The sequence below is a fragment of the Hibiscus syriacus genome, unplaced genomic scaffold (assembly GCF_006381635.1).
Source record: "Hibiscus syriacus cultivar Baekdansim isolate YM2019G1 unplaced genomic scaffold, ASM638163v2 tig00001825_pilon, whole genome shotgun sequence".
Lineage (NCBI taxonomy): Eukaryota > Viridiplantae > Streptophyta > Magnoliopsida > Malvales > Malvaceae > Hibiscus > Hibiscus syriacus.
The window spans coordinates 1,063,929-1,342,319 of NW_024061893.1; the positions used below are offsets into that span (position 1 = coordinate 1,063,929).

The 278,391-nt window shown below is 34.1% G+C and overlaps 13 protein-coding genes, 1 non-coding gene and 18 pseudogenes across 19 annotated transcripts; 15 read left to right on the plus strand and 17 right to left on the minus strand.

The window, feature by feature from the left end:
* Positions 1-7,336: 7,336 nt before the first annotated feature.
* On the minus strand, positions 7,337-10,774 carry LOC120136500 (annotated as a pseudogene).
* Positions 10,775-12,598: 1,824 nt separating this feature from the next.
* LOC120135205 lies at positions 12,599-14,714 on the plus strand (annotated as a pseudogene).
* Positions 14,715-20,802: 6,088 nt separating this feature from the next.
* On the plus strand, positions 20,803-24,388 carry LOC120136055 (annotated as a pseudogene).
* Positions 24,389-30,339: 5,951 nt separating this feature from the next.
* LOC120136064 lies at positions 30,340-35,447 on the minus strand (annotated as a pseudogene).
* A 4,415-nt stretch (positions 35,448-39,862) lies between these two features.
* On the minus strand, positions 39,863-42,238 carry LOC120136152 (annotated as a pseudogene).
* An 11,470-nt stretch (positions 42,239-53,708) lies between these two features.
* Positions 53,709-54,286, minus strand: LOC120136510. Its single transcript, XM_039152522.1, has 2 exons — positions 53,859-54,286; positions 53,709-53,739 (listed from the first exon to the last, which is right to left on the minus strand). The coding sequence occupies exons 1-2, from the start codon at positions 54,284-54,286 to the stop codon at positions 53,709-53,711; spliced, it is 459 nt and encodes a 152-aa protein (XP_039008453.1).
* Positions 54,287-57,078: 2,792 nt separating this feature from the next.
* Positions 57,079-58,565, plus strand: LOC120136084 (GATA transcription factor 12-like). Its single transcript, XM_039152199.1, has 2 exons — positions 57,079-57,428; positions 57,731-58,565. The coding sequence occupies exons 1-2, from the start codon at positions 57,126-57,128 to the stop codon at positions 58,517-58,519; spliced, it is 1,092 nt and encodes a 363-aa protein (XP_039008130.1). The 5' UTR covers positions 57,079-57,125; the 3' UTR covers positions 58,520-58,565.
* A 2,948-nt stretch (positions 58,566-61,513) lies between these two features.
* On the minus strand, positions 61,514-63,913 carry LOC120136117 (protein NONRESPONDING TO OXYLIPINS 2, mitochondrial-like). Of its 5 annotated transcripts, none has more exons than XM_039152257.1 (3): positions 63,675-63,913; positions 63,412-63,530; positions 61,514-61,887 (listed from the first exon to the last, which is right to left on the minus strand). In XM_039152257.1, the coding sequence occupies exons 1-3, from the start codon at positions 63,803-63,805 to the stop codon at positions 61,868-61,870; spliced, it is 270 nt and encodes an 89-aa protein (XP_039008188.1). In that variant the 5' UTR covers positions 63,806-63,913; the 3' UTR covers positions 61,514-61,867. The 5 variants fall into 5 exon arrangements, with proteins under 5 accessions (XP_039008188.1, XP_039008182.1, XP_039008177.1 ...); XM_039152251.1 differs by having other exon boundaries at positions 61,514-61,893; XM_039152246.1 differs by having other exon boundaries at positions 63,367-63,530.
* A 247-nt stretch (positions 63,914-64,160) lies between these two features.
* LOC120136103 (peptidyl-tRNA hydrolase 2, mitochondrial-like) lies at positions 64,161-66,448 on the minus strand. Of its 2 annotated transcripts, XM_039152227.1 has the most exons (8): positions 66,311-66,448; positions 66,035-66,232; positions 65,706-65,766; positions 65,486-65,522; positions 65,262-65,339; positions 65,084-65,156; positions 64,766-64,805; positions 64,161-64,564 (listed from the first exon to the last, which is right to left on the minus strand). In XM_039152227.1, exons 1-8 carry the CDS (start codon positions 66,350-66,352, stop codon positions 64,515-64,517), a joined length of 579 nt encoding a protein of 192 aa, XP_039008158.1. In that variant the 5' UTR covers positions 66,353-66,448; the 3' UTR covers positions 64,161-64,514. The 2 variants fall into 2 exon arrangements, with proteins under 2 accessions (XP_039008158.1, XP_039008153.1); XM_039152222.1 differs by lacking the exon at positions 64,161-64,564 and having other exon boundaries at positions 64,668-64,805.
* Positions 66,449-69,201: 2,753 nt separating this feature from the next.
* Positions 69,202-70,831, plus strand: LOC120136075 (annotated as a pseudogene).
* Positions 70,832-71,253: 422 nt separating this feature from the next.
* LOC120136094 lies at positions 71,254-73,427 on the plus strand (annotated as a pseudogene).
* Positions 73,428-78,478: 5,051 nt separating this feature from the next.
* On the minus strand, positions 78,479-79,959 carry LOC120136158 (GDSL lipase-like). Its single transcript, XM_039152275.1, has 5 exons — positions 79,692-79,959; positions 79,495-79,613; positions 79,194-79,403; positions 78,857-79,103; positions 78,479-78,773 (listed from the first exon to the last, which is right to left on the minus strand). Exons 1-5 carry the CDS (start codon positions 79,942-79,944, stop codon positions 78,502-78,504), a joined length of 1,101 nt encoding a protein of 366 aa, XP_039008206.1. The 5' UTR covers positions 79,945-79,959; the 3' UTR covers positions 78,479-78,501.
* Positions 79,960-95,513: 15,554 nt separating this feature from the next.
* LOC120136169 (dehydration-responsive element-binding protein 3-like) lies at positions 95,514-96,616 on the minus strand. The gene has a single exon (XM_039152280.1). It carries the CDS (start codon positions 96,334-96,336, stop codon positions 95,617-95,619), a length of 720 nt encoding a protein of 239 aa, XP_039008211.1. The 5' UTR covers positions 96,337-96,616; the 3' UTR covers positions 95,514-95,616.
* A 10,432-nt stretch (positions 96,617-107,048) lies between these two features.
* On the plus strand, positions 107,049-108,253 carry LOC120136519 (annotated as a pseudogene).
* Positions 108,254-109,950: 1,697 nt separating this feature from the next.
* On the minus strand, positions 109,951-111,903 carry LOC120136528 (annotated as a pseudogene).
* A 1,796-nt stretch (positions 111,904-113,699) lies between these two features.
* Positions 113,700-143,492, plus strand: LOC120136539 (protein NRT1/ PTR FAMILY 1.2-like). The gene is made up of 8 exons (XM_039152541.1): positions 113,700-113,908; positions 113,997-114,214; positions 114,891-115,365; positions 127,797-127,803; positions 128,037-128,042; positions 128,732-128,736; positions 143,041-143,137; positions 143,273-143,492. Exons 1-8 carry the CDS (start codon positions 113,839-113,841, stop codon positions 143,490-143,492), a joined length of 1,098 nt encoding a protein of 365 aa, XP_039008472.1. The 5' UTR covers positions 113,700-113,838.
* On the minus strand, positions 117,017-124,427 carry LOC120136179 (tocopherol cyclase, chloroplastic-like). The gene is made up of 10 exons (XM_039152290.1): positions 124,123-124,427; positions 123,425-123,669; positions 120,091-120,170; positions 119,874-119,950; positions 119,205-119,374; positions 118,906-119,003; positions 118,651-118,758; positions 117,991-118,107; positions 117,618-117,767; positions 117,017-117,376 (listed from the first exon to the last, which is right to left on the minus strand). Exons 1-10 carry the CDS (start codon positions 124,410-124,412, stop codon positions 117,200-117,202), a joined length of 1,512 nt encoding a protein of 503 aa, XP_039008221.1. The 5' UTR covers positions 124,413-124,427; the 3' UTR covers positions 117,017-117,199.
* On the minus strand, positions 142,171-142,252 carry TRNAS-CGA. The gene has a single exon. It is a non-coding gene; the product is annotated as a tRNA-Ser (tRNA).
* LOC120136190 (probable beta-1,4-xylosyltransferase IRX9H) lies at positions 142,710-146,166 on the minus strand. The gene is made up of 5 exons (XM_039152298.1): positions 145,884-146,166; positions 144,601-145,742; positions 144,244-144,493; positions 143,590-143,798; positions 142,710-143,095 (listed from the first exon to the last, which is right to left on the minus strand). Exons 2-4 carry the CDS (start codon positions 145,509-145,511, stop codon positions 143,628-143,630), a joined length of 1,332 nt encoding a protein of 443 aa, XP_039008229.1. The 5' UTR covers positions 145,512-145,742; positions 145,884-146,166; the 3' UTR covers positions 142,710-143,095; positions 143,590-143,627.
* Positions 146,167-148,231: 2,065 nt separating this feature from the next.
* On the plus strand, positions 148,232-153,137 carry LOC120135215. Its single transcript, XM_039151529.1, has 12 exons — positions 148,232-148,338; positions 148,435-148,511; positions 148,606-148,686; positions 148,796-148,924; positions 149,015-149,101; positions 149,294-149,328; positions 151,729-151,839; positions 151,923-151,992; positions 152,077-152,146; positions 152,240-152,289; positions 152,521-152,759; positions 152,987-153,137. Exons 1-11 carry the CDS (start codon positions 148,254-148,256, stop codon positions 152,599-152,601), a joined length of 876 nt encoding a protein of 291 aa, XP_039007460.1. The 5' UTR covers positions 148,232-148,253; the 3' UTR covers positions 152,602-152,759; positions 152,987-153,137.
* A 1,077-nt stretch (positions 153,138-154,214) lies between these two features.
* On the plus strand, positions 154,215-157,299 carry LOC120136199 (eukaryotic translation initiation factor 3 subunit L-like). Its single transcript, XM_039152307.1, has 8 exons — positions 154,215-154,586; positions 154,665-154,823; positions 154,936-155,267; positions 155,387-155,726; positions 156,264-156,412; positions 156,502-156,595; positions 156,797-156,868; positions 157,140-157,299. Exons 1-8 carry the CDS (start codon positions 154,215-154,217, stop codon positions 157,182-157,184), a joined length of 1,563 nt encoding a protein of 520 aa, XP_039008238.1. The 3' UTR covers positions 157,185-157,299.
* Positions 157,300-157,590: 291 nt separating this feature from the next.
* LOC120136549 lies at positions 157,591-167,772 on the minus strand (annotated as a pseudogene).
* A 1,157-nt stretch (positions 167,773-168,929) lies between these two features.
* LOC120136217 lies at positions 168,930-172,625 on the minus strand (annotated as a pseudogene).
* Positions 172,626-182,538: 9,913 nt separating this feature from the next.
* LOC120136227 lies at positions 182,539-184,789 on the minus strand (annotated as a pseudogene).
* Positions 184,790-191,121: 6,332 nt separating this feature from the next.
* On the minus strand, positions 191,122-194,899 carry LOC120136208 (annotated as a pseudogene).
* A 9,319-nt stretch (positions 194,900-204,218) lies between these two features.
* LOC120135225 (rhomboid-like protein 11, chloroplastic) lies at positions 204,219-205,975 on the plus strand. Its single transcript, XM_039151539.1, has 7 exons — positions 204,219-204,434; positions 204,659-204,783; positions 204,891-204,976; positions 205,079-205,119; positions 205,234-205,400; positions 205,494-205,556; positions 205,653-205,975. The coding sequence occupies exons 1-7, from the start codon at positions 204,224-204,226 to the stop codon at positions 205,800-205,802; spliced, it is 843 nt and encodes a 280-aa protein (XP_039007470.1). The 5' UTR covers positions 204,219-204,223; the 3' UTR covers positions 205,803-205,975.
* Positions 205,976-209,055: 3,080 nt separating this feature from the next.
* Positions 209,056-231,758, plus strand: LOC120136569 (annotated as a pseudogene).
* A 3,510-nt stretch (positions 231,759-235,268) lies between these two features.
* Positions 235,269-237,474, minus strand: LOC120136237 (annotated as a pseudogene).
* Positions 237,475-253,144: 15,670 nt separating this feature from the next.
* On the plus strand, positions 253,145-260,050 carry LOC120136248 (annotated as a pseudogene).
* Positions 260,051-261,429: 1,379 nt separating this feature from the next.
* LOC120136270 (nitrate regulatory gene2 protein-like) lies at positions 261,430-262,123 on the plus strand. Its single transcript, XM_039152361.1, has one exon. The coding sequence runs from the start codon at positions 261,529-261,531 to the stop codon at positions 262,105-262,107; it is 579 nt and encodes a 192-aa protein (XP_039008292.1). The 5' UTR covers positions 261,430-261,528; the 3' UTR covers positions 262,108-262,123.
* Positions 262,124-262,228: 105 nt separating this feature from the next.
* Positions 262,229-265,262, plus strand: LOC120136259 (annotated as a pseudogene).
* A 2,016-nt stretch (positions 265,263-267,278) lies between these two features.
* Positions 267,279-270,263, plus strand: LOC120136284 (annotated as a pseudogene).
* The last annotated feature ends 8,128 nt before the right edge of the window (positions 270,264-278,391 follow it).

Sequence of the window (278,391 nt, forward strand, 5' to 3'; positions counted from 1 at the left end):
TTACAATGGAACACAAACACATTCAGGATAAAACTCCAATATAGAAATCAATCAAACCCATAAAATATCGATAAATTTACCTGAATATCTGATCGTCATTATGATAACGGTAGAAGAAAGAGGAAGATCTGCCTGCTTGCCTTTATGTTTAGGGTTTCTCGATTAAGAGTACTATATATCGTAAACGGTGGAAAACACTTGATATTTAAATTAGTATCGACACAAACTATATTAGTGCGACACATTATTTAGACATATTCTCTCATAAAAACCGGTATAATTGTACCGGTTAGATTGAAAAATTACATATTACATTATACTTTTGGGTTCGATGATTTTGGGATCGACACTTTTTATATATGGATCGACACTTTATGGGTGCACCATGTTTTCCATTTATTCTGGAAAAAAATATCGACACAAACTATATTAGTGTCGACACATTATTTAGACATATTCTCTCATAAAACCGGTATAATTGTACCGGTTAGATTGAAAAATTACATATTACATTATACTTTTGGGTTCGATGATTTTGGGATCGACACTTTTTATATATGTATCGACACTTTATGGGTGCACCCTGTTTTCCATTCATTCTGGAAAAAAAATATCGACACAAACTATATTAGTGCGACACATTATTTAGACATATTCTCTCATAAAACCGGTATAATTGTACCGGTTAGATTGAAAAATTACATATTACATTATACTTTTGGGTTCGATGATTTTGGGATCGACACTTTATGGGTGCACCCTGTTTTCCATTCATTCTGGAAAAAAATATCGACACAAACTATATTAGTGTCGACACATTATTTAGACATATTCTCTCATAAAACGGTATAATTGTACCGGTTAGATTGAAAAATTACATATTACATTATACTTTTGGTTTTCGATGTTTTTGGGATTGACACTTTTTATATATGGATCGACACTTTATGGGTGCACCCTGTTGGCCATATTGTAAATTTGCCTTTTACTTCCAAGTATCAACATGACCCTTAATGTGTATAAGAAACATGTACAACAACATACTGCTAACTTTTCTCATCTCATTCATAATTATTCACATACAAAAATATAAATCGTATACAAAATTATAAATCTTATACAAAATTAACCCTACATTTACATCATTGCATCCTTTTGTTATTCTTATGTAATATTGCAGCTTTTGTTATCTCCTGTCTTCGTTCATTTTGATTGTGGCTTACGAGATCATTTAATACTCGCGATCGATCCCAGTCTCCAACAACCTATATTCAAATTGTCAGAACGTTAAGTATTGTCAACTACAGCATTCAATCTACGACTTTTAACAATTTTACCACAAACGATTTTTTTTATCCACTTACAAAATCACCAGTTGCCCCTGTAGAACCGATCGATTCCATCCATATCATCACATACATGCCGCAATCATATCTGTTACAAAATTTGAAAACCACACATGTCAATTATGATGAATACTGCATAAATTAAGCTTTCTATTTGTGATAACATCTCATACCCATTCAATTGCTTATTCTTCTTATGCTCCACAAATTTGAAATTTTTCAAGGGATACTTTCCTAGAGATCCACAGGACTCAACCCAAATGCGTTTCTTATTATAAGAATCTAATATTTTAATCTGCATTAAAATAGAAGAAGTTATGCACCAAAAAAATTATGCATTATAATTTACATAATGTCCTTTCATACATACATACATACCAATCTCTTAGCATCCTTCACTCTCTGTTTAGCTGCTTCAGTTGTCAACATACTATCATATATTGTTACAACATGATCTACCATATCCAACACCAACAGATACCAATGTGAATTATGGTAGTTTATTGTGATCATGATCTGCAACAAATTTCACACCCAATTTGACAAAATTCAACATTCTATATCCGAAAACATCATTTGCAATTGGTATGGTGTCTTACCTTCTCACAGTCGGTGAATTTCACATAGTTATCCAATATGACACCCCAGAAGGTAGAAATACTCTCAACACTTTCTTTGTTGTTGGCTTCCAACGCATGTTGCTGTAATTACGCAACAAACATTATTAATTTACCGTCTATAACACTACTTTTCAATATTTATTAATTTAACTCACCACTAAGAGGTATGGAAGGTAGCCAAACCTCCGGAGTGACTTTTGAGAATCGTAGCATATGGTCCAGGCGAGCAAATCGATAACCTAACAAAATTAATTACACAATCAGAACATATTCAATAAGTTTTAACATTTTCTACTTTCTACTTACCACACCGCCAACCCATTCCGTAGGCTTCAACATTGCAACGTCGTATACAGTAGCGAATTGATTTCCCATTGAGATTACAGAATATCTGTATGAATCATTAGGATTAATATGTTGTCATGAAATATTTAAATATCACTCACAAAACAATATATTTCACTTACCCCGATTCTAACTCGCTATTCCATAAATAATCACAAATTGCAACTTCGATGTCATCAATTCCGCTTGGAATATCCGCTTTTTCAACCTACAATTTTGCATACAAATTTTTGTCACAACAACATAATAAAAATCAAATTAAGTATTCTTTTATTAAACTTACCTTCTGCTTCTTCTTCTGGGGTGCAGGACATTCCGAATCCAAAACTGCTGCTATAACACTCTCCGGTGTATAAATGACATCGACTTCCTTCCTCCTCATTTCTTCCATCTCTTCTTCTTCCTCCTCCCTCTTTTTCTTCATATTTTTCAGTTCATCGTACTTTTTTCTACATAGCTCTACATCTCTTTTATTTCACCCTTCAATTGAGCTCCTTCATCCGAGTATTTATCAACCACCCCCTTCACCCCCGTAAGTTCACTCCTCAAATCCACAACCTCCTTCACCACTCCCTCAAATTTTTCTCTCGTCACCATCTTAATATCACCCCTTAACACCCCAACTTCTTTCACCACTTCACCCCTCAACACCTCTACTTCTTTCACCACTCCATCTATTTTTCCTTCCACTACCCCCTTATGCCTCTCGAGTGTATCTTCGACTCTCTCGAGTTTCTCTACGACTTGATCAAGTTTCTCTTCGACTCTTGATTGTCTTTGCATGATTTCAAATTGGATTTTTTTGATATCAGCCAATTCAGACATCAAAATGTCGAAGTTACTCTGTTTTGCTTCACCGTCGTCCCACTCACCGTCATCCCCCAATACAACCATCCCTCATTTCTTCTCCTCTGCCTCCACTGCCTCCTCTACATCCTTGCCAATAACCTTCAAATTAAATTACAATATTAAGACATTGATTATATTCTTAATATTATTTAATTACATTTATTACCATTTCTTGCTTCTTCCCTCTATCCAACTTCAACTTCACCATCACTCTAACCACCTCTTCCTTCCCCATGCACGGATGCGTGCCACTCCGGTTCTTTCATAAGCCGGCACTGCCTCACAGCCCGACCAAAAATCGAACAGTGCAACCTGCATTTATAATAAAATTTATATTTTATATAAAACACAAAAAGTGATTCAACTCATTTACCTCTAAGATTGCTATGCACCCTTTGAGGTATCTCTGGCTGCCCTTTTTAAAGGTGATTATTGATTCAATCAATCTCGAATGGATATATTCAGCCCAATTGAATTCACCCTTCAAGCCTTCATCGCAAATGAGCTTCATATATTCCTTGTTCGTTGACGTATCACCCGTTGGACAAAGAAATATCCCGACAAGGTACAATAGAACTCGGGCCTTCAGCTCATCCCCCCAGTAAGATCCACTTTTGATATCCTCTTCAAATTCAGCATATGTCACCTTATGATTCAAACCATATTTGGAGGCAAGTGCTTTCCAGTTCTTACTCCTACAGACTTCTATAACACTTTGCCTTGTTTTGTACCCCCAATACGGCTGCAGCAGTCGATACCCCCAGAGGGAATGAATAATCACCATACTTAGCCATACATTGACTGACGTCAAATTGTGCCATCAAGGATCGACACAATTCCCTCCGAATAGGTCGATCCCTTACTCCGATCAACGATCCAAAACCTATTTCTCCCAGCACATTCAACTGACCATTCTCCTTAAGGTGTTTAATTAATAAATTCACCCTTTTAATGCTGCATCTTGTCGACACTTCCTATATTTTTTAACAATATATAATGTTATAGTTCTTATATATTTTGTATCAACGTATTTACAAGTTTAATGAATACCTTATTTTCATGTGCTTTCCTCCGTTCTTTGTATTCTTTACTATCATTCCTTGACTGTGTGATGTAAGGTTCCTTTTCAGCATCACTCATTGAATTCCATTTGGTCCTCACATCTTTTTTCACCTAATATTAAACATAAACGTTTCTTAATCAATACATTAACACTAAATACTAATACTACTCAATGTCAATTTCATTTTACATACCGAACCGCTCTGTGTGCCATCTCCCTTCATCCTTTTGCATTCGGCCATACTGTTAACATTTAAAATTTGTAATCAATTTAAAGTTTATCGATACTTTAATCCAATTACCATTTCAATAATAATAACAAAAAGACATTGATACTTACTAGAAGTACATATATCCACCCTTTGGTTGCTTTCGAGTCTCGGCCTCAATTTCAAAGTCATCTGCTCCACCAACAATTTTCCAACCCATTGACTCCATTTTCCTTCATATATCAGTTTACGCAAATCAAATTATTTTGTTACATACACTTTTCAATATACAAATATAGATAACTACTCTTGTGGTAAAACGGTTTTCTTCAAAAGAATTTGAATGGCCACACCAAAATGTGTCGGCACATTTATACAACCTATAATATCATTTTCTACCTATAATATTTAATAAAAGTATCGACATTTATATTTTTCCTTGAATATCTATTTCTACCTGCAATCGGTCCCAAATGCTTCCTTACTCCAAAACCCCAAACAACACATAAAAAACCCTATCGCGATTACTATAATAATAAAAAATTAGGGTTTCGACAACATACTTTTCGATTCGACTGCAGCAACAAACAAACAAACTTCGCTTTAGAAACGCCTTCTGAAATGCAGCAACAATTACTCTTCGATTTCAAAAACTCGTCTGTTCTATCTTTTTTCAGAGGATATTTAGCTATGGCCTTTATATTTTCATCGGATATGTTATTTATATTTAATCGATACAAATACAAAAGTGTCGATACTTTTATGTCAGGTGTCGATACTTTCGAAAGGATAATTACCTATTCTTTGAAAGTGTCGATAATTTATTACACGTACTTACGAAAGTATCGACACTTTCAATATATCCGGTATCATTTTACCGGTTTTATCATTTGATACCGGTTTTATCATATTTTTACCTGTTATATCGTTGTGGATCGATATTTTTTTTAAAGTATCGACACATTATAGGCGCTATAACTGCTTCTCTTTTAAATTCACAAAGTGTCGATCCTTATATAACGTATCGACACTTTTAAATTTACCGGTTTTATCATTTTGTTACCGGTTTTATCATATTTTACCTGGTATATCGTTTTGGATCGATATTTTTTTAAAAGTATCGACACTTTTTAGGATTTAAAACTGCTTTTAAAGTTATGTAATTTATGTTTCAATTTATTTAATAGTGTTTCATGTTTTCCACCTACAATATTAATTTAATAATTTAATTTACACAAAATTTTATTTGATTGTTTTGATATTTTATAAAATATTATTTAGAATTTAAATTTAACAATATTAACCAAATATAATAAAATGTGTTTTCAACAGTGAAATAAGTATGGACACTTTTATAAAATGATATATACTTTTTTGAAAGTTATGTAATTTATGTTTCAATTTTTTAATAGTGTTTCATGTTTTCCACCTACAATATTAATTAATAATTTCATTTACACAAAAAATTATTTATTGTTTTGATATTTTATAAAATATTATTTAGATTTTAAATTTAACAATATTAACTAAAGATAATAATAAATATATTTTCACAGTGAAATAAGTATGGACACTTTTATAAAAAGGATAGATAATTTACAATATAACAGGTAAAAAATATGACAAAACCAGATTCATTATGACAAAACCGGTAAAATTTACTTGATATGTTAAAAGTATGGACACTTTTATAAAAAGGATAGATACTTACCGATAACCAAAGTTTACCGGTTACCAAATTTTTTAATAGTTTTTCATATTTTCTACCTAAAACATTATTAGTTGTCAACATAATAGGTACCGCTAAACCGAATTTATTAAATACATTTTAATGTATCCGGTAATACTGTATATTAACCGTATATTAACCCGCCTTTCCTGAGACATTCACCCAATCTACTTCAGCTACGGCTCACAAAAGCATTCTAACGCTAAAAAGTAAAAGCAGGCAATGAAATTTGTATTTTAGTTGGAAGCACCAAATTACGAACATAAAACAAAATTGCCTAAAGCTCATCTTATGCGTAAATATTACTGTAATAATCCCCTCATTCGTTCTTTTACATTTTCTGCAACTTCAGTAAAAAATACCAAATAACCATATCCATATATTCAATCTATTCGTTCATATGAGTTGAAGAAAATCATCATCTAGGTATGCACTTTGCCGACAACTTGAACTCCTTGGAATTACTCAAGAAGAGAACGAAACAATGTTAATGATTGGAATGAGAACATTACACCAGCAGACAGTGGTCCTTGTCAAGTATCTTTCTTTCTCCATCTCCACTATGAAGCTGTTAGCTAAAAGTTAAGAGAATGAAGAGAGTTGAGCTTTATTCCTTTGCCTCATGGTGAATGGGTTTTTTACAGGGGCATGGACCTCTCATTGTCTCCCTCAAATGGTCTTTTATAGATGCTTGATAACATCTTCTCTTTTTGTTAAAAGGAAAGGCTATATGAGACAGGTGGTAGTGGATGATGATATGAATTGCTGATTTCGACTTTCACTGCAAGGATCAATATTCGCTCTTCTATCATTGTACCCATTGCTGATAAGAATCCAACCATGGACACGATGAACACTACATGCAATGACAATTTTGCTTCTAATAATGATGAAGCTTACAAGAAACAATCCTTCGAAGGCTAAAAATTAGTAACTCAAAGACAAGGTAACACTAACTCGGATTTTTTCAAAAAAAAGAAAGTACATAAATATATAAATAAATAAATAAATAAAGGACGGAATGTTTCCAAACATAGAAGAAGGCTAGAAATTAACAGTATTTTGCTCACCAAAAAGAACCAATATTTCCTTCGAATTGGAGGGATAAACAATAAAGGAAAATTGGAGAGAATATAAAGAAGGATTTAAGGGCTAAAATAATATTGCTACAAAATTTCAAAGGTAGCTTCTGAAGACCGTGCTGTACATGCATTTCTCAGCATATTTAACGAGATCCTCGGGCTGAGGAAGATTCGAAGCCAGACCTAGTATTAGCAACCATCAAACAATGTAAATTGATGAATATGGAGGACTGTGATTTTACGAGCTTAAACACATAAAAATGTCAGTTTTAAGGCTGGAACTCACCGAGTTCATATGCCTTGGTAGCAACCTTAGCAGCAATATTAGCAGATATGTTTCGAATATTCTTGAATGGTGGATAAATCATTCCTTTTTCGAAGTGTTCCTCGGCCACTTGTGAAGCCAAAGCTTTGGCTGTCACAAGGGGGAAAAAGAGAAGACTTTTAGGTTGCAGTTGTTCACCATTTTCATGTATAGCAACAGACCAAATGCTTAGTTTGAGGAATTGGGTTGATGCTCTTACAGGCCTCCGAAAGCATGGCATCACGTACTCGAATTGAACCAGAAATTATCAAACCCAAACCAAATCCAGGGAAAATATAAGAATTGTTTGCCTGAATCACATTACACAAGGTCTCAACGATTTGGAAGTTAGTCTTAAGAAAATGCGTGGGTGCAATTAAATTTTCCCAAACTCTAATATGCTTCAAGTACAGGAAGAAAGCAAAACCTGGATAGGCACAAAGATTTTCCCATCATATTCGAAGGGATCAAATGGCTGGCAAAGATTGCACGACCCTGCAGAGTTTTATTAGTAATTTACTTGAATGCGTAAAAAGTTCCATGCTACAAGGCATCTTTGCATGTCATATACCTCACTCCATGTATATGCTTCTTCTGCCGTACACTCATCTCGTGATGTAGAGTTCGATAGGGCCATGATAAGAGGTGTCTGCAAATCAGTCAGCCTTTAGAATTAGTCTAAAACACACCAGTTCAGATGACCTCAAAGAGAGAATGAGAGAGATAAAGAACCTTATTCAATGACGCTATGGCCTCAACCTCCTTTGTGAATTGTTTTCCTACACCAGATGTTCCAATCAAGATAGTTGGCTTGATTGCCTGGTTAATTAAAGATAAAGGCGAGAAGAAATAAAAAGAAAGACAAAACATTTCATTTTGAAGAATCTCTATGAATAATTCACGACAAGTTGCACACATTGACAGCATTTATGAGTTCCGTGACAGGTTTATGCTCATGAGCCCAAGGTTTCTTGGAGTCTTGTTCCTTGCCACATGATTCAACATCATCACAGTGAAGAAAAAGATGGTTGTAAATATATTCCAGTTCAAGAAAAGAAGATCTAGCATCATTTTATACAAGATGGTTCCTATGAAATTCATATTACCTTTGAGTCTACAAGCCAAATCTTATTGCGGTTCTCCTCTATCGGTTTTCTGTTCTGTCAAGAGATAGTATATGTTTATCCATAAACCTTTCCTGAGGACACAAATAATTAGCATTGGAAGATTGTTACATGCTCTGAAATCTCAAGAGCTATCAGGTCAGCTATACCAGTTCCAGCCTACCGACAACCAAAAAGAAACACAATTAAGACATTGTTCATGCGAGATAAGAAGCAAATATTGCATAGGAAAGTTCAGTTCCCTTTTTGGCATTTTGTTAATTGAGCTTTACCTCACCAGCACCCAGGAACAAGAATGTATGGTCCGCAAGAGTTCCACCAAGTAATCTCAGGGCTGAAAGAAGCCCAGCCAGAACCGCAGATGCTGTACCCTATCATTACAGAAGAGTTGTTGTATGAGAGAATATTTCTCAAAACTAAACTAGTTTCACCACCATTGAAGAAAACAGAAGATGGGATTCTAGTTAAGAATATTACCTGTATATCGTCGTTGAAAACAAGATGAGTAGAACTGTATCTTGCCAACAGTTCAAATGCATTGTGGTTTGCAAAATCTTTGAACTGAAAATCAGACTTAGCTTTATTAGGAGAACAGAGCATGTAAAAGTCCAACAGCAAAGGCCTGAGATGAGGATGAGCTGATGATTACCTGTATTAGAACTTCCTCTCCATAATTATGTCTAACTGCATACATGAACTCTTGTAGCAGGTCAGCATATTCCTGCACCATGGAAACTGATGTAATTTGGTAGTTCAGGCAAGGATGTACATTTATGACATAACATATTTTGGCTTAATGGAAACATATAGATGCAAAGGAAAATCGCCAAACCTTTCCAGTTTCCCTCTTTTGCCTGAGTCCGATGTAAAATTCGTCATTTAACAACTTCTCATTGTTTGTCCCAACATCGATAGTAATAGGCAAGCACCGCAAAAGAATTGAATGAAGATTGTGAATAATCAGTTGATTTAGGAAAGGATTTATACTATATGGTTAAGCTGAAGGAAGCCTGAATTATAAAGAAATCATATATGCCATTAGGATACTACCATGTATTGCACTACCGTAACCATTTTTTCAAAGGGTGATATGAAATCAACTGGTTCTAGCGATACATACTAGTGAGGGTCAGACTCCACCGAGAGCTGTGTATAGAGAAAGTTATACTATAGGTATTCCCATTCCCTGAAAACAATCAGAACATTGATCATTAAGTTTATCTATGAGAAAGAGAGAAACGATCGATGTTTCGACTGCAGCTTCGAAAACAGATATCAAATACCTGGCAACCAAGATCCCCAAGTCCCAAAATACGCTTACCATCATTCACAACAATGACTTGAACTGTTCTCTCAGGCCAGTTTTTCAATTTCAAGAATCTTCCCCCTGATAGATTGTGACGCTTGGTTATTGGTATTTGTAATTCTACTTCAACACAAAGGACACAGTGAAAATACTACATACTTCTCTTTCAGACTGATGTAAATACCCTGAGGCTGCTTGAAAATGCTGCCAAATTTTTGGCAAGCCTCACCAACTGTTGGAGTGTGCACAACTGGGAGCAGTTCCTCCACGTTATCAATGAGAAGCTTGTAGAAAAGTCGTTCATTCCTCTCCTGCCAAATGCAACATTGGTAAATAAGGATTCGATGGGTAGTAATAGTGACAGAAAAAGAAAAGATCTACCATTGTGGGGAACTGAAGGCATGAAAAGTTCACCTGAAGATCTATCATTGCCAAGTATCGATGCAAAGGAACCGTGTATTGGCGAATGATATCCATCATCTTCTTCTCCCGAAGCTCCTGACTGAGAACAGCAGGAGGAAGAAGGCCACGCAGGTAATGTGCATCTCTCTCTTTCTCAGTGAAGGCATGCCCTTTGTTGTGACGTGGATCACGCATCAAAGAATACCCACTACAACACCAGTAAAAAGATCTAGCTTGAGTCGATAGCCAAAAATCTTATGTGCAAAGATCAAGAAAGCTATGATCTTTGTCTTTTCAGAAATCAGATTAACATTGAAATTCTCACCTAGCAACAGAGATAGTCCATGGAGTGATAGGCTGATCCAATGTGACACTATCCTCAACACCACCAGCCATGATGATTCGAAAGGCAAAAACCAAACCTTTTCTATAGTAATAGTAAAAGCAAAGCAAAACCCATGAAAGCAAAACGAGTATCAATTCGTGTTCAAAAGGAAGATCCTAGGATAAATTTCTTTCTTTTCGTTTAATTTTAATTTTGTTTGAAAGAAAATGTCAACGCCAAAAAAGGAACTAACTTGCAACGAGGGAAAATACAATGATTAAAATTAAATAAATGCTGGTAATAGGTAGTAATAGTGGTTTCCATTTCATGAAAGCATCCTTTTAGCAAGGAAAGGAGGAACGTGGGAAACGACTGACTGCTGCTATGAAAATAAAACGCAATATATTTATCGCTTTTTCCTAATCTGGAGAGAAATAGTAAAACCCTTGCATGCTGTTTTAATTTTTTTTTTTTTTTCTGTTTGTTTCCCGCGATTGTAGAGGGAGGACGCTACGATAACGGTATTCCTTCGTTCGGCTTCTAAGACCGACATGGCTGTTTTCTCGTAACTTAGCTTTTTATTTAATTATTTTACATTAACAATTCAATATTTTTTATTAATATAAATTTTTATACATATATGAAAAATGGTTAGACTATACATTACAACTCAAGTATTGGAATAGCGGTTTTTTTAGGAAAAAAACATGTGAGTATTATTTTAAAGTTAATAATTTTAACTACAAGATTAGCATACTTTTTAAAGTTCATAATTTTTTAAAGGAATTGTTTATTAAAGTCTAGGATTCGAGTACCATAAATGTTAGAGATGTGAACGTTTAATGTTAAATGGTTAAAAATAATTTAAATAAATATTATATTATGTTTATCCCAGGTTAATCAATATATATATATATATATTTAATACTTATTGTAAATAAAATTTTGATTTATTTAGTAAATATCTTAATAATAGTATTAACAAAACCATCCAATGAGGAATGAGTGAAGATATCAAATAAAAACCAATAAACACATTAATTTATTGTATACAAAAGTTTCTCCTAAGTCATATGATCTGATAAATTTTTTATTTGGTATATTATTTACTTTTGTCATTAGCATGAAATGAAAAATTCAATTTAAAGTCATTATTTATTTTATATTTTTGTTATACTAAAAAGTGTTCACTATCTTAATAAAATCATCCATAATTATTAATGATCTCAATATATCAATTTTTTATCTCATAAAAATAATTTTATCAAAATCATCAACAATTAAAGACTATTATAATAATTATTGTTTGAAATAAACATATTTTTCTAATTAATTTTTTAGATATATATTTCCTTATTCTTTTTCCTTTTTCTTTTATTTTATTTTTTAATAAACCTATATTGAATCGAAATTCCAAAGGCGCTTAAACTGGCATTCCCCCTGCAAGACTCAGAGTCAGTGAAACTCCCAACACTTTAGCCATTAGGGTTTTCCAGATTATACAAATTCAGAGCTTGCTGAATCGCTGAAGTTTCTTTTATCTTTTACTTTTTAAAGAAAAATGACCTATTTGTGGAGTGTTTAATGGATCGTCTGCGCTCAAGACACAGACTGGTCTTCTCTGGATTTACGAAAGCCGACGTTTAAAAACTTCTTTTTCTATTTTGAGTGGCATTTTTTGTTTGGTCGGTTATCAGCCTGTGGGGTCTAGAACTAATGGTGTTATGAGTTTCTTTTTACATATATTTATATTTATCTATATCGAAAATTTTCTATATATTTCTTAATGTATCGTCTTTGATATATTATCCTATATTCCTGCTTCAGGTCAACGTAAATACGGTTTAATGTTGTTTGTGATTTATGAAATATGTGAAGTTAGAGCTCTTATCTTGATTTTAGTTTGCGTCTGCTATAGTTTGGATTGATTCTCTTATATTTCGCTCTTTATGTACAGATTGAGATGGTTTCTACTAAGCTATTGGGCTATGGGATTATGAAACATGTATATGCCCTTTCTGATACGTCTTTATGTACAGATTGAGAAGACGGAGAAATTGTTAGCGAATCAAGGGAGCAGCTGCAGAGTAAGGAGTTTTGTCAAAAAAATTGCAAAAAGTTTCAGGTTAGTTTCATTTTCATGGACAATTTTGTAATTTTTCCCTCTCTCTCGCCATTTTAGATTAAAGAAATGAATCAACTTGGACTTATATACATGTTGTCTTTGCAGTTCATCCTCAGGTCGTGCAGGCAAACCCATTGTAAATGGACTGAGGTCTTTCTTTACTTCATTAATATCTTATTGTTTCTTCTCTTTAATTTCAATTTGGTTATCTCGTTGATGTTGTATAGTTTAGGATATCTCCTTTGATCGCTAATTTCATTATTGTTTCTTAGGTACAAAGCTGGTTCTTATCTCGTTGATGTTGTATAGTTTAGGATATCTCCTTTGATCACTAATTTCATTATTGTTTCTTAGGTACAAAGCTGGTTCTCAGCCAGACAACAAGAAAGCGCATCCAAAGTTCCTTTACCGATTTACCTGAAAATCAGTCTCCAATGCCTGCTGAAACTTGCCCTCTAAACAATGGAGATCAAACTTCTCAAATTTTTAAAGGTGTGTCCATTATGGAATTTGAACAAAGAAATGGTTGAAATTTGGATATCTGGTTGTTGTAATATACAGGTTTTAGTTCAATTTGCTACCTCATTTCGGGAACATTGAGTATATGGCTTGAGACCTTTGTTTTTGCATAAATAGTTATATAAAATATAACCAAATGTTCATACAATATTAAGATTTATTTTAATTGCATTTACCTGTGTAATCATCATAATCACAAATTTGCACTTTTTTCGTTCTTGCACAACACATCTGAAGTCGTGAAGTGACCTTTACTGTCGTAGTTCTTACTTTCTCTTTCTTGTAATGTAGAACTTTTACCAGTATAGATTAAGAGTGTCTATTTTAAGCACGAGTTCACTACCATCCATATTGACTGGTGCAGAATTCTAAAACTGTTTTCTTGGCTGTGTCTGCCTCTGCTTTATGATCTAGAAATCATGGAAAAGTATTAAATATGGAACTGTACCTCCCCTTGTGTGTTCTAGAGAAAGTATGTTTTGCCTTTGCTAACTTTTTCCCTCTCTTTAGGAGTGGCTTCACAAGCTAGAGAAAAGACCCCTGATCTATCTGAACTAAAATTCGAGGCAAAGTCATCTAAAGATGGAGCATGGTAAGCAAATGAATATAAATCATTGGAAAGAACAATTGTCCAGGCTTTTCTATTGAAATATTAACTGTTGGAATACACGTGCATTTATTCTGTTATGTCGTGAGAATCTTGGGTTGAGTTTATTTTGATGCGCAGGTATGATGTTGATATATTTCTCACTCACCGATTTCTAAGTTCTGGTGAAGTTGTAAGTAGTCAGATCATATTATTGCATTCACTGTATCTTACTGGGCCTAATATTTAAGTCATTTGATAAAATGTATTATTTGTTGAAGGAAGTTCAGGTCAGATTTGTTGGATATGGGGCTGAGGATGATGAATGGGTTAATGCAAAGAAGGCAGTACGAGAGCATTCTGAATGTAATAAGGTGGCCATTGGAAATCTCGTGTTGTGGTTGCAGGTGATTAATATATGCACTCATTGTTCTTAAATCTCTCAATAATCTTCCATCTCTATGTTAATTTGCGTTTCATTGCCGGAATTTAGGAGAGGAGAGACCAATCAGTTTACTATGATGCTCACGTTGTAAAGATTGATTGGAAAATGCACGACATACGAGGGTGTAGGTGTCTCTTTTTGATCCGATATAATCATGACAACTCAGAGGCAAGCAATTTTTCTTCTTCATACTGGCTCGATTAAGAGTAAAGGAATGGTATTTCCTTCAAACCCTACCAATACTGATCTTCTGGTATTTCATGTGCGTTGTGGGCTCAAAATGCCCAAGTAGCCAGCCCGAGGTGAAAAAATCATAAAGATGGTCAGGTAGGTCAGAATACCTCAGTGGACAAACATATTGGTTTTTTTCTCTGGGACTAATCATTATTTTAAGTAAAAAATGTTACTATATATTATATAAAATGCTAATATACAAGCAATTGCATATAAATATGTTTATAAAAAATAAAATCCTAAAATTATTAATTAAATTCAATAACTTAAATGATTTTATTTTATTTTTAAAGGTGGTTAGAAAAAAAGGGATAAAATTGGCTTTAAATATTAATGTTAGATAAGGTTCATGACTTTCATCTTATTTAGGGAAATTTGAGTAAAGTGGACTATGAAGCGTCTTATAAAACATTAAGAGAAATACAGATAACAACCTACATTGTCTCCAACAACATGATCAAATTAAGGATCCATGCAATACATCACTACCACCATAAGCAAGGATTGTGTTTAAGCTTAATCGACAAATCTCTAGCTCGAAACAGCGCCATTTCAAACGGAACCGAACATCTGACAATTATCTGGGCCATCATCAATAAACATATGGCACAACACAAATGGGCTTAACCTTGTCACTTTGGTCCAATCCAGACCGAGTAGGTAATTTGTTTTTTTTTATAATTATTAAAAATGTGGTTTAACTTTTAGTTTGTTAGATGTTACAAAAATAGATATCAAATAAATTAATCGACAAATTCCAATTATACATGGATGAATTTTTAACTTAAAAACAATGTTAAAATTTAAAATTTATCTTATCTAAATAATTTATCTCAACTTTGATCTCGTCGTACATCGTAAAAGTATTTTTAATTTGTTATATGTTATATAACATATGTTGCGCTTACAAAATTTTAAAAAATTATTTAAAATAAAAAACTTAAAACTATAAATATTTTTTTATGAAAAATCCTAACTTTTTCTCATTTAAAAAACTCAGAATTATAAAAAATTAATTCCAAGTTCCTTTATTTTTTATCACCGTCCTTTACCATCGATAGCGATCAACCATCCAGCCGTGATCATTCACTTAGTGTGATCACTCGTCGTCTTTATTATCATTACAATCCAGTAAATTTCTAAAATGCTTTATACTCGAAATTTTACAGTATAAAGCATTTGCTTCGTCTTCCCCTTAGATCCGACCAAGTCACCACCATTTTAAATGATTGAAACAAAATTCATTATTCTTTCAAGGATTTTAGTAGTAAATTGTTAAAACAAAATAATAATTAAATACTTTATTATTATTCAAGAATTCGAATTCTTTTAAGTTTTTCAAAAAAAAATTGAAATTTTTTATAAACATAACACGTGTGATGATGTCATATATGATATTTTAAAGGCCATTATGATGTAGATACTTAAAAGAATAAGAGAGAAAATATCAAACACTTATATTGAACGAAAAGTCGAAAAATACTTGAAACATTTAAATTTAAAATTGACTAATACTATTTAAGTGGGCCGCGGACCCGAGTGTAGTATAGGAAGGAGGAATCGTATTCATGATTGGGCTCTATAATTGGTGGATGGTCCCCCATCCTCAAACCCCAAAATTATGGTCCAAAGTTAACCGAAATGAGGCTTAGTAGGTGCAAAATCTCACATGGAACGTGAACATCACACGTGCGATAGACTCAACTTTAGGGTTTAAAAGCGTGAATGATGGACCTACCTTTCTAAAAATAGTTTGAATTTTTCAGTTATTTGATTGGACATTCCTTTAAGCCTATCCCTTTCATGCATAAACCCTAGGAATGAAAACTCCACGAATAAAAGATGGAGTAAAGCATCCGTAAGTGTTTCTTTTTTACGTTGTAAATACTGTTGCTAAAGCTAGATGATTGAGGAGACAAGGTTGGTAGCTTAAATCTTCATTAACACTCATATAGGGGAGCGTGACATTATTAACTACTAGCATCGCAAAACACTTAACACCCCTACATTCTTCTCCAAAAATTTACTCATTTATATAGTATACGTACTTTTGATTTATAAACAAATTCAAAACCGGTTTTCTAAAATTAATTTCTACCGTAGATCTTATTTTTTTTTTAATTTATTTCTTTTATCAAAAAAGTTACATCGCAAACTTTTAAGTTGAACTAAATAGATTTAGATTGTAAACTCTAACAAGATATGATTTTATTAATATGATCAAATAAAGATTTACAGATTCTCAAGTGGGCTTCATGTGCAAAGTTAAAAGGATGAATTATAATTTCAATATAATTTTCTCCTTTTTTGAATGGAGAAGGAATTTTAAAGAAGAATTGGAATATAGAGTGTTATGGAAGTGGTTTTCAGCTTCCGTGTGACCCTCAATTTGGCTCATCGCCAATCCAACAATCGCACGTTATAATCCGAGTGGACCCTTTGCTCCCGAAATCCGTTGATCAGAAAATTCATTCTTTAAAAAAGAAAGTGGGATATACAAGTCCCCGTCAGTAGCCAAAGTAATATATGTTTATTAAGTTTCCAACTTATTGATTACTCTCTGGGTCACTAAGACCAAACCCTAAAGCAAAATTTTCAAAAGATGGCTCAGACCCTTATTCGAGGGATACGGGTCGGCCCCACGCCATGCATGCTTCATTAATGGATGAATTGGATAAAAAAAAATTAAGGAATGGATGAAAGAAACTGTAAAAATACAAAATACAGAACGAAGGCACTAAATATAATTTATTGTTTTTAATGCGCTTTACAACACGTTGGCATAAATCAACTTTTTAATGCCATCTTACAAAGAGAATATTGAACTGGATTAGGCATCTTTGAAAGCATTAGCTAGATGATTACATATAGCATTTTCAATTGTTAAAAAAATATCACTTGTGTTATAAGAAAAAAGACAACTTAATTAATACATGGTTAAATCAGTTAAACTGATCGAATCAAATTAATTTGATTATATTAATCTAATTTAACTGATCTTGATTGATTTAAAAATGTGATTAAATTTTCAAATTAATTTGTTTCAAATTTGAATTTTAAATAATAATAAATGATTCTAAAAATGCATATTAAATTTTTATAATTATAAAATATTAAAATTTAAAACTATATCCAAATGTATTACTTCGACTCAAACCCGATGCATCAAAATAATTGTGCATGATCTTTTAAAATATTTTTTTCATGCATTATTTTTTAATTTTTTTATTGGATAATCTGACCAGATTACATTGCATTATATTTTATCCTAAAGTTATTTTTATTTCTATTTTTAAATAGTATGATATGATTATAAGATAATATTTGTTAATTTTTTAATTATAACAAGGCACAAATACTTTATAGACGTAATTGCTCGAACCCAAGATCTCAAGAGAGAATAAAACTCTCTTTAATCACTGAGAACACTTTATAGATTCTTTTACTTCGTTTTTTTGTTGTTGAAAATAACATAGAATTAAGTAAGGTGGTTTTTTATATAAAAAATTATCCACTCAACGAATCATTCAAATATATTGAGACACGCGTAAGAGATAAGATTTAATGTGATTTTATTTTTTCTATCACAACGAAAGAAGAGAATCAATAAGTCGCTACAAGATTTATCAATATAACATCAACCCTGCAAATTATAGAAATCACAAAAGGATTATATATCTCCAAAATAATTTACTCGCATTATTCTAAACACTAAGGGTGTGTTTGATTCACGGAATGTAAGATTATCAGTGGGAATGTAAGATTACCTGGGAATAAAAGATTACCAGGGAATATGATTACTAGGAATGTTGTATTTTGTGTTTGGTTGGTTTAGCAGGAATGTAAGATTATCGTGTTTGGTTAAAGGAATAAAATATTATTGGAATGTATATTTGACCAAATTGTCCTTATTATATATTTGTATAATATTAAAAATTGTAAAATATTTATATATTTTCTTTAAAAAATTAAATTCATAATATTTATATAATTTTTTTTTACAAAATTAAAAATATATAAAAGGTTTAATGAAAGGGTAAATTTTTTTTAACCCCTGAACTTCATATAAAATTTTAATTATAGATTTTCTTTTGTAAATCTAAAATAATTTAAAGATAAATTTGTAATTTAACCTTCGTAGAATTTTTATTATTCAATGACAGAAGGATATTTTTGAAAAAAAATAAAAATTTAAGGGCATTTTAGTCCAAAATGCCGGTAATGTTACAATACCTAAGGGAAGGGAGGTAATGACATTCCCGGTAATATATCTAAAAAAATCTACCATTGGTAATAAAACATTACCGAGAATGAGATTCCCGGCCAACCAAACATGGGAATGTGGGATTCCCATCCACTTTATAATAAAATTTTCAACTCTTAAAATTTTATTGATAATATTTTTATCTTTAATTATCAAATAATTTTCAACTCTTAAAATTATAATAAAATATAATTTAATTATTAAATATAAATTGAGATAGTATCTAATGCATATATTTTTTAATAACATCAAATTTAAAGTCTAATGTTTTTTAGTAGTGTAAGGTGATTATAAGATAATATTAGTTTATAGTTTTATTTAATTATTGATAATGCATACATACTTTATAGATACAACTGCTTGAATTAAAGAATATAAAAATATAACATTTTTTTTAATCAATGAGTTAATGTTAAAAATATAATATTAGTTACTAAAATATCCAAGTAATTGAAAAAATAGGATGAAGATAGAAAATGGAGAGAAAAAAAAGAAAGCAAAGCATGCAAGGTGATGGCGGGGGTATGAAAACGACAACACACTGTATATTCCTTCGAGAAATAAATGGGGGGTCTTCCTTAAAAGCCCCTTAACAGAGCCTGAGAAGAGAAACAGCACTGCCTTACTGTAACGTCAACACACCCCTACTTTATTTTCTCCCGTTCTTTCCATCCAGTTCCTCTGCTCCTGTGCCCACTATGCTCTATATTCTTATCTGTAACTCTCATTTTAAAAAATAAAAAATTATCTGCAACTCTCAATGCTACAATCCCTATAATCATACTTCAAATATTATACATTTGGACATAATAATCAGTTCATATGTTATAAATTTATACAGGTTTATGATATTTGTAAGTTCTTTCTCTTTGCTTTTACACTCTAAAAAGGGTATGTCCTTTTCCTTCTTTTTGTGGGGGGATAAGAGAGAGGGAGGAGAATCAAGACAATGATGTAAACAGTCAGTCCAAACGAAAGGGGTTGAAAAATTCTGCTTTAACGTAAACCATTGATGAGTACTGATCTCCCTTTTCTTTTCTCTGCCACTTTCTGCGTTTCTATTCACTCTTACAGTTACAACTTCCGATTCAAAACCATTACTACTTTTCTTCAACTCCAGGCCTCTTTTCCCTTGTTTCCTTCTTCATTCACACTTAATGCAATATACAATGCAACTGTTGGCACAAAACTGATCGGTGAAGAGGAGAATGTCTCAGTTAATGATTTCTTCTGACAAACTTTGATATATATATATATATATATATATATAATCAAAAGAAAGCAGTTAAGTGCTGCTTCATACTGACTGCTGTAGGCTCGTAAACCACTTTGCATGGCTGATTATATATATATATTAGCTTTGAGTTTCATTAAATACATCAAAACTCAGTTGTAATAATCTTTGTCCACGTTAACCTGGTTGCTCAATGCTAATTCATTATATTTCTGTTTTCCAAAGCTTTTTTTCTTCTTCTTTTTGACCAGGAAAGGATGGATTACTGCTAATAATATCCCACTAAACATGACTGAAAAACATAGTTTTACTTTCATCAAACATCAGAATTACACTTCATAATAATGTTCAAAAACCTCAAATCTGAATAAATTATTATCAAACAATGAAATTTCATTAAAAAATGGGGGGGGGGGGGAAGCATGCGTCAGAGAGTTAAATCACATTCTAGTTAATGGTAATTAAGTACAATTATCAAAGCTTTTCAACGATTACAGAAATCCCAGTTTCAGTCAAAAGAGCATGTTGTTGGTAATATCCGACAAAATCAGAGCCTTTTCTTTTCCTTCCATCTTATGTCATGTGTTCACTTTCAACCGTTTGATGTTTCAAAGGCAAAGTCAAGTTGCAATCTTGTAATTATTTGTTAATTCAATGCCCATTTCCCCATCACCATCTATTTATACACTCAACCTCTCGCCCTACCATCTTCACTTCAATAGTCACCAAGAAGAAAACACCAAAGATATATACCCTTTTTCTGATACCATTCCTAATTTCTTCTTCTCTGCCACATAATTCCATTCGATCTTTGATATATACTGTAATCTAATGATTACACTTAGGTACCTCGCTGCACATTTCACCCATATTTTATCGTCGTTTAGGATTTAAATTCTTTTTCTTGGCAGAAAGTTTCTCTTGCAGGTTCTTTTAATTAACTAGTCTCTCCTTTGTGTGATAAAGTAAAGTTTTTGTTACCTCCTTTATGTATGTATGCATGTATTGACTAATTCTTTATTTTTTCCGTTCCAAGCAGCTTTGGGATCCCTGGAATTGTATCAAAGATCATCTAAGATCATATCAAACTAAAGATGGAAAAGAAAGGAGTTCAAGCAAGTGCAGTTGTTGTTGTAGTGTTTTTCATGTTCATGTTCTTGTTTTTCAGTTTTGTCGTGTCCGATAATGCTGAAGAATTTGAGCTTCTTTTGTCTTTCAAGTCATCAATCCAAGATCCTTCTGGTTTCCTCTCAAACTGGGATTCATCTGCCACTTTTTGTCAGTGGCACGGTGTCACTTGCAATAATCTCTCTCATGTCGACGGACTTGATCTTTCTGCAAAAAATTTGTCTGGGAAATTAGTTTCCTCGACGATCTTCCATTTGCCTTTTATCCAAACCTTAAATCTCTCCAACAATCAGCTGTATGGTGAAATTCCAGAGGATGTGTTTTCTTCATCTTCCTCATCGCTTCAGTTTCTCAACCTTAGTAACAATAATTTCACAGGTCAAATACCGAAAGGTTCCATTCCCGACCTCGAGGTAATGGATCTTTCAAACAACATGCTTTCCGGAAAAATCTCATTAGAAATCGGATCGTTTTACAGCCTAAAATATATCGATCTTGGTGGGAATGTTTTGGTTGGAAAAATTCCAACCTCGATATCAAACATCACAAATTTGCAGTTCTTGACTTTGGCTTCAAACCAATTGATTGGCCCCATTCCACATGAACTAGGCAAAATGAAGAGCTTGAAGTGGATATACGTCGGCTACAACAATCTTTCGGGTCAAATTCCAGAAGAAATCGGTACGTTAACTTCCTTGAATCATCTTGATCTTGTCTACAACAATCTCACCGGCCAAATCCCATCATCCCTGGGAAATCTCAGCAATCTTCAGTATCTTTTTCTTTACCAAAACAAGCTTACAGGTCCAATTCCAAACTCCATTTTTGGACTCAAAAAGCTGGTCTCTCTGATCTTAGTGATAATTTGTTATCTGGTGAGATCTCTGAACTGGTAATTCACTTGCAAAACTTGGAGATTCTACATCTTTTCGGCAACAGCTTTACGGGTAAAATCCCGACGGCTTTGACCGCTTTGCCTCGTCTTCAAGTGCTTCAGCTTTGGTCCAACAGACTGTCAGGTGAAATTCCTGAAAGTCTTGGAAGACATAATAATCTCACGATTCTCGATCTCTCCACAAATAATCTCACGGGTCGGATACCAGATGGACTTTGCAGCTCGGGTCGGCTTTTTAAGCTCATCCTTTTCTCAAATTTGCTCGAAGGTTCCATCCCAAAATTTGAGCACCTGCACGAGTTTGCAGCGAGTAAGGCTTCAAAACAATCGTCTGGCGGGCGAATTTTCTTTAGAGTTCACGAAGCTACCTCGTGTACTTCTTGGATGTATCGAACAACTATCTTTCCGGTTACGTTGGAGACCTAAAATGGGACATGCCATCGCTTGAAATGTTGAACTTGGCAGGAAACAGGTTTTCTGGGAAGTTGCCACATTCATTCGGCAGCCAAAAGATTGAGGTCTTGGACCTGTCGAGGAGCGGATTTTCTGGTACTATTCCACGTAGTTTCGGAAGCTTAACGGAGTTAATGCAATTAAGCCTATGTGGAAACAAGCTGATCGGTGAACTCCCCGAGGAGTTATCTTCATGCAAGAAGCTTGTGAGTCTAGACTTAAGCCATAACCAACTCAGTGGTCGAATTCCCATAGGTTTCGCTGATATGCTGGTTCTTGGTCATCTTGATTTGTCGGAGAATCAATTATCAGGTGAAGTACCACTGCAGTTGGGGAAAATGGAATCGTTAATTCAATTGAACATTTCTCACAACCATTTTCAGGGTAATTTACCGTCTACCGGAGCCTTTCTTGCTATAAATTCAAGCGCAGTGGCTGGTAATGATCTTTGTGGAGGAGATGAAACGAGCGGTTTACCACCATGCAAAGTGGTTAATCATCGGTATTGGTGGTTCTTCTTTGTTATCTGTCCTCTTGTGGCTTTAGTTTTGCTCGTTGTTGCTGCTTTTGGCTTCATATTCATTCGACGAAGAAACAATTTGAAGCCGAAAAGAGTGGAAAACGAAGATGGAATATGGGAATTTCAATTCTTTGATTCCAACATTTCAAAGTCGATTACAGTCGATGATATCACACTCCCTGCAAAAGAAGTCAATGGTATATGCAGAGGTAAGTCGTTCGTGGTGAAAGAAATGAAGGAAGTGAACTCAACTATTACATCGACTTTTTGGTCTGAAATCAAACGGCTCGGCAAGCTTCAGCATCCAAACATTGTTAATCTGATCGGAACGTGTCGGTCGGACAAGGGTGCATATTTGTTTTACCAGTACATAGAAGGGAAACTCTTAAGTGAAACCCTTCACAATTTAACCTGGGAGAAGCGGCAAAAAGTCGCTACGGGGATTGCCAAAGCTCTACGATTCTTGCATTCCTATTGTTCGCCAACTGTAATCGTCGGAGACATGTCACCGGAGAGAGTTACCATCGACGGAAAAGATGAACCTCGGTTATGGCTGAGCCTTCCTGGACCGGTTTCCATAGCGAACAAGCCCTTCATATCTTCGGCGTACGTCTCCCCAGGTACGTGACATAACATAATGCAGTCTTTTTATCACTGAGATTTAATTAATATTTTGTATGAACCCATGCACGTGCATGTTATCTCATGTTTTCTGGCATATTTTTCCTCTGTCGGCAGAAGCTAGAGAAGGCAAAGATATGAGTGAAAAGAATGATATCTATGGATTTGGCCTCATTCTGATTGAATTATTAACGGGGAAAAGCCCCGACGATGATGAATTTCGGGAGCAACACCAAAGCATGGTAGAATGGGCCCGTTACTGCTACTCAGATTGTCATCTTGATATGTGGGTTGATCCCATGATCAAGCCAGGCCAAGCATCCAACGTCAACCAGAGCCAGATCGTTGAAGCCATGAACCTAGCTCTCCATTGCACCGCCGGCGATCCCATGGCTCGGCCATCCTCAACTGACGTATCCAAAACTCTACAATCCGCTTTCAAAATAACTTCCTGTGTTTCAACCCTAAAGTTTCCTTCAACTGTTTAGGCTTTCTAATAATATAATTAAACATGACTTTGTTCAGAATTTTGGTTAGTTTCCTTTTTATTTTCCCATGGTTTCGAGTTATAAGTTACTAAAATGATTTTCATCACTCAAATGTTTTGTTTGATGATATGCTGAATACATACTATTGAGTGTAAAACTGTAGATAATTTAAATGCCTTATATGAATTACATTTTCTGTTATCTTTGAACACCGATGTTCATCACTGCACTAATTAAGTTGCTTACACGAGTTTGTAAACATTAAAACTTCAACCTTTTTAACTTAACAAATGATTTCAAAATGTAAAACGAGTAAGTGGATATCCCATTGGAAAACCCACTCTTTGTATCATGCGAGAAAAAAATGATTGAAATCTCCTTTTCTGGAATGAAAGAGAAAAAACTATATAAAACATCTTGTTTTCCCACCTATGACTGGCTGACATGCATAGAAAGACCAGTGTTTTCTTTTACAGCTTGGTTTTAAACTTGAAAATGGCATTTAAGGATTAGATAGAATTCACTTGGATTTGGAGTTTTGGACATGATCAACAAAAGCACTGTTCTCTTTTTTTCATGCCATGGGATCTCTCCTTAATTGGAGAGGTTTTATAAAATTGTAGAGCTTTCTGGAGAAGTGTAGAATTTTTTAGAACATTCCGGAGAACTCTAGAGAAGTGTATAACTCTCTAGAAACTTGTGGAAGAGTGTGGAATCCTCTGGAATATTTTGGAAATGTGTGTAACTTTATGGAAGAGTATGGAAGAATATTGAAGGGAGTGGAAGAGTGTAGAGCTTCTTAGAGTGTGTGGAGCATTCTAGATAATTAATCTTTACCCTTGGATGTAAGTAATCTCCATCATTCATTGTGGAGGTGGAGTAGTATAAATAGGGGTGAGAGACTTCATTCCTAACCATCCAAAATCCAAGAAATCCAAGCTTGAGAAACTAGAGAGTTAGATAGTCTCTTTGAGAGAGAAGAGAGATAGCTTGGGAAGTCTTTATCCTCAAGCTTGAGTGAGCCACCGAGTGTGAGTCAAATTTTGTGAACATATCCTTGTAATCCTACTATTCTTTTGTATTGTGGAAGAATCTCCAAATTGGAGAATTATACTCTTGCGCTCTCTTTACTATCTTTAATCTCTAAGTGTCTATCTTAACTTCACGAAGCGAGAAAGACTGTGATTCCCAACAGTGGTATCAGAGTTAGGTTCATCTGTAGCCGTAATTAGCTCATGCAGTTCAAGATGGAGGATAACGTTGCTCATGATGGAGACATGTTCAAGCTCACAGCCTAAGGGATTCAAAGTTCCAGGCAAATAAAATCTAGTGTGTCGTCTGACTAAGAGTCTATACGGGCTTAAGCAAGCACCAAGGCAATGGTAAAAAAAGTTTGACTCTTTCATGGCAGAACATGATTTTAAAAAGATGGAAAGTGATCATTGTGTCTTCACGAAAAGGTATGCAAGTGGCGACTTTCTCATACTCTTGTTATATGTTGACGATATGTTAATTATTGGACAAGAACGCATGAAGATGGTTACTTTGAAGAAAGAACTAAACAAGAGTTTCGGCATGAAAGATTTGGGACCGGCTAAACAAATCCTTGGGATGCGAATAACTCGTGATAGATCAAAGAGATTGTTATGGCTATCCCAAGAGAGATACATTGAGAAGGTGTTGGTAAGATTCAACATGCACAAATCAAAGCTGGTTAACACACCACTTGCTGGACACTTCAAGCTGAGTTCGAAACAGAGTCTCACAGGTGAGAACGAAATAGAGGAAATGAAGAGAATTTCATACTCATCTATAGTAGGCAATCTCATGTATGCAATGATATGCACAAGACCAGATATCGCCTATGTAGTTGGAGTCGTGAGTCGCTTCTTGGCCAACCCAGGGAATGAACATTGGATTGCAACAAAATGGATCCTTCGATATCTACGAGGAACTTCCAAAAGGTGTTTATGCTTTGGAAAAAGAAAACATGTGTTAAAAGGATACACAGACGCATACTTGGTTGGTGATATTGATTCAAGAAAATCAGCATCGGGATACCTAACTACTTTTGCAGGGGAGCTGTCTCGTGGCAATCAAAGCTGCAAAAGTGTGTTGCATTGTCCACTACTGAGGCAGAGTACATCGCAGCTACTGAAGCTTGCAAGGAGATGTTGTGGATGAAGAATTTGTTGTTGAATATGGGAATAGATCAAGAAATGTATGTCTTAAAGTGCGACAATCAAATGCAATTTATCTGGCAAAGAATTCAACATTTCATTCCCGCACAAAGCAAATAGACACTAGATATCATTGGATCCGAGAAGTTCTCGAAGAAAAGCAAATACATCTTGACAAGGTTCACACAGATGAGAATTGGTCAAACATGATGACCAAGGTAATACGACAAAGAAGTTCGAAGATTGCTGTCAAGGTGTCGGCTTGCTACTACCTCCCAATTAAGTCGAGAGGGGGAGATTTGTTGGATCTCTCCTTAATTGGAGAGGTTCTAGAAAATTGTAGAGCTTTATGGAGAAATGTAGAATTTTCTAGAACATTCCGGATAACTCTATAGAAGTGTATAACTCTTTAGAAGCTTATGGAAGAGTGTGGAATCCTCTAGAATATTTTGGAGATGTGTGGAATCTTATGGAAGAATATGGAAAGGAGTAGAAGAGTGTAGAGCTTCCTAGAGTGTGTGGAGCATTCTAGATAATTAATCTCCACCCTTGGATGTAAGTAATCTCCACCATTCATTGTGGAGGCGGAGTAGTATAAATAGGGGTGAGAGACTTAATTCCTAACCATCCAAAATCCAAGAAATCCAAGCTTGAGAAACTAGAGAAACTAGAGAGTTAGAGAGCCTCTTTGAGAGAGAAGAGAGATAGCTTGGGAAGTATTTATCCTGAAGCTTGAGTGAACCACCGAGTATGAGTCAAATTTTGTGAATACATCCTTGTAATCCTACTATTATTTTGTATTGTGAAAGAATCTCCAAATTGGAGAATTATACTCTTGTGCTCTCTTTATTATCTTTAATCTATAAGTGTATATCTTAACTTTACGAAGTGGAAAAAAAGCGTGATTCCCAACACCTGGATTATGTAATGTTACCAATAACCTGACAAAAAACTATATACTGAGTTAAAGAAATTCACTTTCTCGTTTGTAGTTACCAATTTTTTTTATACCAAATCACTTAAATCTTCAAGTGGGATTCTGATTTCCTACAAGGACTTGCAAAAGATCCTTCTGCTCTTTATCCAGAGACAGAGAGGGCAACACACGCCTTGTTTGTATATATATATATATATATATATATATATATATATATATATATATATATATATATATATATATATATATATATATTTGTTTAATGTAATACATGCTTGCCTACACCAAAAGTCAAAAGTTGTAGTCACTGTTCACAAAGAAATTGGTTCTTGCATAATTAGATGGATTGAGAAATATATATACATGTGAAAGTTTTACTTTCAACGACAGTGAAAAGCTTAGTTTCACGCCCAGCAGCTAACTGTTAGGTCAACGGGCTAGAATACAGGGACAATTGCTCATGCCAAAAGGGGACCGCTCTCTGTAATAAAAATCCTGAAGTCTTGATGATGATATTGTTTGTCATATTGTCGGACCACAAAGCAAGTTGAGGGCATTGAGGCAAAAGGCAAGCTGATAAAACAATGCCTGCCCTTTTATCCTTTATCCTCGCATTCCAAGACTTGTTCATGCTTGACAGGCAATGATCAAAAGAATTCAATATTCAAATGTCTGCAGCTCGTGATGATATAAGAAAAAAAGAAGCCTATTTGCAGAAATAAATTACCAAGTGTTTGAACAACTAATGTTTGATGATATAAGAGTTTGATTGTCAATATTCTGAACTAGATGGGGCTAGCTCATTTCTTTTCTGACCTTTTTGTGACAAACTTTTGCCTTCAAAGTGGCAATGATGATGCTCAAGGGTTTTATTCTTTTTATCATTCTCTGTAAGCAATGATGGCATTGACAAAACCATTTCTCTTTTCCCTTGTGCCCAAAGAGAACTTATGGGGAGGAGATGAGCTCACTTTGTTGGAAGATTACATCAGTAAAGGGGCTTTAAGCATTAAAAATTTACAACAAAAAAAAAAAAACTTGGTGATATCTCAAGGAGCAAACCAGCTCAGTTTTGCTGTCACAGATACGATTTTTGAAATGTTATCTGAAAAAGCTTGGAGATATCAATTATGGGTTTTTTCTTGGAGATCATGCAAAAGTCTGTCTCTTCGATCGGCTGCTTTCTTCTATTAAAAAAAAGCTCCTTTTTTTCCTTCAAAATTATTGTTTGATTCAATGGGGGCATAGTTGCCAGATCTTCTGTTTGAAAGCTTTCCCTGTAAATGCCAATCCCAAACCTTTTATCCAAAAAGTTTTCTTTTGGCACATAACAAGAAGGAAACGTGTTTACATAGCTCATCAACAACCACTGGATTTCTTGGTATGGGAGAAATGAAAAGTGGATGATCGTGCATTTTCAGTTTGACCAATCTCTTATTAAAACCATTTGCCGACATTTTTTGTTATACCATGCTACCATCAATTTGACCTTTTATTAATCAGGGGGATGGAAGCTTAAATCATAGCTAATTAGTTGGCAACTCACTATTTTCTTGGAATAAAAGTATAAAAACACAAACATGATTAAAAATTATATTTTCTAATAGTTTAAAATAATTATAAGATAATATGTATTACTGAGACCATCTAATTGGTTTAAAAATTGTAATTCTTATAAGTATATAGACAATCTATTTACTAAAATAGCATTTGTGGTCTTTGGTCACTTGTTATTCTCATCGCCGGTATAAAAGAACCCTAAACACTTGAGAACAAAGTGTCAAACCGTTCATCAAAAATGTAATTGTTGCGTTTCTAAGAAAATATTTTTATTAAATAATTATAATGATTTTAATCGTACGTCACTTCAAAAGAAAATTAATGTAATTCGAATTTATTTATTTAATGAAAATGTTTTCTTAGAAAATAAAAAATAGAAAGAGTTTATATACATATATATATATATATATATATATATATATATATATATATATATATCCTAAAATTTCTGTTTATTTTATAAATTTAATGTATGAAAAATTCTCTGATACAGTAGATTTTTGTTTGTACAATTTTATTTATTTTGGGACTAATTGTTCTAAATTTAAAATTTAAGATTCAAAAGTTAGGGTTTTAGATTTTTATGGTTTAGGTGTTAGAGTTTTAGATTTTAGTATTTATAATTAAGATATACATGATGTGTATAATAAATTTTATATAAGAAGTGTATCAAATTATAACTCCTTAGTATACTTTTCCAACATAACTACAAAAACCAACTACTAGATAGAATATATATATGTAATAATCCACTCTCATGATTTCAAATTAATCTATTCAAGTATGTAAGGTATAAACCTATTCAATAGTTGAATCATCTTAGATATGATCATTAGTGTACAATAATTGACATTGACTGAAGATGTGAAAGAAATTTAGACGTTTCTCTTTTTGTCTTCAAGTAGGCAAATTCTTTGATCAACATGAAAAAAAAAGGATCTTAATGGTCAAATTTGCTTTACCACTACTGATCAGTTCATGGAAGCAAAATCTTGAGGACAGGAAGGATATGGAAGATTTGATGATCATAGTAGTTTTTTTTTAGTGGAAGTCTTTAGCAAAAGCACATCTGTAAGTTTGGAGGATGTCAAATTCTTTGTCTTCCAATTGTACAACAAAGGGCTCAATTTGAAAGCAAAAGATCCATAGAGATAGGTTAATCATGGTGGGTTGATAATTCATTATCTGATTTTTACACATTTCAATACAACTTTTTGTTTACCCAGCAATAACAAATTTGACTGATGTTTTTCCATTTCAGGGATATAAAAACATAAACAGTTGATCATCAACATTATAGGATCTAAGTCTGGATTCCATGCTAGATGCTCAACTTCATGTTCCTTTGGAAAACCATTGTCGCAGTGAAATGACATCGGTACTTTGCATGTACCAGGTAAACAAGGAAGTTTTACTGGTTCAGTAAGAACAGGCTCGTGGATTTGATGGGTAAAACGAACCAAAGGGCATTCGATGGTGATCAATGAATTAAGCATGAAGCAAATACAAAAAATGGGGATACAATCGAGTCGACCCCCCCCCCGGGGGAGATACCATTCGGTTCAGCATCCTTATAACAGTGTCATTTCATAATCAGTTAAAGGTTTGTGCAAACTAAAAGACTAATAAATGGAAAGGGGAGTTCTTCTAATCTAGTTGTTATTCTAAATCATATATTCTCTGCCAATTTTCAAACAAAAGACCAGTTGATGAACATGAAGCAGATACAATGAGCATTTTCTTCATCATTTATCACTTTCCAAGCAACTGCTCTCTCGTAAGAGATTGGCCTCCCCATGCTTGACAAGCAGATACCACCTTGAAGGCACATAAAACCCTGTTCAACCATATCAATCATTGTTAACAACCTCATAAGTTTATTGTTTTTCCATTATTAATTTCAAAGACTATGATATATACCTGCTGCATCACTTGTGGGAACTCCGCAAATAGAGCCTTTCGTCCATTGTCATCGAAAATTTTCTCCAAAGTTATGTCCTGAAGTGCTACCAAGGTTGTTTCAAGCATGTCAAGTCCTGCTTGATTAGCAAATGTAAAAACTGGTAGTGCCTGCATATATTATCAAGTAGGTTATATTTCGTACAACGCAAGGAGTAGCAAAGAAGACGATTTTCAGAAAATCTTAGAACTCGATCATGTGAAATGGGAATGAAAAGTCTAAGCAAACCTTCAAAGAGCAGCATAAAATTGCGTCGGTGTGATGCCAAAGCCTTTTTAGAATGGATTCACTACCTTCGTATTCCAGAAGCTCCACTCCGAGATAGATCCTTTAATGAGATGAACAATCCAAAAATAGTGGTTAGTTTGAGTCTGGAACGACATAATTGGCATTAAATACTAAGGATTAGGTTCATAATTCAGAGAAACGGGATAAGAATGATAAATGCGATTTGGCTCACACCTATAGCTCTGACAAATCCACTGAGCAAGCGTCTGTGCTTCAGGAGTACCAGGAGGTGTCCGTAAACCAGCATGAGAGCCTAGATGGGAGGGGGGAGAGCGCCAATGCCACCCTTTGAACCGAGGCAATAACACTACGAACATATTGCCGAGCCATGGTAGCCACATTTCTTGAAGGTAGATCTCATACACAAATTGGAATGCTATTGTCATCACAGACTTTGTGCTTCCATAACGACCAGAATTATCACCAATTGGTCTGTTTCCAGAAGCTCCAATTTCAAGAGTTGAGGCAAGGTCGAGCGTACGATTTGGACTGGATGCATCCTACATGAGGTTTAAATCTTTTAGTAAAAATCTAACTTGAACAAAACTAAACAGAAAACAAAGTGATAAAAAGGATAATAAATTAAATTTTAGATAGTATCATGCATGTAAAAAAATTACCATTACAGAATCCAGAGGGATGATGCGAAAACCGGAAGGAATAATAGGCGCATCATCAGAGAATGAAGCATCAATGGGGGCAAAGATGAGTTCAGCACAAGTGCCAACTGCATTCTCATCAACTCCACTACAAAGCTGAGAGATTCATACAAGGAAAAGCATAGATTACCAATAAAACAAGAATTATAAGAGGAAATGGAAGAATGAGAACTAATATATCATCAGTTGACGGGTTGTTGGTGAAAACTTAAGTACCTGCAAGAGGAAGATATCATTGGGCATGATCATGTCCTCCCGATAGTGGCCCATATTTTCAAGCTTAATGACTTCCATGAACTGCAACAAAAAATGAGGAGCAATCAGCATAGTTTATGCCTATTGATGCCCAGGATTATACTGTGATCTCCAAAATTCAGCAACAAATTACTTACCTCTTCATTCTCAATAGTGTGAGCTAGAGGAAGAATGACCTGGCCGCCAAAACTTCCACCTCGAACTACTGGCAAACCACAGGGACCAGCTTTGACAGCAGCAGCAGAGTAAGCATCAATACCACTGTCTGCCCCACTCTGATCGATGTTCTCGCAAGAATCTAAGAAGTATTGCTGGCGGCACGTCCTACAAATAGAACAAAAGCACATGTTCATAAAAAAGAAACATGCTTGATAAGATTAAAGTTCAAGAAGCTATAATATGTGTTGTTTCAGTTTTCGTCTGTTATTCTATTCTCATGTCTAACAAATGGATGTTAAAAACTTCAAAATCGTCATCCGGGAAAAAAACAATGCAATGGACATTATACATAGACTACGTATATCCATTTTATCTTGTTTCATACCACTAGATCTTCTATTGTTATTGAAAATTTTGCAATACATTTAGCAGCTGACCTGGAGTAACATGGATGCTTTGGCGCATAGAACCGCATTGCCCATTGAAGGAAATCCATTGCCATAAGAAAGATTTATGCTCATCATCTTGCCAGGAGATGAGTTCACAAGTAAGGTCACATCATCAACACCATCACTTTCCAACATAGACCATCCTTCATCGGTAAATCCATTAACAGACTCGTTAAATCCCCTGGACAACATAAGTTGTTAGATTCTATTCCAATTACTTTTAAAAAAAGAGTTCCGAAGAGCTGGATGACATACTTGTTCAACTTCTGACTAAGTGCACGAAGGGCAGCAGGTCTTCTGCCCCAACCTGTAACATTTGGCTGAGATATTTCTTGTGAAATCTGCCTTAAATGACGGAACGCCTGCACAAGTTCCGAACCAAAGCTTGAATCACTTAACTTCTCTGCATTTTGGTACTAAATGCGAGTTTAAAGCTTTAGACATTTTTGCAAAAACTGAAATTATAGATGCAAAGAGTAGTCTTACCGCCATTGTTGTCTTCTGAGCAAGTAATGTTGAGGATTCATAAAGAGGGCGCAACACTTCAGGAACACTCCAAGGCTGCATATAAGCAAGTAGAAAAATGATTTTTTTGCCTATTTCGCGAAAAGAATGTGAATGTTTCAAAATCGAAGCAAGATGATTTACGTACCTCCAAATCCATGTGATCAACTATGTGAATGATGGATCCTCCGCCTTCACAAGGTCTAATCAGATAACCACTAGGCAATAATTCTGCTCTAACAAAATTTGCAGCTGGCGGCATACTTGGACCATTCTGAGTGTTGTTAAGTGATCTTTCACATATCTAAGCAGCATATCACAATTATAAAAACCAGAAATAATTTTTTTCTGAGAACATTAAGTCAAAAGAAACAGCAGAAGCTCTATAGGAAACATATATACCACAAGACTTCCATCCTCCAAAACGGATGTATAGCGCAGCAACCAAAAGTCTCGTGCTGGTGCCAATGTTGTTGGGGCATAGAGCTACAAGAAGGCAACCGAAATTCAGAACTCTTGAAACAAACAATTGCACCATTAATTTCACACTGAAGTTGCAGATTAAATGTCAAAGAAATGGGAGCTTGACTAACCTGCATATAAAGCAGTTCAATGGTTCCACCATTTCCAGTGGACAGCATGTTTATAACATCCACAGCTCGGCAATCACGATACCATGAAGGCCGATCTTTAAGGATTTCTGCGACCTACAAGGGAAAAAATCATCAGTCGATTCTTCTCCAAATTTGAGCCAAGAAAAGAAATCTCCTCTCCACAGGAAGCAAAAACGAACTCACTCTTGTAGGATCTAGTCCCACAAGTCCGCATGCACGTGCTGCCACACCACTGCGACCATGAGAAATTGCAACGATTCCAATGGAATCCGGACCAGGCTGCACAGGAAAGGAAGATATGAGAATCTAGCAGTAGGTAAAATCATTGCAGGAATCTGATATCAGAATCAAACAGAAAAGTTTCTCCATTTAATATTGCATTAATCATTGTAAGAGTAGATCCTTTTTGAGTACTTGGGTACAATCTGCCTGGAATCTGGATAATGATTCAAAGAAGATAGCATAACGCAGTATGTACCTAACACTTACTTCATTTTCATATTAATCAGTACTAATTAATTATGCATCTTTCATAGAGAAAGAAAACTTCCCCAGAACATATTTTGGGTTAGTCAAAGAATTGGTTTTATTTTTTAAAAATCTAACCCGTATGGGATACAAGGGAATACTAGTAACCTATAGAGAAATGGGACAGTGGGGTTGTCCTCGATATTGACATAACAAATATGTGTTTGATGTTGCTTAGAAGATTAGCAAGATTTTACGCTTTATTTTATGTTAGATGTTTCTCCATAATGACAAAGAATAAAGGTAATGACAGAAGAAAGTGAGAGACCAGTAACCTTCATCCCAGGCATTTGGACCCACTCGACAGCAGTTCCAGTAGCCTTTGAAAGAAACTCTGTTAAAGTTTCCTCTGCAATGGACAAAAGTCTGGAAGCAAAGGCGCATAAGCAATTATACAGCAACAAACAAAGGTTTCATTTTATAGAGAAACGAGGAACGAAAGGGACATAACAATGGGAGTGAAACAGTAAAAAAGGAATTCCCACTAACCCTGCAGGGCTGGCATCCCTTGGAGGATGCTGAGGAGTCAAATGGTGTTGACCACTCGTCACTACTGATTCACAGCTTGTATCCGTGGTGGCTAGAGTCGTCTGCAACCACGACAAATCCACCGCAGTTAAAAAGAATTCCCATAATACAAAGCAAATCAAACACTTGATAATATGATTGTAAAGTTTTCTTCCTCTCTTTTTTAATATATGAAACGTGGAAGGGAAGATAAAGTTCTTACATTTGAGTGTGTTGGCGGAAATAGCTGTTTCATAAACAAGCTGCGATACTTGCTTTTGTAACCTCATTCTCCTCCATTAACAGTTTATTCATAGCTGTCAACTTTCTGTTCACAGCTTGGAGGCGTGATGCTTCATTTCGTTGTTTTTCTCTACATCTGAAAATTATCAAAAATTAATTAAAAAGTTACTGTATACCAGATGCATGGGTATGGTTGTTTTAGATGAGTGGATTACTCTATGTTTAAAGATTTGGAAAAATATGTACCTTCGGTTTTGGAACCAAACTTTAATCTGTTTGGGCTCGATGTTGGAGAGGATGGGACACTCACGAATGAGCTGCTGGCGACGCATGGAGCTAGGCTTAGGACACTCATGGTAGAGACGTTCTAAAGCTTCCACTTGCTCCGGCGTGTACCTTACATACTTGCCATTATCCATTGCTATCCTGGTCCCTTCTTTGCAGGATGAGGTCACCGCCATCATCACGTCTAAAATCCCTTCAAAACCAACAACTAGTTTCAATATATATATATAGAGAGAGAGAGCAAACTCATTCTCAAAAGTATAAGTATAATCTCATATAGTTGGTAGAGCAATCAAGTTCAATTGGTAGAGTACAAGATTCTAATCTTGAGGTCGTGGGATCGAGTCTCATGGAGGGCATTTCATAATTTAGAACGAATGACAGCCATTTCATATAGTACTAAAAAGAAGCAGTGAGGTAAGATTAATTACACACCGTTCTCTTCTCCCGGAATTAGGGAAACACCAACGGATCACCGGTGACGCTTCAAAGATCCATTCTTTGAATTCTCAGAAAGAAAGAAAGAAAAGAGTTATTTTCCTTGTATATCAAATTCTGAGCTTTGGGTAATTAGCTTTTGGTGTGTGTTATAGCAAAGAGTAACACTCTCTAGAAATGAAGATGTTCCTGAGGCGAATCCTCTGATCATGTTAAACAAGTATCAGACTCGGAACAGCTGTTGCTGTAATTGTTGGTGAAGAAACAACGAGGCTTCTCTCTTCTGTTTGGAGGTGGATTATATATGAAGGAAGAGAAAGAAAAGGGATTTGATGCGGAGAAAATAGGGAAAAGAGAGAGCCCCCTTAATACCTGACAGAATATCAGACTTTGTTTTTGTTTTCACATCTCAAATCTCAATCATAACATACTATTACTTCTTCTACTGCTGCTTCATTTTTCTCTCTTTATCAAAGGAACTTAAACAGACCGTCTCTTCGGTCTTGGTGGTGTGGCTAAAATATGCAATAAGAATAGAATATCCAAGTATTAGCTTATTAGGATCCACACTCCCAGTTCAAGCGCGTGTTCTCCATAATCTTCCTCTTCATCCATTGGGCCATTTCTTTAATGTAATATAAATAGAAAATAATTTTATACATAGTAGATGTAAAATTTTAATTTTAATTTTCAAATCATAAATTTTAATTAAACTCTAATAATTAAATAAGAAGACATTAAAATAAATACATGTAACCAACTCAAGAAAATAAATATAGTAAAATAAAATTTACTTGTATATCAGGTAATTTTATTATAAACATGTAATTTGTTTAAGAAAAAATATTTTTACTTTTTTTATATTTGATTAAATTTAAAAACACAATATAATTGTATCTCTGTAAATAAGATTATTATAAAATATAAAGTGAACATAATTTACATAAAATTAAATAAAATAATTTAGACATAACACACAATTAATTATAAAATTAAAAACAAACTCTAACTTAAAAATCTCATATGCATCTTATTATTTCAATCAAATAAATAACCAAATTATATGAATGGTTTAATTGTTAATGTGTGACTCATATGGTTCATATAAACTTTCGTTCAAGTCTGGCGAATATATTTTCTATTATTATAAATTTAACAACGAATCTCTCAAAAAATTATTTTTCATTTATTTTCAATGTTATATCAGATACATAGATGATTACAATGCAATGATATTTAAAAAAAAAATGAAAAAAGCAGGCGTGAATGTGCATGGGCTATGGAGGAGTCTGCATGCGGCCTCGAGTTCCCAAATCACCACTTCCTCTCATCATTTTAATATGCGAATAATATTTCTCATTATATAAATTTAACAACGAATCTCTCAAAAAATTATTTTTCATTTATTTTCAATGTTATATCAGATACATAGATGATTACAACAATGATATTTAAAAAAAAATGAAAAAAGCAGGCGTGAATGTGCATGGGCTATGAGGAGTCGCATGCGGCCTCGAGTTCCAAATCACCACCTTTCCTCTCATCATTTTAATATGCCAGATAATTTGCCTTCGCTGGCAGCCTGTTCTAAAATCTAAACATGTTTCATGAAAATGATGATAATCGGCAAACTGAAAACTATAGATTACCGACAAAATAATGAAGGAAATGTATGGTAAGATATTTTAAGATTTCGGATTCGAACATTAAATATGTAAAAGAATATTTATTCAAGATTTATATAAAGAAAAGGAAATATATAATTTTAGACACATATTTTCAAAGCACTTGATATTACGACTGGCGAATGGAACTATGGATGCTTATTGTTGAACGAGTCAAGGCCACTAAACAAAAAATCTGCTATGCGAAAATTGATATTCTTTAAGCAATTGGTTATAAATGAAGCAATGGCAGACCAACCTAAGTGGATTTGACTAATAGCATCCTTAGTTAGACTTTAATCCCACTTTCGATCTTAGGCCAAAATACGCGTATTTACTTCCATACACTTGTCTTAATTAATGGTTTGAGTCTGTATATATTTTGTAAATTAAGTATTTCAATTAATCATAATTAAAGTTTAAATTAAATAGATTTTCAGTAAAAGATTTTAGCACTTTGCTTGTAACTTTTTCTACAATTATTGGTTAACCAAATCTCAGTGTTAAGCTCATAAAGATGAGGAAAAGAGTGTTTAGTGGTAAATATTTTAATGTTTTAACTTTCAAATAAAAAATTAAAGGAGGGAAAAAGGAACAAATTAAGGCGTGAAAGCCCCGCCACTCGCGCTTCTTCCATTGAAAGCGGTGCCACTAAGAAGATTGCGCTACAATTTTAATTTTTCTTTTTTAAATTCCGGAGCAACAAACAACAATTTGACCGGTGTACCCCGAGTGAGTGTAACGTGAGTTTGACGCCAGCAGACCAAATCCTTGGGTTGGGGGTCTGGTCCACACGTGGGGACCCGAGGCGTGGCCCACGCACGCGTGAAGACTTCCTCCTTTCACTTTGCAACGTGCTCCTTACTCCTTGGCCCCGCCCCAGTTGTACCCCCGTTTTTTACAGGAAAAATACCATATGCTTAACATACACGCGCTTCTGTGCCAGAGCATGTTCCACGCGCAGTTAGCAATAGGAGTGATAGAATAGAATTACGAGTAAATATAAAATATTAAGTTGATAAAGTTTTATATTTAATATATCTAATGCCGATTTATAATGTCCAAGCAAAGGAAGAAATTAAAGGATGTGGGTTTCATAAGAGAAAGATCCTGATTGGTTGGCAAACATTGCCTCAGGCATTTCATGTAACAGGATTGTATGGTCCTGGAATATGGGTGTCCGACCCTTATGGACTAACTGGCAAGGTACAACCTGTAAATCCGGCGTGGGGCGTGGAAGGTTTTGATCCTTTTGTTCCGGGAGGAATAGCCTCTCATCATATTACAGCGGGGACATTGGGCATATTGGCGGGCTTATTCCATCTTAGTGTCCGTCAGTCCCAACGTTTATGTCTTTCCGAAAATCAAAGTTTATCATAAGTTTGGTCTAAAATTCTTGAAAAATTAGCTTTTTATGATTACATTGGCAATAATCCAGCAAAAGGAGGATTATTCAGAGCATATTTAATATATCTAATGCCGATTTATAATGTCCAAGCAAAGGAATAGCTCTTTTTTAACTATGTATAAGCCTCAAATCTATATCCTTTATAAAGAGCAAATTTAATCTACTAATAAAGTAGGTTTTATTAATCATTTGACAGTTCCTTTTGTTAAATTTTCTTATGGTTAGATTCAATGTCATATTGACCGATCAAGTATGTTAAAATATCATTTTCTCATAATATTTGACTTTAATCTGTGATCACCGGTGATATTTCAATACTTTAATCTTCTATTATGATTTATTTGCTAATGTAATAAAATCTATTTATATCTCATCAATCATCATAGAATTTTGATTCGTTGATTCCGCCCCTCATTAATCTTCATTAGCTGTAACTCCAATGTGATGTTAATCTTATAAGTATTTTATTTCATTATGAACAAAATATGGGAGTTTACAAGTAAAAAAGAGTATCAATGTTTTTTTGTGAATAAATACTTATTCATAGTAGCAGTGGAGAAGAATGAAGATGAGTTAGTAGTTTAATAACTTTGTGAAGAAGCAATGGCACGCGAAACACAAAGTGAATGGGGAGAAATGAAATAAAGTGGGACGGCCGACAAGCAAATGGCAGTGCCCACTCAACGGCGCGGAAATAGAGGATTTTGGCCCACTCTTCTGCTTCTTAATCATTCCCTACTGTCCATGTTTTTTGCATTTTCATTGTCCAACCCGAATTTTTAAAACCCGAATATTCGGCGTCGCACTTTATCAGATACATCTCATTATCTATTCATTCATTCATTCATTTAGTTATGGGACAATCCCTGGCTGTGAAGTACATTAATACGTAAAGCCAAGACTCCAACCACACCATATTAATATTGCAACCCATGTGACATGCCACATTCCAAAGCCCAAAATTGCTCTAATACAGAACTGATTTTATTTCAGACTCCTTATCAGTACTATTCAGTATGATTACGATGCACGTTTCAAAGGCTAATTAATTATCATATTATATATTCCAAAAACATTTAAGATATTTTCATATTCCACTTTGTGTCTGTCAAAACTGCAAAAAAAAAAAAAAAAAAGAATCCACCAATCAAATGCATAAGACAACAGAAATGTTAACCTACAATTCGTAAGTTATCCGGGAAGCTCGGTTTAAATGTTACTTCTCTTTAGGTGTACATCCAAGAAGTGGGAATCAAGAATCGAAGTTCGTACGTAACCGCCAGGTATAGCCTTAGATGAATCAGCTATTTTCCATTTACATATTCAAGGAGAAGCTGGTCGAGCTCAAAATGGCGAGCGAGACAACACTAACAAACAATATCCAAAAACAAATTATACAATAACCTTGAATATAATACATGGTTCTGAACATGCAATGTCAAGTGCCAACTGAAAAACATCAGATGAATTTGCATTTTCACCAGTTTCACTAGATTTGCATCATGTATATATCACTGACAACATGTACATTACCGTAATTATAGGAGGTGTAGGTGTTGCTTCAAAATTGAACTCGGGAAAGCGTGAAACCTCTGTATTATTCTCAAATAGTATATATGTAGGAAGCTGTCCAATGCTTCCTGGGAGTACAAGATTCCCACGTAAATTCGTTACAATTACCAACATTCACAATAAGTACAAGATCTAAAACTTACTGAACTCTCTTCATAATTAATATATGTTACTCACCTCCAGGAGAGATTCCAATTTTTTCTGCAGCATTTGGGAAAAGTCCAAGATCAACAATTCCAAATGATAGATTTTGTTCAAGCATCTGAACAAGGTCACATTGAGTACTAGTCGAAACTTATTAAGACAATAATAAGCAATGTAGATAATTTGGAAACCATCGTACGTGATTGACAGCTCAGGAAAACACCGACTGGCACGTATGCAGCCAGATGAAAACGATGCACGGAATTCTACCTGCCAATGCATTGTTGCCCACGAAAAACGGGGCATCGAGTTCATTAAAAGATAATAAAAATTAAATTTTGTAATGAATGTTGACTTTTGTAGAATCAAAAGAACTTAGCTTGCAAATTTACTTTTAAGTTGAACTTCCCAGTACAAAGTAACTTCTTTAAGCGTAAAAGATCAATACCAGTGCTTTAACCATCATCATATAAATGCCAATGTTCCCCTTATATGTTCATGAATTACCGCTAACTAATGATAAGACATGATGTTGCTTTGGTACCACTTAAATGCAGGTTATAGCAACTATTCCATAAGTCCCAATAGCATGCAATTTTAAGAGAGATCATCCTATACGTTATTGAACATTAAATATCAAAGGAAAAGAAAACCAGAACCAACCAGCCAAAATCTTGATGTGTTGCCTTCAGTTAGCAAGCTTCCAAATTCCAATTGCAATGGTGTTAGCTTACTGAAGAACCTAGACAATTCAATCCATAAACAAAAGAACAGCAATCTTATCAAAATGGCATGCTAGACTTTCTTAAAGGAAAAAAGGATTCAAAATTCATTAATACCAAGTTTTTCAAAAGGCGGTTGTTGTGCTATACATATCACTGGGAAAAAACAATGTCATCGTAAATCTGCAATTTTAAAGGTCCAACAATTAGTGCATAAACCATGATACTTATAAAATTACCATAGCAAGATAAGCTACAATAATACCTGAAAATACCACTATATACCACAAAGTCAGTGATAGTCCTTATTATAACGGCAATAAGAAGATCTGAGAAAAGGGAGAAATGTGAGTTGCAATCGTATCAATTAAAATGAAACAAACAAGCAATATGTGGGTAAGCTAACCATTCCAAAAAACAATGTATCAGCAATAAAACCCTCCCATGTTTCTTCTCTTACCATCTGTATGAAAGCAGAGAAAAATAAACAGTGCATCACACATCAAAGAATTATTTTCCTAAGTTGCTCCGATTACCTTATGTGCTGCCAGCATCAAAAAGGCCAAAATCGCTTGAATTTCCTAAATCCAAAATAAGAAAATTAGCGATCTGTTAAGGTTATACAAAAAAGGGTTTGCTCGGGTAAAGGAAGAGTAAGGCAGTGACGGGAGAATGAGAAATTACCCTATGAAAGAGGTGTTGAGTGATTTGAGGGGATAGGAAATTAGCAGCAGAGCTCCGAACGATGAAATAAGAGAATAAAGCTAGGAAATGGAAGAAATAATACGGCTCTCCTACCACTTGATTCAACCACTCCATTAGACTGTTTTGTTTCTTCATTTTCCTTTTGCACTCTGCCTGCTTTTTCAGTGATTGGATCTGACTCGGGATAATAGCTTCGGTTTTCCAGTTCAGGTTCAACCATTTTTGTTTTCGTCAAAGTTGAATTAAAAACTTTTTTTCTCCGTCACTCTGACGTATGACGATTTCTGCCAAGGATTCAAACCCCGATAGCAGACGGGAAAAACTGAAGAAGAAACCCTTGGACTTCATGGCCCGAATTTCGAACATGGACACAACCCCTAATATGATATTTTCTTTTCTTTTTTGCAGAGGGAGAGGCCTTAAACTACTGGGAAAAGTTGGGCTTATAGAATATATTTTGAATAGTTTATCTAATTCCTTTTATTGGGTTATTGGTTGTTATTTTTTAAATATATTTTATTGTGATTTTATTATAATATTTATTTTAAAAAGTATATTTTAATTGAATAAAAATATATTGGTGAATTTTATAGTGTTATTGAAATTTTGAAGGCATTAATTAAAGTTGAAATTTATAAAAATTATGTTTTATTTGATAATTTAAGGTGAATGTAATGTAGTATTTATTTAACAAAATTTCAATCCTTTATATTGACCATTTATATTATTATATACTATATACACAGTGTTCTCGAGATATTATAATTTCCTTAATTATTAAGATCTTTTATTATTAAACAAAACTATGGATCTTGAATGCATTATTTTGATTAGATTTATTATTTTTAAAATTATACGAATAGAGAGGATGGGCTTGAATGAACAGAAGAAAAAGAGAGGGTCGGTGATTCAGCGTTTTAGCAAAATAGGCTAGAGATAAGAAACCATCCGAGAGCAAAACGATAACGACCCGACCCACATGAGATGTCCCTATGGAACACGTGCGTCTTCAACACCACTCACGTGACCATTCGGCACGTGCACTCACGTTTATCGCAGAACTATATGCTAAAAGAGCACGATCATTTGGTCGAATTGGAAACATCCGGAATAGAAGATACACAGAGGATCCAGCCACGTGGCACGGCAGATCTGGCCTTTGACACGAGCCAAAGCACTCACATGGTAGCTGACACCCCCACCCTCCCGCCCTCTATCACGTGCTATTGGACCCATTCATGCAAATCCCCATTTTTTACAATTAAAATATTTAAGTGAGTGAAAAAAGATGAAGAAAAAGTCTGTTAAACGGAGACCTCTAAGCCAAGCAATACCTACGGTTCTTTCACCTTTTTCATGACTTCTTTTAGTTCAAGCTAAAGGGAAAAAAGTAAAAAAATAAAAAAAAATATATTATAAAAAATTATTAATATTAAATAAAATAAATACATAAATAAGAGAACAAACATCTTTACAGCATTAAATTAAAACCTTATCCGCTCTTCGAGATTGATGTCTTCAGCAGGGGACTCGCTTTCTATGGTTTCTCTCCTTCTTGATGCTTGCCATGTGGTAATGCCAACTACATCTAAACACTTTGTTTCACATTATAATTGCACCATGCAATCGCATTTTCGGTGAATTGAAAATAAATAAATTATATTATAAATAGCTTTAAGATATACTATATTTCAAGATAATAATTAATTAGTTCATAACATTTTTAAAAATTGTTGAGCTCATTCAATGGATCCTGATTGTACAACTATTCAATGGATCCTCATTCAATGTAACATTTTTAAGATATACTATATTTTAATTTTTGTCATATCTTATCCCATTATAAATGGGATCTCCTCATATTTTTATATTTATTTTGTGTCATGTATTGACTATATTTTTATTTATCCCAATTCATTTTTTATATATAAAGTGAATTTTATTTAAAATTTTATTTCTTAAAAATTTAACTATTAAATTTGTCTTCCACTTATATAATTAATATTATATTTTTATATCGCAATACGTATTGTCACGCATTCTAATAAATTAAAATAAATGAGCACATAAATGCAAGATAGTTGGAACTCGGATTGATTTATAACCTTATGTTGAGTTAACCAATTGACGGATTTGGCCAAGAGGGGGGTGAATTGGCAATTAAAAATTTGGTGGAAGCTTTTGCAGAAAATTGAAAGTAATTGCACAGCAATTTAGAGTGGTTCGACTTTCTCAATCAAAGTCTACGTCCACTACCTTAGGTATCCACACTAAGGATTTTCCAACAAATTCACTAATTTGTTCTTTCTTTTTAGGCCAAAGAGATAACCTTACAACACCCTCAAGAATATACCCCAATTCTTGAGAACACTATTTCCCAAAAAGAAGATTATAAATTTGCAAACTTACAAGGAAAACCTCACAAGGTAAGATGTTTGCACAATTCTAGAACAAGAAAAGAACACTCAAATAATTACAAATGAGCACAAATGGTGTGTCTTGAAAGCAAATGAATATTGAAAGGAAAATTGGCTTGATTGCACAAACTTGGTGTTTGATGCTTTCTTTCTTGTTTCTCTATGATTTCTTATTGATCAAGGGCTTCAGAACTTGTTTAAATACACCTTGAATCACTTCTGGACGTTAGGGATGATTAGTGAAGATCATATAGCCGTTTTAGTGTGAAAACAATTAATAAAACAGCTTAGAGCGTGGGGGGAATCGGTACCCCCTATGGGGAATCGGTACCCCCTATGGGGAATCGGTTCCCTAAGTGTAAAATTCAAATATTTCGACCGTTATACAAGGGGGAATCGGTACCCCCTGGGGGGAATCGGTTCCCTCCGAGCATACTGGAATTCTCGAGCCAACCATTCAGGGGAATCGGTACCCCCTTGGGGGGAATCGGTTCCCTCTGAGCAATCTGGAATTTTTGGCTTTGAAATTGTTCGAAATACTTTGTAAAATTATTTTGAAATTGTTTTAAGATTAAAACTTAATTTTACACTTTGAGTAAGGATTAAAAATGATCTTTGAAAGATTTGGAGTAATGTTTTGATATTCGAATAATTCTATCGAATATACTTAGAAAATCATTTGGAAAATCTTAAAATTCATTTAACTTAATTTGTTATATCAAAATATCAAAATGTTTTCAACAATCTCCCCCTTTTGATATACAAAACATTTTAGTAATTTTAAGATTTTGAAATCAAGTTTTGAAATTACTCCCCCTTACTTTAACACTTCTCCATTTATCATTTTAAAAACCACTTAAAACACACTTCTCCCCCTTTTGTTAAATCAAAAAGATTCAAAGAAACGTGAAAACATTTAGCCAATGATTAGGTATATGTTGCATAAGCTGCTAAGATCACAAGCAAGAGAAACGTTAGCCATTAGTTTCATAATCAATATCATAATTAATGTGAAATGGCAAATTGGTCATATATCTAATCATGAAGTAAATGATGCAATAATCACACCAAATAGATAATTCTAACCATTCATAAATCCAAAATTCACAATCCACAAATTCAAACATTCCAAAATATTCAAAATGTTAAAAACAATAAGTTTGGAGTTCAAAGCAAAATATAGAATCAAACATCCATATGAGGATCGGGAGGAGGAAAACGAGCTCGCATAGCGGCCATCTCGTGTGAGAGTGCATCAATACGTTCATTCATTGAAGCGTTGTTTGTGCGCATCTCTCGGAGAATCTCTAATTATTGAGCTCCCATTGTGGATAAATGGGACTCTATAGAAGTAAAACGCGAATCCATGGTCGCATATCGGAAATCAAATGTCTCCATAAAGGATTGAAAATATGGAGGCATTTGAGTTGATTGTTGTGCGTGCTCCTCGGGTTGCTCAGGCTCATATTCGACTTCATCGATATCCCTCATTTAAATTGTTCAAATTCTGGATCTTCGTCAGGTTCGAGTGGAGCTTGTGAAGAACTAGCTCCCGGAGTAGTTGTAGAAGATCGAACCCATTCACCGGTTTCTTTATTTTTGACCCATCCCGCTCTTGTTAAAGAAAGAAGATTGATTTGTTTCTTAAGAGGAAAGGCGACATCTAGACCAACTCGAAGCTCGGCTTTAGAAAGAGATTACTAAGGATACAACCGTAAACTAGTGAAGAACAGAGTTTCTATTTGGCACTAGGTTTAACGGTTTCAACGATCTCAGCAAAGATAATCTTGGAGGTTTATTTTTATATTGTGTTCAAAACAATGCAACCACCAAATATCTAAAGCTTTGAGAGTAGAATAACGACCCCCGGATGGTCGAAACCACACAAGTGATCATGATGAAGAAAAACGCTCATGAAGATCTATAACTTGCACTATCATTTCATTTATATCGTGAGCCTAAAACTTGTTTTTTATTTGATAAACCTTCATTATCCAAGCCTAAGGCATTGGCTATGTAATCCAGATCAAGATGGAATATTGACCTAAGAGGTAGAACGTACTCCTATGTTTGGTTTGTCACGATTTTAAAACAAACGGCATTACAGTAGAAGATACGAACAAGTTGATGATAGACAACGGGTTCAAGTTCGAAAAGTTTATCAAATTCCATTCGTGCAAGATAGGAGATATTTAAAGTTAATAGCAACCATAGCTTGAAGGTGGGATACGTTCTTCCCTAATCTTATACGAGTCAAAATATTGGTAAAACAATAACGATAATCTTTAGGACCCGGTTGATTGAAACAAGAATTTTGGATAGTCAAGTTAGGATCAAGATTTGGAATAGGATTTTGAGGAATAGGAGGAGGATTTGGAGGTGGATTTGGTTGACGACTAGAACGACTAGAAGACCTAGCACGTTTAGGATTAGACATGGTGAAGGAAATCAGAATAGATTGGATAACCTGCAATTTTAAAACAAATGTATGCAATTCAATTAATCCCAAAACTCAATTGAGTCCTCAATATTTCAAGATTCTCTAAATCATCCTAATGGGCAAGTTTTGATTTTTTTGAAAAATATTTTTGAGAAACAATATATGTATAGTTTTTATAACAACAACATAATTTAATCAAAACACAATAATTTGAATTTTTTTTAATTTCAAAATTTTTAAAAATTTAGGAAAATTCTTGTGTTTTTGATGAAATTAGTTGTAACATCTAGTTTCTAATCACTAAACAATCAATGCCCGATCACTATTTCAAACTAGAACTAATTAAAACTAATCCTATGTTCAAAATGAATGAAATAGAGTTTAAAAAAATTTACCTTGAAAGATGAAGATTGAGGATTTTGATGTTGTTTGCACGATTTTAATGATTCCAACAGGTTTAGAAGATGATATTTGAATCGAATTCTGATTAATATCGTTGATTTGAGGCAAAAATAGAGATAGGGAAAGAGTTGAGCGATAAGAAGAAAAATTTTAGGGTTTTGGGGTGTTCTGCCCGATTTTAACAGAACCCCAGGGGGTATCGATTCCCCTGTGGGGGGAATCGATTCCTCTTCAAAGGGGGAATCGGTTCCCTCATGGGGGTGATCGATTCCCTCTGCACCAAAATGCTAAAATCCGATTTTTAAGCACACAAAATGCTAAATTAATCTCTAGTGGTATAGGCAACTCATATATTGAAAAATAATTATGTTCAAACAATTAAATTAATCTTTAATCAATATTTGAACATAAATTAATTTTCATCAAGAATCATAAACTCCCCCTAACAATAGCAATGAATGCAATCAAAAATTACTATTAGCATTTTTAAGTATTTATTAAAAGTGCTGAATTATTTTAAACACTAAGTGAAGATAGGTCAGTTAAACCTAATTCTCTCCTAAGTGTCCAAAAACCTTCCTTATCTAAGGGTTTTATAAAATATCCGCTAATTGATGCAAGTATCACAAATTCTAGAACTACATCTTCCTTAGTGACATGGTCTCTAATGAAGTGATGTCTAATTTCAATGTGTTTAGTTCTAGAGTGTTGGATGGGATTTTTAGTGAGACAAATAGCACTAGTATTGTCACACTTGATAGAATAGTGTCTACTTCAATTCCATAATCAAAAAGTTGTTGTTTCATCCATAAAACTTGTGCACAAACTACCGCTGAAATATATTCCGCTTCAGTGGTAGATAATGCAACACAATTTTGTTCTTTGAAAACCAAGAATCAGCATATTTCCAAGGAATTGGCAAGTACCGGATGTGCTTTTCCTATCTAATTTACATACTCCATAATCCGCATCAAGAAGGCATGCAAGCTAAAACTAGATCTCTAGGATACCAAAGTCCTAAACTAGGAGTGTCCTTAAGGTATCTAAAGATTCTCTTAACAGCTAGTAAATGTGATTCCTTAGGACATGATTGAATCTAGCACATAAGCAAACACTAAATAAGTCCGGTCTACTTGCAGTTAGATAAAGCAAAGAGCCAATCATTGACTTATATTTTAACATCTACACATTTACCTCCTTCATCTAAGTCAAGCTTTGTTGAAGAGCTCATTGGAGTGTCATGAGGTTTCCCATTTTCCAGTCCAAACTTCTTGAGCATATCTTTGACGTACTTAGCTTGAATAAAGATGCCATCTTTTCTTTGCTTGATTTGGAGTCCCAAGAAAAATGAGAGCTCCCCCATCATGCTCATCTCAAACTCACTTTGCATTAGCTTAGAAAATTCTTGGCAAAGAACATCATTAGTAAACCAAAAATTATCATCAACATAAATTTAAACTACTAATAAATCTTTACCTTTATGTTTTAAAAACAATGTGTCAACCTTTCCTTTTGAAAAACCTTTTTCAATTAAAAATTTGACAATCTTTCATACCAAGCTCTAGGAGCTTGTTTAAACCAAAGAGCTTTTGTCAATTTAAACATGATCTGGAAATTTTGAATCTTCAAAACCTGGAGGTTGTTCCACATACACTTCTTCTTTTATAAAACCATTTAAAAATGCACTTTTAATATCCATTTGATATAATTTAAATTCATGAAAACATGCAAATGCTAATAACATTCTAATTGCTTCCATCCTAGCTACAGGAGTGTATGTTTCATCATAGTCTATGCCCTCTTGAGTATACCCTTGAGCAACAAGTCTAGCCTTGTTTCTTACTATATTACCACTCTCATCAAGTTTATTCCTAAATACCCATCTAGTACCTACAGTAGATTTATTACTAGGCATTTCAACTAATGTCCATACTTTACTTCTCTCAAATTGATTTAACTCTTCTTGCATAGCCATAATCCAATGTTCATCATTTAATGCTTCTTTAATATTCTTAGGCTCTACGCAAATAAATGCAACATAATTACAAATATTTCTAAGATAAGATCGAGTTGTTACCCCTTTTGATGGATCACCTATAATTTCACCATCCTTGACATAGTTGTACTCTCTTGGATAAGATATTTCCCTTTCTTCAATGGTTGGAGTCTCAAGAGGATCACGAGTTTCCTCATTTTTCGTTTCTTTCTTTGATGATGGTTCTCCAACGTCATGTCTAACGTCATTTGTATTTATAACACCTACATCATCATTCACACAAGAATCCTTCCTCGGAAGGGGATTGTCATCGAAAACAACATGTATAGACTTTTCTACAACTAAAGTTCTTTTATTAAATACTCGATAAGCTTTAGAATTTAAGGAATAACCCAGAAAAATTCCTTCATCACTTTTAGCATCAAATTTGCCAAGGTTTTCTTTACCGTTGTTTAAAACAAAACATTTACATCCAAAGGATGAAAATAACTAATGTTAGGCTTTTTATTTTTGAAATTTCATATGGAGTTTTCTTTAAAATTGGCCTAATCATTACTCGATTTAACATAACAAGCGGTATTTGTGGCTTTCGCCCAAAAATATTTTGGCAAATTATTTTCACAAAGCATGCTTCTAGCCATTTCTTCTAAAGTTCGATTTTTCCTCTCAACAACTCCATTTTGTTGAGGAGTTTTAGGTGCTGAAAAATTATGGCTAATACCATTAGAATTACAAAACTCAGTAAATCCAAGATTTTCAAATTCAGTGCCATGATCACTCCTAACACTAGTTATAGAGTAACCTTAATCGTTTTGGATTACTTTTGAAAATGTGATGAATTGTTCTAATGCTTCATCTTTAGTACTTAAAAAAAACCCAAGTATATCTAGAACAGTCATCTACCAAGACAAAAGCATATTGTTTTCCACCCAAGCTAGTAGTCCTAGTTGGCCCAAAAAGATCTATGTGGATCAATTGTAATACTCTACTAGTTGATACGTCATTAATGGATTTAAAAGAAACTCGCTTTTGTTTTCCTTTAGCACAAGCATCACAGATTTTATCATTATCAAATTTAAGCTTAGGCAACCCTCGAACTAAATCACCTTGAATTAGCCGTTGCAAAACACTCATACTAGCATGTCCTAGTCTCCTATGCCATAACCAACTATCATGTTCATCCTTAGCAACTAGGCACAAATTAGTCATATCAATAGAATCTAAATGCACCATGTATGTGTTTTCTATTCTATGACCAACAAGCATAATCAAGTAGATGCAATGTCAATCAATTTGCAAACACTTAATTTAAAAATAAGACATTGTATCTTTTGTCAAATTCATCTAATCAGATTATGCTTTAATCCATTCACATACAAAACATTATGCAATGTTGATCGAGATTAAGAGCACATGCAAAATTTTTTGAAAATGTTATGCATTAAACTTTATATTATTTAAAAAAATATGCATAATCATTAAGAAAAATTTAAGGTCAAATTTTGCAAAACCAAAGTTCTTGAAAAATCGATATCAATTGTTAAAGAGATATCAATTACATTAAAAAAACATTTTGACCAAAATTAATATGATGAACTAGAGTTTATAAAACATTACCAAAAATTATTATGTTCATATAATATTTTTCAACATACATGAGACAAACATAATCATTTAGAATTTTTAACATTTAAAACCTCATGCATGCATAGAATAAATGAGCAACTAAATAAAATAAAACATTAAGTTTAGAGATTACCCATTCCTTTTTCATGTGTGGCTAGAGCATCTTGAATATCATCAACTTTATCACCATTGCTCCCACACACCTACAAGAGACATTTAAGTAGATTTTGGTATCCAAATTGCTTTGGATCCTTGAACATTAGTTCATGCCTCTTGTTCCTTTTGGAACCCATACTTGTCTAATTTTAAATCGTTTTCCTTTCTTTAAAGGACAAGTATGTTCCTTATGACCATGATAATGACAATGTGAACATATTGTCATTATTGAACTAGAAATTATTTAAAATGATCTCTTTTTATTTTGTTAAACATTCAAGCTTATCTTTAAATTGAAAATTTCTTTTTCAATACTTTCAAATTTCATTTTGAGAGTTCTAAATCCTTCTTCAAGATTTCATTTTGATTTTCAAATCCATTTTCATTCTAGAAGAAGTTTGTTTAATTTGAAAATTTCTTTTTCAAAGTTTTCAGATTTTATTTTTGAAAGCTCTAACTCATTTCTCAACATTTCATTTTGATTTTCCAAGTCTGTTTTAGCTTTCAAAAGAATCATTTTTAGTAATAATTTAGAAATCAATTTATTGTATTTGGAGTTCATGGTCTCAAACTCTGAAAATAATTTATCATAAGCATCTTGTAACTCATTAAAAGATTTTGAATTTGATATATTTGAGTTAGAAGATACCTTTGGCTCTGTGAGAGCTAATAGACATCACTTTTATTGGTTCTTCTCTTCCTTGTCTCTATAGATCTCCTCAAGCTTATCCCACATTTTCTTGGCACTTGAACAAGAAGAAACTCCTTTATATACATTAGGATCAATTGCACACACACATGTGCATAGCCTTTGAGTTTTGTTGAGCTTCATTCCGTTCTTGAATACTCCACTTCTTTGCCTTCTTAGTAGGAGAGGAATATCCTTTCTTGATTATCATCCAAGCTTCCATATCAAATGCTTTGATGAATATCATCATACACCTCTTCCAATGACGATAATTTGTTCCATTGAAGTGTGGAGGCACGTCAATTGGTCAGGATTCTTCTATGGAGAATGAACCGGAAGTGGACGCCATCTTTATCGATTTAACTCTTTCCAGATCGACTCAAGAGGCGATTAAACCTTCAAATGAGTTAGACTCTGATACCAATTGTTGAGTTAATCGATTGACGGATTTGGCCAAGAGGGGTGAATTGGCAATTAAAATTTGGTGGAAGCTTTGCAGAAAATTGAAAGTAATTGCACAGCGATTTAGAGTGGTTCAACTTTCTCAATCAAAGTCTACGTCCACTACCTTAGTTATCCACACTAAGGATTTTCCAACAAATTCACTAATTTGTTCTTTCTTTTGAGGCCAAAGAGATAACCTTACAACACCCTCAAGAATATACCCCAATTCTTGAGAACACTCTTTCCCAAAGAGAAGATTACAAATTTGTAAACTTACAAGGAAAACCTCACAATGTAAGATGTTTGCACAATTCTAGAACAAGAAAAGAACACTCAAAGATAATTACAAATGAGCACAAATGGTGTTCTTGAAAGCAAAATGAATATTGAAAGGAAAATTGGCTTGATTTGCACAAACTTGGTGTTTGATGCTTTCTCTCTTGTTTCTCTATGATTTCTTATTGATCAAGGGCTTCAAAACTTGTTTAAATACACCTTGAATCACTTCTGGACGTTAGGGATAATTAGTGAAGATCATATAGCCGTTTTAGTGTGAAAACAATTAATAAAACAGCTTGGAGCGTGGGGGGAATCAGTACCCCCTATGGGGAATCGGTTCCCTAAGTGTAAAAATTCAATATTTCGACCGTTATACAAGGGGGAATCGGTACCCCCTGGGTGGAATCGGTTCCCTCCGAGCATACTGGAATTCTCGGAGCCAAACCATTCAGGGGGAATCGGTTCCCTCTGAGCAATCTGGAATTTTTGGCTTTGAAATGGTTCGAAATACTTTGTAAAATTATTTGAAATTGTTTTATTAAAACTTATTTTACACTTTGAGTAAGAATTAAAAATGATCTTTGAAAGATTTGGAGTAATGTTTTGATATTCGAATAATTCTATCGAATATACTTAGAAAATCATTTTGAAAATCTTAAAATTCATTTAACTTAATTTGTTATATCGAAATATCAAAATGTTTTCAACACCTTACCTAGAACTAGGGGTGTGTAAATCCGAGTACCCGATTACCGGGTACCCTCAACATCCGAGTCGGTGATTTATCAGCTTGTATTTCGACCTGGATTTTGCGGGTACCCGATACCTTTTTTCATTTTTAAATTATTAATTTAAAAAAATATACATAAATTTAAATGTTCTAAACTTCAAATTACATACTCCAACATCCGAACATAAAATTTAAAAGTTCGAAATACAAAATCTAATAATTTATAATATAAATAATCCATTATATATATATATATATAACTAACCGGGTAATCGGGTAACCAAGTACCCAGAAAAACTCAATTTTGTTACTCGGGCTCAACCCGGAAATGTCGGACCAGGTACCCGACCCGGTTGGGTTTTTTAATAGAAAAATAACCGATTTTTTTAAGTTCAATTCGGCGGATCGGGTTAACCGGGTCGGATATTTTTGCATACCCCTACCCAAAACCCAAAAAAGGTAAAAACACACACACACACACACAATATGAAAGGTCACTAAAGTAACTTCACACTAGATTTTTTGTTGGATAATTCAATTTTCATTACCCAAAGAAGCAAAAAACCTGCAACAGTACACAATGACAATAAACAACTCAACAGAACGCTATAAACAGCACATTAACCAGCAAACCAGACAGAGTAAAAGACAAGAACAACTCATACAAAAACCCACTTTACACACAGGGCATTGTTAGACGGATCTGCCCTATTGAAGCATTTACCTTCTAACCGAAATCGTATGGTCTCCTTAATGTCTTCCAGTACTGCATCATTCGATCTAGCATCGCTCCCATACAACCTGTTATTTCTCTCATTCCATAAATTGTAAACGTGTCCAGACCAAGCTAGTTTGAGCAATCTCACAATGAGGGATTTGCCTTTGAGCATAAGGGAAGCCCAAGCCAATTCACCATCCCACCTGCCAGCTACACGAGAAATGCAACACAACTCCAAAATGGAACCCCATAAGTCATTAGCAAATCGACATTCAAAGAAGAGATGATCTCTTGACTCTGCCTCGTTGCCACACAGCAGACATCTGTTAGATTCAATGGCCATTCCCATACGCAAGAGTCTGTCGCGAATGGGTAATCTGTTCAGTATGGCCATCCATACAATAATGTTATGCTTATGGATTCTACCAGGGTACCAGACCAAATGGTGCCAAGCAACCTTGGGAGCAGAGGTGTGCAACTTATCCCATATATTCCTCGTGCTGAGCAATCGCAGGCCTGATTTTCAACAAATACTTGAAACTCCAACTTGCATTCGTAGGGACCTCAATCTGTCAAAAATAAGCATTCCTAATAACGTAGGAGTGCATCCAAGCCACCCAAAGGGAGCCCTCACTAGCCAAAATGTAACATCCCAAAAGTCGGGTCAATGACCAAAATAGAATTTTTGGTAATTTAGTGACCAATCTCAGAAAAGATTGAAAGTTTAAGGACTTAAATGAAAAGTGTTGATGTTGGATTTAATAACAAAGTTTGAAAGTAGTAAGGGTATTATGGTCATTTTTCAGGGAAGATTTTTATTTTCCTTTATAAAAGGGTAATAAACACTTGGGAATGAGATAATTTCTCCAGAACATTCTTCAGTCTTCTTCTTCCTCCTCTCCACCGTGAAGTCTTGTATAAGGTAAGTGGGTCTTCAGTTGGTTAATTCTTTCATTTTAAAGCTTGTTTTGATTCTTGGGATGTTAAGAAAGATTAAGGAAAGCTTTAGGTGGCTTAAAACTCAAGGATTAACAAGTTATGAGAAATTAAGAAAAATGAGTTTGTAAGTGAATATTTGAAATAGAAGGAGTGAATAGATTTTTAAGTTGAATTTGACTTGTCAATGAGTGAATTAAGAAATATGAAGTGTTAGAATTGAAATTTGTACATGTTGTAAAGTTGGTGTAATTTTTGAATTACACATGGAAGATATAATTTTTAAGTTAAAGATATATTGAATGAGTATAAATGGGCTTAAGTAAGTGTATTGGAGTTTAGTATATGAAGGAGGAGGAAACATAAAGTGTTTGAGATGAAATGAAGTAATTTTCGTGTGGAAAATGTGATTTCTGGGTTAGGGGTATCAGTACCCATTCAACAGGTACCGATACCCTCTCAAACAAAAAAAATCACAGAATGTAATGAGGGTACCACTACCCCAGTTAGGTACTGATACCCTCTTGAACGAAAAATAACAGAATGCAGTAAGGGTACCGATACCTCGTGAAAGAAAAAGTGAATTATGGTTCATTAAATTAGTTTAAGTTATTAGCATCGTATTTATAAGGTTTAGGCTTCTGATAAAGTTTTGGAAATTATATTTATGTAGACACTGAGCCTAAACGAGTTCCTGAACAATTGGCAAGTATGATCGATAGGGGGAAAGACAAAGAGTTATAAGAGATCGATATTGACTAGTGAGGCCAGGTGAGTGCATATTAGTGATATATAATGTTTACTGGAAATTGGACTTGCGATAAGTCTATTTCCTAAAGTAATATGCATGAAGTCATGAACATGAGTATAGTTTTATATGACTTTATGTGTTATATGTTTATATGCTTTGTATATGATACATGATTTATGTAAAATATTATTATGTGATAATGGAAGATCATAAAATAAGATATGTAAAGATATGCTTGTAAGAAACAAGCCATGTAGGTATATGTTACTGAAAAACCATTAGCTGGTAGTACCGTTCATTTGCCAGAGTTAGTCTCCTCTAGAACTGCCTCCCCTGTAAGCACATTACTGGCAGAAGAAATTTGCACTACATCCTTAGCAGACCCCTTAGCTCTCCAGACTTGCTCAGTTATTTTTCCCTGAGGACAAAGCTTCATAGAGTGCCCGAAACAACCACAGTCAACACAAGAACTAGGCATCCAAGGGATTGAGACCCTAATTCTTGTCACTGTACCATCACTCAAGATAACATCTATATGATCTTGAATTTGAGACCTAGCAGAAATCTCAATGAAAACTCGAGTGTATTTAAGCCTCTCTCGAGCTGCAGTAATAGCATCCATATGAAGGGGCTTCCCTACAACACTAGCAATATAGCTAAGCCTCACCCTAGAGTATAATTCCAAAGGTACATTGTATAAATGAATCCAAATAGGCATTCAACTCAAATCAAATTGAAGCTCTTTCAAATTAGGTTCCCACTTTCGAAGAAAAAATGGTTTATGTTGTACATGCCATGAACCATTATCTAAAACCCAATCCTTAGCAACCGAATTAGCAAATGAAAATACGTACAAATTTTGCCCGGCAATGCTCACCTTAATCGGAATAGACTTACCCCATAGCTGCGAGATAACCTTCTGGATGGAGCCAAAAGCTGGAATCGAACCTATAAACTGGCCAACAAAAGCATATTTCCAGTCTGAAATCCCCTCGTCAAACACTTGCTTTGGCGGTTTAACCACGCAGGAACCCTTAATTACCGCAGGTGGGAAGAATTCCAATTCCTAGTCAATCCCCGTCGTAAAAAGCTTACGCCAATCAATAAGAACCTCACCAGACATATCCCAACAAAACCCCAACAAAACCTAGACCGATTAAGAAAGGAAAATCACTCAAAATGGAAGAGAATAGCTACGTCTCCACCCGCTGTTAGACCAACTAACATGCACAGAGAGAGAAGACTTAATTAAAAATCCACTTTACTTTACCCACACTAGATTTTCCTTTATCCCAATCAAAGTATATTTAAATTTAAAAATTTAATTTTTTTTGGGTATTACTATTAATTATTAAAAAATAAAATTAAACGTCGTCAAAATGCACCAGTTTAGCTGTCTGCCTGCCCCCTTCAAACGCAAATAAACCCTCTCTCTTCAAAACCACAACTCCCCATACTTCTCTCTCCCTTTCTCTTTTCGCTCTACACTATACACTTGCTTCCCAAATAAAGAAAACTTAAAACCAAAAAAAAAAAAAAAACAGTTATGGACGCGCCAGAATTCTTTCAAGCAAGCAGCTGCTCTTCACAATTAGCGCCTGAAAAACCAGCGGCCGCCGCTGACCATTTCATCGTGGAAGACCTCCTCGATTTTTCCAACGAGGATGCTGTTATAACTGAACAAACGTTCGACTCCTCAGCTGCAGGCCATTCCACGGATTCTTCCACAGTTACCGCCGTCGACAGCTGCAATTCGTCATCGTTTTCCGGTTGCGAACCCAATTTAGTTGGCGGTATTGGTTGCCGTGGTTTTACCGATGCTCACTCCTCGGCAGACCTTTATGTGCCGGTAATTTCATCCCCCCCTACATGCAATAATATATTTTTGGAATAAAATAAATTTTGAAACTATATTTCTTCGGATTTTGGTTCGGATTTTTAAAACACGGTAGCAACTAGCAAGTAAAAATTTTATGTATTTTATACTTTTTGATCATTTTCCTCGCAACCAAACAAAGATAAAAAGCCATGGGCATGGCAAACGCAAATTGGTTAAAGCTGCGTGAATAGCTTTACGGAAGGAAAAAAGAAGTGAAAATGAAATATTTCTATTGATAATAATAATATATATTTTTATTCTATTATCTACAGTGCGACGATTTAGCTGAGCTTGAATGGCTGTCAAATTTCGTGGAGGAATCGTTTTCAAGTGATGACCTACAAAAGCAGCAGCTATTATCAGGAATGAACATTCGAGCCGACGACGCATTAGATACCCGAAGGTTCCAACCCGTTGTACCCAACCAAACTAATGACGCCATTGATAACGGTGACAACAATCACGGTAACAATACCGACAACCCAATTTTCAATCCGGAGATGTCGGTTCCCGCCAAGGCCAGAAGCAAACGCTCTCGGGCAGCACCATGCAATTGGGCCTCCCGTTTCCTCGTTTTCAGCTCAACAACTTCATATTCCGATCCTGACATCGTCGTCCCGGTGCAACCGCCTCCGCCAAACCAACCCGGCAAAAAAAACGTCAAAACGACGTCGTCGAAGAAGAAAGATGGTGGCGTTGCCAATTCGGATGGGCGGAAGTGCCTGCACTGCGCTACGGATAAGACGCCGCAGTGGAGGACTGGTCCCATGGGTCCCAAAACACTATGCAATGCATGTGGGGTGAGGTATAAATCGGGGCGACTTGTGCCAGAATACCGACCCGCTTCGAGCCCGACGTTTGTGCTCACTAAACATTCAAATTCTCACCGTAAGGTGCTTGAGCTTAGGCGGCAGAAGGAAATGTTAAGGGCTCAACATCAACATCAACAACAATTCATGCATCACCATCATCAGAACATGGTTTTCGATGTATCCAGCGGCGATGATTATTTGATCCACCAACACGTTGGCCCTAATTTCAGGCAGCTGATTCTAGAGTAGGGAACTTCAATTAAATTCGACTTCCTGAATTTTCCCCAGAACTAATTTAGTTAATGAATTCCAGTTGTTTATTTTTTTGGATAATTTCGTAGACTAATCGTCTCTTGAGTTGGACTTTTTCCTGCCTAATTTGGCAAACTCTATAAACCCAATTTTCTTACTTCAGGCAATTGAATTTGATATTTTTTTCTTTCAATTTTGATTCTTGCTTTGACTTCCACCATTAGTGTGACCTTTAAGCTCCAGTACATATATACATAATATAATATGTAAATTATGTTCCCAGATGCACATATATATATTCACTAGATATCCTTATGTACCCATTATTAATCAATTGCTAAACATTAGATTGGAACATTAATTTTAAAAGTTGGAATCTTATATATAACTAATTAACATTATGTGCATCATTAATTATTAATATCGACATTTCTAAGCTTACTAAGCTTATGCATGAATACTTCAATACCTCCCCAAGCTGGTGGACATGCGATTTGATATCACTCAAAACAATTTTAATAAAGAAACACCCGTCATTAATTCTTTACCATGTAATTCACTTGAAGACCACTATTGCAAACCCAGCAGAAGATTTAGGCTCTCCACCCCTTTAATCTTCCATCTTTTTCCAGCAAAGCCTTAAAGTTTTAACAGAAAAAAGAAAGTCATGTACACATTCTTTATTTATTAATTTAGTTTGCCTGAATTCGTACACCTCACATGGAGTTTTTGTTTTTCTGAATTGAGTGAAGACACACGAAACGTAATCTTCGGGGTTTATCCCCATCGGCAGATTAATATGTAAATGCGTACATTTTTCAAGGGCTCTATTTGAATAGGGTTAAAGCCCTAGTTACAAGGGGATAAGGTCAATATTTAGCCAAAATTTTATGTTTTGAACGTTAATGTGCAAGCGATGCACGAACTATTATGGGAACAAGAGAATCAGGCGGCATATATATATCTGATTATTTTAAGTGAATATATATTATTGTTTTAAACTAGTACTGTACCATGAAGCTCAATTATCAACATAAATTTCAGTGAAATGAAACGCCGATGATGAAGTGGCTTTTAAGTTTCACAGATATACAGAGAATGTTTATGAAATCAATGCCGATGATGAAGTAGCTCAATTATCGTTTTCTGCGAATACCATTTGCCCTTCTTCCCTTTGTTTTGCACAACAACTTCAAGAATGAACTGACATGATTATTGAAAAAAAAAGTTTTTGCAGAAACATGAACATGGAAATTCAGGGTTTGATGAATATTATATATAGGAAATTAGGTTTCCAAGATGTGGTTGTTTTTTCAAAATAGAACTTATTCCATGACTTAAAAGAATATATATAGCAGAGCATGTGATGCGAATAAAGATTGGGATCCAGCTGAGAGATTTTAATAGGAAAAATATAAAATATGATCAGTCATCAGTTACAATATTCGTTGACGATGCTACTGTCTATGCACGATCCTAGGCAACTCTAATCCCATAGGCCTGCCAAATCAGTATTCAATTAACCATACAATTTTAACATATATACAATATTCTCAACGCATTAGCCATTTCCTCATTTCCTCTGTCTTGTTTGTTAAAACAAACGAAATAACAGAGAGGCTATTCTTGTAGTAGGTCAGTTGTTATATGTTTTTGCAGACATATTTATAAATTCAATTAATTTTGTGTGAAAACTGAAAAAGGAAGCGAAGTTTGCGGTGGTCACATGCACATCGCATATGCATGCCTGCTCCTACTATCTAGTCTTTTCCCTCCGCCTGCAATAACTCACCGAGTAATTTTTTTTTTTGAAAACCCCTCGGTACTCGATAAATATAATAGGAAGTTCATGCTTGAATGCTCCATACGAGAAAAGCATACACAAATTCATTTTTTTAGAAATATTGAGATATGGGAATAAATAATAGTGGTCTTATGAAAACATGGGCATCCATGCAGAGAGGTAATATTTCCATTTCGAATAGTAAAGACATTGTCTGCTTTTGGCGACCAGTTTTGCTGTCAATGTCTTTGCATTTGGACAACTTGCAGGTTTCACTTTCAGCTCTCTTTTCTTTGGCATAAAGTGGCACTAACATGGGAAGTTGGAAGCTATCATTTGAACCAACTTCTTTTTACAAAATATAACCATACTTGTTATGGTAACATTTTCTTTTCATAGACTACATCAATGAACTTCCTTTCTGGGATTTTGTGGAAACAAATTTCCTTATTAGGGGTTTTTCCAGATTCTGCATAAACCTTGTTATTATTATTTTTTACTTTGGTTGAGTAGCAAGGCATTGAACATGATCAGAACAAGAGCAATGAAGTAAAGACAAATTTAATTTTATAGTCTCAAGGACGATACATTTACATATCATGGCGTTTTAAAACGATAATTTATATAACTTAAAAAAGAAGATGAACTATAGATTCTTTGATCTAGAGAAAAAACAAACAGGATAAACAGGCAGGAAGGGTTTGATCATGCAAATTGCAAAAATTATCCCATCTATAACTTTCTTCCCTGTGTTTGAAAATACATGGAAGCACATACTTGTTTTTTTTTTTCGAAAACGCCGACATGAGGAAACTCAAAAAGAAATATACAAAGGGAAGCTAGGTGTTTGGGGGATGGTGGGAGAGGCCCCATAAGCACTGCAAATGTTGTGTTAATGGTGGAGACATGGGCGCCATAGCCAAGGCAAACTTCGAAAGAAACAAGAGACATGGAGACAACACCCCCATCTCTTCACTTTCTACTTTCTCACCTGCACACCTTAGGAAGATAATATAGCAATCAAAGATTTGTTTACCTCGGCAGAATTCCAAACCCTTCCAAGTTGGATCAGAAAGGGGACACATCAAAGGTTAATAATACCTTAAATATGATTATGAGACGAAAAAATGAACGGATACACGCATTGTCAAGTCTATTTGGAGGCAACCAGGAAGTTTATACTGGTAGATTAGGATAGACATAGGGTATGAAATCGAGCATCAATTTATTGCTTTCATTTTCCATTACTACAATATGTTTAAACAAAAACACATGGTTAAGTAATTGGATCAATAAATTCGTTACATCAACCATTACTTAAAAGTCATGGGAGACATGGGGTACCTGGCAAAAGCAATTCTATAATTTAAAGAAACCTAGTTCAATCAACTGCTCAAAATTGAAATCCAAACTTGTATCCAGCATCCAAGACTCGAAAAATAACTTCGACTAATAATGAACAGGAAATACTTATGTAATATAATAAATATCCAAATGGACATCATCATAAGATGGAATGCGACGACTCTGACCCATCATGCGGTACTTCCAGTTTTGCTATGTTATCGAGGCACACTGAGACCTAGTTCTGTACAAAATTATAAAAACAAGTAGCATTAGCAAGCACTATATCAAAGAAACTATAAGAGGATTCTTTGAGTCCATTGTGAATAAAGCTACATTATATGTAAACACCAATAGGATACAGAAACAAACCCCTTTTTACTAAAACTATTTCAAGGTATGGTGGCACTTGAGAGTTAAAGCAACTTCTAACAAATAGCATGATGAGCAATTATACATAGAATGCATAAAACAATAGATAAGAGATAACTTGCCACGGGAACAACCAAAACAGGCAATAAGACTTGAATAAAGGCACCTTCCATCATGATGATGATGGAAATATACAAATCTTTTCATGAAAATACAGATAATTAGAATTTCCTGCAAAAGAATATCTCACATTGATCTCCTGCAACTAAAATTTTAAAAATCAAATTCTTCTCCTTAACCAAACAGGGTTTTTCTTGATCAGTTTATACAGTCCAAGTAATGGTCTGACGCATACAAAACTCTATCTCACAATTATACAAGTACATTTTATTATTTATTTCAACAAGAGAAAAGTGAAGTTTTGCCTTGACAACTCCATTTAAATTTAGTATCAATTGACAAGGATGACGGAAAAGGGCCTAAGTTGTAAAACATTCTTCATTGACAGAGAAGAATCACACAAGCTTATAGATCATGTTGAAAAGAAAAGAAAAACCAATGAAATACAGAACAAAACAAAATAGACAGCTATTGACTTAGACGTATACATTATCTGTATCATATAGGGAGCCTATTAGATTACAGTATATGCAGAAAGTAAATGGTCAACATAAGTAGAGTCTATATTCGCAATCATATTAGAGTAAAAAAACCAATCTTTAACTTTGATTGACAAAGCAAGAACTAAAAAAAAAATCAGTGTATAGTGTAAAAAGTTATCAATCATATACAACCCACTCAAAGGATGTGAGCTCCCCAACATAAGGTGTGTCTTTGTTTGTATCTACCCCTGTTCCAATACACCCAATTTATCAGATCATCATACATGCATATCCCACTCACTTGTCAGTATAATTTAGTCTTCCCTAAGTTGCCTAGCTCTTTTTATTCGACGAAACCCCCTCCTTTTTTACTAATCTCTATTAGATTGACTTCATTCTGATATACAGTTGAAACCAAGCCCAGCATACTTTGCCTGTCCAATTTGCTTAATTTTTATCTAACTGAACACAAGAACGTGAGAGACCTTTATGTCTTCACTTTCTCTTGGTTCAGTCTATCAACAAAACATTAAGAAATGGAAAACGGTTACATTAAGATAAGAACTATAACAGAGATGCAACAAAAAAAGAACGGACAAATGGTCTCAAAGTTGCTAGCTTTCAGCGATACTTAATTGGACACGAACAAAATATCAAGAGATCAGACAACCTAAACAAACAACATTACTTTACAAATTAACTTTAGAGTTTAAAAAGTTGCTTAGGGGAACAAAATTACAAACATTTTGGAGATAATCAAACTCCTGGGTTTGCACTGCAAAGCATACCCTGAGACAATGACCTAGAGCTCGTTGAATCGATTCCTAGACACGACGTTAACCGAGCTGAAGACACAGCTGAGTGGAGAGGCAGCAGAGATTGAAGACAACCCAATTGAGAAACAGACCTGAAAAAAATTAAAGCTTGACAATTTAGAAGCAAAAGTAGGTAATTTAAGGGAAACCAAAAGGATAAATTAAAGGGTTGAAATTAAAAAAATTGGAGAAATGAAGGAGCCTATAATTAAGGATAAGATTTTTAAAGGGCTTACCTTGAGAATGTGGTAGAGGAACGAGCAGGAAGTAGAGGAGAGGGAGGTTTGGGTTTAAGGGTTGGTTTGTTAATGGAGGATTTGACGATAGAGAACGTTGGTTTTGAGAGAGATCTGAAGCGAGACGCCATTTTAGAGAAGAGACAAAGCAGCAGTGAAATGTTAGGGTTAGGACTTGGGACGGAGTTAAGGGCTTTTGTGGGGTTTTAACATTATAGGTTTCGACCAAGGAAATTACCAAAAGGTGATACAATGGGCATTAATTACTAAAGCTCACTCTCCCTCTAAATTATTACCAAATCCAATTATAATTCAATAACCTATCTAATAAATTTTGACATTTTAAAAAATAAAAAGATTGGCATTATTTAAAAAAAACCTTGACGAGAATTATTATTTGATAGATAAAAATATTTTTATCGAAACAAAATGCAAAAGATTGCTTAGTTGAATTTCCAACTTCATACGAACATTTTTTTTTCTTTCTAAGTAATAATAAATAACATTATTTCCTTCTGAATTTCCATCGAATAGCACTGGATCATAACTAACAAACTTATTGTAGGGAAAGCATCCACATCAATGGTTAGGGTACATAATAGTCATATAAGAAATGAGCAAACTTGTGTTCTAGCAACAATTCCAATTGGTATTTTCCTACTACTACTAATGAATATTTAGATATCCTCATATACCAACTGCTTTGATTTGTTGTATTGCTTGTTCCACAATTCATGACAGGATAGTCCTCCTCCGAAACATACTAGTTGTGAACCGATTAGACTCGTGACAGAGGAATATGGACGGGCGGCAATATGGGGATTTATTTCTCCAAGAACATTAGAGAAAATACAACTTTCCTGTCACTGAATCAACAGCCACTTTTGGTCCTGCACAGTCACAAAAAAGGATGCATGAAAAATAAAGTGAAAGTGAATTGCAACATCCATAAGTGAGGAAGCTGTATTTGATCATTTCTCATATCATTTTCACCTACTATGCATTGGACCCATCATGGAATATAATGAAACATCTATCACAGAAAAGCAAATACAACAGCAGTTCTAGAAGAAAATATAAAAGAAACAAACCAGGTCCGACGGCAAGAACTGTCTTTGACCCTGCTGAAACCTGTTAAACAAAGCTGTCATGAGACCTTGGCCCCAAATATTTCTTCCAAATAATAAGCACTATGAATTTACTAAAAGATCGAAACCAAGAAATTAAACAATCATACACAATGATGCTGTAGAAAAACTGAAAAACTGCCTAGAGTCCTTACACTGCAATAGAACCTCAAACAACTAAAAGTTGCCATTGCATCAGGATACCAAGTCTATTAGTTCGGATATGCCATTACATTCAAGAAAAGTAATTGTGAGATTACACGAATTGATGCAGTAAAATACCTGTGTTCTACCAGCATCAGCAACAACATAAGTGGGAAGGCCAATATTCTCAGCTGCTTCCCTTAGCTTATTCCTGACAAGAAAATGAAAGTACACTTACACAACTATAGACGTAAGTAGATGTATATGATGAGAACACCCCCCCCCCCCCCGGTTCCCAACAAAATCACCCGTTTACATTTCTTGTTGATTCCTGCATGTAACAACTATTTTGGGTTGCCCGCAATCCTCCCATTGTCTTAGAAGGGATCGATCACTGCAATGTTTTTACATGATTTTATGGTTGATCAAATGATTTCAGTTGCACAAGTAACTAACACGGATAAGAGGATCTTCCAATAAAGCAAGGTCACAAAGTGAATATTGAATTAAGAAACTGACTTGTTATCAAGAGAAACATACCTATGCATCAATTCTGCATACATGCCAGTGGCAGCATCTGTCTATTTGGGCAGGAAAAATTCAGTCAAATAATTGAGGTTTAGGATACATGGAATCGCAATGGTGGGAGGGGAGTGTGTATGTGTGTAACTGAGGAGATAATGTTAGTAAAGCCAAAAAGAGATAGATTTTAAAATCGAAAGCAAAATTTCAGATTTTAAGAGTAACAGAAGAATCTTACGGGCACATTGAGATGCAATCTTCCCTGATTTCATCTTAAGGTCTTGTCTAACCACAAAAACCTGCCATAACCATGAAAACAAATTTAAGTCAACTAATTCAGCAAAGCGAATGGAAATATAGAATCAAGTTAAGCATTCGGAGGAAGAGACGCAAAATTAGCTTACATCAAACAAGTACAGCAATTCCCTTTTATACTAAAAGAAATTCAGTCATCAAAGCAGCCTAAATACACTAAAATGCCTGACCATTTGTTACCTGTGACAATTATAGTAGGAAATAAATAAAACTCTTAAGAAGTGAGAATACAAAGGAAGGGAAAAAACATACCATTTTAAGTTCTTGGTCAGCATTTGAGGAAACAAAGTCTTGTTCTTGAAGCTTTCCAGGTAGGAAATTCTTCTTCTTGGAAAGGGTTTTAGTGGGTTTAGACAAATCCCAAAATAACCCAAGTATGAAACCGATAACAAGGCCCGGAATGAAGTTTTCGGGTTTGAAACTCACTCCTAATAATTCACTTTTCTGCTTCTGGTGTCGCATAAGTACCATCGATGAGTACAAATAAAAGATAAACAGCTAAAACAAAGAAGAAGAAGTGATAAGTACCTTGTTTGAAGGTTGAGTAGAGTTTGGAGTGGAAGCCCACATGATCTTTCAGAACACACACTGAATTGGGTTTTAACAGGTATGTGGGCGAACGCGAGTTGTAGAAGTAAGCGAGGAGATAAAATGAAGTTGTCGCGGTGGTGTTCGAATACGCCGCTAGTCTTTTACAAGAGTACTTTCCTAACATAATCATTGTAAATTAAATATATAAAAACTAATATTTAAATTTAATTATTTAAATTTATAAATTAATACTCGCTAAACTATCAATAAAATTAAAAATTATATAAGTGTATTTAAAATATCATGTGTCTTTCATTATTATTTTTTTATAAAGACACGTGATAATATCTTAATTAGGTATATTTACAAGTCAAATTAAGTCGAGTTTTAGGCTCACTTCAATCCCATCCAAAAACAAAATAATTTCAATCGCACTTAAATCGAGCCGTATATAGGAGAGTTTAATCTAATTTAAAATTTGATCTGATTTTTTAAGTTAAAATTCATACTCGATTTGACTCAACCACTCTCTATATATAAATTCATTTTATTAAGTCAAATAAGAAACTGATTGAAAAAAACAATATAGAAAATATTATTATTATTATTATTATTATCATTTTTAAATATAAAAAGAATAATTATAATAACATATCGAACCGGCCAATGAGTGTTGTCACAAGTGGTTGAGATTTAAGAATTTAAGCTTGTAATGCCAAATTTGAATCTTACCACGGTCACTTTTGATGGGCAAACTGTAAATTCTTAAGTAAACCTCAATTGAGTCTTAAGTATGCTCTGACTTTAGACTGGGAAGCCACCCCTAACCTAAACATTTTTGTACCAAAATAAATAAATAAATAAATAACATATTAAATCGAGTCAATTTTTATCATACTTAAACTCGCCCACCTTAAAAAAAACTTGATTTTAACTTGAAATTTTAAATAAATAAAAACAATTCAATCTAGTCGGGTTGGAACCCTTCAAATCTATTCTAGGTGAAATGCACATCTCTAATCTTAAACTCTTTTTGTGAATTTTAATTTAATTTTACTATTGGTATATAAACTAATTGTTCTAAATTTGTTATATAGTTAATCGCGTACAAGACCTCCAAACTTGACCTTTATTCTAAATTTATTCCTAGATTTTAAAATATTGTATTTAAATTATCGGCATCATTTCAATAAATGTTCACATAATATCATATTATATTTTCGGTTTGATTAATATTTAAGATATGTGTCCCAACTAAATGATTATTCTATTAATAATTAATATCTACTTAATTAAAATTGTTTCTTAAATTAAAATCTCGGACTACCAAAACAAACTATACCATATTCAATTGTAAATATGATCCATCCTTCTTTGATTATTTGATCTCTTATTAAATGTTTTTAAATAAAATATTTGAAGTAACCTTTTTTTTTAAAATTTTCAAAAAAAAATTATTTTTTTAAAATCATACATAATATTACATTTTAGTCGTTATCCGTTAAAATGTTGATATGTCATAATAAGATAATAAAATATCATCATTAAAAAAATTTAAAAATAAAATATCATGTCAGCAGTTCTTTTTTTTAACGACATGTGATGAAAACGAAACTATTTTTTTTTTAAATAATTAGGTGATCAAAACGGAATCAAAATGATAGTTGAGTGATTACCCTAATTTTATTATTTTAAAAATATCGGTGACAAATCTGTTGGTAAAAAAATGATCATAATCTCAAAGTAGAACGGTAAATATCAATAAAAACACCAACATTCTCTTGTAATATGGATTTAAATTCGCCATTTAACCCAAAAAAAGCCATATAATGTAAAATAAAAATTAAAGCGTTGAAAAATAAAGGAAGATAAAATCAATTTTGGGACAATTACCAAAGACACGAAATAGAGATTAATTTAAAATAGGCAACAGAGAATTATCTAAAAAGGAAGTGAATGAAAGCGAAAGTAGGAAAATTAATGTTTAAGTTTGGAATATACAGAATGTCGGCAGCCATGAATGCCAAGTTTGAACCACCTCTGATCAGGTGAGATTAAGATGTTCCAATCCAGGTATAAGTAACACATTTCTTTTACTTTCTTAACATTTTCTATAGTTAAAAGATATATAATTCTATTTTTATTAGTAAGAGGTTAATCCCATTTAATCATTAAAACAATAAACAATCTTCTTAATATTTTTAATTATATTGTATGTGTATAAATGCATGAAAATGTAGATCATCCAAAACACAAAATCAGTATACAAAATTAAATAAAAGTATTTATTAATACCGATCACGCATTATTTAAAAGTAAGGTAGATTTGCATTAATTAATACAACAGAGTTTGGCAATGATTTGATGTAGCTGAGTCAGAGCTCCAATACTGAAAGCAATATGGTTACCAAAGGACAACATTTTGCTCATGCTTCTTCTTATTCTTCTTTTTCGTCCATTAATCTCGGTAATTATAAAATAATATTAATTTTAAAATATTTTATTCATTTAATAATGAATCTTTAAATATTTTTATATTCTTTAATGTTTAAATTTAAAACTTTTAAAGATAATAATATTTTTTTAATTATTAAGATAACTTGATTCATGCATAATATTATTCTATTTTGAAGGTTACAAATTAAACATACTATGAGGAAAAAAAGAGTTTGAAATAGAAGCCAAGCTCATATACAAATCACTGTTGATTTTCTTCTTTTAAAGTTTTAAGAAAGATTTCACATCTCATTTTCTCATTAAAGAAGTATTAAATTTGGGAAATGGGTTGTTCCCATATAAACCACCACATTTGAAATTAGTGGGGTGCCATACTCGTACTCTTGTAGTCTACATAGCTTTTGTCTTCGAGTAAGGGTTTTTTTTTTTATTTGGTATTGGTTGTCGTTTTTCTCTGGGTTCTACCCGTTCAATTCATAGAAAAACGTAAAAGAGTTTAGATTTGTTATCTTCATGTCGAGACTGGGTGACGACGAGTCCAGCTTAGTTCTCAAATGGGTTTATGATTAAAACGACAGGAAATCCTTCTCTCGAGTCTGCAAACAATGGCTGCGGGTGCAAGGTTTATCCCGATTATCCATTCGGGTTCTTGAGCCCGATCTCCTCCCCAGTTTCATGCCCAGATTTCCAAATCTGCTTTTCTTTGAAACCCAGATTTTTATCTCCGATCCCCATCTTGAATTCGTGGCGAAAACATGTCCCATACTCCAAGTTCTTAACCTTAATCTTAGGAAAACACTTGAAGAAATCGATGAAGTTGGTGGGATTTCCGGGTTTGAAGATGTTGGGAACGATGGGATTAGCGCTTTTTTGTACTGGGTGCCGAAATCTAACGAAAGCGTTGTTGCGAAAGAGAAAAAAATGTAGGCAATGTTGCTGTTATTTCCCTCGTTAAGTTCTGCAAGAATTTGACATCTCTGGATTTAGGAAGGTGTAATCTGGTGGATGACAAAGCTGTTGAAGAAATCGGGTGTTCCAATTCAATATGGGTTTTGAATTTGGAAGCTTGTTCATTGATTACTGACCATGGATTGACTGTTTTAGCAACTGGGTTCATCTCAAGAACGTTGAAAAAACTGGTCCTTGCAGAGTGTGATCGAATTACTGATTCTGGGTTGTCAATGTTGAAGCACATGTGTTGCTTGGAGGAGCTAAATTTAGCTGAATGCGGGTCAAAGATAACAAATTCTGGTGGCCTCGCGGTTTCTTCACTTTCGAGCCTCAATAAATTGAATTTGGAGAAATTGAATTTGGCTTGGCTGATCAACTTATCGGATGTCACAGTTACTGCAATTGCTAGAAATTGTGTGAACTTGGTGGCTATTGATTTAACAGGTTGTGAGTTGGTCACTGGAGTTGGTGTTAGAGCATTTGGGAACCATGGATCTCTGGAATACCTTGTGTTGGCTTCTTGTCGCAATATTTGTATGGATTATTTGAATATTGTGATCAGATGCCAGTCACTCAGGGACATTGTGCTCGACAAAGGAATCAGAATGTGGATTCCAATGGCAATGCAAGTGCACATCAGCATGTTTTGTCAATTGCAGTGGCGTTGAAGGACAACACAGGGGTACTTGAAAAAGCCTTTTGTAGGATAGAATTTGGATCAAACCAAGGTTAGTGCTTCATGAATTTGTCACAAATTCTTTAAGAACAAATTTATATGTACTTAAACTTCAAATCTTGCTGATATTTTCCACTAGTTTCTTAGCAATATACTTCATCTTCTGTTCTTCATGTTGCTTTATATGATTATTGGTGAAGGCAAGGTATCGATGTTGTTCAAGATTATTGGTGAAGGAAGCTGGAAACATCATTCGATGGAAAAGCATAAGTAGAGTGTTTTGTGATTGGAAATAAAGTACTACCGGCCATGATTTCTTATTCAAGTTTCAACCTTTTTTTTTGTCCTTTTACTTTTCATTAGGGGCTTATGACACATTTTCCTCATACTTTTTCTTTCATGTTCATTTAACCAAATAATAAACACAAGTTAAATGGTTGACACTTGAAAATGACTTGTCACTTTCATTCCAAATTTCCAATGCCATTTGGTTCTACTCTATTTGTTCTTTCGAAATTTGAATTATAACTTGTATGTTATCTTTTAAGGGTAAATGCATGAGAGGTTTAAGCACTGATTTGGCAGGCCTATTATGTTTGGTAAAGTTTAAACCGAACAATTTAAGAAGGTTTTGCCGAATCTCTTAGGATAATTTTCCATGCCAAAACAGGGGCAAAAATAGCAAAGTGAAAACTGTAAAAATAAAGTTGGAATTTTTGGCCCATTTTATGCTATACTGCAATCGGTAAAGGAGCAAGACATAAGGCCTCGTATATGCGACCAAAGGTCCAAGCTATCCGTTCGTTGTCCGAGGAAGTGCAAAGCAGCACTGTCATTCTCTAACCATTTGTTAACAACCCCCCCCCCCCAACAAAAAAAAAGGAACCAAATCCCACAGCCCTAGTAAAACAAATAAAAGATGGGATCATCTTCAACGGTGAGAGCTGTTGGTGCTGTTCTCCACATATTCACAAATGGGGTTCCCTCGTCTTCCTTGATTGTTTCTCGAAATGGCATATTAAAAAGCATGGGGAGGCGCTCTTCCAAGGTTGCCGGCAGAAAGGTCTATTTTGTTTTGTTTCTTAAATGCCCTCTGAATAAATATAGCATCTTCAGATTTGTATGCTACCTGTTTGATGAAAGTCCTAACAGAAGACAAACTCAATTGTAATTTACGAACGGAAATAGTTAAATACTACGGTTACTCTTGTTTTAGCGTGGAACTGAAATATGCTTTTACCTATTATATATGCGGTCAGAAACTCACATTCAATGAAGTATTTTTATACTAGCGTTCTACTTAAATTCAGGGTGCTCAAGATGCAAAGAAGGCAAAAGTCGACTCAAAGATTGGAAAAGAAATTGTATCTGCGTAAGTTGGTAGCTCATAGTCCTGCTTGATTTTCTACATTAATGCCAAAAAAGAGCTTTGAAAATTGTTTATACTCGTTAACTGCTGGAAGTTCTTATATCATGTTTTACCATTTTTTAAATTAATCTAGGTTTATTACAAAGTAGTATATTTTCTAAAGATTCTCAACCATCTGACAATGAAAACTCAAACACCCTTATAGTCTCTAGTCATACTAATTTGTCCAGTTTCTATACATTTCTGTGTGGAGACTGAATCTCATGAGTTTGATGCTTTATGCACTGCAGTATAAAGCGAGGAGGTACAAATCCAGCATCAAATACAGTTCTTGCAGCTGTAATTGAGAAGGCCAAGGAGCTTGATATACCCAAAGAAATTTTGGAACGCAATATTAAGAGAGCTGTTATGGTGGAGTTAGCATGGTAGTAGTCTTAACAGATAAAATAACTCGATCAGTTGCAGCTGTTAGGGAGGTAGTCAAGGACTGTGGAGCAAAGATGGCAGATCCTGGTTCCGTTATGTTCAAGTTCAGGCGTGTTCGAGTTGTGAATATTAAATTCACCGATGCTGACAAAGACCAGCTCCTTGACATTGCATTAGATGCCGGGGCTGAGGATGTTATTGAGCCTCCCACATATGAAGATGATACTGGCGAGGATAGATCAGAGAAGTAATGCTCCTTCAGTTTCAAACTGAATTCTTGATTACTTTCTCCTTTTCATACTTACTGCATCTTTTGGGCTTATTTTGATTTTCAATTTTTTTAATACATGGCATAAACTAATTCCTTACTTTTCTACATAAATTTAGAGGAACTAATTATTGTTTGCATAAAAAAATTGACTTTCGTTTTCTTTTCTGACTGGAGATTGTTGAATTGTTTTGGACAACAAAAAGTCTGGACATATAATGACAGTATCATGACACACTGATCTGTAACAAATCAATCCCATTTTCATTTTTGAAACATGCAAGTTGTTTGCTTCTTGGACTGGGCAAAGTCTAACGTCCTTTCTCCTTGTAGCTATTACAAGATTGTAAGCTCAGCAGAAAATTATGGAACAATACTTTCAAAGCTACGTGAGGAAGGAATAAAATTTGAAACTGATAATGGTTCCGAGCTAATTCCACTAAGCACCATTGAGGTACTTTTTCTGTAATGTTGATAAGATATGTGGCCTGCCTTTGACTTCTGCTAAACCAGGATCTTTTGCCTTGTATATGGCTGATTTTGACCTAATGATTTGCTGAGTGCTTATCACACTTGATTTCCTAATAACCTTGTTTCACCATCTTGCTCATTGCATTGGCGCCGTCGTTGATATGTTGGTTGGATTCAGGTGGATGATGAGGCAATGGACTTGAACAAGGAACTTATGTCTAAATTGCTTGAACTTGGTGACGTTGACGCGGTTTATACAGACCAGAAGTGATTTATATCTAGACCATTCCAAATACTGAAATTAAACCTGTAGGTGGTGAATAAAATCACAATCTTTACTGCATTGTTGCTCGATTTAGCTGGGGATTTCCTAGAGGATCTTTATATTCTTCATTTTTATTTTCAAGTTTCAACCCTGTGATAATGGATGGAAGAAGAAAGGGTCGAGTGTTTATATCTTGTATCGGAATTTAGATAATATTCTCTTTGATTATTGTCACTAATTTTAAAGACCCACCATGGGAGAAACCACCATTTTACCTTTTCTGATGGAACTATCCCGACGTTGGAACTCTCGAATTTTTTTGGTGATGATTTCTGGTTGTATTTGACGAATAGTATCTCTGTATTTTTGCTTAGTTTTCTTTCTAAGCTGGTGTTGATCCATGACCTTAGCAGAGATTAGTATAGAACGAGACGGATTTTTAACTACCCGGCCTGAGAAATAAAAACATGTATACGAACCTCACCTGCCCTCGAATAAATGAAGCCCATCCCGACCCGAGTAAAATGACAATGAAAACAGTTTTTGCAAGTTGATTTTCCAAATGACATACATGTAATTGAAGCAAAGACAAAAAAAAAAAAAACAAAACAAGCCGATGAAGAACCCGGCCTCGACGAAGAGAGAAATTTGATATTAAAAATATCACTTGATAAACTTTTCATCAACTACAAAATCAACCACTTCTATATACCCAGATGCAAACTAAAGAAATTCTCTCTCTTTGAGGCATCACATTAAACACCTCAACTGTCTTCTCATATGTCCCATTCCTCGTATCTAACCCTAATTTGTAAAATAAAATTGTTTCATCAGTTTTCATCAAGTTTGTCCCTCGGTTTGGGAAACATAATGAAGAAAAAAAATGAAAAGAGCAGACGGATGAGAGAGAACGATGGGAAAGAAATAAATGCAAGATGAGTGAAACGCATGGTTTTCAGGATTGGACCGGTTAGCAAATCGGTCATGCTATCGGTTCACTGGTTTAACCGGTTAAATCGGTCTGATCGGTAGAAAGAACTGGACGACGTCATAATTATTTAAAAAATTAAATAAAAATACTAAAAATATTTAATAAAAAATAATTTTTTATATCACAAGTAATATTCAAAACAAGTCATAACATATATAAGTTAAAAACCATAAAATCAAGAGAAACAAAATGATTTAAATTAACTACAACATAATATTTAAGGTAAAACATATTAAATAATACATATAATTATATAACTATAATTAAAAAATAAATTTGGGGTTAAAAAAATCATAACAAAATGATATTGATTGGTTTAATTTTTTTTAAAAACAATCTCACATGGCTAAGAAACATAGAAGAGCATCCCAAAAGTCTAAAGAGAAAATATGAGACAAAACAATCTCACATTGCTAAGAAACATAGAAGATCATCACAACTAACTTCTATAAATAATAGAGTTAATTTGGTATTCAAAATCATTGAGCCTTTTGGTGAACATTGAGTGAACTATTCTTTCACTTCAATCAAGCTCGAATTTTAGGCTTCAATCTAGCTTCTAATTTTTTTTTAGTTCAAGTTTTAATATTATATTTCGAGTTTGAGTTGAACTTGATAATTTTTAGCTTGTGAGTTTGAGTTGAGTTGAGCTTACTTTTAAAGTTTTCAAGTTCGAGTCGAGCTCAACAATACTCGAGTTCAACTTGGCTCGTTTAACAAACGACGTTGTTTGATTTAATTTTTTTTTTAAAAAAAATAAAATTCCCGGTTTTTTCCAGTTTTTTCCGATTTTCAGCCGGTCCGGTTCGAACGGTTCAGCGGTTTTGACCGGTTCACTAATAACGGTTCAACCGATTTAGATTGAACTGGACTAAATAACGATTTCCGGTTGAACCGATTAAATCGATCGATCCAATCCGATTTTTAAAACAGAGGTGAAATTTGGGTGGATGAGATTTATCCAAATTTAATGGCATGAAAATAAGATAAAGTAACATAAAAATGAGATAACATCTAATCAAATTCAATGGTACGAAGATAAGTATTTTAGATTATTTTAAAAATTAAAAATTAAATATATATATATATTAAAATTTTATTAAAATTTTGTTAATAACTAAAAAAATTATCATGTTAATACACCCATCAATATAAGTTATAGTATGTTGTTGCATAAGAAACTAAACAATAATTTCATGAGTTTGTAGACCAATAGCAATTGGTATTGTAAAATTGTATGTATTTGTATTGTGGTTCATAATAATATCACGTGAGTTATAGATTTATATTGTGTGCCCATTTATGCTTTCATCAAGCCACAAAAGTCTTAAATAATTTATATATACGGTAGTATTTTATTAAATACGATTAAAAATATTTTGAATCGGATAAATTAGAATTGTAACCTAAACTCAATTAATTATTATTTTTTACACTGCTACCTTGACCCATTTCAAACGTATAATTCAAAATAAAAAAGGGGTCCCGTCGGATAAAATTAAAATCTGACATATTAAGAGGAAATTGTGATTCCTATTCCTGTTCATAGGCTGCTACAATTTTCCATGTATTCGTTTTATCCATCTTATTTTGATAAAAAGTTAGTGCCCATCGACCCACAGATGAGATGTTATCAACCATTTTTGGGAGAATTTTTGTGTCTAAAACAAGACATTTCTCCCAAAAAATCAACAAGAATATACTATTGTTGTTTGATGCATTCCCCCTGTTCTTATTATAAAGTTTTTAAGGGATAAGAAGGTATAGAAAAAAATACATTTTTATCTAAAACTGGTCTACCATTTCAATCGTCAATGGTATGTGCTGGCCCCACACATAATTGCCCTTTTTTGGATATTTTCAGAGTTTTTTCTTAATATTTTATGTATTTTTTTTCATTTTAATTTTTATTTAGTCAACGATGATATTAATTTTAATATTAATTATCAGTAGTTGGTAGTTATTAATTTTCTTTTCTTAAATGTTATGTCCTTTCTTTTCTTTTTTTCTTTTTTTTTTGAATTTTTTTAATTTTCAATGAGTATAGCTCTTGTGACACGATCGTTATAATTTTTTATTTTTTGATCGATTTATCGTTGGTCACGAATTGTCAGATCTCTTATTTATTAAAATATTGTTTGTCGATATAATCATAATAGTATAACGAAGTAGTTTTGGTAAATTGTTTGGTTCGCTCACCACTCTTTTATCACTTCATAAGGTGTCTCATTTGACAGAGACAAAAAGTTTTATGAAGATTATTAGATTCTTAATGTTGGACATCATTTTTAATAGAAGATTTTGTTTTCCTTCGTATCTTTCAATTTAATATTTTTGTTTCGTGTATGAGTTTTTTTAATAACTATTATCTCCATTTTTCTTTCTATGTTTAGATACATTATAATTTTGATTCGTCTCATTATTTTATAGATAAATTATATAAATGGTTACTAATGTTTGAGTAAATTTTTGTTTTCCTTATTGAAGTTTCAAAAATGAAATATTAGTCACTAATATTATCAATTTGTAACAAAATGATCACTCGCCATTATAATTTTAATTCTTCTCATTATTTTATAGATAAATTATATAAATAATCACAAATGTTTAATTAAAATTTTATTTTTCCTATTAAAATTAAAAAAAAACATATTAATCACTAATATTATTAATTTATAATAAAATGCTCACTCGTCGTTCGCAACAATAACGGAATGCTGGTAGTTGCGTTAACTTTTGCAAACGCTCTTTGACCGGAAGACCCTCAAATAACCTTTTCACCTTTTCACGCCCTTTTTATAATTCTCAAACCCTCAGCTGCTTCCTTTCCTATTTTTGAATTTTATCAGCACCGTCATCATCATCAAGAAGCAAGGTTTTTTCTTCTTCTTTTTCCTTATGAAACTGAATGAAGCAAGGTTTTTTTTTATGAAACTGAATGAACCAAGCAATGGAAGAAACAGTAAAGCACCATGGCAGCAGGAAATGCAATATCAAAACCAGAGCTTTCGAGGGCTTGATAAACAATCCTCATGAGCATCAAGTAGCTTCATCCTCGAATAATAGACCAGCAGGTTCCTTCAGATTTTCTCTCCTTCGATGTTCTGATCTTTTCCGGCCTTGGAGATTATAATTGCTGGCTGCTACAATCACCGTGGCTAAGATGTACAGTGCACAGAGTGCAAATCTCCAATTCAACCAGTAGCTTACGGTCGTGGTATCGGCAGACATGGTGGTCTGCCAAGTATGATTTGAGTATCCTGTTAAGAAACTCAAGAAATCAATGTTAATCGGACATATGATTAATTATTAAAAAAAAAGTGAAAAGTTTGGTACGTCCTTGATATGGAACTGGAAGTGCAACAATGAGATAGAGAGAAAGAAAATGGACGAAAAAGGGAAATAAATAATAAAAAAAGAACTTCACTTCATGGCTCCCTTGACATAGATGATAGAACTGCAAAGAGTTTCAATATTTTCTCCGTTAACCCAAAGTTCAAGTTGATTTACTCGATCTGGCATGAAAATGGAATCTTTTCTTTCTTTATTTTTGAAGTAAATGAGTAGTCTTTGGAGTTGAGAGTTTCCATTCCATTTTACTACTTCTTCCTTTAGGGTTTTACGTTTTCTTTGTTTGGATTCAGAGAAATTTTCATCCCTCCTTAAAAAAGAAAAGGATTAAAAATGGATGAATATAGTCAACAAGTAAAGGAGAACAGTGCCCCCAAGGGAAATTTCTTGTATGCATATCCCGCTGTAGCAACGAATTATTCTTCATACACAAGTAATCAGCAGAGGCAGATGCCTTTGCTTCGTTTCATCTTCAATCAATCTGCTATCAATCCAAGGCAAACCTGATTTTGAAAACCGAAGCGAAAGAAAGCTCCATTGATGTGGAAAATATCAAGGCCAAGATCATTGCTCATCCTCGGTGTTCTAATCTCCTGGAAGCTTACATGAATTTGTACAAAAGGTTATTTGGCCATTTCCATTTGTATAGAGGGGTCTTTTTAGTCAAAGAGCATTTGCAAAGGTTAAGGCAACTGATATAAAGTCCACATCAGCATTCTCATACCGGCTGCTAGTAATCATTTTATTATAAAGCGAGAAAATTAGTGACCAATATGTTATTTTTGAAATTTCAGTAAAACAAATAAAAATTTATTCAAGCATTAGATACTATTTATGTAGTTTACCCTTATTTTTATTAATGAAATTTAGTTATCATTATTAAAAGAAAAATATATAAACATTGAACACAACATTCATATAGTGATTGTTTATTCCTTTCCAACATGAAATTTATCCGAGAAATTAAAGCCCGACATTGGAATGATGAATGGATGATGTTTTATCTTCAAATAGCGTTTTGAGACTGTAAGGCCGTACGATATGTGTAGTTCCAGCCCACATTAACTCTGCAAATTGCCGGTAAGCCTTCTCGGAGGGATGATAGGAATCAAAGAAGAAGAAATCAGCAGGATTATCACATAAATCGTACTCAGTTACCCCTCTCTTCCCTCCACAGCTATCAATTCCGCCGTACAAACCAGACCCGCAACACGCCGTCGTCGCATTCTTGAAATCTTCACACCATAAATGAAATGGACTCTTCTTATTTAATTGCTCGAGCAAGGAGAAAAGAAAAATAGCAGCGATTTAACATTACCATATTTTGAAGGGTTGTTCAACCTTTGAGTAAAAGATTGATATATATTGTAAAGGGCATATTTGAAGCCTTGAAGCTCCTTCTTTAACTTATCCAGGGTTTTGGGAAGTAGAGCATTGTGAACCTTTGCTATTTCTGTTGCTTCATCGTTGCAATAACCCCCTGATTTTGCTTTCATGTAGGGTAAACAACCCAGAGGTATCAGATTTGGGAACCCAAATTTCCTCCCTCCATTCTTGTATATTTCCTGCATCAGTTTTAACAAAAAAAAATTGTAACTTTAAGCACCTTGTGGAAATGAAAGGGAAAGAGAAGAGTTTTTTTGGGTATGAATTACTTTGATAGCAACGGTGAGGTTGCCGAGCACCATGGAAACAAACTCTTCGTCTGAGGAACTTGAGTTTTTGGTCAAGTAATCATTGCCCCCGACGCTAATCAAGTAAACAGCACTGGACAACATTTTCTTTGCCTCTGCATCCCCTAGCTCTTGTCTCAATGATTTCTCTACTTTCTTGAAGTATTTTATCTGAGTTTCCAAGTCAACAACCTGGCGTTTAAAATAAACCAAGAATTCCATCTAAATATGAACTAAACAAGTCTCAATAAAGCATTTAAGATGATGAACCAATATGACATACAAGTCCTTGATGAGATTCGACAAGAGCACCGGCTCCACCAGATGCAAAGTTCACCCCGTCTGTAAACTTATGCTTCCCAGGCTTTAAATACGCCGGAATTACTAACCCAGCAAACTGAGCTACAACAAAGAAAAAAAAATGGTGAAAAATGAATCGAAGGGCAAATCGAAACTCAAGTTTTTCTTGAAGTGGTTTACCAATAAAATCTGGAATCAGACGGCCATCAGAGAATCTGCCAGTAGGGTATTTGAAGAAGGTTTCACCATAAGGAATGAAATTTGCCTGAAAAACAGTAGTGGTGTTGATGTAATTGTTGTTTCCGGGATCGAACAACGAATCACCAAAGATGAACAGAGCAACATGATTTTCAGGCAGATTATGACAGCTAATGAGGGTGACAAATGTTGAAAAAGAAAGCAAGAAACCAATATAGGCACTTGATATCGCCATTATAATAACATATAAAACTGACTACCTTCTTAAATAGTTTATGTAATCAGTTTCTTTTAAATATAAAACTTAATAAAATTGGCAAATCTATATCTGAAGCAATATGAATTGAAGTTTGAGCAAATCACATGCGAGGTTACGCAAAGAATGTCATTAATGGTAATTTGAAGTGAAATTGGACCTGTAAACTTATGCTGATTAAATCACTTTTTCTATATTAATATAGGATGATTATAGAAAAGAATATGTTGTTAAGAATTTTAATTATTTGACAATGATATCTCAAACAACCTTATAGTTTTGGTGCTCAAAACTTATGATCTCTAGCTATATCAACCAATCAATCATCCCTCCACGTACAAGATGAATTTTTTTCGTGATTTTTTTTTCATTTTGGAATGTTTTCATGTAATTAAAAAGTTTTTTTTGAGGAATATATTTTTTAATCAAATTAAATAAAAAAATTAAAATTATAAAAGATATTTATGAAAAATAATATTGAACTAATCACACAGATATTTCGTTTCTCCTAAGATCATAAAAATACATAAATTAGTCCATAAAAATAAAAAAAATTGATTATTGAAGGAAAAATGTTCAAAACTTGAACCAAACAAACGTAAATGATATATATAAATACACCATAACCATCAATGAAAAATAAATACAACCAACACTAATATAAAAAATATATATAATAAGGATGACTTGTTATCAAGCTGATATTATCATAATTTAATCATATTTATCTTTAGTGATTGTGAGCATCTGTTAATATCCAATTTGAAGGTTTAAAGTATGGATATATCAATATGATGACCAAATAAACAACGTATGAATTTAGAGAGATGACGTCAATCTAATGTTTAGGAGACAAAAATATGTATAAGGAAAACAAACGAACATGTTATAAAATAGATAAAAATTACTAGAAGATAAAGAATAATTAGATATGAAATAATGTATTTTTAGATCATCTGGTTAAAAGTTCTCAGTTAACACTTCTACTCTGATTTAGATTGTGAATTCAATATTGTTATGGGAATAGTTAAAAAAATTAAACACAACAATATAATTGAATTATAAGAGAGACGAGTAATAAAAAAGGAAATGAAAAATGAGCAGTTGATGGGTAATTTAAAGTTGATGTAACTGTGGGTGAAAAATATGAAAAAGAAAAATTGAAGAATTATGAAAGAGAGAGAAAAAGCGCGATTAAGTAGGTGCTTATTTTATTAAGAATTGATGCGTCAACCTACCTAGTTGATCACAGTAGCGTGTGGTAGAATCCCAATACCAGATAAGTAAATAAATACTAATGTTTGCCGCTAACGAAGCGTCGGCAAACTTGTTTAAATTAGGCTAAATTACATAACTGACACCGTTTGCTTTAAATTTTTCCTTTCTGACACCGTTTGACCAATATTTCCAGAAGTAGCACCTTTTCTGCTGAGTTGGCAAAGGCGCGTCCTCGGGGACGCGCTTTACCCGCGGTTTCGCTGAGTTGGATGCCACGTGTGGAAGGCGCGTCCCCGGGGACGCGCCTTTGCCAACTCAGCAGACACGTATTTTGTTTTATAATAAATAGTTTATTTTTATTATTATTATAAATTAATAATATATTATGTAAAATGTTTCGATTATAATGTAAGAATTATCAAATGTATTTTGTTAATGTGTGTTAAAGGTAGAGTGAATTATATACATTAATATGATATAACAATATATGAAAACCAGTTTTGACTTTATTGTAGTTATAGGAAAAATGTATGAAATTATAATATTACACATATGGTTATATTATTATTTTTGATTTTGATTATCGATCTATTAATTTTATCAGTTAATTATTTAAATGTTATCAATCTAGTCATCTCATATCAATATTTAACGAAAATATTGATGCATAAGTTAATAAATTAGTATAATTACATATTTAATCTTCAAGACTTACATATTTTATAAAATTAGTCTTATTGAAAATTTAATTTAATAAATTTAATCCTCCAATCAGAACATGAAATGTGTCATTGTATACATAAATTTTTTAATAAGTTTTAATTTGTTTAATTTAATATTTTTCTCTACTTAGAAGGTGGAATTATTATTATATTTTAAAAAAAAATATAACTAATAATATTAATTATTATATTAAATAAATATATTAAATATATTTATGTATTTAAAAGTTAAAAAAAATTATTTAGGTGTACATACATTGACAAATTATATAAATGCAATAACATTAAATTATTAGAAACAAAAACATTCATTTAAATACAATATTAATTACATAAGAGTTAACGGTTATATGATGATAACAGAGCTGGACATTTTTTTTTATTGTGCCCGATGTTTCTACAATGCCCACATCGTTTTTGTTCTGTTGACTTCTCCCGAATATCCATATCACAATGTATTCTAGTAGATTTTGGACGACCTGAGTCCCTCAATAGCAATGGATCTGGTACAATTGTAAGCCAAGTTTGAATCTCATTTGGGTCTCTTTCGTTTCCTATGGGCGGAAACTCAAATTCATATACCTTGAATACTTGTGAAAGTTGGTATACGGGATCAACATAATTTTTGTAGTCCAAATGCGAATGTGAGCAAGCAGCAATGACATGAGAGCATGGATATTTGAGTGCTTGAAAGAAACCACAATCGCACCACCTCTCTTGCAGATTAACTCTGAAAGAGTTAGCTTCAATCCCTTGCAGCGGACGTGGCATTTCGGTTACACGAAACAATTCACGGGTGCGAGAAAAATTTGTAACTAACATCCCATTTGATGCAGCCACTTTTTTCTGTAAATCAACTACTAGTCTTGGGTGGTAAATATGTATGTTTTGCATCCAAGTAAGAGCTTGTCCACCGAGCTTTGCAAAGAGTTGACCCAAACGAAAATAAGTCGTTTTAACCAACGCCGTGACTGGTAAATGACGCGCCCCCTTTAAGGTTGAATTTATTGCTTCAGCCAAGTTTGTTGTCATATGACCATAGTGATACCCCCCGTCATATGCATTTGTCCACATTTCTTTGCTGATGTCCATAATGTACTCGCGCCCCTTCTTATTTTTGCCAAACAGCTCTTGTAGCATCGACTCAAACCTTTGAGGTAAGAGTTCGTAACCTAAGCCATTAGGAATATGTAATAGTTAATATGAAGTATAAATAAGTAATAAGAAATTGATAGAAAAATTGGGAAAAAGTAACATACTCATCCGCACGACTAACTGACGTTCATCGTTCTTCTTGTATTTTCCGTAATAGTTTGCAGCAATATGACAGACACAATAACGATGTTGAACATGTGGAGGTCTATACATTGTACCCAAAGAGTCCATTGCTGCTTTTATCCCGGCTCCTCGGTCTGAAATAATGCATAGTCGTTCCCTGGTGACAACATGTAAACATAAATTTTTAAGGAAAAAAGCCCAAGACTCAGTGTCTTCTCCTTGAACGAGGGCAAACGCAACAGGAAGAATATTGCGATTTCCATCTTGGACCACAGCCAATAATAAAACTTGCTTGTATTTCCCATACAAGAAAGTACCATCAATTTGGACAATTGGTTTACAGTACTTGACTGCATTAATACACTGAGGGTAAGTCCAAAAGACTAGGTAAAATTGGCAGCGATCGCGAACCATTCCATCATTCATGTAATGATGTTGAGTTTCGAACTCAACAATTGTCCCAGGATTAAGTCTTTGCACAACATGAAACCAACTGGGCAGCTCGTTGTAAGAGGAATCCCATTCGCCATGAAGTTTGCAAATGGCATTCTGTTTTGCCAACCACGCTTTTTTATATGAGACAGTGTACCCATATTGTGACTGTATAGCAGAAATCAACACTGCAACAGCTATATGAGAGCTTTGCTTCACAATGGGCATGATTGCTTGACAAATAATGTTGGAGTCCAAGTTGGGATGATCCTGGTTTATACCTGTTGCACAACATGTATGAGGATCATTGTATCTGGTTAGTTCCCATAAGTTGTTCTTCCTCTTCCTCTTTGATACACGGACCTTCCATTATTTCGTCAGAGAATATGTTATCATTGCCCTATTATGTCACTCATGTCCCTCGGGGACACTAGATATATCAGTACCTATTATTTCACTATTCACATGAAGGCGCGTTCCCGGGGGCGCGCCTTCCATTATTTCATCAGAGAATATGTTATCATTGCCCTATTATGTCACTCATGTCCCTTGGGGACACTAGATATATCAGTACCTATTATTTCACTATTCACATGAAGGTGCGTTATGTGAAGTTTGAATAAATTAGATAAAATGTTATGGATAAATTGAATAAATGTGAAGTGATAAGTTGATTGTGACATTGAAATTGTATGGAATGAGCATTGAAATGTGACATTGAATAAATTGTCAATTCACCCCCCTCTTGGCTGATTCCGTCGATCGATGAACTCAACATAAGTTGATTTTAATGTATACGTTTTAATATATATGTTAATGATAAAATCATATGTATGGATAAATTTAATTTCAATTTAAGTATTGTGTACTATAATTGGAATATAACTTTTAATTTCGAATACAATTGGAATATTAAGTTGAAATTTAATGTTAAATTTTGAATACTATAATTTATATTTTAAATTTAAATTTGAATAATATTATTTTTATTTTTATTTTAAATTTCGAATACTATAATTTGTATTTTAAAAACATTTATCAAACATTTAATGTTAAATGTGAATAAAAAATAACATTAAAAAATATGTATGTAACAACCATGAAACATTTAAATAACAGAACCAAATTACATAAAATTCTGAAATATAATTATTTAAATAACATTAAATATAACTGGATCACCGATGTCGTCTTCTCGAATGAGTTCCACATGGCGGTGGTTGTCTATTTCGTGGAGGATTTCTTCGTGGAACTTGTTCTTCAGTCTCCTCATCTTCACTATCATCATCAGCAGCATTTTCTTCATTTGGTGTAGATGAAGCTGAAGGGGCTGAAGGGCCTGTATAAAATAACGACCCTGGAGGAGTGCTAGTAACAATCCCACCGCTCCCCGGGAACTGTGAAAACTGTGGAAACATTGGCATCGATGTATGTGATCCAGATGGAGATTGAGGTGTCTGCGGAGAAGCACCACCAGCCAAATAAGATGCATATGAACCATATGCTGGATCATTAAACATAGTCGTATATGCACCTCCATATGGTATAAAACCCTGCGGGCTAGGCATGTAACCTGGCGGGCTAGGCATGTAACCTGGCGGGCTAGGAATGTAACCCTGCGGGCTCGGAATGTAACCCTGCGGAGATGGCATATAAACTGGTGGGCTTGGCATATGAAGTGGAGGGCTGGACATGTACCCCTGCGGCATCGACGAATAAGGATGTTGTGGTGGGACTGATGCAGAACCGGTAACGCCTTCTCTCCGTCCACGCGTCGGGGGACGATGATATTGAGACGGTTGACGTCTTTCTCGGCGCCTAGGAATGTTAACCCCTCGTGCTTTCGCCGAAAGTAGAAACGGCTTCCCATTTTCATTAAACCATTCCATATAGTTATCCGTAACCATATGACCAGTTTCAGCGTAATATTGTCGAGGGGCCAACAGTGTATATCGGTTCTCCCAAAGCGCAATCCAATCTCTGTGTCTCACCACCCAGTTAACATCTTTCTTTCCTCGTCTATCTATGTTATGCACGTCGTCTAAATTCCTAGGAGCTCCAGGAATATATTGCGTACAACCATACTGATGGAGCACGCGATCAACTGGATGCCACTCAATAATAGCATAACATATAAGAGGTATAACCGATATCCATACCTCTAATGACCCACTAAGGTGGGGTGGGATGCAAGCTTTCACTTCATCGCTCGCATAAGGTATCCACTGAAACTGAAATATAAATATACAATTCAAATAAATAAAATATTCTAATTATATCTAACATTTTAAATTAAAATATTAATAATTAAACAAATTTAAAAACATACCTCAGACCCAGCTTTCGTATCAATAAGTAAACGAATTTCCTCTAACCCAGTAGGTATACTTTTATGGTCTTTTCTGACACCATTTTTTGTTCATAAAAAAGCACAATAATTTCTGACAGAGTTGGAGCCACAATGAGCTGTTTTGTAGGTGTTGGGGTCATGAGATTGGGCTCACCTTCAGTTTTGTGGCGTGCATGCTTACTTAAGCTGAACTTACATTATTCCATTTATCAATTACAAATTCAACTTTATTCATCAGCTGGATTTACGTTGAGCCTTCCATCTCTTCACAAAAATGATTTCTGGGTTTGGCCCTCGAGCTGCCCCGTTGTAATCTTCCATGCAAGTTATAAAATAACAGGTAGAATCAAAGTGTTGTAAATAATGGACAGTAGAAGTGAGATAAATTGAGTGAAAGTAGACAATAAGAAAGACTAAAATTACAAAGATAATAAACATTAGGTCCTTGATCTACAAATAAGTGTCCCAACTTAATCTAATGCCTATAAGAAGACATCGTGAAAGTTTAAATGTCCACAAAAATTCACTAACGTCGGAATAAGAAAGTAAATAAGTTTTAATGAACACTAGAGAATAGAACTTGGATAATGAAATGATCTTGATATGTCTAAGAAGCTGGTCCAAAAACGAAAAACCTGTAGCAGCCATGACGTCGCAGTACTGGCAAATTGAGTTTTTTATTGAAGCAAAGGTCGTCAAATGGCCCAAAACTTGCAGACAACCCAGTTCCTGCGGTGAAAGCAACATTTGCTTTGTATTATTTTGTGTACAATGTTCAAAACATTTTGCCCACGTATGCAACTGACATGGTGGGATGGCTGGCACTTCACCACAAGATAACAAACACCATATTTTAATGCCATCCAAATTCAATGTTGCTTGTTTTTGGACTGCAGGCAGCAAATGCAGTTCGCTGCAAGGTGACACATGGAGGGTTGCTGTTTTCGGGAACATTAATTTGGTGAAAATTCTATGGGATGGACTTTTTCAACTCGATCTGGTGTTTGCTTTGGGTGAAAAAGAGAGGGTAAAAGCAGACCGACAAAGGTGTACACCGTTATCTTTGAAAATTTTGGGCGCTTTGCTGGGGTCAGGGCAATGTTTTTTCACGTTCAAACTTCAGAGGGTGTCGTTTGATTAAGACAAAAGTAAGAATTTATGTTGGGGATACTAATTTAGGAAATACCCTTCTGTTCATCCCTGGTTTAATTATTCTTTTATAAATCAAATTTGATTTATTGCAGGTACAATGGAAGGCGATGAGTTATGATCTTGAGGCTTTACATCCATTAAATTTAGTTTTTTTTTCTCTAAATAAATCACATTATAAATTTTTTAAATCATAATAAATGATTTGTAAAAAAATATATATCAGAACATGAAACTGTGTTGCTTTTTTGAGAGTAATTGTTGGTTCTGGGCAAAACAATTGGAGCTTTGAGTAGTGGTGAAAGGTTAATACAGTAGTTTAGTTTATATGAGTTGTCTTCCTTCGATTACAGAAGTAATAAAGTTGTTTCATTTGAACAATGAGACCCTCTCTCATCATCAGCTTTTGTCTACTTTCAGGTTTTGTTTTCTTTTTATTGGTTTCAGTTATTGTTCTGTTTCAAGTTACAACATTAAATAGTCTACTCAAGTTTTATCATCACGTTATTAACAGACTCTACTTAAAAACACGTACACATAAACCACTGTTTAATAAAGATAAATAACTGATTAATCGAGACAAATAGATATAAAAATATATCTTAATAATTCCACTCGATCTAAATTTTCTTACTATAAATGATATTTTTTTAGTTTTAAATGTTCATTTTTATTTCATTCTTGCTCATCTCATAAGTACTTTCATCTCTCTACCCGTAAATTCTGTAAAACCTGAAATCATTAGTAATAACCACATTGGTTGTTATCTTCGGTTTTAGTGGAACTTTAAAAACTTTCAGTACTCTTCTCAAGCTTCTTAATTTTAAATCTAAAGTTCGTTTGATCATAAAATGACTCAATTTCCATGAAACAAGCTCAAAAATATTTTTCTCTTTTTGATTTTGATATTTTTCTTTTATTGTTAGATTAATGAAATAGAACTATATTGTTTCTTCACAAACACGAGTCTATTTTTCTAGCGGAATCATCAAAAACAATTCTCAATTTTCGAACATCGTCGTACAAACAAGAATAGAACTATATTGTTTCTTCACAAACAGGAGTCTATTTTTCTAGTGGAATCGTCAAAAACAATTCTCAATTTTCGAACATCATCGTACAGAAACATTAATATTTCTTTTCTTTCTTATTATCTATTTTTAATTTTTTTTAAAAATCAAATTGAAAAACATAAATTTATTAATAGGGTCGAGACGGCCAAAATTCGACTTTACTCCACTTATGTCGATCCTTACTAAAATTTGAGTTTAACTCAAATTATTATTTTTTAAAATATAAAATCGAATTTAGATCGTATAAGCTCATAAACAAGGAGACAAATCAGAATCATTAAAAAAATCACTGATGATGAAGTGATTGTAACGATTTGACGAGTAATCAATCATTCATCATAATACGTACACGTGGCAGAACACTGTTGGTGGAAAATACCAACAGGATCTTGCTGGGCCAACAAAGATTAAACAGGTGGACGTGAAATTCAAAAAGGCGTTTTGTTTCCGTAAGGCTGAACTCAGAATGTCTTATCCTTTGCCTTTGGAGCCCTAATTGCAACGTTCTGAAAATTTACAGTGCCGACCTCCCCCAACTGTTCCTTGATTTTGTCTTTCAAAATCCTTATAATCTTCTTCAACTCAAACATTCACGAATCTGTTAACAGTATGGCTCTTATCTAAGTTTCTATGTTATATCTAAGTTAATACTTGATCCACAAATAAGATAAAAAATTAAATAAACATTTGTATCATAAAATTAATACTTGTTTGGGCCATATATCTAGGGCAAAAGTTTGACTTTCGATATCTAATATAAGTATGGCCCAAGGCCCAAGGCCCAACAAATGAAGACCCACCGAGTTGGGGGAATGGTCATTGATTTGCCTAATGCGCCCATCCATGAAGCCTCTTATTGTATTATTATTATTATTATTATTATTATTATTATTATTATTATTATTATTATTTATCATCTACAAAACTAAGACTATTTTTTGTATAATCAAAACTAAGATTATTTAATATTTTAATCTTACCATCAATTTTTAAATTTTGTTAATCATATCATTTAATAATTAAAATGACATCAATTAAGTCACATGTCATTAATTATTTAAATAATGTTAATTTTATTAATGACCAAGTCAATTCTTATGTTAAATATCGATAAAATGTGATTTGATTGACGCTATTTAAATAAATAAAAGATTTGATTAATAAAAAATAAAACATCAATAATTAAATCACGATCTCTCATAGTTAAATAATTATAAATATATTTTATCCAAAAATAAATTAAATATAGATGTTAACTTGTAGACCATAATTAACAAATATAGAGTATGGGCATATTTGATTGTAGTGATTATATATGAACGACTATTATTATTATTATTTTTCATTTCGTCATGATTATGAGTTCCCTTAACAAACTTGGAAGCATTGGTTATTGTTTGGCATTGTGCAACGCAGGGTACATCATATGTTATAGACTTATAGTAGTACTAGCAAAGTGGATCCACTAAATATTAACTGTTTTACTGTACAAGTTGATTGCTTAACTAAATTAATTAAAAATTTTACAACTTATTATGAGACTGGTGATTACTTTCCCGACAGCCGCCGTTGTTGAAAATATTCCATCATCCTTGAGCAGTCTTGTTTTCATAAATTAAATTGGCAAGATAATACATATTTTAAAAATATAAAATTTCTTGAAATAATTATAGAAATAATAATTAAGTAATATCGAATGGGGCACGTGGCATAAAAAGCGGATGCCGACAGTCGGTTACCAAAACATTTAATTCCCCTTAAATGTTTGATCTTACTTGTATCTTCACTTATTAAAATAAATTTATCATTTCTGAAATGACAAATAAAGGGAATGGAGACATATGACCAAAACATTTTGCTCTCTAATTTATATATTGCATGAACTGATATATACGCGTACACATATATTGATAAAATGCAAGACGTTTTCTTTGGATATTTGTAAAAATTATGAACTTCTTCCGTCCTACCATTCTTCTTGTATATTAGTTACACATATAGTTTTAAAAGAAAATATTGATCACATGTCAAGTTGTATAAAATACGGAAAAATGACAAAATTATTTCAAAAGATAATTGATTAATTTGACAGACTTAGTTTGGTAGGTGTAAAATAAATGAGATATATAAAGGTAAAAAAATAAATATAAATGTTATTTATTGATTTTTCTAATATCACATTTTGAATGAAATAATTTTAATATTTAAAAAAGACACAGAAGGTATAGTTGTTACGGTTGGATTTGTGGTGTTGTTAAGTTGGGAGGGAGGTATGCATATATTATATATGACAATTACGACGTCTGTAAATCATAGGATTGGGTATACGGCACTGTTTAGATACATACAAACTATCCAAGGTTTTTTTTATTGACAGCCACAACTCAATCATAATAACATAAATCCCACCGGCCGTCAGTAGAGTTAGGACGATGTTTGTATGTATTATTATGATATTGATAACTATGTGTTAACGAAGAAAAGATGCCAATTGAGTAGAATTTCAAGATACAAAGCCAAAAAAGGGGACCCTGTGGTGTTCATCGTTCTCTGCCTATTGTTCCACTTTTAAGTGGCCCAGCTGACCAAAGTGCCAAGGTTTATTGTTTCGTTAAAAGGACAGATAACATAAAACAAAATTTCCCAGAGCATAAAATTGTCTAATTTGGAATATAAATTAAATGAAGGTTTTCTTTTATAGATATTTCAAAAAAAATTATTAATGGTTTTATGTTTAGTTTTAGATAATATAAAAAAAAATTCCAGAGCCTATAAAAGAATACATATTTTGGAATTTCAAGTGTATCCTTGGACAGCAACACTGTTGAAAATGTATCTGAACTTAGATAATGACTCTCGGTTGCACCAATATTTCAGACCTTTTTTCAACGCCCTTCATCATTGAAACGACCGTTCATATCAATATTGTTATCTCAGCGCATTAAAAACAAATTTTTTGGACGTAAAAAATCACGCACTCAATAATTCAGAGAGGAGACGCTCAATATATTCATGGTTATGCATGTGATTGTGAGGTTTGAGAGATTCTTTGTTTTTTTATTCGTAATTCGATTGTCAACTCCTTGATGATAAGAATGTGGAAAAAATACATTTGTTTGATCACAGAAGTGGGGAAAATTAAGAATGGACAACATACACTTGCCTGCCAAGATAGTGAAAGTAGACAATAATTTCAACGTGCTGCACTTTTATATGCATGAAAAATGACTTTTTTCTGATAGTGAGATGTTGAAGAGAAGATAAAAGAAAGTAAACTACATACTTTTAAATTCTAAGGATGAAATGAGTACTATGGGCTGAAAATGGGCATGCATTTGTGATTTTTCAATGTATTAGAGTTATTCAAATCCTTTGATGCGTGCATCAATAATATCTAAAAACAAGCATTTTATGTGAGTTAAATTTGGGCAAGTTGGATGCGCCAAATTCTATCTTCAATAATAGTACATGGAAATCATAAAAGGAGCCAACCTGCAACGTTCATCTTCCAACAAACATTGGAAAGCACCACCACCCGCTCTCCAAGATCGAAATATCGAATACATGGTGGGGGACCTCATCCACAGCTTTTACATGGTCACTTGTTATTTTCATGTGGGGACTCGTACATTTCTGACTATGCCTTGGGCACATTGAAATTAATTGGGTTTGGTATTATTAAATTTGCGACCTCATGTGCACGGACAAACGTAAGATCTTATGTTAAGAATATCAACTTAAGAGTTTATATTAAAATTTTAAATGTGTCAAATTATATTATCAATACAAAAATACATATATAATCAAAACAAGAATTTGAAACTTTTAGAGATACGATCGTATCCCTTGATCCATCCCTATCCACGTGGGCTATCTAAGAAACCAAATCAGGGAAATATGGATAACACATGATGGATTGACGGGCATTTGAACTATGAGCCACTAGGGCTAAAAGCTGGTGAAAAAGCCCATATTTCTTTCTTTATCCATTCCTTTCTTTTGTATAATTAAGCATGTTGTTAGTCCTCCGGAAGCATTTCTTAAAGAAGCTGAGGGATAATCTCACTTTTTAAATTATATTTTGTCACTTGACGTTTACAAATATGCCAATTATTAATATATGCTTCTTTGGTGGCATCATACCCTTTTGAAATTTCATAATTTAATTCTTTCCTTCTTTTTTATTTATTTTCTTAAAAAAATCTTGATAAATATTATCTTGTTTTCAAGTTGCCATTGAGGAGACCCCATGCTTTCCAATTCGAGATTATGGTCACGATTTCTAGAAAAAAGAAGAAGCAGCATTTTCTAATTCATTTTAAAAATTTAAAATTCAATTTGCATCATTACGTGATTGATTTGATTTTATAATCATATTATCCGATTATTATTCTATAATAACCAAATAATGATAATAAAAAAATTGGGAAATGCCCGGCAGCAGGAATCAAGCTAGCATCGACATGAAAGCGAAATCATCAACTATGCATTATTTAAAATTAAATAAGGAAAAGAAAGGAAAAAGTTGGTCGGAGTTGATTTGCCTGTTGTTTAGTGAAGTAATAGAGCCCACCTATATTTGTGATGTAATGGCTTCCATAATACTGATAATTTGTCCAAGGGAATGATTAGGTGATGCACCCGAGTTGTATTAAATTAACTTTTTATATTATAATTTACATTATTTCAATGTCATTATAATTATACAGGCCAATTAATTTAAATTAAATATTCTAAAAATTATTATCTTTAAATTAATTTGTTTCTTTTATAATATTAATTTTTTTAAAATCTAATGTTTTACTTCATTTAATTGACTAAAAATATGTACAACAATTATTCATTATATTTATTTTCCAAAAAAAATAAACAAATAGCCTTCTAAGTCTAGAAATATCTTGACATAATAAAATATATGGTGGGCATCGAATTCCTTAAGAGGAAATTATGTTCAGACTCACGTGTTTATGATTTAAAATTATGGAATCAAAACCAAGCAATTTTCACACATGGAACTTGACCCGTGCTCACAAATTAAGAAATTCTTAATGGTAAACTATGTAAGAGGTCATTAACTATGTTCAAATGACCATTTTGTCACCAAACTTTCCAATGGTTTAAAATAGTCATTAACTTTATTGATTTATTACAAAATGGTCATTAAATTTATACAACTTCTATACGAATTTTAAGTCTCAATAACCATTCCATAATAGTTCGATAAATTTTATGATCATTATATAACTATTGAAAGTCTAATATCCAAGATAATCATTTGAGTATATTTAATAACGTTTAATCTACTATACCCAATTTTAAATAACAACCGTTACCCATTGATTTATTTGTTATAAACACAATATGATAGGAAAAAAAACATACATGTTTATGATATAGTTTAAATCCTAAAAAAATCTAAATCAAATCAACAGTAGATAGGAGCATGGGAAAATGTTGATACAAATTGGGATGTCAAGGCAAGTATTTTTCTCCCAATAGTCTCGCAACTAAGAGACGGGTCAATAAAGGATATCATTTCTCGTTCAAATAAATGGAGTACAAATCAAAGAGAGATTGAAAGTGGGGTTCAAAGATCTTGTTGTCCGATTTGTCCATGGATATTTTTCTCTATATAATGATCATAAAAGGTGCTTTACAAGTGTATGTGTATACATAGTAACTAAATTGGAAAATGTTTATAAATCCGTGGATCATTCATGTATGCATAGATGGAGAAGATGAAAGATTGAGTAGCAAAAAGTTTACATTTCTGATTTTACCAATGATTGGGGTGTCTTGAGATGTTAAATTGTCCGGTACGAAAATGAACAAAATTTCCCCATCTTATACATCAAGTTTCTGGATTTCTATTTAAAAGTAGAAATACGTACAAAAGTATATTATATAAAGTGCACATACTTGGGTGATTAAGGGGATTCCCGATTTGGCTGCGTATTTTGAAGAGGAGATAAAGTATGTTTTGTTTTTGAAGCCCAACTTCTACATTACAATAAATAAAATAAAAAATATATCATTTATATATAATATAAAGTAATTGCATTTATTTAACTTTCATATAAAAGATTCATTTATATATAATATGTGGATTCATTTTGTATAATTTATGTTTATTTTATGATTCATATTTAAGATATGTGATTGTTTCTTTTAATAACGTAGTCTATGCGATTTAAAAAATAAACAGATACTAATTATATACTATAGATTATAAGCACTTAAAGTTTTTTTATTATTTATAATTTTGTTCAAAAATAATATATTTTACTACTATATCATTGTATGGTAATAAATTAAAAGTTTAGGAATTGTATGGTCAACAAGGCATTAACATTGTTAGTAGAAAGTTTTTTTTTTAAAAAAAAGTGGAGAAAGAGACCCAAATTTACTGTTAACAAGGACATAAATAAATAAATAATTGAAAAAGACGGGTGGCAAGCATAGATTCCTTGGCCAAGAAAATCTAATATCATATCTCAAGATTAATTAAAAGCTAAATATTGGGGTGACTACGTGGGCATGATCCGGCTTAATTGCTCTGGTCACTATGCTAATAATGCTACCCAACTATAATAAAATTTAATTTTAACTATTTTTCCTTTAGATTTTATTAAATCAATTAACATAAAAGTAATAATTTTATGAATTTGACGTTAATTATTCTCTCCCTTACACAAAAAATAAAATATTTTAAAACTATAATTTAATATATCTAAAATTGTATATAAATAAATAAACTATACAATAATATATTAGATTTTAAAATTTTAAATATTTATATTTATACAATTTGAGATATTTTGTATCCATCACAAAATCTCATTTTTTTTATCGAAATAAACTTTTGATCAAGTGAGTGCATTATAAAACTTTTAGATTAAATCATAGTAAAATTGAGATTGTAAAATTTAGTAAGTTTTTAATACTATAATATTTGAATAAAGAGGACTATGCCAAAATTAAGTATGATATAAGAAAACCAATGATGTTTAAAAAGTGAATGAAACATGAATGGAAATACCCATATATTTATATTTTATAAAATAATGAGTTATATAATAATTACATTAAATATTGAGGAGATTATTTTTTAAAAGACCTTTACACTCATCTGACACCTGGCAAGAGCATTAATGAGAATTGACAAGGGAGAATTTGGTGGCAGGCCCCTGTTTGTTTGATGATGAATTGTTTTATATGCTTTCTGTATTGCCCGATTCCCAGTTGAAAAAGAAAACTACATGATGAAGCTTCTGTACACTACGATTCATGGAAAGATACCACATAAACAGAGAAAGAAAATGACGAGTTTTCAGCCCTTTCAAAGAAAAAGCAAAGGGGCTGTAGACAGTTAAACACACTCACATTCACAAAATCAAGAAAATAGAATGGAAAAAGGAAGAAGAAAACATTAATAATCCCATAGCAAGCCTTCTTTGAAGCCATTTACTAATTGATTACAAACGTACTCACAATCTTCCATGCTTTCAAGCCATGGTGAAGGATAGAACCATCTGTCCATTGAGTCCACAAATACAAACTCATTCCCCAACTCAACCGAGTCGTAACTTGTCCCCAGACTCGGCAGCTCCACTATCTGGCTCAACTCCTCCGACCCTGAAGTTATGTCCAGATGAGAAACCAAAGACGACAGCGATGATGACCAAGTCGAAGAAGATGGCGCGGATGGTGATGGAGAGCCCAAATTTTCCATCTGGGCTGCTTTGGCTGCCGCAGCTTGTACGTCACGGGGTGCTAAAGACACGGGTCGGGGTAATGAGTTGGCGAGTTCGGGAAAGTTGAGAATCGCTGTGTTTCCCTTGATGCTTAAAGCGGCCACGTCGTGTGCCCGAGCTGCCATCTCTGGGGTAGGGAAAGTACCGAGCCAAATGCGGGATTTTTTACGTGGCTCGCGGATTTCGGACACCCATTTGCCCCAGGTCCTCATTCGGACGCCACGGTAAACCGGGTGCTTGCTTGAATCTCCCCTCATTCTCTTCATCTTTTTATTACAATCACTGGTGGTTTCAGGTTTAGTGTTTGGAGTTGTGGTTGAGCTAGGGACCGAGATGGGAGTTGAAAGAGTTGACCCAGAACTGCACTCTGTTTCTGAATTTCGCAGCCCAGTCATTTTTATTCCCCTCTTAGTGGTGACTTGGAGCTACTAACTATAAGCTATTTTCTCCTTTGAAACGTACAAAGTACAGCATAAGCAGACAGGCAAGAGGTGTTATAGTTGTTTGCTGCCAAAACAGAGTAAATTGAAGTGACAGTGATGAATGGAAAACAAGCTTAAAAGAAGAAACAAAATCCAATGGGAAGTTGTTCTTCTTATGGAGAAAATCGAGTGAAGAAGAGATGGTGGTAGGGGTCAGATCATACACCATGAGAGAGTTATTTTGAGTTAATATTTTATGAGATAAAATACCAAACCATAGGCTTTTTCTTATACATCATTTCCCAATGACTCACACAACACTTATAAACATTGAGAGAGAAAGGTGACCCACAAAAAGAAATGGGTCACCCTGCTACACCCTATGGTTCAATGGGGTCCTTCTCTCTATTACCACGCAACCTTCATTAGTTTTTTTTATATTATTATCAAATCCACCGTTCATTTATCCCCTTATCTTCTTCTTCATCACCACCGAATTTCATTATTTATTTTGCCACCCTTGTCTCCATTGCAAGCTCCCCCCCCCCCCCGGTTGCTAATTAAATATGTTTGTGAGGTAGCCATTTCTAGGGTTTTAAGTTCTGTCAGGTCAAGTGCTGTGTTGATTTTTTTCCTTTTGCCTTTGATGGTCGATTCTTGATATGGGAACTAAAACATGTTTTTAATATCAACTTGTGTAAATAAAAAGATAGAAAGAAGTCGAGGCCTACATTCACTTGGGGTCACAAGTTGGAAGCAACAACTTCAACGGGTGTGATGATCGGCCAATTTCAGAATAAATGCTATTCCTAATATTTTCATCCCCAATAAATCAAATCCCTTTCTTGTTTAACCATGAGTGAAATAAGTCTCTTTCCGACATTGATGGTTAAGAATTTGCTTCGCTGTGGTATCAGGGATTTCTCGAGCTCAACCATTTGCTTCATCAGACACAAATTTAGAATAAAGAAACGCTGAACATGTCAAATTCAGACATAACATTAACAACAACACTGTCATTAATTTTTATCAGGCTTCTTGGTATACGTACGAACATTATAACTACTTTTTTGTTATGGTTTTGTAATAAATTTTGAAGTACATGAACTATCTTATATACTTGTGTTTTCTTAACGGTGCACTCTCAAAGGAAGTTTAAAATGTTACTCCACAACTGAGCTGTTGATTACTATAAACATGGACCCATATATTAATGTAGTTAAGTTATATTTGATTCCACTATTTTAAATATATGAATTAATAGTCTCATACCTAAATCAGAGATTTTGAATATTCATAATAAAATACATTCATTCGATTGTATAATTAGTTAAAATTTTAATTTTGACAAATTTTAATTTAATACCCTACTTGTAAAGTACTAAGGGTGCGTTTGGTTCACGGAATGTAAGATTACCAATGAGAATAAAAGATTACCAGAGAATAGAATTACTAAGAATGTTGTATTTTGTGTTTGATTGGTTTAACAGGAATGTAAGATTACTGTATTTGGTTAAAGGAATAAAAGATTATTGGAATGTATATTTGACCAAATTGTCCTTATTATATATTTGTTTTTTTAACAAGTTGAAAAATATTTATATATTTTCTTTAAAAAATTTACATTCATAAAATTTATATATATTTTTTTACAAAATTAAAAATATAAAAAGGTTTAATGAAAGAGTAAATTTTTTTTTAACCCATGAACTTCATATAAAATTTTAATTATAGTCTTTTTCTTTGTAAATCTAAAATAGTTTAAGGATAAATTGATAATTTAACATTCGTAGATTTTTTATTATTCAATGACAGAATAAGGATAATTTTGAAAGAATTTTTTTAAGGACATTTTAGTCCAAAACGCCGGTAATCCAATAATACCTAAGGAAATGGAGATAATGACATTCTCGGTAATATACCCAAAAAAATCAACTATTAGTAATGTAAGATTACCGGGAATGACATTCCTGACCAACCAAACGGGGGAATGTAGATTCTATTCTCATGAAAAAACTCACATTTCCCCAATCAAACACACCTTAAAATTACTTTTACCGGAAGCCGAAACTGCTTTATACATAGAAATTTTATTAATTATTAATGATACGCAGGGTTATATATTGTACCGCAGCCATCGATAGAATGCTTTGATGAAAGATTACGGAATCAGACATGAAGAATTTCTAAAAAACCTTTCACCCCAAAGGACAGTACAATACCGACGAATGTGTTCAATGTCCATCGCATATTTAAAAAGGCCAAAATTCAATTAAGTTGTTAGACAACAAAATCATTTTATGATTTGTGTACCGGATGTGTAAATGATTTGACGTATATTTAGCTTTCTTACTGTTTGAGGTTTTGCTTTTTTACTTCTCCATGGTTTTCACCTTTTCATGGTTTTTAAAAAATATATAATTGATTGAAAATAAAATAAAAAAAAATTTAAAGGTTAGAATCGAATTTAAAATTGATGAAGATATTATATTTTAAAAGTGAACAGAGACAGCGATCATGAATGTGAAAACATTGCAATCTTACATATGTAAGTGGATTGGTTAACATGAACTGAAGAAGGTAAGAAGTGAGTGCCAAATTGCATCAAAGAAATAACAGCATTTACCTATGAAGTTGTATTAAATTTTGAGCCATAATCAGAATTAGACGACAAAAGATTCTTGTCAACAACTCAGGTATCTTGCAGCCATTGGTGTCCCCGTGAGCTGGTGCTTTGGACCCTCCGATCAGAAAATCATTTCTTTAACCGACTACTCTGATGCTTTCTGCATCACACATATTTGTAATACTCATTCAACATTTTCAGCCACTCAACCACCTGCCTCGAGAGTCAAACTCTGCCATCTACACACCCATTTTATTCATTCATACTCGTAATCAGTAAATTCAATTTATATATATATATAGTTATATACAGTGCTATTCGACTGTAAAAAGAAAAGGGCTTACATCTGATCTGAAACATGCAGCAGTTCACTGATTGTTTGTCACATGCATTGCGTATTTGCCCATGCATGCAGAGCTGATTAAAGATGTAATATTGTTGGATTCATTAATTCCATGCATATATAGTAATAAGTGGGGCCTGAATAACATCAGCCATTTCTCCTTGGTAATCTCCATATTAAACCTATCCCTTCATCATAAATACGGCAAGCGTGACTCAGGTGCATCTTTAGATTCTAAGAGGGGAGGGGTGAAATATGGATCTAAGGTCTGATGGATTAACTTTCCAGATTATGTTAAAGATGTTTTCTTTGAGTTTATTACAAATTTTATTATCATCACAGGGATTTACGAACAGTGTGTTTTCTATTGGTTATTTGCCTGAAAGTTCACGGTTTCGGAGTCTGGAGGCAAATATGTTGGTTATATTGGGATGTACAAAAGATTACAAAGGCCCATGAATTTGGGTCCATAACTATTACCCATTCAATCAACATGGATTTCATTGCAAAGTTGAGGCCGCATGTGTATGGATTGGGTTCTTGATTCGATTCTAATCTGATCCGGTTTTAAAAGAAATGAACATTTTTTGTTCTATTTTAGTTTTATATGATCACCGAGGAAGAAGATGAAAAACAAAAAAGTGACAAACATTTTTTGATAAGATTAATGAACATTATATAATTAGATGATTTAAAAGGGGTTGTTTAGAGATTTTAGAATTTTACAATAATCGATAACAGCGATCAGTGTCATTAGTTGTAACTGTTTCAGAACACTTTTCTTCCTCCGATTTTCTCAAGAAATTCATGACCATGAGTGGCATCAGAGTAGATGGGTGGAAAAGGACGGGCTCTTTCGTTGAGTTCTACTTTCCAGGGTGGTAACTCTTATTCAAAATTTCATGCTAACTTAATTTGTGTATTTTATTCTATAAACAAATTGTCTCATCACACACAAAAAAAAACCTTTAAAAAATTTTAAAATCAATTAACCGAGTTAATCAAATCTACAATTAAATCAATAGATGCTAAGTCTAACTTTTTAAGTTTTTTTCCCTAATTTAGGTTTTCTCTCAATATTTTTGTGTCACCTTCTTCTTTCCCTTTGATTTTTATTTAACTAGCGGCAACACACATTTTAATGTTGTTCCTCTGATCATTCCTTTATCATTTTTGTAAAATGTCACGTTCGATGGAGACAATAAATTTTTGTGAAGGTTATTGAATTCTTTTGATGTTGAACGTCATTCTCAAGGGATTATTTCGTTTTTCTCCGTGTTTTAGGTTTAATATTTTTAATTTTATATGAATTATTGTCCATATTTTTCTTTTTACGCTTGTGGGTTGTAATTCTAATTTTTTTCGATTACCTTTTTCTTAATAGAATTCAGTTGTCATTATTAAAAAAATCAATAAATGTTAATCAATCAACTATTTTAAGAAATATATATAATCTATATCACTGAAAAATACATATGATGATAATGCGAATTTTAGTTAAGTGAATTAGTAAATATAAAAGTATACCCACACATAATTTATGCATAATAAGAATTAAAGCTAAACATTTAAGATTTTAAGATTTTAATTTTTATCAATAATAATAAAACTTTTTTAAAAAATTGACATAAAATTAATGAGGTAATTAACCAACAATATTTATCTTTTAAAATTTAAAATTTAATTAATATAATTATTTGATATTTGATATATTTATTTATAGTTCATATTTAAGATTTGTAGTTATTTCTTTCAATATTATTATTTTTAAATTTTAAATATAGATCTTTCTAGAAGTATAATATGCATCTTATCATTCTCGATATTTATTATTATCACTAGATATTTATTAGTTAATATTTTTTATAAAAAAGATTTATTGATCATTTAATTAATACAATTCAAATACAATGAATTTAATATTATAGTATTAAATACTCTACGGAACCCTAAACCATTTTATTCAACGTAATCGACCGGATGATTAAACCCAAAAAAAAATACTTCGTTAGGCAATTTGATAGTAAAAATATGTATCTTATCATTCTTATCATTCTCGATTTATTATTATCAGTAGATATTTATTAGTTAATATTTTTTATAGAAAAGATTTAGAGAAAATAACTTCAGTGACCAAAAATCCTAGATAATATACGATTTTGACCAATTTTTTTTGGATTTGCGAAAATAACCAACAAAATCGCAATGCGATATCTAATTCGCATTGCGATCTCCACTATCGCAAATTCACGTTGTATTTCGCATTACGATAGTTGAAAATCGCGTTGCGTTTTTGCATTTCGCATTATGATAGTTGAAAATCGCGTTGCGTTTTTCCATTTCGCGTTGCGATAGTTGAAATCGCAACGCGATTTCCACTATCGCAAATTCGCCGCGTTGCATTTCGCGTTGTGATAGTTGAAAATCACGCGGACGTGTCGAAGACACGTATTACCACGACCCGACCCGAGACGAGACGGACGGCGGCGGTGCGCGAGAGTCCCCCTTGTTCTCTATCACTCAACAAGGAAGTGGGAAAGCCAAGCTTTAAATACCATTCCCAATAGTATTTCCAATACAATGTGGGATTGAGCATTACCAACACTTATTTCCAATACAATGTGATTATTCAGGAAACAATTAACAATCATGCACCTTAAAACAACTGAATCAGCAACCAATTGCATTAGTATTATACGATTAAATATGTCATAATTAAAAGTCAATCTACAATCAATCGCGATTATTGCAATTTTAAGCAAAACATTCAAAAATAATATCACTATTTAAGGCTCAATCCCACATAGTATTGGGAACAAGTGTTGGTAATGCTCAAATCCCACATAGTATTGGAAACACTATGGGAATGGTATTTAAGGCTTGGCTTTCCCACTTCCTTGTTGAGTGATAGAGAACAAGGGGGACTCTCGCGCGCCGCCGCCGCCGTCCGTCTTGTCTCGGGTCGGGTCGTGGTCGTGGTCGTGGTAATACGTGTCTTCGACACGTCCGCGCGGATACTATCTTTTTAGAGAAAATTCTTAAGAAACAAAATCTTTTTTTTTAACTATCACAACGAATTTGGAAAATCGCAACGACAACTGTAGACTATCGCAACGCATTTGGAAAATCGCAACGACAACTGTAGACTATCACAACGCGAAATGAAAAATCGTAACGCGATTTTCAACTATCGCAACGCGAAATGGAAAATCAAAATCGCAACGCGATTTCCAACTATCGCAACGTGAAATGCAACGCGAATTTGCGATAGTGGAGATCGCAATGCGAATTAGAGATCGCATTGCGATTTTGTTGGTCATTTTCGCAAATCCAAAAAAAGTTGGTCAAAATCGTATATTATCTGGGATTTTTTGGTCACTGAGGTTATTTCTCAAAGATTTATTGATCATTTGATTAATACAATTCAAATACAATGAATTTAATATTATAGTATTAAATACTCTACGAAACCCTAAACCATTTTATTCACGTAATCGACTGGATTTAAACTCGAAAAAGAAATATACTTCGTTAGACAATTTGATAGTAAAATATGTATCTTATCATTCTATCATTCTCGATATTTATTATTATCAGTAGATATTTATTAGTTAATATTTTTTATAGAAAAGATTTATTGATCATTTGATTAATACAATTCAAATACAATGAATTTAATATTATATTATTAAATACTCTACGGAATCCTAAACCATTTTTATTCAACGTAATCGACTGGATGATTAACTCGAAAAAGAATACTTCGTTAGACAATTGATAGTAAAAATATGTATCTTATCATTCTTATCACTCTCGATATTTTTATCACTAGATGTTATTAGTTATTTTTTATAGAAAAGATTTATTGATCATTTAATTAATACAATTCAAATACAATGAATTTAGTATTATAGTATTAAATACTCTACGAAACCCTAAACCATTTATTCAACATATTGACTGGATGATTAAACCCGAAAAAGAAATATACTTCGTTAGACAATTGATAGTAAAAATATGTATCTTATCATTCTTATCACTCTCGATATTTATTATTATCACTAGATATTTATTAGTTATTTTTTATAGAAAAGATTTATTGATCATTTAATAATACAATTCAATACAATGAATTTAGTATTATAGTATTAAATACTCTACGGAACCCTAAACCTTTTATTCAACGTAATTGACTGGATGATTAACCCGAAAAAGAAATATACTTCGTTAGACAATTTGATAGTAAAAATATGTATCTATCATTCTCGATATTTATTATTATCAGTAGATATTTATTAGTTAATATTTTTTATAGAAAGATTTATTGATCATTGATTAATACAATTCAAATACAATGAATTTAATATATAGTATTAAATACTCTACGAAACCCTAAACCATTTTATTCAACATATCGACTGGATTAAACTCGAAAAAGAAATATACTTCGTTACACAATTTGATAGTAAAAATATGTATCTTATCATTTTATCATTCTCGATATTATTATTATAAGTAGATATTTATTAGTTAATATTTTTTATAGAAAAGATTTATTGATCATTTGATTAATACAATTCAAATACAATGAATTTAATATTATAGTATTAAATACTCTACGAAACCCTAATCATTTTATTCAACGTAATCGACTGGATGATTAATCGAAAAGTAATATACTTTGTTAGACAATTGATAGTAAAAATATGTATTTATCATTCTTATCATTCTCGATATTATTATTATCAGTAGATATATTAGTTAATATTTTTTATAAAAAATATTTATGATCATTTGATTAATACAATTCAAATACAATGAATTTAATATTATAGTATTAAATACTCTACGGAACCCTAAACCATTTATTCAACGTAATCGATGGATGATTAAACTCGAAAAGAAAAATACTTCGTTAGACAATTTTATAGTAAAAAATGCATCTTATCATTCTTATCACTCTCGATATTATTATTATCACTAGATTTATTAGTTAATTTTTTATAGAAAAGATTTATTGATCATTTAATTAATACAATTCAAATACAATGAATTTAGTATTATAGTATTAAATACTCTACGGAACCCTAAAACCATTTTATTCAACGTAATCGACTGCATGATTAAACCGAAAAGGAATACTTCGTTAGACAATTTGATAGTAAAATAGTATCTTATCATTCTTATCATTCTCGATATTTATTATTATCAGTAGATAATTATTAGTTAATATTTTTTTATAGAAAAGATTTATTGGTCATTTGATAATACAATTCAAATACAATGAATTTAATATTATAGTATAAATACTCTACGAAACCCTAGATCATTTTATTCACGTAATCGACTGGATGATTAATCTCGAAAAAGAAATATACTTCGTTAGGCAATTTGATAGTAAAATATCAACTACAGTCTGACGATATAATAAAATGAGGCAAAAAAAAAATATTGTGGACACGAAAAGCCCTTAAATATAATTAAATCAGTGTTTTGAAAATCGGACCGGACCGGCCGGTTCAACCGGTTTAACCGGGAACCACTGTCTAGTCGGTTCAAATACACCGATTGAACCGCTACTAATGAACCGGTCGGAACCACTGAACCGTTTAAAACCGGACCGGCTGAAAAACAGAAAAAAAAATTGGGAAAAAACCAGAAAAAACCGTCAATTTTTTTAAAGTAAACCAACGACGTCGCTTGTTAAACGAGCCAAGTCAAACTCGAGTATTGCTAAGCTCGACTCGAACTTGAAAACTTTAAAAGTAAGCTCAACTCAACTCAAACTCACGAGCTAAAAATTATCAAGTTCAACTCGAACTCAAAAATATAATATTGAAAACTTGAACTCAAAAAAATTTAGAAGCTCGATTGAAGCCCAAAATTCAAGCTTGATTGAAGTGAAGAATAGTTCACTCAATGCTCACCATAAGACTCCTGATTTTGAATGCAAATTACCTCTATTATTTATAGAAGTTAGTTGGGATGCTCTTATATGTTTCTTAGCCAGTGAGATTATTTTGTTCTCATATTTTACTCTTTAGACTTTTGGGATGCTCTTCTATGTTTCTTACCCACGTGGGATTGTTTTTTAAAAAAAATTAAACCAACAATATCATTTTGTTATGATTTTTTTAGCCCTAAATTTTTTTAATTATAGATATAATTATATTTTTATTAATATGTTTTACCTTAAATATTATGTTGTAGTCAATTTGAATCATTTTGTTTCACTTGATTTATGGTTTTAACTTATATGTTATAATTTGTTTGAATATGATTGTGATATAAAAAATTATTTTTATTAAATTTTTAGTATTTTTATTTAATTTTTAAATAATTATGACGTTGGTCCGTTCTTCCGACCGATCGGATTGGTTCGACGGTTGAACAGTGAACCGATAGCATGCCCGGTTCGCTAACCGATCCGGTTCTGAAAACCATGAATTAAATTTATTTAATTAAAACTGAAAATTTATTTATCTATATAACTATATATACAAAAATATTCTAGGAGTTATGTAATAGCAATCTTTTTAATTTGGTTTTATTATCCGTAATTTTTATATCTATTTTTATTATGTAATACGTAATAGTAGAAAATATGATTATATTGATATGAATTGCCGTTCCACATCTCATCGGAACAGAAGTCTTCAACCAACGTGTGACCCCCCAGAAAATATCTTCCAGTGGTGATGTAAGTTGCTGATTTCTGTTAATGAGGCTGTTGACATTACGTGCTCCACCTTCCATTTCTCTTATTTTATTTACTTTTATTGCCGTATTGTTCAATCCACTGGATTCAGTTCTGTTCAATAAATAATTCATGATTGCATCACTTGTCTACCAATAAATTATTGGATAAGAAATAAATAATAATATGGGAATTCCCTTGTCAAAATGATATCCCTCCTTATTATTGCTGCTGACTGGCCGTGGTAAGGATTTTTCCAGAAACATGCAGTCAAAATCCAATAAAAGCTCAGCTACTTAACTGCCTAACACCCTCGTCTATTTAATTCGACCGACTGAGCCGACGATAGCTAAGGATAACTGATAACTTCAAGCTGTCTCAATAATTTGAAGTCGAGTGCACGTATAGTTTCTATATATATTTTCATGCATTTCGCTTCATAAAGAATATGAGAAACAGGAACCGTTTCATTAAAGACAAAAAAATTATAAAAATGGCATGTATTATTAGTCCCATTTCAAGGGCACTGCACCTTCCGAAGGCCTACAGTCTCATTCTCACACAATGTTAATCTCCTATATATTTTCATGCATTTCGCTTCATAAAGAATATGAGAAACAGGAACCGTTTCATATAAAGACAAAAAAATTATAAAAAATGGCATGTTATTATTACGTCCCATTTCAAGGGCACTGCACCTTCCGAAGGCCTACAGTCTCATTCTCACACAATGTTAATCTCCCGAAGAAAACTGATAATCTTTCTCCTTCTTTCAAGGTAAGCAGCTCTCTTTCTTACTGATCATGACAATTGAATTAATGTAATATATATATATATTAGATTGTTTTATAATATATATTTATGGTAACTGAGCCCTTTTTGAGCGAACTGCAACTTGTTTTGGTTTTGGTGTCCTGAAAACTGCGGTCAAGAACCTTTCAGTTAAGTTGCTTGACGCTTTTGTAGATTCTTCTTTCGAGTTCGTTGACTGCTCTTCGGACACAGATCAGGTATATATATGTGTATAGATAGATATGCAATTGCATATAGACATATACGGAAGGTTTCTAGGTTTACCTACGTTTGCAAATGTTGGACAGACAAACACTGCTCCAGCTAATGAATTGAGAGAAGCTGCAGTTGTCACCAACATCCATGGCGATATTCCAACTGGTTTTCCTGAAGGAGTCTACATAAGAAATGGTTGGTTTTTTCTTCTTCTTATACTCTATTACCTGATTAAATAGCTCACCACATGGCATCTACACAGCATGAGATATTAACATATGAGATTGTAATTTATATTTGATTGATGGTTCGAATATCAAAATTACTGAACATTACATTTTCCCATGAAATCAAAGATAAGGTTTTGGGTGATTGTGACGTGAGATGGATGGGGAATTTCTTTGTTCAAGGTCAATTTTGATATAGTTACACTTGTAGGACCAAATCCAACGTATGGAGGATTAAAGTCAACCGAATCAATATTTGGGAAGTCAAGTCCGATATGGCTTGAAGGAGAAGGAATGCTTCACGCTTTGTACTTTAGTAAAGACACTAATGGGAGATGGACTGTTATTTACAATAACAGATACGTGGAAACCGACAAATTCAAGCTTGAAAAACTTCGAAACAAACCCTCTTTTCTTCCTGCCGTCCAAGGGGATGCTCTTGCTGTTTTCTCCTCTCACTTGCCCAATTTGGTGGGATTGCTCGTCCAAACTAAATTAACTAAGCTTTGGGTTCATAAAGAAGAAGTTTGATTTAAGCATGAAATTGACATCCTTATGTTTGTTGGTATTCTTCAGCTGAGATTCGGAAAACCATTCAAAATATGAGTAATACCAACGTGTTGAGCATTCGGGAAGTTTACTCCATTGCTGAAATGACTTGCCTCAAGAGATTGACATCTTCACACTTGAAACTTTAGGTGATTGGGATGTCAATGTAGCATGGAACCGACCATTTACTTCCCATCCTAAGGTACTTGATCAAATCTACATGAATGTTATTAAACATAAGATTTTACTCAGTCATTTTTTATATGCCAGAGAGCTCCAGGTACTGGGGAGCTGGTTACCATGGGAATTGCAGCAACTAAACCTTTCGTTGAACTGGGAGTAATTTCAGCTGATGGGAAGAGATTACTCACAAGTTGGATCTTAAAACTCGATAGATGCCACTTTGCCATGAACTCGGAGTTACAAAGGTTAAATTTTAGTGTTTTTGTATGTCTGGTTTGGAAACTGCCAGCTGCTTAATCAAAGCAATTAATATTCCAAGGGGGGTTTGCTTTAAACAAGTATAATGTGTTCTTGGATTGCCCATAACTGTAGACGTAAATAGACTTGTACATGGTGGCCAGTGAGTTCCTAATTCTAATCTTTGATTCGTTATCAGAATATTCCTTCGTGGCTTAACCAAAAAAAAAAAAATTGTTTACGCAGGTTAATAAAATATGAAAGTGAAGGATATGCAAGAATTGGTATAATGCCTCGCTATGGAGATGAAGATTCAGTCTGTGGTTTAAAGTGAAACCAAATTGCACATTTCACATTATCAATTGCTTTGAGGATGATGATGAGGTAACTTATCTCCTAAATTATCTACCGTGAATTATGTGGCTATTTGAAATTTGAGAGAGCTATATATATATTATATAGGTGGTTGTACGGGGGTTTTAGAGCTCTTGCACAGTCATACCAGGACCTCACCAGGTTCAAAGCAATTTGAGTGGTTTCCAGCAAAGTTTAAGCCTGGTAACCGATGGAAGATACCATTTCAGAAGACCAGCTATTGTTCATCGTCCATATGAATGGAGACTGAATGTGCGAACCGGAGATGTGATGGAGAGATTTCTGACAGGAAGCAGATCATTTCCCCATGGAATTTCCTATGATTAATGAAGCTTTTGTAGGTGTCAAAAACAAGTACTGTTACACCCAAGTATGTAATTGCGACCCAAACTCCGCCTCAGGTAGTAGAAAAACATAACCCCCCTTAACTTCAGCTTGTCATATTTTAAGAATAATAACATGTCCTTTTTTTCATGTGGTTATTTCAGGCATGGGGAGATTTGCAGGCCTTGCCAAACTCAACTTTGGAGAGCAAAACACTAGGATTTCTCTGGTAATTAATACATGTTTCTCATGCATTTCTTCTATCTTGAATGAATTTACTATCCCGAACTTAAAATGTGAAACTATAGGCTGGAAACAGTAGAAGGATCAACCAAAGTAGAATATCACATGTTGAGAAGAACACATATTGTAGTGGAGCTGCCTTTGTTCCTAAAGAAGGTGGTGTTGAAGAAGATGATGGTTGGATTATCACATTTATTCACCACCAAGATACTAATGTATCTCAAGTAAGTCGAACAAGTGTTTTTGTTTTGATAATTCAAGGAAAGATGGGTTCATCTGATCTGTATTCTGCTTGAATTCCTGGATTAATTCATTCAGGCTTATATAATTGACGCCAAGAACTCATCAATGAGCCAGTTGCTAAATTACACTACCATGCAGAGTCCCGGATGGTTTTCATGGAGCTTTCATGCCAATCCAACTGCAAAACAGAATCACAAAAATGATTCCTGAAATCTGATGAAACTGTCGCAGCTTTTGAAGTATTTATCCAACGATTTGTTAGCCAATTTTTCGTATACTAATGTTTTGAACAATAAAGCCTCAAACATGGAACATTCCAGTGACCTCCCTCAGCTAAGTGTCTGAGGAATCAAAACATACATTTCAACATGATTATTTTCATAGAAATGAAAATCTAGCTTTTCCACCGATCCAAAAAAGTCTCTCTCAGAAATATGATATATCTTCCAACAATTCAACATATGTTCCCATCCGTCCACATCTGTTTGTCACTTCTACTCCTGCACTCGAATTCGATAATCCTCCCACAGTTTTAACCCAAAATAAGCTCTCTGCTCACATTGTCTTCTTTCTCCCTTCTAGGCCATGCCAGGATGCCATCATTAACTCCCAAGATCACACCTGGAAAGCACAGCCTAAACTCTGTTAAACAACAGGCTTAAATCAATAAGAAAATCAATTAATCTCGAGTAGAAACCGATGAGGCATAGCTTACACTTCTTTTTTTTAGTGTAGTGCATCCCATGTGCTTGCTTTTCAGTTTAACCACCTGTTCTCCAGATAACAAGCTCAAAATAGTATGCATTTAGAGTACGTAAGCTAAACAAATTTAAAAAAAGCTAAAGTCCCAGTCTTTGTAGCCTTGCCCTTAAGGTGGCAGCTCCTCGCAAGGCTGCATTAATTCGTAATTAGATTTTAGTTCACAGTCCTCCGAAATCTCTGTATATGATACTATTAATGTTATGATCGTGAAACTGATTGACAAATTCATCCCAGTATCATGTTTCAGCTATTTCCTATTAGCTGTTGGTGTCCAACTAAATTAATGGTGCCTTTCAGCCATAGAAAATAATCAGTAAAGGGAAAGGGTATAGAAACATGTAAATTTTTATTCGGATGAAGCAATTCGAACAACCTGTCGCTGCTCCAGCCGTTAGGGTCATTATATCACCACTTGTTCTTGCAGTCATTGCAGAGTTGACTACTGTCAAGATTTTGGTCATGATCAGCTCCCATGTCCTCTGCAATCTCAATGCAGTGCGAGGCAACAAGAGTGGCTGCAGATGTGATAGCAGTCGATACTTTAGACGATGTCTTAATACACGTAGATTCCATTTCTGGCAACATCGCATTAGAAGCCGCTAGTGCTGCAACGGCGGCTGCAACTCCGGCCACCGAAACAGCTGCATGAAGTTGTGCATTATGGGTCTAATTTCCTGCTTCTTCCTCTCTTTCTGATCCTTAAACCATTTCCTCATTGTTCTCCCTCTTACAATGCTCTTGTATATCTTCAAATTGGAAATAAAACCTATAATGGTAACTGGTAAGTATATATGATGACACATTGATAAAGAAAACATAGAATTCTTTGACAACAGATTGGATAAAGAAAAGAAGGGTACGGATTGCCTTGAAGCAGTGGTGCTCGAATGATCTCTTTGAATATTTCCAACAGAAGAAGCCGATGAAGACTTGTCATGATCAATGGCATTGGAAGGTGGTATATGCGTGTTGGCAAGTGCTTTGGAGAGTTCCATTGCTGACAGACTCCATGATCTGGCAGGAAATAAAACCTATAATGGTAACTGGTAAGTATATGATGACACATTGATAAAGAAAACATAGAATTCTTTGACAACAGATTGGATAAAGAAAAGAAGGGTACGGATTGCCTTGAAGCAGTGGTGCTCGAATGATCTCTTTGAATATTTCCAACAGAAGAAGCCGATGAAGACTTGTCATGATCAATGGCATTGGAAGGTGGTATATGCGTGTTGGCAAGTGCTTTGGAGAGTTCCATTGCTGACAGACTCCATGATCTGGCAAGATAGTCCATTGATTCTGTAGGAGTTTCAGGAAGCGGACAAGACAATTGCAACCACCTTGGGGAACCATTCTCGTCTATATTTGAAGCTTCTTGACGAGCTTTTTACATTGCATGAGCTCACTAACGCCAAAACAACCCATGTTAGCACCCTGATTTCTCAAGAAACATCAAAACTTTGTAGTAATAATAATAATAGTAAAATCCCTTACTTTCAAATTTGTCCACCTCTTCACTTAGATTCCAACAAACACAGCAAGAAGAAGCCAATGAAGATAAAGAAACTGTTTGACATTTACCATTGGAAGTGAATCTGAAATGCATGGTTTTCCTTTATTGGGAAGAAGAAAGAAAAAAAAGTAGAAGGGGGGATATATTCTATTGCATTGTAATCTGGAAAGGCTCCCCCATTAAAGGCACTTCATCTTTGTCCTCAGCTTCCTGTATTTCAGCTTTACATATTATAAACAGAGTAAAGGAAATTCTTTTTATTGAGCGTCATTATTACAGGAGTCCTCTTTTGTCACCATTACCACTGGCCAAAGCTAGTGCCGAGGGCCCTCTCTTCCACGCCCATTGTTATATTAATATACTAAAGCATTTGTACACGAACTGATTAAAGTTTATTTGTAAAGGTTTTTACTGTTATTAATAAACCCATGTATGTACGTATCTCATTATGTAATATTTGTGTGGTCGGAATCGAAATATTTTGGATCGGATCATCGGAAAGTTATGTGTTTTTGAATAAGGATCTGACAAGAACTTATTTTTGTGCACTGCAGGAAACAGACCATGTGAAGTTCCGTTATTGGTGGAGTAATGAATAAGAATACTGGTCTGACAATTATCTTTCCCGATGTTGCTATTCATTAATTTATTATGGGAATATAGCGTATTTGAAAATGGTCTAATCTCATCCATTTTATAACGTCTTGGTTTACATAAACACGTGTATGATTCATTTCATTATATAATTGTTAACATTACCAACAACCACCAAGTCTAATGAAACTAGCAGTATATTTCTTAAAATTATTAAAAGTTCCAATCATAATTTTTACAAATAAAATAAATTGAATTATGAGATTCGTTCTTAATTCTGTAGTACTAGATCTATTAAAAGATGTACCTTAATATAAATGTATTGATTTCAAGCGGACTATCAAATTAATTAATTAATATATTGAGTTAAACAGTGTTTGATTTGATTTAAAAATTGTTTGATGTGTATTTCACTCGACTCATTTTTCCTTAAGCTCGATACAATTTTATTCGACTCTTATTCGTTAAAAATTTGTTGTTCGTTAAATTCATTAAAACTTTTATCTCATTTCTTAAATATATGTAAAATTTAGTAATATTAATGTAAACCTTAAAATAAACATAGATGAACAAAATTGAGTATTTAAAAGCCTGAATGTCACCCCATATTGATAAATAGTGGGATGGTATTTGATCCATCGGATTTCACTTGAGTTTGCCTTTGCACCTGCCTTGGGACTCTTCATGTTCCAGTGAGATGTGAACAAGTTTTTGCTCAACTAAGTGTCACAGTTGATGTATTTGATAAAGTGGAAACACTTGTCCCAGTTTAGTAATCAACCTGCCGAACCCGTTTCTACGCTCCCCAAGCTTATTCTTTTACTGATTATTCTAAATATTTTTGTTGATAAAAATATATCAATTAAACAAGTTGATGTGGTTGTATGGTATGTAGTCATCCTTTCACTAGACCGGGGTTTGATTCCCATGACATCATATTTTTGGCTGATATAATTCATTTTAAAAAAAATCAATTGATTGATTACAATATATTTTATTAACGTGACTTACCACATTAATATTTTAATATACAGAAAAATATTAATTATTAATTAATTAATAATTTTCGTTCAATCAAAATATATTTTACTTCAAAAAAAAAAACTAAAACACTATAAAAATAAAAGATAAAATGAACTTTTATACAAATAATAGATTCTAGTTTTATCGTTGCGACTATTTAAAGATAATTTTCATATCACTTCAACATCACTGGTATTGGTAAATTAAACTTTCTCATATCCAGCCGACAAAGAAAAGAGGTTTTCCTGTACCAATCACTTAGCTGAAGATAATCTGTGAAATGACGGCACCCAGCTGCTTGAAGCACTTGATTTGCTCACAAGGCCATTATTTGCAGCTTCAGTTGGCTCCTCTGCATTCGGTAGATTCTTTTGCAATGCACCAGGAAGAAGCGCGGGGCAAATGAAATAGATGACATTGCTGCACTTCAACAGTCATATCCCACAGCAGTTGTTTTACATTAAACTGCCTATTGAATGAAGTAGATCAGCTTGACTGATACTTATTCCAGAAAAAGAAGAATTGAATATGAAAGAACCTCTCCTGGTAACAGCCCCTACCTCCAAGGGTGGCGTCAAAGCCCTGCCTTTCATCTTCGGTAGCAAAGAATATTCTTTCCCGTTCTCTTTTACATTTTTTCATATGCATGCATCTTTTTCATACAACCTTTTTTCAATCTGTGACAGCAAGCGAGGTGTTTCAACATGTGGCGAGTGTGGGGTTATTACCGAACATGATACTGTACTTGACGACAGAATATGGTTTGGAAAATGCTAAAGCAGCCAACTTGATCTTTATTTGGTCAGCTTCCAACCAGTTCACTCCCATCGTCGGTGCTTTCCTGGCCGATTCCTATGTGGGAAGGTACTTGATGATAGGATTCGGATCCATTTTCAGCTTCCTGGTAATCCCTTTTTTTTCACCATTTCTTTAATTACCTCAACTTTCGGCATTATTGATGATGTAAATATTTTAGATAATTTGTATTTTGTTAATATTTGTGGATTTTGTCATTAATCGCTTTAAATTATTGGTGGGATCTGGAGAAGTCTAATACGTCATTTCCTACGATTCTATTGGGCTATGTAAAGTATTCGTGGACCACAGTGTTTTTCAATAAATACAAATCTGGATTTTCAATAATAGATCATATATTATATACATAAATGTAATAATCGGTGAAGTTATATGTCGATTGGTTATAAAATATAATATATATTTTTTAAAGAATTTGAATTTAAACAAATACGTTGGTTAAATATGTACATTGTCAATAAGTTAATAAATTTTGTGAATAAATATTATATTATGATTACTGATGAAGCTATACTTCGGCCACTTCCCTTATTTTTTATAATTAAAAAAAATACATGGGTAAATACCAAATTATATCTTTTAATTTAGTTAATTTTGATTTTATCTCCTCATTTTCTATGATTAATTATACTATCATCTTGAACTGTATCTTCGCTCCGTTTCTTATAATCACCCCAAATTACATTACAAACTGATCGAGATTTAATCTGTTATTATCTATTATGAAAATGGATAGATTAATTACTTGAGCTTTTATGATGCAGGGAATGTTTCTTTTATGGTTAACAGCCATGTTTACACAAGCAAGACCTCACTGTGACAAATTTAGTAGTAGCAGTTGTGAATCCCCCACAACACACCAACTTCTGTTCTTATATTCTTCATTAGCACTAATCTCTATCGGAGGCGGTGGCATAAAATCATCTTCCTTAGCGTTTGGTGCAGATCAGCTGACCAAGAGAAACAATGTGGCGGATGCAAGAACCTTGGAGAGTTACTTCAGTTGGTACTATGTTTTCGTCCAATGTTCGGCTCTAATTGCATTTACATGCATCGTTTATGTTCAAGACAAGTTAGGATGGAAAATGGGATTCGGGGTTCCTACCATTTTAATGCTCATTTCATGTATTTTCTTCTTCTTGGCATCGCCATTGTATGTCAAGTTGAAAGCCGGGAAAAGCTTGTTAACCGGTTTCGCTCGAGTTCTGTCGGCCTCCTTTCGGAATCGACACATCGAATCGAATGGAGTCCAGTTTTTCAGAAAAGGATCGGTGCTTCACGTACCAAGTGAAAATTTGAGGTTTCTGAATAATGCTTGTGTGATAAATGACACTCAACAGGATTTAACCTCGGATGGAAATGCTTCAAATCCATGGAGTCTTTGTACAGTAGATCAGGTAGAAGAGCTGAAAGCATTAATCAGAGTGATTCCGGTCTGGTCTACGGGAATCATCACCGCCATGACATGTTCTTTGGATTCTTTTGTAGTTATTCAAGCAGGTACCATGGACCGCCATATAACTCCGAATTTCGAAATTCCAGCAGGTTCATTTGGTTTGTTTTCAATAATCACATTTATAATAGCCATTGCATTGTATGATCGGGTAGCTCTTCCTTTAGTATCAAAGATTAAAGGAACCGGTTCGCCTTCGACTCAAACAAAGAATGGGGATCGGACTTGTTTGGTCTTGTGGAGCCATGGTATCATTAGCAACCGTGGAGTATATTCGACGGGAAATCGCGATCCGGCAAGGACTTTCGGATAAACCGCAAGCCATGGTGCAAATGTCTGCAGTATGGATTCTGCCATATTGTATCTTGGGTGGCCTGGCTTCGGTTTTCAATGGAATTGGACAGGCGGAATTCTTTTACTCTGAATTACCTAAAACAATGTCTAGTGTTGCAGCCAATCTTCAATCATTAGGAGCATCTGCAGGCAGTGTGGCGGCAAGTTTTGTAACGAGTACAGTTGATGTTGTAACTACAAGAAGAGGGGAAAGCTGGATTTCCAGCAATATTAACAAGGGACATTACGATTACTATTATTGGCTTCTGGCTGCCTTGAGTGTTGTTAATTTATCTATTTTTTAGGTTGCAGCAAGGCTTATGGTCCTTGCCAAGGAGAAGAGACTAAGGATCGGGCATCTGCCAAAGAAGATCGCGATGATTGTTAGTTTCTTAGAATGCAATAGATGCAAATGACAATTACAAATTTGCTGCCTTCGTATTCAAATATCGTATAATCTTATTTCATTTTAAATTATATGTTTAGCACCACAGGAAATTTAGAAAGCTCGGAAGTTAAAGCCAAAGAAAATTTAGACTAATTAATTATTTTTAAAATGATGTTAATTTCATTTTTATATATTTTTTATTAAAAAAAGAGATGTCAACTGATTTTTTTTTATAAATGATTCTGCTCATAAAACAATCTCCCATGGTAGACCTCAGTGACATCAAAACCATGCGTTTCATCTGTGGATTAAATTATATTTATCGTAGATTAAATGAATTTTTATTTGAAAAATGTACTTTCAATGTTTAACGCAATTTCAAAGACTTATTTTTTTTATGATTAAAAGTAATAATTCATTTGATTTTTAGATACAATTAAAAGAGTTAATTTGATATTTAAACATTATTATTATTTTAAGGTTGAGATATCTATGTTTAAAAATCAAAAGAATTATTCAATTGACGTTTGTTTTTCTTTTAAATTTGTAAGACTACTAACATTATAATTTTAATACTCTTATGATGATCATTTGGGATTTAACCCGTTCATTTATATTTTTAATCTCTAGTCGATCATGAATCCTAAAAACTTTCTTTGGGTTAATGGATGAATTTATCGTGAGGAATGCAGATTTCAATTCTAAAATCACTGATATAATAAGGATTATTATAATTCACTATAAATAATTAATTAATATAGATTAATTAACCCAGTGTGAAACATGGGTGTCATACTAGTCATTTCTATTTGCCTTGGTGGGGCTACCTAAAATCACGTCTTTAGTTTGCCTTTAGTTTGTGGTTCTGCTAAAGAATGCAATCAAAGATCAATCTATAATCATAGTCCAGGGGGTTTGGAAAATGGAGACAAACCAAATATACCTTCCACATCAACAGGAACCTGAAGAGCAGTTTTCAGGACCTCTGGAGTTGTGGTCGTCCCTTTCCAAGTATTGAACCATGGCCCTCCTCCCACTTCTAGTGCTGCCATGTCACTTTTTACATCCAAGAGTACCTGCATATTGATTTGAACTCATTACAAGTGATTTGAACATATTGAGTTCAATGAAAATCTATTGAAAGCAACTTCCGAAGACGATACCAATATAGCAACGAGGGCAGCAACCAAAGTTATAGGATTGAACAAAAGTAAATACCAACAGAATCTTTAAAAACACAAAACTATTGGATCACTGAACCTCGTGTTTCTACGAACAGGTAAGTTCATAACTGCCAAGAAAGTAACAAAAACATACCTTCCCCTTAGTGCCACCATATTTCTTTTCCCATATCTTCAAACTTAGATTACCAAAACAAGTGTCTTTACAAGCAGGAGCAAGGCCAGCCTCTTTTGTTGGAGCACGCAGTGTTGTACCCGGATCATCTGTTGTAGCCTCTAACTCAACCTGCTCAGAGGCAAGAACCAAATACATTAAATACACTATTAGACAGAACAGTAGTTTTACAATCATTTAGACCCTAGCATAATCTACTTGTAAGTTTTAATGATCCACGAGGTCTAAATATCCATTGATATTATGTTTGCAAATTTCAGATATTTGGTTTAAAAACTCTCGACACTAGCACAACGATGGGAAAGAAACATCACCAACAGCTGTAAAATATTACCATATATGCCTCGTTCTTCCCAGCAATGTACCAGTAACCCCAGTGAGAAATTTCCCATGATAGAGCTCCATTCCATGGCACAAATTCATACAAAATCCCATCATAATGCACTCCAATCTGCACAAGCAGTAAAAAGGTTCATTCGTATACCAAGTTATAAAATCTAGTAGTTTGAAACAAAGAATATATTTTGTTCAGAATACAAGGCATATGGGATGTGACAATATCCAATTCAATTCATAAAAACTTTTATACGGATACCACAGTATATGACTAGTGACTCATGAAAAGAAGGATGTGGTTTGAACGAGTTCTCTAGGAACATGATACTATAACAACAATAATAACACTTTAGAATCAGTTTTCTTTAACAGCAGACCCACTGAAGCTCGTACTGACAATAAACAAGGGGAACATCCTAAAAATATATGTCCAAGATTCCTGTTTGCATAAAAATGACAAGCAGATTTCATAGAAAGGAAACTTAGGCCAAAGTGGAAAAATCAACAGGACATTTATGATAAAAGAAACCATTGTAAACACGTTTCCCCCTTCTCTTTCCTTCCATTCTATAGCTTCTATTTTATTTTCAAGCTACAACAATCATTAACCGACTCAAGAGATGCAAGGAAACAATAAAATTTGATAAAACTCAAGTACCAATGCAGCATCTTCAAAGGTCTCTGTCAGGCCAGGCAGTTGCCTCAATCCACCACCAGCAGTCAGTGCAACTTCTCCGCTTGCACCTTCAAAGACATTACATTGAACCTGTAGTAATATGTCAATGATCATCATGGTTAATAGAAAATGATTAAGCCCGATGCAATGGAAAACCCAATGCAACCAAATGTCTAGGGTCAACATGATCAATAGTTAGATAAGCATTCAGGGAGGCATGAAGGAAGGGAGATTTACCCAAAACCATTTTCTAGGGAAGGCTCCACCCCAGTTCTTTTCCGAGTATGAAGGGGCATCTTGAAACTCAAACATTTCACCATCCCACTCTATCCAGCCTGCAACCCAAAGTCATAACTGAGAAAACATTCTGAACAGAAAAAATGGATTTCTTAAGAAATTAAATTTCAGTTATGGTGATAGGAAAAGATGGTGAACAACATAGCACAATGAGCAAAGATGCAGACTAAAGACTAAAGAGAAACACGAGGAAAGGAATTCAAAGTTTAATTGACAATAGGAAGGAGACAAGCAAGTGCCTGTTGAAAGTCCACCAGCCATGCAAATTTGCCAGTGGGGTTCAAATATGGGAAAAGCTGCAAGCCAGCCAGCTGTTGACTTCTGCTTGGACCCAACATCACCCCATCCATAGACGGGACGAGTACTGTACTGCCAACGTGCAGTTTTAACAGTGTTGGCATAATGTGTTCTGCAATTAAAATCCAAACCAAGTGAAAAGGGATTGCTGAAATAACTGATAGTAAGTTAGACATTTTACTCAAATCTAATTTCGATTAACATAAAAGTCATAAATCACAACATAGAGTTTTGAATAAAAATAGTAAATGCAACTTGATGGAAGAACCAGTTCTATTCTGATGGCATGTTTGTTATGCCTATGATTAAACAAGGAAGAGAACCCATGACCATGCAGCAGGAATACTTCAACAAGAGAGCATAAATACATCATCAAATATAATTTTTTATACTTTCTTCTCATGAAGGAATAACACTACTAGTTCTTTTAAGATATCAATAAAAGGATATTTCATTTCTTCACACTCTGGAACAAAAGCTTAGTAAACATTCAAACCTAGTTAAATGCTTTACTTTTCTGTAGGAAGAGCAAAAATAACGGTAGAGAAAAACTGAGTTAGTACATATGTTTAATGCAAAATCATGCTTATGAGTTCAATATGAGGAGGCACCTTCCATCATCGCAAATAAAGCCTTGATGCCAAAGTGGGCTAACTTGAAAGCCTTCCAAAACTTTACTATTGAATTCCTACGAGGAACAGTAGGAGAAACATGTAAAGTTTACTAAGGGTAAAGACTAACCAACATAAAATATCCCATAGCAGCTGCATAGGTTTTCTTTGCAGGGATTTTCCTTCAAATAGTAGAATCCAAAAACAGCTTATTGACCTGAGGAGGAACCTCCTTACTGGGAGGTTGTAAGTCTTTGTTGGCTAAAAAAGTATTCCCCAACATTAGCTCATGCCTGCCTATGCAATAAAAAATAGCAATTAGTCATAAAACACTGCCATTTATGCATTTTATCACTGCACCGTTAAGGTATAATCTAAAGAAACAACAAAATACAGATGATCATAATAGTAAACTAACTCTAGCTAACAACTAAACTGATAAAACTGCACTCAGTTATAAACATGATGCTTGGACGACCAAAGAGTCTCTAATTAGAGGCCAGAATAAAATATCTTTGTATAGCCCAAAATTAAAACTTTAAACAACTGAAAGAATCTCAAAAACTGTGACAAACCAGATATTAACAAGACCAAAAGATTAAGTGAAAATGATGCATTAAAAATGGATGAAAAATCACAATGCAATAAAATTCAGAGGGTGAAGTGGATTAAGATAAAGTTAAATTTCCTTAGTGAGAAGAAATCGATATATCAACATTCAGTTAGAAAAATTCAGGGCAAATGACTGAAAACATGTTCACTAGGTTTTATTAGACAGTGAGAGAAGCTCCACCTTCTCTCTAAAAATTTAGGCTTTTTCAAAAATTTCTTTCTTTATCCCCTTCGAATCCTTTAGATGGCGAGTCAGTTGAGAAGATCTGGTGGGAAGAATTACGTTACAGTTATTATTTTCAATATTCCAGATTGTCTTCATTATCAAGGTCTTAGGTTATTGTTCAATAAATATGGCGAGGTGGTCGATTCTTTCATTCCTAGCAAAAGAAGCAGGGAGGTAGCAGGTTCGGTTTTGTCCGATTTTCTAGAGTGGAGGATGCGAGGAGGGCTATCATCTGTGCCGATAGATCTTGGATTCAAGATAAAAGGTTAGAGTTTTCATGGCGAGATTTCAACCTCGTGATGTTTTCTGGATGAAAAAGTTTTCTGGTTCAAATTCAGCTGTGGTCAAGAGTAGTGAGGCAGATGTCAAAGAGGCGCCCATTATTGGTGTAGTTGACGAGGATAAGCTAATTACTCTTAGAGATAGTTTGGTTGGTTGGTGCAGAAAATTTATGAAAATGAAAGAGCTAGCTGCTTTTATGCACAAGGAAGGCATATTAGGCCCGAAAATTATGAGGTTAAGTGGTTTACCTATTTTGATCATATTTGAAGATGAAGAGAGTATGGACTATACTCTAAAAAATCATATTGGAGCGTTGAATAAATGCTTTGACAAAGTGGATTTGTGGTCGGAAAACTTTCAGTGTAGCAGCCGACGGGCATGGTTATCATGTAGAGGGATCCCACAGTTTGTGTGGTACCATTCAACTTTCAGAAACATTGCAGAAAATGGGGAACTCTTATCTCCATTGACGTAGGAACCTTTAATCCTGGCTCGTTTGATAGGTCCTGTTTTCAGATCATTACGAACCGCAAAGATCGAGTGGAAGAATCCTGTGTTTTGAAAGTCGGGGAACAGTCTTTTACAGTATTTGTTTATGAGTTTGAACCTTGCTTTAGCCCAGATTCCGTCTGGGTTGATTCGTCTGTGTTGGAAACGTCAGTTGCCTCCCCGTTGCTCACGGAGGGAGCTTATTGGTGTCTCGCCAGTTAAGCCTTCCGAGTTGGTGGTAGATGCTGGAATGTTTTCTCGAGTTAATCTTGATTCCAATAATATTAAGGAAGCTCAGCTAGAAACTCGAGCGTGGTTTTGAAGGCATGCATACTGGTGTGGAACGTGTGGTTTAGGTGCCGAGGAAGTAGGAAATGGTCCTTGTTCCGATGAGGTATGGGCTGTGGAAGTTGTGTCCTCGATAGTCCGTTACGGGACAGCTGCGCATGGGTCTGATTGCCAGATGAACGACACTTTTAATTCTTTGGAGGTAGCTAGGGGGCGCAAGTGGGGTCTAATGTGCATGGGCATAAGCTATCGTTTTGTGATAACCCGACAAATTGTAATGGGGCATCTATGCTTGGTTCAGTTGGCCAGAGGAGTGCAGATCTTAATATTTTGGAGGAAGCTAGTGGGTTACACGTGGGCTCAGGTTTGGATATGTGTAATGCTAGAGTTGATAGTGCAAATACGAAAGATGTGCAGCACATGTTTCTTGATGTTAGTGGTAGGCGTTTGGCTCCATTTAGAAATGTTGGTTCACGGCAGACCAAGGTATTATTAAATAGTAATAGTTTCTTGGAGATCCCGAATGTTAGTTCGGTTAGTGGGACAATTGTGCAGGATTATGACTTGGAGAGTGTTAGTAGGGCGCACGTTGGGTCTAAGGATGTAAGTAAAGATAACGTGCAGCTGCCAGTTGTGCCGTCCTCGACCATACCTACTGATGGATTTAAGGTATTGGTGGTACACGAGGAAGTGCTTGCTGGTCAGGGGATGGGGCTATCGAAATCCGAGAAAGTGGATGGGCGTCAGAGACAAAGAGCTTTGGAGGAGAGAAATGCTATATTTAGTTCTCTCCGAAATTTTCAAGAAAAATTATCGGCCCACCAAAGGAAGCCTCGTTAAAGTCAAAGCAAGAATTCTCAGAGGAAGGTGCATCGAGAGGAAGTTTTTTCTGATCTTGAAGGCTCTAAAGTTGGAGGTTCGGATGGTCTATGTCGACAAGTCGAGCTAGAAGAGGCAGTAAGGCGGAAGAAGATTCTTGTACTCTTCGTGTGAAAGTTCAGGGCTTTTTATTTTTGATTTTGGATTTTATGGTTTGGTTCAGCTTTGATATTCGGCTTTTGTTTTAGTTGTTTTGTTTGTGTTGGTTTTCGGGCTTAGTTCAGGTGTTAAGTCTGGTCAATCATTTTTGTGATTGTTGTTTTTGCTTAGATGGATTTCGCTGTGTTAGTGTTGTTGTATAGGGTTTTTCCGGCTGTTTTGGGTTGTTTGTTTATGTTGGAGGAGGCGATTCTGGTTGTATCTTATGTTTCTTATGGTTAATGAAATCTTAAGGCACTCTTTTCCTCCTTCTGCTGATTAAGGAGCTTTTCTACAAGCTCCTTTAATCAAGAAGGAGATTTTTAACGAGGCCTTCAATTCCTATAAAAAAAATATATATATAAATTAACCCTCTAATTTGCTACATATCCAAAAACAGTTATAGGAGGTAACTTCCCACCCTAAATGCTAGTTTCTCGGGACGATGAGATGATAAAACAGTCTACAATGAAGCCAAAAAATTGTTATTCCTGCAGCAACTATACTAAATAAGAGACTTTTAGGTCCAATAGAATGCAGTTTCATTACTACATAATTACTCACGAAAAATTGGTGGCCATAATAAGATCAGATCTTAGATTAAAATCTGATGAAACAAATAAAGGAAAAATCTTACTTCCCCAAAAATTTTGAGATTCATCAGTGTATTGGCATATATACTTGTCATCAGCACCAAGAATTTGAGCCCCAACTCCAGTAAATCTAGGTCCGTGCAGCAGCATTTCCAACTGTGTCAGTTTCCTCCTAAATGCAGGATTCTCTGCTGAGTACATGAAGCAAAAGCTCTGTTTTCGTTCTGGGATTGATACCTTAAAGTACCAACCCTCAAAAAATTGTCGAGTGGTTCCATCGAAGTGGTACCTGTATTATACAGCTAAAGCTTTTCATCAATTATGCATAGCACTACAGAGCCTTTGGTTAGTTGATCGCCATTAAGAAAGTAGCGTCAAATATTCTGTAATTGAGACTATAGCAAAACAATTTCCTTTATACTCGATAAAGTTTATATATATATATATAAAGGAACAGTTTAACCTTTAAAACGCACTTAAAAATTTCTCTTTGAAGTCTTGGCTTTACTTCTATATAATTCATTTTAAAACCATCGTAGTTTTTATTTCTCCTTTTATTGATAATCATAATGAATTAATCAACAGTAAGGCTAGCTCATAACCTTCACTTTTTAATCATTTGAAATGAAACAGAAAAAAATTGCTAACAAAAGCCGAGTCAAACTACGATCTGAATAGAAGATTTTCCAAATTTCAACTTAACTCAATCAAATTCATAGAACACAACTGAACAGAAAGCTACCCGCTGTGAGGAGTTCGAGTGTCTAGATTAGCCGGCGTGGGGACATAAACCGGATTAATGGAGACGGGCCTCTCGGCTACCGGAGAAGACGTTTCGGTTTTGTTTTCAGCGGCGAAGCTGCAAGCAATAAGCGGCGAGTTCGATCGAAACCCTAACCTAAGAGGGCGGATGCGTCGAGAAGAGAATCCACTGAAGTTTGAAGATTGAAAGGATTTAACAGGAGAACGACATCCAATATAAAAAGAAGTGAAACGGCAAAGCTCGTTGATAGAGTAAGTACTTAGCTCCATTTAATATCGCAAGATGACAATCAGAAGAAACAAAATCTGAAACTTTTAATGAAAAAAGGGAAATGCTGAATTTTTCTTTTAAACGGTTAATGTAAAAATAAGTGATTAAAATATTTCTAGATGCTGAATTTCTACGTTAGGTGACCCAAATTAAATTTATAAAACTTTAAAATTTTTAATTTAAAATAAAAATATAATTTATTTATCAAAATTTTCTTAAATAAAAAAAAAAAAGAGAAAATAACCTCAGTGATCAAAAATCCCATATAATATACGATTTTAACCAACTTTTTCCGGATTTGCCAAAATGACCAACAAAATCGCAATGCGATCGCTAATTCGTAATGCGATATCCATTATCGCAAATCAATTTCCAGATTCGCAACGCGATTATGACTATCGCAATGCGATTTTCCAATTTCGCGTTGCGATTTTCCTAATTCGCAATGTGAATAAGTAAATCGCAATGCGAATTTGGAAAATCGCAATGCGATACTGACTATCGCAATGCAATTTTCCTAATTCGCATTGCGATTTACATAGCGCCATTCGTATTAACGCGTATTTTTTTTTCAAATTCCAAACACGAATTTTTTCTTAATAAATCGGAAACTGAACCGTCCACAGTAATCGCAACTCATAACCTCAAACCTAAAATCACAACACTCAGTCCCATCTCCATCTCTCACTCTTTACGGCGAAATCCGTCCCCATCTCCGAAGATTTTCGTCCCCATCACCGGCGAAATCCCTCACAACCATTCACAGTCAAAAATCCCTCACAATCATTAAGAAATGGAAAATCAACCTCCGAGGGTTAGTTTTTTTTTTATTTTTATTTTAAAATTTTTGCATTATTTTAGGTTTTTCATATTGAGATTGATGATAAGTTTACTGGTAATTTCAATAATAGATTAACCATTTCACTTATATTTCTTATTAAATTCATTCGATTGCTGCCAATACTGCTAAACTGTTTAGCCTGTGAAGTTAGTATTTGTCTTTGTTTTGTCTTTTGGTTGAAGTAATGCAGAAGAATAATAGTTTCGAGAATGAAAATCGCAACGCGAAATAAAAATCGCAACGCGAAACCAAAATCGCATTGCGATTTTCATTTCGCGTTGCGATTTTCATTTCGCATTGCGATTCTCTCGTTGCGATAGTCATTTCCGCGTTGCGATTCTCATTATCTCGTTGCGATTTTCATTTCAACCAAAAGACAAAACAGTGTTACAAATTTTAGTTTCAAGAATAAACTACTATTTATGTTTATTGTTTTTGGTATATCTTGACAGTGTACTTTTTGGTATATCTAACTTGGTATGTTTATTGTTTTTGTAGAAATTTTTTTTCGGCTTCATTGACATTAAGGAATAAAGTTAGCCTATCCACTACAATTGCTTCGAAGCTTTCACCTGCACAAAGAAAATTGTTTGAGGAAACCTGCTTCGGGCCATGGCTGAGAGTACAGCATCCGAGTGGAGATGCTAATTTGACCCATTTGTGGCTTCAGACCATGACTAGCGATCTGCCCGACAGTATACAACGTGGTGAGGAAGAGATATGGTTTCATTTTCCACCGGAGTATACTTTTTTTGGGCGGAAGGAGTTCTGCTTAATCACTGGTCTACGATTCAGACACGATGATGTAGGCCGGTACACTCGTCATATCACCCGCCCATCATTGTTATACAGGGTTTTTCCCGATGAGTCAATAGAGAAGCCGAACTAACACGTCGACGATATGAAGAAATTGTTTAATAAGAAAGATAGTTTTACTCGGATGAATGACGTCGATGTTGTCCGAGTATGCCTTCTACTACTTTTGTATGCCGGCTTTTTAGGCAGAGAGGCCAGACAACCTATTCCTCAGGAGCTAATATTATTGGTAGAGGACCTAAATGCATGGAATCTGTTTCCGTGGGGTTCGTATATATGGAAAGCTACCTGGACTAAGTTGTCGTCTGCCTTTGATGACCGCAAAAGTTTGCGGGGCGATGGGTCGAAATACACTTTGTCAGGCTTTGTTTGGGCCTTTAAGGTAAGAATTTCTATATAATGTTTTCAAAATTATAATTAATTATTTAACAATTACTAATGTTTGTTATTATATTGTTTGTAGATTTGGATATTCGAGGCCTTTCCCGCCATGAAGACATATGCAATAAAAATTTCAAATGATATTCCCAGGGCTATTTCCTGGAAGAGGAAACGTCTGTTGGATTGGGAAGACTTAATACCATATGCGACAATAAATAATGTAAGTTAACACAAATACTATCATATATAAACAAGTTATTAATAGTAGACGTTTAACTTTGTTTGAGTTTTTATATTTTTAGGAGGCCAACATTCCATTAATGAGACTGACACCCACGGAGGCTGAGCTTGCCACTGATTGGTGGCAAGCTAGTCAGCGTTTTCTTGATGGCACGAATGATGAGCAGCCTCCACTTCCTCCACTTCGAGAGCCATCACCTCACCCAGAGCCATCACCTGATCGACCCGACTATACACCTCTACAACGAGAGCCACCACCTATCCCGTCACATTATCGAGCCTCTTCTCCACCATCACCTCATGATAGGCGACCAGCAAAGACGCCACGACTTCTATCTCCCTGTTCTCCACCTCCACGGGATGAGTCAAGGGAGTTACGTGATGAGGTCAATGCCTTGCGTGAGGAGATCAGTACTCTACGCGATAACGATGGTGCATGGCGTGTGGAGGTGTCTACTTTACGTGGTGAGGTTGCCGCTCTACGTGAGATGGTAGTATCGTTGCAGAATGAGGTTCATACTCTACGCAACGAGGTAAGTTTAAGATTTTCCATATTTAACTTGATGATAAATTTACTCGTAATTTCACTTAAATTAACCATTTCACTTAGATTGCTTAGTAAATTTATTCGGTTGCTGCCAATACTGCTAAAATATTTATTAACACTGTGAAGTTAGTATTTGTCTTTTTGTTTTGTCTTTTGGTTGAAGTAAATTTATTCGGTTGCTGCCAATTCTGCTAAACTGTGTATTCTTTAACACTGTGAAGTTAGTATTTGTCTTTTTTTTGTCTTTTGGTTGAAAGTTTGAAATATATTTGTCTTTGTTTTCACTGTTTAAATATCATGTCTGTTTATTTACTGATATTTGTATTTAATTATTTAGCGGACCGATAAGGTGGATGCTTTACGTCGGGTTTTTCTTGCACGACAGAGTTCACGCATCAGACGGCGTGCACGTGCTATTAAGTCTCCGTATACCCCAATAGTGCGAAGACACCGCAAGAAGAAGCCCGACTCGCCTGTCATCCCTCAAGAGTCCACTCCTATCGTTGAAGAGGCCCCTATCATTCCACGAGAGTCCCCTCCCACCGTTCAAGAGGCCACTGTCATCGTTGAAGAGGTCCCTCCCACCATTCAAGAGCCCGATTCACATGGCGTCATATGTAGGATTCTTGAGAAACCCTCTGACGTGCCGGACATAATGGATTCAAGTTGGCTCTCGTATGAGTTACCGGCCAGTACCATACCGGTATCTGAAGTGGAGAGGAAACAACTACCGGACACAATTCTGGATAACACCCTTTGGGCTAAGACCGCAGTTGATTTTTATCTACATGAGCGGAGCCAGGGGTGTTTCACTGACGTATGCAAGCTCAACGATGATATCTATTTGTTGCTTGATCGGTCTTGGTGGGGCGTATTATTAGGGGTCGAAGACAATGGCTATTTCGATGGAGGGGTAAGTCTTATATTTTTCTTATATTTTAATTTGATTATATTTTTTTAAATTTATGTAAGTTACTAATATATGTCTTTTTTTGTAATACAGCATATCGATGCGTGGGTGTCACGTCTTCTAATAATTAGGAAACTTAAGGAAAATAAAAGAAATACACGATATACAATTATGCCGACGTCTTTTAACGCCGTTCACTTGAAGAATCAACGAGATGAATCATTTGCGTTGGGCAATAGACAAGCTAAACTTTATCCTGAATGGTGGGAGGTCGATAAGGTTAGTGTTTATTTTAGATTTAGTTTAAAGGTATTCATAAATAAGTGCGCAAATGAATGAATTATTACTTATGATTGCATGTGTTTATCCGTGTTTTAGAACGTAAACATTGGCTTCTCGTCGAGCTTCAGATCCCATCCCTTAAGGCAATAGTATATGACAGCATGATAAATTACATATCATTGGCTGATTTAAGAGATATTATTAAGGGATGGAGCTCTTATTTGGCTAAATTCTTGGATGCGATAAATTATTGGACTCGTTCTGGAAACAAGAAGCCAAAGAAGCTCAATATTACAGTTAGCAAAGACGAGACCGCACCACAACAAACGAAAGGACCCAGAGGGGATTGTGGTCCTCTCGTATGCTTGGCGTTGGACCGTTTGATCACAGGAAGTATAAAGTATCTACCTCCCACCGATAGAGATAGAGCTGCAGTAGGCTTGTGGTTTCGGCATTATATGGCTAGATCGATATATACGAGACGCTGCCTACCTGCATCCGCGTTATAAAAATGTCCATAAACAATTGGTATGTTTATAGGCTTGTGGTTTGAAAATGTTTGGTTAAGTACCTAGAATTCAATAATTTGTTGTTTGTAGGCTTTAGATGTGTAGAAAGTGTTGTTTGAGCAAATGTTTGGTTTATGCAGGTTAATCTCATAAGTGAGCTGCGTGAAAATGATGTATGGCTGCAAAAGTTGATTCGATAGTAGATGAGGAAATAAGAATTATTGCTTATTTTTTGATTGTTTAATTGATTTGTAAAAGTTGATTTGTTTAATTGATGTTAACATAATTCTTATTTGTGCTTGTTTAATTGATTGAAATGTAATGGTTGATTTTGTTGATTTCAATCTGCATTATGTTGAAGGCAAAAAGTACTATCGCAATACGAAATGAAAATCGCAACGAGAGAATCGCAACTCGAAATGAAAATCGCAACGAGAGAATCGCAACGCGAAATTAAATTCGCATTGCGATTCCCTCGTTGCGATTTTCATTTCGCATTGCGAAATTCGCGTTGCGATTTTCATTTCGCATTGCGATTATCTCGTTGCGATTTTCATTTCGCATTGCGACAGTAATTTCCGCGTTGCGATAGACATTAAGATGATTGCCTATTAAGTGATAACAACTGAACAGATCATAGCAATTTTCAAACTCAAGTTTCTAATACATGCCTAACTGAAAATGTTAAAAGTTCACACATAAAATCTACATAATACAACGTTTGCATTTAAAAATCACCTAAGTTAACAGTCCCAAAAGGTGAAGCCAGTTGTGATTGGGATTTTAAAGATGATTGCGATTTTGATTGCCTTTTTCTTGATACCATATGAGCTTTGGATTTTGATGATGATCCATATTTTGGTAGAGGAAAAGATGATTGTGATGGCACTGGTGATCCACATGTCAACCTTGTATGACCACTTTCCTTGCACCGACTACATGTCAATCTCTTCTTCTCTTCACCCTTAGACGGTATACGATCGTGACTTTTTGGTCGGCCAGGTAGCCTTCTGTCCATGGCTGGTGGCAAATCTGTTTGTAAGTCATCTGGTATATCCCACTCAGAAGGATGTGGAATAGGGTAGACAATCTCGCCATAAGTCTGTCGATATACTTCTGTAGTGTAGCAATCCATAGCGTATGTGCTTGAATCATCTTGGTTTAGATGAAGAGCAACTTTTATAACATGGTCATACGGATAACCAGATGTTTGCCATTTCATACAACTACACGTCCTTGCATTTAGATCGACAAGCCCATTTAAGTAATTATCGAGTACTTCAAACAAAGTGTTTGAACATTGTTCAACTCTCCATGACGTTGACTTCACAACACGTTTCATTATCTTTTTTTCAGTCCATTGTGTAACACGATGTTCCAATGTTCCTGTAAATTTAAATAAATAATACTTAGTAAAATATATGATAAGTTACGAATTCAAAGAAATAATATCTACATGGTTTCTTTTCTTGTAGTACCACTGTTGAATAGAGGCTCGAAAAAACTCCATTAACATAGTAATGGGTAATTTCCGGGAATGACGACTTAGAGCGTTGATTGATTCTGCACTATTAGACGTTATGAAACCATATCTTGCTTCAAGTTGATGTACTCTTGACCATCTTTCAAACCCGACATCTTCTAGTGTTTGAGCACACTGAGGCAAAACACGTCTTAAACAGTTTATATGCTTATTGAAATCCACTTCCCGATAAGCTTTTACAGCCTTCCAGTATGTCCATTTGTGCTTTTTTATACCAGCAGACCTTGATTTTAGATTTCTATACAAATGAACACCACAAAGTCCATGAAAAGCATCTGGGAAACACCTTCTAACAGCGTTGTCAATTGAGTTTGCCCTATCGGATATGATTGTCAGATTGCTAATAGGACCTATGCAATCCCTAAGATGCCCCATAAACCATGTCCATGAATCAGAGGTTTCAGATTTGCCAACCCCGTAAGCTATTGGCAATATCCCATTGTTAGCATCCATGGCTACTGCTAATAAGTTTACTCCAAGGTATCGACCTTTCAAATGTGCTCCGTCAACTATAATAACTGGGCGCATGCAAGTAATAAACGAACGAATCTACAAAATAATATACACAAGAAATATAATCATTTAAATGTGAAATGCATGTAACTAACAAAAATGAGTCAACAGAATTATATTGATTTACTAACCGCAACACCAATGGCGATAAACAGCAACTCAAAGCGTCCATCTCTATCTGTTTTGATATGAGTTACCGACCCAGGATTTTTTAGCTTTAAATTGTGACAATAAGCCGGCAGTTGGGCAAACGATGCTTCTGGCGACCCCCTTAACAATTCCAAGGCATAACATTTGGCTCTCCAAGCTTGAGAATATGATATACTAATCTTGAACCGAGCATTTATGGCAGTCATAATTTCATGTCCCCGATATACCCTGCCATTCAAAAACATTAACTCAACCAGAAAACCACCCAACACCTTTTTGTTTGCCTGTCTATGGTGAGGAAAAACTTGGGTTCTTGAACATGTATGTTTATCAATAAAAGTCCTAACTTGAAACATTTCGCAATCTTTTTATCCTCTTTGCAATCATACGCCACGTACAGTTTTTGTCAATCATACACCTTGTTTCGAAACGATCTTTGCTTGATTTGTTAACTTTTAGTTGATAGCCATCTTCCACACATTTTGTATACAAAGCTATCTTCAAGTCTTCCTTTGTATCAAAACAATCATCTTTCTTGATACGAATAACTTTTGTGTAACAATCAACTGCTTTCTTTACCAACTCTTCTTCCGGTATCTGAAGTAATTCTGGCATATTCCAGTTATACTCCCGTGGCATTTTCTTTTCTTCGGGGACTTTTTCTTCTTCTTTTTCTTCTTCAGGATTATATGAATTACAGAATGGATGTTCAACATGTTCATTCACAGTCGTAACTTCCTCCTCATTATCATCAACAACATCTTCCTTGGCAACGGTTGTTTCATCATCAAAATTCGGGTATTGACCAATATCAAAATCATTACACGCAGGGTCTGTTTCTTCTTCTGAAACATCATCAAAATCCGAGTATTGACCAATATCAAAGTCCGGGTATTGACCAAGATCAAATTTCGAATACTGACTAGTACTCACAATTTTTTCTGTTGGCTTATCATCGTCTAATTGGTCAATACGAAAACTGGAATTTGGTGCTGAAATATGATTGGGATTTGGATTAGAGAAAGGTTGTGGGTTTTGAGAAAAACTTAGTTGATTACTACCCGCTACTGACCCAACAATACTACTTCTAGGTTCAACAACATACAATGCAACATCATCACTTGAAACACTAATGTAAGTAATGAATCGTTCAACATCTTCATTGTCGGTTAACAAATAAACTTTACAAATTTCTCTGATAAGATAGCCTAAATCCACTTAGGGGCTCTAAATTCAATTTCTTTGAAACACGTAACATTAGAGTTTCATAAGTTAACTTTTTTAATGACAGTTTTAGTTGAAGATTCATGGGTAAAGGCATATATTGTAAAACACCATGGACATTCTCCCATGACCCTCCAAAACACAAATCTATCCAAACATGATCAACATTAGATGATTTCATGGTTGTAAATTAATTTACTAAACAAACGAGCTGCGAAACTAAGACTTGTTGCCGGATGGGGAATGATGTAGGAACGGATATAGGAACGGATGTCGCCGGAGAGAGTGATAGATGGAGATGGAATGAGTTGCGATTTAGAGATTTAGGTTATGAGTTGTTGCTTCTGTGTAGATATATACACAAAAAATTTGTGTTGCGAAACTAAAATCTATTGCGAACTTTGAAAATCGCATTGCAATTCTGTATTATCTCGTTGCGAAAGTAAGTATCGCGTTGCGATTTTCCTAATTCGCAATGCGAATAAGTAAATCGCAATGCGAATTTGGAAAATCGCAATGCGATACTGACTATCGCAACGAGATAATACAAAATCGCAACGAGATTCTGACTTTCGTAACGAGATTCTGAAAATCGCAATCATCTTCAAAATCCCAATCACAACCGGCTTTACCTTTTGGGACTGTTAACTTAGGTGATTTTTAAATGCAAACGTTGTATTATGTGTATTTTATGTGTGCACTTTTAACATTTTCAGTTAGGCTTGTATTAGTAACTTGAGTTTGAACATTGCTATGATCTGTTCAGTTGTTATTACTTATTAGACATTCATTTGACTATCGCAACGGGGAAATCGCAACGCGAAAATGGCTATCGCAACGCGAAAATAGCTATCGCAACTAGAAAATCGCAATGCGAAATGAAAATCGCATTGCGATTTTCTCGTTGCGATTTTCATTTCGCATTGCGATTTTCTCGTTGCGATAGTCAGTTTCGTGTTGCGATAGTCTGTTTTGCCTTCAACATAATGCAGATTGAAAATCAACAAATCAACTATTACATTTCAATCAATTAAACAAGCACAAATAAGAATTATGTACACACCAATTAAACAAATCAACATTTACAAATCATTTTTTACAAATCAATTAAACAATCAAAAAATAATAATTCTTATTTCCTCATCAATTATTGAATCAATGAATCAACTTTTGCACCCGTACATCAATTTCACGTAGCTCACTTAAGGATTAACATGCAAAAACCAAACATTTGCTCAAACAAGACTTCCTACACATCTAAAACCTACAAACAGCAAATTATTGAATTATAGGTACTTAACCAAACATTTTCAAACCAAAAGGAGTATATATGTTAACAAAACTTGCATTTGACTTACCAATTAACAATGAATACTTTCATAACGCGGATGCAGGTAGGCAGCGTTTAGAATATATCGCTCTAGCCATATAATGCTGAAACCACAAGCCTACTGCAGCTCTATCTCTATCGGTGGGAGGTAGAAACTCTGTGCTTCCCGTCGTCAAACGCGCCAAGCACATGCATACGAGAAAACCACAATCCCCTCTGGCTCCCGGCGATTGTTGTGGCACGGTCTCGTCTCTGACAACTGTGACATTGAACTTCTTTGGCTTCTTGTGTCCAGAATGAGTCCAATAATTAATCCCATCCAAGAATTTAGCCAAATGAGAGCTCCATCCCTTGATAATATCTCTCAAATCAGACAGTGATATGTAATTTATCATGCTGTCATATACTATTATCTTCAGGGATGGGAGCTGAAGTTGGACGAGAAGCCAATGACGACGTTCCAAAACAGGGATAAACACCTGCAATCATAAGTAATAATTCATTTATTTGTGCACTTATTTATGAACACCTTTAAAATTTTAAAAAATAAACACTAACCTTATCGACCTCCCACCATGCAGGATAAGGTTTAGCTTGTCCGTTGCCCAACGAAAATGATTCATCTCGTTGATTCTTCAAGTGAACTGCGTGAAAAGCCGCCGACGTTATTGTATATCGCAAATTTTTTTTATTTTTCCTAAGCTTCCTTATTATTAGAAGACGTGACACCCACGCATCGATATGTTGTTTTACAAAAAAAGACATATATTAGTGAATTACATTAATTTTTAAAAAAAATTAATCAAAATCATATATAAGTCAAATATAAGACTTACCTCCCCATCGAAATAGCCAATGTCTTCAACCCCTATTAACACACCCCACCAAGACCGATTAAGCAACAAATACATCTTATCGTTGAGTTTGCTTATGTCAGTGTAACACCCTTGGCTCCGCTCATGTAGATAAAAATCAACTGCGGTCTTAGCCCAAAGGGTATTATCCAGAATTGTTTCCGGTAGTTGTCTCCTCTCCACTTCAGATACCGGAAGGGTACTAGCCGGTAACTCATACGAGAGCCAACTCTCATCCATCATGTCCGGCAACGGTGGGGGTTTCTCAATAATTCGATATATTACCCCATGTGAATCGGGCTCTGGAATGGTGGGAGGGACCTCTTCAACGATGACAGTGGCCTCTTGAACGGTGGGGGGGGGGACTCTTGAGGGATGATAGGGGCCTCTTGAACGATTGGAGGGGACTCTTGAGGAATGACAAGTGAGTCAGGCTTCTTCTTGCTGAGTCGGGCTTCTTCTTGCGGAGTCTTCGCGCCATTGGGGTGAACGGAGACGTAATAGCACGTGCACGCCGTCTGATGCGTGAACTCCGTCGTGCAAGAAAAACCCGATGTAAAGCATCCACCTTATCGGACCGCTAAAAAAATTAATACATAAATCAGTAAATAAACAGACATGATATTAAACAAAGACAAATATGTTTCAAACTTGCATTGTATTCACCCAAGTCATTATTCTATCATAGTTCACAAAATGCATCAGATAACATTCCAGAAGTAAGCACTTATATAAACATTTAAAAGGACAACATATATAAACATTCAAGAAGAAGAATAGTTTACTTTCGCAACACGAAACTTACTTTCGCAACGAGAAAATGATTATCGCAACGCGGAAATGACTATCGCAACATGGAAATGGTTATCGCAATGCGAAATGAAAATTGCAACGACAAAATCGCAACGTGAAACACAAATCGCATTGCGATTTTCATTTCGCGTTGCGATTTTGTCGTTGCGATTTTCATTTCGCATTGCGATAGCCATTTCCGCGTTGCGATAGTCATTTTCGTGTTGCGAAAGTAAACTATTATTCTTCTGCAAATTGAAACTTGAATGAATTGCATTACTTCAACCAAAAGACAAAAACAAAATCAATAACAAATACTAACAAAAACAGTTTAGCAGTATTGGCAGCAACCGAATGAATTTATTAAGCAATCTAAGTGAAATGGTTAATCTAAGTGAAATTACGAGTAAATTTATCATCAAGTTAAATATGAAAAATCTTAAACTTACCTCGTTGCGTAGAGTATGAACCTCATTCTACAACGATGCTACCATCTCACGTAGAGCGGCTACCTCACCGCGTAAAGTAGACACCTCAACACGCCATGCACCATCGTCTCTGCGTAAAGTACCGACCTCCTCACGCAAGGCATTGAACTCATCACGTAACTCTCCTAACTCATCCCGTGGAGGTGGAGAACAGGGAGATAAACATCGTGGCATCTTTGTCGGTCACCTATCTTGAGGTGATGGTGGAGAAGAGGCTCGATGATGTGATAGAATAGGTGATGGCTATCGTTGTGGAGGTGTATAGTCGGGTCGATCAGGCGATGGCTCTGAGTGAGGTGATAGCTCTGGGTGAGGTGATGGCTCCCGAAGTGGAGGCTGCTCATCATCCATGCCATCAAAAAAATGCTTACTAGCTTGCCAACAATCAGTGGCAAGCTCAGCTTCCGTGGGTGTCAGCCTCTGTAATGGAGTGTTGGCCTCCTAACAATATAAAAGCTCAAACAAAGTTAAACGTGTACTAGTAATAACTTGTTTATAAACATATGGTAGCATTTATGTTAACTTATATTATTTATTGTCGTATACCGTAGTAAATCTTCCCATTGCAAGGTATGTTTCCTCTTCCAGGAAATAGCCCTGGGAATATCATTTGAAGTTTTTATTGCATATGTCTTCATGGCGGGAAAGGCCTCAAATATCCAAATCTACAAACAATATAATAACAAACATTAGTAATTGTTAAATAATTACTTATAATTTTGGAAACATTATATAAAAATTCTTACCTTAAAGGCCCAAATAAAGCCTGTCAAAGTGTATTTGGAACCATCGCCATGCAAACTTTTTCGATCATCCAAGGCAGACGATAACTTATTCCATATAGCTTTCCATAAATACGAGCCATATGGAAACATGTTCCACGCATTTAGGTCTTCTACCAATTTGATTAGATCATTCGGAATAGGTTGTCTGGCCTCTCTGCCTAAAAAGCCGGCATGCAAAAGTATTAGAAGGCATACTCGGACAACATCGACGTCATCCATCCGAGTAAAACCATCTTTTTTATTCAATAATATCGTCAGGTCTTCCACGTGTAGATTCGGCCTCTCCAGCTCAGGAAAAACCCGGGATAACCATGATGGGCGAGTAATGTGTCTAGTGTACCGACCTACATCATCGTGTCCGAAGCGTAGACCGGTGATTAAGCAAAACTCCTCCTGCCCAAAACACGTATACGCCGGTGGAAAATCAAACCATATCTCTTCATCACGACGTTGTATAGTATCTGGTAGATCCCTAGTCGTGGTTTGAAGAAACAGGTGTGTCAACATCGAATCTCCACCGGGATGTTGTACTTTCAGCCATGGCCCGAAGCAAGTATCCTCGAACATTTTTCTTTGTGCAGGTGAAAGCTTCGACGCAATTGTTTTGGCCAGGCTGACTTTATTTCTTAAGGTCAATTGAGCCGAATAAAAGTTCTACAAAAACAATAAACATACTAAGTTAGATATACCAAAAACTACACTGTGAAGATATACCAAAAACAATAATAAACATAAAGAGTAGTAGTTTATTCTTCAAACTTAAATTTGCAACACTGTGAGTTTCTTATTTGTCTTTGTTTTTTGGTTGAAGTAATGCAATTCATTCAAGTTTCAATTTGCAGAAGAAGAATAGTTTCTGAAAATGAAAATCGTAACACGAAAATGAAAATCGCAACGCGAATTTGACTATCGCAATGAGAGAATAAAATCGCGTTGCGATTTTGTCGTTGCGATTTTCATTTCGCGTTGCGATTCTCGGTTGATTTAATAAGCAATCTAAGTGAAATGGTTAATCTATTATTGAAATTACCAGTAAACTTATCATCAATTTTAATATGAAAAAACTAATAATAATGCAAAAATTTCAAAAAGAAAATAATTAAAAAAACTAACCCTTGGTGGTTGATTTGGTTGATTTTCCATTTCTGATTGTGAGGGTGGCTTTGAGAGATGGAGATAGACGGATTTCGCCGGAGATGGGGACGGATTTCGTCGGAGATGGGTGAGAGAGTGAGAGATGGAGATGGGACTGAGTTGTGATTTTAGGTTTTAGGTTATGAGTTGCGATTACGGGATATACTGTGGACGGTTCAGTGTTCCAATACATTAATATTCGTGTTTGGAATTTGAAAATAAAATACGCTTTGCGATACTAACGGCGCTTTGAAAATCGCATTGCGATTATGTATTATCTCGTTGCGAAAGTCAGTATTGAGTTGCGAAATTAAGTATCGAGTTGCGAAAGTCAGTATCGCGTTGCGATTTTATATTATCGCGTTGCGATAGTCAGTACCGCGTTGCGATTTTCCAAATTCGCATTGCGATAGTCAGTATCGCATTGCGATTTTCCAAATTCGCATTGCGATTTACTTATTCGCATTGCGAATTGGGAAAATCGCATTGCGAATTGGGAAAGTCATAATCGCGTTGCGATTCTGGAAACTGATTTGCGATAATGGAGATCGCGTTGCGAATTAGCGATCACATTGCGATTTTGTTGGTCATTTTGGCAAATCCGGAAAAAGTTGGTTAAAATCGTATATTATATGGGATTTTTTGTCACTGAGGTTATTTTCTCAAAAAATCCAAAAATCTAATTCCAACTCTTTTTCCTACGTTGAATGTAGTCGATGTTGTTTGATGTTAAATTTATTTTTAAAAACTCAAAATCTTCTTAAATCTAAATAAAAATTTAAAACATTAAAAATATTAATTCAAACCTCTTTACCATCCGATGTCGATGTTGTCTGCTATTAAATTTATTTATGAAAAAAAAATCTCAAAAGTTTCTTAAATCTAAAAAAAACCCAAAAATCTAAAAATCTTAATTCAAAACCTCTTTACCACGCTGACCGCCGCTGATGTGGCTTGGTCATCGCCCTTTGTCGCATGCTACTTCATTTAATTGGATTCCAGGGCACGACGGGAGGAATAGTTGGAATCATCACCCTTAGTTGTGATCAATAAGTCGTTGCAATCGCCCACTTTTTACTGCAATCGTAGTTTGAATCATAAGGGTTTGATCGTTGGGTGTTTAGGCAGTTGGAAACCGTCAAGATTTCAATAAATCGGTGACGATTATGGCGGCCAATGGTAGTGAGGGGATTAAAATTAGGGTTATTTGAAATTTTAGGTTCTTTTATAATTTTAAAAAAATTAGAGTATAATTTGAAACGTTATAAACATTAGACACATATTTTTAACAAAAAAAATCTTTAAGCACTTAAAGTTAACTTTGGATACTTTTTTTTACATTAAGTCTTTTAATAAATACAAGAAATGGAGTAAATTATCCAATTCATCATTGAGTTATAACTTTATTTTACTTTGACCACTAAATAAAAATTTTAATTAAAACACTAACATTACAAAAATTAACCAATTAAGTCATCGATCATTAAATAAATAATGAAAAAAATGACATTTTCAATTAAGATAATAATAATTTTAATCCTTTACATTTACATATTCAATCAATCTAATTATATTCTAAACAATTAAATAATTTAACTTTTTTATTTAAATTTTTTTCTCATCTTCAAACACATAATCATCATGTTCTGCCAAGACTTAGGACTGTAAATGAGATGAGACAGTTCGCGAGCTACTCGAGATCGACTCGGTCAAGGCTCAATAAATACTCGGATCGAATGGACTCGACTCGAATTCTTAACGAACCAAAACGAGCTAATTGATACTCAACTCGAAAAGCTCGTAAGCAGCTCGAAAATATAATATATTAATATTTTATTTTAAAAAATAAATTATTAATAATATTAACATTTATGTGTTGATTTTTTTAAAAATATAGTAAGACTTTCATGTATTTGAGGTTTAGGTTCGAGTTCGAGTTTGAGGGTTCAATATAGTTAAGTTTAAGATTTTTTTTTTATTTCGAGCTGCTCACGAGCTTCAATTCATGATTTCGAGCTCGAGTCGAGCTTAAAAATTTTAAGGTCGCGAGTTTTCGAGCCGAGTCGAGCTCAGCAATACTCGAGCTCGACTCGACTCGTTTACACCCCTATGCCAAGTCACCTAAACCACCATCACCTTCGTTTTCTAAATCACTAATGTCATGACGTGGAGTCAAATGAGATTGATGTTGTTAACAGTGATCTGGATTAAAATCTGAATTACCTTTGAGGAATAGATTTGGTGTTGGACATATGATTTTTGTCTGACATGAAGATTCAATAAAAATGTTGTAAAATGAAATAATTGTTATTATGCGTTTGATGAGTATGAGGAAACTGTGGTGATTTTGGAGAGCGGAGGTGATGGTGGTTCGAATGGTTTAGTAGGGATGATGATGATTATGTACTTGAGGATGAAATTAATAAAATTTATAAATAAAAAAGTTAAATTTGTTAAATTATTTAAAATTAAGATTATATTAATTAAATGTGTAAATATAAATAAACAAATTTATTTTTTTATTCCAATTAAAAATTTTAAGGGTAAACTACAAGTTTGGTAATTAAACTTTACTATCTCTCCTATTTCACTCAGTACTTTCATTTTTTTCAATTTACTCACTTGCCTTTATAGATTGAATTTTTTTGTCACTCTACCGTTAAAAAATTAACAACGTTATGGCATGGTCGTATTTGAATCAAAACGATGTCGTTTTAGTCTAATATTTTTTTTGAAGAATTCAAAATGACGATGCTTTGACGTAAGTCTTCATGTCATAACGTCGTTTAATCATTTAACGGAGGAGTGACAAAAAATCAATCTATAAAGTTCAATGAGTAAAATTAAAAAATTGAAAGTACAGTGAGTGAAATAGGAGAGAAGTAAAGTTTAGTTACCAAACGTATAATTTACCCAAAATTTAAATTGTTTAGTGATCAAAACTAAAACATAGTCATTGTACAGTGGTGAATAGGGTAGTTAACCTGAAAAATTAAGTGAAGCAGGGTTGGGGCCGCCGCCAAAGGCAACGGCTAGAGATTAACCGGCAAATGGCAACTTGTATCCTAATTATCCGTTTTGAGTATTTTGTATACTAAATTCGAGCAGTGTGCGTACGTAAAATATGAACACATTATTAAAAGTTTAATTTCTTTTAACATATATTATATTATTTAAGATATACTTTATTTAACTTAATTTTATTTAATGAATAATTTATCTCAATTTAGATGATAATATTTTAAAATTTCAAATGTGATCATTAAAATTATAAATAATATACCAACAACTAATTAATTAAGTGGGATGAGACATTAGATTCTTTAAGCAATATCAGGAGTTTGAATATTGGCATTTGTGAATGGAGCAAACTCGATTAGGAGAGTCGCCTTCGCCTTTACTGTTCGAATTAATCAATTAATAGATCGGATATCAATGATTATAACAAAAAATAATCATAAATATATATATCTTATCAAATAAATATATATTCTTAACTTTATCGGAATTAAAATCATCTTTTAAACCAAATATCCTATAATACAGAAGAACTAGACGGTGTAAGATTAGACGGGCAAAATAACAGTGCATGAAATGAATATTATTGAGTTGCATGCATACTTTAGATGATTATAATGATTCTTCTATATATGCAATAATATAAATGTTACTGATTTTTTTGGGGGTCAAATTTACGACTGCGTTCTTCTGGTGTTGACCAGCTGCCGAGCGTCGAGACGGTTCATGGTAACTCGTAGTTGAGAAGCCAAGCGATCAAAATGAGGGCTTTGAAGCCGAAGCAGCGTAATAGCATATTGAAAGAACAAACAAAGTATCAGAACGAAACCCAGTTCAACATCAGCCTCTATGGATCCAACGAACTGAGAAAACAAGGAAAATAAATTAAATATATCGATGAAAACAATGGAGAAGATGGAGAGAGAGAAAGTGAGCAAGAAGATGATTAGAATGAGAAAGGAAGCCACGAGAAGAACGCAGGCAATGAAGGAGCCATAGAGCAATGCGAGAAGGATCAACTCTAGGTTGGGAAAATAATGATCATTGGACATGGAACCATGGGTTTGTTGAGATGGTGAAGAAAAGAGCACAATTTGAAGAAGAGAATGAAGTGAGTTGCACTCATTCTCCCGAATTCATATACCCTTTTTTGTGCATATATCTTAAAGGCATGTCAACAACGTAAAGAAAGAATAAAACCGATAACAATTTACTGAACATCTCAATACAATTGCAGCAAACCTCTCTCTCTATATATATGATAAGCTAATTCATGTAACGAAGCATTGCTAATCGTTAAGAGAGATTAATGTAGTAAAAGTTTTATTTACTGCAACCCTTCACGTACATCGTGCAAAGGTGCCTAATAAATACAGGAGGGTAAAGAAAATTTATAACAGCGTCGACAGCAGGATTCGAACCTGCGCAGGCAATGCCCAACAGATTTCGAGTCTGTCTCCTTAACCACTCGGACATATCGACTTTAGGATGTTAAGAGGATAATTCTTTAATTAAAGAATACTGTAATCATTGAGCAACCCTTTCATTGAAATACATTTCAAGGTATCAAAGTAGGAATCTTTTTACAGTTTAACATGTCACGATGGTAGAGTTTGCCTTCATAAGTTTTGCCAGCTTCATAACTTTTAAAGAATCGTTTGCTCCCTTTACTTGTCTCTTCCGAGAATGGAAGTTTATTACTGAAAAAAAAAGAGAAGAATGGAACAAACCATTCATTGTTAAACTAACAAAAGATTAAACTCATCATCTAATATGGAACCATTATAGTTGTTTAATGTAGTCAATCTAGCATCCTGTTCTAAGCCAGTACTAAGAAGTTCAGGGCAATTGTCACCCTATCTACTATGACATGGCATTTTTGCAGCTGAATTCACAGCTGCATCAAATAAATTATAAGAGACATGCAAGAAAATTTGTGCTTAAAGGCAGATATGGAGGTAATAGCATGCGAATAATCAAATTTTGCTTTCAGATGTGCCCCCCAAAGAATAGCTATTAGCTAAAACCAGAATGAGAGCCAAAGTAAAGTTACAGTCGGCATTACACAAGGATGGTTTCCATTTGGCCACCCTCTCCTTGCAAGTCCTATGAAATTCTCTCAACCAAACTCGGCAGGCAATGCGGAAATGGAAAAATAATAAACCAGACAAAGGTTTTGTTTACACTTGTCTGCAAATTACTCAGATTTTCGATTATAAGGTAAGTACATCATCAATTGGAAATTGTTTGCCACTTGGTTTAGGTTTCAGTCGAGATACAAGTCTCCTTCGATGACAACTATATGCAATTCTTTGCAATCTTTTCCTGCAACAACGAACATGAAAAATCAGATAAATCAAAACTAAGGTATAAAACTTCAGACATTCAATTAATCATTCCTGCATGTACTGTATATACTGCTTTAAATCATTAAATTTTTTTTTTGAATAAGATCATTAGAAATAAGTTGCTAACTTGCTACAATTCGAAACCCCATTATAGGTTGAATCCAGCAAAATCTGCTTGTCAGGAGGTGGATAATCTCAATGCACTAATGCAGCATTCATTGTTCGATGAATCAGCCCAGCAGGGCAAAACTTTGAAAGAAAAAGGACCTGAAACAGGGAATGCAGCTAAAAGTTTGGTTTTTCATTATGTTGCTTTGTTTTCCTTTATATTCATTCTTCTCACTTCAACGATGAGTACACTGAACTTGAGTTAATATACAATTGCTTTTATTTCCATTTAGATTTTTAGCATGTCATAGGTGGAACTTTTTTAGCATGTATTTTGAGTACTTGAAAAGAATCGACACACACCATGCCAACCAAAATTAACTCCTTTCACGTACTGAGTTTCATGCAAGTGGAGCAATAATGTCTAGATTATTCTTCGTTGACCATTTTTTGGGATAGAAGGAATTAGATGGTTGAACATTAAGCTCCCAAACCATGATTCTTGAGCAGTCCTGCGGTAAGCCTTCCATCTGGCTTTCGTCTTCCACAACTAGTTCAATAAACAAGCTTGCCTGCAAATTCAAATCGATAATGTTAAAATTTTGAAATGAAATCCCCATCACCAGTATGTAGCATTTCAATATAGGTTACAGTGCAAAATACTAATTCAAAGGATAATTTTTGGACAGATGCAGTAAATGACATCTCTGATATTTATCCAAAAATAACAACAGCTGTGACCACTATAGTAAAGTGAAACAATAAGAAACTTAAGGGCAACCAAAGAAGCGCCAATATATACTAACGAGGAAACCATCTTTGGCTGTGTCAAGCTGTCTTATCATTGCTGGCATCCTTTTCTCTCACTGTTACAACCAAAATTGATTTAATTGGCAGATGCAGTAAATGTCAACATCTCTGATATTTATCCAAAAATAACGACAGCTGTGACCACTATAGTAAGGTGAAACAATAAGAAACTTAAGGGCAACCAAAGAAGAGCCAATAGATACTAACGAGGAAACCATCTTTGGCTGTGTCAAGCTGTCTTATCAGTTCAAGAGTAGGTCGGTGCCATCGCTTTGGATCCCAGAGTATGGTACTGTTGAAGGCAAACCCTGACATCTCAGCATGGAATCTTCGGAATCTCCGACTTGATCCATTTAGGTGCCATCCAATGACTTGAGTTCCATTACAAACAGGGCCGTCCAATGTACCTTTATTTCTGTCTGATGCTTGTTTGGCCACAATCCATGTCCCAAATCGCCTATAAATAAAGCCCATAATGAAGAAAAAAATGCTGTAGTAGGCACAAATAAAAGGGATCATTTAAAGAATACAACTTGACAGAAAATAAAAATATAAAAGAGATACCTAATATGCCTCATTTGCTCAAAGAGATCAAGTGAGTATATGTTATCTTCATCGGCAAAGTAGAGAATTCCATCAAGACGATGAGTTTCAATGTGAGATAGTGCCTCGTTTCTTTGGTGAACTCTTCTGTCGTTTATATCAGTCAGATTTTTCTTGCAAACAAGATGCCTATACATTACACTACTCTTTCTTAGGATGTCAGCTACTTCATCAGACTGTGAGGTCATCTCCACAACTACCCACAATAGAGGAGGTTGGACCAGCTTTAATGAGTATGCCATACGGTTTAGATAATAGGCTTGAAATGATCCAGCATGTGTTGGAGTCACAACTATCAAAAGCTTACGAGTTTCCAGATCTATATCTTGTGGGAGCAACCAATTAGTCAGGGTGTTATCTAAATTCCCTTCTTTCATTTCCTGTCTTTGCACCGATCCCTCCAGTGTGAAGTTATTACCAATCCCTGGGTTGTTCATCGTTGATGTTACATTCCTTTCAGAATTGTTGTGTGGTTGAAAATTCCCAACAGTCGATACTACCTCGAAAGAGAATGCCTGGTACTTTGAAATGGGATTCATGTAGGAAAAGTCCATGGAAATGAATGGTGTAAATCCAATTAAAAAACCAACCATGAAACAAATGGAGAAGTGAAAAACAGCCCTCCTCCAAGCTTGTCCTTTCTGTTTTGACCTGTCAAGTTGCCTATATGACCTTGGTGAGAAAAGACCGAAAAATACGGATGGAGAATCCGATAAACTGAAAGGAGACATTGGCAATCCAACAGTGGCTGGGGAATTCTGACTACATGATGAAGACTTGGACAAAGGAGAAGGAGCTGAACGTTCAGCCTCTCCGGCAATTAAAGTCCCATGTCGAGGCACGGGAGACAGTGTTCTTCTAATGGATGCCATCAATTTCTAATCTGGTTTACTCCTCAATCAATTAAAAAAATCACCACTAAGACAGCAACTAAATTCATCACAAGCTCGCTTGCTTTACCAATATATGCAATGTATTCCCCTTGCTCCATTACACATCCATGAATATATCTTATTTTAAATATCAAACCAATCCTACCGGATACATTCAGCAACGCGAATCCATTTTCAAAATCACAATTTTCCCCCTCACCCTAATGATGCCTGTAAATGTATCAAAAGACAAAGCAACTAAAGACGAACCAGATACCCCATTTACAGAATCAGATTTGACTGAAAACAATGAGATTCAAAAACCAAAATTTGCCAAAACACCAATCTTACTAAAACGAGCAGCCGAATTACCTTGCAATGGAAAATGGGTATTCGGTCTTCTTTCCCGAAGGTCACAGAGGAGAGGTAACCAGCATCATCTTTGATCTCAGAGCTTTTAGTTCAAAAGACGAAGAAGAAAAGCGTCAACAACATTATCCAGATCTTCATTTGCCTTGAATAAAGGGTCGAAGTGGAGAGTTAAAAAAGGTGATGTTGAAGGAATCTCTTTAATGGCCTTGCTTGAGATCTTGCAATAAAGTGAGATACTTTAAAACAGTTCAGAGCACACAGTCCCTTGAGCCTAATCACAAACATTCAGACACTAAGTTGATTTTTTTTTATTATTGACATTTTTTTGGGCGAATTTTCCGGAAAATCAACCCAAATTTTGTTATTCCCACTTAGACATCGTTTAAACTTTTAATTACAATTGATAGATTAAATGAATTATTATTTATTTTTTAAAAATCAACAAAAATATAATAAAAAAAGTAAAAGTGAATAAAATCAATAAAAACGTTAATTTTATTGATTTATTTTTTGTGTGATATTATTTTTTAAAAATTAATAATGTTTATTGACTTTTAATATTAATTGTTTAAAAATATAAAATATTAAAATAAAATTTTAATTACAATTGATAGATTAAATGAATTATTTTTTTTAAGTCAATAAAAAGAATTAAAAATGAATAAAATTCAATACAAAAAGAATATAAAATTATTTTTAAAATATATATATATATATATATATAATTTATAATTTATAAAATTATAAAATATTTATTATCATCATCATTTTGAAAAATAAATACTAGTTATAAAACTTTTATAAAATTATTCATATTTTAAAATACTTACCCTCAAAGTTTTCCTATACTAGATTATACATATTGTGTAATTTCATGCAAAAATCAAAATTTGTCGAGTTATAAAATAATTTGTAAAATAATATTCAAAGATTTTAATGTAAAAAAAATTTTTACACATAAAAATAAATAAATAAAGTTGACATTTTTACATAAATATCATCATAACATAAATTAATTACATATTTGGCACTATTTTAAAAATATTTACAAAATTAACACCCTATTTTTTACACGTTTCATAAAGCGCGTTTAAGGTCGTGCCTTACCCCACGTGACATAAGACGCGCGTCTTTCTAAAAAAAAGTATTAGATTAAGAAATAAAATTTAAATGATGTCTGACATGAAATAAAAAAGGTTTAGAGTGATTTTTCAAGAAATTCGTCCATTTTTAAAGAATTAATGAGATGTTCAGACAGGTAGACTATGTGTTTTTATTCTTATAATGCATAATTTGGTATCTACGCAAAAAGGCACCCAGAGTTGACTAAAGAAACAGTGAGGTTTCCAAGCCAAAATTTGCGGTACTTGTTTATTCGCCATCACCGTTGCACAATTTAAGGGGATGAATTAATTGCAGAAGTAGATTCCAGTCAAAATAATGCCGAATATAAAGTGATTTTCATTTAATTAAGATAAGCTTGAAGGAAAATTACAAAAAAAAAGTTACAAACGATAAACGATAAAAAGAAACAAATACACTTTGGACCGATGATGAATCTTGAGAGAAGCGGCCAAGAGATAGCTCCTGAAAATTTTAATTTTCAGGTATTTTAGATATATTTTTATCATATTAAAATTTTATAAATTCGTTTTTTTTAAATTATAAATTTACCCTTAAATATAAAAGTCTACTTTCGTCTTGGGCTGTTCCATTTCTCATATTTTGAACCTTCAATTGATTGTTTAATGAATAAAATGTGACCATCTTCTGCATGATCATGGTGGCAAAATGAAGCTGTGATTTTTTACTACGCAAAACCACCAAATTTATACCATCGCCATTATCCTTCAGCTGCAACTGTCCAAATTGCTCAGAGTGTCATCATGAATTGGTCAACGGCGGAGCTTCATAGCAACATAGCAATCTGGATTTCCTTTGAACTGAAATGAAAGCTAAAAGAAATGGCATGAGGGCCCTTTTTTCTTCGTTTCGTCCCTCTTCCCCCCCCCCCCCCTTACCCAGAACAACGTTACAATGATGTACCCAAAAGCAAAAACTGTTACATTTTCATTTGGGCCTTCCTTTTGATATTAAATGGTTTGGGTTTTTTAGGTTAAATTACGACATTAGTCATTAAACTTGTAATTGTATGTTATATTACAATTACACTATACTTTTCTTATTTCCATAATAAAGAAGAATGGTGTTTTCTGATTTCTCACCTTCCACGGCCTACTATATCTAAAATAAAAATTGTGCTCCAACTACGAGACACGTGTCTCACATATCACACGTGCGAGCCCACCTTCCAAAATTCATTCCCTATAAATTGTAAACTTAGCAAGCAGCAATGTGAGTGCAGCAGGAATGGAAGTCAACGGCACAGTTAGCGATGGTGAAACACTTCGATCTCAGTTCCTGCAACTACTTCGTAGTAGACGAAATTCTCAAGGTTAAATCGAAACCCATAAATTTCTCAAAACATGTTTCCTACACTGTTCCTTTGTCTATGGGGAATTTATTAATGTTTTTTTCTTTAATTTCTCAGTTCCTTTGATTGTGGAACCTGCAAATCTTGTAGTTTACCCTCTTTATCAAGAAGTTCCTCCCCCAACTTTCAGTGAGGTAAAATCATCCTTGATGATATTCTTTTTACTGTGATTAACAACATATTCAAAAACAAAAATTTCATTGACATTTCTTCATGCAATTTTACCAGGCAATGGAGTCTTGTCCAAAGGCCAACATTGAAAACCTTAAGGAACCACTTAAAGAGGAAAATCTTTATTTCTATACCGAGGTAGTAAAAAAACTTTAATATAAGCTAACTTAATTATATATACATGTATATATATAATATATATGTAAGTATGTATTGAAGAAAGCCAGTTGTATTTGGTCATTTATAGGCAGGAGATCAAGGGAAATTGCCCTTGTTAATAGTAAGCATGAAAGAAAGCAATATCGGAAGTAGGCCTGCTGTTGTTTTTCTGCATAGTACACATGAATGCAAAGAGTGGTTAAGTCCATTGCTTGAGGTAAAGCTGAAACCTAACCTTTGAATTTCTCCGGCTCTTCTTTCGTTAGCTATAATTTGATACGGAGAGTTCTGTTTTTTCTTGTTTCAGGCTTATGCTTCACGGAGATATGTAACCATTGCTGTCGATTCCCGCTACCACGGCGAACGTGCCACTGGTCTAACCACTTGTAAAGATGTATGTAAATTCTGTCTTACTTTTATTTTTCTTTAACCAGGGCTATCTAGTTTAATTGGCTTGTATTAATGAACTGGGTACCCATGAAAAGTTCTTAGAAGCTTTAGTTCTTATGTGTACAATTTTGTCATTATATTTTGAAATAAACCGCTTGGAATGTGGTTATAATGCGATTAGGCTATCTATCTGCAGGCTCTGGTATCATCATGGAAAAATGGGGATACGATGCATGTAACACCCCTAACCCGTACTCGACTCGGATACGAATCCGAGGTGTCACGTTAACTTTTCAAAATAGATGTAATTAACAAATAAGAATAATTTAAAATTTTTGATCAAGATAAAAAGGTATAAACCTTAACTTAAATAAGATAATAGTTTCACATTCATATTTATGTAAAAACTATTATAATTTACATAAATACAAAATATATGAGTTTATAAAATAGATTAGAGCATTTCAAATTAAACGTAAAATCCATGCCAACAGTTTACAAAATTAACAAAAACCTACATTTAATTCGTCTTGATATGATCTTTACAAGGTATGCTATCCTCAATAACTCAGTCTTCTGCTTTCTTCAAACCTATGCGTGAGGAAATCACGCGCTAAGTTGGTGACTTAGTGAGGCAAATACTAGAGTACTAACTTGATAAACGAAATCTTATTTGTTTTTATCGAAACATTTTATAAAGAACTCCCATTATTTTCCATTTCAAAAAGGTACACTTATGTATATTATTCACTTTCTATAGCTTTGTTTCAAATGCCCAATGTAAACTAATGAGAACTCTAGGTATTTGAGTACATTGAGGTTGTGCACTAATGTTGTCACCACAACTCGTAATTTGCACCGAATTCCCACATAATTGTCCCGAAGGACCACATAGGTTTGCACCGAAGTGCCACATAATTGTCCCGAATGACCACATAAAACCCTCGACTCTTGGCATGCCAATTATACCTCTAATCCTCATACATATACCTTGGGCTATTATTCACATAATTATTTCAATCATTATTCGAAGTGTCTCTTATTCACATAGTTACTTTCACATAGAGTCTTTTCGGATACACTTGCTCAAATATCACATTTCCATAATCATATAATCATAAAACATAACTTATATAATATAAATTGAATAAATTATTGAAATATAACATAAAAGAAATTGTAAAGTTTTCGATAGAAAACACTGAGGTTGGTTTATCGCAAGCCTTCCTCAATTATGTTACAAAATCGAGAAGTTACACTCACCTTGGCCTCACTGAAGTCCTAAGCGAAATCCTTAACACTTTTGAATCGGTACTTAAAATGTCGAGCTGACCGGAAGTTGCTTATGTTCAACAACTACACAAAACAATTGAAAATCAATATCGTACTTCGAATCACTTATATCCAATCATAATAACTTATGATGAAAGAAACACTAAATTTTCATTTCATGCCTAGAAGTATCGGTACTACCACTACAGTACCGATATTTCCCTTCAGGGGTATTGATACCTCATTACGGTACCAATATCATTCCGAGGTTCTGGAATTGTATCTTGAAAATGGTATCGATAACATACTCATGGTATCGATACTACCAACCCAGTATCGATACCTTCTTCACCCGGTATCGATATCACCCTTAGAAAACCACATATTTAACCCTTGAAGTATCGATACTGTTCTAACGGTACCAACACTCTATGCCCAAATGATTATTTTCAATTAAAAAATCAACCAAAATCCTCCTAAATCTCTTATATTCATCACACATTAAGCCCTTAAGCTCACCCTTATACTTCCAAACCAACTTGTCCTCATTTACTACTCTTAATTATCCAAAATCTTGTCTAAACACTTAAATCTCAAAATCATATAAATATTTCAAACATATTCTTAATCATTTATATTACTCCTACCTTCTTAAATGGATTATTGACAAGTCAAATATCTAAGTAAAACTCCAAAAACTACACTATATCAACAATTATTTCAAAACCCATTTTACAAATCCTTTTCTAATTTACTCATCTTGTTGTTTTAATATATTACAAGCTTTCCTTAAGCTTATATAACATCCAAACTTTCATTACCACACCAAGATTTAAAGGAAATCCAAAAATTTCAGAATTTTACCTTTAATGGAGAAATACACGACACGAAGAAGAAGAGAGCAAGAAAGGTTCCAGATATCTCCATTTTCCACGTGCTTAATCCTTAATAAATGAGATAATTATCCTTTAACATAAAAAGACCATAATGCCCTTTGCACTAAACCAAAATTTCTATCAAGTCCTACGTAGAAATTCTACCATAAATCCTTAAATTTTTTAAATTATTCTAATTAAACCACTGAGTTTAACAATCTTACATTCTGGTCACTGACCCGATAATTAGGATGTTACAATGCCATTTATATTCGATACAGTGAGCCCTTCGTGTTCCATTGGATTTATCTATATGTTCAATGTGCTCTGTTACTGTAATAATTTTTTGATAGATAATTGCGGTTGTGAGAAACTGTTGAAGTTCTGTTCTTTAATTTGCATTGTAAGAGATGATACTTTAAGCTGTCAATATGATTTTAGTCCTTAAGACTTTTTCTTTTTTGAGCATGTCAGTTCATTTAAGGTTGTTCATATTTCGGGTTTGGGACTTAATAAAGCTTGCAGATTATTTAACGCAGAGAGAGGACATAGATCCTAGTAAGATTGGGATTACTGGCGAATCACTTGGAGGTTTGTTGACTGAGATTTGAAGGACTGAAATATTAAATATTTGCTCATTGTTGTATATTGAGTTTATGTGAATATCATGGAATGCAGGATGCATGCGTGGCTTGCTGCTTTTGCGGACACCCGCTATGCAGTGGCAGCCCCAATTATTGGTGTTCAGGTAATAGGAAATTTACAATTCATGTAAGCATTTTTCCCATCATTTTTTCTAGTTATTAAGCAATATCATGTTATATATTTGAAGGGATTTCGATGGGCAATAGAGAATGACAAGTGGGAGGCTCGAGTTAACAGTATTAAGGCCGTCTTTGAAGGTATTTTGCACTAAGATTCCTGGAAAATAATGTGATGAGCTTTGTTTTCAATATGTTTGATTTCTCTGACATTTTTAAATAAATTTGTTACAGAAGCCAGGAACGATTTAGGCAAGAATAAAATTGACAAAGTGGTGGAGAAGGTCAGTTATTTTTTCTTGCTCCTTTGCAGACTTATGCCAATTGGCCCTTCATAAAACTATTAGCCCTTCTTTAAAGTCTTTTGATGCCCTTTCTTTGTCTTATTTTGTATGTTACACTTATCCTGAACATCATTTTATGTAAATAGTTGAACTTAAATTTACAAGCCCGTGACCTTTTATCTCGTTGTTACCTGATGTCGATCACATTTATGGTTCTACTTTTCTGACCAGGTTTGGGATAGGATTGCTCCTGGTCTAGCCTCCCAGTTCGATGCACGGTCCCGGATAAATGAATTGCTCTGGAAGTTTTAATTTTACTGTTGGTTTTTTATACTCGCCTTTAATTTTTCTCATCGGCTTTGACAACCTTTAGGAGCTAAAGATGACCTTGCCCCATCGCTGGCCTAGAAACTCCCAAGATAAGAACAGGCAAGGCCTATAAAGAGACCCATTGTTCAGATAAGTTCAAGGTATGGATTGAATTTAAAGAACTCTGAATTGTCCAAAATACACCCCAATAAGCAAGATTGTTCGTTCAAGCTATCATGTGTGTTTAGAAATTGACGTGATAGATGCATATGTTTGTTTTCCATCTTGGAATGCATAGTTTAGTATTTACGATGAGATTTCAGCTTCACTGGAGTTTTGATGGTTTTATAATTTATATAATATCTTTTTTTGCATCCCGACTCTGCAGGTCATGGCACAGCCTGAAACTGGGCATCAAATGACACCATTTATGGTGAAAGAAGCGAGTGATTGGTTCGACCGGTTCCTCAAGTAGTTGTATTTATCGTTCGAGTTATGATTTCTGTAACTGTTTTGTTGTTGTTGGAACTGTACTTTTGAATAATGTAATGAACTCTGCGTGGTATTGAAGTGGTTCCAGCGGTCATTTTATTATTATTTTATTTTATTCTCTTTCGGCGTCACCATTTTACGATTTAGTTTAGGTTGACACATTTATATGTGAAAAAGAGAGAGATTATAATAGAACTAAAAATAATAAGATGTACAAACTAAATCAATGATTTCCTAGAGTAAAATGTGTCATGCTGTTACTTACAAGGGTGTCTACCTGAAAAATACAATGATCTAATTTAAGCATAAAAAAACCTGTTATAAACAGAAACAAACCATAGACAGGTGAAAGGGGGCTGCTGCTGTTGACACAGCTGGCCACTCGAGGCAGGACTTGTGCCTTGAGCATATGACTGCTCATAGCGAGGTGATGCCATGTTTGATACAGTTCCATTTGCATGAAAACTCTGCTGATACTGAACCTTCTGGCCATTCCTGGCAGAACTTGTGCCTTGATCATGTTATTGCTCATATATATCAAGGCGATCCCATGTCTGGTGCAGTTCCTTTCACATGAAAATTCTGTTTCTGCTGCTGCTGACTGAATTTGAGGAGTCAAAAGGATTGGATTGTCCAGTCGAGCCTGAAGACCAGATTCTAGCAGAAGTAGAGGTATCGTTGCCATCAGAGAGCATATTCATGAGAACAACGGTATCAAACAATAAACATGGAGTAAAAATAACTTATTTTATTAAACATAATTTAATTATGTCAATTCAAATAAATTATTTTGTTAAAATAAAAATTAAATTAAAGATTTATGATACATATGAGAGTAGAAAAGCTAATTTTAATGATGTAAATCGTGAATTACCCAACAGGCTGCTAGTGAAAAAGTTTCATTACTTTGCCAATTGTCAAAGCCCAACATATAGAACGGGGACGGGCTTCTTTTGTTTCGAGAAAGATTGGTCTAAAACAAAATTGAAAGCCCAAAACCCCAAAACGTTCTTTCTTCGTTAAACCCTAATATCTTTCTTCTTTTACAGTCGTTCACAGTCCACAATCCATACTCTCTTCCCAAATCTCTTTGTCGAGGTCCTCAGCTACGATCTTCTGCAAACATGGCAGCCAACTACGATTACGAGGAGGCTCCAGGTACCTACGACGATGTGAACCGACAAGACCTTGGCTACGACCCGAACTTTGTCCCCGACTCCGTTAAGTCGTTCGTCGTCCACCTTTACCGTCACATTCGTGAGAAAAATGTGTACGAGATTCACCAGATGTATGAGATCTCGTTCCAAACGCTCTCCAATCGTCTCTTTAAAGACACTCCTTGGCCCTCCGTTGATGCCGTTGCTCATTACGTAGATAACGACCAAGTATTTTGCCTCCTTTACCGTGAGATGTGGTTTCGCCACCTCTATGCTCGCCTATCCCCTACTCTCAAGCAGAGGATTGATTCTTGGGATAATTATTGTAGCCTCTTTCAGGTAATTACTTCTAATTTGCGTCCGTATCTATGATGCTGTGTCGTGGATTGATTTATTTTTACTTTGGTTTTCGTTTAGGTGGTGTTGCATAGGGTAGTTAACATGCAATTACCAAATCAATGGCTATGGGACATGGTGGATGAATTTGTATACCAATTCCAAAGTTTCTGTCAATACAGGGCTAAAATGAAGAACAAAACTGAGCAAGAAATTGCTCTTCTCCGCCAATTTGACCAGGTAATTCAATTTTCCACGAGTATAGTATATATGGAGACGTAATTTTAATAGTAGTTCTTGGTATTGTTATTGTTAGCGTTGTGGAGATTTTTAAGTTATTTTATCCCTTTAGGCATGGAATGTGTATGGGGTGCTCAATTACTTGCAAGCGTTTGTGGAGAAGTCAAATATTATTCAGATATTGGAGCAGGAGAAGGACGGTGGTGAACAATTTACAGCTACTGATGGGTATGATTACAGTGGTGGAAGCAATGTCTTGAAGGTGCTGGGATACTTTAGTATGGTGGGTTTGTTGCGAGTTCATTGTCTTCTGGGTGATTACCAAACCGGACTGAAGTGCCTGCTTCCTATTGACATTAGTCAACAAGGTGTTTACACCAGCGTTATAGGAAGTCATATTGCTACCATTTATCATTATGGTTTTGCCAATCTTATGATGCGGAGGTATATTTTTGTTTTACTTGTTAATGGTGTAAATGTTTTCCTCCTTTATGAAAGCTTTATTCAACTTTAGTTCTTTTTTAACTTAGCTTGATTATGATATATATAAATCTTAATTATAGGTATGTGGAGGCTATTCGTGAATTCAATAAGATTCTCTTGTATATTTACAAGATAAAGCAATTTCATGAGAAATCTCCTCAGTATGAACAAATACTGAAAAAGAATGAACAGATGTATGCCTTGCTGGCAATTTGTCTTTCACTCTGTCCCCAAGCAAAACTTGTTGAGGAGACTGTGAACTCTCAGTTGCGAGAGAAGTATGGTGAAAAGATGTCTAGGATGCAAAGATATGATGACGAAGCTTTTGCCATCTACGACGAGCTCTTCTCATATGCATGTCCTAAGTTCATTACACCTTCAGCGCCTAGCTTTGAGGAACCCCTTGTAAACTACAACCAGGTAACGGTTTTATCTTTTTTAGACAATCTTAAGAATGATTTAGGTGAAAGTACATTAATTAAATCATTTGTGCCTGTTCCTTTAGTTATCCAACATACATGATTATGTCACATAAACTTCAGCGAATCTTTTTCATATTTCTTTTATTGTTAATAGTTGCCTTCTAAACAAATGAACTGAGGTTTTGCACCCTATGTATTAACGAAAAGAATGTATCTGTAATTTCATGTTTTAGATTCACAGTAATGGGGATGTATAGCTTAGGCCTAATTAATGTTGATTTATTTTGTGTTAGTAGATGGTTAATTTTCCACAATCAATCTCTGTTCCAGCAATTTGTGTACCTTCATTTGATGGATCTCTATGCCTCTGTCCCCTAGACAATGCAATATCTTCCTTAACTTATTTATTGTCAGGAAAAGGAAGTAAAAAAGGCCATTTGGCATGTTGTTAAGCGTGGTCTTCTTACCCTTGGCCCTTATTTCTTTTAATATATATTGTGTGTGTTTTTACCTACTTCCATTTATTTACATGCAGGATGCCTACAGACTTCAGTTGAAGCTGTTCCTATATGAAGTGAAGCAGCAACAGTTGTTGTCAGGTGTCAGGACATTTCTTAAAGTGTATTCAACTATATCTCTTGGGAAGCTTGCAAATTACATGGAAGTGGATGAGCCCACTCTGAGGTTGACAAATTTTTTATGTTCTTATCCTGTGTTTTTATTTCAATGTTTGCTTCATTTACTGTATGCTGACCCTGCGGCATGTCTTATAGGAGTATCTTGTTTACGTACAAGCACAAAACTCATGCTGTTGATTCTGATGGAAAGATTATCTCAAATGCTGATTTGGACTTCTACATTGATGATGTAGGTTAAGATTTTGGTGTGCTAGCAATCTTTTATCCGCGTGCTCTCTTGGAAAACAATATATGGATTAATCTGAAGCTAGCTAATCTATGGTTTTGGATAATATTATATTAGGCTTTTAAATATTTGGTCTTTGGAGGTTAGAAAGAAAATCTCTATTCTTCAGCATCGCAAGTAATGCTTTGCTTTCTTTTGATGCAGGATATGATTCATGTTGTTGAATCCAAGCCAGTTAAAAGATATGGTGATTACTTCCTGCGACAGATTGTCAAGGTATATAGATCATAACTATTAATATATATTGGCTATATTTCATGCACCGGCGGTGAAATTGTTTTTCCACAGCGAGATTTTAATGTTTCATGTGTCCTATTCAGGGATCGTAGACCCTAAACTACGAACCCTAAATCTAAACCCTAACTCCTAAACTTAGATAGGACACATGAAAGCGTTAAAACTCTGGTTGTGTGTGTGTGTGTGTGTGCTGGCATGAGCAATCTAATTGGAATTCATTAGTGTAATGTTTTTAAACTTTCTATTGCAGTTTGAAGGAATGATAACTGATATGGATCGCATAAAGCTGGAGTAGACTGGCTGCATACTTGTTTTGTACGGAACTTGCATATTTACTTGGATTGTTTTACTTTTATTTCACTACTCAGCAGAAATTTATGCTATTTATATGGCATTTTTATTCCCTTGTTAATTAATGGAATTTTGTTAGCATGCGATCTTTTGTAGTTTTTCTTTCACATGCTGCGGTATTTAAGCTAATAGATACAAATAATTTAATTCCTTTACGAGAGCACTGTAAGAGCGCGTCGAAAGGGTTTTATACTGCGGTATTAATGGAATCCTTGCCCTCTGCGTGCATTTAATTTTTTGGGTGGCTGGTGATAATATATATAGCCATATATTTAACAATGGCACACACAAGTTAATTTTGCAAAATGAATATCCCTCCACTGCAACTCATGGCTATTTTGGTTGCAGAATCAAAAATGAAAATCTATAATACTAAAAGCAAATATGAACATGTATGTTAACTTGGAAACTGCTGAAACCTTATCACAGACATAAGCCAATGGAATATCATTTCTGAAAGTAACAGTTTTTTATTATAAATTAATTCATCAGATCCATTCTGTCTTTTGACAACAAATTGAAAAACTTTGGAAAGCACCCAAACACTATATATAAACAAATGAGATAAAATAACAAACATTGGGAGGCTTTTAGTCTAAAGATAACCATCTCAAACTTTTCAAAAGATGGGCTTGAGAAACTCATGGCTGTTGAGGACTATCCATTTTGAGCTCCCTTTTCTGGTGTTCCACATTCACTGAAATAAAGTATCCTGCACTCCGCCTGCAAGAAAACCGCCATATTACCCTTAATGAATTGCTTTTACTAACAGAGGAAGAAAAGATGATGTAAAGCATGGTTTACAAGTAATACCAAGATATTTGAAGCCAAATGTGAACGGTTCTCCGACTGATTATTCTCGTTGTCCATATTATTTGGATTGTTGATGCCTCTTCCTTTTATAATTGATTCCGGACTTTCATTTCCCAAAACCTCCAAGGCATCAGCATAAGCAGCTGCAGTCTGCTCACTTAATTGTTTCATCAACCCAATGGCATCGTAGCTTCTCTCCACAGGGCTCATAATATATCCTATGCCCTGGAAACACATTCCAATCATTACGAACCATAAACAGAGAGTTTTAAGTTCTAAAAATCTACCTCAATTGTTATGTCTGTGTCAATCCTTGGGCCGGGAACAAAAGAGTTAATAAACCAAGGAGATTTCCATGCTGAAGGCGATTCAGTACTTTTGAATGGAGTATCTCCAAATCTGCCAATCCATATCAAGAAAGGAAACTTGTAAACAACCAATCAATTTATCCTAGCATTTGAAGTGCAGGGACATAATGTAGCAATATAATAACAATAGGTAGCAGTTTAATCTTACATATTATAACTTTCAGTTGCAGCATTATTCCCAGTATAATCAACCAATTCTCTAGAGTTGCTGATGAATCAGTACATTGTACTGTAGTATCAACAACTGAGTGGCCTTCACTCTTATTTATTTTCGGAGTAGGGGAGCCAACAACTATGCATGCGTTTCCTGATAAGCATTCAGATGCAAGGCCCTAATTTGTTATGGCTCCTAAGCTTTTATGATACCGATTTCTTGGAGTTTGCAAGCTTGAAGACAACAATAATTTGTCTGCTTTAGGACCAACATGATTAGGAGAAAACAACATTGGATCATTTAAATTACGCTCAACAAGCACAGCAGCAGGCCGCTGAACCTGTCAAAAGTATAAAGAAAAATATTAGTAAATAATAAATCAATTCACTATTAGATGCAAAATGGATATAAATGTAATAAAGAAAAAGGAATTAAGACCAAGATTTCCAATTTTGTATATGAACTAACAGTTTGTAAGAATCAGCAATGTCAGTTTTGTCCTTGATATGAATTTCGCAGGCTTCTTTTTCTATGTTTCGTGGGGAACTAGTTCCATTAGAATCATTCTTCTGAACTTTGTCATCTAAAGATTCAGTACGATCTCCCCATTGACGTGTTCCTCATCAAATGCTTGAGATGAGTTTTCTTTTTCTTCAATGGAGACAATGGAGTTGGTTTTATGTTCAGATGGGCACACTTGTGATGTGTTGCCAGTCCCACTATCATTGAACATTACATTCAAGCGAGAAAAATCTTTGGTCAAATTGGTTTTCATATCAGTTTCCAGCTGTTTCTCTCTTCGTCTCTCTGATAAAGGTGACACAAGGTCACGATGGCGTTTCTTCAAAATGGATGGTGTGCCAGTAAAAGTTTTTGCAGCACTTTTCAGCAGTTCATCAGGACTATTGTCCCATGACGGTGAATCCCACAACTGAAATGGACTGATGCAGTTCGTATTAGACATCGTCAGCTGGTGAATACCAAGAGGACTATATTCTTGCTGCATATCACAGCCAGAGGGTACAACAAGGTCACAGCTGAAAAATGGAATATCCAAGCTTGGAAATCGAGGAGGCTCATAACATAGACCTCCAACATCTTGATCTGCCGGCAAGGTTGGCTTATCATCCACCATAGGAGAAGTTTCTACTACATTTGATTCTAAACCAAAAGTATTCACTGGAACCAACTTCCGAGAATCCTTGTCAAGTTATGATTGCCCTTGCAGGTCTGTTTTATCTGTGTGATAATCACTGGTATCGATATTTGGATGACTGAAGCCTGAGAAAATGGTGCATTTGTGAAGCCATCCATTTCAACCATATTAGATCCTAGTGTACAATTTTCAGAGGCAAAGCATCCATCATCCACTTCTTTCGAGAATAGGACACTACAGCATTCATCATCGGGTATCAAAGTTTGTTCTGGTTTGTCAGAAGCTGCAACCATATTAAAGGTGTAGGAGCACTTAGTCCTACAGAAGACTGAAATGCAATATTCATCACTTCAAGGCTTTCGCTGGAGTCTAAACAGTTATTTGGTCCCAATGGTTCTTGCCCCCAAATCCAGAGAAGAAATATCAGGTAGATCTGGTAAACCAAACTGGCAATCCCCACTCACAGAGCACCCTTCACTAGACATTTCCGGAATGGAGAAGTTGACAGCTTCCAAAGGTGTGTAATACTCTTCTGAACAAGGTGCTGGACTGGAATTTTTCTCCTTTGCCATACCAGTCGTCTCAGTGAAGTGGAATTACTCTCTTGTATTCAAAGCAGCATTAGCCAAATCACTTGTAGACTGCGAGCAGCTAACCATAGGTGATTCTTGGCTGCATTCTGATATGTCCTCTTCTGTCGTAAATTTGGCAGTACTATCATCTACATTGCTCTGAATCGTCAAATAAGATGAAGGCGTAGGCTGGCTTTGATTAGCAAGAAGTGAGAATCTAAATTGTTCTAGAAGGCCTGATGCTATATAAGAATCCAGTTTCTTTTGGATCGAACTGTTCCAGTGATTTTTTATTGCATTGTCTGTCCTGTTACCAGTACAAAGATAGATATAAAGAATGTTGAAATGCAAGAAATGTGAACTTCTAACAAACATAACATTAGAGTTTAGACAAATATCAGCTGATGACTTGCAGTTACAGGAGGAAGTAAAATGAAGACGAGACAAATAAAGGTGATCTCAATATAACTTTGATGGAAAGATGTGGCCTCTGAATAATAAGTTGACATACCTTCCTGGCAAAATTTTTGAGAGCTCGGCCTATCTATTCCCAAAAATCTGATGAACACGAATCAGAGCCAACTCTTCTTCTTGAGTCCATGCCTGTTTGTTTATGGCAGGATTGAGATTATTATGCCACCTGCATTAGTACTTATTTGTAAGAGCACATATGTAAAATAAGAACAAATTCTTTCCTATATTTTGAGAAAGGGGAGAAGTACAACGGCAAAAACTTGCATAAAATATAAGAGAAGATGTTTGCAATAACATTGGAGAGTGAAAAGCCTCTCACAAATTGTTAAAATCAACAACATTAAATCAATTCGACCAGGCTTAGCTCAGCTGTTGTCATCATCCTAAGAAAGGTAAATTCTAAGATTCAAACTCCTCTCCTTGACTTCTCCAAAGTTCCTAATGTAAATATTATTAAAATATTAAAGTTAACAGTTCCATTATCACACCTTTCTCTGCATTGCTTTCCAATTCGTCCAGGTAAGTGCTGAACAATGGTTGACCACTTTTTCGGCCCATATTTGCTCACCAACTCAATTATTTGTTCATCCTCCTGTTTAAATTTCTCAAAAGCAACTCAGAATACTTATCGAGAAAATTCTGTTTGTTCTATCAGTACTCAACTAAAAGAACTGTTTTAAAAAAATAATAAAAGGGGTAGCAAAAATAATCACCTCTTTAGACCATGGCCCTTTAACGAGCTCAGGATTCAAGACCTTTTGCCACCTGTGTAAGCAATGTACATCAGTCCGATCCTTGAAACACTCGGCTGCAGATGAACCGGCTTACAATTAGACCATTTAAAACAATGCGCAAAGAGCTATTATGCCTCTTAAATTCAAGAAGAATACCTATCTTTTTCCAATTTTTTCCTTTAAAACGTTGAACAGCATTGCACAGAATCTCATCCTGGAAGCCCATATAGTTATGTAGTCAAAATGAAAAATCATTAAAGGATATGCATGCGACTAAATTATAGATATTACACTGATAGAGATATTACAGGGTAGGACTAAATTAGTGGACGCAATAATACATGGCAGAAAAAGAGCAAAAAAGTAATAGATTGGAAGGCAATGTCTTAAAACACAAGAGAGCAGCCATAGACTACGATGGATACCTCTTCAGCTGTCCACTGTCCTTTTGTAGAACGTCTTGTAGGACCGATAGTCCTCCTATAGAAGCATTGCAAAGTCAGCAAAGCACGGCACTTCATAAAATAATCAATTTCTAAAATATACATATACAAACATTACATTGAGAGGGAGGGCAATAGCACCCTAGAACACCAATCCTGGATTTTAATGAATTTTCAGTAAGAGGTTCTAAAAGGAAACAACCATATCGGTTTAAAAAGAAATACCCATGAAGAGTTCGCATTCTCTGAGAATCATCGCTGATGCTGAGCCCAACCGAAGGGGTCGACTCTGTTCTGTCACCTTCCATAGTTCTTCTGTAAATGAATAAAGCTGCATCCCGCAATACCAACTCTACAACGATTTTCCCCGCAATCTACTTTCCAAATCATTAGAAATCAAACTATAAAGTTCCTGCCCGCCAAACAACAGAGCAAACAAACATAAATGGAAAAAGAAATCCGAAAACATATACATATAGATATAAAAAATTGCACACTAGCAACTTAAAAAGTCAGAACTCATAAGTTTCATCTCTTCTGTTTTCCTTCTCGCTCGTTGTGGTTTCTTGTGGTACACTGCGGCTCTTGTTAGAAGATGGACTGGCGAAAATTGTTTGGAGGCTTGGCAGATCAGAATCTGGAATTTCCCCCCCCCCCAATTTCGCGATGGAATCCCGACTGTTTCCCCACCTTCAGAGATCCTCGACGACGGAATTTCCGAGTGGAAATATTCACTTGTGGGTCAATTCCTGGGGTTGTTCCAAGTTTCACTTCACTTCATCGGACTGTTGACAATTTATGGAGTAAAGCGCAGCCGAGATCTCGAATTCAGGTCAGTCCTGCTGAAAATAACATCTTCATTTTCTCTTTTAGTAATGAATCTGCTAGATACTGGTTACTTGAACATGGTCCATGGCATGGCATGTGCATAATAAACCCTTAATACTTAGGAAATAGGAACCTAACCTGAAAAGCCTTAGCTTTAACTTGTCTAAAATCCCTGTTTGGGTTTAATTGTACAACGTTCCCCTTGAACTTTTCTCTAGAGCAGGCTTAAACTATATAACAAGTGCCATTGGAGTTCTAATCTCTATGGACTCGATTACTGCTGCAAAATCACGGCTTGAGTTTGCAAAAGTCTGTGTAGAAATTAGTGTTAAAGATACAATTCCTAAACACATTAATGTAGTACTGAAAGATGGGCAAACAACCTCGATCAGTGTAGAGGTTCCTTGGCTACCCTAATCTTGTAGAAGATGCAATGTTTTCGGACATAATGAAAAAGGATGCATGCTTAAAGTCAACACGAATCCTACTGTTTCACAAGTTTGGAAGAAGAAAGGAGAAATCATTCCCAATTCTGCAGCCACTCATGTTGGAGGGATAGAAGCGTTACAAGAACCTGAAAAAATAGAGAATCATGCCTCTACTATTTCTGAAGCAAATAACCAAAAATCAACAGACTCAACTGCTGCTTATACGCAAGTTACTGCTGGAAGCGATTCTAATGCTCTAAGAAAGGAGGTTGAGGTTCATTGCGACATTAATGCTCCAACTAGAATAGAGAACCTTAATTCATCTAATGAAGCTGCTAATAAGCAACAAGGCGACGATACAGTTGTTGTCTCGCTCCAAACTGTTGTTGCTGCAAGTGAATCAATACTCGTACAGCCTACTGAAATTGTAGAAATTGATATAGCTCAACCCAATGTGCTTAAAAGGAGTCGAGGCAGACCTGAAAAAGCTAAATCTCAATTTTCAGGGTCATCAAACAGATTCGATATACTCAGTAATGCTGAAGAGACACCAAATTGTTCATAAAATTTGCAAAGAAAACCGAGAGCTGCTTCATTGGGAGTTGCAAACTTAGTGAAAGAACTTAAATCAAAAAAGAAGGAACAAGTTGATAGAGCTAAAGGTCTTAAAGCTGGAGGTCAAGGGGGTTCTTTGGGATCACCTTCTCAATGTTAATCAGCTTCTGGAATATTAGAGGACTTAACAGTCCTCTAAAACAGAATAAAGTGGTACTTCGAGCCACTCAGAATAATGTTGACATCCTTTGCCTTTTTGAGACTAGAGTTAAGGTGGACAAAGCAGAGGCAATTTTCACTTCTAAATTCCAGAACTGGAATTATTGTTCTAATTATGATTTTGCTTATAATGGTAGAATTTGGGTTCTTTGGAGGAAGGGTATTAATCTCTCTATCATTCAAATTACTGATCAATGCGTTACTGTTAGAGGATCTCACCATGGTTCTCCTTTGTTTATCTCGGCTATTTACGGAAGTAACGATGGGATTGCTAGAAGACAGCTCTGGCATAGCTTACGAGAAGTTGATTCTACTGTTAATAAGTCACCTTGGGTCCTAGGAGGGGACTTTAATATTATCATGCTTTCCCATGAAAGTTCCGACCATGATGTAATTGGAAATTATCTCACTTCTGATATGAAAGATTTCCAGGATCTAGCTAATGAGCTTGAACTCCATGACCATCCTTATTTTGGTCCTTCTTACACTTGGAGTAACAAGCAAAAAGAATTTTTCCTTGCAAGAAAACTCGACAGGGTCATGATAAATTCTAATTGGGCATCGACCTTTCAGAACTCTTTTGTTGAGTTTATTACTCCAGGAGTGTCGGACCACTACATGTCTCTTACTTGGCTTTCCAAAGAAGTTCCAGCAAATAGGCCAAAGCCATTCAATTTTTGGACTGCTCATCCTTGCTTTTTGAATGAAGTAAGCCAATCCTGGCTCCAACCTGCTCATGGAAATCCTATGCAAATCCTCCTTACTAAACTTAAAAGGCTCAAAACTTGCCTTATAAGATTTAACAAGGAGAACTACAACAATCTTTCGGCTCGAGTTAAAATGATAAGAAGCGAGTTGGAACAACAGCAAATCCTAACTTTAAAGGGTGAGGAAGCATTCGATAAGGAACTTTTATTACAAGATGAGTTGAAAACTTCAGAAGACGAGGAAGCTTCGTTTCTCAAGCAAAAGGCAAAAGTTCAGTGGATTAAAGATGGAGACAAAAACACCAACTTTTTCTACTCGACGATTGCTTTTAAAAATAAGCGTGATACAATCCGTGTTCTTATTGATGAACAAGGCAATCGTTTGGAGTCCTTTGAAGCAATGTCGGAAGAAATTATCTCTTTCTTTCATAATCTGATTGGAACAGCTGACAACATGGTAAAAGAAACTGATCTTACTCTACTAAAAGAATTAATCAATTTCTCACTGCCTTCTGAAGATTCAACAAGCCTTGTTAAAGAAATTACTAGAGAAGAAATTCAGAAAGCTGTTTTTTGCCAAGGTAATGATAAAGCTCCAGGTCCCGACGATTTCACTCCATACTTCTTCAAGAACTCATGGAATATAGTGGGTGAGGATGTTGTAGCTGCAGTCAAATTTTTCTTTCTTAATACTACAATTCATCCTGCTTTTAATTCTACTATTATTGCTCTTGTTCCAAAAATTCCTAACCCGAGTGCAGTTAAAGATTACCGGCCGATCTCCTGTTGTTCTGTTATCTACAAGATCATTACTAAAATCATTGTTAGAAGATTGACTGATTTCCTCCCTGAGATTATCACTTTGAATCAAACGGCATTCATCAGAGGAAGGAACATTATTGATAACACCCTTCTTGCTCAGGAGATGGTAAAAGGATATGGCAGAACTTCTATCTCCCCAAGATGCGCTATGAAAATTGACTTGCATAAAGCTTTCGACTCCATTCATTGGGGATTCATCTCACAAATTCTTAAAGCTCTCCAACTTCCTCATGCTTTCATTGCTTGGATCGAAGCCTGTTTTAAAGGAGCAAGGTTTTCCATTTCTTTTAATGGGACATTAATCGGCTACTTTAAAGGTGCACGAGGCCTAAGGCAGGGAGACCCTCTTTCTCCTTACCTTTTTGTTCTCGTAATGAATATTTTATCTCGAATGCTTAATTTATCTGCCGAAAGAGGAATGTTTGGTTATCATCCTAAATGCAGGAAAATAGGCCTTACTCACCTATCGTTTGCCGATGATTTAATGATCTTCTGCAAAGGTAATATTGAATCTGTTGTTGGTGTTCTCACTATTCTTGATCACTTCTATGGAATCTCTGGGCTTAAATTGAATCCTTCAAAATGTGAGATTTTTGCTGCGGGGCTTACGTTAACAACCACTGAGGAATTAAAACTGATTACTGGGTTTCATATCGGAAGACTTCCTGTCCGTTACCTTGGTATTCCTCTTGTCACCCGCAAGCTTACCGAAAAGGACTGTCAACCTTTAATTGATATCATCAAGCTCAAGCTTCATCACTGGACTGGGAGAAATCTCAGTTATGCAGGGAGATTAGAGCTCATTCGATCAGTCTTATTCAATGTCAGCAACTACTGGTGTAGACAACTTGTTTTACCAGCTTCTATTCTTAAGAAAGTGGAACAAATTTGCTCAAGGTACTTCTGGAAAGGAGCAGATAAATCTGCCGCTGGTGCTCGCGTGCGCTGGGAAACTATATGTCTCCCCAAATCCGAAAGTGGCCTAGGACTAAAGAACATTAAAGCTTGGAATAGAGCTTGCCTCATTAGTCTAATTCGGAAAATATTGGCGGGAGACGGGTCACTGTGGGTTGCATGGCTTAAGGCCTATATTTTCAAGGAGCAGGACTTTTGGCATTTCCGAGCTACTGCAAATGTAAGTTGGAGTATCAGCAGAATCTTAAAAACAAGGGCTGAAGCTTTTCCAATTTTTTCAGCCGGTTCACCGCATATTAGGGAAATTTGGGATTTGGTTCGATTCAAAGGGCAAAATGTTTCATGGCATAAACTTATTTGGTTTCCATTGCATATTCCAAAGTTTAACTTGATAACTTGGATGGCATTACTGAACAAATTGCCTACTAGAGATCGCCTACTTCGAATGGGAATTACCACAGACAGTCTTTGTGTTAATTGTTGCAACTCTTACGAGACAAGGGACCATCTCTTTTCGCAATGTTCTCTAACAGTGGAACTCTGGTATTCAATTTTGAATCTTAATGGGATGAAGATCATTTACTTATCATGGGATGAAATGGTTTCAAAGGCATGTTCATCATGGAAAGGGAAGTCTCTTCTTACTTCCATCTTGAAAATTTTCTGGACTGCTTTTATTTACTCTATGTGGCAAGAAAGAAACCAGAGAATATTCCAAGGACGTCGTAGAACGATTGATTGCTTGCTCAAAGATGTTAAAGACGTTGTTGGAATCCGCCTTAGGGAAACAAATATTAATAGACTAGATAGTACTAACCTAATACTTTGTAATGCTTTGGGTATAGTCTAACCAATCATTTTGTAGGCTGTAATTTTGATTCTTTCATTATTGATTGGTGGATGGTTGTAACTAGACCTTGATTTGGATAATAAAATCAGAATTATCCAAAAAAAAAAAAGTGAAGATCAATATATAAATTTAAATTTCATTCAATTTTCAACGACTCGTAAATTGGATAAAGAACCGATAGTTATTGAAGCATATTGTTAAGCATGTAATTTAAACATCAAGATCGATGGAAGAAAGTTCAAACTCGCAAGATGAAGAAAAAAAATACTAAAAAGAAGATGAAGAAAGCACTTACTGAACTGAGCTTCGGAACCCGAGAAATGAAGAATCTGATGAGAGGAAGTAGAAACAAATCGCCTTTGCAGAACCAATCGAGGATAGGTAGAGAAAGCAAAGATTTAGGATCTGCAAATGCACTGGGAAGATTACAGAAGATGAAATGGAAAAGATCAGACAAAGAGCAAAGGAAGCCAAGCAGGAAATGGAGAGAAATTGAAAAGGTCTATAAAATTATTCAAACGTACGGGGCGGACCAATAGAGTTTCAAACCTATAGTTAAAGATCGAACATTTTTTGGATTTGACGGCCAGGATTTCTCCACCTGGAACTCGCGACAGTATGTAGGCTTTCCTTCAATCCTCCCCAACGATCAAAATTTATTTTCTTTTATTATATTATTGCTATGAAAACAAAAAATAAAAAACATTGCATCACATATTAAATAATTTTAACAATATAAGTTTAATTATCGTTACCTAAACTTTAATGTACCAAAAAAAATCTAACTTTAATTTTTATTAATTAATACGTATAATTTTAAAATAATTAGTTGTTTAATTATACTAAAAATAAGTATTAAATATCTAATATACATAAAAAAATAAAAAATAAATACTCATTTGCACTAAAAAAATTAGTAATTAACTTATTGCATTAAAACAATGAGTACTACATTGAGCATAAATGTCAAAGTATTGCATTAAACATATTCTACATGTTATTGGTTACAACGTGATTTGAACATTTATTTCCGTTTTCCTACTCCCGAGTCCCAAAAGCCATTTTCTTTACAAAATCAACGAACATTTTTTCATTATTTCCAATTTTGCAATCATAAGTTAAAATAATATATCAACAAACTATAATTGTAGTTAATAATCGAAAATATACAAAAACCTATAAATAATAATTACCTAAACTAACTAAAATCAAAAAATAAATCGCATGTATCTACATCCCATCTATGACAGCTTTAATTTATTTGAGTAAATTATTAAAATGATCATTTTGAATTATTAATTTTAAAAAGTAACATTTTAGTAATTAATAGGAAAATAATTTAATTGTATTAAAACTTTAATTAAACAATCTGTTTATAACCTTGAAAAAAAAATATTTATTACCTAATCCACCCATAAACTAGTAATTATCCAACACAAAGTAACCTTAGGTCCTTGATGCCCTAATGAAGAATTACCTTTTGGATTATATTCTGTCAAATTAAGATTATGTTTTGGTTATATTTCGGAATGTCTCATAATGAACGGAGAGGCTCCCCTTCTCTGCCAAGTCTGCCAGAACTCTTCCGGCATAAAACAAATATTTTATAAGCAAAACAATAATAATATCATGGGACATTATAAACTTGAAATTTTGAAGAGTGAAAATAAGACGGTTAAAATCATTCCAGCTACAAAAATACGTTATAACTTAAGACTGCGGATATAAGCTAAGCACAATCATAAACCAAGAAAGAAACAAGCATCACAGCCTATTCGCCCTCCCCCCATAAATCCTTAAGTTGTTGTACAAAAATGGTCTCAAAACCCATCTGACGTCCATAGGATCAATCACTGTCAACCTGCTCAAGTTCTTCTAGCTTTGTTTGGTGAATCATTTCCTCTTCCCCGTCCTCGTTTTCCACCTCTTAAGTGCTTTCCTCCCCTGATAAAAAGGGAAAACAGTTCAACGGGTGAATTTACATAGAAGAAAGAACAACGGAGGAGGATTTTCATAGGGAATTGCTTATCCAGACAAAAGAACAAAGCTATTGAAAATGTTTGTCGGCACTGACCTTCCCTGAAAGCACTTGTTTCCACGAAACTTTTCTTAGCCACCACGAAGTAGACTCCAATATTCTTTCTCGGCATCACCTAAAAATATTTCCCAGCTCATTATCAGTTCCTCATCTGATACATCAGGGTTATTTATCTCAACCTACAGCTATCAGTTCCTCAAGTACCAACATATTACACCAATGTATGCAAGTGGAATGTTAGTCAATATCAATATAACATGAAACAAAAATGAGAAATAATGTTTAATTAAATTAAATGGAAGGTGATTTTTTCCTTACCGGTCACAGGTTCTAAAGTGGCAGTGAAATTTTTGACAACCAAACCACCTTCTTTAGCCAGGACAGCAGCAGCACGAGCTTTCTGGGCTGCTTCTGGTGAATCAAACCGAATGTAACCCTTATCCTCACCAATTTTGAAGTCAACATATTTCACATGTAATACAATTCATGGTAAGAAATACTAAATAAGAAATCTCAAAATAATTAAAACAAAGTTAGAGAAACAATTATATAGTACAAGGTCAGTTATTTGATCTTTCTTCTAGGTTTTTTTTTCAATTATTGTTCATATAAAACCAACTTCTTTTTGAAGTAAATAGTATAACGAAATGATCAATCAAGAAAAGAGTAACCAATTTCAATAATACCTTAACGGCGCCAAATTTTTTGAAAGCTTCCTTCAAATCTTCACGTATAACAACATTGAGATCATCTTTAAAAGCAGATGCAGTGGATTTTTGTTCTGTATCCTCATTCTTTGGAATGGGACTTTTGGTGTCTGTTTCATCAGCAGCATGTTTATCATAAGTCTTTTCTTCATTGGTTGCAGTCTTCTCTTCACTCTTTTCAAACCCACCTTCCTTTGCAAGTACATCAGTACCATTTGGTTCTCCAGAGTCCACATCTGAAATTTTCTTCAATGTAAATGCAACAAGTAGGCCTTTACGGTAGCTGTAACAAATCATTACATGGAGTTCAATTACAAACATATGGCAACAGAAAAACTAATGCCAGATAAAGATTGGGATTAATTAATTACTTGTCCTCAGCATTCGAGTGGTTATCACCATTTGAACCTGTAGCTGGATGATTATCCTCAAACTCATATGCTTATTCCTCTCTTATAGCATTAAAATCCTTCCTGCAAAGAAAATTGTAAGAACAATCAAGTCAGAAAAAATATTGTAACAGCAACTACAATCATTGGTTTCACCATATAACACAATTAGGAAAACAAATTGCAACAAATCAAATAGTAAAATGTAAAGCTTACTTTGGTTTCAATTCCAATTCAGCTCCCGCATAAACCAAGCTTTTCTCCAAAAATTTCAGTGCATCTTCCTCAGCTGAGAATTCAATCAATGCAGTGCCACAAAAATACTTTTTGTTTGCCACATGACGAGGTAACCTCACACCATTAACCTAAGAAATAAGCAAGAGGGAAATCAAATTCACATTGAACCACAAACATATTTATAATCCCTAAAGAAATCACCAGTGATCAAATTATAATTATAATTAAATTAGGAAAAGATAATAGATAATATGACAACTATTACTTTCATAGCGCAAATACCTTGGCATATTGGCCAAAAAAAAGACTTGCACGTCTTCCATCTTGACATTAAACTCGAATGGTGATGCAGCAACTGTTCTATTATCTAATTGTATTGAGAATTAAAAAATTGTTGCTTTGGCAACCGGAGGTTGATTTGGTCAAAATTAGGCAGTATATTTTTGTTGAAATTAATATCTCCATCACCTGAAGTGTTTGCAGTATTACTTTGTGAATTGGAGTTTTTAACTAGACTCCAACAATCCTTCTTCAAGTAATCATTCTTTCTACAATTGTAGCATTTTAAATTCTTCTTTCTTTTCGATTTTGATCTATTATATTTGTGACTGTTGCTTTGTTCACGTTCTGTTGATTTCCCTCTCATCGTTGTCAACGCTTCTGCTTGTTGCAGATTTATTTGTTTGTTTTCCTTGTTTTTACGCCGATTTTCTTCTTATAGAACAGCAGCTGCAACGTCATCGAAGACTAGACTGATGACATTATTATTTGTCAAATTGATGATGAGTTGATCATAAGAATCAGGTAGATTTTGAAGTAAAAGTTTAACACGTTCTTGTTCTTCTATTGTACATCTTAAGGATGTAAGCTGAGAAAATAAAGTATTCAGTGTGTTTAAGTGCTCCGTCACTGAAGTAGATTTTGACATCCAGAGAGTGTACAATTTCCTCTTAAAGAAAATTTTATTATGTAACGATGTAGACTTGTACAGATCGTACAGTTTGTTGAGATTATCCCATATCTACTTAGCTGTCTTCTTCTCTTCAATGCTTAACAATACTTCATTTACTAATGTTAGATGAATGTTTATCATAACATTCCTGTCCATTTCAATCTATTTGTTATCATCTTTGAAATTTATCGAACTTTCACTAATAACGGCTAGATAACTGTCTTTCCTCAATATAGACTTAATCTTTAATTTCCACAATGAAAAATTTATCCCGTTGAATTTTTCAATATCTAATAAAGAAGTGGATGTGCCAACTTTATTCCCTGAAAGATTGAAACCCAATTTAAAATTAATTAATTATATATAAGCATATAAGCATTTTTTGTATTAACTTATGAGAGAGAGAAAAAATATTTTTTTGAGTTTGGAAAAACTGACCGACTTCAGAAACCTTGAGGGAAGAGGAAATTCTGAGAGTTTCAGCCACAGCTTTTAAAGTAGCCTCTGGTACATCTTCTGCCTTCACATCCCTTAAATTCAAATGGCTTCTCATCTTTGAAAACGAACAAATCAATGCTAAACTAACCACTTATTTTTAATAAAAAGTCAAAGTTAAGAACAACAACAATAAGCAGAGCATGGAGTAAGTAAATAAAATATGATTCGAACAACGCGGAAAATAGTTCTCAAAAAGAGAAGGATACTGCCATCATCGCTTTCGCTGATTTTCTTCTTGAGAAAGCCATCTCTTGGAATATTGCTATCACTGAAGTAGAACTCTACCTGTAAAATTAAAAAAAAACAATAATAAGCGATTGAAAGGTAAAAGGGAAATTAAACTGGAAAAAATGGGAAAGAGGGGCTTATTGACCTGACGAAGAACGGCATTGGCAGTATCTTCGCTTAAAGAAGGCGTCGCCATTATTGCACGGTAAGGTGGTAAGGTGTTTGAGAGATCAAAATGAAAGGAGTTTTCAAGTTAAGAAAACGAAAAGAAGAGTGATGAGTCTGTAGGGTTTTTGGCGATGAATAGCTTTTGGGTTGGGACTTGGGAGTTTATATTGTGAATGGTGGGCTTTTTAATTTCTGAAACTCCTTTTCTAGTATAAAACTTAATTTAAATCCCAAACCCTAACTGACACGATCGGGACTTGGGCTAATCTCCCCTGCCAAGTCGACACGAAATTTGCCATTGACGTTCCATCCAAGTCAGAACATTATATTTCAATACCCAATTATCAACTATCACTTTTATTATGATTTTATCGTCTAATTTTTTTTTTAAATCATATTAACATTTTATTTTAATTTTATTTTGAACATCTGTCACTAAAAATTAATCTTATAATAACATATTAACGGTACATCACCGTTAATGTAGTCATTTTCTTGAACCTGTCCTCGGATGGCACCAATGGGCTTACGTGGTAAAAACACAAGCAAAATCAAGATCAAAGCAAAATCAAGATCAAATCAAAATCATGTTGTCGTAACCGTCTTTCGGTTGTGTCCGGGATTGGACTTCGACTTAGAAAAATGTGGATTGGAGTCGTCACCGATCATTTATTTAAAAATAAATGGGTTGATCGGATACCCTATTTCTTACCTGATCTGCGTCTTACCAGAAATATGTCGGGCTCGGGAGTCGGTTACGGTCAAGGAAGGATTAGCACCCTTGAACCGCCCTTTCGGTACTACGTAATTTCCAGTTGTCTTAATTAAGAAAAATAACAAGTTAAATTAAAAGGTAAAGTTTCGATCCTAATTACTTACCCTTGATTGATTTGAAAATATCCTTTAAAAAAATTGAGAAATGTGTTAGATAAACAAGGTAAAGAAAACAAATAAGATACAAGGGAAAAAATAAAATAAATAAAATAAATAAGTAAGATAAGAAAAAAATAGTAAAGTAATAATTATATATAGTAATATTATATTATAAGTAAAATATTAAAGAAATATATATATATAATAATAATAAAATATAGTAAAAAATAAATGAAAATAATTTAATATATATATATATACATATAATAATAATAACATAAATAATAAAAATAAATGAATAAAATATTCATATAATAAATAAAGGGACTAATATAGATTTTTAAAAAGCTCTTCCCTTCCTTTAACCGAAAATCAAACCGGTTTTTAAAAATAAGCCTCGGGGTAGATCTAGGTTCGAAACTTCGAAACCCCACCCATTTTGGTCATCGGCGCAACCCACGTTTTGGGTTATTCGAACCAAATCTCAAGAAAAATAACGTGCACATGCAAAAGAAAAAAAAATGCTACATTTTATTTCCTTTTCGAATCCTTTACAATAGTTTTGTCTTTGTATCTTCTCGTGCTTTCCTCTATGTTTTGTGTGTAAATCGTGTGTTACAATAGTGAGTTACAATGGCTATTTATAGTACTTGTGGATCCTATCTTTAAGAATTTAAATCTTAGTAGAACTCTATCTTATTTTTAGGAGTTTGAATCCTAGTAAAATTTTATCCTATTTTTAGAAGTTTGAATCATAGTAGGACGAAAATGTGTGTTGACAGTTGTCCCTCTTTGCCCATAGTCGTGTAACGGGGATAGGGCAAAGATTAAAAGACACACTTTTCGTTCAGTGGAGTTGAAAATTAACTCTGATGTTTCAATAACTCCTTGTCGAATTGAGTTACGGATGACTCCTCCATCGTGAAGTCGAGTTCATCTTGAAATGATATGAAATTGAAGCCGTAGTTCGGAATTTGAATCAGCACGTGGCTTCCTGTTACCCTTTGGTCTTCTTCTCGGTTTAAAGACCATGGATCGGAATCGAACTCAGAAATCTTCATTGACAGATAGCTTTTTCTTGACTTAAGCTATGTTGTTTGAAAATGGTTGCTTGTCACTAAAGCACGGCTAACCCATGTCATCTTCTCGACTTGAAAACCTCGACTGCAACCGGAAAGTAGTGCGATTGATGTGTCATCGAGCTGAATGGAGTCGAACTCGACAATTTTGATGGCAGATAATCCTTCTTTGAGTTGGATATCCTTCGTCGTGAAGTTGAAATCTAAGTAAGTAACATTGTTCCGAGTCCAATATCCTTCGCCGTGAAGTTGAAATTGACTCTGGAACCGGGAAATTGTTTGTTGACAACCAGCCGTCCCTTCGTTGTGAAGTTGAACTTGTGTTGTCTCGAGTCCAATATCCTTCGCTGTGAAGTTGAAATTGACTCTGAATGAAATTTTATTGACAAGCAGCGGTCCCTTCGTCGTGGAGTTGAACTTGCGTTGTCTGGAGTCCAATATCCTTCGTTGTGAAGTTGAAATTGGCTCTGAGATTGGGAAGTTGTTGTTGACAAGCAGCGGTCCCTTCGTCGTGAAGTTGAACTTGCGTTGTCTGGAGTCCAATATCCTTCGTTGTGAAGTTGAAATTGGCTATGATATTGGGAAGTTGTTGTTGACAAGCAACGGTCCCTTCGTCGTGAAGTTGAACTTGCGTTGTCTGAAGTCCAATATCCTTCGTTGTGAAGTTGAAATTGGCTCTGAAATTGAGAAGTTGTTGTTGACAAGCAGCGGTCCCTTCGTTGTGAAGTTGAACTTGCGTTGTCTGGAGTCCAATATCCTTCGTTGTGAAGTTGAAATTGGCTCTGAAATTGAGAAGTTGTTTGTTGACAACCAGCCGTCCCTTCGTTGTGAAGTTGAACTTGTGTTGACTCGAGTGTCACGATATCCTCCGTCGTGGAGTTGAAATCGCGGATGTTTGGCTTCGAGCTAGACATCCTTCGTCGTGAAGTTGAAATCTATTCTTGAGCAAATTGTGTCGTTTCAAGAGAAACTGTCTCAAGGGAGACACAATTTGTTTAAATGAAAACATATTCAAAGATTTCATTAAATTGTTTTCAAAGTTTATGTTTGGAGAGAAACTGTCTCAAGGGAGACAAAATTCGTTTCAAGGGAAGCTGTCTCAAGCGAGATAAAATTCATTTCAAGGGAAATGTTTTCAATGTTTATGTTTCAAGAGAAACTGTCTCAAGGGAGACAAAATTTTCTGTTTCGAGGGAAACTATCTCAAGAGAGAGAAAAAAATCATTTCAAGGGAAATGTTTTCAATGTTTATGTTTCAAGAGAAACTGTCTCAAGGGAGACAAAATTTTCTGTTTCGAGGGAAACTATCTCAGGAGAGAAAAAATTAATTTCAAGGGAAATGTTTTCAAGGGAAATGTTTTCAAGAGAAACTGTCTCAAGGGAGACAAAATTTTCTGTTTTGAGGGAAACTATCTCAAGCAAGATAAAATCTTCTTAAAAAAACAGCCTTGAGTGAAATGAAATGCCTTCTTTCGAGTGAAAACGATATCAAGCGAGACAAATCTTGTTTTAAGAAAAATAATCTTGAGTGAAATGAATCTTCTTTCGAGAAAAACAGTCTCAAGTGAGACAAAGTATGTTTTAAGAAAAACAAATTTGAGTGAGATAATCATCTGCATTAAATGAGACTGTCTTAAGTGAGACAAAGTTTATATTGGAAATGTTGAATCTGGAGATGAACGTCGATCTTTCAATCTGTCGAGTTGGCTTTTAATCTCATCTTCTCCTGAAAGATCTGTAAAAATGTATATGGATGTAACTATCCTGATGATGTATGCTTGATGTATGCCCAAATGAAATTTATTTGCTGTTGAATTTGCCCTCAAGGGAGGAAAAATCAAGGTTTTTATTGCTCATGATGATGAATTCAAAGATGCAAATTTCATGTGTCATGTATGTACGTGTTGATGTATATGTTGAGATGTGAGGGGAATGGTTACGTGTGCAGTCTTCATTCTGACTTAATTTGTCTTCATTTCCACAAGGGTGTACTCTTGCAGACCTCAAAACAATTTTTCCTTCCCTTATCAAATTTTACCCCAAAGATGGTTTCCTTTGCCTCTGTTTCGATCTTGAGCTTCGGAGCGATATTTGTTGAATTCCAAGATATGCTTCCAGAGAACTTATCTTGTTTGAAAATGCTTTTCTTCTTTCGAATTTTCAAAATTTTGAAAAATATCAAAAAGAACTTTTGAAAAAGTTACCTATTTCTAGGTTTCACAATTGAAGCAAATCATAAAACATGAGTTCATTGGATATCAAATGAATCAAACACTCTTTTAATCTTTGATAGCTGCAAATCTTTGACAAATATCAAGATCGAAAATTTGGTCTAGAGGTGGGTTTGTTTCATCGATTTGGTTATCGTGAAGATCATGGCATGCCCCTCTTTCTTGATTTGGTATTTTGATCAGAGGCGAACAAAATGACACAACTAGCATAATCAATGACTAGACCTTTCAGAACACTTCTGTTTCAGCTCTCTGAAATCTTCTATTTGTTCAAGTTTCGTAAGCTCTTCTAACAAAGGTAGTGCAGAAATATCGGTCTAAAAAATGAAATTCTTGATTGCTCGTGTGAATTTGACTATAACAGGTGTTTCTCAACTCCGTTAGTCTATTATTACCGAAAATTTCTTTTTAGATGAATTTGATTTATTTTGCCATTGTCTGGCTAGCCGAATCCATAAAGTCAGGGCGTTCAACCAATTGCTTTAGAGGGACAACTTATAATCACTTTTATCAGGTTTAACTGAAGGGTTCATCTCATCACAAAGTCTTTGACCTGACAAAAGCAGTGGAGCAAACACTGAATTGCCAAGTGTCCGAGCAATGTCATGATTTGAATGTAATCTATTCATAAAGCCAGGGCTTTTGAGTTTCCTCTATAACCAATTGCCTTAGTGGAATAGCTCAGCTTTGGAGGGACAAATCACTGAAGGGTTCGTCTCATCACAAAGTCTTTGGCCTGACAAAAGCAGTGGAGTAAACACTGAATTGCCAAGTGTCTGAGCAGTGTCATAGTTTGAACATAATCTATTCATAAAGCCAGGGCTTTCGAGTTTCCTCTATAACCAATTGCCTTAGTGGAATAGCTCAGCTTTAGAGGGACAAATCACTGAAGGGTTCATCTCATCACAAAGTCTTTGGCCTGACAAAAGCAGTGGAGCAAACATCGAATTGCCAAGTGTCCGAGCAGTGTCATAGTTTGAACATAATCTATTCATAAAGCCAGGGCTTTCGAGTTTCCTCTATAACCAATTGCCTTAGTGGAATAGCTCAGCTTTACGGATTTAATTTCTTAAGATTGTCAAGAAGAACTGTTATAGTCTAGGTGTTTTTGAATGTTAAGGGATCTCATCTTAGAGTTCAATTCCAACAACTGACCTAAACTAGATTTGCTTACTCGACTATTCCATCTGTGAAGATCATTATCATCCCTGAACATCATAAACAAGGGTATAAACCAATTAGTTTTGCAATCTCATGTGCTAGTTGCCCTATTTTGTTCGCTCTTAATACGTGTCTGAATATCAAACCTTGGATGAACTCTTCATGAGAAGAGAAAACTTAGCTCGGTAAGAGAAAAATATGTAGTCTGATGTATCTTTTAAATTAGGACCAAGGGGTCTTTGTTTTGCAGGGTTCAATCTTGTCATTTGTCAAAGATTTATAACCTCAATTATTAAACAGTTTTTAATTGAGGTGATATTCAAGGAATTCAAGATTAAAATTTGCTCATCTCCTAAGAAGGAAGCATTTTATTTAAAATGTTTAAACGTCAAGTGACTTAAAAATGTTCACGCATAAGAAGTAAGAAAGAAAAACAAGTTCAAACAAGATGATATACTTGATAATACAACAAAATTCCTAATGGATGCCCCATATGACTCTCGATCAGAATGCCCCATTACATATTGAAAGTGAATGCCCCTGAATCGATCAGATCTTGGACCTTACGTTTCAATGCCCCACAATTCTCAGTGGTGTGCCCTGAGCTCCCAATATGATAGCTGCATACGGCGTTAATATCATGACCTTCAGGATATGGGGCCTCTCTAGGTTTGGATTAAACTAGAGTCACAAGATTTTTCTCAACTAGCGTTGGGAGTAACTCCTCATATGTCATTGGGATTGGACTGATGCAAATCTTTTTTTCCTTGGTCCTCTCTGAGTTTGTTTAGAAGTACTAGACGGTACAACTGCAACAGTTTTTGGACTTGAGACCGTAACACCTTTGTTGGCGTTGTAGGTACTGACATTGTTGATATCTCCCTTAATTTTTCCTTGTTTTATAGTTGGCTCGATCATCTTACCAGCCATAACTAATCTGAGAAAGTTCCCGATGTAATTGCCACCAGGCCCCGAAATAAGGTGCCTTCAGGGTCTGTAAAAACAACTTTTTAGTTTCATTTTCATCCAAGGGTGGATGAACTTGGACAGGCAAATCCCTCCAACGCTGTGCGTATTGTCGGAAACTTTCATTGTGCTTTTTCTCCAGGCTTTGTAGCATAACTCGGTCTGGTCTCATATCGTTGATATGCTTGTATTGTTCCAAGAAAGACTTGGCTAAGTCTTTCCATGTCTTGATATGAGTTCGGCTGAGCTGGTTGTACCACCGGATAGCTGAACCGGACATGTTCTCCTAGAAGCAGTGGATCAGGAGTTGGTCATTCCCTACATATCCTGTCATCTTCCGACAGAACATAGTGATATGGGCTGAAGGGCAGCTGTTCTCGAACTTAGGAACTTTAAACTTTGGTGGAAGCACCAAATCTGGAACCAGGCTCAGCTCCATTGCATCCATTTCATAATCATCATGGTCTCCTTGGACCATCTTCATTTGATCTTCTAACATCTTGATCTTCTTTTCCTTATCCTCTTCGTCAAAATCCGGGACATGATAGTCTTCCGGATGAGTGTTGGTCGCGGAAGCTTGTATATTTGCACCAGATATAGCTTTCCCCTTGATAGCATATAAGTCCTCTTGTAATCCGGGTAAGATTTTAGGTGAGACAACCCCTTGTAGGGTAGGTGGTATAGTTACCCCTTCCGGTAAACCTGCCCCAAGCGCACTGGTCTGTTGTAAGCCAACTAACTTGGCAAAGATCTGATCAACCAAATATTCTTGGTTCTTCATGATTGTATTCAGAGTACTCAGACTAATCTGGTTTATCTTATCTTCAAGTTCTTTCTGCAATTTTGCCATGTTCTCCTCGATTTGAGCCATTATGGCCTCCATTTGTTTTTTTCTTTTTCAAGCGGGTGTTATGCGGATGATGCGTATTTAATGTCTGTAGTGGTAGACTTGGTGTTTTCTCTTTCGCTTTCTGAGACATGTTCTGTTTGTTAATACGAATGTAAAAACATGGAAAATATAGAAATAAACATGAGATATAGAATGCAAAATATGCAATGCATGATGTATGCAGCTTAGAGGCACTGATCCAGAAAAAGTGTTCATTATTATAAATAATCTTTATTCAGACAAAAATATCTTATCTTGTAAGAGACATAAAAACAATCAAAGGTATACTCGGATTAAATCCTTTAAACCCCGAATAGCTTCTAGTAGATTGACAAGTCTTCTGCCTTCATCTGTTACTGGTTGAATACCTTGTCGAACCACTCCGACTTCCCTTGCCAGGCCATGAAGATGACGGGCTGCCTTCTGTACTTGATCTAGGAAATCTCGGATGGCTGCGTCTCTGGCCAGTGTACTCTTGAAAGGCTGACTTTTGGTGTGCTTAACGTAGACTCGCCCTAGTTTGATGTTTTCAAAGTGTAGCAGTGTTGTGTATTCTTCGATAGTAGGTACTATGTCCTCTCAGTTAAAAGTGAAACAACTGTATCCCGGGTTCCAGAATTGGACCATGGCTCTAATCAAGGGCTCATCAATCCTAATGTGAAGTAAAAGTGCAATGTCACCGTACCGTTGGCTAAACTTCTGTTTCCGATCATTCTTCCAACTGTCCCAGATATCTCGAAGCTCCTGCACATTGTTCTGTTTTAGACTGATAGATGCGTACCTAACCAGCTCTGACACATAGCTTTCTTGAAGGTTGTCTCCCTTTTCTTTCTGAGTTTTCTCGGACCATAGTCGTACCTCGGGGTTCTTAGTCTCTTGTATTACAACACCTTTGTCCATTAATTCAGATTATTTTGTGTAACAAACACATTTTTGGTGGATCAACACCTCTTTTAAATGATGCAAGTGATGAAAACAAAATAAAAGAGAACAAAAACAAAAAGAGTTAGTGAGGTAAATCAAAATAATAAAAATGAAAAATCCTACCCCACATGATATCTACCCTCATGCTTATTATTCCTACCCGGACATGATCTCTATCCCGTAAGTTGGTTTTGAACAAGTCCTAACCGCATAAATTTCTAGTTCACATACTTTGAACAGAAAGTAAAGCAGGAAATAATTTCGGTATCCTAGGGTTTGAAATGAGGTCTTGGGGTGGGCCCTAACTCCTTGTAGTCTCCGGGTTTAGGTTCTAAAAAAAAGGTACCCGAGTTCTCTTTGCTGGTGCCCCCTTGGGCTTACCAGACCCTTAGTCCTAAACCCATCACAGGCTTGTGTGGACTAAGTTAAACTCGAGATGACACATTCCCTTATGCCCATACGGAGAATAAATTCACACGAAGGAATAAGGTATATGAATCCCGAAGGTTACTTGCTAGGCCCATACGATGAATAAATTCACACGAAGGCGTCGCTTTCACCCCCACTTAAAACGAGTTCGGAGCTCGGGTATAGAGCCTTTAGATGAAAAAAAGAAAACTTTGAAGGCTGAAATCATGAAAAAACGATTAGTCCAACTATTTACTCGAAAATAATCAAAAGTAAGTAAAAAGGATCAAAATATTACCTTAAAATTTAAACTTACCCTTTTCGTTAAAAAGACAATTGGAAATTACCTTAGCCTGACTCACTTACCGTCCCCAGCGGAGTCGCCAAGCTGTTGCAACTGTCTTTCGGTTGTGCCCGGGATTGGGCTTCGACTTAGAAAAATGTGGATTGGAGTCGCCACCGATCATTTATTTAAAAATAAATTTCGGATACCCTATTTCTTACCTGATCTGCGTCTTACCATATCGGGCTCGAGAGTCGTTAGGTCAAGGATGTCCGCCCTTTCGGTACTACGTAATTTCCAGTTGTCTTAATTAAGAAAAATAACAAGTTAAATTAAAAGGTAAAGTTTCGATCCTAATTACTTACCCTTGATTGATTTGAAAAATCCTTTAAAAAATCGAGAAATGTGTTAGATAAACAAGGTAAAGAAAACAAAAAGACCAAGGGAAAAAATAAAATAAATAAGTAAGATAAGAAAAAAAATAGTAAAATAATAATTATATATAGTAATATTATATTTATAAGTAAACTATTAAAGAAATATATATAATAATAATAAAATATAGTAAAAAAATAAATGAAAATAATTTAATATATATATATACATATAATAATAATAACATAAATAATAAATAAATGAATAAATATACATATATAAATAAAGGGACTAATATAGATTTTTAAAAAGCTCTTCCCTTCCTTTAACCGAAAATCAAACCGGTTTTTAAAAATAAGCCTCGGGGTAGATCTAGGTTCGAAACTTCGAAACCCCACCCATTTTGGTCATCGACGCAACCCACGTTTTGGGTTATTCGAACCAAATCTCAAGAAAAATAACGTGCACATGCAAAAGAAAAAAAAATGCTACATTTTATTTCCTTTTCGAATCCTTTACAATAGTTTTGCCTTTGTATCTTCCCGTGCTTTCCTCTATGTTTGTGTGTAAATCGTGTGTTACAATGGTGAGTTACAATGGCTATTTATAGTGCTTGTGGATCCTATCTTTAAGAATTTAAATCTTAGTAGAACTCTATCCTATTTTTAGGAGTTGGAATCCTAGTAAAATTTTATCCTAATTTTAGAAGTTTGAATCCTAGTAGGACGAAAATGTGTTTTGACACATGGAAATATAGCCTCTGATCATTTGCAAATTAGCAATCTGAATATATGTTGAACTTAAAAATATCACATTTTAACCAGCAATAGATTAAGAATCATGTTTAGTATAATACACTGCAACTATCACAGAAATTCATCTCCCTCACCTCAAACCGTCGGCTTCATTCTACTCCATGAAATGACAAATAAAGCAGTACATGCAATTTTCAAATATGTCAAGTGTTCCCCTTCCATCATGTCTCTTTTTTCTTGTTATCGAAGTCGATGGAAGTAATATTCAGGACTGAGGTGACTTATTATCAGGCAAATAACTTGAAGCCCGTAATTGAAAAGCAAACAACAAACCACCTTTCTTCGACAAGCAGCAGGTTTTGGGCAGCTATCAGCATCTTTAATTGTTCATTAAAATACTAATATCTTCAATCCTTCACATAAAATCCTCTTCAACTTCCTGAAAAGATTTGCTTGTCTCAGCAATTTGTTTGTTTGATGTCATATTTCAGAGACCATGAGACCCTTGTAGCTTTTATCTCCGCTTGTCTTTCTTTTTCAAGCCTTTCCAGTTCCTGTGTCGTTTCTTCCAGAATGATCAAATGAATTTTCATGTAGATTTGCATCTATTTATGTATGTGCTTATGCATGCAGTCTAAAGAATTTCTGATTACAGTCCATGAATTCTTAAATATGTTTCAACATTTAGAGCCTATTGTGCAAGTATTGGACAAGTCAACTATATAGACATTATAACCATAGTTTCAAGTCATTTACCATACTTAATAGTGCATATATGAATTTAGTCCAAACAAACAGAACAAAAACAATGTTGTGCACATATTTAAGTAAATAACAGCTTATATCCATTAATCTTTGTAGTTTGTCTAGTTCCTGTCTCAAGTTCATGAATTTACTTGGGTATAATATAGCATTTTACCCTAAGCAAAATCAAGTAGGACAACTTATCTTGCCTGTGTCAGCTTCAAGAATCTGCTATCATATAACTAAATTTTTTACCACGAGTAAAACTGAGTAGGATAAGCATTATAAATTTTCATCATAGCATTTAGGATTTACATGTTACAAGCCCTAATAAAACACAAGCTAATGTAGCCATCAACTTGACAAAATAAGGAAAGTCCAGTAACTGAAAAAGGGACTCACTTTTTCCCTCGTCTGCTGCTTCCTCTCAGCTTTTTCCGCTACACTAACCGCCTCTCTCTCAGCTGCAGCAACATGGCGTATTAAGCAGCATTAGTTAAATCAAGATTGAATAAAAGATTTCAAGAACAACGTACCTAGTCTGGAGTAGCAGAGAGTATGCGAAAGGCATAACCAACGCTACTGCATTCTAGGATAAGAAATAAGATACATAAAACCAGTAACAAACAAAATATGAACCGACAGAAATGGAACCAGAAATCGTTAATTAACAACAACTATACTATCTTTATTCCCAAGTCATTGCAGAAAATGAAACCGCGAATATGTTAAATACCTTTCAGATCAGGTGTCCTCTCTACTCTAGTCTTGTTCAACCTGTTAACAATTTCATTTATCCTCTTCTCAACTCTCATGGTCCGAACCTAAATCAAACAATAAAAATCAGACGAATCATCCACTTATGAAGCAAATACAAGCAGAACATAATAGTAAAAAGAAATTTACCATCTTAGAATTGTGAAAGCCAACTTGGCCAACATCCATGGAAGGAGTTTTCTTCAAATTGGACCACGGAGTGTAAACAACATCAATATTGTTCACTTTGTTGCCTAATCTCACATAACAATTATACCCAAAAAATAAATAATGCAATTTGTTATATCAAGCATATTTCACTACTAACATTTTGCAGAACAAGAAATTGATGAAATTAAAATTTAAAATAGACCTTGAATGGAGTTAGCTTTAACAAGCTGAGCACAATCTTCGAGCAGACCTTCGCTTATATCATCGATGGTTTGTCCTTTTTGAAGTCTTAAATAAACATGGGCAGAAGACATTTTATCCACATGGAACCTGTATTTAAAAACTAAATTCAATCACCCAAATTTCTATGAATTATAACAATAAATAAAACTAAAGATCCTTTAATTGATGAATTCCAAGAACTTTAAGAAGGAACAAAATTTAAGAAATTACCAAATATCTTCGGGGAAGCCATATTTGATGAGTTCCTCGTTCTCGTACTTGTCGAGACCCATGAAAATGGTGTAATCGCCGGCCTCTGGTCGAGCTTTGAAGTAGAACACCATTTTTTTCCTTTTAAATTGTCCTACTTTTTGTTTTCCTTTCTTCTCTTGGGAGATCAAAGACAAATTAAAAGGGGTTTATCTTCCAAGGAAATAATTGGGATCGGATAGTGTTGGAAGAAAAGGAAATTCCCTTATTTCTGGTGATTCCGTTTTTCCAAGTAAAAGCGTTTCAATTAAGCTACCAGCGTACCGACACCTACCGTACTCCCATCAATTTTATATATTATAAAAAAATATTTAACAAATTCATGTTTGTTAAGAATATATTATATGGATACCATTATTATTCTTATAAATTAATGTTTGTTGAGAATATAAAATATCAAATAATTTGACTTTTCACATTATATTATAATTTTTTTTTTTGGATAATTCTTAGAGAGTATTCTTCACCTTTATATATATAGGGTTTACATACTCATCAAACTGAGAAAAATATAGATATATATATATATATCTATTTTCTCTATTATATTTCTCCTTTATTTTAAAAGACATTATCAACATGATTTGAAAATATTAGTGGGCGAGGTTGAACAAAAGTGAATCCAATGTTACCAATTTCACTAAAGTGTGTAGATATTTATAATCTAGCATCTATTAAGGTATAATACTATCATTGTTAAAAGTACACGAGATATTATTTCTTTTATTGAGATTTACTATTTAAGTGACACTTACTTTGTAAAGATATTTATAACTTTTCGTGATTTGTTTTAGTTTTAACATGTGTGAATAGTTTTATTTTATGTTTTTCTTTACTGTATATTATTTAAGGTTTGCCCATTACTTTATTCATATGAATTAGTTATAATATACAAGTCTCTTGTTTGTAATAGTGTTTTAATCTAGATATCTCGTATATATTAGCACAACTTGTAAAACATGTTTTGTTTGTCATTCTTATTATCGATCACCAAGATTATAGTTTATCTATGCCTTGTTATTTTAATTATAATTTAGTCAATTTTTTTAGATTTTATTTTCATGTTTATAACATTTTTTGTATGTATATGAGTAAGCGACATTCACCCAATTGGTTTTTTTTAATTATAATAGAGATCATGTCAAATTTTACAAAGCTTGAATTTATGGTCTTTGGCATTACTGGAAAGAACTATTTATCGTGGGTACTAGATGTTGAAATTCACTTTGATGCAAAGGGTTTTGGTGAGACCATTAAGGAAGAAAATAAAGCAACAACTCAATATAAGGCTAAATATATTCTTTCACTACTACCTTCACGAAGGTCTTAAGACTGAATACTTGACTATTAAAGACCCTTAAATCCTTTGGATCAATCTAAATGAAAGGTATGACCACCAGAAAATTGTAATTTTGCCTAAAATATGATTGGTTGAATTTAATATTATAATATTTTAAATCTGTTAGTGATTATAACTCAGTCATGTTTAGAATCACTTCGTAGATGAATTTATGCGGAGAGAAAATTATTGATGCAGAAATGCTAGAAAAAACATACTCCACTTCCCACGCAAATAATATTGTCCTGCAGACTCAATATCGTGAAAGGGATTAGAGAAATATTCAGAATTAATTTCTTTTCTCCTAGTGATTGAGCAAAACAACGAGCTACTAATGAAAAATCATGAATTATGCTCAATTGGATCTGCTTTATTCCCTGAAGCGAATGCGACAACTAAAAATGGGCAAGAATTGAAAGAAACAAACCATGCCAATCACAATGGTAATGGGCGTTGTTGTGGTCGTGGTTATAATAGCTCGATTATTAAATATCTAGAACTATTTACTGGGAATTTATTTACTACTCGTTTTGCGGATTGTCATTTTGACGAGTCAATTTTCCAACATTAGGGGGAGAGATCAAACAACTGGTAAAATAAATTAATTGGAAAGAAGTATCATTGTCTCATCTTGATCCTCATACTGAGCAATGTGAATTAGAAGTTCAAAATATTATTCATTTACAAAGTTTAGCTAATAAATTGTCAAACGCATTTACTGACCCAAAGAGTGTGACTAAGTCACATATACCAGCTGTAAATGCCCCAATAACACTTGACGTCCCAGAAGGACAAATTTTAGTTGCTAATGGGTTTAATGCACGCCCGAAGCATGGTAGATCAATTAGTTCCAAAGATAAGAATCCTTTAAAAAATAAAATGAGCAAAGAAGAATGATGGTCAAATCGAGGAAACAATGGTTACCAAGATCTCCAGAAGATAATTTAACATGACTAGAAAAATAGTTTCAGAAGAAACTCAAGTACCTAAAAATGAAGATATCTCTATTGATTATGTCACGTCTGGTATTAAATAGAATCGAAATTAAATCGATGTCAAAGATATTTTTTCATGCAATGTAGCACTAGATGTTATGAATGACAAAGAAGATCATTAACCAAAATCAATTGAGGAATGTAGACAAATAGATGATTGGCCAAAATGGAAAGAAAAAATTTAAGCTGAATTGAAATCACTAGCGAAAAGAGAAGTGTATGGACCAGTAATTTGTACACCTGCAAGCGTGAAACCAGTGTGATATAAAATGGGTCTTTGTGTGTAAAAGAAATGAAAAAGTAGAAATTGTGAGATATAAAGCACGTTTGGTTGCACAAGGATTCTCACAAAAACCTGGAATTGATTATGAGGAGACATATTAACCTGTGGTGGATGCAACTACATTTAGATTTTGATAAGTCTGGTTATTAAAAAAGGGCTTGATTTATGCATAATGGATATAGTAACAACTTATTTGTATGGCCCATTAGATACTAACATTTATATAAAACTCTTCAAGGAATTTAAATTGCCAGAAGCAGTGAATTCAGGTTCTCGAGAGCATTATTCAATCAAAATGACTAGATCCCTCTATGGACTGAAACAATCCGGACGCATGTGGTATAATCGCTTAAGCGAGTTTTTGTTGAAAAAGAATTGTAAGAATGATCTAGTTTACCCATGCATTTTTATTAAGAAGTCTGGAACTGGATCCGTTATTATTGTAGTATATGTTAATGATTTAAATATCATTGGAACTTCTGAAGAGATTCAATTTGCAGTTGATTGTTTGAAGAAAGAATTCGAGATGAAAAACTTTGGAAAAAGAAATTTTGTTTGGGGTTACAAATTGAGTACCTAAAAGATAGAATCCTTGTGCATCAATCAACGTATATAGAAAAAAATACTAAAGCGATTTTATATGGATAAGGCACATCCAGTGACTACCCCGATGGTTGTAAGAGCATTTGAACCGAGTAAAGATCCTTTTTGTCATCGAGAAGATTATGAAGTTTTTCTTGGTCCCGAAATATCATACCTCAGTGCAATTGGGGCATTTATGTATCTTGCTAGTCATACCCAGCCTGATATATTATTTTCTGTAAATTTGCTGGCAAGATTTAACTCATGCCCAACTCGAAGATATTGGATTGGAGTTAAGCAAGTATTTCATTATCTCCAAGGTACAAAAGAAATAGGTATGTTTTCCCATAATAAATCCAAAACATAATTGATTGGTTTTGCAAATGCAGGATTTATGTAAGATCCTCATAATGGTAAATCACAGTCTGGATATGTTTTTACATATGGTGGTACAATAATCTCTTTGAGCTCCATGAAGCAAACAATTGCAACAACTTTTTCTAACCATGCAAAAATCTTAGCAATCCATGAAGCCAGTCGTGAATGTGTATGGCTAAGATCTATGATTCAGTACATACGGAATAAATGTGGTTTATCATCTGAAAAAGAAATTGCTAGTGTCTTTTTTGAAGATAATACAACATGCATTGAACAACTCAAGAGTGAGTACATCAAAGGTGATAGAACAAAACACATTGTACTAAGCTTAAAGAGATCAAAATTAATCAGATCAGATCAAGTGAGAATTTGACAGATTTATTCACTAAGGCACTTTCTACATTTATGTTTCAGAAGTTAGTACACTACATTGGAATGCGTCACCTTAGAGATCTCAAGTGATGTAGCTATTATGGGGAGTAAATAAGCATTGTATTCTTTTTCTCTTAATCTTGATTTCTTTTACTAGGTTTTTGTCTCACTGGGTTTTTCCTAATAAAGTTTTATCGAGGCATAATTAGATAATGGGCATCCAAGGGGGAGTTTTATGAATATATTATGTGGATGTCATTATTACTCCTATTAGTTAATGTGACTTTTAGCATTCTTTAATGAATTGAGAAGATGAAATACCAAATGACTTGACTCTTTACATGTATTATAATTATTAGAGAGCATTCATCACCTATATATATATATATGGAGTTCATGTACTCATCAAAATAAGAAAAATATAGATATATATCTCTATTTTCTCTCATATATCTCTCCATTATTTGAAAAGAATGTTATATATTTTTGTCTTAACCTTGAGGTCGTGGGATCGAGTCCCACGGAGGGAATTTCATAATTCAGAGGTCTCCTACGGAAGCTGCTCTCAACCTGGTGTTGGGGGCAGCCTACTATCTTACCTCCCCCTTACCCCATTACATATGGGAACAAGGGTCAACCATTTATAAAATTTTGATGATTGAAATTTTAAATATCATTAGTTCGATAGTATGTCATGTCAATAAAAGATTAGTTTTTGATTTAATTTATAAAAAGAATAGTTTTCAATTTAATTTATAAATTTTAAATAAAATATTTATTTAATCAACTTTTAAATATTAAATAATATATCAATTTGATCCTTAAATTTTAAATAAAACATTAGTTTAATTTTTAAATTCGAACAAAATCTCTCATTGTTTGTCATTGATTATCATCAGCCACTATTGATCATCATAGTCGATGACCACTAGACCCTAACATTTCCGGCTCACTCCTATTTAGCCTCTTGAATGTGAATCCAATGCACGTTTCATTGAAAATATCTTGAAGTCCGCAAATTTGATAATGTAAGTGACAAAAACGTTACTTTTCTAAAAGAAGCGATCAAAGGTGAATAAAAGTGAAACAAAATTGACTATTTTAGTAGTTTATCCTCTATGTTACATATAATAATTTTAATATAATTTTAATTTCCTTTAGGATAAATGTTGTTTGTATTTACCCAGAAAAGCAGGAAACTGGTAAAAGATTACACGGTCAACAAGTTTACAAAGAAAATCTCCTACTTTACATGAGATTCCATTCCATAAAAAGAAAATTGTTGAGTGTAGCAGTTTTAGCTATAGGTTCCCCTAGCAGTCTCAATTTTATTCTATTCTTTGTATAATACTATCCTCCAGCTACAATATGGTCGTGAGTAATGATCTCTCCTTTAAATTTCTGATTGCCCAACTAACTTTCAAGTTCCATCCTCTGATGCCTCTCTACAATCGAGAGGCCTTCAAAACCAAAGAAGAGGCGATCACTAGTCTTTTATTCATCACATAACAAATAAATTACATTTATATCAAGGCCATAAGAAATCAGCTTCTTCTTGGTTGGCAAGGATTGCATCCAAGTGATAACTGAATGCTTGGGGAAGTGAAACATGTCAAGATTATGCCAATGCACCTTTTCTTTCTTCTGTCTAATCTCCATTCAGATTCTGGATGTTGAAATATTAACATCTTTCAAGTTGAAACCTGAACCAATAGCATCACTTACCTTCCATATCCAATAACTGCTTCACCATCAGTGCCCTTCCAAAAATTCTAGTGCATAGCTGCATAATTCTTTGAATAACTGCATTAGGAAGTATCAACCTTTTACTCCATTAGTTCTGCAAACTCAACAGATGAGAGGTGCTTATATAACTGCTTATCATTTACAGATGAGAGGTGCTTATATAACTGCTTATCATTTTTTTAATAATTTTATGAACTGATTTTTTATTTATTTTTATTTACGTCTGAATATGGTTTTTTTAATAAAACTTTTTGTCAACCGACATTCAATCTGAGTAATTATAAGATAATATCTGTTCGAAAGACTCTCAAATTAAACACCGACATTCATTTGCAAGTGAAGCGATTTGGGATGAAAATGGCTGTTAGATACTGGGATACGGCAGGAATATGGACGCGCTTAGATTGTAGAAGCCAAAGTTTAGGGTGTTTTTTAACGGGTTCAATAGCAATGCCATTGCTGAATGAATGATATCCGTGGAATTCATGTTCGAAATATTAACGACTTATGCAAGCTGGAGTGGGAGGTGAAGATGCGCCATTGCTACAAATAAGGGACCAATATGAACCCAATCAGATGATTTTAGAGAAAGGGAACTCTACTTATTCTTGGTGGTCCTAAAAATTAGATTGTAAGTTCATCTGAAATTTGAGGATGCATGTTGAAGGAATTCATTTTTTTTGTCTTTACCCCTAAAACTGGGAATCAAGCCTCATCCACAAAGATTTGTTAGGTGAACTTAACTTGCAATTTGTGTATCCGTGTCTTTTGTATCACAATTCTCTTATCCCTGTCGTGCTTTGGGTACGATGATGACGCCACAATAAACAACATAAAGCTACAATTCCATTCATCATACCAACAATAAAAGATTCTAAAGATTGTCACTAAAACGTAGCACGGACGGTGAAAATTGAGTAAAAATTGAAATAATTGACCCTCTTTACCCCCAAAACGGAACAGGTGGAACAAACAGAAGGCAGCTTTTGTTGTCTTTGGACAACAAAAGACTAGGCTAAATTTACAGAGGGATTAGAGGGTTCAATTGAGCGAGAAAAGAAAACCTGACATATCAGCTTTCATACTTGCAGAGATTTTCGAATCCCATGTACTCATGCCGCTCAATCTTCCCAATCATGTTTGATATGCCAACTCCACCTAGCAAAACAACCCAACAATTGTGTTTTTGACAAGTTCAAAGCAAGAAAAATATAAGTGTTTAGACGAATCAATTCGAACATCGGAGCTCACCTAGTGATATTGCACTAACAAATATTGTGGATGCTAGAATGAAGATGATCAAAGATGCCCTTCCAATAATATTATCATCCTTCGGACAATGTGTTGCCCGATCAAGGCAGCAAAGGTAGCCACCGCAGTGAAGTAAAGAGCTGCATAAGAAAGTAAGGAATATGCAACTTCCAGAAAAATGTGGAACAACAATATCCTCAACCTCAAGTAGAGGCAAGATTAATGACCACACCATCCCCTACCCCCACCACATCCCTTCAGGTTTCCGTGTTCCATTCAATCAATTTCCAAAGAATGAGAAGATACATCAAAAAAATATTATCGTGTTGTTCAGTTACCAACTTACCATAAGGTACCGGAAAACGTTTCAAAAGGTAATATTCTACAACCGACATGGACGAGGAGAAAGTCATGGCAAAGGTAGCAGTCGCACTTGATACCTGCAAGTAAGAAGCCAAAAGATTAGAAATAACAAGCAATGGATAATCTTCAAAGTCATGATAAGAACTGATCATCCTTTCATGTTACCATTATTCCAATTTATGTATGAAGGATAAACTTCAAAGTTATAACTTCATACTACAGAAAAGAAGGAAACAGAGACCCACTTGAGGAGGGACACCCAGCTCCAAGAATAGTGGGCCCATGATAAATCCTCCACCTAGGCCGAGTAGACCACCAACAACTCCAGCTAATACTCCAAATGTACAGTAGGTAACAAGCTGGAGCACCCGGAAATTTGTGCCTTGATCTCCCTTGGATGAAATTATCCTATGTCCTTTATAGAGACTAACTGCCTCATATAGAGATACACCAAATGAAACTGGGATCTGAACAACAAAAGGACACATTAAATCATTTAATCATCCCATTCAGCAATGGAAAGAGGCAATAGGGTTGAAAGAAGATAGGAATATACCTGCAGCAAGTTCAACACCCAGTACGATACCGAACAAGTGGATGTACTATTCTGTTGCCAAAAGTCGTGTTTATCAGTTACACCTCAATGATTCATATTCTGTAAGTACTTGAACAATATATATATGGCTTATGGGTGCCAAAAGCCCTCAGAACTTTTGATAGAAAAGGCAGAGGAAACATAACCTTGGTAATCTGCAGTACAAGGAATGCAACCCAAACAAAACAAAGGAGTGCAAGTTCTTTCCAATACACATTCTCCCAGACAGGGACCTGCTATTATTGTATTATTAGTTTTGAGAAAATTTGAAACTTATTAAAATAACAGCAGATTGCTGTTAACCTACTTCTTTATCTGAGTTGTCCTTAGGAGGATCATTGTTTGGGCCGCTAGGAAGAGGCTTGTATTCCACATCTCCATTATCAGTATCTGAAATCAAATGATCAGTCCATGAGTTCAAGTCAGAAGGAAAAGCATGAGGAAAGGATCTGAATGATCTTAGGAACCAATTAAAGGAAACTGACCATTTGATGCTGAACGCCTGGTAGCCTCCTGAAATCCATGACAAGCAGCTTTCAGTTAGCAATTAATTTTAATAACATAGACACACTACACATTTCTCCACTGCTTTTATTAGATTAAGCAGCAAAGGCCGCACAACATTCTGAATGAAATTATCTGTAAGTTGTCAGCAGTTATGATACTTTGAAAACAAACATCCTTGAAATCTTTTGGTTGCTCATTGATGAAAATGAAAAGAAATTATTTAAAGTATTCGAAATTTTCAACACATCAGTGTGAGGCTGAGTTAATAAATTACTTTTTTCAGTATGGTTTCCTTTTTCCATGTTTCAACACCCTTGAAGAATGCCTTTGTTGATGTTCCTGCAAACCATGCAATGAATAGAAATTAAGAGATTGTTCTACAAGAATAAATTGTGTGGCGAATGCAACAATCGATCAGCAAACCATTACCTATAAGAGAATAATAAGTAAAACAGTGACCATCCAATCTGCAAATATGACATTAAAAGTGACTCCAATGCTAATTCCCATCATGAGCATTGGCTGGATAAGAAGAGTCAAATCATAATCAATGATAGGCATATCGATTGTAGGATGTCTGAGCTTAAGATTGTAATAAACAGTTGAAGCTGCTGCACCCATGATCATACCTAGGAAAATTCCAAAAACACAGAATGCGTTAACTCATTTATATTATAACAGAATCATTCATAATTATTTCTTAATAGCATTTAAAATTATTAAATTGACGCAATTAGAACTAGTACATTTTTTTAGATGCTTCAAAATGAACCTGTCAATTTCTCTTGTTTGTATTGGTCAGGAAATTCCAAAAGTTGGCTTACAAGCACACAGTAAGCGCAGTTTTCGATTACAGAAGTATGGGTCCACACTGAACAAGACGAGTAAATTTCTCTCTTCCTTAAATCAAAGTTCTCACTCAACAACAAATCTTTTAATAAATTTATAGCAAATTCCCATTTAGCTCAAGAACAAATCAACCAGATCAGAAAAGGGTTAATTAAAAGGAAATACTAGGACGTAGGAAGTCTTTTTCCTTTTTTATTCATTATTAGCTTCATGAAAATTTCACCATCTTTTGTACATCTCCTAATGCCAAAATCTCGTCAGTTCAACCGTGTTCATATATATCTTTGCAAAGAGCAAATAAAAAAAATAGAAGGCTTACATTTGGAAATAGCTGTGGCTGATTTTGCATCAAACCCAACAATAAGGCTAAGCATAGGAACAAAAATGCCTCCTCCACCAACTCCACCTACACTTCCAAAAGCTGCTCCAAAGAATCCAATTATACTCCCCACTACAATTTGCCAATTAAATTCCATTTCCTATACCCAGAAATAAGAATTAGAAAACTTATAATATGAAACACTACAAATTAAGGTGATAGATTTTAAAATGAAAAAAAAGGGTTTTGTGATACAAAGGAAAAAGGAAATAGACTGAATAGTTATACTTACTGGCCAAACATGGCGATAACCTGACTCGTCAGATTTCCACAAGAAATTAATAGCTTTGAGAAAATAACCATTGATTGTTTCAGATTCCTTGACGGTTTGTCCATGTTTCAAGCTTCTCTCAGCCGAAACTAGCATGAAAGCTATACCAAAATTGATGAAATTCAACAGTACCGATCTCAAAACACTCCATTTTACCCCAAACTGCACCATCTTTTTTTTTCCTTAGTGAAAACTGCTTCGCTCTAGAATTTTCTTTTTATAACGAATAAGAAACTTTTTTTCGAATCAAAATCTCTCCCTTTACACCGTTAGTTTTCAAAACGACAACAGATGGCTTCCGGTTTCCCTGAAAAGGCAAAAAAAAAAACCCAAAAGACGTCTCTCGTCTCTGCTTTTCTCTGTGAAGATGCGAAAAGGGAGAATGTCTTTTACTCTAGTGCACATTCAGATTATATAATACCAGGAAATAAAACTGAGAGGTTTCACGTTTATAACTTAATATCTCTTTGTGCGGGCGCTGTTTGTTTATGATTAGGTTGGGTGGGTTGACTCTGTCTGCCCATTCGCCATACGGGTGGACCTCCGTATCCATCTCCTCTAATCTGGCCTTACCCACTCACCTAACACTTTACTTTTACATTCTATTATTTTGGCTAAGCTAAATGTTTATGATTAAAGTAACAGTGGATATTCCTCTGGTTTCGGATTCTATTACCAGAGATATTAAAGATGTGAACGTTTAACATTAAATGATTAAAAATTATTTTTAAATTAATAATGCATTGTATTTATCTTAAATTAATAAAAAAAATAGGGATACATAAAAATTGTTTAGAAATAAAATAAAATTTATAATGTTTGGTAAACTTCTTTTTTATATAATTATATCTATATTTGATCTATTAATTAATTAATCTGAATTGAATAGGGTAGAGATGTAACATGGGACAACCCGTCCAAATCTCAACCCAATTTATTGCATTTATAAATATCAAGATTTGAACATCTAATCTAATTTAAGAGATTTAATGTTCCGTTCCAAAAGAACAACAACACCTTGTTATTGGTTAAGTTATTTTTAAATGAACATGGTTTATCAAAAATCATTATATTTTGAGTAAACAAATCATTTCATGAAAATTATTTGTATTTGTTTATTACTTTTGGATAGTAATTAAATTAAATGAAAAAATAAATCAGAATAAAATAGATTTATTTTATTTAAAAATGAAATATGTGTTTATGTGCGGGAGATATGTGTTAATGCAAATATGATTCAAACAATAATCACATCTGAAAATCTTAATTCTAATCATTGAATAAAAAAATACAAAAATTTATGTTCAAATACTTAAAAATTTAATATTTAACTAATAAAAATATTAAATTCACTGTTTATAATCATTGTTTTATTAATTACATTCAAATCTAATTTGTGACTCTCTAAAATATTATAACTGTTGTGAAACAATTTTTTATATAAAATTTTCTCTTTATTTACACTGTAACATTTTCTTTTTGTTCACAAGGGAGCAAGTTGAAGGCTACAGATTCAATATAAATGGGCAAAACGACCCGGCTAAGATTAAAAGAAAGAGGGGCCCGGCCAATGTGAAGCTATGGCACATGGAATCTTCTTTGTCTGCATCCTTAGTAACATGTGGTATCTGTTGATTAGATAAAGATAGAATTGTATACGTTGAGAATGAAAATTGCAATACCCCAATATATTAAAGACAACACTAAAAATATTTGGACTACGACAAGGATTCACTTAGCCCATATTCGTTTCTTTCGTATGCTGAAGATTTATGCAATCTTCTTAATAAGGTTAACAGATCTGAAATCATTATAGGGAACAATCAACCATTTATTTTTTAAGGACGACTGTATAGCGTTTGCAAATGTCTCCATTACTGGTACTGAAAATTTACGTCAAATTGTTAGAGTACGAAAGTGTAATCATGTTAAAAGATTAATTTCGATAAATGCTTAATATATTTTAGTTTCGTTGTGAAGAGTTACTCTCAAGGTGAAATAAGTAATATGGCATGTGCTCGGATATCGAATGATTTATTTATAAGCACTATTTTATAGTAATTATTTTATAATAAATTTACATTTTTTTAATGTAATAGCCCATATATGATTCATTAAAAAATGCCAAACCCTCGATGCATGCTCATTGTGTCGTTGTCAATCTGTGATAATTTTTTCCAAACTATGACTTATCATTATACCACTGTTCACATGTTCTGTAATTATAGCGACAAGATTAGATTATTATGGATTTAATTTTTCATGCAAATATGGATTATTGGTGGTTGTCTATTTTACAGGTGGGATTAAATCCCTTCTTCGGTTTTCTCTATAAAGCGTAAGAGCCAATGCCTCAAATTCTATTCGTATTCAATGACTATCACTTTCCAGCAGATCAACTCACCAGTAAAAAGTAAATGGATACAATTTTAAGCAAAAAGAGGAGATAGGTACGTGTACGTATTTATTATTAGGGCCACACGTCGGCAGTGCATTGATTTGACTTATCTAAACAGATACTACAGCTTCTTGTCTGTTAAATGAATGGACAAACAAGGCACTACTTTATAGCCAAAAACAATTGGATCTGACTGTGTTATGACTCAGAAATTTAATTCCAAGGTTTCATTATTCTTTTATGTTTGAAAGTATCAAAGTCAGAATATTTTTTGGTAAAAATAAAATCCAGATTATTCATTTAGATTTAATTTATTGTATATATTGCTATGTGTATCAAATGTATATATTATACATCAGTTGATTAAAATGCAGTATGCTTCCATATTGACTGAAAATAAAAAAAAATGAAATGATTACAAATTAAATTAAAGGACTAAATACATTTAATTATTGACTTCTTGCAACAACCCTTGCATATTGTATTTAATTAAACAATAAAGTCAAATGAATTATGTATAGTCCATAGAACCCAACTAACAATACTGCTGGTAACGTGATTCGAAGCCTTTTTGCACGTGAGATCGCGTGCGATTTTACCACTATTCAAAAAAATGTGTGGCTACTAATATATTTTGTTGTTTGTCAAAAAATTAGTACATACGTTGATGGCACGATAAAGCAAAGCATGAAACTAAAGAATTGCTTTTGAATATTCTAATAAGGGTTTGCGTTAAAAGTTCAATCACAAATTAAGAACATTCTTCAAACATTCATAGGGAATATACTTATTATAAGAGTGGAAATTTAATTAATAAAATAAGAAAGAAAGACCTTTTGCATGTTTGATACTAATCACGAAATTGATGAGCTGGATATAATGATTAAATATATTATATTTATGAGTAGGAAAGATAAATTTAATTAATAAAATTATATTTAAAAAATCGTAAATATAGGTTATGCAACAGGCAGAGATACAAGAGAAAAACCCTCCTTGACAAAAGTTTATAGCTATTAGCTAATAGTTGTTGAACAACTAGAAATAAATTAATCAAATTGAGAGAGGTTTCATAATGAACTCAGATGAGTGACGACAATGTCCAATTATTTCAGTTGGTGAATTAATTAATTAAACAACGATAATGATTTGTAAATTTAACTATTAATTTCGTAGTGTATGAATAGTGACCACGCTTAATTAATTAATTAGACTTGAAAACCAACAAAATATAGAAAAAGCTAGATAGGCCAACCAGTCAAACTTCGTCGAATGTGAATGGCAATGGCACGCGGCATGGGGAAGTCCTTCACCAAACCGATATTAGGAATTTCAAATAACTCGTCATCAACTTCAGAATCCGAGTCTCATTTTCAAATAAGATTTAATTTAGATTTTTCTATTAATATGAATTTTATAATACATTTATATAATAATATTTTTTTGAAAAATTAGTTAATCATCATTATTTTATATATTAATAAATTAATATAAACAAAAAATTTATTTTATTTTATTTTATTTATAATATTAATATTTAAATTTCTAATATTACTTGAAAAATCTAATATCTCATATCATTAAATTAATTCATTATTAATATTCATATTTAAACAATACATATATATATATAAAGTAAAATCAAACCTACCTCTTAAGACTGGATTTTTACTTCTAAAACTAAAGGCTCATTGTTCATGTGGATTTTCACTTTTTGAATTGAGCTTGACTTTAAACTTATCGAATCCGAGTAAATCAATAATATTTAAGTTCAACTTGATTAGTTTACAATTTCATATAGAATTAAGATTGATTTAATCTCACATATTACGAGATATATAGTTTTGAGTTTTATATTCACAACAAATCATAAGATAGATATGATTTTTTTTACGAAAATAAGTATAAGAGAGAATATTTCTATCTATCCAATTATCATCTCTAGTCATTACTTGTAAAAGTAAATAACAATATATTATACTGTTTAATTTCTATCAGTGTATATTTATTTTTGGAATATAAATGTTAAATATATTAAAATATAAAATGCAGATAATACAAGTAATTGATAAGACAAACGTGCAAGACAGAAATAATGTGACGTGTTAAGTGAATGGAGTTGGGAGATCAAACATTCTAAAATTGGGCGTACTTATCAGACCACCGACAGTACGAATGTGAATGCAATTATAATTATTGACACAAGGCTTTTGTTTTATTGCACATATCGATTAGATCCCACGGAGGAAGGGGAATCCAATTATTTTAATTACAATTTTACCAGTCGCTTTCGAAATGACCTGTTGATTTTACGTCCACTCCATACATTTTGTAATTTATTTGCCTCTAGTTTTTTTGGATAATATAATTTAAAATAAATTATACATTTAATACCTAATTTATATCGTTCTATTTTAAAACTTAAACTTTATTTTGTTTAAAAAATCAACCTTAAATTTTAGTTTATATTTTAATTTGGTACTATCATTAAAAACTCAATAACACTGGTAATGTAGAATTACTTTTCTCTTTTAAGATATTCATTTGTCTTGTAATATAAATTTCACATCATCAGTGTCGTTAATTTTTTAACAACGAAATATAAAATGAAAACTTAAATTAAACATTAAACATTAAATATAAATTTTAAAAATAAAATCTAAATATTATTTATCTGCGTTTAGAACGCCAAGATACTTTCACTTGAGTATCGTAAACTCTATCCATATATTTACTTTTATTTAATAAAGGCTCTAATGATGGTTTATATATTATTAATATGCTATAGTCTTTAGAGTTTCCAACCTTCAAAATTTAGTCATTATTTTCAATTTATTAATTAATTTTTTAATGTAATGATAAAAAATATAATTTTAACAATTTAAAATATTTGTCATCTTAACTTCGTTGACTCGTTGTAATAAATGAAAAGAATAAAAATATATAATAACGCAAAATAAAAATATTTACATTGAATGAAAAAAATAAAACAATAATTATGACATGAAACAATTACCATCCTATAAATAGTTTTCAGTGACATAATCATAAAGTATTTATATGTCATTCAAATGAATGGAGTATAATCTTCAAAACACATACAATAGTCATGAACAAATCAGGCATATATTTAAATTTTCACGACAATCATAAAAAATAAAATATTATTATATTTTTAACTGTTAAAATCAATAAACTTTAAAAAATTGAAAAAATATTTTAATATCGATTAAACTTCATATAAACACAAAGAAATGTTCTTTAAAACAATACATTGTTTTCATTGCTTTACCATTTACAATATTGTTTCGACAATATTTTTTTTAATTTAATAATTTATATTTGATTTATCGATAGATATTTAGATAAAATATTATAAAGATTTTTTATGGAGTGATCCTCTCAACTCTATTTATTTCATTTATAAATATCAAAACTTAAAGTTCTTAATCGAAAAACTTAATACATCATTTCATTAAATTAATTAATTATTAATATTTTGATAATTTTATTTTATAAATTTTAAATATAATCTTAATATTATTTAGAGAGGAAAAAGTGAGAACTCTAGGAAGGAGAGTGCTCCTATTAGATCTAAAATTTATAAACTAAATATGGTATAATATAAATGAACAACTTGATGAATAAAGTAGATGTGTTTACTCAATATTTCAATAATGTTAAACACGTTTGGCACGTGAAATTTCTACCCATTTAACATAACGTAAAAACAAACGAACATATTTTAAGGGAAAATAAATAAAAGGCATGTTTGGTCTTTCTTGGAAAAAGGTTTAAGCTTTCTGACTATTATAATTCCTGTTCATACTTAAAAAAAGAAGAAGCAGAAGCCAAGAACATTTGTAGTGCCTGGAGATGCTCGACCGACATTATATGAATTAAGATCACGAACCAAAACGCTAATTAACACTATAATAATTACTTTTATTATTCTCACTTTATACCTTACTAAATAAATGTGCAGCAGCTCTTGGAGCGACCACGACGATGATAATGAATAGGCTTAATATAAAAATAAATAATTAAATTTTGTCTCGAAAAATATTTTAATATCTAAATAAATTTTCTTAAAAAATAAATTCCTAACATTTTCATCAAAGATTTTTTAAGTGTCTGGATAGTGATAGTCGTTAAATTTGACCGTTAATTGACAAGTGTTACGTTCTGATAATTTTAAAAAATTTATTTAAAAAAATAAAAATAAAAATATTTTTTATTAAAAAAACCCCACAGCCCCGCATCAACTCTCCCATTCTCTTTTCTTTCCCCTTTCTATTTTCTCTTTCCACGGTAGTCGGTTGGTCTTCCGTGATTATTACTATCACCTTTATCGACACCGGCGTCGACCCCCTACCAAACTCCCATTGATCTTTCATTGTAAAGTATCACTGTTTGCCATAGATAAACATTCAAAGGTTTGTCGGATTTAAGCCACAATCAATATTTTTCATCGATTCCGGTCGATCCCAGCATCCATAAGCCACACAACCACCACCATCGAACCACCGTGCAATTCCAATTAAAATCCAAGTATTCGACGACGATGGTAGCCATAAATGACCGTCGACCGTTAGTAATGGAGATTGAAATGAGATATTTTAGTTTTTATTGCATTAAAAATTTGAGTTTTTATATAAGTAAATTTAAAATATTAAAAAATATAATGATGAACACCTTAAAATATAACTGAAAAAATAGTAAAATATTATTTTTAATAAAAAAATTTTAAATACTAAAACGTATTTAAAATATTATTTAATTACTTATTTTTGTATTAAACCTAATGAATAAATATTTATTTCTGTCAAGATTTAGAAGTACTGGTTCGCATGTGCGATTTATCAGGGTTCAGAAATTAGCAGTACTGGTTGAAGGACGTTGCCAGTTCATGACACTGCCAGTGGAAGCGGTCTAAGTTTTGCCTACTACTGCTGCAAGTACTTTTAGCAACTTGTTTATTAATTAATTAAAGAATAAATTACAAATATAGTAAAACTTTACTCTTTATCTTATTTTTTTCAATATACTTTAAAATATTTTAATTTTTTTACTGAACTTAATACAATTGATTTTTTTATTACTCAGTCGTTAAATAATTAATGGAGTTAAAATTGACTGTTATATATATGAAAAATGACTCCATTTTGGTTATTTTTTAAAATGACATCGTTTTTAATGTTATTAACTATTTAATAAATGAGTGACTAAAATAGGAGAGATAATAAAATTTAGTGACAAAAAAACTTAATGTATTAATTAGTGAGAAAATTAAAAACTTTTAAAGTTTAGTGATAAAAATAGGAGAGAAGTAAAGTTCAGTTACTAAAAATTGAGATGATTACTTGCACCCCGTTGGATCCAATTCAACATTTCTTTTCGGATTTTGATAAAAGCATATTAGGTAGGTTTAAAAATATTAATTAATCTAAAACTCGTGTGTTTTTCTATTATTTTAATAAAATTATTCTGGTTGCTTAAAAAAATAATGGTGATAATGAATTGAATATTTGCAACCTTTAAATGCAATGTTTGAATTTAAATACAATGTTTAAATTAATCTTTTATCTATTCAGATTTAAGAGGAATCTACGTTGGATTTTTAAATTAATAAAATATTTGAATTTTTTTATTATCTTGTAAAATTTAAAATATAAAACTAAACATTTGAATTTAAATACAATATTTAAATTAACCTTTTATCTTTAGATTTAGGTAGGATGGATAAAATATTTAAGGGTAAACTACATTATTGATCACTTTTGTTTAAGTTTTGTACATTTTTTTTACATGAATTAAAAAACACAATATTTGGTCACTTTAATTTTTATTTAATTAATATGTGGTCACTGAGGTTAACTGTCGTTAGACTTTTAACATAATGCTGTAATGATACAAGGAATATATAAAATTAAAAAGGGAAAAAATGACCACTAATATTAGAATAAATTTTCATTTTTCCTTACCGATGTTTCAAAATTAACAAATTAATCGATATCATTTTACAATATACATCCAAGAATGGTCCGAACCAATGCGGAACCCCACCTTATACGCATGACCGAACCAAGAGGATACTGCAAGGATCCCATTTGTAAAAATCCCAAATTCCTGCATTGCAAACACAGAGATAAACGCTCCACGCCTCCACGAGTCTTCTTGTTTGCATATTTGGACATGATGTTGGCCGACAAGGGATAGTCGTCACTGATACCGAAATCGAGCCAAAACCTGAAGAAACAAAGCGTTGTCATAACACCGGTCGGAGACTTTCCAAAAGAATGTCCAAAGGCAACGGAACAGATCACCATGAGCATCAGGGTGAGTCCGTAAACCTTTTTTCGACCTGATTTATCACCAAGCCAACCATAGAAGAGCTGACTAGCTAAAGTTCCAACAAAGGTTGTACCAGTAACGTCAGCTGCTACATTAGGAGGCAAAGTTTTCAGGCTTCGGGGCCCCTTCAACATGGTAGTAAATACGACCAAGCAATTGAGTGATAAGAGAGATGCTAAATAAGTCATAAACATCAGTGAAAAATCTCATTCACATTCTAGTAATGGCTATCTTTTACCTGAAAAAGTTTAAAAGTAATCAATAGAACCTAACTATAAGCTGCCTTGAACTAAAGGAAATCAAGGGAACAAAACATGCTAAAATCAAATCCTAAATACAGAAACCAAGAGGCAAGAATCAAAAGAGAAGGGCTTAGGTTTGGTTCGTATAGTCATCCATGTCAGGTGATTAGTGCCCATTTGTCTACTTTACCCTTTTTAATTTTATATATTTATTGGGTCACGTTAAAATCCGTAAAAGTCTAACGGCAATTAACCTTCTTTAATCACATCTAAATTAAATAAAAATGAAAGTGATCAAATATTATGTTTTTTGAATTTGATAGGAAAAATATATAAAACTTAAAGCAAAAATGATCAATTATGTAATTTACTCAATATATAAATAGAATATAAAAGTAAATCATTTGACTTTGTATAACGAACTCAAATGATGAAATAAGATAAAATATTATCCCGATTAAAATCAAAGTAGATTGAATACCATCTTGGTCGCTCTAGGAAATGATTATTTACCGATCATCATAGTCAATCACCGGACAACAACTCCATTAACCCACCACTTAATCAAAGCGATGATCCTTCTCCTTGGGCCTTTATATTCTATGCAGATTAAGGTCCAAATCAAACGAAAAAGCCCATTTGATCTGTTTCGATTCTTAAATCCTTTTTAAGTAAACAATGAAAAGCTATTCTATTCAACGACATATTTTAAAAGAAATGGGGCGGTTTCAGCTTCAACAACAGTTCATGGCGCCGAAGCCGTATCCATGCACGTTAATGTCTTTGGCCTCTTCTTCTCATCCCCCTAAACTTTCCAGAATTCGTTGTTTCCCCACTTGTCCTGCACTCAATGAACCCGTCAAGGCTTATCATCTTCATTTTCTTCCGGCCGTTAAACCTCGTTTGGTATGCAGGATGAAGGGCTCAGGTTACTTTTACTTCGTGAAATCTATTTTCTATGAAAATCTATATTTGTAATTAAAAACGTATTTGAATTAATGTTTTCCTTTTCTATATGAAAAATCATTTCCGTGCTGACTTTTGAACGAACTCTGCCTGCTCGGCATTTTCCCGAGCATTTAATGTGCAACTGCTGATATAAACGTTGGTGTCTTGAGAAAGGAATAATTTATCAGCCAATGTTCTTTTCAGATATTATTTCGGATCTAGAACTTGGAAAGCCAGGAGATAGACGAAAACCCGAGAAGGGTGTCAATGGAGTGTTTTGGATTATACTTCTTAATCTTGGAATATATGTAGCTGATCACTTGTTTCACGTATTATTTCTTTTTATTTCTATTGATTATAAATAATTATATTTTTTTATACTGAAAAATGAAGTTTTCAGTCAATCTTCTTAGCTCCGAAGTTTCCCTTCCAACAGGTTCAGGGTATTCAATCCTTATATTTATACCATAATTGGCCTGCTTGGTACCAATTTATAACGTCAACGTTTTGTCACGCTAACTGGTAAGTTCTACATATACCGCTGAGATATAAATGAATTGCAGGTATTTAATGTGATTGCCTTTGCATTTACATGTTCATCATTCCGCTTATCGTCTTGTTCAGGAAGCATCTTTCGAGCAACCTTTTCTTCTTGTACATTTTTGGTAATCATTTTCTCTTTTCGACTTGAAAAATGCTTGCAATCTTTGTGCGAGTACACGGTTTGAATTGAATTGATTTTGGGAGTGTGATTGATCGTGTCCTTATTTGTAAAACAGGGAAACTAGTCGAAGAAGAGGAAGGAAATTTCGGATTGTGGCTTTCTTACATTTTTACAGGTGCCGGAGCTAACATTGTTTCATGGTTGGTTTTACCAAGAAATGCAGTTTCTGTTGGGGCTTCAGGTGCTGTTTTCGGTTTATTTGCAATCAGTGTCCTTGTAAAGGTATGCTAAATTCTCCATACTTGTATAGAACCATGCGAACGAATACTTCTATACTGGAACAAATGAAAATGACTTGACCCCTTTTGCTTGTAGATGTCCTGGGACTGGAGGAAGATCCTTGAAGTTCTTATATTGGGCCAATTTGTTATCGAGAGGGTCTGAAATTTTGATTTGACGGTAGTTTATGTTATGTTGTTTGAAAGATTGTAATGAATCAACAATCTCCTAATGTGATGTATGATTTTGGGGCAGGTGATGGAAGCAGCCCAAGCTTCAACTGGCCTGACTGGATCTTCCTATGCCTTGCAAAGTGTTAATCACATTGCACATCTTTCTGGTGCTCTGGTTGGTGTTCTTCTAGTATGGCTTCTCAGCAAATTCCTTCTCAACCTCTTGATATAGAACGTTCAGATTCTCGAAAAAAGAGAGGTTGAGTTTCTTAAGAATTTATATAATTATATTTATGCATTGCGGCTTAAATCATGATGGAATGGTGATTAAACACTTGTGTACATGATTGCTTTGTTGAGAAGAAAAAAACGAATGGTTCTGTGAATTTTGAATGCTTCCCATACGTATGTCTGAGAGAAATGAATCAATTAGCATTTCTTAATTGTAATTTTTCAATGTTAAACGTGACAAAGAATACCGAAAATGGGGTTCTGGGTTCCCCAAAAGAAACAACAAAACCTCAGAAGAATCACATTTCAACTGCAGAAACAGCAAACAAGACATTTAGATGGGGAATGTCATCGCTTATCATGAAAATTTTCATTTCCTAACCTACAAGTCTAAGTTCGTCCTCATCGAACGCATAGCCTGAGTTTGTTCCTTCTCTTTCCAAAGCTTCCAGTTCCTTTTCCCTTTCAAGACAAGGAACATGGAGAGCCAATCTAAATGATAGTAATCATAAATACCATTTTCTTTGGTTCAAGTTTTGACAACCAAAGACGCCAGCGGGAGAGTCCAACAATGGCATTTTCTCTGAGCCCATTTACAGAGACAATTCCACTAAAGGCCTTCGGTTATGCTTTAATGGGCTTATATTCAATTTCTCAATATATTTTTTATTTATTTTGAAGATCCTCCACCGATCATCATTTCGTATCCTTCCTGCATCGTCATTGGCTAAGTTAACGCTTTCAAAGTTGGATAGAAATAATTCATCAGATTAGTTTAATTTTCCCTTTCTATGTAAAGAAATTTATCAATATCCATTAACAACTGAAGCACCTGCAATGCTACATACTTTTGTTTTGTTGTGATGCCTTCTTTCTTGCAATCTATACAAAAGAAGAAAAATATGGCGAGTCATTGTCCAAATACAAATACAAAAGGACTTTGCAGTATTTTTTTCTTTATTCTTAAGCTCTGATCTTTATGGAAATCTATATTATTATTTGGTGCGCATGCTTGAATAATGAAAAGTAACAAGAAACATGAAAGCAAATGGAGCAGTATTTGACTTGGGGGGGGGGGGTTTGAATGAGTTTTACTTGTTTGAAGAAGAAAAATAGAGCAATACCTGGAGAAGAAACCTAGTTACACCCAATACTCTCATCTTTAGAAAAAGTGCAAATTGGAGGGAGGAAAGTGGACGAGTGGGTTTTGATGCTTTGCTTTCACCAAGCACATTATATATATATATATATATATATATATGTATGTATATCACTGACGTGGAGAAAGAAACCTTGGAGACTGACATAAAGAAGAACACAACAAAAATCTGTACTGATGGATCAGTATGAGAGAGAGTGGTAGGAAAAGGAAAAGCAAGCTAGCTTCTTCAACTATTAATTATAAGGTGTTTGAGATTACAGTGCAAAGGAGCTTTCCCCATGCTGGCTGGGTTTTGAATCATCAAGAAAGAAAAAGTTCATGATGTTGGACCCTGTAAAACGCCTTTGGAATGAGAATGTGCATGTGATTGGAAAGGTGATGGTTTTGAGAGAGCGACGGTCCCAAAGATCAGTAGCACAATTCTGCATGAAGTGGATCTCTCTCCCTTAGTGCCACATTATCATCTTCTTCTTCATATCATCATCAGACTATCTCTTTGCATGCGCTTTCCTCCTCTTTCCATTGTCACCACCTTCTGCACAAAAATCTTAGTTATCCCCACCATACTGTCACAAATGAAGGAGAAGAACAAAACAAAGGGTTCATAAGTGAAGCGAAGGAATTGGGGAAATCAAAGAAATGGTTAGGGATTATAAATTGTAAATTGGGAATTAGAAAATGTGATGGTCAGGTGAGGATATTACCCAAAGAGCTGGAGCTAGAGCAGGCTGGGAAGACCCAAGTAACGCTGGAAAGGGCCAGACCAGATGGCCCAATACCTGCTGAAGAGAAGAAATGAAACAAAACCAATATGTTATGAGTCTGTTATTGTAAATGCCAGTTGACATAGCTAGATTCGCAGTACTACAAGTGTAACTAAATAAATTACCTGCTTGTAGAGCATTGAAGGCTTATGAAATGAATGAAAGAATTCTCAGTTTTCTTGAATCCCTTTTCTTCTCTTCTTTAATCTACATTTCCTTCGATTATTCTTCTTTTATCACAGTGACATAACAATTGGTATCATAGCCACTCTTCCTGACAACTTGTTCATTGCTAAAAAATATCAAACCATGGTCGAAACTCCTAATCTTTCTTCAATCCAGCAGCAGATTGCAGAACTTACAACTCTGGTGACGCAAGCAACGGATGGTATAAAACCTCCTAAATGGTGGTAAGAATAGGATAATCCGATCAGTAAACTGGAAGCTAGGATGACAATGACTCAAAGTTACATGGAGTAGATATTGGGGATTTTGACAGGGAGGACGGAGGAGCAAGTCCAAAACAGCCCTGAAATTAAGCAGATGTTACATGTGGTAATAGAAGATACAAATGATGGGTATCAAGTGTTTGATAAACTGCCAATAAGAGCATTTGATGCAATTCCATCCATTTCTGAAACCATAAAAGTTGGTTCACGACTACAACAAAATGATAATATAAGTGGGCTTAGCAAATTGATTTAATGGGAAAATCTAGTGGACATCGAGGAACAAGAGCAAACCATTTCAGAGAATGCTCAAGTAAGTACTCCTAACCTCCTTAAGACTGATGGAATGAAGATTCTGGAAAAATTGAGAAAGAACACTGCCACTTATTATGACACATGATGGAGGGCTAAGCACAAACTTGTTTCCATGGACAATAAAGGAGTAAATCATGATGCAAAGATTGAAAAATCTGATGTTCCATATGTACCTTGCACTCATGAAGGTCTTTTGATGTGGAAATATGCTTCGATGAATTCGATTGACTTTTTAATTGAGAAGAATCTGAATGCAGCTGTGGTAGATTGTTGCAGCAGCACCATGAAAGCTAATTCACGACTGCTACATAACGCCAGTCTGGTTGGATATAACAAACTGATTTTGCGAGAAAATCAAGAATTGCCTATATCTGTTCAAATTGCTACATTTCAACCATTTGTCGTGGATTTATCCAGACTCTTGGAGGGCGAGATTCAAATGGTTATAAACTCACAAAAACAATTAGTTGATTCTCCTTTAAAGGAAAATGTGGTTCATTTTCTACGGTGTCAAACAACAGAGCATTTTTTAAATGGATACCTCTCCAAAAATACACTTGCATGGTCTGAAGGGAGAATTCAGTGGCAACCTCTGTCCTCTATTCCTGAGTTTATTTCTGTAATTTCTCATTAGACCAACAATATTTCTGCTACAGTGCCCTCAGGCGATGGTGTTGCTCTCTTGAACAGAATGGAAGTGACATCCAATGATGTTGGTGGCAGTGATGAATTTGAGAAGTGGAAGAGAGAGATTAGAGAGACAGAGGCTGAACGAATGAAAAATGGATATGTTTCTATAAGTACTGGTGATGGCTTCAATTTGGATGATCATGATAGGCCTCTAACACCAACAGAAGGTGAAGAAGAATTTATTGATGATGATGGAACCATGTACAAGTGGGATAGAAGTCTGAGAGCATGGGTTCCTCATGATGACACATCAACAAAAAATGAGAACTATGGAGTAGAAGAGATGACATTCTTGAAAGAAGATGAAGCTTTTCCAACTGTAAGTGCTACTGATGTTGTTGCTGCTGATGCCTCTATTAGAGAAGATGTTAATGGAAATGGTAAGAAAATGGAAGTAAGCTCCACTCCCAAGAGAAAATTGTTGGAAAAACCAGTTGATAAGAAGGAATCTAATAAACCTCCTGATTCGTGGTTTGAATTGAAAGTAAATACACATGTCTATGTGACTGGATTGACCGATGATGTTACTGTAGAAGAATTAGTTGAGGTGTTCTCCAAGTGTGGAATAATCAAACAGGACCCTAAATCAAAAAGACCTTGTGTGAAGATATATGTTGACAAGGAGACAAGAAGGAAAAAAGGGGATGCACTTGTTACATATCTAAAGGAGCCCTCTGTTGCTTTAGCAGTTCAAATTTTGGATGGAACTCCTTTTCGTACTGATGGAAAGATTCATATGCCAGTCAGTGATAGGGAAGCGGTGGCAGGTTAATGAACGTTGCTCTTTTTGAAGAATCAAACCTAGAAAGCTCTAGACTCGATGAATAACAATGGGGAATGAATAGGGGAAGGTGGCGGCAATAAGTAGGGTTCTTAGAGTTTCTTTTAGGTGCTGGAAACAAGGTAAGAAACAAGATTAAAACAAGATAAAGAAAAGATAAATGAATTACAAATAAAATAAGATAACCAAGAAATCAAAGATCTCCCTTATGAAGGTGAACGGTAAAGATGATTGATGGCGTGGATGGATATGTGGAAAATCGATGGATAATATCCTATCGAGCCCTCCTAGTCGCAATGAAAAGGAAAACATGATAATATGGCTCTAACCAACCCTTCTAGTCACGATGAAAAGGCAAATTGGAGTGTGAAGATTAATCTCCCTCACAAGAACTTGAAAGAACTCAAGGAGAATAAGCTTCGAAGGCACAAGGCAATCAACACTTGAAAAAATGAACTCTCGTTGTATTATTAATCAAAGAAATCTTGATTACAAAATTGAATGGAGCCTCCTTTATATAGGGGCTGAGTTCTAAAGGTCCTAAATAACTAAAAAATAAAATAATAATAAACTAATCATGTCTTAACTTTAATTCCTAATAAACTAATAATAACTAAAACTATTGTTTTAACCCATATTAATTCCTAATAAATAATAAATCTGATCCTAAAATATAATTCATCATCCTATATTAAATTATATCACAAATAATCAATATAAATATTGAAAATTCCTAATATTTACAAAATCCCGTATTAATCCCGTATATGATTTCCTGCATGCACCGTCTTCAGTAAAATGGCCATATCTTGAGTTCCCGATATCGGATTGATGCGATTCAAGAACCTTTGGAAAGATAAGATACATAAGGTAATATCTATAGAAGACATATTAACTAAATAAGATCAGGATCCCATTCAAAAGTCATCGTAAGTCTGCTTCTGTTCGAATCTTCTTTTCCAATGCTTGAACGAGTAGATCATTTGGAAGAGTTATTACTTCTTCCTTTAATGTGAGCCTTGTGATGCATGTATCATCCTAAATTTATTCAAAAATATTAGACCTTGAATCGAATAGATGTGCTTTGAATCTTCGAGACTTTGTTCTTCTAATAGGTTCGAGTAGAAACATTAGTCCAAAGAAGCATGTATTATGGACTCTGGTGCATGTATCATTCCCCCACTCCTCAAAAGGATTCATTCTCAAATCTTTAGACTTACATAAATTGTGAATCTTCATTGATATGGCATAGTGATTAGGGCTTTCAGGTGGTAACCCGTCAGGAGGGTCACCTAACACTATTCGACAACTCTGGGCGATGGAAGATGGTGTGGGCCAATCTCGTATTGCTTTTACTTTCTCATCATTTAAATGGATTCCCTGTGCACAAACTATAAAGCTTGTGGAGTTGTTCAAGTTATGTTTCATCATTAAGATGACGTCACGACTAAGGCTTTCCTGGATATAGCCTTTTTGTAACAAATCTAACTCTTTGGTTTCTTCGAGATTGTATGTTTGACGAGGTATAATGGAACCTTGAATTAGATTGGTTTGGTGTAGTTTTCCTCTTTTCGGTGGTAATTCGTTAGGTGAATCACCTAACACTTCTCAAAAATCTTGTAACAAACATGAAAACACACTAGGAAAATCCTTGTTAATGTTAGAAATCGAAACAATTGATTCCCTAAAGTGAACAAGAATGAAAGGTTGTTTGTAAAGAAAGTTCTCTCTAAATTCTTTTGTGCTCACACATAGATTTTGAGTCACTCTTTTCTTCTCATAATTAGGTTCACTCACCTCCCATGGGTCATTATTCTTTTGGCTTTTGTAACTAGTGACCTCTTTTGCTTTTGTCTCTTTCTCATCTTTTTCTTTTTTTGCTTTCCCTACCTCCTCACAAATTATCATTTGATCTTTAGGGGATGGAAGTGTGTCATTCTTTACTGATCGTTCTTTCTCCTTGTCATGTTTGTCATCTCTTGGCTTTTTTTGAGAATATGAAGTGTATATACTCGGTTTATCCGGGATTAAGTTGGAGCCCTCGAGAATCTAGCACGTGCCCAAACCAATTAGAAGCCCAACATGGAAATCAAAGACAGTTATGAGAAGGGTTAGTAAGTCATTATCAAGAGGGGTCGGTTTTTTTTAACTCCTAGAAACCACTATAAGCCATGATCAACCACTAGAAACAAGGGGAGAGGTTACAAAGTAAAAAAAAAAAGAGACCACCAACAGAGATTAAAAAAAAGAGACCACCAACAGAGATTAGAAAAAAAAAGACCACCAACAGAGATTAGAAAAAAAGGAGACCACCAACAGAGATTAAAAAAGAGGAGACCAACGAAAAATTTGGAAAAAAAAGGCATTTGAGAATAGAGGAGACTACGAGCAAAAAAACCTTATTAATTTCGGCAATTTCACAGTGTAAAGGGGATGCAAAAAGGAATCATAGTGTAATCTCACGATTCAAAAATAGAGAAAGCAATAGAGGTACATGTTCTTCGAGAAATTTTCCCTCAGTTCTTTATTTTCCAGTTGTATTTTTTCATTTTTTTGTGTGTATGCGATCGTTATTTAAAACTACAATTTGAGAGGGATTAGGATTTACCTAGACTGCTTGAACATAAATGGGGTCTTGTTGACTCTATTTTTTCTTTGTGTGGTTCCATTGTCAAGGAAAAAAGACGAGATTTAGTTTAACAAAATTAAAATAAAATAGAAGGGAGGGAGTGGTTGTTTACCTTTGAAAAGAGTAGTTCTCGCCATTGGGAATGGTTCACCAGAGCTTTAGGCCGTTCATGTCGGGGTTAGATTCCTTACCAGTTCGTTTAAGAGAGCAAGTTGAGCGTGGGTGAGGCAATTCCTTGCGTGGAAGAAAGGGAAAGTGGAGAAGGGTACTGGAAGTGGCCATGTTCTTTAGTTTTAACAAATAACTTAGGTTTTTTAAGTTAGGTTATATATTATATGTTTTGGGTAAATTAAGGTCTAGTCATTGTAACTTTAGGTGTAAACTATCTTTAGATCCTCTTAAGCTTAACGTTTTTTATAATTTAGTTACCTGTTGGGCTTGATTTTTGAATTTTTTTTAATTTGTCTCAACTTAGTTATTTTCCAGTTTTTGTTTTAGTTAATATTTTGAGTTATTTAGGGTTAAGCTCATTATATTTATGTTCGTTTTTATTTAATTCTTTGTTTAAATTTTTAGTCAGGATGTTTAATTTTACGTATGTTTAAATTTAGTCATTGATTTAATAGGGATATATATATTTTTTAAAATTTATAGTTTAGTATGCCATGTTTATTTTTTATATTTGACTCACATTTGTACATTATAGGTTAATATGCATGGTTATAATTTTTAATTTTAAATATATGTATATAATTTTTTGTATTTCACGCTGTATGCTATTTTTAATTTTGTTTAATTGATTTTGGCATGACATTTTTGCATAATTTGTATGATAACCTCATTTGCATAACTCGACATAATACATAATTGAATTAAGGGTAATACACTTTTAAGTTAACATTGTTTTAAGTGGACAGTCATAACTGATTTGAGGTCTGCTTTTAATGATTTTAAAATAAAAGCGTATCCCGAAAGTGAAACCAAAAATTGATTCGTCATCTAAAATTTGGGAACGAGAGAAAAAGAAATGTTCGTTTATTTAAATATATCGAGAAAAGGTTGTTATATCTTTAAGATCTGGTCTCGATATTTGTAAATAATCGAACATTCTTTTATCTTTCTAAAACGACTTGGTAATTTTAATTTAATTTGTTTGAGTGCTTTTGAATGTTTTAAATTTACACTTTTATTTTATGGGATCAAAAATTAAATTAAATTCGAATTTGTAAAGTTCATTACAAAGACGTTAATTAATCGACTAGGTACCGATTTAGGGCGTTGTGGGGGTGCTAATCCTTCCCCGCATGTAACCGACTCCCGAACTCGGATTTTGGTAACGCAGACCTTAATTTGTTGTTTTAATTAAAATTCATTTTTTTATTATTTATTTTATTTAAAACAACAAAACATTTTTGGGTGCCCAATCACACCCTAATCAAAGATTGGTGGCGACTCTTTGAACAATATGTTTTAACGTAAAGAGATTTTCAAAATTTTCGAAACGAGAGGTTTTTAAATCACATTTGTTTTTAAATTAAAAATCAATTGAAAGAGATAAGTTAAAAATTGATGTGGTTTTATAAATCTCACCTTTTCACCTTTAAGAAAAAATCGTATCGACAGCTTGGCGACTCTGCTGGGGACATTTTTTTAGAGAGTCAAGCCAATAGTCGATTAATTATCTGTCTTTGCAATTGAAAGTTATAAATTTGTTTTAATTTGGTTTTTGATCCCTTATTTGGTTTTAATATTTTTTGTTTATAATATGATTAACCAATAAATAGTTGTACTGATCTGTTTGTTAATGGTTTCAGATTAATTGTGTATTTTGGGAATTGATTTTGAGTGTTTTTATTGTTTGTTTTTTTCGCTTTTCCTCACACACTACACAGTTGCATTATCATAACATGAGCTAAAACCCCGCTCCGTCCTGTTTAAGTAGGAGTGAGAGACTATGCCCTCGTGTGGTTTTCACCTCCGCATGGGATAGTGGATCACTCCTGGAGCTCACGCCTTATGGTCCTCGTGATGGTAATCACCTCCGCATGGACATAAGGAGGTGTGTTCCCTCGAAATTGAACTCGATCCCCTAAAGCCTGTGATGGGCCAGGATTGAGGGTTCGGCAGCCCAAGGGGGCACCGACAAGGACAATTCGAGAACCTATAACTTTAGAACCGAACCTAGCATATAGTGAACATAGAGCCCGAATTTAGGTCGAGCCTAACCCGAACCTTAAGAGTCCCGTGAGGAGGGTACACAAGGAAAAGCTTTTTGAGTCATTTAATTTTGCTTTTTGAATAAATGTATACGAACTAGAAATCATGCGGTTAGGTTTATTTTTCTCGAACAAACATGCGAATTAGATATCATGCGGTTAGGATTTTTTGTGAATGACAAAGTATGGGGTAGATATCATGTTGGGTAGGATCAACTAAAGTATGATTGGGTAGCCAATATATGAGGGTAGGTTTTATTTGATATTTAGTACTTATTATTTTGTTGTTTATATTATGTGCACTAACCCATTTTTGTTATATGTCTATTTTATTTTGATTTTATTGCATTTACATCTCCATGTCATCACAAGGTGTTAATTTGCAAGTGATTGACTAATGAGAAGGCTAGACATATTGAGACAAAAAATTCTCAACCATGTAGTCAAAACCAAGAGATACAAAGATGTTCGACTGATCATGAAGAATGATATCTGCTGAATGAAGAAATCAAACTGATTGAAGACTTCCTTTAATGGGGCAAAGGCCAAGATGTTGATTCAAGAGATAGATACAATTATACCAAGGACGAGAATACCCTTCACAAAGACATGAAGATCACTTCGTATTGAAAGTAAAAATGGAGACATCAAGATTCAATTTAAAGACATCTGACGTCATCAAAGGTGATAAAGTACGACGACAACTTTGGGTGCAATATTAGATTCCATGAAGAGTACGGCTCAAGGAAATGAAGAAATGAAGAATCACATTTATATTTTGACTACATGGTGTACTGAATTCTTGTTGTCTAAATGAAGGTTGTTATATAGTGGTCACTTTTAGGATTAACACCTTGTGCATGTGCATTTGCATTTGCATTTGCATTCTTATTAGTTATTTATTTATTTTGTTGCTTTTTGTCATTTTGTTATCTCATTTGTACTAACTTGTTTCTATATTGTTTTTTTTTCTCTTTGTCGCATTGCATGATCATGACATATTCAAAAGGTGTTGATTTGTGAGTGGTCATCATAGTAAAAGGTTTCATGACGGACAAAGGGTTTCGTGATCAAGCAGGCTATAACATAGTCAAGAAGTGGCATCCTGTGAAAGCTTCGAGAATAGTGGAGGGTTGTTTGCATAAAGATCATATGGTGCACAAAGAGCACAATGAGATAAGAGAGATAAAAGAGAAAATGTCCAAGATGATGGATAGAATAGATGTTTTGTCCAAAGGAAGAGAGACTTCTACAAAAGAAAAGAAAGAACTCAATGAAAACAATCTCGAGGTGTCAGATACGCAATGGACTACTTTAGAACCTGTTGATTCTAGTCAGTATCAGAAATCACGCACAATCATTGTTCGTATCAACAAGTTGTTTGGAAATGCCAAGGAAATAGTGGCAACTATAGAAGTTCAGAAGGATGAAAAGAAGCCATGCAGTCAGAACTCGTTGGTGTTTGATAGTTTACTTCCAACATCAAGGGAAATAAAAATGGAAACTCCAATTCAACCCAAGTTGAGAGGTGGCTCTCATTGTGATTCCATCCCAATATCATATAAAGAATTGTATGATGAACTGTTAGAAGCCCGAGAAGTGGCACCGCATTATGTAAAACCTTTGCAACCTCCATATCCAAGTTGGTATGACGTCACGTTCGTTGTGAATATCATGCTGGAGTTCAAGGACATTCTATTGAGAATTGTTCTACCTTCAAACGTCGAGTCCAACTTCTTCTAGATCATGGAGTATTGGAGTTTGAATTGAAGGACAACCCAGTTTGAAAACAGATTATCCTGTTGAGTTTGAACCAACAGTGACCAAAGGTAAGGTATCAGTAAGGAAATCCAGGAAGAAAATTGTTTGCCAAAATACGAAGCTCTGATTCGTCATTTAAGAAGTGAAAATGATAAATTGAGCAAAGAGATGGAAGCCATGCGAGATGATTTTCAAATGATCAATCAGGCTTTTAAATTTGCTGGTATGGGAAATGTACTAAATGAGTAGATAACAGGAGTCGCTAAACTGAGGAATGACGTTGAACAGTGGAGAAGGAATTGTAAGGTACACGAGGGTCGAGCCGAGAAGTTTTCTCATGATTTACATATTGCAGAAAGAAGACGCAATATAGTTGTTGATAATTTGGGAAAATATCAAGCCGAAATTCAGACGTTGAACAGATCCATTGCCAATATGGAAATCTCATATCAGCACCATAAGCGGGAGAATGACGCTGAGCTAGAAGCCGTTAGAGCCAAGAACAAGAAGTTGATGAAGATTGTGGATGATTATAGTGATCTTATGCAAGAGCTTCATAACCACAATGACTTTCTTACAAGGAAGATTCAACAGCAGTGTCTACAGCTCCGAGAATCAGCACTCAAGATAGAGAAAGGGGACAAAGTCATGAAAGAAGTTATGACCCAAGCAAGCAATGTGGCTCAGAAATGGGTTGATTTAGCTGGTTTTGCAAGAGAATTAAAGCAGATTGACAACTCAACCCCCGAGCATGAGTGGAAATTAAATTGGCTTTTGAAGGAGATAGAAAAGTTCGGAGTGAAAGTTGTCTGTTATATGTAAAGTTTGTTTGATGAACCGAAACCTTTGTGTTCAATGAAAGTAATTTTAAGATGGTCACTCTGGAATGACACCTTTTGTATTTGCATCTGGCATTTGCATTACATGTATTTATTTAAGCATTTTACATGTATTAATTATAAAAACACAGAAATAATTTATGGAAGGTTATGTGACAGTAATAACAAGATCATCCATTCATACTACTTCCTCATCGTCATGAATAAGCAAATGGAAATAATGGAGCAATCTCATAAGGGATCACAAGATCAGTTGCAAGAGCAGTTAGTCGGGTCACAACAAGATACGGGGAATCAAGCATCGGGTTCTTTGCAAGGCGTATCGAATCAAATGATCCAGGTACTGGTACCACAGGCTGCTAGTAAAGAGAAAATAGAGGATAAAGGAAATCAATCTCATCAGACTGGTACATCAAGAGTGACAATTTGCCCTGGAGCGTCTAACTCAGACCTAGGGACGAGCCTCATCAATTTTGAACAATTTGAAGACAAATTCAGGTGGTTGAATGAAGCCATTAAAGATATGAAGATTGTTAATGCCCCTCACAAGGAGTTAGAAGCTAGAGAACTTAGTTTGGTCCCTGATTTGGTCATCCCACATGAATTTAGGGTGCCTAATTTTGAGAAATATGATGGCACTAGTTGTCCCATAATTCATCTAAAGATGTTTTGTAGAAAGATGGAAGGGTACCTAAATAATGACAATATGTTGATTCATTACTTCCATGATAGTCTTGCTGGGCCAGCTATAGTATGGTATAACCGTTTGAACAAAGAACAGATCAAGACATGGGTCAACCTAGCTGATGCTTTTCTGGGACAATATCAAATATGTTAAAGGCTTAGCCCCAAAACGTCCTGACCTTCAAAGGATAAGAATGAAAGCTACTGAGAGCTTTAAAGAATATGCCCTAAGATGGAGAGGAGTGGCAGTACAAGTTCAACCTCCTTTGTTAGAAGAAGAAATATCATATATGTTTCACGATTCTCTTCCAGCTCCTTTCTTTGAGTTAATATTGGGAAAGTCGACGAATAACTTCAAGGATCTTATGACAGCTGGAGAGTTAATTGAGGATGCAATCAGCAAAGGAAACTTGAAAGACACTTCTAAAAACCCAACCGATCAAAAGGAATAAACTGATGAGGTGAATGAATGTTACGTCAAGAGCTCTCAAAGCCGTAAAAGAAAATGGGTAACGGGTTACTCGAGACTTCCAAAGAAAGTCCCAAGATCAAAAAATGCTTTGAAAGTGTTCCAAACTCCTATCTCAGATCTATATCCCCATTTGATTGAAGGTCAATACCTCACACCGAGGCCAGTGAAAGTGCAACCAGACCCTTTTGCTCATAGCTATGATCAAGATAGTGTCTGTGATTTCCACTTGGGGGCATTGGGACATTCTACGGGAAACTGTAGGCCGCTGTTAAAGGAGATAGAGATGCTTGTGGCAAATGGGACATTAACAGAGGAATTGGTGGAACAGTGGATGACGAGCTCGAGTGGGGCATCAAAGAGTAATATGTAACATCCGTTTGAGTTAAGTGCCATGACATTAGATGGGTAATGAGGCCTCCCTAGATAGGAAGAGATCATTTCATTCTATCATGAAGCTTTATTCCATTTGCAAAATCATGTTTGAACTTGTTTTTCATCATTTCTCAGTTTTTTTGTATATGATTTAAATAAATTCATGTTACTTTAAGGATGGTAAGCATTAAATCGAATTTGCAACTTGAAATTCTTTGAATATCAACTGAATTAAAAACTCTTTAAATGATTAGAGTTATAAATCTTTGACAAGATGACAAGGTTGAAACCTGATAAAACAAGGACCTTGACCTTATCCCCAGAAGATACAATCGAACACCATACATTTTTATTGCAGGGACCGATATAGCCTTCTTCTATCATAATGGAATGAGCCATAGGCTTGGTATTCAGGTATGTATAGGAGCGGACAACGTGGGGTATCTTTTGTGTATGATGTCACGAAACTGAATAGACCACACTTTTGTTGATGACGTTCAATGATGATTATGATCTTTACAGATGAAATAGTCGAGTAGGTGAATCTAGTTTAGGTCAGTTGCTTGGAAATTGAACTCTAACGATGAGATTTTCTGACTTTCAACAACACCTAGACTATGACAGGTTCTTCTTGACAAGCTTAAGAAATTGGACCCGTATACCCAATTATAATATTATATGTATACAATAAAGCTTGAGCTGTCCTCTAGAGCAATTGGTTAAACGCCCCGGCTTTATGGACAATTTAGCTAGCCTAATAAAGGTGATGATATTATATATATACAATAAAGCTGAGCTATTCCGCTAAAGCAATTGGTTATAGAGGAAACTCGAAAGCCCTGGCTTTATGAATAGATTATATTCAAACCATGACCTTGATCGGTACTTGGCAATTTGGTGTATGCTCCACTGTGATTGTCAAGTCAAAGACTTTGTGATGAGACGAACCCTTCAGCTAGCCCGATAGAGGCAAATTACAATAAAGCTGATTTCAGCTAGCCAGACAATGGCAAATTAAATCAAGTTTTTCTAAATAAGGAGTTTCGATAAAGATTGACTAAGGGAGTTAAGGAAAACCTGTTATAGTCAACTTCACACGAGCACTCAGGAATTTCATTTTTAGATCGATATTTCTGCACTGCCTTTGTTAGAGGAGTCTACGAGGCTTGAACAAATGGAAGATTTCAGAGAACTGAAATAGAAGTGTTCTATAAAGTCTAGTAATTGATTATGCAAGTTGCGTCATTTTGTTCATATCAGATTAAAATACCAAGCCAGAAGAAGGGGCATGTTGTGATGTTCACGAAGACCGAGAAAGAAATATAAGTTTGTTGGCTGAAACCTTAAAAAATAGGAAGCCAACTGAAGCCACCCTATCAATTTTGACACTTGTCAAAGAGTTATAACTCTGAAAAATTAAATAGTTATTGATTCTTTTGATATTTTTTGAACTCATGTTTATGATTTGATTTGATTGTGAGCCTGAATTAAGGGGCAATATTTTATAAAATTCTTTCATTCTTTGATCCCTATAATAAGAGAAAAGGGAAAACATTTTCAAACATGACAGTCTCAAATGTGAAAGGTTCTTGAAGTTTGTGAGACTCATTATGCCTCTATTGGAGAAAAGGAATAAGTGATTTCAGAACATGAAGCATTCCACAATCTTGAAGTAAATGGTCGAAGAGAACAGAATGAATGAAGAATGAAACTTATAACATTTCATTGTGACGTTGTCAATTACCCATCGAGAAGAAGATGATCTCATTATTCAGAAGGGGAACATAATACAACTTGTGTAAAATGCAAGACATTTTCTTAGAAGAATTGGTCAATTCTTAAGTGTTTATGACAACATGAAGAGAAGCCCTCAAGATACTTGGCAATACCACTGTGAAGTGACACCAGAATGAGAACGTTCAAGTTAGGATATGTTGGGCATGAAGAAATCCAGGAGTACCCACTTTGGGGCATGACCAGAAACCCAGATCATGTTGGGATGACAAGATTCAGACCAAGAAGATATTGAGAATGAGTCTCACAACTTGAAGTGTTAGGAGCAGCAATTTGAAGAGCTTATCTTGAGCAGAGCATCAATCAATGGAAGAGTCAAAAGAATAACTTAGAAAGCATCAATGGGCAAGATTTCTGATCATAGAAGAAGTTGAAGAGAAAGCAATTTCTCCGAAGAAGATAGAAAATGAAGACAGAAGATAGCAATCTCTTCAAAATGCAAATTGAAAATTATGAGTTGCTACACTGATATCAAAGCAAACCCTGGAAAGGAATGATCAAGTAGAAAGAGACTGAGTTTGCCACTTTCAAGTCAAATGAAGATGGAATCGACATTTATGCATTCATGAGAACATCATTTGCATAAAAGAAAATGCATTACACTAATATATTTAATTGCATTCGTGTTTCATACATAAACACATGGTTTTGACAAATCTTCCAGTGAAAAGAGAAGATGCAGGATGTTAAAATCCCGACAATTAAAAGGTAGAAGTTAAACATCAAATACAGGGAATCATGTTTAGAGAGGCAGAACTTGAGGAACGCAGGGGTCAATCCACAGAGGAAGCTTTGCTTTGAAAAGGGGCACGTGGACCGATCATTAAGTCATTTTTATGAAAGAAAATGAGAAGGATTTCTCATTAAAATATGAAATTTGAGATTTTGAAGAGTAAGAAAAGTTTCTTACCCATCTATCAAAGTAAGTCTTTCGGGCCATCAGTAAGTCTTTCGAGCATGATGATTAAATCCTTTGGGTAATTTTTAAGCCTTCACGGAAGAGTAGTGAAGCAAACCCATCAGTAAGTCTTTCGAGCATGATGATTAAATCATTTGGGTAATTTGTAAGCCTTCACCGAAGAGTAGTGAAGCAAATCCATCAGTAAGTCTTTCGAGCATGATAATTAAATCCTTCGGGTAATTTTTAAGCCTTCACGGAAGAGTAGTGAAGCAAACCCATCAGTAAGTCTTTCGAGCATGATAATTAAATCCTTCGGGTAATTTTTAAGCCTTCACGGAAGAGTAGTGAAGCAAATCCGTCAGTAAGTGTCATCAATAAGTCTTTCGAGCATGATGATGAAATCTTTCGGGTCATCAGTAAGTCTTTCGAGCATGATGATTAAATCTTTCGGTTCATTTGTGAGTTTCTCGAACAAGATGATAAATCCTTCAGGTCATCCATAAGACCTTCGGGTAGGATATTTTCACACCAAGATGATAAGTCCTCCGGGCCATTTTAAGCCTTCTCGGAAGAGCATTGGAGTCAGCCATCAGATCATCAGATGTGGGAGGAAAGAGAAGGTTCTCAAGTACAAAGAAACGGAACAATTGATTAAAAGAAAATGCGCACGAATTAACCGATTCAAGGTCCCAGGAAGAGAGAGGTTTAGATGGTAGCCGAGTCCAAGAAGATTCTCATATATAGTTGCGAGACAAGCTCATTCAAGAGAAATGGATTCTCAAAGATTCTTTTAAATTCTAATTTTTTTTTCGCGTATAATGTTTTTCAAATCTTCAAGCATACATTAATAGGTGGAAACGTTTGATTTTCAGGATTAACCTTCAAAGTTGAGCATTCATGGAATAATGATGAAGCAGAATCACACTAGAAGATTGTTCGAGTTCTACTCCCTGAAGCAAGAGGGAGCAAACCCGTAGGCAGAAGATTGTTCGAGTTCTACTCCCTGAAGCAAGAGGGAGCGAACCCGTAAGCAGAAGATTGTTCGAGTTCTACTCTCTGAAGCAAGAGGGAGCGAACCCGTAAACAGAAGAGTGTTCGAGTTCTACTCCCTGAAGCAATAGGGAGCGAACCCGTTTTTAGAAGATTGTTCAAGTTTCTTAATCCCTGAACAAGAGGGAGCAGACCTGTCATTTGAAGATTTTTCAAGTTTCATTTATCTCGAAGTAACAGTGGAGTGGTTTAATCTTTTAAAGTTCTCAGGATCGGACAAACTCGATTATCTTTTGATCTTTGCTCTATTCTCGTTACACGACAATGAGCAAAGAGGGGCAGCTGTAGATACTCGGTTTATCCGGGATTAAGTTGGAGCCCTCGAGAATCTAGCACGTGCCCAAACCAATTAGAAGCCCAACATGGAAATCAAAGACAGTTATGAGAAGGGTTAGTAAGTCATTATCAAGAGGGTTCGGTTTTTTTTAACTCCTAGAAACCACTATAAGCCATGATCAACCACTAGAAACAAGGGGAAAGGTTATAAAGTAAAAAAAAAAGAGACCACCAACAGAGATTAAAAAAAAAGACCACCAACAGAGATTAGAAAAAAAGAGACCACCAACAGAGATTAGAAAAAAAGGAGACCACCAACAGAGATTAAAAAAGAGGAGACCAACGAAAAATTTGAAAAAAAAGGCATTTGAGAAGAGAGGAGACTACGAGCAAAAAAACCTTATTAATTTCGGCAATTTCACAGTGTAAAGGGGATGCGAAAAGGAATCATAGTGTAATCTCACGATTCAAAAATAGAGAAAGCAATAGAGGTACATGTTCTTCGAGAAATTTTCCCTCAGTTCTTTATTTTCTAGTCGTATTTTTTCATTTTTTTGTGTGTATGCGATCGTTATTTAAAACTACAATTTGAGAGGGATTAGGATTTACCTAGACTGCTTGAACATAAATGGGGTCTTGTTGACTCTATTTGTTCTTTGTGTGGTTCTATTGTCAAGGAAAAAAGACGAGATTTAGTTTAACAAAATTAAAATAAAATAGAAGGGAGGGAGTGGTTGTTTACCTTTGAAAAGAGTAGTTCTCGCCATTGGGAATGGTTCACCGGAGCTTTAGGCCGTTCATGTCGGGGTTAGATTCCTTACCAGTTCGTTTAAGAGAGCAAGTTGAGCGTGGGTGAGGCAATGCCTTGCGTGGAAGAAAGGGAAAGTGGAGAAGGGTACTGGAAGTGGCCATGTTCTTTAGTTTTAAAATATAACTTAGGTTTTTTAAGTTAGGTTATATATTATATGTTTTGGGTAAATTAGGGTCTAGTCATTGTAACTTTAGGTGTAAACTATCTTTAGATCCTCTTAAGTTTAACGTTTTTTTATAATTTAGTTACCTGTTGGGCTTGATTTTTGAATTTTTTTTTAATTTGTCTCAACTTAGTTATTTTCCAGTTTTTGTTTTAGTTACTATTTTGAGTTATTTAGGGTTAAGTTCATTATATTTATGTTCGTTTTTATTTAATTCTTTGTTTAAATTTTTAGTCAGGATGTTTAATTTTACGTATGTTTAAATTTAGTCATTGATTTAATAGGGATATATATATTTTTTAAAATTTATAGTTTAGTATGCCATGTTTATTTTTTATATTTGACTCACATTTGTACATTATAGGTTAATATGCATGGTTATAATTTTAATTTTAAATATATGTATATAATTTTTTGTATTTCACGTTGTATGCTATTTTTAATTTTGTTTAATTGATTTTGGCATGACATTTTTGCATAATTTGTATGATAACCTCATTTGCATAACTCGACATAATACATAATTGAATTAAGGGTAATACACTTTTAAGTTAAAATTGTTTTAAGTGGACAGTCATAACTGATTTGAGGTCTGCTTTTAATGATTTTAAAATAAAAGCGTATCCCGAAAGTGAAACCAAAAATTGATTCGTCATCTAAAATTTGGGAACGAGAGAAAAAGAAATGTTCGTTTATTTAAATATATCGAGAAAATGTTGTTATATCTTTAAGATCTGGTCTCGATATTTGTAAATAATCGAACATTCTTTATCTTTCTAAAACAACTTGGTAATTTTAATTTAATTTGTTTGAATGCTTTTGAATGTTTTAAATTTACACTTTTATTTTATGGGATCAAAAATTAAATTAAATTCGAATTTGTAAAGTTCATTACAAAGACGTTAATTAATCGACTAGGTACCGATTTGGGGCGTTGTGGGGGTGCTAATCATTCCCCGCACGTAACCGACTCCCGAACTCGGATTTTGGTAACGCAGACCTTAATTTGTTGTTTTAATTAAAATTCATTTTTTTATTATTTATTTTATTTAAAACAACAAAACATTTTTGGGTGCCCAATCACACCCTAATCAAATATTGGTGGCGACTCTTTGAACAATATGTTTTAACGTAAAGAGATTTTCAAAATTTTCGAAACGAGAGGTTTTTAAGTCGCATTTGTTTTTAAATTAAAAATCAATTGAAAGAGATAAGTTAAAAATTGATGTGGTTTTATAAATCTCACCTTTTCACCTTTAAGAAAAAATCGTATCGACATGAAGTAGAAGATGAGGAAGGATTTGAAGGATTACCTTGGTAAGAGGATGAAATACCTTGGTTATGTTCTATGAATCGGAATCTCTTTTGGATTTGTGCTTCGATTGTCATTGCTTTCTTTAGTGTATCTTCAAGGTTTTCGTACCCCTGGAGATCAAGAAGATCAGTGATGTTTGAGTTTATGCCGACGACGAATCTTGACACGGTGACCTCTTCTTTTTCAGTTATGTTAGCCCTATTGAGTAAGGACATCATCTCCTTGTAGTAGTCTTCAACTGAACTTCTACCTTGTCGAAGTCGGTGTAGTCATAGTTTAACTTCTCGTGTATAATGTGCCGGTAGGAATCGCTTTCTCATGGTTTGCTTGAGGTCAGTCCAAGAAGTGATTGTTGGAATTTGGAAGTTCCAGATCTTTTTCCTTGTTTGCATCCACCAAGTTCGAGCATATCCTTCGAATTGTATGGTGATGAGGTGAACTTGTTTAGCTTGGGGGCAGTCATGGTATGCGAACATGAGATCAACTTTTCCTTCCCATTCGATGTACCTGTCTGGATCGTTGTCTTCTTTGAAAGACGGGATCATGAACATTGGTTTTGTAAAGAGTTTGGGTTCTTGGAAACGTGGTTGTTCTCGCCCGAGTACCAAAAGTTCAGCATTGTTTGGTCTTGGATTCTGGTTTGGTAGATCCAGTTGTGGTTCTTGTCATTCTCTCATGATTTCATCAAATCTTTCAACTTGAGTCGTGAGTCGGGCAAGTGCGGCTAATATAGTCGTAAGTGTCTTGTTGTTTTTGTCGCCCATCCTGAAATCATAACACTCGAAAGAAAATTTTAAAGTAAAATAAAAATAAAAGAAAGAAAATTCAACAAAACAAAAAAACTCACAAGTCACTCCAAGAAAGTAACACAACGAGAGGCAAGTAAGCCGATCTTGTACTCTTTAAACTCACTTTACCAAGTAGTCTTCCACAGTTCGTATCGGAGTTTGATTACTAGCAAAGGTGATAAGAAAACCTAAAAGTTCTAAGAGGCCAAACAAGGGTTAGACTCTAAGAGAACGAGAATGCAAGGAATGAAGAAGTATGCAAACTCTTTAATCCTACTAACACAAGAAAGATAATGTGTTAGATAATGCAAAAGAACAATAAAAAGGAAAAACAAAAGAACATTAAGCACTAAGAGTCAAAGAAAAAAAAGAACCAAACCTGAAAACCTAGAAAACGCTGGATCAACTTGAGAAACATTTTTGAGGGGGTTACCGGTGTCCAATAATTTTGGAAATTTTTTTTAATATCTTTCGATACGTCAAGAAAGCACCTGTAAAATTTCAGAACCAAATACCTTCATTAGTATCCAGTAGACTCTGTTGAACGGTGAGTCCTCAAACAATTAGTTTTTCGTGATTGCTTCGTTTGAAGATGTTCTTGATCTCTAAAAATTCTGATTTTTTGTGTGAATGATATTGAATATATGAAGTTGAAATATGGAAATTTTCACCACGAAATTACTCCTGTAGAATTTTCAAGAAATTCGACAAAATTCTAGATCGAATCTGCCGATGAAGCTTGAATGATGTATTTGAAGGCTCTAATGAACTTCGATTGGGGTGAAATTTGGACTGGATATTAATATTAGGATGAATATGATATCTAGATAATATCAACCCTACATTCATTCGTCTACAGTTTTTCAATTTTTGTGACTTTTTTAGACTTTTTGATTTTTTTTTTCAGCCTTTTTCTTCTTCTTTTTTTGAAAAAAATAGCAAACTAACAAGAAGGATTTGAATCTAAATTAAAATTAAATAACAATAACCTGAAACGATGAATCTTTTGTGAACTAGCTCCGTTGGGGTACCTTTACGGTTTTGTGTGCAAGAACAAACAAGATTGCTTGCTTCTTTCCAAGAGTCGACCCAAATTTGATACCAATTGATAGGGAAGCGGTGGTGGGTTAATGAACGTTGCTCTTGTTGATGAATCAAACCTAGAAAGCTCTAGACTCGATGAATAACAATGGGGAATGAATAGGGGAAGATGACGGCAACAAGTATGGTTCTTAGAGTTTCTTTTAGGTGCTGGAAACAAGGTAAGAAGATTAAAACAAGATAAAGAAAAGATAAAGGAATTGCAAATAAAATAAGATAACCAAGAAATCAAAAGATCTCCTTATGAAGGTGAACGGTACAGATGATGATGGCGTGGATGAATATGTGGAAAATCGATGGATAATGTCCTATCGAGCCCTCCTAGTCGCAATGAAAAGGCAACACGATAATATGGCTCTAACCAAACCTCCTAGTCGCGATGAAAAGGCAAATTGGAGTGTGAAGATTAATCTCCCTCGCAGAACTTGAAAGAACTCAAGGAGAAGAAGCTTCGAATGCACAAGGCAATCAGCACTTGCAAAAATGAACTCTCATTGTATTATTAATCAAATAAATCTGATTACAAGTTGAATGAAGCCTCCTTTATATAGGGGCTGAGTTCTAAAGGTCCTAAATAACTAAAGAATAAAATAATAATAAACTAATCATGTCTTAACTCTAATTCCTAATAAACTAATAATAACTAAAACTATTTTTTTAACCCAACCTTAATTCTTAATAAAATAATAAATCTGATCCTAAAAGATCATCATCCTATATTAAATTATATCACAAATAATCAATAAAAATATTAAAAATTCGTAATATTTACAAAATCTCATATTAATCCCGTATAAGATTTCCTGCATGTATCGTCTTCAGTAAAATGGCCATATCTTGAGTTCACGATATCGGATTGATGTGATTCAAGAATCGTTGGATAGATAAGAGACATAAGGTCGTATCTCCAGAAGACATCTTAACTAAATAAGATCAGGATCCCATTCAAAAAGTCGTCGCAAGTCTGCTTCTGTTCTGATCTTCTTTTCCAATGCTTGTACGAGTAGATCATTTGGAAGAGTTATTACTTCTTCCTTTAATGTGAGCCTTGTGATGTATGTATCAGTCAGCCAAGCTAAATTCGAGCAGAAAGGGGATAAATTCATAGCCAAGCAAGTGGACAGCTGGAAGAAAAAGAAGCTGAAGAAAGTTGAGGAGAGTATGCTTAGCTAGGGTGGCCGTGACGATGCGAAGGTGACAGTTTCGGCGACTGTTGTCCTTCGTAACATGTTCACACCTATTGAAATGAGGGCATATGCAGATTATAACAGTCGTTTGTTATTTGGGTACACATCGGTTCGATCAGATTCAATTGCTGGAGAACTTAGATTGTTTGAACCAATTGAAATTTTTTTTCCTTAAATTTCAAATGGTAGAGGTGCTTGCTCTTGTCGGAAAGGAAATAGAAGGTGGTGTACTAAATGTTATTGAAGTGATTCCAAAAGTTGCAACCCAAGCAAATATAAGAAAGATGTGGGGTATAAGTTTGGGTCTACTGAGGTTGGTCATAATGGAAACTTGGTGAACTACAAAGCTTTGAACGGTTATTGTTCCAGTTTCAATACTAGTCAAAATATAATCTTTCGGAGTGCTCTAATCTTGCAGCTGCCAATCCACGACCCACGCTAGCTATTGGGTTTCTACCTCTTTATTCTATTGGTCTTCGAGTTGGGCAACTTGTTACCTTGAAACGGAGAAATGAGAGGCCAAAAGATATAGGGAAGAGCAAAGTTTCACAAAACAATGATGAGGTGTTGTATGAGGTGAATGTGAATTCTGATAAACCACCTACTCTATTATGGTGTTCAGAATTCACATTGCATAAGGTCCCAGATATGTTACAGAACATAATTAAACAACATGCTGATAAAAATCGAAGTGAACGATAATTTCAAATTGAAGAAGAAGTATACCTAAGATTGCAACCTTACTGACAGAATTTACTTGTACGATGGATGAACTTGAACTCAAATCACGATACTTGGGAAGCTCATACCATTCTCAGGCCTCGGTTTCCAAATTTCGATCCTTGGGGACAATGATCTACTCGTGGAGGGGGTATTGTCACGAATGAAGGAGAAGAACAAAACGAAGGGTTCATAAGTGAAGCGAAGGAATTGGGGAAATCAAAGAAATGGTTAGGGATTAGAAATTGTAAATTGGGAATTAGAAAATGTGATGGTCAGGTGAGGATATTACCCGAAGAGCTGGAGCAGGCTGGGAAGACCCAAGTAACGCTGGAAAGGGCCAGACCAAATGGCCCAATACATCCTGAAGAGAAGAAATGAAACAAAACCATTATGTTATGAGTCTGTTATTGTAAATGCCAGCTGGCATAGCTAGATTCGTAGTACTACAAGTGTAACTAAATAAATTACCTGCTTGTAGAGCATTGGAGGCTTATGAAATGAATGGATGAATTCTCAGTTTTCTTGAATCCCTTTTTTTCTCTTCTTTAATCTACATTTCCTCAATTTCCTTCGATTCTTCTTCTTCTATCGCAGGGACATAACACATACTTACACTTTGTGTTTAAATGGTTCAATTGTAGTTAATCTGTATTCACATGTAGATTTGACATGATCATAAATTGATTAATATGGATATCTAATGTTTCATCTCAATAGTGAACCGATACCATAAAATTCAATCAAGTTTACATTCTGATGATTGGCTCGTGAAAATACCCGTGAATCAACCTACTTATAGCACTACAATGGTAAAACATCAATTCTAGCTTAGTTTTATTGTAAAAAATTGTTCGAAAGAATTTATTAAATATCCTATAGCCAAAATTCAATTTTGATGCTATAATCAATTAGAAAATAAAGAAAAAACATATACAAATTACATAATTTTATCAATTACATATATACAAACACTTAGCGATAACATGGGGCGTTTCATTTTTAATTTTTCAAATTCATTTTAATTTTATTCAACATTGTGACGGTCCACAATCAAGGAAATGTTAATCATGAGCAATTCATCGATTTCAATCACATGTCCTTTATGGTTGGATGAATGAGCATTCCGTTGACTGATGGTTCCCCACCATCCGATCCCGTGCTGACCTCATGCATCTGTTATTTTTTTTTTAGGGCTATGGAATTTGGTAATCCATCAATCAAAATCTTTTCCTTGTACCTTTTTTCGCTAGATAAAGTAACTGTATGGATCAAACACATCCAAGCAAGCAAACCAACTCATAGCATTGTTATTTGATATCTACTCCCTTATCTTTCAATTTGAAATCTTTTTTTGTTATTCACAATATCATATACTTAAACGATATAATAGTTTCAATCTTTATTAAATTTACAACATAATTTGTTGGTTATTCAAATAGTTTTTTTTTTTCTTTCAATAAATTCTCCACGACTTTTCCTGATCAAACAACTATCAACGTTTAATAATACGTGTTTTAACAAAATTGTTGAACGGAATATAAATTCATCTTTAGTCGGTGGGATTAGGGTTGGTGTAATATAAGACCTTTTTAGTGAAAATAAAACACAATTCGATACATTACAAATCTAATGGTTGAAAATATGGTCCACTATAAATTTTCTTTCTTTCTTTTTTGTATAAATAACAAAGCCAGCTAATAGATGTCTATGTCAAGCTCTGGAAACAGCCCCTAACTTGGATTTATAGCAGTGATATGAATCCCTGAATTTGTTATGAATTGAGAGACTTAAATTAAGGTTAAGAACAAAAGAGTAGAATTGAGCATTAATTTATATTTTACGTTAATTTTTAATTATAAAAAAACAAACTAATATTTTTTTCTAAAATGATTTTAAAGCATAGAAGAATATAGTTGTGTAGACACTCATTTTCACCCGAATTTGAGTTTTTATTTTTATTTATTATAGGCATATATACGATAATATAGTATAATTTTTGAAAGTGTTTTTGAAAAATATAACATATAGTTTACAAAAAATGGTTTCTGAAAATATATATAATATATTTTTTTTTAAAAACGTTTTTGAAAACTTATATACAATATATAAGTTTTAAAAACATTTTGAAAATTATAAACATATATTTTGAAATCATTTTAAAAATATAATGTATAGTTTAAAATAAAAACATTTTTGAAAATTTTATATAATATATAGTTTTAAAAATATTTTGGAAAACTCATATAATATTTTTAAAAATCATTTTTGAAAACTATATGGTATATAGTTTTGAAAACATTTTTAAATATAATATATAGTTTAAAAAATATTTTTTGGGATATATATATTATATAGTCTATATTATTATTAGTATTATTTCTTTTCATTTTATTCACTTTATTCATTTAATTTCATTTATTCTGTTTATGGTCCAGGTCCAAAGATTGGGTGAGAAGTCCACTGTTCGGGTCCAATATGTTTGGGGCCTGAACCAGCCCAAATCCTACAAGTTAGGGTTTACTCGGTCAAGCATTGCGCCGCACGAGGGAGGAACAAGGCACGCACAGCCAGGCGAGAAAACCGGCCAAAATCCGGTCACGAAGCAACCAGCCCCGGCTAAATCGGGACTGACCCATCCCGTTTTAGCCGGTCAACCCTCAACGGCCACCAGCCCCGTATTTCGGAACAGGAAAACGGCCGATGAAGGCCTATAAATACCAAATGGACAGAACCCACGACGGGGGGGGCATCTTAACCACGAGAGTAAACAGAAGACCATCAACCACGATCTACCCAGGAAACAACCACCAAAACCTCAACAAGGCACAACCACAACATCATCGAGAGGTAAAACCACCACGACAGTACCATCAACAGTACCGAGATCGACCAACACAGATAAAAAAAAAACAGAGAACACAACCAAGAACCAAAGCACCATCATCAAATCGAATCATCGAAACCACGAAACCATCGAAACAAAAACAGTACAAAAATACAAAAAACCAAACAAGAGATCAAAGAACACTCAAGTTTTTGAAGGATATCGTCACAGCCGAAGGCTTTCGTCTGTGGTTGCATCGGGAAGGCGAGGAGCTTTCGTCGGCGAAGGTGAAAAGCCAAGTACATTTGTGTAGATCTACTCCGATCTAGGGCCTAGTTCGTTGTTTGGTGGTTAGATCCGGGCTCCGGGGTGGAGAGGAATATTTTGAGGGGTTTTAGTTTTTCGGCCGCCGCTCGCGGCGGCCGTCAGCGGCTGTAGACGACGGCGGCCGGTGATCAGCTTCCCATCGGTGGGATGGCCCTAGAGAGAAGCCAGAGTTCTCTCTTTTAAGAGAGATGGAGCAAAGTTGCAAAATGGGGGGTGAGTGACCGTTTTTGGCCTGAAATACCCCTTATATGCGCGTAAAACGGCGTCGTTTTGCTCAGGGACTTTCTGCGTAATTTCGTTCATGGGTAAACTATGTATCCGCTCCCTGGAACCTGTAATGCTTACGTTATAGTCATTGATATTAGCTTTTATTATTTTTAATTCTGACTTCAAATTTCAGGCGTATTTTATTTCAGTCACTAACAATTCCTTTTTTTTTATTTTTTTTTGGGCCAACGTTTTTCATTTATTTAACATTTTTTTTTAATTTTTCTTTTCCGTTTCCTTTTAATTATTTAAAATTTATTTATTATCCTTTGTCTAACATTTCGATTGCTTTTTTTTAGAAACTTCAGTCAATCAAAAGTAAGCTTTTCAAATCGAATAATTTTAATTTTAATTTAAATTTTCTAATTTTCGCATTTAACGACAACCTAAAAATTAATTGGTACCGAAAGGGCGGTTCAAGGGTGCTAATCCTTCCTTGACCGTAACCGACTCCCGAACCCGACAAATTTCTGGAAAAGCGCAGATCAGGTAAGAAATAGGGAATCCGATCAACCCATTTATTTTAAAATAAGTGGTCGGTGGCGACTCCAATCCACATTTTTCAAGTCGAAGCCCAATCCCGGGGCTCAACCGAAAGACGGTTACGACAAGTTGATAAATATGCAATTTAATGATCTATACTTGTGAATTAATTTATAAAGTTCAGTAATCTAAAATATTATTAAATGCAAATCACATATACAATACGAACAATATGAGAATCCAGTAAAAAAAAGATTAATATCATGTGAATTTTATTTTTAAATATTTATTGATTTAAGTTTAAATAAAACAAAAATACATATTTACATAAAATAATTATATTAATTTTAGAATTTAAAAGGATGTTTGCGTATTTTACAGATAAAACTTTAGATGTTTATATTTTTATATATAGATGGTAAAAGCAAGAGAGGTGGTTGGGCATAGGATTAAACTCGTGATTGCAAAGGTGAATTTATAAAATTTTAAATTGACAAAAATATATTATTAACAGAAAATAATACATAAAATATTTAAAAAAATAAAAGAATATTAAAAACTTAAAGACGACTATCCTACGCCTCCTCGATCCATCTTTGGTTGAACATGAATAGTGATTAGGAGAAATGGTAGAAGCAAAGCTTTACCTTATCAACATGTGTGTGTCTACAAAGATTGATTTTAGGCAACACATGTTAATTAGGCTCCCTGTCTTCAACATGATTGAAAATGACCCCCCCCCCTTTTTTTCCTTCTGCAAAACTGCTCTTTTTTCCCTTCACCCAATTCATCTATAATTGAGGGAATGATTTGTTTTAAGGCTTTAGTTATCAGTTGAATCTATCAAATCCAACTGATTTGTCAGAACAGCTTTTGCAGATGACAAACAATGGTTACATAGAGATCTTGCTTCATCTTTTTCTCTTTTTCGTACCTTAATGAAATTATGTTATGTAATAATATAGTTATAAAAATGTATTTAAATAATATTCTTCTATAGTTTAACAAATAATTATAAATAAAGAGATAAATGTGTATATAAATTTATTAGCTTAATAATTAATATTATTTTTAATTATTTTAAAATTAATTATATAAAAATATATTTTTTATCTCAAATAATTAAAATAAACATAATAATATATAACTTATTTACCCAAGTATGACACATTCAAGGTCATTCTGAGTCCCCATTAATATAAAAGAATTAGTTCGGTGACCTAAAGTAAAGATAATTAATCAAATAACTATCCTAGGCACTAATACGAGAGACAACAACAAATTCAACTCTAAAAAATTATAAAAATAGACAAAAACATACTAAAGAGCACTAAGATTAAACAAAACAAAACAAAAAAAGTTAATATATGTAAAAATATTTGTAAATTAAAATTTAGAGAAATAAGAAGGAAAAAAAGAGATGGTGAAGGAAGAAATATGGAAAGATAGAAGAATTAATGATTGTTCGTATGCCATTCAATAAAAAGAAAATAAATAGATTTTTAATATCTAACCAGAATTTTAATAGATGGTTAGATAACATTAATAGTCGAAATGACGAAACCTTTATAATTAGAAGGAAATTATTTTTTTAGTATGAGGTGAAGTTTTTTCTTGAGGTTTTGGACGTGGACAAAGTGTGTGCATGCTGTCGATGGTAAGAAATTTTTTAAATATATATTATATTGTAATCATCTTAGATTATTAAAAAACAAGAAGATAACATATGTCTAAAATATTTATTAACTACTAATAACTTACACACTCAATAGATACAACGGATCCGATAAATAAATTTTAAATGCACGTATTGTTGTGCAAAACAAATACCAAAACATAACTATGTAAAATTCAGTAAAATAAAGTTTCAAATTTCTTTATCTTCAAACTCAGTGTCTTTGTGGAACTAAACATATTTAATATATAAAACACTCCAAATTTCACCATACTCTCTCCCCATAAGCGAAAAGGTATGAATGCTAATCAGAAAAAAATGGTAATGTACAAGATGTACCGATAATTTTAGGGGCCCCACATTCCAAACAAAAAACCAACCCTTTTCCTTAAACACATTGAAATTCAATATTCTTTCATCACCCTTTCCAACGCTTGCCATGGCAGCTACCGTTGGTGTCATCTTGACATAGAAACAAGAATGTTTCGGCCTTAGTAATAAATCAATTAAAATCCGCTGCATGTTCATAAGTAGTAGTATCTTCCAACTTCAGCCAAAAATCTTTGTTTCTCTCTGACCATTTTAACTCAAAAAACAAATTGAAGCCAAAAGAAAAGAAAAAAAGAATCAATCATGGACATGAAATCATCATGATGATTGCTGTAGAAGTACTGAACAAGTGAAGGCCGTACGATGTTATGCTTCATGTTTCCAAAACCGTTCAATATCTTCTGCAATCCTCTTAGAATCCATTGATGTACCTAGCAATCCACGTTTAGTGAACCCCACTGCGTATAGCCCATTCTCACCTTTCCACCCATTAGGGAATGGCCTTCGAGGGTACCCATCTTTCTCTGAGAACATCTCTCTTTCCTGACAATATTTCCTCTTTTCTTAAGCCTTTTTTTTGTTTGCATCAAGTTGTTACTTTAAAATCAAGAAATAAAGATAAAAGGGCAAGTATACCTTTAACCAACAGGGTACATTGCTTTTATAACCAGTAGCTAAAATGATTGCATCAAAGTTCTCAGTTTTTCCATTAACAAACTCCACTGCATGTCGTTTAAGACGTTTAATGCTTGGACAGATCCCTAAAGTTCACAAAATAGAGGGAATTATTGGGAAACTATATATGTGGCAAAAAAGAAAAAGCATGTGGGTACGATGGATGAAACACAATGTATAGGATCAATCAAACACTGGTTCGTTAGTTGTCATCAATGGTTTGAACAAAAAAGAAAAAGATGATGTGATTTCAATGACAAAGGTACTTTGACAAAGGGGAAAGTACCTTAACGTCTCCACTTTTGATATTGGCAAGCGTGCCAACATCTAAAACCGGGGTCTTTCCAGTCAGATTCTTGAGTTCCAAGGGTCCCAATCGTGGCCGGTCCAATCCAAAGCGAGCGGTGCCACCCAGCATCAACCACGATACAATCAGCAACAAGCGGTCGACGAACCGAATGGGCAACCACTTGAGCAACCACATGGATAGCCCGAAAGTTGATTTTCCCAGCATCTCTCGTGGAAGGACGTGCACCTTCAGTTCCATAAACCATAAAAAAGGTTTATTAATGAACTATAAAGAAAGTGAATGATCAAAGAATTTGTATTCAATGAAATTTTCATGATCTCTTTGGACCCAAAAAGAAATCTCTTTTGTTCATCCAATATTTAGTAATGAATTGGTTAGATATCGTCTTGAAGCGACACAAACTGTGCAGGCAGCTGTGAACAGATACTTTCATGCCATGAATGAATGTTATTGTCATGTTCTTAGATTGTATAATGAAACATACAAAAAAAGAAACCTAAAATTAAGAAACTTGTTCAATCAAAAACATGGCTGGGGGACAGCTTGAGAAACCCTATTGCCCATAATGAATCTTTAACATAATTAATGAATCTTTAGCAATGTACCCTGTTGGTTAAAGTCAAAAACCCTTTAATGGGTCTTGTTTTTGGTTAAATGTTTAATGGGAAAGATAGATTATAAGAATAAAAAAGAGAAAAGAAAGGCATGGTGAAGAGTTAGTAGTTTTTACTGTATCTCTGACCACGAGTGAAGGCCTAGCATTATGATTGCAAAGATCCAAACACACCTCCATCCCTGAATTCCCACACCCCACCACTAAAATCCTTTTCCCTCTGAACTCTTCTCCACTTTTATACAAACTCGTGTGCCTTATGTCCCCACAGAACTCTCCCTTTCCTTCCTTCTCCGGCACCACCGACTCCGCATTCTCTCTCGTCGCCACCACCAACCATCTGCACACGTATTCCGTCCCCTCTCCCTTTATCCCTACGCTTTTCACGCGCCAAAACCCCAGCGTGTCGTCGTATTCGGCTCGTGAAACTGTCTCATTGAACCGTGGTTCAATATCAAACTTCCTAGAGTACGCTTCCAAGTAGTCCACGAATTGTTGCTTAGTAGGGTAAGTGGGAAATCACTAGGGAACCCCATCAGAGGAAGTTCGCAGAACTGTTTAGGCAAGTGAAGGCGTAGGCGATCATAGGTCTTGAGTTGCCACAAAGATGCTATGCAGTTAGATCTCTCTAGGACTACACTTGGAACTCCTTTCTCTTTTAAGCAAGCGGCTGTGGCTAGACCCGAAGGCCCAGCGCCAACGATGAGTGGCCCCGGAACATATATGCAACGCCGAGACGACGATGTATTCATCTTCTCAATGAATATGGGATCGTGTTGTTTTCCTTGAATTTCTCTCAAGCAATCCATGAGCAGAGCGCAATTTGAGACCAATCTTTTTATACTAACGCTATATATCCTTTTCGTTTGCTATATGAAGCTACTACACAACTAAATAGAATTATCTGAAAGTGATGAAAAAGAAAAGAAGTATCTAAAAGGGCAAAAAAATAGTGTACGTTAGGTTTGAGATATTAGGCCTTGCTCTGATCTTATGATGTATCTAAAGAGAGATTGGGGTTTTGTGGGTTGATATGGCTTGCGTTGAAATGAGTTGTTTGAATCTCTCTGTATTTATTGTATGACGGATCAAGAGCAGAAGATAAGCACGAGCTTCGAGGCTTAATCAGCACTCATTTAAGCAATGAAAGACAATGGGAAAGAAGAATGAAAGAATAAAAGAGAGAAGGTGATATACTGGTATATATAATAATAAGACTCTCTATACATTTCTTTAGAGAAAGTTCAGTGAATAATTCAACTCAGGTTCATATATAAGAGGGAAATTAAAGAAAGGGCAATTCTCTTTACTTCCACGTTCGAGTTTATATTCAAGATTGCTGATTCATCCCTTTAAAAATAACAATTTATATTCTAAATTTGAGATTAACCATTTCAATTATGCTATAATTAAGAATTTTAAAATTTAGATATGTTATTGAGATAGGCCGATAGAGTGCCCATATAAATGACAAATAATTAAGAAAGAAATTGTAGATATAAAGATATGGTGTTAAAGTTGATTAATGTAGGAAATTGTTGGTAGGATTCTCACAGGATTTGGGGTTTTGATTTTGGTTGGCAGTGATAGGACCAAGTTGGGGCATGGTGGGTTTGTGCCATGATGTCCTCCACATCCAATGGTGTTCAATTTGGAGTATTACGATTAGGATATTTTTTGATTCCAGGGGCCTCTTCTGTAATCATTGGATATTAGATTAAAGACGGTTCTTTCAAGTGTTGAGAACTTAAAAAAAGCATTATTGCATGTGCATTTGATTCAGTTTGATGCATGAGTTGCCTCCCATCGATATGTTTCCAGCTTGGGTTTTTATATTGATTTGGAATTTGAATTGAATAGAGGGAATTATGAAGTGGCGAATGACAATATTGGTGGTGCTGATGTGGGTGGCGGTGGGGAGGCATTAATGAAGCTTGGGGATGGATCAGTGATCATTGCAGCATTGATGACGGGGCCAACAGAGAATTTGAAGTTTTAGTGTTGCAATGAAGGCCCTACCAGTGCTCATGGATTATTTCCTTGCTCATGTTCTTTTGCCCATAGGTACTGCAACATGCTGGAGACTGACCATATCCTTGCCTTAACTACAAAGATAAGAAAGGGATGCCCTTTAAGAAAAAAATGTTTAATAATAAATTTGTTCGTCACACAACATTTTTAAAATTAATATTATATTATTATTTTTACTGCATTAATTATTATATTATATATACTATATTTATAGAATTTGACTAAGATTATATTAAATAATAATATATAAAAAAAATTCTCTCTTCTCCCTTCTATCTATTCCCCTCCTAAAAAATTATTCAAAAACAATTATATTAAATAATAATATATGAAAAAAGAACACGATCTTTTAACTGACATTAGTTTTAGATTCAATCATTGTATAACTTCAACTTACTTATAAAAATATATTACCATTATATTAAAATCTATATAAATATATGATATCTTAAACAAAAAGTGCAACACAAAAAAAAACATATATAATATAAATATACATAAATAAATCCAATAAAAAGAGGATTAAATTAACAAAAAATAGAGTAAGTATATATTTGGTCGATTGATTGACCTGCTCGTCTTTATCTCTTTATATTTTTTTAAATTATAAATTCTAAACTCATTAAGAGTATTCATTTTCTTTCCCTAGAGTTCTCCTTTCTCCTTTCTCCTTTCCCCTTTCCCCTTTCCCCTTTCCCCTTTCCTACACATAAAATTAAAATTACATTTATGATTTGTTAAAAGAATTAACAAAAGCAACTCCAACCACAAAATTCTTCTAAATAAACAATTCAAACTTAGGCCATATTCTTGTTTGAACAAACTCATACCATATTCTTTTCCTTTTATGTTAATGAAAAACAAGAGATCTATATATAAAAATAATAAATAGGGCACTGTTTCATAGCCATGCATGGACTGGATAGCAAAGTAGGCATTTAGGCAAAAAAGAATAACATATAATGAGTCATGAGATGGAATTAGAGTTGATTTTTGAAGAAAAAGAAAGCAAAAATAATCAATCAATAAGATTATATCAACGACCAGTAAATTCATCTAGCAAACTTGAGTCTTGTCACACCTCAATTCCCAACCAATCATTGATTTTTATTATATATAGATATAGTTTTAATATAAAATAAGAGTTTAAGTCATTTCATTTTTTATTATAAATGTATAATTTTTTTTATCAAAACAAATATCTAACATTTTATTTTATAATTATTTTCAAATCACCCATTACAAATATTTATTCATTGAATGTGTGATACGTGACCTTCATTCATTTTGTTCCTTTCTTCATTTAGATTTTTTTTTTTGAGAAATCAAATAATTTTAAGTCACAAACACTTCAATTTTAAAAACTCATCTATTTCCAGTGCATCCATTTCAATCTTCGAGTCCTCATTCTCATTTTTCTACAAACTAAACATCCTTAAGCTTAAAAAATTGTCCTAAAACACGGGAAATTATACGGTGACACCTTAATATTCAGCTAAAAAAATAAGTTATTGGTTTTGTTATTTCAAAAAAATAACAAAAAGGGTAAAAATTTACCTAAAACATTATTATTTCTACCTAAAACATCATTGTTTTTTAACATTTCCGGTAAAGTGTCCAACAATAACAAAACCGGTAGAAATAATGATATTTCCGTTAACTTTTTTATCAGTTTTGTTCTTTAAATAATAACAAAACCGGTAATACTTTTTTTAGCCGTATATTAAGGCGCCACACATGATCATTTCCCCTAAAACACATTGTTTATGAAAACTTATCTAGAAAGTGAAATCAAAACCCTAAATCTTAAAAAATTAAATTCAAAATACTTCGATTTTGCTTAAAATGTCGAGTTGGATTGAAAAAATCACAAAGAACTCATCACTAAAAGATAACAGTTTTTTAACGAACAAACTGAAAATATCATAAAATAATTTTTTATCATAAATGTATAATTTTTTTTATCAAAACAAATATCTAACATTTTATTTTATAATTATTTTCAAATCACCCATTACAAATATTTATTCATTGAATGTGTGATACGTGACCTTCATTCATTTTGTTCCTTTCTTCATTTAGATTTTTTTTTTTGAGAAATCAAATAATTTTAAGTCACAAACACTTCAATTTTAAAAACTCATCTATTTCCAGTGCATCCATTTCAATCTTCGAGTCCTCATTCTCATTTTTCTACAAACTAAACATCCTTAAGCTTAAAAAATTGTCCTAAAACACGGGAAGTTATACGGTGCGACACCTTAATATTCAGTTAAAAAAATGAGTTACTGGTTTTGTTATTTAAAAAAAATAACAAAAACGGTAAAAATTTACCTAAAACGTTATTATTTCTACCTAAAACATCATTGTTTTTTAACATTTCCAATAAAGTGTCCAACAATAACAAAACCGGTAAAAACCGGTAATAATTGTTTTAGTCGAATATTAAGGCGCCACACATGATCATTTCTCCTAAAACACATTGTTTATGAAAACTTATCTAGAAAGTGAAATCAAAACCCTAAATCTTAAAAAAATTAAATTCAAAATACTTCGATTTTGCTTAAAATGACGAGTTGGATTGAAAAAAATCACAAAGAACTCATCACTAAAAGATAACAGTTTTTTAACGAACAAACTGAAAATATCATAAAATAAATTTTTAAACACTTATTTGAACCAAAAAATGGTTAAATAATTAAAAAATAAATAGTATAATTTAAACCCTATTTTATATTAAACCCAATAAATACAGATAAACTTCGTATAATTCACCTACAAATTGTTACAAAAAATAAAATAAAATAAATAGAATTGTGATTAAAGAGTCCAGTCAACTTTAATTACAGTTGTCTTTTTCCTGTCCTCACTTAGTTTGTCTCAGACCTAGGTGGTGTTTGTTTTCACTGTACAAGCTCCTCAAACCACTTATGTCTGCGTCGCGCAGACCATGCGCATACATTAGCCTTCGCAGACTGTTTGTTTTTTAGAAGACAGAAGCTCTTCAAACGTCTGCGCGAGCTCTTCTTGGTGTAGACATGGTTTTATGTCTTCAAAGGTCTTCAAACCTCTTCAAGAACAATTATAAAATATAGTTATTTATTAAAATAATTTTAAATAATTTAATAAGGTTATTTATTTTAAAATAATTTATTATAAAATAATTTATTATAAAATAATTTATTTTAAAATAATTTATTGTAAAATAATTTATTTTAAAATAATTTATTATAAAATATAGATTGATTTATTTTAAAATAATTTATTTAAAATAATTTATTAGTATGAATTGATTTATTTTAAAATATGGATTGATTTATTTTAAATAATTTATTAGTATGAATTGATTTATTTTAAAATATGGATTGATTTATTTTAAATAATTTATTAGTATGGATTGATTTATTTTAAAATATGGATTGATTTATTATTGTAGTTGTATGGATTGATTTATTTTAAATAATTTATTAGTATGGATTGATTTATTTTAAAATATGGATTGATTTATTATATAGTTGTATGGATTGATTTATTTTAAATAATTTATTAGTATGGATTGATTTATTTTAAAATATTGATTGATTTATTTTAAATAATTTATTAGTATGGATTGATTTATTTTAAATAATTTATTAGTATGAATTTATTTATTTTAAAATATGGATTGATTTATTATTGTATTTGTATAGATTGATTTATTTTAAATAGTTTATTAGTATGGATTGATTTATTTTAAAATATGGATTGATTTATTTTAAATAATTTATTAGTATGGATTGATTTATTTTAAAATATGAATTGATTTATTTTAAATAATTTATTAGTATGGATTGATTTATTTTAAATAATTTATTTGTATGGATTGATTTATTTTAAAATATGGATTTATTTATTATTGTAGTTGTATGGATTGATTTATTTTAAATAATTTATTAGTACGAATTGATTTATTTTAAAATATGGATTGATTTATTTTAAATAATTTATTATTGTAGTCGTATGGATTATTTAAATTTTAATATTGTAAAACTAAAATTATTTAAATCTCAGTATTGCAAAACTCTTTTAAGTTTAAAAAATCAGTTTATTTATATTTCAATTCATTTTAGCAGTCTGCAGACGTTAAAAAACAAACAGTCTTCTTCTTGCAGACTGCAGACTTTTGGTCCACCTCTTCTGCTGCAGATGCCTGCAGATGTGGTCCGCAGACTGCAGACCTTTTACCTCTGCAAAAACAAACACCACCCTAGTCATCCCTTTATCACGGCGTAATAAATGTGTAATTACAGGAATGTGTCATTCTTCTGCCTTTTATTGTTTGCATTTTTTGTAATTTTATTTTTTCCATATAAAAAGAGGAAATTGATTTAATAGGTGTAAATTAAATATTCATTTACAATTCAACGATGGTTGAATATATGTTTGATATGAAATTAACCAAAGAATTTGATTTAATTCGACTGATGTTAGTAGGTGAGAAGCAGATTGGAAACATATTGATTAAGCCGTGTGTGTTTTCTCCTTCTAAGAAATTATTGTCCTTCTACCTCTGCTTTGGTTTGCTTCATTTCAAACTTCACACCCACGTCCCATGCACAGCTCTTTTCATAATTTCATGATTTTTTTATTAATATATTTTTCGTATGTTATCTACCCATGTGTCGTATTGTATTTGAAAAACACTTTAAAGAGTTTAAAATAATATTAAGTAAATAAATTAAAAAAAAATGTTATCTACCAATGTTGTACTCTGAATAAAATTACTCTCATAACACAAACAAGCGATAATACAGTTGATTATATATAAAAGAAAATCATTATATATTCAATTTAAAAACAATTCTCAAAAACTATAGGCTCAAGTATATAGAAAAAATGTTACTAGTTCAAAGATTATATCATGAAAAGTATTCTAAGGATTTTGATGTGTGACTTAAATAAAGGAATTTGTCTAAGCAAGAACATCTATTAACATTTTACTGATCAACTTCTAATTAAAGACTAAAAAACACTATAACTCGAATAAATATTAAAATATCTTAAGAAAACTTGAACATAATTGAAGTTGTATTATCTAAATCAGTACTTGAAATCAATGAACATTAACTGATGAAAAAAATCAATATTTACAACTTTGCCATTTGTATAGTTTGATAAAGATATATTGATATAGGAAGAGAATAAGAAAATAAAACAAAAACAAAGCAAAATGTAACACCCCCAGACCGATGCGGGTGATCCGATCCGATTCGGGTGTCACATTAGGGCCACCAGAGCAACCCACTGTAAAAATCTCGGAAAAATTTACAATTTTATTAAAACATGTAAAATCATAAAATCATTTATAAATACAAAGGTAAACTTTATCAGTGTTAAGAAATAAAACAGATTTTCAGACTCGTATATAAAACAAAATACAACCTACATGTCCCATAATCACATTTATCATATCCTGCCAGCAACGTCGAAGAAACTCCCTTACTGATGTCGATAGCTGCACTGGTACAATTCTTTTAACCTGGAATGAAGAGTAACAGAGTGAGCTTTGGAAAGCTCAGTAATACAGAACTACCAGATGATGTTGAAGAACATGCAGATAACAGATAAGCATAGGTTTACTTATTGCTTCAGACATCTATAGATTTTTAGGCTGAGCTGAGGTCCCACTAATATCTCAGGTAGTAACAGACATTAATTATTCCGTTCAGAGGGAAATATTTCGAATGAATGGGTTCAGGAGATCAGGATAGGGTGTCTAGTGTGTTCCCACAAAACCATTTAAAACATGTTTTCAAAACCATAGTAGTCCTTCCAACTGAACGCCATATACAGCTCCCCAGAATTGCATAACCTAAGGGAGTATCTTGGGGCCTAAGAGCCTACCCAAGAAAATTCTCGGGGCCATGGAGACTTACCCAAGAAAAATCTCAGGGCAGCAGAGCCTACCCAAGGGCCGCCTTAGGTCCATAAGGAATTACCAGTCGGTGCAGAACCTATAAAAGGAATTAATCGCAACGACTTAACCGCCAGAGTCTTCATACCAGATCCAGAGTATCCCAAATAAAACATTTTCATTCAGTAAATAGAGATATCAAAAATCAGAGCAGAGATCATAACAGAAATAAGAGAAAACATTTATGTGATCAGGGAACACACTAGAGGTTCCAGATATGGTTGGGAGATATTGGATAATCTTATTGGGCAGAAAAACACGGATCTTCCATATACCGATATAATGCCGGAAGTTAGAATCACTATCGGAAGAGTTCATTAGCTGACGGAATCATCAGTTATTCAGAATGTGATTTATCCAGATCATTTAATATTCAGACATTTTTCGGGGGCACTAAGTAATCAGAAAGGTATTCAGAAATCCTTTGCATCTAAGTTACTTGTGTTTTCAAATATGACCAGAGTGATTTGAGGTGATAAGGGAGAACGAAGATTAAAGACATTTACCATCTATGTCGATCGATCGGATTATCGAACATCTTGAGCTGAACAACTCCTAAAACTGATACTTGTCGATTGGTCAATTCATTGCCCTTCCAGGGTATTCAATCATTCCTAGGCTTGGTGATATTCTTGGGTCATTTGCATTCAAGGGGTATATTGGTCATTGTACAAATCCAGGATATTTCAATCATTTCCTTCCGTCCGATCTTATTATTTAATTTAAACTTATAATCTATTTCAGTTCTTTCGAATAATTCTGACAAAAGAGCACCCTCGATAAATTATTCTTCAGGTATTTACTCATAACTCGAAGATTTTCGAGTTAATTGCATACTCAAATGTTACGAACGAATTATCAGAAATTTTCTGTACCAAAGTAGGATCTTAACAATTAAATCAATAATTTATCTGGTTAGGTACGAATTCTCAGGGTATTTTCTCATTCAGGGTCAACTCAGACTCTTTTTATCTTTCAAGGGTATTTTCGTAATTTCTTAACCAGATAATTTCGGTATTAAAACTCTTAACAAAGATAAATAGAATTTAGAGATCCTAGGGTTAATTGCTTTTCTGAATAATCTTTGAACTTGAAATTATTCCTTATCAAACTACTAATTTCTTGTACAAGCCATCAGAATTTTATTTAGTTACCGAATTTTTACCGTATTCAGATCGAGTGTAGGAATTATTTAACTATATAAATAAGACCAAACATTTTCATTCATGCATTTACCAATACCAACATGTTCAATAAAGTATGAAAAAGTATAATGTATTAGCTTGGTTTCTGTGACATCGATCCACCAATTAATCTCCATTCGATCACTCTCGAACTTGAAATCAACTTCCAATAATTCCTCATATACATAACAACATAAATTTCATCAGAAACGAAGCTTAATTGCGAAAAACGGATCGAATCGGGTGGTTAATCAGTGAAAAACAACTTACCAGATTCGAATTTGACAAAACAGACCTCAAAAAGAGACTCAGGGAGTCAAAAAATATCAGGATAGGTATTCCTGAAAAAAGTCAACAGTCGGTCAATGGTCAACACTGGTCAACTCGGCTCGGTCTGCTCGGTCGGCTCTGTCAGACAACTCGGTCGACTCGATCGGTTCGGTCAGACGGCTTGGTCGGCTCGGTCAGGCGTCTCGGTCGGCACAGCTCGGCTCGGCTCAGACCAGTCCAGCCGGTCAGCATGTTCCCCAGGCAGCCAGACAAAGCCCACGCACAGGGAGAGGCGCGTGCGGCGGCTCCGGTCATCGAACGACGACGAAAATTTCCAGATTTGTAAATCTACACCCCGGGAGTCTTGTGCAAGTGTTATTTTTCAATGAAACATAACGGATTGCAGAGTTTTAAAATGTACCAACTTCTCCAACAGTGGTCGGCGAGTGACGATGTCAGAACAACAACGGCGCGATGATTTCGGTCAAGTTTTGAGCACACGGTGACAGTGAGTCTAGTGGAGGCGGCGGTGAGGCGAAACAACCCCGGACACGGCCGGAATCGGCTAAGATACACTCGACGACAGATGGTTTTCGAAGGGACTTTCCGGTGGTTTCACGCCGAACGACGGATTCACTCGACGGGTTGGAGGTCAGGTTATGATCGTCGTTCTACAGTGGGTCGATAGGTGACGGTGGCTCGAGCTGGGGTGGCGGACGATGATATAATGTGGCGATAAAAGGGGGTCGATGAGAAAGGAAATTGTGGTAAGTTTCTAGAGAAAACCAGATTATCTACGAAGGATTTTTATTTTTCAACATCTAACAAAAATGGATAAATTTAATATTGAGTCCCTGAATTTTCTGCACATTGTAAAAATGACTATATATTTCAGAAACTTATAATTTGCCCCATAAATTGGGGTGTGACACAAAAATTCGTTGATTTAATTTTGGGGGGAAATCTCAAAACATTATGAAAATCATTTTTTGCCCTCCCTTGTTAGAGCAACTTAAAAAGAATCTTTTTTTACCCAGCCAAGAACCTGATTACGTCTTAAATAACTTACAAACATTGATTAGACAGTCGAGGGGACTTGTCTTCTTTTTTCCCCATGATTTAAGTGCATTTTGTCCGATGGTCAAATTGCAGTTCCCAAATTGATGATTATGTTTTATTAAATAATAGCTGGATGGAATTCTTATAAAATAAATATGTGAACAATTATCTCAAGGCCTATAATATAACCTAAAGAATCGATGATCTTGAGAATTAAGCATATTTTAGTTTAGAAATGGAGAAAAAATGTAATAGCAGTTATATCAAACGTTAAAGAAATTGAAAAACACCCATCTAATCATTAATCTCAGCTTGAGACATAATTAATTTATAAAATCTGTTTTGAAAGTTCCTGTTATTCTTTCTAAATTTGCGAGATTTTTTTTTGATAAATTAAATTTGCGAGATTCTCTCCTCCTTTCCGACATCAAAAACTTTAGGGTAAACTATGTATTTAGTCATCCATTTATTCTCGTAGTTTTATTTTGGTCACTTAACTTTTTTTTAAATCATACTTAATATTACATTTAGATTTTGTTTTAGTCACCACCATTAAAAATAAACAGCTACTAACGTTGCAACTTTTTTTCTTCTTCAATGTGACGCACATTATCATATAATAACATATCAACATACCTTATGATTTTTTAATGACGGATAACCAAAGTAAAACCATATATGATTTTAAAAAAGATAGTTTAATGACCAAAACGAAACCACGTGAATAGGTAAGTGACTAAATACACAGTGTACCCAAAAATTAATAAACATGATATATATATATATATATATATTATGGTGATGCTTGAAAATTATTTAATTTATAAGGTAAATTATATTATTCGTCATTATATTACTTTGTTTACAAAGGAGAAAAGTAAATCGGCTAAAAAAACTAATTTACTGCGAATCCTCTAGGGAAAGAGATACCCCTAACACCAGTTTTTTAATGATAAATGATAAAAATAATAATGATTTGACGATTAATGGTATAATTTATCTTATTTACACTTGATATGAGTTTCGAACGAATAAATCATGATTTTAACATTAATACTTTTGAAGAAAAAAAGGTAAAATCATTTTAGTGTGATAATAAATAACACACGATTCATGAGTTTGCTTTAATCATTTTCTTTCCAATAATATGAGTTCTACTGTTCTCTAATTATTATTACTATCCAATAAATATAATGACATCTTAAAATCAGTCATGATACACGGCGTTTTGCCAGGTTAATGTAAATGGGAAACGTTAATTCCCAAAATAATGTTATCAGCTAATTATTTCCTAAATGGGTGTTTGCTATAGAAAAATACAAAAGTTGGGATATCTCGCGTCTTTAGTGTTGCATTCTGAACCTCTCGATGTCTTCAATTATTTTTGGATATCTCGGCGTCTTTTGTATTTGTTTGAGGATGTCTCGACGTCTTCAACACAATTTCCATGTAAAATAGGATCTCTCGACGTCTTTGCATGCAAATTGGGACAATTTCCATGCTCGTTGAATATCTAGGCGTCTTTCATCTGGAGTTTGCAGCAAAACCAATCAATTAAAGCAAATCAACAATGCCAAAGTAAAATTTATTAAAGCAATTGCAAAAGCATTGGGGCCGGGGACATCATTAAACAAAAACATAAATTTTATTAAAGAAAGGTGTTGTTAAAAGGAAATTTATAAAAGCATTCATTTGTAAAGCAATAATGGTGTTATTAATGAAATTATAATTTTGTAATTTTGTAGATTATATTTGATTCAATTACTCGAGTATATATACATATTTATTACTTAAGGGTTTAAAACGTCAATTTTAAATACTTACTGAAATGAAATAATAATTTAGTAAAATTTAATAATAATGATTTAATCATTATTAAATTTTAACTACTAATGATTTAATAATAATAATGTAATTATCTAGTAGTAAAAAACTCAATTTAATAGCAATGATATTTGATTCAATTACTTCAATGAATTTACTAATAATACTCAATTTTAGTAATTACTAATAACGATTTACTAATTATGAATTTAATAATAATAATGTAATGATTTGATATAAATGATTTACTAATTAAATTCATGATTACTAATAATGATTTATTAATTATGAATTTAATGATTTGATATTTAATGATTTAGTAATGATATGATTTAGTAATGATTAGTAATGATTTACTAATAATGATACTAATAATTTTTATTATTAATATTTAATGATTTGATACAAATGATTTAGTAATGATTTGAAATAATGAAATTGTAATAATTACTAATAATGATTTAATAATTATTACTAATAATTATTTAGTAGTAAAAACCCAATTTAATAGTAATGATATTCGATTCAATTACTTCAATTTGATACAAATAATTCGAATAATGATTACAAATCTTGACGATGTCGGGGTGTTGTTGAGTAGTAATGTCGAGGCGCACGTCGGTTTCGTTGTGGTTGTTTCACTTGTTCAGGAGTTTGTTCATCATAACCAACATGCTCATTCATTGAGGGCATAGGTTCCGGTGTTGTAAATATTTGCCCACCACCACTATGCTCACCCATCCGAGGACAAATACTTGTACTTGTCATCATAGATATCATCTGATCAACATCATTTGTTGCCCCAAACATGGGAGAGAACATGAGTGATTGATGAGGAACATGTTGAGGAGTGTAGGGCGTAACACCATAATCACCAACCACTTGACTAAATGATCTTGTGTGATCAAAAGATTCTGGTGGGATATTATACATTGCCTCTTGTCCTGCTCCACGGTGAGAACTCTCACTCCCACTCACACTCCCATTCCTTCTTGGTTTCTCGGGTTTATGGTTCAGGGTTCAGGGTTCAGGGTTCAGAGTTTAGAGTTTAAGGTTTAGAGTTTAGGTTTAGGGTTTAGGGTAATCCGAACTCTGGAAGTCAAAGTCATCCGCTTGTATGGGAGTGAGCATTGACAAGTATGAACTCATGTTGTTCAAATGATTGATATGGTTGGCATGCCTCCCGGTAAAGCGAATTTATTACTAGTAATGGTTTAGGGTTTAGGGTAATTCGAACTCTGGTGTTATGCCCTACACTCCTCAACATGTTCCTCATCAATCACTCATGTTCTCTCCCATGTTTGGGGCAACAAATGATGTTGATCAGATGATATCTATGATGACAAGTACAAGTATTTGTCCTCGGATGGGTGAGCATAGTGGTGGTGGGCAAATATTTACAACACCGGAACCTATGCCCTCAATGAATGAGCATGTTGGTTATGATGAACAAACTCCTGAACAAGTGAAACAACCACAACGAAACCGACGTGCGCCTCGACATTACTACTCAACAACACCCCGACATCGTCAAGATTTGTAATCATTATTCGAATTATTTGTATCAAATTGAAGTAATTGAATCGAATATCATTACTATTAAATTGGGTTTTTACTACTAAATAATTATTAGTAATAATTATTAAATCATTATTAGTAATTATTATAATTTCATTATTTCAAATCATTACTAAATCATTTGTATCAAATCATTAAATATTAATAATAAAAATTATTAGTATCATTATTAGTAAATCATTACTAATCATTACTAAATCATATCATTACTAAATCATTAAATATCAAATCATTAAATTCATAATTAATAAATCATTATTAGTAATCATGAATTTAATTAGTAAATCATTTATATCAAATCATTACATTATTATTATTAAATTCATAATTAGTAAATCGTTATTAGTAATTACTAAAATTGAGTATTATTAGTAAATTCATTGAAGTAATTAAATCAAATATCATTGTTATTAAATTGAGTTTTTTACTACTAGATAATTACATTATTATTATTAAATCATTAGTAGTTAAAATTTAATAATGATTAAATCATTATTATTAAATTTTACTAAATTATTATTTCATTTCAGTAAGTATTTAAAATTGACGTTTTAAACCCTTAAGTAATAAATATGTATATATACTCGAGTAATTGAATCAAATATAATCTACAAAATTACAAAATTATAATTTCATTAATAACACCATTATTGCTTTACAAATGAATGCTTTTATAAATTTCCTTTTAACAACACCTTTCTTTAATAAAATTTATGTTTTTGTTTAATGATGTCCCCGGCCCCAATGCTTTTGCAATTGCTTTAATAAATTTTACTTTGGCATTGTTGATTTGCTTTAATTGATTGGTTTTGCTGCAAACTCCAGATGAAAGACGCCTAGATATTCAACGAGCATGGAAATTGTCCCAATTTGCATGCAAAGACGTCGAGAGATCCTATTTTACATGGAAATTGTGTTGAAGACGCCGAGACATCCTCAAACAAATACAAAAGACGCCGAGATATCCAACAATAGTTGAAGACGTCGAGAGGTTCATAATGCAACACTAAAGACGCCGAGATATCCCAACTTTTGCATTTTTCTGTAGCAAACACGCCATTTGGGGAAATAATCGGCTGATAACATTATTTTGGCAATTAACGTTTCCCATTTGCATTAACCTGGCAGTTTTGCCCATGATACACAAGAGCGATTAGTGAGGGTCATGGTTCCCAAAATTTAAAAGAAAAAACTTTAAAAATTTTGAATGTCACTAATTAAATCCCATACTATAACTTTTAAAAAATTTCATTAAGCCTATTAAAATTTCAAAAATTTTAGTTAGACCCTAATTTTAAAAAAAATATGTAAACTAAATCCTTCAAAATTTTAAAAATCTTATTTAAACCTCTCAATTTTTAAAAATTTTAAGTTAGTTTCCAAACTTTATCATCAAGTTCCGCCACTGCTTAAAATCGCCCTCCCTACTTTGCTTTGCCAATAAAAGAAAAGAAAAAACTACTACGACATTAATGACTTTGTTATTACCAAATTGCTGAGATAAATCAAAACAAAAAGAAATAACAAAATTTTCTAATGAGTGGGATGACACAACTTCCCATCAAAGCAAATGGTGATGAAACAAACAGTTTCATAATGAAACACTTACGAAATAAATTTTAAAATGTTAAAACAGATAAGAATATAAATTAGTGGGATAAAATAGGGTCTTTTCATATACACATGATATGCTTACATGTAAGTATAATGTGCCCATAGCCCACCACTATCCTGAAACATGAATTGGTTCAATATAGAGTTTTAGTTAGATGCAGGACTCTGTATAAATAGGAACTAAATCTATAAGGCTAAAACTTGACACATTGAACAATGATACAAATATTTGTATTTGGTCAAAAGAAAAACTACCCTAAAAAGGGATAAAAGTTGACACATTGAACAATGATCAATATATATTTGTATTTGGTCAAAAGAAAAACTACCCTAAAGGCTACAATTTTAGGATTTTTAAAGCTTCCTTTGCAATTTCTAGAAACATATTCAGCGTTATATACCAGTCATAACCTTTTTATATTTAAGTCATTTTCCAAGTCGCCCTTCGAGCATTAGTGAAGAGTCTATCTCGCCAAGCCAACCAAATAAAGGTTTTCCACCTAGGAGGAACGTGAAGCTTCCAAATCCAAGCAAAACATCCATCCTGGTCATTGGAATCTCCAACAATGAGGGAAACATAAGCTGATTGAATAGAAAACCTATTCTCATGAGGTTTTTATTCCAAATATACACTGTTGCACATGACTCTAATTGCAAAATTAATGGTAATTAATATAAATGTATACAATATGATATAGGAGCAAAATTTCTGTTTTCATATTTGGAAAAGAATAACTATATTTAATTCAATTAAAAAAAACTAAACCAAAAAAATATACACAACAATAATTTAAACCATCCACGTAATTTTTTCATATATATATATATATATATATATGTAATACACATATTTAGATTATTTAAAATTTTATTTTGAAAATAATTACCCACTAAAACAACTATTTAATTTAAAACTGATTTAACTTAATTAAACTATTCAAAAAAACTTAGTTAAAGAGTAACTTATTTTTTCGAAAGGTATTGTATTACTACAGAAATATTTGATTATTAATTTTATTATCGAAAAAAAAACGGCCGGACGCCGAGGAGAACCCAAGGACAAACACGTCACACGAACACATATAATTTGATTTATTATTCTTTTTAAAAGATTTCAAGAGGAGGGAGGTTAAAGGAGGAGTTAATTCAAGCGGGACAAAGTTGGGAGGTTAAGGGTTAGGGTTAGGGTTTTTTTAAAAAAAAAGAAAAACTTGTACAGGCAATCAGTCTTCACTGTCGCTCTCTTCTGAAAAAAAGTAAGATAATTTCCCGGCAATCTTTCTATTTATTGCAGAGTTTAGTAGCTATTACTAACGGCATTGGTTTATAAGAATCAATTTTAGGTTCTTCGCGGCTTTTGGTTTTCCCGGAATGTAGTTTCTTGAAAATATTTTACTGTAAGAAATTGTTTTCTTGGCGGTCCTTCACAACTCTTGTTATTATACAAATATCCTTGATGTTTGATTCTCCTTGTATATATTTTTTTTTCGTAATTAATATTTTTTGGGAAAAAAATTCATCATGGGTACTGTTTGTTATATTTTTACAAAATATGTCAATATAGAGTTGGAATGTTCGATTTGTGTGTTGAATATTTCTTCCGTTTTCTTAATTTTTTTACAGGTTTTGTTTTTCTGGTTAAGTGGAGGCCTGCTGTGTGAGTATGATAGAAGTCGATGAAACAGAGGACCTTGAATTCAAGTGGGGTAAAAAAAGGGGAATTGGTGGGAAAAACAGAGATGTTCAGTTTTATGAATCATTTACTTTTGATGGTGTTGATTATGCCCTTTATGACAATGTTTACCTTTATAAGGAAGGCGAACCATTGCCTTATCTTGGAAAACTTATAAAAATATGGGAAACTGCCGATAAATCGAAGAAAGTGAAGGTTTTATGGTTTTTCCGACCTGAGGAGATCTCAAATTATCTTGTAGATGGATTGGTACATCCGAATGAAATATTTTTAGCATCTGGTGATGGAGTAGGCCTTGCCAACGTTAATCCATTGGTAATTGTGATTTTATATAAAAATCGGTGCTCTTATATTTTATTTTCTAGAAAGCAACTGTAATAGTTTGTGTGCCCTGACTTGTAATTCACAATTTGATTTCTTGAGTTTTAGTAGTGACTGAAAGCAGGTGTATTATTTTTTCTATTGCTTTTTATTTGAGGAAGTATTAGCATGATAATTTTGAGGGGCTTTCTGTTGATCTAATTAGTTAAGTGTAAATTTCCCCTTTTTGTTTAGCTGTTAGGCTATTTGGAAATTTCTTGCATGGAGTGAGTAGGTTACAGTTTGATGGAACGTCTCCAAGAGTTCTTATCTCTTATTTACTTTTGACACAGTGGTGGGCTACAAAGTGGAATAGATTTGGTCTAAAACTCTTATAATCCTTGAAAATGGTTATTTATGTTTGATTCACTTTTGCCTTAAGGATATTAAAGTCGTGAATTGAATTGTTTATCAGTTTGTTTCTGAAGTAGGCATCTTGTTAGATGTGGTTCAGTTTTTAAGTGTTAAACATACATTCAGGAAGCAATTATTGGAAAATGCAATGTGGTTTGCATTTCAAAGGATAGCAGAAATCCACAACCTTCGGACAGAGATATCCGAACGGCGAACTTTATGTTTTACCGTACTTTTGATGTTGGGCAGTGCACTATCTGCGATAAGATAGATGAAAAAATTGCTGGAATTGAAGGTATTTATTTTCCAGTCATATATTCCTCTCTTTCATTGTGATTGTGATGCTGGTTGTATTAATTGTTGAAATTCCTGTTTCTATTTCTCAAATTGTTGCAGTTAAATTTATTTTTAACCTACCCGGTTCTCTGAAGCCTACTTCTGTCCATAACTTTAGCATGGATGATAAAAATGCTAGTGAAAATGCTATAGAAACAAATGGAAGAGTGAGTTTGTCTAAGCTAAACTCATCTGAGGATCAAATTCCTGAAGATGATAGACAAGAAGAACAGAAACCTATTGTTGCAGAGAATCTTGCTCCCAATGATAGACGAGAATGGCTTTAACTACAAAACTGCTTCAAGTTTTAAAGTTGAGAATTCAGATGTAAAAGTTTCATCAGTTAAACCTATTATCTCCCAGAGAGAGAAGCTTGTTTCTGGTGTAGTTACAGACTCAGTTGGACCGGAAAAAAGAGATGACAGACAGGAAAATACTTATGCTGATAAGACAGGTTTTAGCGGTAACATTAAAGAAACTGCAAACTCTTCCGTTGAGAAGATAGGTCATGTCAATCAAGTCAAAGTTGATGAAAATTAAAATCCATCAAGGATACGAGTGAGTTGGAGGAGAGGCCGCATAAGAAAGCAAGGCTTGATGGTTTTGTGAAGGTCTCAAATGACAAGGAAAGCTTAAGACATCCTACAGATCCTCGTCGGACAGCCAAAAGCTCTTCCAATAAGCTGAAAATTGATGATAAACACACAAAACCTACTAACTGCAAAACCCCTGCAATTCCTTCAAACCATGGTAAAAGAACTGGTGACAAAGCTGTAGAAGTTACTCGTATGCCTGATTCTGTAAGTGGTATTTTTGGGCTGCCTTTTCTTTTTTCCCCTCCTGATCAATTTCATTTTAAAGATTATGTTGAGGGGACACAGGGTTCTAATGCACATTAAGCTCAAAGGATGGGGTTGGTATTATTTGATAAGAAAGATGTTATTACTTTGCAACCGACGGTTGTTTTTCCAAAACTTAGTTTTAAAATTCAGTTGTTTTGAGTAATGGCTTTGTTTTATTTGTATTATTATAAAGATTGTAGATAAATCCTGTGAAACCTTTCTTTTCTTGGTTCGCCTGGCCAATTTAGAACCTAATTTCTTCCTCAAAATTTCAATTTATTTTATGTGTAATCAAAGAATAGTGTAGTCTCATATGCTTGTTTCTCCTACTTGGTTCCTTCCATTACTTGTATCCTGTACAGTGTCATGCTTGCCTGTCTCTGCTTTCCCACCTATTGTGGATTTACTACCCTACTATCCCTGTGTTGTTCTCTCTGATGTGAAAATTTCTTGTGACAATTTACTTCTTACATGTTATTGTTTCATACTGACAGGATAGGAGCAATTGGTTTGGTGAAATTGTAAGTACTTCTCCGTCACTTCTAAAGTGATTGCTTAAATTATTTTCACATCCTACTTTGAATGTTGTTATGTTTTCATAAAATTAGTCTAGAATCTTCAAGCTGATCTTTAAACTGCCTCATACATTGTTTCAGCCTTGGGAAGAAAGAATGCAAGATGCACATGAGCAAGGAAGACTTGTTCTGTTTCTAAATTTGGATCCAGCTTACACTTCAGCAGATGTGGAGGTAGTATCTATTATGAATAAAAAATTATGTTGTGTTCGTAGTGTTTTGTGTTTTCATCCATCTATTTCTGTTTTCTATCTATTTTCCTCCCTCTACCTTTCTGCGTTGTACCTTTTTACTTTGTTATTAAGAATATAAATTTATTTTTCAGGATATAGTTTGGACTGCCTTCAAGAAAACTTGCAGAGCAAAGATGGTGCAGCGGAATGCATATTCTAGCTCTCATTCTGGTATAAACATATTCTATATGTGACTTTCACGGGAAACAGTTTTCCTCCCCATGGAGCTAAAAAAGTTATGTAAATTATCTGAATACGGAACAAAAAGTTGCCAAAATAATTTGAAATATCATCTGATACTTTGAATAGCTAAAGGTACTGATACAAAGCTCTGCTATTATTCTCACTGGGACATGATATCTAGTCAATATTTTGAGATATTTTTTTTTGATAGGAATAGTAGGCCTCATTAAAAAACCCCTTCATGATTAACAGAACTTGAAAATAGTTCCTTAATCAGCGAAAGGAGGAAAAGAATGCCCTAGGATTTCATTAACCTCAAATAATTACAAAGTAATACAAACTAATCTCCCTCAAGAGATACAAAACCAGAAAGAAACAGCCCTTAACAGAACATAATTATCAACCAATACCAGCCTTAGCTAGGACATCCGCCTCTTTATTGGTTGTCCTTCTAACCCATCTAATAAGACCTTCATAAGCACTAAGCTTTTGAATAATGTCTTTAACAATTTGAACATAAACGACAGGACATGAAACAACATCCTTAACCCAGCCAATTGCCATCTTACTATCACTCTCAATAATCAATCTATCTTTAAACCTATGAGGAATAGATTCATAAAAATCTAAACCCTTTAAGATAGCCTTCAATTCCATCAAAGTTGGAGGCCCCGGACCAGCAGGCTCTTTGAAAGTGCCAAGAATCGAACCAGACATGTCTTTCAGAATACCACCTAAACCACTCCTCTTCCAATCACTCGAAGTAGCCGCATCCACATGAAGTTTAATAAAACCCTTTGGAGGAGGGGACCAAGGAAACTTAGTTGACATCCAATTAGAATGGGACGAGTAGGAATCCACTAAGGAAGGGTCAGCAATAAGATCATCCTTGGAGATAGAAATTTGAGTTTCCTTGGCTAGAAACCATGAAGCAAGCCTGCACCTTGCTAGAAAGAAAATTTATGCTCGATCAAGCTTCCCTCCTTCAAAACATTATAAAATTCCTGGTCTTCCAAATTGTCCATAAAACTACTCCAGGGATAAATGACCAAATAAGAGAGTTGGTCTTCAAGTCATTCCATGCTAATAGGAATCTTTTAGCATCTTCATGAAAAACAGACTGAAAATTCCAATAACCCATGAATTTAGTCCATATTGGCCAAACAACCGAACAGGAAAAAAATAGATGAGATGAAGACTCTTCTTCTAGATTACAAAAAGAACACAAAGTATCATTTATGCCCTGAACACCTCTCTTAACCAGAGCTGTCTTCACTGCCAACTTCTTTAAGATAACTTGCCAAAGAAAAGTCTCTACTCTTGGAGGCAACAGGCCCCTCCAAACAATAGACTTCCATCCGAATCGGAAGTATCCGAATAAGATAGATTGACACATGATTTAACAGTGAAAACTCCTTCTCCAGTCCCCTTCCAAAACAGTCCATCAACAGCATCAGCAGAAATAGAAACAGTCCAATATTTTGAGATATCAAACAGGATATATCAGAAAAGGTAGACACAAAAGGCTGGCCTGAGTGTTTTAGTAATGGCTATTGGTGTTTGTCTCAAGTGATTTGTGAAGTCCTATCATGTCTGTTTAATATCATCTTTGTGTCCTATATCCTTGCTTTTGCTTCCTAACATAATTCATCAATATACATATATTTAAAATATAAAACTAAAAGCAACCTTTTTAGCCTACCTCAAATATAGCTTGTGGTGGATAAATTGAGCATTTAAGGAAATTAGCTTGTTCATGTTGTAGGTCAAGCTTTTGTTATATTCGATACCAGGGAAGTAGCAAAGGATGCTATTACAAAATTGGATAAGGGATGCTTGTTGCTACCAAACCAGAGGTATGATGTAATCATTTCAGTATGTGGTGCTGTACATATGCTATCATAATCCATTCCTAGTTTCATGCTTCTTGAATCAGTGGGTTCAACCTTCATTGTCAAGCTTTGTTGTTATTTGCTAGCAGTCATCTTGACTATTGTACGCTGCACCATGTACTAGCATGGCCTGTACCCCCTAGATGATGGGTTTGGAAAGTTTCTCTTAACAACTTGCACATTGTCATTTTGCCTTGTTTTCTAATGAACTAAGTGTTTGTGATCAGCTTACCTTTTTGTCTTATTAAAAGCTATAGTTTTAGTTTTTTCGATCATATGATCTAATTTTCTGTAGTGTCTTGACCTCATTAGCTCTTTCTCTTATCCCACTTTTTATCATGTATTTTGCTCATTTTCACCTTACTCTTTGTCTGGGGCTCTGTGCTGGTCCGTTTACTTTGAATTTGTCTTATTCATAACCTTTAGATTAATTTGCAGCATGCGGAACTGGCCCTAAGGGCTGTGAGGATACTATTTATCTTCTTTTATTTCTTGTCTTGTAGGCCACTTGTTGCTCGCATCCCAAATCCCTGCTTCTCCAGGAAGCAGTCAATTTTTGCAGGTCATCTCATTGTTGATAAGCTCAAATCTCTACGGGAGATGGTACCTATTTCTCCTCTCTCTCTCTCTCTCTCTCTCTCTCTCTCTCTCTCAGTTTGTAGGCCTGTTTGCTTGGTTAATAACACCCTATGTGACATGGATGTGGTAAATGTGATCTTCTTTCTTCTTTCTTGGTTCTGTTTTTTCTTTTTATTTCTGTTAATTTGTTGCTGGGTATACCCTTTTTTTCACAGAAAGAAGCGGTATCTACTTCACATTGTTCCCAACCTAACACACTTGAATATGATATGGCCATGGAATGGTGCTTGCTGGCAGAGACATCCAATCAGTTCTGGAAAAAACTATACGAGGTTTTGGATTTTTATCATTCTTTTTATATGTTTTTCTACCTTTTATTGCTTTGTGTTAAGTATGTATTTTGGATTTTTTAGCAACAATGGAAAGAGATAAAAAGAGTGAAAGCCAGCTTTAAGTCCAAATGAGCACCGGTATTTTTGTCTTCCCCTAATTTTTGCAAGTACAACCTACTACTCTTCTCTGTTTTAAGCATAATATGTGGTTCTGTTTATAATTGGTATGGCTGCTAAAGTGCTAATTTTGTGTTTAGTATATTCCTTTGAATTAAAAAGGAAACCATTTTTTGAAGCAAACAACCGATGCCAGATTTTCCGAATGAAGGTATGGTCTCTCCGACTATTCCATTTGCCTACTTTTTGGTTAATTTTCTTGTTTTCGTAAAAACAAATTACGAGTGTCTTGATTCTTGAAACTTCTTAGGTGATGCTGGTTTTGTTTCTTAAGTTTGTTACTCTTTTTTTTATTTAATCTTTTGTGATTTTCTATACTTGTGGAAAAATATTTTTGCAGTTGTGAAGCTGTTGGAAGTGGGGAAACTTGATTCCAGCTGTGTTGTCGATGCACTTCAACTAGGTGAAGCATTGTTAAAACTGATGGAATCTGCAAAATGGATGCCTGAGCTGCCAGTGTTGGGCAATCAAGGCAAATTTTGGAAAGAGAAGTAATTATGATTTGCAGTTCAGTTTTAATATGATGGTTGAATCCTCTTGTATATGTAAGCCTACGGGGATGTTGCGTGTTTGTCATCGGATACAACTCTGTTCTTTTTTCTTAAGGTGCTTGTAAATTAATGATCGAAGAAGGAATGTTGTTTTTAATGCGTATGGTATTGACGTTCCTACGACCGAATTCACCTGTCCAATATGCAGTATAGAATTTTGACAATAATGTTTTTTAAAGGTTTGATTTTGTTATTGTCTTGTTTAATAAACATTGAACGTGATGTGGAGAGAAAGAAAATTAATACAACTATATTGTCTAAAATCGAATCACAATTGATATTTTTTTGTCAAATTTTTTAAAACTTAGACCTTATATTTTATTATAATAAAAATTAAATTTAAAAAAATAATCGCGAAATATGATAAATTTATTGAAATAAAAGAGTAATACTTGAACGTGGTTGGTCAGAAATGATGTTGGGGACTTGAATTTTATATAAGATTCACTTTTATAATGAAATGCAAGTACGTGACACCTTGCCGTTGGCATCTAGTTGTTGTAAAGTGTGCTCGATTCATGTCATTGTTTATTTATTTTTGAATTTTAACTGTTGAAGCAGTCACGTAAAAACATTCCGCCTTATTTCTGCTCAAAAAATTAGCTGATACTTAACATCTAATTCATTGGGGGATTTAAGTTGTAATAGAGTCTTCTCTTTTTGCTTGGTTCCGTTTCTTTTTAATTTCTTCTGCTACATCCAGAAAACCTATAGAGCAATTTTAAATTGAAAAAATTGGTTAACAAATTAAATGAAATAAATTGAATAAAAATGTTTTTATAGTAAATTTTTATACTATTTTATAATATTTAAATAAAAATATAAACATTCAAACTTCGTAAGAGAACTAAATACACCGAAATATGAACCAACGTATAATTTACAAGAGGTGTGAGATTTCTAAATAAATTGAAATAATAAATATACTCGCATCGCATCAGTTCAAATAAATTAAAAGATAAACATACTAAATTTATTATAAGATAAACAATTTTTTATTGAAACATGTTTTCGTTACATCGTATGGTTTGGTAACAATTAATCAAGCAAGATGAACGCACGACGTCGTAAAGCTTTCATTTTGATTGTTTAAATCTGACCGTTATTTGAAAAATATATAGAAAGAGAAAGAGGAAAGGACACCACCTGGTACAGAGGGATTCCCACCCAGCCCTTCATCTCACTTTCCCTCCCTATGCTTTGCAGCCTGTGCAGCCTGCCTTGCTTCACTAGGTATCTTCTCGTCTTCTCTCGAATCTAATCCCGACCCGTTTGAAAACCAATAAGAATCGAACCACCGTTTCCGGTTCGGTGTTCATTATCCGAGTCGGTGGGAACCGAAAAGTTTAACAATTTTTTAATGGGTTGCGCTCAGTCCAGAATAGACAACGAAGAATCGGTGGCTCGTTGCAAGGACCGCAAATGCTTAATGAAAGAAGCGGTTGTAGCTCGCAACGCCTTTGCAGCTGCTCATTCTGGTTACGCCATTTCCTTGAAGAACACTGGAGCTGCCTTGAGTGACTATGGCCATGGAGAAGCTGAAGTGCCTCTACTAAACCCTCAACAGATCCCTGCTCCTCTTGACTCTACTCCTCCACCGCCTCCGATGATGGACAATCTCCCTCCACCGCCACCGCTTCCTAACTTCTCCCCTAGCCCCGTCCCCATCAAACGCACCGTTAGTATGCTCGCAATGCCCGTTAAGAGTCGCAAGGAGTTTGATGCTTCCCTCGCTATTGAAGAAGAAGAGGAGGAGGAAGAAAATGATGATGATGATGAAGAAGAACATCACGAGGGAAATGATAATAATAATACTAAGGAAGATTTGAGAAAAGATTCAAGAGGATCCCGTCGGGAAGAGATAACTCCCACAAGGACTCCTGAGAACAACAATATCGACCACCGCCCGCCGCTTGGATTTGGACGATGGAAATATTGAAGCTGCTGGTACAAATGTCGATGCTTTAGAGAACAATATCAATGAAGTGGGGTTTAGCGACCACGGGGGATTTGATAGTGAGATTGAGCCAAAAACGCCGGAAAGGCCTAAGAAGGTGGCGATGGCAGTGGAGGACCCGGAGGTGAATGATGATAAAGGGAAGCAGCAGGTACATATTGAGCATTCGAAAACGGCTCCGGCAGATTTCAGGAGAATGGTGAAGGTTGTTCCCGGTGTTAATTTATTGGAGGTTTTGAATGAGATTGATGATCATTTCTTGAAAGCCTCAGAGAGTGCTCAGGAGGTTTCAAAATTGCTGGAAGCAACAAGGTTGCATTATTATTCCAATTTTGCTGATAATCGAGGTAATTACATGTTTTTTCTTGTATTGCTTTGATCTAAAGTTATTTAGATGTTTGTTAATTTGCTAATAAGTTTGAGCTCTGACAAAACGAGTTTTTTCCCCTCTTCACAACTGATGATTGCACTTGCTTGTGTTTGATCAAAGCAAGAATTTGCCAATATCTTTTATGAGAAAGCTTGAAGCATGTTTAGATCTGGAGAAAGAAATTGTAGTTCTGAATGTGATTTGGTGGGCTTTTTGGTGGAAGGTGGCTTTACATGTAGATCTTTGTTTTCTTTTAGCGCCACGCGAGAATCTGACCTTGACCTTAGATCTTTCTACTTTACCCTTTTTGTTGAAAAGAAGAAAAAAAAGCTGCTAATATTTTGAAAGGGTGAATAGTCATCATCTTATTTGTTGAAAAATGCATATTCAGCTTTAAGGCTTTGATTGGTAGGGTGGAAAGAAAATTAGAATGACGGAAAATTAAAAGGAAAAGTGGAAAGATGGATATTTTATTTTTCTTTCCATTGGTGTGCTCGGTAGGAAGTATGGAAAAATTGAAAGAGAATACAATTTTACTTCCATTCATTGCTTGGTGGAGTTGAAAAATTAGAGTGAATACAATTAAACTAATAATACATATATTTTGAACTAACTCACTTTTTATCTCCTCTTTTCCTCCCAAATTTGGATAATTTTCCCTTCCCTCAATTTTCTTTCCTACCAATCATACTCATATTTATTTTCTTTTCACTTTTCCACTTCCTTCTCCCATCCATTCATTTTTTCATCCAAGCAAGCAAAGCCTAAAAGTAAAAGAAGAACAGTCATATGTTGGTTTGAGATTTGAGAATACATCTATCCAGCTCATAAAGATTATGAATTTTGGTGTATAATCTTGTATTACTATTTGTAATTGCTGTTTTAATGAGAAATCTTTAATAACTATTCCAAGAAACAAAAGGAAATGCTTTGATGTTTTTATATTGTGGACATATGCTGATCGTTTTTGTGATCCTGTTGAACGTAGGACATATTGATCATTCTGAAAGGGTAATGCGTGTCATTACATGGAATAGGCCTGTTAGAGGTATGACGAACTGTGAAAATGGGAAGGGTGAATTTGATTCAGAAGACTATGAGACTCATGCCACTATTCTGGAGTTGTTAGCATGGGAGAAGAAACTTTATGATGACGTGAAGGTGCATTTTTTTATAATAGTTTATTGTTTTCTCTGTTAAAAATTATATGGCCTGCTACTTGCCATGACCGTCTTTATTGCTTCCTTGACAAGCAACTTTGTCTAGTTCCCTCTTTTAATCCATTGCAAAGTACCTTTCAGCCAAATGTATCGCATGAATGAAAGATTATCTTAATCTTAATAATGATATGATATTGTTTTCTTGTTTTTGATGTTCTTCTGAATCTTATGAAATGTGGTCCTGTTTGAAGGAAGGGGAGTTGGTGAAGCTCGAGTACAAAAGGAAGCTTGCTTCGTTAAACAAGCAGAAAAAACACGGAGCTAGTACTGAATCATTGGAAAGAACAAAAACAGCTGTAAGTCATTTACACACAAGATACATAGTTGACATGCAGTCCTTAGATTCAACAGTCGCTGAGTTAATCGAATACGTGATGAGCAGTTGTATCCAAAACTTTTTATGCTTGCTGATGGGTAAGTTTTAATATGGAAATATCGAGAAAGTTGTATATTGTTTCTAATGCTGCTACTAATATCTTTGATGGTGGGTTACGCTTTCTGTTTTATTTGGTATCTGTCTTTATAAGCTTATACGTATTTGTTTTTGTTGCTCCTACGTATTGAACTAGGAAACAGACTTATCACTATCCAACAATGGCTATAAAAATTGACATTCTAATTTGCAGGATGGCTAACATGTGGGCAAGGATGTGCATACATCATGATAGCCAGCTGAAGATTGTTGAAAAGCTCAAATCTCTTGACATTGCATTTGTCTCCAGAGAAACAACAAAGCACCACCACGAGCGCACCACCACGAGCGCACCATCCAACTTCATAGTGTCGTCCAAGAATGGCATTCACAATTTGATAAGCTTGTCACTCGCCAAAAGCAATACATTCTATCTCTGTACAACTGGCTAAGGTTGAATCTCATACCTATCGAAAGCAACTTGAAAGAGAAAGTCTCCTCACCTCCACGAGCGCAGAGTCCTACTATCAAAACACTCCTTCATACTTGGCATGATTGTCTTGAAAAGCTTCCTGATGAGGTAGCCAAATCCACTATTTCTTCATTTGCTGCCGTGATAAAATCCATAATCATTCATCAAGACGAAGAGGTGAAACTAAAAGAGAAGTGCGAGGAAACCCGGAAGGAACTTTTGCGAAAGAGCCAGGCATTTGAGGAATGGTATCACAAGTATAAGCAAAGGCGATTTGGGTCGGATGAAACAGATGCAGAAAGGGGTGAAGATGCAAATGCAAAGGATGATGCTGTATCCGAGAGCCAATTTGCGGTCGAGAGCTTGAAAAAGAGGTTGGAAGAGGAAGTTGAAGCTCATGAAAAACATTGCATTCAGGTGAGAGAAATCTTTGGGAAGTCTTAAAATCCGCCTGCCCGAACTTTTCCGGGCTATGTCGGACTATTCAAATGCCTGCTCTGATGCTTATGAGAAATTAAGGACTGTTAACCAGTCACAAAAACCAAATAGTGCTCCCTCTTAATAGACTCAGCTCTGTTTTGTTAGGAGTGTCTTATTAGCTCATGTAACTTGGTGAATTCCAGTTTTGGCAATGCAATGATGCAATGATGCAGTGTGTTATTTAGATACCTATGCGCAAAAGAATCGGTTCCAACTTAGGTAAATGCCAAGTCAGGATGAGGACATGCACATGACATCATTAGAATACACTGATAAAACCATTGCCTACCATTCCAATTTAAAATCTAATCCGGGAATTTATTGAATGATTTCAGTTTATTGAATGATTTCAGTGTTAAAAGAAAATTATTCTCTCTAAAGATTTTAGGTTCAACTAATTATATTTATAGGATGTGTATGATAATATTCGCAATGATTAAAAAAGATTTTAAACATGTACTTCACCTTAAACTATTAAAAAGGTCTAATTCTTGGAAAAATCTTATCACCTTCACTTCTCATGTTTACCTGTATTAAAAAAATCTTCCGGCGGTTTCACTTTTGACTCTTAAGGCTGAAAAATGTAGGCCTATCTTACCAGTTTTTACCTTTAACTTTGCCTACATTACCTTTAAACTCAAGGTCAAGCCTTAGGTCTAATATTTTTTTCCGTTAATTTGTTTCCTTCACTTGAAAAGATTGATTCCGGTATTATACTTTCCTTCTTTATTCCTATTGGATTTGGGTTAAGGGATGAAGTCCTCATATTTTCATAAAAGAATTAATTAAAATTTTAATTTTCCATTGAATTATTCTTAAGTTGGTCAAAGCCGTTGTCATTTTAAGCAGTCTCGTCATACAAAATATTGAATGCTAAGCCGTTTTTGCACCCAAGTTAGTTGGCTCTAAACATAACTTCACCAATGAACTTATTTGTACCTGGATCATGCATACGTATTATTTATGTTATAATATCACGTTACAAGCGTTTATATAAACCTCAGCATCCCAATTCACCCAACTCCAGAACATGAGTTTGATGCCAAAAAAAAAAAAGAGTACAAATATTCCTTCATTTCTAGCTTAGCCATGGAAATCAAAGTATGGCATAGGCAAAGCTCAAGAAGAAAAGAGACAATCAAATTAGGCCGGAGCTACACGCAACGCGACCAAGATGATAACTTGAAACCAAAGTGGAGAATGTTTTGGAAGAAATTCACAAGGAATAAGATCTTCACTTCCGTTGTTGGATTCCAGGCTTCTTATGACCTGGATGAGTATTCACTAAACTTCGATCAAGGAACCGGTTGGGCTGAACCGGATAATCTCTCTCGGTCTTTCTCGACTCGGTTTGCTGTTCCATCTAGGAATGCGCTGCATTCATGTGAGTGAAAATGAACCATAATAGCTATGGAAGTTGCAGTCCACCATGAGTTTAATAGCTATGAAACATAATAGATCTGTTTTGAGGCATTGACACTGCCAGGGCAAAGCCATCTTTGATGGTGGATCCCCTGGTAGCTCATTTTCAGCATTTAAATTATGCACTAAAGTCAATCAAGCAAAAATAAGAAATTATTATTTTATGACAGCAAACCTATAAAACTGATCAAGGAAAATGCTAGATGATCACACATTCCTTGTAGTCAACTACTTTTAAAAGGATTCCTTTCATGATGACATAACTTTGATTCCTTCACTTTTCGGTATAGATTTTGTATATTTATCTCAAAGATTCTCCAAGCAGGGATTCATCATTCTTTATCATATAAATCAGTGTTGGAAATTGAAATCTGTGTTAAACCATGGAAGTTTTCAAGGAGAAAAGCAAAGGCAACTTTTGCTTTTGATCTGCACTTTAAATGAATATTTTTAATCAATTAATTGTAAAGTATCAGAATCACTTTATAATGATGAAATCAACTCAATCGGTATCACTTTAAAGTCATAAGAATATGATGAATTACTATAATGCAATCATTATATTATATTATGATCATAATTAATTATGAATTATTTATATAATGTGTATGAGATTAATTAAAATAATCATAATATAATATAATTCAATTAATTATGATCATAATATTTTGGGCCCAAAGTAAAAGAAAAAGAAACACGATACCGCCATAGTGGGAGAGAAAAGTAAGGAAATATATATCGCAATCAGCGAAGCCGCGGAAAAATAAATCCCAAAATCCATTTTATTATTAAAAAAAAACTAACTGACGAACCGTCTCTTAGAAATAATCTAAGACATCTCCAATTGTGAAGGTTGTGTTGCAGATTCAATTGAGGCATCCAAGGCGAAAATTAACGATGACAATGGAAGTAGAAGAAATGGAGAAGGCGCGAACCAGGAAACAGCCTCGTCTTGGTTGGGACGAGGCACCGTCTCGTCCAGAGGTTGGTTTCTCTTATCAAGATCCCAAAACAATAAGAAAATCAGGGACTTGGGTGTGAAACAAGTATCTGACATTTTTTGCGTTGGGAATTGTTTTTTAGGCACAAAAAGCTTTGGTGACGTCTCGACGTTCGTCAGTGCCCAAAAGGGATGATGACCATGAAGGCCATTACGTCTTTAATCTCGGCGAAAATCTCACTCCAAGATGTAAGCTCCCCCCTCCAATTATTAACTTTTATCTTTTATATATATATGATGTTATCTTTTATCATCAATGATCCTTGTAATTATGTTTTAAAAGATAAAATTCTTAGTAAGATGGGTGAAGGTTAGCTGTCAAAGTACTCTGCTGTGAGTTTTTTATTTTTTTTGATTCTGGTTGTAGCACATTTCAGCCAAAATTGCTAGTGTTGTAGGCACATTTGGCCGAGTTTTGGAATATTGGGACTTCCAAAATCGAGAGTATGCCGCGATTAAGGTAGTTAGAAGCATTAGGAGATATCGTGATGCGGCAATGATTGAAGTTGATGTTCTTGAACATCTGGCTAAGAATGATAAAGGCGCCTCACAGTACGTGTCCTCACATTTTAAGTTTATGGATATTGCATCTTATCTCAGTTGTACACTTTACAAACTTTTTTGGTCACTTCTTGCAGCTTTGTGCGGATTCAGAATTGGTTTGATTACTACAATCACATTTGAATGGTAAGTATCCAATGAAGCTTCTCCTAAGCATAAAGTGTTCCTTTCCGGTTGTGCATTTGGAAGTTTGGGTATTGGTAACTTTATTTTAAGCAAGAAACTTGATTAGCATTTTGGTATGAAAGAAGTTGATAAAGTGTTGAATTTGCTTGTTCTTTTAGAATTAATGGTGCTTGTCTCAGTTGGCATTGATCCTTTTTAGGTGAATTAGTTGAAATTCGAAGCTTGGATGAGATCCTTGAATGTGTTCTAATACCATTATTTTGTTTTTTCCTCGTGGGCTTCATGTAAATTGGGACTAAACAAATGCCTTCCTGTGGATGTATTTTAATTGTGTTATCAGGTATTTGAGAGGCTTGGACCAAGTTTATTTGATTTTCTAAAGAGAAATAAATACTGCCTATTTCCTGTGGATCTTGTTCAGGAATTTGGACGTGTAGCATGTGTGTGGATTGTTCTTGCCACGTATTTCATCATATCTCATCTTCTAACCACTCACCCTCTTCTGTTTCTCGGCCTGTTTTGTTTGTTCAGTCTTAGTGTTCGGTTGCTTATTCTGCCCAATGTTTTTAACATCTTTCTATGCTTTTAATGTATCTGGCAGATATGCATGATTTATGCTTAATCCTCACTGACCTGAAGCCAGAAAATATTCTTCTTGTATCTTCTGAATATGTAAAGCTTCCTGGCTGCAAGGTATTTGGCCTTCTATAATCAATGATTTATACCATTTTAGATGTGGGGTACAAACTTAGTTATGACAATGAAAATGCTTCGAATGGTAAAGAGGAGTTTCTCAGATGAAACACATTTCAGGTGCTTGCCAAAGTCAAGTGCCATTAAGCTGATTGATTTTGGCAGTACTGCATTTTATAATCAGAATCATATCTCCATTGTTTCCACGAGGCGTTACAGAGCCCCTGAGATTATTCTAGGTAACCAATTATTGTGTTGGAAAATGAGAATGTGGTTTTCCCTTCATTTTCGTTGTGTTGTGTTCTATTCCAAGTATAGAAGGTCATTGGGAGTCTTGTGCTTTATTCCCGCTTTCCAGGATTGGTAAAAGTTCACATTCCGTTGGCATACTTCCAGGTGCTAATTGAGTTAAGGATGACTGTTCAAGGATCACATCATAGAATTTAGGCCTTCCTTTCTAATGACATGTCTTTGAGTATGTTCCCTTGATTCAATTGCTGGTCTGGATTATTAGTTTGATTTTTTTTTTACTTTCTGTTGGTTCTTTTTTACCAAGCTTGTTAATACTTCTGCTTTGAATTACTTTTGACACCTTTAAAGTTTCAAAAGGCAGAATTATTTTGACACATTTATAATTAAATACATTGGTGCAGGTCTAGGTTGGAGCTATCCATGTGATCTGTGGAGTGTTTGCTGTATACTTATTGAACTATGCACGGTTGGTCCCCTGAATATCTACACACATTTAGCTTCATTCGTATGTGGAACATGGGGTCATTCTTTTGTTTGATTTTTTTGCAGGGTGAGGCATTATTTCAAACCCATGAGAACTTGGAGCATTTGGCGATGATGGAGAGGGTGTTGGGACCTCTTCCTGAGCATATGATTCGAAGGTCTAAGTAAGTTACACAGTTATCTTTTAATCTCATAAGCAACTGATTGTAATGCATGACTTGTTTGGTATTACCTCAGCAGGGGTGCTGAAAAATATATCCGGATAGGCTCTAGACTAAATTGGCCTGAAGGTGCGGTATCTAGGGAGAGTATTAGAGCTGTTAAGAAGCTTGACCGTTTGAAGGTATGGTTTCTTTTTATGGCTCGTGTCTGGTTTGACAAGTGACGTGTTTGGTTTCTTTGTTCCCTGATAATAACTTACGGGTTATCTCAGAATAAGGTATCACAGCATGTAGAAAGCTCAAGATATTCACTGGCCGACCTGTTGGAAGGTTTATTGAAATATGATCCATCCGAACGTCTCACTGCACGCCAAGCTCTAAATCATCCCTTTTTTAGGTACCCAAGTTAACTGGAAAGGAGTAAATTAATAGTTTTAGATATATTTATGGGAGACAAATGGCAAAGGCCCGAAATTTTGAGATTCTTTATATATTTTTTTGGGTATAATCGGTTGGTACTTCATCCATTTATAATATTACATAAGTCCATTATGGATACTATCGTTCCATTCACAATCTAGTCCTTGATTGTACTATTTTTGTGAGTGGTATTTTATGTCCGTCATAGAGGTGGATCAAAAGAGTTTTGGCCTCTTATACCCCAACAACACTTCAAGCACTGAGCTATCAGCTATGCTTCCTTCATTAGGCTTTCTGCCTTGTGTATATCCACAATTGAAAGAAGGAATCTTAATTGCTTGTGTTGTATTGAAGCTGCCTGAACAAACTCAAAGTCTTCTCCCAAATCCCATGATTATCAATAAAATTAATTATATTTTAAATTTATTGACTAAAGTGAGTCATATATATATATATATAATTAATCAAATTAAAATAATTGATTAATTTGATTGATTTTTGTATTAATCAAATGTTAGTATATTTGTTAGTTTCGATTTAAAACAATAATTTTGAGTCATAGCAAATTAAAAATAAATCTTTTATCATATATTTTTTTACATTTAGGTGTTTTTAGATTGAACCTAATATTGAGATTAAATTTTAGATTGAACCTAATATTGAGATTAAAAATAAGTATTGAGTTTTAAATTTTATAGACTATAAATGAAAGTTGAACTTCAAATTAAAAATATATCAACTAGGATTGTTTATGGACGTTAATCGTATCAATTAGTCTAAATGACCGGTTAACCGTTATAACGGTTATAAGACTTTTTAATCATAATCTAGCCGTGAAAAACTATAAATCGTTAATGGTTAATCGTTATTAACGGTTCGATCAAGGTTAACTTGCGGTTAATCTATTATAATTACTTTTTCAAAGATAACACAACATGAACATTTTGAAGTTTCATAATTCATACTAGAAAATACTAGAAAATACATCATCATTAATAATACTTCAAGTTCATCACATAGCATTTAGTAATAGTTTAATACAATATTAAAATTTTAAAGATAAATATTTAAGAAACATAAAATAAACACGATAATTTAAAGTCTTTAAGATCAAATCACCAACGTCCAAGGTATTCATCGAATTACTCCAAAATGAAATTTAACTCATCTATCATAATTGTTGGTTAGTTGATTGTTAAATCTTTTATTCTTATATTTCAAAACATGAAACAATCTAAAATAAGAAATATAATGCAATACTAACAAATTGAAAATAAAAAAAAATTATGAATTAGACTATAATTTACCAAGACTAATCATCCTCTAAAAAATAATTAAAATTTTAATTTAGGGATAGAGCTAGAAACTTACTTCTAATTCTATTTTTATTTTCCTTAAAAAATAATTATAAATTTAATTTATTAACAGTTAACCGATGGTTAATTATTTATACAAATTCATAACCGTAATCATTAACCTATCATTTGTGTGGTTCAGTTAACCAAAATCGATTAACATTAACGATTGGATAAATTAACCTATAAAATGTAACAATTACACCATTTAACAATTACGGTTAACAATTACATATTATTTTGAATACCCCTAATATCAACCATATATTAAAACTTTAAATAATTTAATTAATTATTTTCAGGTTAAATCATATGATAATATAATTTTTTTTAAAATTCTTTAATTATTATCACAGTGATTGCTCCAAGAAACTACATTTGAAGGGTAGAGGTGTGCATAATAATTTCAGTGTGTTTAACGAGAAGCAATAATTATTATGCCTAATACGTGTAAAAAATAACCTGCAGAATTCTGCCCATTTGAATGAGAAAGAGACTACATATTGGGTATAAAATATAATCAGATTTTCAAGAAGAAAATGTCTTCACTGTTAATGTATAATGCAAAATAAGACAAAAGTTTTACACTAAATGACCAGAATACTTGTAAAGAAAAAATGTCAGAGATGGGATTTAAACCAACGTCCTCTTTCGAAAATCAGAACTTGAGACAGACACCTTGGACCACTCGGCCATCCTAACTTACAGTAAACAATTAATTCGCTTTAATTTATAACAAGTGGAATTATAACCCACGCAATCTTTCGAAGACCAGAACTTGAGTCTGGCGCATGAGACCACTCGGCCATCCTGACCTTTTATTGACAGTGAGGAAGTAAACAACATATCAATAATTTAAAGAGAATGAAAATAAGCTAATTATTTATCCTATTTTGACAAATGTGATAAGTTCCAAACTAAGAGGAGGGATGATAATTAAGATGCATGAGATGAGAAACAGAGAGGATAACCAAAGGCTAATGCCTAATGGTGCTTAGTAAGAAAATTGAGTAAGATCTAAGTAGGTGATGTTAGAATAGGTTATACTTCGAGCTAACCATGGTTCTCATAAATTACATCCAAAAACCAATTTGGACAATCCTTTCCGCTTTGCAGAAAGCTTGAAGAACAAAAACTCAGCAAACTGCCTTGGTTCATTCTAAAACTTTTAGCTGTCGGTTTTAAACCCCTAGAAAAGCATTTATAGGTAATCTATTAGAACCTGATATCCCATTGTTTACATTGTATGATCAGACGAGATATCATCCTCTGAATCAGGCACAATTGAGAACTGGCCCTTGCCTCGACCTATTTTTTCGTGCCCAATTCCCTGTTCTCATAGCAGGATGCATGTCAAATTCAGCCAATCTGTTACTCTGTTGTGATCCCATTGACGTGTTTCTTATGGTCTCATCGTTCAAATTTTCATTTTCATGTGCAGAATTGCCTGAAGCGCTACCATTGTTGTCATCACCATCTGTGAAGATACTATTTTTTTTTCTCCATTTTCTATTATTATTTATTTATATTATTATTATTATTATTATTATTTTATTTTTATTAAAATTATTATTACAAACGGGCCAAGTCCGGCCCAACCCAGTAACCCAAATACAGTGGCCCAGACCTAAAGGCCCAAATGTGTAACCCTAAACCCGTTTAGGGTTTGTATCTAAGCCCCAGCCGCCATCAGCCATCCACCGTTGGATCTGGCATGATCCAACGGTCCAAGGACCTCCAGATGCAAACCCTAGGGTATGATACCCTAGGGCCACGCCCAGCCGCCGCTTTTGTTGTCTCCACCGCCACGTTCAACGCCGCTCAGCCGTTGCCACGAAGCCTCCAGAAGAATTGAAGAGAACCGTCCACGTTGAGGGCTACGTTGAGTCACCACCTACGGTTTGGTGACTCACCGAAGAACCCCTTTTGGACCGGTCCGAAGCCATCACCGGTGGTGGCTATAAAAGCCACCGAGCCCCCTGCCAACAAAAGAGAAGAGGAAGAATGGAGAACAAAAAAAAAACCAACAGAGAAGGAGCAACCAACAGCAAACCCAAAGCAGAGCAAACCCACAACACAGCAACCAAAAACAAAAGAAAAGAAAGGAGAGAAGCTTACCGAGGAAGCCACGACCGCCAGAACTCTCCAAACGTCACCAAAAACCTTCGAAAATCGAAGGTACTTTCTTAGATTTGCTCCGATCGGGAGCTATTTAAGAGAAAAGAACACCGGAATCGTCATTAGGACGGTTCGATCTACGTTTTAATATAAAAAAAAATTTCGGCCACCGAAGGCGGTTGCCGGCGGCAGGGTCAACGCCGACGAACGGTTGCCGGCCGGTATGCTTCTCTCTCTTTTAGAGAGAAGCGAGAGAATTTTGAATTCTCTCAAAGAAGAGAGAGAGAGGGAAGAAAAGAAATGAGAGCTGGCCCTTCGGGCCACCCGGTTTCGGGCTTTAAATAGCCCTTCCCGAACGACGTCGTTTCGGGGAGGGCTATTTGTGTAATTAACTAAGGGTTAAATCCCGTCGCAGTCCCTTAACTTGTAATTCTTACATTTTAGTCACTAAATCAAATTTATAATTATTTTAATTTGGTCTCTAAATTTTATTTATTTATATTTTAGCCCTTAACCGTAATTATAAATATTTTAGATAAAATACGTATTTAGTCCTTTAGTTTTAATAAATAATATTTTAATCCTGAGTATATATTTTAAATTTATTTTAATATGATATTCGAATTTTATATAATTTTATTTTAGTCACCAAATTAATAAATAAGGAAAATGGTATGTTTAATCCCTATAATTTTAAATAATTAATTATGAATTAGGTATTTAATTTCATTAGATTATAATTTAGTCACTATTTTTAAATATTTTCATTTATTATAAAGTTTATTTGCTTTTAAATATATAGTTCTAATTGTATTTTTTATTTATGTTTTAATTTTACTTGTTTACATTTTTAAATATTATTTTTTTAGTCATATAAATATATATACAATAAATAATAATTTATATTTTATATAAATTTTTTTATCATATTTTAATATTTATTTATTTTTCAATATCGAAGAAAAGGGCAGTCTTAATACAACTGGATGTCCTATTCTGGTATTTTAAAATTAAATATTATAAAAATTATAATTTAAATTATTATATTGTTAATATTTATTAATATCAAAGAAAAGAGCTGTCTTAAGGCACCTAGAAGTCTTTTCTGATATTTCTAAATAAATAAATATTTTACTTATAAATGTATATAAATATTTTTTCATAATAGGATTATAAATTAAATATCTTTGAATTCTTAAATTTCTAATAATAGAGACAAGTTATAATTAATAAAGTACCAATTTGGGGCGTTGTAGGGGTGCTAATCCTTCCCTAAACGTAACCGACCACAAATCCTTTTTTTTAAAAAAAGAACGAATTTTTGGTTATAAACGCAGATCAGTTCATCTTTTAACTGATGTTTTCTTAAAACTCTTTTAAAAGATAATTTTTAGGTATTCGATCTACCTGACCTAAAAGGCCTCCCAAATTATTTTATTTATTCATATCACTTTTCCCGCCAAGTAAAAAAATTCTTGCCCGGACGAAAGCCGGTTACGACAGCTTGGCGACTCCGCTGGGGACTGGTCAAACTTTTAAAATCAATTATAAATTATCTCTATTAATTATAAATTAAAAATTCATATATTTAATTTATAATTCTTTCTTTTCAAATTTTTTTATACTTATTATTTTCATAGTATTTATATATTTCTATTAATATTTCATTTTATTTGCAAGTATTTTATTTCATTATTTATTTTTCTGTCAGAGGTTTGAACATTTCTCCTCACACACAACACTTGCATTGCATAACATAAAGCTCTATAATTGAGTTTGTCCCTTTTAAGTGGGAGTGAAAGCGACGTCTTCGTGAGAATTTATTCTCCGTGTCAGACCTAGCAAGTAACTTTCGGGGTTCATATGCTCTATGTTTCGTGAGAATTTATTCTCCGTGTCAGGCATAGAGAAATGTGTCCCCTCGAATTGAACTCGATCCATTTAAGTCTGTAATGGACTAGGATTGAGGGTTTGATAGCCCAAGGGGGCATCAACAAGGACAGTTCGGGTACCTTTATTCTTAGATCTGAAACCCTACATATAATAAACCCTAGAAACTCTTCCGATCTAAAGGCATGCCGAGATTTTGTCCAAAATAGGTGTACACACAGGAGAAATGAATTCTAACTTTCCTTTTAATTTATTTATTTATTTTCTTACTGATTAAATTACATATTAATTTAAATTATTTAAATTATGAAAAAAGCATGTTTAAATAAAGATATTTAGATAGATATTATTATTAAATTATTATTTTTCTTTATTATGTAAACTAATTCATTTATTTTTGTGTGTTCTTTATTTCTTCTGTTTGCATAGCATCATACATGATAAAAGGCATTGATCCTCGTGTTAATTGTCTCATTGGAAAGCCTTCATCCATGGATAAAAAGTGTTCAAATCAAATAATTCTAAACTCAGAAGTAAGGCAGTGGGCTGAGGACTTACAAAGACAAGGAGGAGACAGTCTGCAAGATGATTATGTATCGGACTTGGCCAGTTATGCTCCAGTTTCGCTAAAAAGAAATGACATGCAAGATTTGCGAAGCATTTGGGAAAGTTGGGACTCAAACAAAAAGTTGCAGTTTTATCAGACTTACGAAGACATCCCATATTTGCTCTATGTTGAAGTTGATGATGATTTACTTCGAGCCCTAATTCAATTTTGGAATCCCGGGTACAATTGCTTCACTCTCAATAAAGAGGACTTGGTCCCTACTATTGAAGAGTACACAACTTTGCTACATATAGAAGGGGCTTTGGAGAATCGAATTTATTCAAAGTCAATTAAAACTCAACCTTTTCGAGTTAAATTAGCAAAGATTGCTGGAGTACGAGAGGAATGGGTGGTATCCCGTACAAAACAAAAGGGCGAAAGTGAAGGCATTGCTTGGACCAACATTAAAGAACTTATTCAGAGTCATCCAGACACTAAAGTACGATTCGATCTCTTTGCTCTGGGTATGTATGGTATGGTCATCTTCCCAAAAGTATTGGGATATATTGAAGCTGCAGTAGTAGATTTGCTTGAGCAGCTACCAAAAAAGATTAATCCTGCTTCTGCATTTCTAGCAGAGACTTTCAGATCGTTAAATGCTTGTAGAAAGCTAGGAGGTGGACGATTCTCAGGGTGTACCCAATTGTTATATGTTTGGATCCGTAGCCATTTCTGGAGGACAGAAAAGGTTTCATACCGACGCTTTAATACGGATTACTCACCATTAAAAGAATTTCTGGAGCAAGAATGGCCGAAAGAAATTAAGAAAGATATGTGGATTAATCCTTTCGAAATCTACAAGCAATGACATGTTTGGCGAGCCCGTGGCAAATCCAAAGGGAACTTTACAAATGTGGTGATACAACTGGATAATGCTGCTCGGATTGTGGGGAGGAATTGGATATGCACCACTTCTGGTCATAAGACAGTATGAAGGTCATCAATTTGTACCTGTCACTGCTGGATTACATTCATCTGAATTCGCATTCCATAGCAAAAATTATATAAGAAATATCATGGAAGCCTTTACAGCTTGGAAAACAACTTTTTGTATCCGAGCTAAAGCGCAAAAGAAATGTTAACTCCTGATTATGAGGAATGAAGATCTGTCAGGAAAAATGAAAATATTCTTCTACCAGACCAAACTGAGGATATCTCTATGGAAGATCGCATTAAGGTGGTTCCATCAGAGATTGAAATCCTGAGAGCTGAGTTTGAAGCAGAAAGAGAAGATTGGTCAAGAGAATTAGAGCAAATGAGACGAGATAAAGCTATGTTGGGTGTTGACATTGACTTTCATTCATCACAATGTGCAATGTTGAGAGAAAACAAAGAAAAAGTTGATGGTGAATTTAGAGCATTAAAGAAAAATTACCAGGAGTTATATAAATCCCGGAAAGCATCAGGACCAAGCCAATAACAGTACAATGACCAGAGAATTGAACATCGAGAAAAGTCGAGTTGAAGATCTGAAAGGAAAGAATAGCCGTCTACTCAAAAGCCTTGAGAAAGGAAAGCAAAAAATGGAAGATTTTGAGGTTGACAGAAGAGAAAAAAAATGGCTGTCCCTTGTTCCCATTTGTATGGGGTAAGGGGGAGGTAAGATAGTAGGCTGCCCCCAATACTAGGTTGAGAACAACTTCCGTAGGAAACCTCCAAATTATGAAAATGTCCTCCATGGGACTCGATCCCACGACCTCAAGGTTAAGAACCTTGTGCTCTACCAAATGACAGAAGAGAGCGAATTATAAAACACAAAGCTGAACATCGCGAGATCATGAATGAAATGCAAAGAGAAATGGATCGAGCCAAAGATTTAGAGGAGATGAAGAATGAAATCTTTGATAAATTTGAAGGTGAGAAAAATATCATGTTCAAGGGATTTGAATCTGAAATGAACCAGCTGATTGCCGAACTTGAAGTCAGAGGCCAAAGGATTGAAGAGTTCAATGTTGAAAAGAAAAATGGAGCTAGAAAGAAAGAATTTCAACACCAAACTTGGGTAGAGCAAGAAGGGCTAGCAATTGGATGCAAAGAGCAGAAACAAAAATGTTCAAATCCAGAAGCTTAATCAAGGACGCAGAAGCACGAACAAAACTTGAAGAGGATCTGGATCAGTCTAGAAACAAAAACTCAGAATTTAATGTTACATCTGCAACTTGAAGAGTCATTATTTCAAGAAAGGTTCGTCTAGGACCTAGTGATCTCAAAGAAAGTAATGAGG

What these genes read in the sequence shown, in the direction of transcription:
- LOC120136510 (XM_039152522.1), bottom strand. Translation starts at nt 54,286, where the DNA reads ATGGCCATACTGAACAGATTACCCATTCGCGACAGACTCTTGCGTATG. An exon ending in GATCCGTCTAACAATGCCCT is followed by an intron (nt 53,740 to 53,858) that starts GTGTGTAAAGTG and finishes GTACTGTTGCAG; the next exon opens with GTTTTTTGCTTCTTTGGGTA.
- LOC120136084 (XM_039152199.1), top strand. Translation starts at nt 57,126, where the DNA reads ATGGACGCGCCAGAATTCTTTCAAGCAAGCAGCTGCTCTTCACAATTA. An exon ending in CGGCAGACCTTTATGTGCCG is followed by an intron (nt 57,429 to 57,730) that starts GTAATTTCATCC and finishes TATTATCTACAG; the next exon opens with TGCGACGATTTAGCTGAGCT.
- LOC120136117 (XM_039152246.1), bottom strand. Translation starts at nt 63,805, where the DNA reads ATGGCGTCTCGCTTCAGATCTCTCTCAAAACCAACGTTCTCTATCGTC. An exon ending in TCCTCTACCACATTCTCAAG is followed by an intron (nt 63,531 to 63,674) that starts GTAAGCCCTTTA and finishes AATTTTTTTCAG; the next exon opens with GTCTGTTTCTCAATTGGGTT.
- LOC120136103 (XM_039152222.1), bottom strand. Translation starts at nt 66,352, where the DNA reads ATGTGGGCTTCCACTCCAAACTCTACTCAACCTTCAAACAAG. An exon ending in CTACTCAACCTTCAAACAAG is followed by an intron (nt 66,233 to 66,310) that starts GTACTTATCACT and finishes ATGCGACACCAG; the next exon opens with AAGCAGAAAAGTGAATTATT. An exon ending in GATTGCATCTCAATGTGCCC is followed by an intron (nt 65,523 to 65,705) that starts GTAAGATTCTTC and finishes CCAAATAGACAG; the next exon opens with ATGCTGCCACTGGCATGTAT.
- LOC120136158 (XM_039152275.1), bottom strand. Translation starts at nt 79,944, where the DNA reads ATGGCGATATCAAGTGCCTATATTGGTTTCTTGCTTTCTTTTTCAACA. An exon ending in TCGAATCTCATCAAGGACTT is followed by an intron (nt 79,404 to 79,494) that starts GTATGTCATATT and finishes TTTAAACGCCAG; the next exon opens with GTTGTTGACTTGGAAACTCA. An exon ending in GAACAACCCTTCAAAATATG is followed by an intron (nt 78,774 to 78,856) that starts GTAATGTTAAAT and finishes TATGGTGTGAAG; the next exon opens with ATTTCAAGAATGCGACGACG.
- LOC120136169 (XM_039152280.1), bottom strand. Translation starts at nt 96,336, where the DNA reads ATGACTGGGCTGCGAAATTCAGAAACAGAGTGCAGTTCTGGGTCAACT.
- LOC120136539 (XM_039152541.1), top strand. Translation starts at nt 113,839, where the DNA reads ATGAAAGAACCTCTCCTGGTAACAGCCCCTACCTCCAAGGGTGGCGTC. An exon ending in AGCCCTGCCTTTCATCTTCG is followed by an intron (nt 113,909 to 113,996) that starts GTAGCAAAGAAT and finishes AATCTGTGACAG; the next exon opens with CAAGCGAGGTGTTTCAACAT. An exon ending in TCAGATAAATCAAAACTAAG is followed by an intron (nt 143,138 to 143,272) that starts GTATAAAACTTC and finishes ACCCCATTATAG; the next exon opens with GTTGAATCCAGCAAAATCTG.
- LOC120136179 (XM_039152290.1), bottom strand. Translation starts at nt 124,412, where the DNA reads ATGGAGCTAAGTACTTACTCTATCAACGAGCTTTGCCGTTTCACTTCT. An exon ending in TTTATTTGCGATGATGGAAG is followed by an intron (nt 119,375 to 119,873) that starts GTGCCTCCTCAT and finishes TTTTAATTGCAG; the next exon opens with AACACATTATGCCAACACTG. An exon ending in ATGGTGGCACTAAGGGGAAG is followed by an intron (nt 117,377 to 117,617) that starts GTATGTTTTTGT and finishes ATCAATATGCAG; the next exon opens with GTACTCTTGGATGTAAAAAG.
- LOC120136190 (XM_039152298.1), bottom strand. Translation starts at nt 145,511, where the DNA reads ATGGCATCCATTAGAAGAACACTGTCTCCCGTGCCTCGACATGGGACT. An exon ending in GAGCAAATGAGGCATATTAG is followed by an intron (nt 144,494 to 144,600) that starts GTATCTCTTTTA and finishes CTTTATTTATAG; the next exon opens with GCGATTTGGGACATGGATTG. An exon ending in CAGCCAAAGATGGTTTCCTC is followed by an intron (nt 143,799 to 144,243) that starts GTTAGTATCTAT and finishes TTGAATTTGCAG; the next exon opens with GCAAGCTTGTTTATTGAACT.
- LOC120135215 (XM_039151529.1), top strand. Translation starts at nt 148,254, where the DNA reads ATGGAAGTCAACGGCACAGTTAGCGATGGTGAAACACTTCGATCTCAG. An exon ending in CTCCCCCAACTTTCAGTGAG is followed by an intron (nt 148,512 to 148,605) that starts GTAAAATCATCC and finishes CAATTTTACCAG; the next exon opens with GCAATGGAGTCTTGTCCAAA. An exon ending in CCCCAATTATTGGTGTTCAG is followed by an intron (nt 151,993 to 152,076) that starts GTAATAGGAAAT and finishes ATATATTTGAAG; the next exon opens with GGATTTCGATGGGCAATAGA.
- LOC120136199 (XM_039152307.1), top strand. Translation starts at nt 154,215, where the DNA reads ATGGCAGCCAACTACGATTACGAGGAGGCTCCAGGTACCTACGACGAT. An exon ending in TTCTCCGCCAATTTGACCAG is followed by an intron (nt 154,824 to 154,935) that starts GTAATTCAATTT and finishes TTATCCCTTTAG; the next exon opens with GCATGGAATGTGTATGGGGT. An exon ending in TCCTGCGACAGATTGTCAAG is followed by an intron (nt 156,869 to 157,139) that starts GTATATAGATCA and finishes TTTCTATTGCAG; the next exon opens with TTTGAAGGAATGATAACTGA.
- LOC120135225 (XM_039151539.1), top strand. Translation starts at nt 204,224, where the DNA reads ATGGGGCGGTTTCAGCTTCAACAACAGTTCATGGCGCCGAAGCCGTAT. An exon ending in ATGCAGGATGAAGGGCTCAG is followed by an intron (nt 204,435 to 204,658) that starts GTTACTTTTACT and finishes TGTTCTTTTCAG; the next exon opens with ATATTATTTCGGATCTAGAA. An exon ending in CAATCAGTGTCCTTGTAAAG is followed by an intron (nt 205,401 to 205,493) that starts GTATGCTAAATT and finishes TTTTGCTTGTAG; the next exon opens with ATGTCCTGGGACTGGAGGAA.
- LOC120136270 (XM_039152361.1), top strand. Translation starts at nt 261,529, where the DNA reads ATGGGTTGCGCTCAGTCCAGAATAGACAACGAAGAATCGGTGGCTCGT.